The sequence below is a fragment of the Lithobates pipiens genome, unplaced genomic scaffold (genome assembly GCF_037356315.1).
Source record: "Lithobates pipiens isolate NorthernLeopardFrog02 unplaced genomic scaffold, aLitPip1_a1.2 Scaffold_1, whole genome shotgun sequence".
Lineage (NCBI taxonomy): Eukaryota > Metazoa > Chordata > Amphibia > Anura > Ranidae > Lithobates > Lithobates pipiens.
The window spans coordinates 54,103,735-54,383,348 of NW_027507685.1; the positions used below are offsets into that span (position 1 = coordinate 54,103,735).

Here is a 279,614-nt window from a genome sequence, read left to right on the forward strand (position 1 = left end):
ATGGGTAAAGCAAGAACTTGTGAGTGAAGGTCACAGGAACTGGAAAGCAGCATCGAAAACAACCACGAAGGGACTCGAATCCTCAACCTTCTGATTCGAAGTCAGACGCCTTATCCATTAGGCCACGCAGTCTGCCACAAGGACATCTTTTTGGTTTGTGGAATCTGGATTAGCAAAACACTTGAAGATCACCTGGGACATCTTCTACTTGCTTTGCTCAAGCAGATTTGGTAGAAAGGATCTGAAATGTATGACTTGGTGCAAGGTCATGCTTTAAAAAGTGCATTTGCAAAAGGGCCTAGATTCAGAGTGTTCATACAGCTCCTTGACAACGGTAATAGATCAATAGAGTACCACGAGTAGATGATATTTCCAGAGGCAGCCAAATTTGTTCAATGTAACTTGTCAGGATGGCCGAGTGGTCTAAGGCGCCGGACTCAAGAGCTGTGTCTTCACATTGTGTGGGTGTTCTGGTCTCCAAATGGAGGTGTGGGTTCAAATCCCACTTCTGACAGACAGTTTACACATTTAGCTTGAACTAGAATCACCACTCCCGCTGTCTTTTCATGCTACCATGTCACTGACAAAAAAACATGACAAAAATCCAAAAACTTTGCCCATCCTACATAAAGATAAAATTCTTGAGGAAAATCTGCTAGACCATGCTGTTAAATCTGTCATTTAAAGTGCAACTTTAGTCAGAAAAGTAAGTCCTGCTATATCTTTTACGGTTGTCCCATTTTGCATATATACTCATGTAAAACATTGGAAAAAAATAAGGTTCTATACACTTTAAAATCCAGTAATACGCTGTTTCAACCTGCTCTGCACATACTCAGTAGCTCTCCCATTTTAGGCATATTTAAGCACTTAAAGCACAATCAAACCCTCCTATCATTTACAGCCAATGAAGCTGCTTCTGTTCAAACTGCAAATGCCATAATGCTGCACATGTGATCAGTTATGACACCAGCCATTTGATGATTTGATAGTTTGGTTGAGAACACAAGCAAATGGGACAGTTATCAATCCCGGAATTCCAGGAATGTAACTGTGTTTTGAAACCCTTAAATCAATTGGTTTAGTTCCACTTTATGATTTACTGCTGTTTGGAGGCTCTAGGCTTCAGCAAATTGGAAGCCTCCAGCAAGAAGCAAGTTGTTATGGGTAAAGCTAAGACTTGTGAGTGAAGGTCACAGGAACTGGAAAGCAGCATCGAAAATGGCCACGAAGGGACTCGAACCCTCAATCTTCTGATTCGAAGTCAGACGCCTTATCCATTAGGCCACGCAGTCTGCCTCAAGGACATCTTTTTGATTGGGGAATCTGGATTAGCAAAACACTTGAAGATCACCTGGGACATCTTCTACTTGCTTTGCTCAAGCAGATTTGGTAGAAAGGATCTGAAATGTATGACTTGGTGCAAGGTCATGCTTTAAGAAGTGCATTTGCAAAAGGGCCTAGATTCAGAGTGTTCATACAGCTCCTTGACAACGGTAATAGATCAATAGAGTACCACGAGTAGATGATATTTCCAGAGGCAGACAAATTTGTTCAATGTATCTTGTCAGGATGGCCGAGTGGTCTAAGGCGCCAGACTCAAGAATTGTCTCCTCACATTGTGTGGGTGTTCTGGTCTCCAAATGGAGGCGTGGGTTCAAATCCCACTTCTGACATTCAGTTTACACATTTAGCTTGAACTAGAATCACCACTCCCGCTGTCTTTTCATGCTACCATGTCATTGACAAAAAAACATGAAAAAAATCCAAAAACTTTGCCCATCCTACATAAAGATAAAATTCTTGAGGAAAATCTGCTAGACCATGCTCTTAAATCTGTCATTTAAAGTGCAACTTTAGTCAGAAAAGTAAGTCCTGCTACATCTCTTACGGTTGTCCCATTTTGCATATATACTCATGTAAAACATTGGAAAAAAATAAGGCTCTATACACTTTGAAATCCAGTAATACGCTGTTTCAACCTGCTCTGCACATACTCAGTAGCTCTCCCATTTTAGGCATATTTAAGCACTTAAAGCACAATCAAACCCTCCTATCATTTACAGCCAATGAAGCTGCTTCTGTTCAAACTGCAAATGTCATAATGGTGCACATGTGACCAGTTATGACACCAGCCATTTGATGATTTGATAGTTTGGTTGAGAACACAAGCAAATGGGACAGTTATCAATCCCGGAATTCCAGGAATGTAACTGTGTTTTGAAACCCTTAAATCAATTGGTTTAGTTCCACTTTATGATTTACTGCTGTTTGGAGGCTCTAGGCTTCAGCAAATTGGAAGCCTCCAGCAAGAAGCAAGTTGTTATGGGTAAAGCTAAGACTTGTGAGTGAAGATCACAGGAACTGGAAAGCAGCATCGAAAACGACCACGAAGGAACTCGAACCCTCAATCTTCTGATTCGAAGTCAGACGCCTTATCCATTAGGCCACGCAGTCTGCCACAAGGACATCTTTTTGGTTTGTGGAATCTGGATTAGCAAAACACTTGAAGCTCACCTGGGACATCTTCTACTTGCTTTGCTCAAGCAGATTTGGTAGAAAGGATCTGAAATGTATGACTTGGTGCAAGGTCATGCTTTAAGAAGTGCATTTGCAAAAGGGCCTAGATTCAGAGTGTTCATACAGCTCCTTGACAACGGTAATAGATCAATAGAGTACCACGAGTAGATGATATTTCCAGAGGCAGCCAAATTTTTTCAACGTATGTTGTCAGGATGGCCGAGTGGTCTAAGGCGCCAGACTCAAGACTTGTCTCCTCACATTGTGTGGGTGTTCTGGTCTCCAAATGGAGGCGTGGGTTCAAATCTCACTTCTGACAATCAGTTTACACATTTAGCTTGAACTAGAATCACCACTCCCGCTGTCTTTTCATGCTACCATGTCACCGACAAAAAAACATGAAAAAAATCCAAAACCTTTGCCCATCCTACATAAAGATAAAATTCTTGAGGAAAATCTGCTAGACCATGCTGTTAAATCTGTCATTTAAAGTGCAACTTTAATCAGAAAAGTAAGTCCTGCTACATCTCTTACGGTTGTCCCATTTTGCATATATACTCATGTAAAACATTGGAAAAAAATAAGGTTCTATACACTTTGAAATCCAGTAATACGCTGTTTCAACCTGCTCTGCACATACTCAGTAGCTCTCCCATTTTAGGCATATTTAAGCACTTAAAGCACAATCAAACCCTCCTATCATTTACAGCCAATGAAGCTGCTTCTGTTCAAACTGCAAATGCCATAATGCTGCACATGTGATCAGTTATGACACCAGCCATTTGATGATTTGATAGTTTGGTTGAGAACACAAGCAGATGGGACCGTTATCAATTCCGGAATTCCAGGAATGTAACTGTGTTTTGAAACCCTTAAATCAATTGGTTTAGTTCCACTTTATGATTTACTGCTGTTTGGAGGCTCTAGGCTTCAGCAAATTGGAAGCCTCCAGCAAGAAGCAAGTTGTTATGGGTAAAGCAAGAACTTGCGAGTGAAGATCACAGGAACTGGAAAGCAACATCAAAAACGACCACGAAGGGACTCGAACCCTCAATCTTCTGATTCGAAGTCAAACACCTTATCCATTAGGCCACACAGTCTGCCACAAGGACATCATTTTGGTTTGTGGAATCTGGATTAGCAAAACACTTGAAGATCACCTGGGACATCTTCTACTTGCTTTGCTCAAGCAGATTTGGTAGAAAGGATCTGAAATGTATGACTTGGTGCAAGGTCATGCTTTAAGAAGTGCATTTGCAAAAGGGCCTAGATTCAGAGTGTTCATACAGCTCCTTGACAACGGTAATAGATCAATAGAGTACCACGAGTAGATGATATTTCCAGAGGCAGCCAAATTTGTTCAACGTATCTTGTCAGGATGGCCGAGTGGTCTAAGGCGCCATACTCAAGAGCTGTCTCTTTACATTGTGTGGGTGTTCTGGTCTCCAAATGGAGGCGTGGTTTCAAATCCCACTTCTGACAATCCGTTTACACATTTAGCTTGAACTAGAATCACCACTCCCGCTGTCTTTTCATGCTACCATGTCACCGACAAAAAAACATGAAAAAAATCCCAAAACTTTGCCCATCCTACATAAAGATAAAATTCTTGAGGAAAATCTGCTAGACCATGCTGTTAAATCTGTCATTTAAAGTGCAACTTTAGTCAGAAAAGTAAGTCCTGCTACATCTCTTACGGTTGTCCCATTTTGCATATATACTCATGTAAAACATTGGAAAAAAATAAGGTTCTATACACTTTGAAATCCAGTAATACGCTGTTTCAACCTGCTCTGCACATACTCAGTAGCTCTCCCATTTTAGGCATATTTAAGCACTTAAAGCACAATCAAACCCTCCTATCATTTACAGTCAATGAAGCTGCTTCTGTTCAAACTGCAAATGCCATAATGCTGCACATGTGATCAGTTATGACACCAGCCATTTGATGATTTGATAGTTTGGTTGAGAACACAAGCAGATGGGACCGTTATCAATTCCGGAATTCCAGGAATGTAACTGTGTTTTGAAACCCTTAAATCAATTGGTTTAGTTCCACTTTATGATTTACTGCTGTTTGGAGGCTCTAGGCTTCAGCAAATTGGAAGCCTCCAGCAAGAAGCAAGTTCTTATGGGTAAAGCAAGAACTTGTGAGTGAAGGTCACAGGAACTGGAAAGCAGCATCGAAAACGACCACGAAGGGACTCGAACCCTCAATCTTCTGATTCGAAGTCAGACGCCTTATCCATTAGGCCACACAGTCTGCCACAAGGACATCTTTTTGGTTTGTGGAATCTGGATTAGCAAAACACTTGAAGATCACCTGGGACATCTTCTACTTGCTTTGCTCAAGCAGATTTGGTAGAAAGGATCTGAAATGTATGACTTGGTGCAAGGTCATGCTTTAAGAAGTGCATTTGCAAAAGGGCCTAGATTCAGAGTGTTCATACAGCTTCTTGAGAACAGTAATAGATCAATAGAGTACCATGAGTAGATGATATTTCCAGAGGCAGCCAAATTAGTTCAATGTATCTTGTCAGGATGGCCGAGTGGTCTAAGGCACCAGACTCAAGAGCTGTCTCTTCACATTGTGTGGGTGTTCTGGTCTCCAAATGGAGGCGTGGGTTCAAATCCCACTTCTGACAATCCGTTTACACATTTAGCTTGAACTAGAATCACCACTCCCGCTGTCTTTTCATGCTACCATGTCACCGACAAAAAAACATGAAAAAAATCCCAAAACTTTGCCCATCCTACATAAAGATAGAATTCTTGAGGAAAATCTGCTAGACCATGCTGTTAAATCTGTCATTTAAAGTGCAACTTTAGTCAGAAAAGTAAGTCCTGCTACATCTCTTACGGTTGTCCCATTTTGCATATATACTCATGTAAAACATTGGAAAAAAATAAGGTTCTATACACTTTGAAATCCAGTAATACGCTGTTTCAACCTGCTCTGCACATACTCAGTAGCTCTCCCATTTTAGGCATATTTAAGCACTTAAAGCACAATCAAACCCTCCTATCATTTACAGCCAATGAAGCTGCTTGTGTTCAAACTGCAAATGCCATAATGCTGCACATGTGATCAGTTATGACACCAGCCATTTGATGATTTGATAGTTTGGTTGAGAACACAAGCAGATGGGACCGTTATCAATTCCGTAATTCCAGGAATGTAACTGTGTTTTGAAACCCTTAAATCAATTGGTTTAGTTCCACTTTATGATTTACTGCTGTTTGGAGGCTCTAGGCTTCAGCAAATTGGAAGCCTCCAGCAAGAAGCAAGTTGTTATGGGTAAAGCAAGAACTTGCGAGTGAAGATCACAGGAACTGGAAAGCAACATCGAAAACGACCACGAAGGGACTCAAACCCTCAATCTTCTGATTCGAAGTCAAACGCCTTATCCATTAGGCCACACAGTCTGCCACAAGGACATCATTTTGGTTTGTGGAATCTGGATTAGCAAAACACTTGAAGATCACCTGGGACATCTTCTACTTGCTTTGCTCAAGCAGATTTGGTAGAAAGGATCTGAAATGTATGACTTGGTGCAAGGTCATGCTTTAAGAAGTGCATTTGCAAAAGGGCCTAGATTCAGAGTGTTCATACAGCTCCTTGACAACGGTAATAGATCAATAGAGTACCACGAGTAGATGATATTTCCAGAGGCAGCCAAATTTGTTCAACGTATCTTGTCAGGATGGCCGAGTGGTCTAAGGTGCCAAACTCAAGAGCTGTCTCTTCACATTGTGTGGGTGTTCTGGTCTCCAAATGGAGGCGTGGGTTCAAATCCCACTTCTGACAATCAGTTTACACATTTAGCTTGAACTAGAATCACCACTCCCGCTGTCTTTTCATGCTACCATGTCACCGACAAAAAAACATGAAAAAAATCCCAAAACTTTGCCCATCCTACATAAAGATAAAATTCTTGAGGAAAATCTGCTAGACCATGCTGTTAAATCTGTCATTTAAAGTGCAACTTTAGTCAGAAAAGTAAGTCCTGCTACATCTCTTACGGTTGTCCCATTTTGCATATATACTCATGTAAAACATTGGAAAAAAATAAGGTTCTATACACTTTGAAATCCAGTAATACGCTGTTTCAACCTGCTCTGCACATACTCAGTAGCTCTCACATTTTAGGCATATTTAAGCACTTAAAGCACAATCAAACCCTCCTATCATTTACAGTCAATGAAGCTGCTTCTGTTCAAACTGCAAATGCCATAATGCTGCACATGTGATCAGTTATGACACCAGCCATTTGATGATTTGATAGTTTGGTTGAGAACACAAGCAGATGGGACCGTTATCAATTCCGGAATTCCAGGAATGTAACTGTGTTTTGAAACCCTTAAATCAATTGGTTTAGTTCCACTTTATGATTTACTGCTGTTTGGAGGCTCTAGGCTTCAGCAAATTGGAAGCCTCCAGCAAGAAGCAAGTTGTTATGGGTAAAGCAAGAACTTGCGAGTGAAGATCACAGGAACTGGAAAGCAACATCGAAAACGACCACGAAGGGACTCAAACCCTCAATCTTCTGATTCGAAGTCAAACGCCTTATCCATTAGGCCACACAGTCTGCCACAAGGACATCATTTTGGTTTGTGGAATCTGGATTAGCAAAACACTTGAAGATCACCTGGGACATCTTCTACTTGCTTTGCTCAAGCAGATTTGGTAGAAAGGATCTGAAATGTATGACTTGGTGCAAGGTCATGCTTTAAGAAGTGCATTTGCAAAAGGGCCTAGATTCAGAGTGTTCATACAGCTCCTTGACAACGGTAATAGATCAATAGAGTACCACGAGTAGATGATATTTCCAGAGGCAGCCAAATTTGTTCAACGTATCTTGTCAGGATGGCCGAGTGGTCTAAGGTGCCAAACTCAAGAGCTGTCTCTTCACATTGTGTGGGTGTTCTGGTCTCCAAATGGAGGCGTGGGTTCAAATCCCACTTCTGACAATCAGTTTACACATTTAGCTTGAACTAGAATCACCACTCCCGCTGTCTTTTCATGCTACCATGTCACCGACAAAAAAACATGAAAAAAATCCCAAAACTTTGCCCATCCTACATAAAGATAAAATTCTTGAGGAAAATCTGCTAGACCATGCTGTTAAATCTGTCATTTAAAGTGCAACTTTAGTCAGAAAAGTAAGTCCTGCTACATCTCTTACGGTTGTCCCATTTTGCATATATACTCATGTAAAACATTGGAAAAAAATAAGGTTCTATACACTTTGAAATCCAGTAATACGCTGTTTCAACCTGCTCTGCACATACTCAGTAGCTCTCACATTTTAGGCATATTTAAGCACTTAAAGCACAATCAAACCCTCCTATCATTTACAGTCAATGAAGCTGCTTCTGTTCAAACTGCAAATGCCATAATGCTGCACATGTGATCAGTTATGACACCAGCCATTTGATGATTTGATAGTTTGGTTGAGAACACAAGCAGATGGGACCGTTATCAATTCCGGAATTCCAGGAATGTAACTGTGTTTTGAAACCCTTAAATCAATTGGTTTAGTTCCACTTTATGATTTACTGCTGTTTGGAGGCTCTAGGCTTCAGCAAATTGGAAGCCTCCAGCAAGAAGCAAGTTCTTATGGGTAAAGCAAGAACTTGTGAGTGAAGGTCACAGGAACTGGAAAGCAGCATCGAAAACGACCACGAAGGGACTCAAACCCTCAATCTTCTGATTCGAAGTCAGACGCCTTAACCATTAGGCCACACAGTCTGCCACAAGGACATCATTTTGGTTTGTGGAATCTGGATTAGCAAAACACTTGAAGATCACCTGGGACATCTTCTACTTGCTTTACTCAAGCAGATTTGGTAGAAAGGATCTGAAATGTATGACTTGGTGCAAGGTCATGCTTTAAGAAGTGCATTTGCAAAAGGGCCTAGATTCAGAGTGTTCATACAGCTCCTTGACAACGGTAATAGATCAATAGAGTACCACGAGTAGATGATATTTCCAGAGGCAGCCAAATTTGTTCAACGTATCTTGTCAGGATGGCCGAGTGGTCTAAGGTGCCAAACTCAAGAGCTGTCTCTTCACATTGTGTGGGTGTTCTGGTCTCCAAATGGAGGCGTGGGTTCAAATCCCACTTCTGACAATCAGTTTACACATTTAGCTTGAACTAGAATCACCACTCCCGCTGTCTTTTCATGCTACCATGTCACCGACAAAAAAACATGAAAAAAATCCCAAAACTTTGCCCATCCTACATAAAGATAAAATTCTTGAGGAAAATCTGCTAGACCATGCTGTTAAATCTGTCATTTAAAGTGCAACTTTAGTCAGAAAAGTAAGTCCTGCTACATCTCTTACGGTTGTCCCATTTTGCATATATACTCATGTAAAACATTGGAAAAAAATAAGGTTCTATACACTTTGAAATCCAGTAATACGCTGTTTCAACCTGCTCTGCACATACTCAGTAGCTCTCCCATTTTAGGCATATTTAAGCACTTAAAGCACAATCAAACCCTCCTATCATTTACAGCCAATGAAGCTGCTTCTGTTCAAACTGCAAATGCCATAATGCTGCACATGTGATCAGTTATGACACCAGCCATTTGATGATTTGATAGTTTGGTTGAGAACACAAGCAAATGGGACAGTTATCAATCCCGGAATTCCAGGAATGTAACTGTGTTTTGAAACCCTTAAATCAATTGGTTTAGTTCCACTTTATGATTTACTGCTGTTTGGAGGCTCTAGGCTTCAGCAAATTGGAAGCCTCCAGCAAGAAGCAAGTTCTTATGGGTAAAGCAAGAACTTGTGAGTGAAGGTCACAGGAACTGGAAAGCAGCATCGAAAACGACCACGAAGGGACTCAAACCCTCAATCTTCTGATTCGAAGTCAGACGCCTTATCCATTAGGCCACACAGTCTGCCACAAGGACATCTTTTTGGTTTGTGGAATCTGGATTAGCAAAACACTTGAAGATCACCTGGGACATCTTCTACTTGCTTTGCTCAAGCAGATTTGGTAGAAAGGATCTGAAATGTATGACTTGGTGCAAGGTCATGCTTTAAGAAGTGCATTTGCAAAAGGGCCTAGATTCAGAGTGTTCATACAGCTTCTTGAGAACAGTAATAGATCAATAGAGTACCACGAGTAGATGATATTTCCAGAGGCAGCCAAATTTGTTCAATGTATCTTGTCAGGATGGCCGAGTGGTCTAAGGCGCCAGACTCAAGAGCTGTCTCTTCACCTTGTGTGGGTGTTCTGGTCTCCAAATGGAGGCGTGGGTTCAAATCCCACTTCTGACAATCCGTTTACACATTTAGCTTGAACTAGAATCACCACTCCCGCTGTCTTTTCATGCTACCATGTCACTGACAAAAAAACATGAAAAAAATCCCAAAACTTTGCCCATCCTACATAAAGATAAAATTCTTGAGGAAAATCTGCTAGACCATGCTGTTAAATCTGTCATTTAAAGTGCAACTTTAGTCAGAAAAGTAAGTCCTGCTACATCTCTTACGGTTGTCCCATTTTGCATATATACTCATGTAAAACATTGGAAAAAAATAAGGTTCTATACACTTTGAAATCCAGTAATACGCTGTTTCAACCTGCTCTGCACATACTCAGTAGCTCTCCCATTTTAGGCATATTTAAGCACTTAAAGCACAATCAAACCCTCCTATCATTTACAGCCAATGAAGCTGCTTCTGTTCAAACTGCAAATGCCATAATGCTGCACATGTGATCAGTTATGACACCAGCCATTTGATGATTTGATAGTTTGGTTGAGAACACAAGCAGATGGGACCGTTATCAATTCCGTAATTCCAGGAATGTAACTATGTTTTGAAACCCTTAAATCAATTGGTTTAGTTCCACTTTATGATTTACTGCTGTTTGGAGGCTCTAGGCTTCAGCAAATTGGAAGCCTCCAGCAAGAAGCAAGTTGTTATGGGTAAAGCAAGAACTTGCGAGTGAAGATCACAGGAACTGGAAAGCAACATCGAAAACGACCACGAAGGGACTCAAACCCTCAATCTTCTGATTCGAAGTCAAACGCCTTATCCATTAGGCCACACAGTCTGCCACAAGGACATCATTTTGGTTTGTGGAATCTGGATTAGCAAAACACTTGAAGATCACCTGGGACATCTTCTACTTGCTTTGCTCAAGCAGATTTGGTAGAAAGGATCTGAAATGTATGACTTGGTGCAAGGTCATGCTTTAAGAAGTGCATTTGCAAAAGGGCCTAGATTCAGAGTGTTCATACAGCTCCTTGACAACGGTAATAGATCAATAGAGTACCACGAGTAGATGATATTTCCAGAGGCAGCCAAATTTGTTCAACGTATCTTGTCAGGATGGCCGAGTGGTCTAAGGTGCCAAACTCAAGAGCTGTCTCTTCACATTGTGTGGGTGTTCTGGTCTCCAAATGGAGGCGTGGGTTCAAATCCCACTTCTGACAATCAGTTTACACATTTAGCTTGAACTAGAATCACCACTCCCGCTGTCTTTTCATGCTACCATGTCACCGACAAAAAAACATGAAAAAAATCCCAAAACTTTGCCCATCCTACATAAAGATAAAATTCTTGAGGAAAATCTGCTAGACCATGCTGTTAAATCTGTCATTTAAAGTGCAACTTTAGTCAGAAAAGTAAGTCCTGCTACATCTCTTACGGTTGTCCCATTTTGCATATATACTCATGTAAAACATTGGAAAAAAATAAGGTTCTATACACTTTGAAATCCAGTAATACGCTGTTTCAACCTGCTCTGCACATACTCAGTAGCTCTCCCATTTTAGGCATATTTAAGCACTTAAAGCACAATCAAACCCTCCTATCATTTACAGCCAATGAAGCTGCTTCTGTTCAAACTGCAAATGCCATAATGCTGCACATGTGATCAGTTATGACACCAGCCATTTGATGATTTGATAGTTTGGTTGAGAACACAAGCAAATGGGACAGTTATCAATCCCGGAATTCCAGGAATGTAACTGTGTTTTGAAACCCTTAAATCAATTGGTTTAGTTCCACTTTATGATTTACTGCTGTTTGGAGGCTCTAGGCTTCAGCAAATTGGAAGCCTCCAGCAAGAAGCAAGTTCTTATGGGTAAAGCAAGAACTTGTGAGTGAAGGTCACAGGAACTGGAAAGCAGCATCGAAAACGACCACGAAGGGACTCAAACCCTCAATCTTCTGATTCGAAGTCAGACGCCTTATCCATTAGGCCACACAGTCTGCCACAAGGACATCTTTTTGGTTTGTGGAATCTGGATTAGCAAAACACTTGAAGATCACCTGGGACATCTTCTACTTGCTTTGCTCAAGCAGATTTGGTAGAAAGGATCTGAAATGTATGACTTGGTGCAAGGTCATGCTTTAAGAAGTGCATTTGCAAAAGGGCCTAGATTCAGAGTGTTCATACAGCTCCTTGACAACGGTAATAGATCAATAGAGTACCACGAGTAGATGATATTTCCAGAGGCAGCCAAATTTGTTCAACGTATCTTGTCAGGATGGCCGAGTGGTCTAAGGTGCCAAACTCAAGAGCTGTCTCTTCACATTGTGTGGGTGTTCTGGTCTCCAAATGGAGGCGTGGGTTCAAATCCCACTTCTGACAATCAGTTTACACATTTAGCTTGAACTAGAATCACCACTCCCGCTGTCTTTTCATGCTACCATGTCACCGACAAAAAAACATGAAAAAAATCCCAAAACTTTGCCCATCCTACATAAAGATAAAATTCTTGAGGAAAATCTGCTAGACCATGCTGTTAAATCTGTCATTTAAAGTGCAACTTTAGTCAGAAAAGTAAGTCCTGCTACATCTCTTACGGTTGTCCCATTTTGCATATATACTCATGTAAAACATTGGAAAAAAATAAGGTTCTATACACTTTGAAATCCAGTAATACGCTGTTTCAACCTGCTCTGCACATACTCAGTAGCTCTCCCATTTTAGGCATATTTAAGCACTTAAAGCACAATCAAACCCTCCTATCATTTACAGCCAATGAAGCTGCTTCTGTTCAAACTGCAAATGCCATAATGCTGCACATGTGATCAGTTATGACACCAGCCATTTGATGATTTGATAGTTTGGTTGAGAACACAAGCAGATGGGACCGTTATCAATTCCGGAATTCCAGGAATGTAACTGTGTTTTGAAACCCTTAAATCAATTGGTTTAGTTCCACTTTATGATTTACTGCTGTTTGGAGGCTCTAGGCTTCAGCAAATTGGAAGCCTCCAGCAAGAAGCAAGTTCTTATGGGTAAAGCAAGAACTTGTGAGTGAAGGTCACAGGAACTGGAAAGCAGCATCGAAAACGACCACGAAGGGACTCAAACCCTCAATCTTCTGATTCGAAGTCAGACGCCTTATCCATTAGGCCACACAGTCTGCCACAAGGACATCATTTTGGTTTGTGGAATCTGGATTAGCAAAACACTTGAAGATCACCTGGGACATCTTCTACTTGCTTTGCTCAAGCAGATTTGGTAGAAAGGATCTGAAATGTATGACTTGGTGCAAGGTCATGCTTTAAGAAGTGCATTTGCAAAAGGGCCTAGATTCAGAGTGTTCATACAGCTCCTTGACAACGGTAATAGATCAATAGAGTACCACGAGTAGATGATATTTCCAGAGGCAGCCAAATTTGTTCAACGTATCTTGTCAGGATGGCCGAGTGGTCTAAGGCGCCAGACTCAAGAGCTGTCTCTTAACATTGTGTGGGTGTTCTGGTCTCCAAATGGAGGCGTGGGTTCAAATCCCACTTCTGACAATCAGTTTACACATTTAGCTTGAACTAGAATCACCACTCCCGCTGTCTTTTCATGCTACCATGTCACCGACAAAAAACATGAAAAAAATCCCAAAACTTTGCCCATCCTACATAAAGATAAAATTCTTGAGGAAAATCTGCTAGACCATGCTGTTAAATCTGTCATTTAAAGTGCAACTTTAGTCAGAAAAGTAAGTCCTGCTACATCTCTTACGGTTGTCCCATTTTGCATATATACTCATGTAAAACATTGGAAAAAAATAAGGTTCTATACACTTTGAAATCCAGTAATACGCTGTTTCAACCTGCTCTGCACATACTCAGTAGCTCTCCCATTTTAGGCATATTTAAGCACTTAAAGCACAATCAAACCCTCCTATCATTTACAGCCAATGAAGCTGCTTCTGTTCAAACTGCAAATGCCATAATGCTGCACATGTGATCAGTTATGACACCAGCCATTTGATGATTTGATAGTTTGGTTGAGAACACAAGCAAATGGGACAGTTATCAATCCCGGAATTCCAGGAATGTAACTGTGTTTTGAAACCCTTAAATCAATTGGTTTAGTTCCACTTTATGATTTACTGCTGTTTGGAGGCTCTAGGCTTCAGCAAATTGGAAGCCTCCAGCAAGAAGCAAGTTGTTATGGGTAAAGCAAGAACTTGTGAGTGAAGGTCACAGGAACTGGAAAGCAGCATCGAAAACGACCACGAAGGGACTCGAACCCTCAATCTTCTGATTCGAAGTCAGACGCCTTATCCATTAGGCCACGCAGTCTGCCACAAGGACATCATTTTGGTTTGTGGAATCTGGATTAGCAAAACACTTGAAGATCACCTGGGACATCTTCTACTTGCTTTGCTCAAGCAGATTTGGTAGAAAGGATCTGAAATGTATGACTTGGTGCAAGGTCATGCTTTAAGAAGTGCATTTGCAAAAGGGCCTAGATTCAGAGTGTTCATACAGCTTCTTGACAACGGTAATACATCAATAGAGTACCACGAGTAGATGATATTTCCAGAGGCAGCCAAATTTGTTCAACGTATCTTGTCAGGATGGCCGAGTGGTCTAAGGCGCCAGACTCAAGAGCTGTCTCTTCACATTGTGTGGGTGTTCTGGTCTCCAAATGGAGGCGTGGGTTCAAATCCCACTTCTGACAATCAGTTTACACATTTAGCTTGAACTAGAATCACCACTCCCGCTGTCTTTTCATGCTACCATGTCACCGACAAAAAAACATGAAAAAAATCCCAAAACTTTGCCCATCCTACATAAAGATAAAATTCTTGAGGAAAATCTGCTAGACCATGCTGTTAAATCTGTCATTTAAAGTGCAACTTTAGTCAGAAAAGTAAGTCCTGCTACATCTCTTACGGTTGTCCCATTTTGCATATATACTCATGTAAAACATTGGAAAAAAATAAGGTTCTATACACTTTGAAATCCAGTAATACGCTGTTTCAACCTGCTCTGCACATACTCAGTAGCTCTCCCATTTTAGGCATATTTAAGCACTTAAAGCACAATCAAACCCTCCTATCATTTACAGCCAATGAAGCTGCTTCTGTTCAAACTGCAAATGCCATAATGCTGCACATGTGATCAGTTATGACACCAGCCATTTGATGATTTGATAGTTTGGTTGAGAACACAAGCAAATGGGACAGTTATCAATCCCGGAATTCCAGGAATGTAACTGTGTTTTGAAACCCTTAAATCAATTGGTTTAGTTCCACTTTATGATTTACTGCTGTTTGGAGGCTCTAGGCTTCAGCAAATTGGAAGCCTCCAGCAAGAAGCAAGTTGTTATGGGTAAAGCAAGAACTTGTGAGTGAAGGTCACAGGAACTGGAAAGCAGCATCGAAAACGACCACGAAGGGACTCGAACCCTCAATCTTCTGATTCGAAGTCAGACGCCTTATCCATTAGGCCACGCAGTCTGCCACAAGGACATCATTTTGGTTTGTGGAATCTGGATTAGCAAAACACTTGAAGATCACCTGGGACATCTTCTACTTGCTTTGCTCAAGCAGATTTGGTAGAAAGGATCTGAAATGTATGACTTGGTGCAAGGTCATGCTTTAAGAAGTGCATTTGCAAAAGGGCCTAGATTCAGAGTGTTCATACAGCTTCTTGACAACGGTAATAGATCAATAGAGTACCACGAGTAGATGATATTTCCAGAGGCAGCCAAATTTGTTCAATGTATCTTGTCAGGATGGCCGAGTGGTCTAAGGCGCCAGACTCAAGAGCTGTCTCTTCACATTGTGTGGGTGTTCTGGTCTCCAAATGGAGGCGTGGGTTCAAATCCCACTTCTGACAATCAGTTTACACATTTAGCTTGAACTAGAATCACCACTCCCGCTGTCTTTTCATGCTACCATGTCACCGACAAAAAAACATGAAAAAATCCCAAAACTTTGCCCATCCTACATAAAGATAAAATTCTTGAGGAAAATCTGCTAGACCATGCTGTTAAATCTGTCATTTAAAGTGCAACTTTAGTCAGAAAAGTAAGTCCTGCTACATCTCTTACGGTTGTCCCATTTTGCATATATACTCATGTAAAACATTGGAAAAAAATAAGGTTCTATACACTTTGAAATCCAGTAATACGCTGTTTCAACCTGCTCTGCACATACTCAGTAGCTCTCCCATTTTAGGCATATTTAAGCACTTAAAGCACAATCAAACCCTCCTATCATTTACAGCCAATGAAGCTGCTTCTGTTCAAACTGCAAATGCCATAATGCTGCACATGTGATCAGTTATGACACCAGCCATTTGATGATTTGATAGTTTGGTTGAGAACACAAGCAAATGGGACAGTTATCAATCCCGGAATTCCAGGAATGTAACTGTGTTTTGAAACCCTTAAATCAATTGGTTTAGTTCCACTTTATGATTTACTGCTGTTTGGAGGCTCTAGGCTTCAGCAAATTGGAAGCCTCCAGCAAGAAGCAAGTTGTTATGGGTAAAGCAAGAACTTGTGAGTGAAGGTCACAGGAACTGGAAAGCAGCATTGAAAACGACCACGAAGGGACTCGAACCCTCAATCTTCTGATTCGAAGTCAGACGCCTTATCCATTAGGCCACGCAGTCTGCCACAAGGACATCATTTTGGTTTGTGGAATCTGGATTAGCAAAACACTTGAAGATCACCTGGGACATCTTCTACTTGCTTTGCTCAAGCAGATTTGGTAGAAAGGATCTGAAATGTATGACTTGGTGCAAGGTCATGCTTTAAGAAGTGCATTTGCAAAAGGGCCTAGATTCAGAGTGTTCATACAGCTTCTTGACAACGGTAATACATCAATAGAGTACCACGAGTAGATGATATTTCCAGAGGCAGCCAAATTTGTTCAACGTATCTTGTCAGGATGGCCGAGTGGTCTAAGGCGCCAGACTCAAGAGCTGTCTCTTCACATTGTGTGGGTGTTCTGGTCTCCAAATGGAGGCGTGGGTTCAAATCCCACTTCTGACAATCAGTTTACACATTTAGCTTGAACTAGAATCACCACTCCCGCTGTCTTTTCATGCTACCATGTCACCGACAAAAAAACATGAAAAAAATCCAAAAACTTTGCCCATCCTACATAAAGATAAAATTCTTGAGGAAAATCTGCTAGACCATGCTGTTAAATCTGTCATTTAAAGTGCAACTTTAGTCAGAAAAGTAAGTCCTGCTACATCTCTTACGGTTGTCCCATTTTGCATATATACTCATGTAAAACATTGGAAAAAAATAAGGTTCTATACACTTTGAAATCCAGTAATACGCTGTTTCAACCTGCTCTGCACATACTCAGTAGCTCTCCCATTTTAGGCATATTTAAGCACTTAAAGCACAATCAAACCCTCCTATCATTTACAGCCAATGAAGCTGCTTCTGTTCAAACTGCAAATGCCATAATGCTGCACATGTGATCAGTTATGACACCAGCCATTTGATGATTTGATAGTTTGGTTGAGAACACAAGCAAATGGGACAGTTATCAATCCCGGAATTCCAGGAATGTAACTGTGTTTTGAAACCCTTAAATCAATTGGTTTAGTTCCACTTTATGATTTACTGCTGTTTGGAGGCTCTAGGCTTCAGCAAATTGGAAGCCTCCAGCAAGAAGCAAGTTGTTATGGGTAAAGCAAGAACTTGTGAGTGAAGGTCACAGGAACTGGAAAGCAGCATCGAAAACGACCACGAAGGGACTCGAACCCTCAATCTTCTGATTCGAAGTCAGACGCCTTATCCATTAGGCCACGCAGTCTGCCACAAGGACATCATTTTGGTTTGTGGAATCTGGATTAGCAAAACACTTGAAGATCACCTGGGACATCTTCTACTTGCTTTGCTCAAGCAGATTTGGTAGAAAGGATCTGAAATGTATGACTTGGTGCAAGGTCATGCTTTAAGAAGTGCATTTGCAAAAGGGCCTAGATTCAGAGTGTTCATACAGCTTCTTGACAACGGTAATACATCAATAGAGTACCACGAGTAGATGATATTTCCAGAGGCAGCCAAATTTGTTCAACGTATCTTGTCAGGATGGCCGAGTGGTCTAAGGCGCCAGACTCAAGAGCTGTCTCTTAACATTGTGTGGGTGTTCTGGTCTCCAAATGGAGGCGTGGGTTCAAATCCCACTTCTGACAATCAGTTTACACATTTAGCTTGAACTAGAATCACCACTCCCGCTGTCTTTTCATGCTACCATGTCACCGACAAAAAAACATGAAAAAAATCCCAAAACTTTGCCCATCCTACATAAAGATAAAATTCTTGAGGAAAATCTGCTAGACCATGCTGTTAAATCTGTCATTTAAAGTGCAACTTTAGTCAGAAAAGTAAGTCCTGCTACATCTCTTACGGTTGTCCCATTTTGCATATATACTCATGTAAAACATTGGAAAAAAATAAGGTTCTATACACTTTGAAATCCAGTAATACGCTGTTTCAACCTGCTCTGCACATACTCAGTAGCTCTCCCATTTTAGGCATATTTAAGCACTTAAAGCACAATCAAACCCTCCTATCATTTACAGCCAATGAAGCTGCTTCTGTTCAAACTGCAAATGCCATAATGTTGCACATGTGATCAGTTATGACACCAGCCATTTGATGATTTGATAGTTTGGTTGAGAACACAAGCAAATGGGACAGTTATCAATCCCGGAATTCCAGGAATGTAACTGTGTTTTGAAACCCTTAAATCAATTGGTTTAGTTCCACTTTATGATTTACTGCTGTTTGGAGGCTCTAGGCTTCAGCAAATTGGAAGCCTCCAGCAAGAAGCAAGTTGTTATGGGTAAAGCAAGAACTTGTGAGTGAAGGTCACAGGAACTGGAAAGCAGCATCGAAAACGACCACGAAGGGACTCGAACCCTCAATCTTCTGATTCGAAGTCAGACGCCTTATCCATTAGGCCACGCAGTCTGCCACAAGGACATCATTTTGGTTTGTGGAATCTGGATTAGCAAAACACTTGAAGATCACCTGGGACATCTTCTACTTGCTTTGCTCAAGCAGATTTGGTAGAAAGGATCTGAAATGTATGACTTGGTGCAAGGTCATGCTTTAAGAAGTGCATTTGCAAAAGGGCCTAGATTCAGAGTGTTCATACAGCTTCTTGACAACGGTAATACATCAATAGAGTACCACGAGTAGATGATATTTCCAGAGGCAGCCAAATTTGTTCAACGTATCTTGTCAAGATGGCCGAGTGGTCTAAGGCGCCAGACTCAAGAGCTGTCTCTTCACATTGTGTGGGTGTTCTGGTCTCCAAATGGAGGCGTGGGTTAAAATCCCACTTCTGACAATCAGTTTACACATTTAGCTTGAACTAGAATCACCACTCCCGCTGTCTTTTCATGCTACCATGTCACCGACAAAAAAACATGAAAAAAATCCCAAAACTTTGCCCATCCTACATAAAGATAAAATTCTTGAGGAAAATCTGCTAGACCATGCTGTTAAATCTGTCATTTAAAGTGCAACTTTAGTCAGAAAAGTAAGTCCTGCTACATCTCTTACGGTTGTCCCATTTTGCATATATACTCATGTAAAACATTGGAAAAAAATAAGGTTCTATACACTTTGAAATCCAGTAATACGCTGTTTCAACGTGCTCTGCACATACTCAGTAGCTCTCCCATTTTAGGCATATTTAAGCACTTAAAGCACAATCAAACCCTCCTATCATTTACAGCCAATGAAGCTGCTTCTGTTCAAACTGCAAATGCCATAATGCTGCACATGTGATCAGTTATGACACCAGCCATTTGATGATTTGATAGTTTGGTTGAGAACACAAGCAAATGGGACAGTTATCAATCCCGGAATTCCAGGAATGTAACTGTGTTTTGAAACCCTTAAATCAATTGGTTTAGTTCCACTTTAGTTCCACTTTATGATTTACTGCTGTTTGGAGGCTCTAGGCTTCAGCAAATTGGAAGCCTCCAGCAAGAAGCAAGTTGTTATGGGTAAAGCAAGAACTTGTGAGTGAAGGTCACAGGAACTGGAAAGCAGCATCGAAAACGACCACGAAGGGACTCGAACCCTCAATCTTCTGATTCGAAGTCAGACGCCTTATCCATTAGGCCACGCAGTCTGCCACAAGGACATCATTTTGGTTTGTGGAATCTGGATTAGCAAAACACTTGAAGATCACCTGGGACATCTTCTACTTGCTTTGCTCAAGCAGATTTGGTAGAAAGGATCTGAAATGTATGACTTGGTGCAAGGTCATGCTTTAAGAAGTGCATTTGCAAAAGGGCCTAGATTCAGAGTGTTCATACAGCTTCTTGACAACGGTAATACATCAATAGAGTACCACGAGTAGATGATATTTCCAGAGGCAGCCAAATTTGTTCAATGTATTTTGTCAGGATGGCCGAGTGGTCTAAGGCGCCAGACTCAATAGCCGTCTCTTCACAATGTGTGGGTGTTCTGGTCTCCAAATGGAGGCGTGGGTTCAAATCCCACTTCTGACAAGCAGTTTACACATTTAGCTTGAACTAGAATCACCACTCCCGCTGTCTTTTCATGCTACCATGTCACCGACAAAAAAACATGAAAAAAATCCCAAAACTTTGCCCATCCTACATAAAGATAAAATTCTTGAGGAAAATCTGCTAGACCATGCTGTTAAATCTGTCATTTAAAGTGCAACTTTAGTCAGAAAAGTAAGTCCTGCTACATCTCTTACGGTTGTCCCATTTTGCATATATACTCATGTAAAACATTGGAAAAAAATAAGGTTCTATACACTTTGAAATCCAGTAATACGCTGTTTCAACCTGCTCTGCACATACTCAGTAGCTCTCCCATTTTAGGCATATTTAAGCAGTTAAAGCACAATCAAACCCTCCTATCATTTACAGCCAATGAAGCTGCTTCTGTTCAAACTGCAAATGCCATAATGCTGCACATGTGATCAGTTATGACACCAGCCATTTGATGATTTGATAGTTTGGTTGAGAACACAAGCAAATGGGACAGTTATCAATCCCGGAATTCCAGGAATGTAACTGTGTTTTGAAACCCTTAAATCAATTGGTTTAGTTCCACTTTATGATTTACTGCTGTTTGGAGGCTCTAGGCTTCAGCAAATTGGAAGCCTCCAGCAAGAAGCAAGTTCTTATGGGTAAAGCAAGAACTTGTGAGTGAAGGTCACAGGAACTGGAAAGCAGCATCGAAAACTACCACGAAGGGACTCGAACCCTCAATCTTCTGATTCGAAGTCAGACGCCTTATCCATTAGGCCACGCAGTCTGCCACAAGGACATCTTTTTGGTTTGTGGAATCTGGATTAGCAAAACACTTGAAGATCACCTGGGACATCTTCTACTTGCTTTGCTCAAGCAGATTTGGTAGAAAGGATCTGAAATGTATGACTTGGTGCAAGGTCATGCTTTAAGAAGTGCATTTGCAAAAGGGCCTAGATTGAGAGTGTTCATACAGCTTCTTGACAACCGTAATACATCAATAGAGTACCACGAGTAGATGATATTTCCAGAGGCAGCCAAATTTGTTCAATGTATCTTGTCAGGATGGCCGAGTGGTCTAAGGCGCCAGACTCAAGAGCTGTCTCTTCACATTGTGTGGGTGTTCTGGTCTCCAAATGGAGGCGTGGGTTCAAATCCCACTTCTGACAATCAGTTTACACATTTAGCTTGAACTAGAATCACCACTCCCGCTGTCTTTTCATGCTACCATGTCACCGACAAAAAAACATGAAAAAAATCCAAAAACTTTGCCCATCCTACATAAAGATAAAATTCTTGAGGAAAATCTGCTAGACCATGCTGTTAAATCTGTCATTTAAAGTGCAACTTTAGTCAGAAAAGTAAGTCCTGCTACATCTCTTACGGTTGTCCCATTTTGCATATATACTCATGTAAAACATTGGAAAAAAATAAGGTTCTATACACTTTGAAATCCAGTAATACGCTGTTTCAACCTGCTCTGCACATACTCAGTAGCTCTCCCATTTTAGGCATATTTAAGCACTTAAAGCACAATCAAACCCTCCTATCATTTACAGCCAATGAAGCTGCTTCTGTTCAAACTGCAAATGCCATAATGCTGCACATGTGATCAGTTATGACACCAGCCATTTGATGATTTGATAGTTTGGTTGAGAACACAAGCAAATGGGACAGTTATCAATCCCGGAATTCCAGGAATGTAACTGTGTTTTGAAACCCTTAAATCAATTGGTTTAGTTCCACTTTATGATTTACTGCTGTTTGGAGGCTCTAGGCTTCAGCAAATTGGAAGCCTCCAGCAAGAAGCAAGTTCTTATGGGTAAAGCAAGAACTTGTGAGTGAAGGTCACAGGAACTGGAAAGCAGCATCGAAAACGACCACGAAGGGACTCGAACCCTCAATCTTCTGATTCGAAGTCAGACGCCTTATCCATTAGGCCACGCAGTCTGCCATAAGGACATCATTTTGGTTTGTGGAATCTGGATTAGCAAAACACTTGAAGATCACCTGGGACATCTTCTACTTGCTTTGCTCAAGCAGATTTGGTAGAAAGGATCTGAAATGTATGACTTGGTGCAAGGTCATGCTTTAAGAAGTGCATTTGCAAAAGGGCCTAGATTGAGAGTGTTCATACAGCTTCTTGACAACGGTAATACATCAATAGAGTACCACGCGTAGATGATATTTCCAGAGGCAGCCAAATTTGTTCAATGTATTTTGTCAGGATGGCCGAGTGGTCTAAGGCGCCAGACTCAAGAGCTGTCTCTTCACATTGTGTGGGTGTTCTGGTCTCCAAATGGAGGCGTGGGTTCAAATCCCACTTCTGACAATCAGTTTACACATTTAGCTTGAACTAGAATCACCACTCCCGCTGTCTTTTCATGCTACCATGTCACCGACAAAAAAACATGAAAAAAATCCCAAAAATTTGCCCATCCTACATAAAGATAAAATTCTTGAGGAAAATCTGCTAGACCATGCTGTTAAATCTGTCATTTAAAGTGCAACTTTAGTCAGAAAAGTAAGTCCTGCTACATCTCTTATGGTTGTCCCATTTTGCATATATACTCATGTAAAACATTGGAAAAAAATAAGGTTCTATACACTTTGAAATCCAGTAATACGCTGTTTCAACCTGCTCTGCACATACTCAGTAGCTCTCCCATTTTAGGCATATTTAAGCATATAAAGCACAATCAAACCCTCCTATCATTTACAGCCAATGAAGCTGCTTCTGTTCAAACTGCAAATGCCATAATGCTGCACATGTGATCAGTTATGACACCAGCCATTTGATGATTTGATAGTTTGGTTGAGAACACAAGCAAATGGGACAGTTATCAATCCCGTAATTCCAGGAATGTAACTGTGTTTTGAAACCCTTAAATCAATTGGTTTAGTTCCACTTTATGATTTACTGCTGTTTGGAGGCTCTAGGCTTCAGCAAATTGGAAGCCTCCAGCAAGAAGCAAGTTCTTATGGGTAAAGCAAGAACTTGTGAGTGAAGGTCACAGGAACTGGAAAGCAGCATCGAAAACGACCACGAAGGGACTCGAACCCTCAATCTTCTGATTCGAAGTCAGACGCCTTATCCATTAGGCCACGCAGTGAGCCACAAGGACATCACTTTGGTTTGTGGAATCTGGATTAGCAAAACACTTGAAGATCACCTGGGACATCTTCTACTTGCTTTGCTCAAGCAGATTTGGTAGAAAGGATCTGAAATGTATGACTTGGTGCAAGGTCATGCTTTAAGAAGTGCATTTGCAAAAGGGCCTAGATTCAGAGTGTTCATACAGCTTCTTGACAACGGTAATACATCAATAGAGTACCACGAGTAGATGATATTTCCAGAGGCAGCCAAATTTGTTCAATGTATCTTGTCAGGATGGCCGAGTGGTCTAAGGCGCCAGACTCAAGAGCTGTCTCTTCACATTGTGTGGGTGTTCTGGTCTCCAAATGGAGGCGTGGGTTCAAATCCCACTTCTGACAATCAGTTTACACATTTAGCTTGAACTAGAATCACCACTCCCGCTGTCTTTTCATGCTACCATGTCACCGACAAAAAAACATGAAAAAAATCCAAAAACTTTGCCCATCCTACATAAAGATAAAATTCTTGAGGAAAATCTGCTAGACCATGCTGTTAAATCTGTCATTTAAAGTGCAACTTTAGTCAGAAAAGTAAGTCCTGCTACATCTCTTACGGTTGTCCCATTTTGCATATATACTCATGTAAAACATTGGAAAAAAATAAGGTTCTATACACTTTGAAATCCAGTAATACGCTGTTTCAACCTGCTCTGCACATACTCAGTAGCTCTCCCATTTTAGGCATATTTAAGCACTTAAAGCACAATCAAACCCTCCTATCATTTACAGCCAATGAAGCTGCTTCTGTTCAAACTGCAAATGCCATAATGCTGCACATGTGATCAGTTATGACACCAGCCATTTGATGATTTGATAGTTTGGTTGAGAACACAAGCAAATGGGACAGTTATCAATCCCGGAATTCCAGGAATGTAACTGTGTTTTGAAACCCTTAAATCAATTGGTTTAGTTCCACTTTATGATTTACTGCTGTTTGGAGGCTCTAGGCTTCAGCAAATTGGAAGCCTCCAGCAAGAAGCAAGTTCTTATGGGTAAAGCAAGAACTTGTGAGTGAAGGTCACAGGAACTGGAAAGCAGCATCGAAAACGACCACGAAGGGACTCGAACCCTCAATCTTCTGATTCGAAGTCAGACGCCTTATCCATTAGGCCACGCAGTCTGCCATAAGGACATCATTTTGGTTTGTGGAATCTGGATTAGCAAAACACTTGAAGATCACCTGGGACATCTTCTACTTGCTTTGCTCAAGCAGATTTGGTAGAAAGGATCTGAAATGTATGACTTGGTGCAAGGTCATGCTTTAAGAAGTGCATTTGCAAAAGGGCCTAGATTGAGAGTGTTCATACAGCTTCTTGACAACGGTAATACATCAATAGAGTACCACGCGTAGATGATATTTCCAGAGGCAGCCAAATTTGTTCAATGTATCTTGTCAGGATGGCCGAGTGGTCTAAGGCGCCAGGCTCAAGAGCTGTCTCTTCACATTGTGTGGGTGTTCTGGTCTCCAAATGGAGGCGTGGGTTCAAATCCCACTTCTGACAATCAGTTTACACATTTAGCTTGAACTAGAATCACCACTCCCGCTGTCTTTTCATGCTACCATGTCACCGACAAAAAAACATGAAAAAAATCCCAAAACTTTGCCCATCCTACATAAAGATAAAATTCTTGAGGAAAATCTGCTAGACCATGCTGTTAAATCTGTCATTTAAAGTGCAACTTTAGTCAGAAAAGTAAGTCCTGCTACATCTCTTACGGTTGTCCCATTTTGCATATATACTCATGTAAAACATTGGAAAAAAATAAGGTTCTATACACTTTGAAATCCAGTAATACGTTGTTTCAACCTGCTCTGCACATACTCAGTAGCTCTCCCATTTTAGGCATATTTAAGCACTTAAAGCACAATCAAACCCTCCTATCATTTACAGCCAATGAAGCTGCTTCTGTTCAAACTGCAAATGCCATAATGCTGCACATGTGATCAGTTATGACACCAGCCATTTGATGATTTGATAGTTTGGTTGAGAACACAAGCAAATGGGACAGTTATCAATCCCGGAATTCCAGGAATGTAACTGTGTTTTGAAACCCTTAAATCAATTGGTTTAGTTCCACTTTATGATTTACTGCTGTTTGGAGGCTCTAGGCTTCAGCAAATTGGAAGCCTCCAGCAAGAAGCAAGTTCTTATGGGTAAAGCAAGAACTTGTGAGTGAAGGTCACAGGAACTGGAAAGCAGCATCGAAAACGACCACGAAGGGACTCGAACCCTCAATCTTCTGATTCGAAGTCAGACGCCTTATCCATTAGGCCACGCAGTCTGCCACAAGGACATCATTTTGGTTTGTGGAATCTGGATTAGCAAAACACTTGAAGATCACCTGGGACATCTTCTACTTGCTTTGCTCAAGCAGATTTGGTAGAAAGGATCTGAAATGTATGACTTGGTGCAAGGTCATGCTTTAAGAAGTGCATTTGCAAAAGGGCCTAGATTCAGAGTGTTCATACAGCTTCTTGACAACGGTAATAGATCAATAGAGTACCACGAGTAGATGATATTTCCAGAAGCAGCCAAATTAGTTCAACGTATCTTGTCAGGATGGCCGAGTGGTCTAAGGCGCCAGACTCAAGAGCTGTCTCTTCACATTGTGTGGGTGTTCTGGTCTCCAAATGGAGGCGTGGGTTCAAATCCCACTTCTGACAATCAGTTTACACATTTAGCTTGAACTAGAATCACCACTCCCGCTGTCTTTTCATGCTACCATGTCACCGACAAAAAAACATGAAAAAAATCCCAAAACTTTGCCCATCCTACATAAAGATAAAATTCTTGAGGAAAATCTGCTAGACCATGCTGTTAAATCTGTCATTTAAAGTGCAACTTTAGTCAGAAAAGTAAGTCCTGCTACATCTCTTACGGTTGTCCCATTTTGCATATATACTCATGTAAAACATTGGAAAAAAATAAGGTTCTATACACTTTGAAATCCAGTAATACGCTGTTTCAACCTGCTCTGCACATACTCAGTAGCTCTCCCATTTTAGGCATATTTAAGCACTTAAAGCACAATCAAACCCTCCTATCATTTACAGCCAATGAAGCTGCTTCTGTTCAAACTGCAAATGCCATAATGCTGCACATGTGATCAGTTATGACACCAGCCATTTGATGATTTGATAGTTTGGTTGAGAACACAAGCAGATGGGACCGTTATCAATTCCGTAATTCCAGGAATGTAACTGTGTTTTGAAACCCTTAAATCAATTGGTTTAGTTCCACTTTATGATTTACTGCTGTTTGGAGGCTCTAGGCTTCAGCAAATTGGAAGCCTCCAGCAAGAAGCAAGTTGTTATGGGTAAAGCAAGAACTTGTGAGTGAAGGTCACAGGAACTGGAAAGCAGCATCGAAAACGACCACGAAGGGACTCGATCCCTCAATTTTCTGATTCGAAGTCAGACGCCTTATCCATTAGGCCACGCAGTCTGCCACAAGGACATCATTTTGGTTTGTGGAATCTGGATTAGCAAAACACTTGAAGATCACCTGGGACATCTTCTACTTGCTTTGCTCAAGCAGATTTGGTAGAAAGGATCTGAAATGTATGACTTGGTGCAAGGTCATGCTTTAAGAAGTGCATTTGCAAAAGGGCCTAGATTCAGAGTGTTCATACAGCTTCTTGACAACGGTAATACATCAATAGAGTACCACGAGTAGATGATATTTCCAGAGGCAGCCAAATTTGTTCAATGTATCTTGTCAGGATGGCCGAGTGGTCTAAGGCGCCAGACTCAAGAGCTGTCTCTTCACATTGTGTGGGTGTTCTGGTCTCCAAATGGAGGCGTGGGTTCAAATCCCACTTCTGACAATCAGTTTACACATTTAGCTTGAACTAGAATCACCACTCCCGCTGTCTTTTCATGCTACCATGTCACCGACAAAAAAACATGAAAAAAATCCCAAAACTTTGCCCATCCTACATAAAGATAAAATTCTTGAGGAAAATCTGCTAGACCATGCTGTTAAATCTGTCATTTAAAGTGCAACTTTAGTCAGAAAAGTAAGTCCTGCTACATCTCTTACGGTTGTCCCATTTTGCATATATACTCATGTAAAACATTGGAAAAAAATAAGGTTCTATACACTTTGAAATCCAGTAATACGCTGTTTCAACCTGCTCTGCACATACTCAGTAGCTCTCCCATTTTAGGCATATTTAAGCACTTAAAGCACAATCAAACCCTCCTATCATTTACAGCCAATGAAGCTGCTTCTGTTCAAACTGCAAATGCCATAATGCTGCACATGTGATCAGTTATGACACCAGCCATTTGATGATTTGATAGTTTGGTTGAGAACACAAGCAAATGGGACAGTTATCAATCCCGGAATTCCAGGAATGTAACTGTGTTTTGAAACCCTTAAATCAATTGGTTTAGTTCCACTTTATGATTTACTGCTGTTTGGAGGCTCTAGGCTTCAGCAAATTGGAAGCCTCCAGCAAGAAGCAAGTTGTTATGGGTAAAGCAAGAACTTGTGAGTGAAGGTCACAGGAACTGGAAAGCAGCATCGAAAACGACCACGAAGGGACTCGAACCCTCAATCTTCTGATTCGAAGTCAGACGCCTTATCCATTAGGCCACGCAGTCTGCCACAAGGACATCATTTTGGTTTGTGGAATCTGGATTAGCAAAACACTTGAAGATCACCTGGGACATCTTCTACTTGCTTTGCTCAAGCAGATTTGGTAGAAAGGATCTGAAATGTATGACTTGGTGCAAGGTCATGCTTTAAGAAGTGCATTTGCAAAAGGGCCTAGATTCAGAGTGTTCATACAGCTTCTTGACAACGGTAATACATCAATAGAGTACCACGCGTAGATGATATTTCCAGAGGCAGCCAAATTTGTTCAATGTATCTTGTCAGGATGGCCGAGTGGTCTAAGGCGCCAGACTCAAGAGCTGTCTCTTCACATTGTGTGGGTGTTCTGGTCTCCAAATGGAGGCGTGGGTTCAAATCCCACTTCTGACAATCAGTTTACACATTTAGCTTGAACTAGAATCACCACTCCCGCTGTCTTTTCATGCTACCATGTCACCGACAAAAAAACATGAAAAAAATCCCAAAACTTTGCCCATCCTACATAAAGATAAAATTCTTGAGGAAAATCTGCTAGACCATGCTGTTAAATCTGTCATTTAAAGTGCAACTTTAGTCAGAAAAGTAAGTCCTGCTACATCTCTTACGGTTGTCCCATTTTGCATATATACTCATGTAAAACATTGGAAAAAAATAAGGTTCTATACACTTTGAAATCCAGTAATACGTTGTTTCAACCTGCTCTGCACATACTCAGTAGCTCTCCCATTTTAGGCATATTTAAGCACTTAAAGCACAATCAAACCCTCCTATCATTTACAGCCAATGAAGCTGCTTCTGTTCAAACTGCAAATGCCATAATGCTGCACATGTGATCAGTTATGACACCAGCCATTTGATGATTTGATAGTTTGGTTGAGAACACAAGCAAATGGGACAGTTATCAATCCCGGAATTCCAGGAATGTAACTGTGTTTTGAAACCCTTAAATCAATTGGTTTAGTTCCACTTTATGATTTACTGCTGTTTGGAGGCTCTAGGCTTCAGCAAATTGGAAGCCTCCAGCAAGAAGCAAGTTCTTATGGGTAAAGCAAGAACTTGTGAGTGAAGGTCACAGGAACTGGAAAGCAGCATCGAAAACGACCACGAAGGGACTCGAACCCTCAATCTTCTGATTCGAAGTCAGACGCCTTATCCATTAGGCCACGCAGTCTGCCACAAGGACATCATTTTGGTTTGTGGAATCTGGATTAGCAAAACACTTGAAGATCACCTGGGACATCTTCTACTTGCTTTGCTCAAGCAGATTTGGTAGAAAGGATCTGAAATGTATGACTTGGTGCAAGGTCATGCTTTAAGAAGTGCATTTGCAAAAGGGCCTAGATTCAGAGTGTTCATACAGCTTCTTGACAACGGTAATAGATCAATAGAGTACCACGAGTAGATGATATTTCCAGAGGCAGCCAAATTAGTTCAACGTATCTTGTCAGGATGGCCGAGTGGTCTAAGGCGCCAGACTCAAGAGCTGTCTCTTCACATTGTGTGGGTGTTCTGGTCTCCAAATGGAGGCGTGGGTTCAAATCCCACTTCTGACAATCAGTTTACACATTTAGCTTGAACTAGAATCACCACTCCCGCTGTCTTTTCATGCTACCATGTCACCGACAAAAAAACATGAAAAAAATCCCAAAACTTTGCCCATCCTACATAAAGATAAAATTCTTGAGGAAAATCTGCTAGACCATGCTGTTAAATCTGTCATTTAAAGTGCAACTTTAGTCAGAAAAGTAAGTCCTGCTACATCTCTTACGGTTGTCCCATTTTGCATATATACTCATGTAAAACATTGGAAAAAAATAAGGTTCTATACACTTTGAAATCCAGTAATACGCTGTTTCAACCTGCTCTGCACATACTCAGTAGCTCTCCCATTTTAGGCATATTTAAGCACTTAAAGCACAATCAAACCCTCCTATCATTTACAGCCAATGAAGCTGCTTCTGTTCAAACTGCAAATGCCATAATGCTGCACATGTGATCAGTTATGACACCAGCCATTTGATGATTTGATAGTTTGGTTGAGAACACAAGCAGATGGGACCGTTATCAATTCCGTAATTCCAGGAATGTAACTGTGTTTTGAAACCCTTAAATCAATTGGTTTAGTTCCACTTTATGATTTACTGCTGTTTGGAGGCTCTAGGCTTCAGCAAATTGGAAGCCTCCAGCAAGAAGCAAGTTGTTATGGGTAAAGCAAGAACTTGTGAGTGAAGGTCACAGGAACTGGAAAGCAGCATCGAAAACGACCACGAAGGGACTCGATCCCTCAATCTTCTGATTCGAAGTCAGACGCCTTATCCATTAGGCCACGCAGTCTGCCACAAGGACATCATTTTGGTTTGTGGAATCTGGATTAGCAAAACACTTGAAGATCACCTGGGACATCTTCTACTTGCTTTGCTCAAGCAGATTTGGTAGAAAGGATCTGAAATGTATGACTTGGTGCAAGGTCATGCTTTAAGAAGTGCATTTGCAAAAGGGCCTAGATTCAGAGTGTTCATACAGCTTCTTGACAACGGTAATACATCAATAGAGTACCACGAGTAGATGATATTTCCAGAGGCAGCCAAATTTGTTCAATGTATCTTGTCAGGATGGCCGAGTGGTCTAAGGCGCCAGACTCAAGAGCTGTCTCTTCACATTGTGTGGGTGTTCTGGTCTCCAAATGGAGGCGTGGGTTCAAATCCCACTTCTGACAATCAGTTTACACATTTAGCTTGAACTAGAATCACCACTCCCGCTGTCTTTTCATGCTACCATGTCACCGACAAAAAAACATGAAAAAAATCCCAAAACTTTGCCCATCCTACATAAAGATAAAATTCTTGAGGAAAATCTGCTAGACCATGCTGTTAAATCTGTCATTTAAAGTGCAACTTTAGTCAGAAAAGTAAGTCCTGCTACATCTCTTACGGTTGTCCCATTTTGCATATATACTCATGTAAAACATTGGAAAAAAATAAGGTTCTATACACTTTGAAATCCAGTAATACGCTGTTTCAACCTGCTCTGCACATACTCAGTAGCTCTCCCATTTTAGGCATATTTAAGCACTTAAAGCACAATCAAACCCTCCTATCATTTACAGCCAATGAAGCTGCTTCTGTTCAAACTGCAAATGCCATAATGCTGCACATGTGATCAGTTATGACACCAGCCATTTGATGATTTGATAGTTTGGTTGAGAACACAAGCAAATGGGACAGTTATCAATCCCGGAATTCCAGGAATGTAACTGTGTTTTGAAACCCTTAAATCAATTGGTTTAGTTCCACTTTATGATTTACTGCTGTTTGGAGGCTCTAGGCTTCAGCAAATTGGAAGCCTCCAGCAAGAAGCAAGTTGTTATGGGTAAAGCAAGAACTTGTGAGTGAAGGTCACAGGAACTGGAAAGCAGCATCGAAAACGACCACGAAGGGACTCGAACCCTCAATCTTCTGATTCGAAGTCAGACGCCTTATCCATTAGGCCACGCAGTCTGCCACAAGGACATCATTTTGGTTTGTGGAATCTGGATTAGCAAAACACTTGAAGATCACCTGGGACATCTTCTACTTGCTTTGCTCAAGCAGATTTGGTAGAAAGGATCTGAAATGTATGACTTGGTGCAAGGTCATGCTTTAAGAAGTGCATTTGCAAAAGGGCCTAGATTCAGAGTGTTCATACAGCTTCTTGACAACGGTAATACATCAATAGAGTACCACGAGTAGATGATATTTCCAGAGGCAGCCAAATTTGTTCTATGTATCTTGTCAGGATGGCCGAGTGGTCTAAGGCGCCAGACTCAAGAGCTGTCTCTTCACATTGTGTGGGTGTTCTGGTCTCCAAATGGAGGCGTGGGTTCAAATCCCACTTCTGACAATCAGTTTACACATTTAGCTTGAACTAGAATCACCACTCCCGCTGTCTTTTCATGCTACCATGTCACCGACAAAAAAACATGAAAAAAATCCAAAAACTTTGCCCATCCTACATAAAGATAAAATTCTTGAGGAAAATCTGCTAGACCATGCTGTTAAATCTGTCATTTAAAGTGCAACTTTAGTCAGAAAAGTAAGTCCTGCTACATCTCTTACGGTTGTCCCATTTTGCATATATACTCATATAAAACATTGGAAAAAAATAAGGTTCTATACACTTTGAAATCCAGTAATACGCTGTTTCAACGTGCTCTGCACATACTCAGTAGCTCTCCCATTTTAGGCATATTTAAGCACTTAAAGCACAATCAAACCCTCCTATCATTTACAGCCAATGAAGCTGCTTCTGTTCAAACTGCAAATGCCATAATGCTGCACATGTGATCAGTTATGACACCAGCCATTTGATGATTTGATAGTTTGGTTGAGAACACAAGCAAATGGGACAGTTATCAATCCCGGAATTCCAGGAATGTAACTGTGTTTTGAAACCCTTAAATCAATTGGTTTAGTTCCACTTTATGATTTACTGCTGTTTGGAGGCTCTAGGCTTCAGCAAATTGGAAGCCTCCAGCAAGAAGCAAGTTGTTATGGGTAAAGCAAGAACTTGTGAGTGAAGGTCACAGGAACTGGAAAGCAGCATCGAAAACGACCACGAAGGGACTCGAACCCTCAATCTTCTGATTCGAAGTCAGACGCCTTATCCATTAGGCCACGCAGTCTGCCACAAGGACATCATTTTGGTTTGTGGAATCTGGATTAGCAAAACACTTGAAGATCACCTGGGACATCTTCTACTTGCTTTGCTCAAGCAGATTTGGTAGAAAGGATCTGAAATGTATGACTTGGTGCAAGGTCATGCTTTAAGAAGTGCATTTGCAAAAGGGCCTAGATTCAGAGTGTTCATACAGCTTCTTGACAACGGTAATAGATCAATAGAGTACCACGAGTAGATGATATTTCCAGAGGCAGCCAAATTAGTTCAACTTATCTTGTCAGGATGGCCGAGTGGTCTAAGGCGCCAGACTCAAGAGCTGTCTCTTCACATTGTGTGGGTGTTCTGGTCTCCAAATGGAGGCGTGGGTTCAAATCCCACTTCTGACAATCAGTTTACACATTTAGCTTGGACTAGAATCACCACTCCCACTGTCTTTTCATGCTACCATGTCACCGACAAAAAAACATGAAAAAAATCCCAAAACTTTGCCCATCCTACATAAAGATAAAATTCTTGAGGAAAATCTGCTAGACCATGCTGTTAAATCTGTCATTTAAAGTGCAACTTTAGTCAGAAAAGTAAGTCCTGCTACATCTCTTACGGTTGTCCCATTTTGCATATATACTCATGTAAAACATTGGAAAAAAATAAGGTTCTATACACTTTGAAATCCAGTAATACGCTGTTTCAACCTGCTCTGCACATACTCAGTAGCTCTCCCATTTTAGGCATATTTAAGCACTTAAAGCACAATCAAACCCTCCTATCATTTACAGCCAATGAAGCTGCTTCTGTTCAAACTGCAAATGCCATAATGCTGCACATGTGATCAGTTATGACACCAGCCATTTGATGATTTGATAGTTTGGTTGAGAACACAAGCAAATGGGACAGTTATCAATCCCGGAATTCCAGGAATGTAACTGTGTTTTGAAACCCTTAAATCAATTGGTTTAGTTCCACTTTATGATTTACTGCTGTTTGGAGGCTCTAGGCTTCAGCAAATTGGAAGCCTCCAGCAAGAAGCAAGTTGTTATGGGTAAAGCAAGAACTTGTGAGTGAAGGTCACAGGAACTGGAAAGCAGCATCGAAAACGACCACGAAGGGACTCGAACCCTCAATCTTCTGATTCGAAGTCAGACGCCTTATCCATTAGGCCACGCAGTCTGCCACAAGGACATCATTTTGGTTTGTGGAATCTGGATTAGCAAAACACTTGAAGATCACCTGGGACATCTTCTACTTGCTTTGCTCAAGCAGATTTGGTAGAAAGGATCTGAAATGTATGACTTGGTGCAAGGTCATGCTTTAAGAAGTGCATTTGCAAAAGGGCCTAGATTCAGAGTGTTCATACAGCTTCTTGACAACGGTAATACATCAATAGAGTACCACGAGTAGATGATATTTCCAGAGGCAGCCAAATTAGTTCAACTTATCTTGTCAGGATGGCCGAGTGGTCTAAGGCGCCAGACTCAAGAGCTGTCTCTTCACATTGTGTGGGTGTTCTGGTCTCCAAATGGAGGCGTGGGTTCAAATCCCACTTCTGACAATCAGTTTACACATTTAGCTTGGACTAGAATCACCACTCCCACTGTCTTTTCATGCTACCATGTCACCGACAAAAAAACATGAAAAAAATCCCAAAACTTTGCCCATCCTACATAAAGATAAAATTCTTGAGGAAAATCTGCTAGACCATGCTGTTAAATCTGTCATTTAAAGTGCAACTTTAGTCAGAAAAGTAAGTCCTGCTACATCTCTTACGGTTGTCCCATTTTGCATATATACTCATGTAAAACATTGGAAAAAAATAAGGTTCTATACACTTTGAAATCCAGTAATACGCTGTTTCAACCTGCTCTGCACATACTCAGTAGCTCTCCCATTTTAGGCATATTTAAGCACTTAAAGCACAATCAAACCCTCCTATCATTTACAGCCAATGAAGCTGCTTCTGTTCAAACTGCAAATGCCATAATGCTGCACATGTGATCAGTTATGACACCAGCCATTTGATGATTTGATAGTTTGGTTGAGAACACAAGCAGATGGGACCGTTATCAATTCCGTAATTCCAGGAATGTAACTGTGTTTTGAAACCCTTAAATCAATTGGTTTAGTTCCACTTTATGATTTACTGCTGTTTGGAGGCTCTAGGCTTCAGCAAATTGGAAGCCTCCAGCAAGAAGCAAGTTGTTATGGGTAAAGCAAGAACTTGTGAGTGAAGGTCACAGGAACTGGAAAGCAGCATCGAAAACGACCACGAAGGGACTCGATCCCTCAATTGTCTGATTCGAAGTCAGACGCCTTATCCATTAGGCCACGCAGTCTGCCACAAGGACATCATTTTGGTTTGTGGAATCTGGATTAGCAAAACACTTGAAGATCACCTGGGACATCTTCTACTTGCTTTGCTCAAGCAGATTTGGTAGAAAGGATCTGAAATGTATGACTTGGTGCAAGGTCATGCTTTAAGAAGTGCATTTGCAAAAGGGCCTAGATTCAGAGTGTTCATACAGCTTCTTGACAACGGTAATACATCAATAGAGTACCACGAGTAGATGATATTTCCAGAGGCAGCCAAATTTGTTCAATGTATCTTGTCAGGATGGCCGAGTGGTCTAAGGCGCCAGACTCAAGAGCTGTCTCTTCACATTGTGTGGGTGTTCTGGTCTCCAAATGGAGGCGTGGGTTCAAATCCCACTTCTGACAATCAGTTTACACATTTAGCTTGAACTAGAATCACCACTCCCGCTGTCTTTTCATGCTACCATGTCACCGACAAAAAAACATGAAAAAAATCCCAAAACTTTGCCCATCCTACATAAAGATAAAATTCTTGAGGAAAATCTGCTAGACCATGCTGTTAAATCTGTCATTTAAAGTGCAACTTTAGTCAGAAAAGTAAGTCCTGCTACATCTCTTACGGTTGTCCCATTTTGCATATATACTCATGTAAAACATTGGAAAAAAATAAGGTTCTATACACTTTGAAATCCAGTAATACGCTGTTTCAACCTGCTCTGCACATACTCAGTAGCTCTCCCATTTTAGGCATATTTAAGCACTTAAAGCACAATCAAACCCTCCTATCATTTACAGCCAATGAAGCTGCTTCTGTTCAAACTGCAAATGCCATAATGCTGCACATGTGATCAGTTATGACACCAGCCATTTGATGATTTGATAGTTTGGTTGAGAACACAAGCAAATGGGACAGTTATCAATCCCGGAATTCCAGGAATGTAACTGTGTTTTGAAACCCTTAAATCAATTGGTTTAGTTCCACTTTATGATTTACTGCTGTTTGGAGGCTCTAGGCTTCAGCAAATTGGAAGCCTCCAGCAAGAAGCAAGTTGTTATGGGTAAAGCAAGAACTTGTGAGTGAAGGTCACAGGAACTGGAAAGCAGCATCGAAAACGACCACGAAGGGACTCGAACCCTCAATCTTCTGATTCGAAGTCAGACGCCTTATCCATTAGGCCACGCAGTCTGCCACAAGGACATCATTTTGGTTTGTGGAATCTGGATTAGCAAAACACTTGAAGATCACCTGGGACATCTTCTACTTGCTTTGCTCAAGCAGATTTGGTAGAAAGGATCTGAAATGTATGACTTGGTGCAAGGTCATGCTTTAAGAAGTGCATTTGCAAAAGGGCCTAGATTCAGAGTGTTCATACAGCTTCTTGACAACGGTAATACATCAATAGAGTACCACGCGTAGATGATATTTCCAGAGGCAGCCAAATTTGTTCAATGTATCTTGTCAGGATGGCCGAGTGGTCTAAGGCGCCAGACTCAAGAGCTGTCTCTTCACATTGTGTGGGTGTTCTGGTCTCCAAATGGAGGCGTGGGTTCAAATCCCACTTCTGACAATCAGTTTACACATTTAGCTTGAACTAGAATCACCACTCCCGCTGTCTTTTCATGCTACCATGTCACCGACAAAAAAACATGAAAAAAATCCCAAAACTTTGCCCATCCTACATAAAGATAAAATTCTTGAGGAAAATCTGCTAGACCATGCTGTTAAATCTGTCATTTAAAGTGCAACTTTAGTCAGAAAAGTAAGTCCTGCTACATCTCTTACGGTTGTCCCATTTTGCATATATACTCATGTAAAACATTGGAAAAAAATAAGGTTCTATACACTTTGAAATCCAGTAATACGTTGTTTCAACCTGCTCTGCACATACTCAGTAGCTCTCCCATTTTAGGCATATTTAAGCACTTAAAGCACAATCAAACCCTCCTATCATTTACAGCCAATGAAGCTGCTTCTGTTCAAACTGCAAATGCCATAATGCTGCACATGTGATCAGTTATGACACCAGCCATTTGATGATTTGATAGTTTGGTTGAGAACACAAGCAAATGGGACAGTTATCAATCCCGGAATTCCAGGAATGTAACTGTGTTTTGAAACCCTTAAATCAATTGGTTTAGTTCCACTTTATGATTTACTGCTGTTTGGAGGCTCTAGGCTTCAGCAAATTGGAAGCCTCCAGCAAGAAGCAAGTTCTTATGGGTAAAGCAAGAACTTGTGAGTGAAGGTCACAGGAACTGGAAAGCAGCATCGAAAACGACCACGAAGGGACTCGAACCCTCAATCTTCTGATTCGAAGTCAGACGCCTTATCCATTAGGCCACGCAGTCTGCCACAAGGACATCATTTTGGTTTGTGGAATCTGGATTAGCAAAACACTTGAAGATCACCTGGGACATCTTCTACTTGCTTTGCTCAAGCAGATTTGGTAGAAAGGATCTGAAATGTATGACTTGGTGCAAGGTCATGCTTTAAGAAGTGCATTTGCAAAAGGGCCTAGATTCAGAGTGTTCATACAGCTTCTTGACAACGGTAATAGATCAATAGAGTACCACGAGTAGATGATATTTCCAGAGGCAGCCAAATTAGTTCAACTTATCTTGTCAGGATGGCCGAGTGGTCTAAGGCGCCAGACTCAAGAGCTGTCTCTTCACATTGTGTGGGTGTTCTGGTCTCCAAATGGAGGCGTGGGTTCAAATCCCACTTCTGACAATCAGTTTACACATTTAGCTTGGACTAGAATCACCACTCCCACTGTCTTTTCATGCTACCATGTCACCGACAAAAAAACATGAAAAAAATCCCAAAACTTTGCCCATCCTACATAAAGATAAAATTCTTGAGGAAAATCTGCTAGACCATGCTGTTAAATCTGTCATTTAAAGTGCAACTTTAGTCAGAAAAGTAAGTCCTGCTACATCTCTTACGGTTGTCCCATTTTGCATATATACTCATGTAAAACATTGGAAAAAAATAAGGTTCTATACACTTTGAAATCCAGTAATACGCTGTTTCAACCTGCTCTGCACATACTCAGTAGCTCTCCCATTTTAGGCATATTTAAGCACTTAAAGCACAATCAAACCCTCCTATCATTTACAGCCAATGAAGCTGCTTCTGTTCAAACTGCAAATGCCATAATGCTGCACATGTGATCAGTTATGACACCAGCCATTTGATGATTTGATAGTTTGGTTGAGAACACAAGCAAATGGGACAGTTATCAATCCCGGAATTCCAGGAATGTAACTGTGTTTTGAAACCCTTAAATCAATTGGTTTAGTTCCACTTTATGATTTACTGCTGTTTGGAGGCTCTAGGCTTCAGCAAATTGGAAGCCTCCAGCAAGAAGCAAGTTGTTATGGGTAAAGCAAGAACTTGTGAGTGAAGGTCACAGGAACTGGAAAGCAGCATCGAAAACGACCACGAAGGGACTCGAACCCTCAATCTTCTGATTCGAAGTCAGACGCCTTATCCATTAGGCCACGCAGTCTGCCACAAGGACATCATTTTGGTTTGTGGAATCTGGATTAGCAAAACACTTGAAGATCACCTGGGACATCTTCTACTTGCTTTGCTCAAGCAGATTTGGTAGAAAGGATCTGAAATGTATGACTTGGTGCAAGGTCATGCTTTAAGAAGTGCATTTGCAAAAGGGCCTAGATTCAGAGTGTTCATACAGCTTCTTGACAACGGTAATACATCAATAGAGTACCACGAGTAGATGATATTTCCAGAGGCAGCCAAATTAGTTCAACTTATCTTGTCAGGATGGCCGAGTGGTCTAAGGCGCCAGACTCAAGAGCTGTCTCTTCACATTGTGTGGGTGTTCTGGTCTCCAAATGGAGGCGTGGGTTCAAATCCCACTTCTGACAATCAGTTTACACATTTAGCTTGGACTAGAATCACCACTCCCACTGTCTTTTCATGCTACCATGTCACCGACAAAAAAACATGAAAAAAATCCCAAAACTTTGCCCATCCTACATAAAGATAAAATTCTTGAGGAAAATCTGCTAGACCATGCTGTTAAATCTGTCATTTAAAGTGCAACTTTAGTCAGAAAAGTAAGTCCTGCTACATCTCTTACGGTTGTCCCATTTTGCATATATACTCATGTAAAACATTGGAAAAAAATAAGGTTCTATACACTTTGAAATCCAGTAATACGCTGTTTCAACCTGCTCTGCACATACTCAGTAGCTCTCCCATTTTAGGCATATTTAAGCACTTAAAGCACAATCAAACCCTCCTATCATTTACAGCCAATGAAGCTGCTTCTGTTCAAACTGCAAATGCCATAATGCTGCACATGTGATCAGTTATGACACCAGCCATTTGATGATTTGATAGTTTGGTTGAGAACACAAGCAAATGGGACAGTTATCAATCCCGGAATTCCAGGAATGTAACTGTGTTTTGAAACCCTTAAATCAATTGGTTTAGTTCCACTTTATGATTTACTGCTGTTTGGAGGCTCTAGGCTTCAGCAAATTGGAAGCCTCCAGCAAGAAGCAAGTTGTTATGGGTAAAGCAAGAACTTGTGAGTGAAGGTCACAGGAACTGGAAAGCAGCATCGAAAACGACCACGAAGGGACTCGAACCCTCAATCTTCTGATTCGAAGTCAGACGCCTTATCCATTAGGCCACGCAGTCTGCCACAAGGACATCATTTTGGTTTGTGGAATCTGGATTAGCAAAACACTTGAAGATCACCTGGGACATCTTCTACTTGCTTTGCTCAAGCAGATTTGGTAGAAAGGATCTGAAATGTATGACTTGGTGCAAGGTCATGCTTTAAGAAGTGCATTTGCAAAAGGGCCTAGATTCAGAGTGTTCATACAGCTTCTTGACAACGGTAATACATCAATAGAGTACCACGAGTAGATGATATTTCCAGAGGCAGCCAAATTAGTTCAACTTATCTTGTCAGGATGGCCGAGTGGTCTAAGGCGCCAGACTCAAGAGCTGTCTCTTCACATTGTGTGGGTGTTCTGGTCTCCAAATGGAGGCGTGGGTTCAAATCCCACTTCTGACAATCAGTTTACACATTTAGCTTGGACTAGAATCACCACTCCCACTGTCTTTTCATGCTACCATGTCACCGACAAAAAAACATGAAAAAAATCCCAAAACTTTGCCCATCCTACATAAAGATAAAATTCTTGAGGAAAATCTGCTAGACCATGCTGTTAAATCTGTCATTTAAAGTGCAACTTTAGTCAGAAAAGTAAGTCCTGCTACATCTCTTACGGTTGTCCCATTTTGCATATATACTCATGTAAAACATTGGAAAAAAATAAGGTTCTATACACTTTGAAATCCAGTAATACGCTGTTTCAACCTGCTCTGCACATACTCAGTAGCTCTCCCATTTTAGGCATATTTAAGCACTTAAAGCACAATCAAACCCTCCTATCATTTACAGCCAATGAAGCTGCTTCTGTTCAAACTGCAAATGCCATAATGCTGCACATGTGATCAGTTATGACACCAGCCATTTGATGATTTGATAGTTTGGTTGAGAACACAAGCAAATGGGACAGTTATCAATCCCGGAATTCCAGGAATGTAACTGTGTTTTGAAACCCTTAAATCAATTGGTTTAGTTCCACTTTATGATTTACTGCTGTTTGGAGGCTCTAGGCTTCAGCAAATTGGAAGCCTCCAGCAAGAAGCAAGTTGTTATGGGTAAAGCAAGAACTTGTGAGTGAAGGTCACAGGAACTGGAAAGCAGCATCGAAAACGACCACGAAGGGACTCGAACCCTCAATCTTCTGATTCGAAGTCAGACGCCTTATCCATTAGGCCACGCAGTCTGCCACAAGGACATCATTTTGGTTTGTGGAATCTGGATTAGCAAAACACTTGAAGATCACCTGGGACATCTTCTACTTGCTTTGCTCAAGCAGATTTGGTAGAAAGGATCTGAAATGTATGACTTGGTGCAAGGTCATGCTTTAAGAAGTGCATTTGCAAAAGGGCCTAGATTCAGAGTGTTCATACAGCTTCTTGACAACGGTAATACATCAATAGAGTACCACGAGTAGATGATATTTCCAGAGGCAGCCAAATTAGTTCAACTTATCTTGTCAGGATGGCCGAGTGGTCTAAGGCGCCAGACTCAAGAGCTGTCTCTTCACATTGTGTGGGTGTTCTGGTCTCCAAATGGAGGCGTGGGTTCAAATCCCACTTCTGACAATCAGTTTACACATTTAGCTTGGACTAGAATCACCACTCCCACTGTCTTTTCATGCTACCATGTCACCGACAAAAAAACATGAAAAAAATCCCAAAACTTTGCCCATCCTACATAAAGATAAAATTCTTGAGGAAAATCTGCTAGACCATGCTGTTAAATCTGTCATTTAAAGTGCAACTTTAGTCAGAAAAGTAAGTCCTGCTACATCTCTTACGGTTGTCCCATTTTGCATATATACTCATGTAAAACATTGGAAAAAAATAAGGTTCTATACACTTTGAAATCCAGTAATACGCTGTTTCAACCTGCTCTGCACATACTCAGTAGCTCTCCCATTTTAGGCATATTTAAGCACTTAAAGCACAATCAAACCCTCCTATCATTTACAGCCAATGAAGCTGCTTCTGTTCAAACTGCAAATGCCATAATGCTGCACATGTGATCAGTTATGACACCAGCCATTTGATGATTTGATAGTTTGGTTGAGAACACAAGCAAATGGGACAGTTATCAATCCCGGAATTCCAGGAATGTAACTGTGTTTTGAAACCCTTAAATCAATTGGTTTAGTTCCACTTTATGATTTACTGCTGTTTGGAGGCTCTAGGCTTCAGCAAATTGGAAGCCTCCAGCAAGAAGCAAGTTGTTATGGGTAAAGCAAGAACTTGTGAGTGAAGGTCACAGGAACTGGAAAGCAGCATCGAAAACGACCACGAAGGGACTCGAACCCTCAATCTTCTGATTCGAAGTCAGACGCCTTATCCATTAGGCCACGCAGTCTGCCACAAGGACATCATTTTGGTTTGTGGAATCTGGATTAGCAAAACACTTGAAGATCACCTGGGACATCTTCTACTTGCTTTGCTCAAGCAGATTTGGTAGAAAGGATCTGAAATGTATGACTTGGTGCAAGGTCATGCTTTAAGAAGTGCATTTGCAAAAGGGCCTAGATTCAGAGTGTTCATACAGCTTCTTGACAACGGTAATACATCAATAGAGTACCACGAGTAGATGATATTTCCAGAGGCAGCCAAACTTGCTCAATGTATCTTGTCAGGATGGCCGAGTGGTCTAAGGTGCCAGACTCAAGAGCTGTCTCTTCACATTGTGTGGGTGTTCTGGTCTCCAAATGGAGGCGTGGGTTCAAATCCCACTTCTGACAATCAGTTTACACATTTAGCTTGAACTAGAATCACCACTCCCGCTGTCTTTTCATGCTACCATGTCACCGACAAAAAAACATGAAAAAAATCCCAAAACTTTGCCCATCCTACATAAAGATAAAATTCTTGAGGAAAATCTGCTAGACCATGCTGTTAAATCTGTCATTTAAAGTGCAACTTTAGTCAGAAAAGTAAGTCCTGCTACATCTCTTACGGTTGTCCCATTTTGCATATATACTCATGTAAAACATTGGAAAAAAATAAGGTTCTATACACTTTGAAATCCAGTAATACGCTGTTTCAACCTGCTCTGCACATACTCAGTAGCTCTCCCATTTTAGGCATATTTAAGCACTTAAAGCACAATCAAACCCTCCTATCATTTACAGCCAATGAAGCTGCTTCTGTTCAAACTGCAAATGCCATAATGCTGCACATGTGATCAGTTATGACACCAGCCATTTGATGATTTGATAGTTTGGTTGAGAACACAAGCAAATGGGACAGTTATCAATCCCGGAATTCCAGGAATGTAACTGTGTTTTGAAACCCTTAAATCAATTGGTTTAGTTCCACTTTATGATTTACTGCTGTTTGGAGGCTCTAGGCTTCAGCAAATTGGAAGCCTCCAGCAAGAAGCAAGTTGTTATGGGTAAAGCAAGAACTTGTGAGTGAAGGTCACAGGAACTGGAAAGCAGCATCGAAAACGACCACAAAGGGACTCGAACCCTCAATCTTCTGATTCAAAGTCAGACGCCTTATCCATTAGGCCACGCAGTCTGCCACAAGGACATCATTTTGGTTTGTGGAATCTGGATTAGCAAAACACTTGAAGATCACCTGGGACATCTTCTACTTGCTTTGCTCAAGCAGATTTGGTAGAAAGGATCTGAAATGTATGACTTGGTGCAAGGTCATGCTTTAAGAAGTGCATTTGCAAAAGGGCCTAGATTCAGAGTGTTCATACAGCTTCTTGACAACGGTAATACATCAATAGAGTACCACGAGTAGATGATATTTCCAGAGGCAGCCAAATTTGTTCAATGTATCTTGTCAGGATGGCCGAGTGGTCTAAGGCACCAGACTCAAGAGCTGTCTCTTCACATTGCGTGGGTGTTCTGGTCTCCAAATGGAGGCGTGGGTTCAAATCCCACTTCTGACAATCAGTTTACACATTTAGCTTGAACTAGAATCACCACTCCCGCTGTCTTTTCATGCTACCATGTCACCGACAAAAAAACATGAAAAAAATCCAAAAACTTTGCCCATCCTACATAAAGATAAAATTCTTGAGGAAAATCTGCTAGACCATGCTGTTAAATCTGTCATTTAAAGTGCAACTTTAGTCAGAAAAGTAAGTCCTGTTACATCTCTTACGGTTGTCCCATTTTGCATATATACTCATGTAAAACATTGGAAAAAAATAAGGTTCTATACACTTTGAAATCCAGTAATACGCTGTTTCAACCTGCTCTGCACATACTCAGTAGCTCTCCCATTTTAGGCATATTTAAGCACTTAAAGCACAATCAAACCCTCCTATCATTTACAGCCAATGAAGCTGCTTCTGTTCAAACTGCAAATGCCATAATGCTGCACATGTGATCAGTTATGACACCAGCCATTTGATGATTTGATAGTTTGGTTGAGAACACAAGCAAATGGGACAGTTATCAATCCCGGAATTCCAGGAATGTAACTGTGTTTTGAAACCCTTAAATCAATTGGTTTAGTTCCACTTTATGATTTACTGCTGTTTGGAGGCTCTAGGCTTCAGCAAATTGGAAGCCTCCAGCAAGAAGCAAGTTCTTATGGGTAAAGCAAGAACTTGTGAGTGAAGGTCACAGGAACTGGAAAGCAGCATCGAAAACGACCACGAAGGGACTCGAACCCTCAATCTTCTGATTCAAAGTCAGACGCCTTATCCATTAGGCCACGCAGTCTGCCACAAGGACATCATTTTGGTTTGTGGAATCTGGATTAGCAAAACACTTGAAGATCACCTGGGACATCTTCTACTTGCTTTGCTCAAGCAGATTTGGTAGAAAGGATCTGAAATGTATGACTTGGTGCAAGGTCATGCTTTAAGAAGTGCATTTGCAAAAGGGCCTAGATTCAGAGTGTTCATACAGCTTCTTGACAACGGTAATACATCAATAGAGTACCACGAGTAGATGATATTTCCAGAGGCAGCCAAATTTGTTCAATGTATCTTGTCAGGATGGCCGAGTGGTCTAAGGCACCAGACTCAAGAGCTGTCTCTTCACATTGCGTGGGTGTTCTGGTCTCCAAATGGAGGCGTGGGTTCAAATCCCACTTCTGACAATCAGTTTACACATTTAGCTTGAACTAGAATCACCACTCCCGCTGTCTTTTCATGCTACCATGTCACCGACAAAAAAACATGAAAAAAATCCAAAAACTTTGCCCATCCTACATAAAGATAAAATTCTTGAGGAAAATCTGCTAGACCATGCTGTTAAATCTGTCATTTAAAGTGCAACTTTAGTCAGAAAAGTAAGTCCTGTTACATCTCTTACGGTTGTCCCATTTTGCATATATACTCATGTAAAACATTGGAAAAAAATAAGGTTCTATACACTTTGAAATCCAGTAATACGCTGTTTCAACCTGCTCTGCACATACTCAGTAGCTCTCCCATTTTAGGCATATTTAAGCACTTAAAGCACAATCAAACCCTCCTATCATTTACAGCCAATGAAGCTGCTTCTGTTCAAACTGCAAATGCCATAATGCTGCACATGTGATCAGTTATGACACCAGCCATTTGATGATTTGATAGTTTGGTTGAGAACACAAGCAAATGGGACAGTTATCAATCCCGGAATTCCAGGAATGTAACTGTGTTTTGAAACCCTTAAATCAATTGGTTTAGTTCCACTTTATGATTTACTGCTGTTTGGAGGCTCTAGGCTTCAGCAAATTGGAAGCCTCCAGCAAGAAGCAAGTTCTTATGGGTAAAGCAAGAACTTGTGAGTGAAGGTCACAGGAACTGGAAAGCAGCATCGAAAACGACCACGAAGGGACTCGAACCCTCAATCTTCTGATTCGAAGTCAGACGCCTTATCCATTAGGCCACGCAGTCTGCCACAAGGACATCTTTTTGGTTTGTGGAATCTGGATTAGCAAAACACTTGAAGATCACCTGGGACATCTTCTACTTGCTTTGCTCAAGCAGATTTGGTAGAAAGGATCTGAAATGTATGACTTGGTGCAAGGTCATGCTTTAAGAAGTGCATTTGCAAAAGGGCCTAGATTCAGAGTGTTCATACAGCTTCTTGACAACGGTAATACATAAATAGAGTACCACGAGTAGATGATATTTCCAGAGGCAGCCAAATTTGTTCAATGTATCTTGTCAGGATGGCCGAGTGGTCTAAGGCGCCAGACTCAAGAGCTGTCTCTTCACATTGTGTGGGTGTTCTGGTCTCCAAATGGAGGCGTGGGTTCAAATCCCACTTCTGACAATCAGTTTACACATTTAGCTTGAACTAGAATCACCACTCCCGCTGTCTTTTCATGCTACCATGTCACCGACAAAAAAACATGAAAAAAATCCCAAAACTTTGCCCATCCTACATAAAGATAAAATTCTTGAGGAAAATCTGCTAGACCATGCTGTTAAATCTGTCATTTAAAGTGCAACTTTAGTCAGAAAAGTAAGTCCTGCTACATCTCTTACGGTTGTCCCATTTTGCATATATACTCATGTAAAACATTGGAAAAAAATAAGGTTCTATACACTTTGAAATCCAGTAATACGCTGTTTCAACCTGCTCTGCACATACTCAGTAGCTCTCCCATTTTAGGCATATTTAAGCACTTAAAGCACAATCAAACCCTCCTATCATTTACAGCCAATGAAGCTGCTTCTGTTCAAACTGCAAATGCCATAATGCTGCACATGTGATCAGTTATGACACCAGCCATTTGATGATTTGATAGTTTGGTTGAGAACACAAGCAAATGGGACAGTTATCAATCCCGTAATTCCAGGAATGTAACTGTGTTTTGAAACCCTTAAATCAATTGGTTTAGTTCCACTTTATGATTTACTGCTGTTTGGAGGCTCTAGGCTTCAGCAAATTGGAAGCCTCCAGCAAGAAGCAAGTTCTTATGGGTAAAGCAAGAACTTGTGAGTGAAGGTCACAGGAACTGGAAAGCAGCATCGAAAACGACCACGAAGGGACTCGAACCCTCAATCTTCTGATTCGAAGTCAGACGCCTTATCCATTAGGCCACGCAGTCTGCCACAAGGACATCATTTTGGTTTGTGGAATCTGGATTAGCAAAACACTTGAAGATCACCTGGGACATCTTCTACTTGCTTTGCTCAAGCAGATTTGGTAGAAAGGATCTGAAATGTATGACTTGGTGCAAGGTCATGCTTTAAGAAGTGCATTTGCAAAAGGGCCTAGATTCAGAGTGTTCATACAGCTTCTTGACAACGGTAATACATCAATAGAGTACCACGAGTAGATGATATTTCCAGAGGCAGCCAAATTTGTTCAATGTATCTTGTCAGGATGGCCGAGTGGTCTAAGGCGCCAGACTCAAGAGCTGTCTCTTCACATTGTGTGGGTGTTCTGGTCTCCAAATGGAGGCGTGGGTTCAAATCCCACTTCTGACAATCAGTTTACACATTTAGCTTGAACTAGAATCACCACTCCCGCTGTCTTTTCATGCTACCATGTCACCGACAAAAAAACATGAAAAAAATCCCAAAACTTTGCCCATCCTACATAAAGATAAAATTCTTGAGGAAAATCTGCTAGACCATGCTGTTAAATCTGTCATTTAAAGTGCAACTTTAGTCAGAAAAGTAAGTCCTGCTACATCTCTTACGGTTGTCCCATTTTGCATATATACTCATGTAAAACATTAGAAAAAAATAAGGTTCTATACACTTTGAAATCCAGTAATACGTTGTTTCAACCTGCTCTGCACATACTCAGTAGCTCTCCCATTTTAGGCATATTTAAGCACTTAAAGCACAATCAAACCCTCCTATCATTTACAGCCAATGAAGCTGCTTCTGTTCAAACTGCAAATGCCATAATGCTGCACATGTGATCAGTTATGACACCAGCCATTTGATGATTTGATAGTTTGGTTGAGAACACAAGCAAATGGGACAGTTATCAATCCCGGAATTCCAGGAATGTAACTGTGTTTTGAAACCCTTAAATCAATTGGTTTAGTTCCACTTTATGATTTACTGCTGTTTGGAGGCTCTAGGCTTCAGCAAATTGGAAGCCTCCAGCAAGAAGCAAGTTGTTATGGGTAAAGCAAGAACTTGTGAGTGAAGGTCACAGGAACTGGAAAGCAGCATCGAAAACGACCACGAAGGGACTCGAACCCTCAATCTTCTGATTCGAAGTCAGACGCCTTATCCATTAGGCCACGCAGTCTGCCACAAGGACATCATTTTGGTTTGTGGAATCTGGATTAGCAAAACACTTGAAGATCACCTGGGACATCTTCTACTTGCTTTGCTCAAGCAGATTTGGTAGAAAGGATCTGAAATGTATGACTTGGTGCAAGGTCATGCTTTAAGAAGTGCATTTGCAAAAGGGCCTAGATTCAGAGTGTTCATACAGCTTCTTGACAACGGTAATAGATCAATAGAGTACCACGAGTAGATGATATTTCCAGAGGCAGCCAAATTAGTTCAACTTATCTTGTCAGGATGGCCGAGTGGTCTAAGGCGCCAGACTCAAGAGCTGTCTCTTCACATTGTGTGGGTGTTCTGGTCTCCAAATGGAGGCGTGGGTTCAAATCCCACTTCTGACAATCAGTTTACACATTTAGCTTGGACTAGAATCACCACTCCCACTGTCTTTTCATGCTACCATGTCACCGACAAAAAAACATGAAAAAAATCCCAAAACTTTGCCCATCCTACATAAAGATAAAATTCTTGAGGAAAATCTGCTAGACCATGCTGTTAAATCTGTCATTTAAAGTGCAACTTTAGTCAGAAAAGTAAGTCCTGCTACATCTCTTACGGTTGTCCCATTTTGCATATATACTCATGTAAAACATTGGAAAAAAATAAGGTTCTATACACTTTGAAATCCAGTAATACGCTGTTTCAACCTGCTCTGCACATACTCAGTAGCTCTCCCATTTTAGGCATATTTAAGCACTTAAAGCACAATCAAACCCTCCTATCATTTACAGCCAATGAAGCTGCTTCTGTTCAAACTGCAAATGCCATAATGCTGCACATGTGATCAGTTATGACACCAGCCATTTGATGATTTGATAGTTTGGTTGAGAACACAAGCAAATGGGACAGTTATCAATCCCGGAATTCCAGGAATGTAACTGTGTTTTGAAACCCTTAAATCAATTGGTTTAGTTCCACTTTATGATTTACTGCTGTTTGGAGGCTCTAGGCTTCAGCAAATTGGAAGCCTCCAGCAAGAAGCAAGTTGTTATGGGTAAAGCAAGAACTTGTGAGTGAAGGTCACAGGAACTGGAAAGCAGCATCGAAAACGACCACGAAGGGACTCGAACCCTCAATCTTCTGATTCGAAGTCAGACGCCTTATCCATTAGGCCACGCAGTCTGCCACAAGGACATAATTTTGGTTTGTGGAATCTGGATTAGCAAAACACTTGAAGATCAACTGGGACATCTTCTACTTGCTTTGCTCAAGCAGATTTGGTAGAAAGGATCTGAAATGTATGACTTGGTGCAAGGTCATGCTTTAAGAAGTGCATTTGCAAAAGGGCCTAGATTCAGAGTGTTCATACAGCTTCTTGACAACGGTAATACATCAATAGAGTACCACGAGTAGATGATATTTCCAGAGGCAGCCAAATTTGTTCAACTTATCTTGTCAGGATGGCCGAGTGGTCTAAGGCGCCAGACTCAAGAGCTGTCTCTTCACATTGTGTGGGTGTTCTGGTCTCCAAATGGAGGCGTGGGTTCAAATCCCACTTCTGACAATCAGTTTACACATTTAGCTTGAACTAGAATCACCACTCCCGCTGTCTTTTCATGCTACCATGTCACCGACAAAAAAACATGAAAAAAATCCCAAAAATTTGCCCATCCTACATAAAGATAAAATTCTTGAGGAAAATCTGCTAGACCATGCTGTTAAATCTGTCATTTAAAGTGCAACTTTAGTCAGAAAAGTAAGTCCTGCTACATCTCTTACGGTTGTCCCATTTTGCATATATACTCATGTAAAACATTGGAAAAAAATAAGGTTCTATACACTTTGAAATCCAGTAATACGCTGTTTCAACCTGCTCTGCACATACTCAGTAGCTCTCCCATTTTAGGCATATTTAAGCATATAAAGCACAATCAAACCCTCCTATCATTTACAGCCAATGAAGCTGCTTCTGTTCAAACTGCAAATGCCATAATGCTGCACATGTGATCAGTTATGACACCAGCCATTTGATGATTTGATAGTTTGGTTGAGAACACAAGCAAATGGGACAGTTATCAATCCCGTAATTCCAGGAATGTAACTGTGTTTTGAAACCCTTAAATCAATTGGTTTAGTTCCACTTTATGATTTACTGCTGTTTGGAGGCTCTAGGCTTCAGCAAATTGGAAGCCTCCAGCAAGAAGCAAGTTCTTATGGGTAAAGCAAGAACTTGTGAGTGAAGGTCACAGGAACTGGAAAGCAGCATCGAAAACGACCACGAAGGGACTCGAACCCTCAATCTTCTGATTCGAAGTCAGACGCCTTATCCATTAGGCCACGCAGTGAGCCACAAGGACATCACTTTGGTTTGTGGAATCTGGATTAGCAAAACACTTGAAGATCACCTGGGACATCTTCTACTTGCTTTGCTCAAGCAGATTTGGTAGAAAGGATCTGAAATGTATGACTTGGTGCAAGGTCATGCTTTAAGAAGTGCATTTGCAAAAGGGCCTAGATTCAGAGTGTTCATACAGCTTCTTGACAACGGTAATACATCAATAGAGTACCACGAGTAGATGATATTTCCAGAGGCAGCCAAATTTGTTCAATGTATCTTGTCAGGATGGCCGAGTGGTCTAAGGCGCCAGACTCAAGAGCTGTCTCTTCACATTGTGTGGGTGTTCTGGTCTCCAAATGGAGGCGTGGGTTCAAATCCCACTTCTGACAATCAGTTTACACATTTAGCTTGAACTAGAATCACCACTCCCGCTGTCTTTTCATGCTACCATGTCACCGACAAAAAAACATGAAAAAAATCCCAAAACTTTGCCCATCCTACATAAAGATAAAATTCTTGAGGAAAATCTGCTAGACCATGCTGTTAAATCTGTCATTTAAAGTGCAACTTTAGTCAGAAAAGTAAGTCCTGCTACATCTCTTACGGTTGTCCCATTTTGCATATATACTCATGTAAAACATTGGAAAAAAATAAGGTTCTATACACTTTGAAATCCAGTAATACGCTGTTTCAACCTGCTCTGCACATACTCAGTAGCTCTCCCATTTTAGGCATATTTAAGCACTTAAAGCACAATCAAACCCTCCTATCATTTACAGCCAATGAAGCTGCTTCTGTTCAAACTGCAAATGCCATAATGCTGCACATGTGATCAGTTATGACACCAGCCATTTGATGATTTGATAGTTTGGTTGAGAACACAAGCAAATGGGACAGTTATCAATCCCGGAATTCCAGGAATGTAACTGTGTTTTGAAACCCTTAAATCAATTGGTTTAGTTCCACTTTATGATTTACTGCTGTTTGGAGGCTCTAGGCTTCAGCAAATTGGAAGCCTCCAGCAAGAAGCAAGTTCTTATGGGTAAAGCAAGAACTTGTGAGTGAAGGTCACAGGAACTGGAAAGCAGCATCGAAAACGACCACGAAGGGACTCGAACCCTCAATCTTCTGATTCGAAGTCAGACGCCTTATCCATTAGGCCACGCAGTCTGCCATAAGGACATCATTTTGGTTTGTGGAATCTGGATTAGCAAAACACTTGAAGATCACCTGGGACATCTTCTACTTGCTTTGCTCAAGCAGATTTGGTAGAAAGGATCTAAAATGTATGACTTGGTGCAAGGTCATGCTTTAAGAAGTGCATTTGCAAAAGGGCCTAGATTGAGAGTGTTCATACAGCTTCTTGACAACGGTAATACATCAATAGAGTACCACGCGTAGATGATATTTCCAGAGGCAGCCAAATTTGTTCAATGTATCTTGTCAGGATGGCCGAGTGGTCTAAGGCGCCAGGCTCAAGAGCTGTCTCTTCACATTGTGTGGGTGTTCTGGTCTCCAAATGGAGGCGTGGGTTCAAATCCCACTTCTGACAATCAGTTTACACATTTAGCTTGAACTAGAATCACCACTCCCGCTGTCTTTTCATGCTACCATGTCACCGACAAAAAAACATGAAAAAAATCCCAAAACTTTGCCCATCCTACATAAAGATAAAATTCTTGAGGAAAATCTGCTAGACCATGCTGTTAAATCTGTCATTTAAAGTGCAACTTTAGTCAGAAAAGTAAGTCCTGCTACATCTCTTACGGTTGTCCCATTTTGCATATATACTCATGTAAAACATTGGAAAAAAATAAGGTTCTATACACTTTGAAATCCAGTAATACGTTGTTTCAACCTGCTCTGCACATACTCAGTAGCTCTCCCATTTTAGGCATATTTAAGCACTTAAAGCACAATCAAACCCTCCTATCATTTACAGCCAATGAAGCTGCTTCTGTTCAAACTGCAAATGCCATAATGCTGCACATGTGATCAGTTATGACACCAGCCATTTGATGATTTGATAGTTTGGTTGAGAACACAAGCAAATGGGACAGTTATCAATCCCGGAATTCCAGGAATGTAACTGTGTTTTGAAACCCTTAAATCAATTGGTTTAGTTCCACTTTATGATTTACTGCTGTTTGGAGGCTCTAGGCTTCAGCAAATTGGAAGCCTCCAGCAAGAAGCAAGTTCTTATGGGTAAAGCAAGAACTTGTGAGTGAAGGTCACAGGAACTGGAAAGCAGCATCGAAAACGACCACGAAGGGACTCGAACCCTCAATCTTCTGATTCGAAGTCAGACGCCTTATCCATTAGGCCACGCAGTCTGCCACAAGGACATCATTTTGGTTTGTGGAATCTGGATTAGCAAAACACTTGAAGATCACCTGGGACATCTTCTACTTGCTTTGCTCAAGCAGATTTGGTAGAAAGGATCTGAAATGTATGACTTGGTGCAAGGTCATGCTTTAAGAAGTGCATTTGCAAAAGGGCCTAGATTCAGAGTGTTCATACAGCTTCTTGACAACGGTAATAGATCAATAGAGTACCACGAGTAGATGATATTTCCAGAAGCAGCCAAATTAGTTCAACGTATCTTGTCAGGATGGCCGAGTGGTCTAAGGCGCCAGACTCAAGAGCTGTCTCTTCACATTGTGTGGGTGTTCTGGTCTCCAAATGGAGGCGTGGGTTCAAATCCCACTTCTGACAATCAGTTTACACATTTAGCTTGAACTAGAATCACCACTCCCGCTGTCTTTTCATGCTACCATGTCACCGACAAAAAAACATGAAAAAAATCCCAAAACTTTGCCCATCCTACATAAAGATAAAATTCTTGAGGAAAATCTGCTAGACCATGCTGTTAAATCTGTCATTTAAAGTGCAACTTTAGTCAGAAAAGTAAGTCCTGCTACATCTCTTACGGTTGTCCCATTTTGCATATATACTCATGTAAAACATTGGAAAAAAATAAGGTTCTATACACTTTGAAATCCAGTAATACGCTGTTTCAACCTGCTCTGCACATACTCAGTAGCTCTCCCATTTTAGGCATATTTAAGCACTTAAAGCACAATCAAACCCTCCTATCATTTACAGCCAATGAAGCTGCTTCTGTTCAAACTGCAAATGCCATAATGCTGCACATGTGATCAGTTATGACACCAGCCATTTGATGATTTGATAGTTTGGTTGAGAACACAAGCAGATGGGACCGTTATCAATTCCGTAATTCCAGGAATGTAACTGTGTTTTGAAACCCTTAAATCAATTGGTTTAGTTCCACTTTATGATTTACTGCTGTTTGGAGGCTCTAGGCTTCAGCAAATTGGAAGCCTCCAGCAAGAAGCAAGTTGTTATGGGTAAAGCAAGAACTTGTGAGTGAAGGTCACAGGAACTGGAAAGCAGCATCGAAAACGACCACGAAGGGACTCGATCCCTCAATTTTCTGATTCGAAGTCAGACGCCTTATCCATTAGGCCACGCAGTCTGCCACAAGGACATCATTTTGGTTTGTGGAATCTGGATTAGCAAAACACTTGAAGATCACCTGGGACATCTTCTACTTGCTTTGCTCAAGCAGATTTGGTAGAAAGGATCTGAAATGTATGACTTGGTGCAAGGTCATGCTTTAAGAAGTGCATTTGCAAAAGGGCCTAGATTCAGAGTGTTCATACAGCTTCTTGACAACGGTAATACATCAATAGAGTACCACGAGTAGATGATATTTCCAGAGGCAGCCAAATTTGTTCAATGTATCTTGTCAGGATGGCCGAGTGGTCTAAGGCGCCAGACTCAAGAGCTGTCTCTTCACATTGTGTGGGTGTTCTGGTCTCCAAATGGAGGCGTGGGTTCAAATCCCACTTCTGACAATCAGTTTACACATTTAGCTTGAACTAGAATCACCACTCCCGCTGTCTTTTCATGCTACCATGTCACCGACAAAAAAACATGAAAAAAATCCCAAAACTTTGCCCATCCTACATAAAGATAAAATTCTTGAGGAAAATCTGCTAGACCATGCTGTTAAATCTGTCATTTAAAGTGCAACTTTAGTCAGAAAAGTAAGTCCTGCTACATCTCTTACGGTTGTCCCATTTTGCATATATACTCATGTAAAACATTGGAAAAAAATAAGGTTCTATACACTTTGAAATCCAGTAATACGCTGTTTCAACCTGCTCTGCACATACTCAGTAGCTCTCCCATTTTAGGCATATTTAAGCACTTAAAGCACAATCAAACCCTCCTATCATTTACAGCCAATGAAGCTGCTTCTGTTCAAACTGCAAATGCCATAATGCTGCACATGTGATCAGTTATGACACCAGCCATTTGATGATTTGATAGTTTGGTTGAGAACACAAGCAAATGGGACAGTTATCAATCCCGGAATTCCAGGAATGTAACTGTGTTTTGAAACCCTTAAATCAATTGGTTTAGTTCCACTTTATGATTTACTGCTGTTTGGAGGCTCTAGGCTTCAGCAAATTGGAAGCCTCCAGCAAGAAGCAAGTTGTTATGGGTAAAGCAAGAACTTGTGAGTGAAGGTCACAGGAACTGGAAAGCAGCATCGAAAACGACCACGAAGGGACTCGAACCCTCAATCTTCTGATTCGAAGTCAGACGCCTTATCCATTAGGCCACGCAGTCTGCCACAAGGACATCATTTTGGTTTGTGGAATCTGGATTAGCAAAACACTTGAAGATCACCTGGGACATCTTCTACTTGCTTTGCTCAAGCAGATTTGGTAGAAAGGATCTGAAATGTATGACTTGGTGCAAGGTCATGCTTTAAGAAGTGCATTTGCAAAAGGGCCTAGATTCAGAGTGTTCATACAGCTTCTTGACAACGGTAATACATCAATAGAGTACCACGCGTAGATGATATTTCCAGAGGCAGCCAAATTTGTTCAATGTATCTTGTCAGGATGGCCGAGTGGTCTAAGGCGCCAGACTCAAGAGCTGTCTCTTCACATTGTGTGGGTGTTCTGGTCTCCAAATGGAGGCGTGGGTTCAAATCCCACTTCTGACAATCAGTTTACACATTTAGCTTGAACTAGAATCACCACTCCCGCTGTCTTTTCATGCTACCATGTCACCGACAAAAAAACATGAAAAAAATCCCAAAACTTTGCCCATCCTACATAAAGATAAAATTCTTGAGGAAAATCTGCTAGACCATGCTGTTAAATCTGTCATTTAAAGTGCAACTTTAGTCAGAAAAGTAAGTCCTGCTACATCTCTTACGGTTGTCCCATTTTGCATATATACTCATGTAAAACATTGGAAAAAAATAAGGTTCTATACACTTTGAAATCCAGTAATACGCTGTTTCAACCTGCTCTGCACATACTCAGTAGCTCTCCCATTTTAGGCATATTTAAGCACTTAAAGCACAATCAAACCCTCCTATCATTTACAGCCAATGAAGCTGCTTCTGTTCAAACTGCAAATGCCATAATGCTGCACATGTGATCAGTTATGACACCAGCCATTTGATGATTTGATAGTTTGGTTGAGAACACAAGCAGATGGGACCGTTATCAATTCCGTAATTCCAGGAATGTAACTGTGTTTTGAAACCCTTAAATCAATTGGTTTAGTTCCACTTTATGATTTACTGCTGTTTGGAGGCTCTAGGCTTCAGCAAATTGGAAGCCTCCAGCAAGAAGCAAGTTGTTATGGGTAAAGCAAGAACTTGTGAGTGAAGGTCACAGGAACTGGAAAGCAGCATCGAAAACGACCACGAAGGGACTCGATCCCTCAATCTTCTGATTCGAAGTCAGACGCCTTATCCATTAGGCCACGCAGTCTGCCACAAGGACATCATTTTGGTTTGTGGAATCTGGATTAGCAAAACACTTGAAGATCACCTGGGACATCTTCTACTTGCTTTGCTCAAGCAGATTTGGTAGAAAGGATCTGAAATGTATGACTTGGTGCAAGGTCATGCTTTAAGAAGTGCATTTGCAAAAGGGCCTAGATTCAGAGTGTTCATACAGCTTCTTGACAACGGTAATACATCAATAGAGTACCACGAGTAGATGATATTTCCAGAGGCAGCCAAATTTGTTCAATGTATCTTGTCAGGATGGCCGAGTGGTCTAAGGCGCCAGACTCAAGAGCTGTCTCTTCACATTGTGTGGGTGTTCTGGTCTCCAAATGGAGGCGTGGGTTCAAATCCCACTTCTGACAATCAGTTTACACATTTAGCTTGAACTAGAATCACCACTCCCGCTGTCTTTTCATGCTACCATGTCACCGACAAAAAACATGAAAAAAATCCCAAAACTTTGCCCATCCTACATAAAGATAAAATTCTTGAGGAAAATCTGCTAGACCATGCTGTTAAATCTGTCATTTAAAGTGCAACTTTAGTCAGAAAAGTAAGTCCTGCTACATCTCTTACGGTTGTCCCATTTTGCATATATACTCATGTAAAACATTGGAAAAAAATAAGGTTCTATACACTTTGAAATCCAGTAATACGCTGTTTCAACCTGCTCTGCACATACTCAGTAGCTCTCCCATTTTAGGCATATTTAAGCACTTAAAGCACAATCAAACCCTCCTATCATTTACAGCCAATGAAGCTGCTTCTGTTCAAACTGCAAATGCCATAATGCTGCACATGTGATCAGTTATGACACCAGCCATTTGATGATTTGATAGTTTGGTTGAGAACACAAGCAAATGGGACAGTTATCAATCCCGGAATTCCAGGAATGTAACTGTGTTTTGAAACCCTTAAATCAATTGGTTTAGTTCCACTTTATGATTTACTGCTGTTTGGAGGCTCTAGGCTTCAGCAAATTGGAAGCCTCCAGCAAGAAGCAAGTTGTTATGGGTAAAGCAAGAACTTGTGAGTGAAGGTCACAGGAACTGGAAAGCAGCATCGAAAACGACCACGAAGGGACTCGAACCCTCAATCTTCTGATTCGAAGTCAGACGCCTTATCCATTAGGCCACGCAGTCTGCCACAAGGACATCATTTTGGTTTGTGGAATCTGGATTAGCAAAACACTTGAAGATCACCTGGGACATCTTCTACTTGCTTTGCTCAAGCAGATTTGGTAGAAAGGATCTGAAATGTATGACTTGGTGCAAGGTCATGCTTTAAGAAGTGCATTTGCAAAAGGGCCTAGATTCAGAGTGTTCATACAGCTTCTTGACAACGGTAATACATCAATAGAGTACCACGAGTAGATGATATTTCCAGAGGCAGCCAAATTTGTTCAATGTATCTTGTCAGGATGGCCGAGTGGTCTAAGGCGCCAGACTCAAGAGCTGTCTCTTCACATTGTGTGGGTGTTCTGGTCTCCAAATGGAGGCGTGGGTTCAAATCCCACTTCTGACAATCAGTTTACACATTTAGCTTGAACTAGAATCACCACTCCCGCTGTCTTTTCATGCTACCATGTCACCGACAAAAAAACATGAAAAAAATCCCAAAACTTTGCCCATCCTACATAAAGATAAAATTCTTGAGGAAAATCTGCTAGACCATGCTGTTAAATCTGTCATTTAAAGTGCAACTTTAGTCAGAAAAGTAAGTCCTGCTACATCTCTTACGGTTGTCCCATTTTGCATATATACTCATGTAAAACATTGGAAAAAAATAAGGTTCTATACACTTTGAAATCCAGTAATACGCTGTTTCAACGTGCTCTGCACATACTCAGTAGCTCTCCCATTTTAGGCATATTTAAGCACTTAAAGCACAATCAAACCCTCCTATCATTTACAGCCAATGAAGCTGCTTCTGTTCAAACTGCAAATGCCATAATGCTGCACATGTGATCAGTTATGACACCAGCCATTTGATGATTTGATAGTTTGGTTGAGAACACAAGCAAATGGGACAGTTATCAATCCCGGAATTCCAGGAATGTAACTGTGTTTTGAAACCCTTAAATCAATTGGTTTAGTTCCACTTTATGATTTACTGCTGTTTGGAGGCTCTAGGCTTCAGCAAATTGGAAGCCTCCAGCAAGAAGCAAGTTGTTATGGGTAAAGCAAGAACTTGTGAGTGAAGGTCACAGGAACTGGAAAGCAGCATCGAAAACGACCACGAAGGGACTCGAACCCTCAATCTTCTGATTCGAAGTCAGACGCCTTATCCATTAGGCCACGCAGTCTGCCACAAGGACATCATTTTGGTTTGTGGAATCTGGATTAGCAAAACACTTGAAGATCACCTGGGACATCTTCTACTTGCTTTGCTCAAGCAGATTTGGTAGAAAGGATCTGAAATGTATGACTTGGTGCAAGGTCATGCTTTAAGAAGTGCATTTGCAAAAGGGCCTAGATTCAGAGTGTTCATACAGCTTCTTGACAACGGTAATACATCAATAGAGTACCACGAGTAGATGATATTTCCAGAGGCAGCCAAATTAGTTCAACTTATCTTGTCAGGATGGCCGAGTGGTCTAAGGCGCCAGACTCAAGAGCTGTCTCTTCACATTGTGTGGGTGTTCTGGTCTCCAAATGGAGGCGTGGGTTCAAATCCCACTTCTGACAATCAGTTTACACATTTAGCTTGGACTAGAATCACCACTCCCACTGTCTTTTCATGCTACCATGTCACCGACAAAAAAACATGAAAAAAATCCCAAAACTTTGCCCATCCTACATAAAGATAAAATTCTTGAGGAAAATCTGCTAGACCATGCTGTTAAATCTGTCATTTAAAGTGCAACTTTAGTCAGAAAAGTAAGTCCTGCTACATCTCTTACGGTTGTCCCATTTTGCATATATACTCATGTAAAACATTGGAAAAAAATAAGGTTCTATACACTTTGAAATCCAGTAATACGCTGTTTCAACCTGCTCTGCACATACTCAGTAGCTCTCCCATTTTAGGCATATTTAAGCACTTAAAGCACAATCAAACCCTCCTATCATTTACAGCCAATGAAGCTGCTTCTGTTCAAACTGCAAATGCCATAATGCTGCACATGTGATCAGTTATGACACCAGCCATTTGATGATTTGATAGTTTGGTTGAGAACACAAGCAAATGGGACAGTTATCAATCCCGGAATTCCAGGAATGTAACTGTGTTTTGAAACCCTTAAATCAATTGGTTTAGTTCCACTTTATGATTTACTGCTGTTTGGAGGCTCTAGGCTTCAGCAAATTGGAAGCCTCCAGCAAGAAGCAAGTTGTTATGGGTAAAGCAAGAACTTGTGAGTGAAGGTCACAGGAACTGGAAAGCAGCATCGAAAACGACCACGAAGGGACTCGAACCCTCAATCTTCTGATTCAAAGTCAGACGCCTTATCCATTAGGCCACGCAGTCTGCCACAAGGACATCATTTTGGTTTGTGGAATCTGGATTAGCAAAACACTTGAAGATCACCTGGGACATCTTCTACTTGCTTTGCTCAAGCAGATTTGGTAGAAAGGATCTGAAATGTATGACTTGGTGCAAGGTCATGCTTTAAGAAGTGCATTTGCAAAAGGGCCTAGATTCAGAGTGTTCATACAGCTTCTTGACAACGGTAATACATCAATAGAGTACCACGAGTAGATGATATTTCCAGAGGCAGCCAAATTTGTTCAATGTATCTTGTCAGGATGGCCGAGTGGTCTAAGGCACCAGACTCAAGAGCTGTCTCTTCACATTGCGTGGGTGTTCTGGTCTCCAAATGGAGGCGTGGGTTCAAATCCCACTTCTGACAATCAGTTTACACATTTAGCTTGAACTAGAATCACCACTCCCGCTGTCTTTTCATGCTACCATGTCACCGACAAAAAAACATGAAAAAAATCCAAAAACTTTGCCCATCCTACATAAAGATAAAATTCTTGAGGAAAATCTGCTAGACCATGCTGTTAAATCTGTCATTTAAAGTGCAACTTTAGTCAGAAAAGTAAGTCCTGTTACATCTCTTACGGTTGTCCCATTTTGCATATATACTCATGTAAAACATTGGAAAAAAATAAGGTTCTATACACTTTGAAATCCAGTAATACGCTGTTTCAACCTGCTCTGCACATACTCAGTAGCTCTCCCATTTTAGGCATATTTAAGCACTTAAAGCACAATCAAACCCTCCTATCATTTACAGCCAATGAAGCTGCTTCTGTTCAAACTGCAAATGCCATAATGCTGCACATGTGATCAGTTATGACACCAGCCATTTGATGATTTGATAGTTTGGTTGAGAACACAAGCAAATGGGACAGTTATCAATCCCGGAATTCCAGGAATGTAACTGTGTTTTGAAACCCTTAAATCAATTGGTTTAGTTCCACTTTATGATTTACTGCTGTTTGGAGGCTCTAGGCTTCAGCAAATTGGAAGCCTCCAGCAAGAAGCAAGTTCTTATGGGTAAAGCAAGAACTTGTGAGTGAAGGTCACAGGAACTGGAAAGCAGCATCGAAAACGACCACGAAGGGACTCGAACCCTCAATCTTCTGATTCGAAGTCAGACGCCTTATCCATTAGGCCACGCAGTCTGCCACAAGGACATCATTTTGGTTTGTGGAATCTGGATTAGCAAAACACTTGAAGATCACCTGGGACATCTTCTACTTGCTTTGCTCAAGCAGATTTGGTAGAAAGGATCTGAAATGTATGACTTGGTGCAAGGTCATGCTTTAAGAAGTGCATTTGCAAAAGGGCCTAGATTCAGAGTGTTCATACAGCTTCTTGACAACGGTAATACATCAATAGAGTACCACGAGTAGATGATATTTCCAGAGGCAGCCAAATTTGTTCAATGTATCTTGTCAGGATGGCCGAGTGGTCTAAGGCGCCAGACTCAAGAGCTGTCTCTTCACATTGTGTGGGTGTTCTGGTCTCCAAATGGAGGCGTGGGTTCAAATCCCACTTCTGACAATCAGTTTACACATTTAGCTTGAACTAGAATCACCACTCCCGCTGTCTTTTCATGCTACCATGTCACCGACAAAAAAACATGAAAAAAATCCCAAAACTTTGCCCATCCTACATAAAGATAAAATTCTTGAGGAAAATCTGCTAGACCATGCTGTTAAATCTGTCATTTAAAGTGCAACTTTAGTCAGAAAAGTAAGTCCTGCTACATCTCTTACGGTTGTCCCATTTTGCATATATACTCATGTAAAACATTGGAAAAAAATAAGGTTCTATACACTTTGAAATCCAGTAATACGTTGTTTCAACCTGCTCTGCACATACTCAGTAGCTCTCCCATTTTAGGCATATTTAAGCACTTAAAGCACAATCAAACCCTCCTATCATTTACAGCCAATGAAGCTGCTTCTGTTCAAACTGCAAATGCCATAATGCTGCACATGTGATCAGTTATGACACCAGCCATTTGATGATTTGATAGTTTGGTTGAGAACACAAGCAAATGGGACAGTTATCAATCCCGGAATTCCAGGAATGTAACTGTGTTTTGAAACCCTTAAATCAATTGGTTTAGTTCCACTTTATGATTTACTGCTGTTTGGAGGCTCTAGGCTTCAGCAAATTGGAAGCCTCCAGCAAGAAGCAAGTTGTTATGGGTAAAGCAAGAACTTGTGAGTGAAGGTCACAGGAACTGGAAAGCAGCATCGAAAACGACCACGAAGGGACTCGAACCCTCAATCTTCTGATTCGAAGTCAGACGCCTTATCCATTAGGCCACGCAGTCTGCCACAAGGACATCATTTTGGTTTGTGGAATCTGGATTAGCAAAACACTTGAAGATCACCTGGGACATCTTCTACTTGCTTTGCTCAAGCAGATTTGGTAGAAAGGATCTGAAATGTATGACTTGGTGCAAGGTCATGCTTTAAGAAGTGCATTTGCAAAAGGGCCTAGATTCAGAGTGTTCATACAGCTTCTTGACAACGGTAATAGATCAATAGAGTACCACGAGTAGATGATATTTCCAGAGGCAGCCAAATTTGTTCAACTTATCTTGTCAGGATGGGCGAGTGGTCTAAGGCGCCAGACTCAAGAGCTGTCTCTTCACATTGTGTGGGTGTTCTGGTCTCCAAATGGAGGCGTGGGTTCAAATCCCACTTCTGACAATCAGTTTACACATTTAGCTTGGACTAGAATCACCACTCCCACTGTCTTTTCATGCTACCATGTCACCGACAAAAAAACATGAAAAAAATCCCAAAACTTTGCCCATCCTACATAAAGATAAAATTCTTGAGGAAAATCTGCTAGACCATGCTGTTAAATCTGTCATTTAAAGTGCAACTTTAGTCAGAAAAGTAAGTCCTGCTACATCTCTTACGGTTGTCCCATTTTGCATATATACTCATGTAAAACATTGGAAAAAAATAAGGTTCTATACACTTTGAAATCCAGTAATACGCTGTTTCAACCTGCTCTGCACATACTCAGTAGCTCTCCCATTTTAGGCATATTTAAGCACTTAAAGCACAATCAAACCCTCCTATCATTTACAGCCAATGAAGCTGCTTCTGTTCAAACTGCAAATGCCATAATGCTGCACATGTGATCAGTTATGACACCAGCCATTTGATGATTTGATAGTTTGGTTGAGAACACAAGCAAATGGGACAGTTATCAATCCCGGAATTCCAGGAATGTAACTGTGTTTTGAAACCCTTAAATCAATTGGTTTAGTTCCACTTTATGATTTACTGCTGTTTGGAGGCTCTAGGCTTCAGCAAATTGGAAGCCTCCAGCAAGAAGCAAGTTGTTATGGGTAAAGCAAGAACTTGTGAGTGAAGGTCACAGGAACTGGAAAGCAGCATCGAAAACGACCACGAAGGGACTCGAACCCTCAATCTTCTGATTCGAAGTCAGACGCCTTATCCATTAGGCCACGCAGTCTGCCACAAGGACATCATTTTGGTTTGTGGAATCTGGATTAGCAAAACACTTGAAGATCAACTGGGACATCTTCTACTTGCTTTGCTCAAGCAGATTTGGTAGAAAGGATCTGAAATGTATGACTTGGTGCAAGGTCATGCTTTAAGAAGTGCATTTGCAAAAGGGCCTAGATTCAGAGTGTTCATACAGCTTCTTGACAACGGTAATACATCAATAGAGTACCACGAGTAGATGATATTTCCAGAGGCAGCCAAATTTGTTCAATGTATCTTGTCAGGATGGCCGAGTGGTCTAAGGCGCCAGACTCAAGAGCTGTCTCTTCACATTGTGTGGGTGTTCTGGTCTCCAAATGGAGGCGTGGGTTCAAATCCCACTTCTGACAATCAGTTTACACATTTAGCTTGAACTAGAATCACCACTCCCGCTGTCTTTTCATGCTACCATGTCACCGACAAAAAAACATGAAAAAAATCCCAAAACTTTGCCCATCCTACATAAAGATAAAATTCTTGAGGAAAATCTGCTAGACCATGCTGTTAAATCTGTCATTTAAAGTGCAACTTTAGTCAGAAAAGTAAGTCCTGCTACATCTCTTACGGTTGTCCCATTTTGCATATATACTCATGTAAAACATTGGAAAAAAATAAGGTTCTATACACTTTGAAATCCAGTAATACGCTGTTTCAACCTGCTCTGCACATACTCAGTAGCTCTCCCATTTTAGGCATATTTAAGCACTTAAAGCACAATCAAACCCTCCTATCATTTACAGCCAATGAAGCTGCTTCTGTTCAAACTGCAAATGCCATAATGCTGCACATGTGATCAGTTATGACACCAGCCATTTGATGATTTGATAGTTTGGTTGAGAACACAAGCAAATGGGACAGTTATCAATCCCGGAATTCCAGGAATGTAACTGTGTTTTGAAACCCTTAAATCAATTGGTTTAGTTCCACTTTATGATTTACTGCTGTTTGGAGGCTCTAGGCTTCAGCAAATTGGAAGCCTCCAGCAAGAAGCAAGTTGTTATGGGTAAAGCAAGAACTTGTGAGTGAAGGTCACAGGAACTGGAAAGCAGCATCGAAAACGACCACGAAGGGACTCGAACCCTCAATCTTCTGATTCGAAGTCAGACGCCTTATCCATTAGGCCACGCAGTCTGCCACAAGGACATCATTTTGGTTTGTGGAATCTGGATTAGCAAAACACTTGAAGATCAACTGGGACATCTTCTACTTGCTTTGCTCAAGCAGATTTGGTAGAAAGGATCTGAAATGTATGACTTGGTGCAAGGTCATGCTTTAAGAAGTGCATTTGCAAAAGGGCCTAGATTCAGAGTGTTCATACAGCTTCTTGACAACGGTAATACATCAATAGAGTACCACGAGTAGATGATATTTCCAGAGGCAGCCAAATTTGTTCAATGTATCTTGTCAGGATGGCCGAGTGGTCTAAGGCGCCAGACTCAAGAGCTGTCTCTTCACATTGTGTGGGTGTTCTGGTCTCCAAATGGAGGCGTGGGTTCAAATCCCACTTCTGACAATCAGTTTACACATTTAGCTTGAACTAGAATCACCACTCCCGCTGTCTTTTCATGCTACCATGTCACCGACAAAAAAACATGAAAAAAATCCCAAAACTTTGCCCATCCTACATAAAGATAAAATTCTTGAGGAAAATCTGCTAGACCATGCTGTTAAATCTGTCATTTAAAGTGCAACTTTAGTCAGAAAAGTAAGTCCTGCTACATCTCTTACGGTTGTCCCATTTTGCATATATACTCATGTAAAACATTGGAAAAAAATAAGGTTCTATACACTTTGAAATCCAGTAATACGCTGTTTCAACCTGCTCTGCACATACTCAGTAGCTCTCCCATTTTAGGCATATTTAAGCACTTAAAGCACAATCAAACCCTCCTATCATTTACAGCCAATGAAGCTGCTTCTGTTCAAACTGCAAATGCCATAATGCTGCACATGTGATCAGTTATGACACCAGCCATTTGATGATTTGATAGTTTGGTTGAGAACACAAGCAAATGGGACAGTTATCAATCCCGGAATTCCAGGAATGTAACTGTGTTTTGAAACCCTTAAATCAATTGGTTTAGTTCCACTTTATGATTTACTGCTGTTTGGAGGCTCTAGGCTTCAGCAAATTGGAAGCCTCCAGCAAGAAGCAAGTTGTTATGGGTAAAGCAAGAACTTGTGAGTGAAGGTCACAGGAACTGGAAAGCAGCATCGAAAACGACCACGAAGGGACTCGAACCCTCAATCTTCTGATTCGAAGTCAGACGCCTTATCCATTAGGCCACGCAGTCTGCCACAAGGACATCATTTTGGTTTGTGGAATCTGGATTAGCAAAACACTTGAAGATCAACTGGGACATCTTCTACTTGCTTTGCTCAAGCAGATTTGGTAGAAAGGATCTGAAATGTATGACTTGGTGCAAGGTCATGCTTTAAGAAGTGCATTTGCAAAAGGGCCTAGATTCAGAGTGTTCATACAGCTTCTTGACAACGGTAATACATCAATAGAGTACCACGAGTAGATGATATTTCCAGAGGCAGCCAAATTTGTTCAATGTATCTTGTCAGGATGGCCGAGTGGTCTAAGGCGCCAGACTCAAGAGCTGTCTCTTCACATTGTGTGGGTGTTCTGGTCTCCAAATGGAGGCGTGGGTTCAAATCCCACTTCTGACAATCAGTTTACACATTTAGCTTGAACTAGAATCACCACTCCCGCTGTCTTTTCATGCTACCATGTCACCGACAAAAAAACATGAAAAAAATCCCAAAACTTTGCCCATCCTACATAAAGATAAAATTCTTGAGGAAAATCTGCTAGACCATGCTGTTAAATCTGTCATTTAAAGTGCAACTTTAGTCAGAAAAGTAAGTCCTGCTACATCTCTTACGGTTGTCCCATTTTGCATATATACTCATGTAAAACATTGGAAAAAAATAAGGTTCTATACACTTTGAAATCCAGTAATACGCTGTTTCAACCTGCTCTGCACATACTCAGTAGCTCTCCCATTTTAGGCATATTTAAGCACTTAAAGCACAATCAAACCCTCCTATCATTTACAGCCAATGAAGCTGCTTCTGTTCAAACTGCAAATGCCATAATGCTGCACATGTGATCAGTTATGACACCAGCCATTTGATGATTTGATAGTTTGGTTGAGAACACAAGCAAATGGGACAGTTATCAATCCCGGAATTCCAGGAATGTAACTGTGTTTTGAAACCCTTAAATCAATTGGTTTAGTTCCACTTTATGATTTACTGCTGTTTGGAGGCTCTAGGCTTCAGCAAATTGGAAGCCTCCAGCAAGAAGCAAGTTGTTATGGGTAAAGCAAGAACTTGTGAGTGAAGGTCACAGGAACTGGAAAGCAGCATCGAAAACGACCACGAAGGGACTCGAACCCTCAATCTTCTGATTCGAAGTCAGACGCCTTATCCATTAGGCCACGCAGTCTGCCACAAGGACATCATTTTGGTTTGTGGAATCTGGATTAGCAAAACACTTGAAGATCAACTGGGACATCTTCTACTTGCTTTGCTCAAGCAGATTTGGTAGAAAGGATCTGAAATGTATGACTTGGTGCAAGGTCATGCTTTAAGAAGTGCATTTGCAAAAGGGCCTAGATTCAGAGTGTTCATACAGCTTCTTGACAACGGTAATACATTAATAGAGTACCACGAGTAGATGATATTTCCAGAGGCAGCCAAATTTGTTCAATGTATCTTGTCAGGATGGCCGAGTGGTCTAAGGCGCCAGACTCAAGAGCTGTCTCTTCACATTGTGTGGGTGTTCTGGTCTCCAAATGGAGGCGTGGGTTCAAATCCCACTTCTGACAATCAGTTTACACATTTAGCTTGAACTAGAATCACCACTCCCGCTGTCTTTTCATGCTACCATGTCACCGACAAAAAAACATGAAAAAAATCCCAAAACTTTGCCCATCCTACATAAAGATAAAATTCTTGAGGAAAATCTGCTAGACCATGCTGTTAAATCTGTCATTTAAAGTGCAACTTTAGTCAGAAAAGTAAGTCCTGCTACATCTCTTACGGTTGTCCCATTTTGCATATATACTCATGTAAAACATTGGAAAAAAATAAGGTTCTATACACTTTGAAATCCAGTAATACGCTGTTTCAACCTGCTCTGCACATACTCAGTAGCTCTCCCATTTTAGGCATATTTAAGCACTTAAAGCACAATCAAACCCTCCTATCATTTACAGCCAATGAAGCTGCTTCTGTTCAAACTGCAAATGCCATAATGCTGCACATGTGATCAGTTATGACACCAGCCATTTGATGATTTGATAGTTTGGTTGAGAACACAAGCAAATGGGACAGTTATCAATCCCGGAATTCCAGGAATGTAACTGTGTTTTGAAACCCTTAAATCAATTGGTTTAGTTCCACTTTATGATTTACTGCTGTTTGGAGGCTCTAGGCTTCAGCAAATTGGAAGCCTCCAGCAAGAAGCAAGTTGTTATGGGTAAAGCAAGAACTTGTGAGTGAAGGTCACAGGAACTGGAAAGCAGCATCGAAAACGACCACGAAGGGACTCGAACCCTCAATCTTCTGATTCGAAGTCAGACGCCTTATCCATTAGGCCACGCAGTCTGCCACAAGGACATCATTTTGGTTTGTGGAATCTGGATTAGCAAAACACTTGAAGATCACCTGGGACATCTTCTACTTGCTTTGCTCAAGCAGATTTGGTAGAAAGGATCTGAAATGTATGACTTGGTGCAAGGTCATGCTTTAAGAAGTGCATTTGCAAAAGGGCCTAGATTCAGAGTGTTCATACAGCTTCTTGACAACGGTAATACATCAATAGAGTACCACGAGTAGATGATATTTCCAGAGGCAGCCAAATTTGTTCAATGTATCTTGTCAGGATGGCCGAGTGGTCTAAGGCACCAGACTCAAGAGCTGTCTCTTCACATTGCGTGGGTGTTCTGGTCTCCAAATGGAGGCGTGGGTTCAAATCCCACTTCTGACAATCAGTTTACACATTTAGCTTGAACTAGAATCACCACTCCCGCTGTCTTTTCATGCTACCATGTCACCGACAAAAAAACATGAAAAAAATCCCAAAACTTTGCCCATCCTACATAAAGATAAAATTCTTGAGGAAAATCTGCTAGACCATGCTGTTAAATCTGTCATTTAAAGTGCAACTTTAGTCAGAAAAGTAAGTCCTGCTACATCTCTTACGGTTGTCCCATTTTGCATATATACTCATGTAAAACATTGGAAAAAAATAAGGTTCTATACACTTTGAAATCCAGTAATACGCTGTTTCAACCTGCTCTGCACATACTCAGTAGCTCTCCCATTTTAGGCATATTTAAGCACTTAAAGCACAATCAAACCCTCCTATCATTTACAGCCAATGAAGCTGCTTCTGTTCAAACTGCAAATGCCATAATGCTGCACATGTGATCAGTTATGACACCAGCCATTTGATGATTTGATAGTTTGGTTGAGAACACAAGCAAATGGGACAGTTATCAATCCCGGAATTCCAGGAATGTAACTGTGTTTTGAAACCCTTAAATCAATTGGTTTAGTTCCACTTTATGATTTACTGCTGTTTGGAGGCTCTAGGCTTCAGCAAATTGGAAGCCTCCAGCAAGAAGCAAGTTGTTATGGGTAAAGCAAGAACTTGTGAGTGAAGGTCACAGGAACTGGAAAGCAGCATCGAAAACGACCACGAAGGGACTCGAACCCTCAATCTTCTGATTCGAAGTCAGACGCCTTATCCATTAGGCCACGCAGTCTGCCACAAGGACATCATTTTGGTTTGTGGAATCTGGATTAGCAAAACACTTGAAGATCACCTGGGACATCTTCTACTTGCTTTGCTCAAGCAGATTTGGTAGAAAGGATCTGAAATGTATGACTTGGTGCAAGGTCATGCTTTAAGAAGTGCATTTGCAAAAGGGCCTAGATTCAGAGTGTTCATACAGCTTCTTGACAACGGTAATACATCAATAGAGTACCACGAGTAGATGATATTTCCAGAGGCAGCCAAATTTGTTCAATGTATCTTGTCAGGATGGCCGAGTGGTCTAAGGCACCAGACTCAAGAGCTGTCTCTTCACATTGCGTGGGTGTTCTGGTCTCCAAATGGAGGCGTGGGTTCAAATCCCACTTCTGACAATCAGTTTACACATTTAGCTTGAACTAGAATCACCACTCCCGCTGTCTTTTCATGCTACCATGTCACCGACAAAAAAACATGAAAAAAATCCCAAAACTTTGCCCATCCTACATAAAGATAAAATTCTTGAGGAAAATCTGCTAGACCATGCTGTTAAATCTGTCATTTAAAGTGCAACTTTAGTCAGAAAAGTAAGTCCTGCTACATCTCTTACGGTTGTCCCATTTTGCATATATACTCATGTAAAACATTGGAAAAAAATAAGGTTCTATACACTTTGAAATCCAGTAATACGCTGTTTCAACCTGCTCTGCACATACTCAGTAGCTCTCCCATTTTAGGCATATTTAAGCACTTAAAGCACAATCAAACCCTCCTATCATTTACAGCCAATGAAGCTGCTTCTGTTCAAACTGCAAATGCCATAATGCTGCACATGTGATCAGTTATGACACCAGCCATTTGATGATTTGATAGTTTGGTTGAGAACACAAGCAAATGGGACAGTTATCAATCCCGGAATTCCAGGAATGTAACTGTGTTTTGAAACCCTTAAATCAATTGGTTTAGTTCCACTTTATGATTTACTGCTGTTTGGAGGCTCTAGGCTTCAGCAAATTGGAAGCCTCCAGCAAGAAGCAAGTTCTTATGGGTAAAGCAAGAACTTGTGAGTGAAGGTCACAGGAACTGGAAAGCAGCATCGAAAACGACCACGAAGGGACTCGAACCCTCAATCTTCTGATTCGAAGTCAGACGCCTTATCCATTAGGCCACGCAGTCTGCCACAAGGACATCATTTTGGTTTGTGGAATCTGGATTAGCAAAACACTTGAAGATCACCTGGGACATCTTCTACTTGCTTTGCTCAAGCAGATTTGGTAGAAAGGATCTGAAATGTATGACTTGGTGCAAGGTCATGCTTTAAGAAGTGCATTTGCAAAAGGGCCTAGATTCAGAGTGTTCATACAGCTTCTTGACAACGGTAATACATCAATAGAGTACCACGAGTAGATGATATTTCCAGAGGCAGCCAAATTTGTTCAATGTATCTTGTCAGGATGGCCGAGTGGTCTAAGGCGCCAGACTCAAGAGCTGTCTCTTCACATTGTGTGGGTGTTCTGGTCTCCAAATGGAGGCGTGGGTTCAAATCCCACTTCTGACAATCAGTTTACACATTTAGCTTGGACTAGAATCACCACTCCCGCTGTCTTTTCATGCTACCATGTCACCGACAAAAAAACATGAAAAAAATCCCAAAACTTTGCCCATCCTACATAAAGATAAAATTCTTGAGGAAAATCTGCTAGACCATGCTGTTAAATCTGTCATTTAAAGTGCAACTTTAGTCAGAAAAGTAAGTCCTGCTACATCTCTTACGGTTGTCCCATTTTGCATATATACTCATGTAAAACATTGGAAAAAAATAAGGTTCTATACACTTTGAAATCCAGTAATACGCTGTTTCAACCTGCTCTGCACATACTCAGTAGCTCTCCCATTTTAGGCATATTTAAGCACTTAAAGCACAATCAAACCCTCCTATCATTTACAGCCAATGAAGCTGCTTCTGTTCAAACTGCAAATGCCATAATGCTGCACATGTGATCAGTTATGACACCAGCCATTTGATGATTTGATAGTTTGGTTGAGAACACAAGCAAATGGGACAGTTATCAATCCCGGAATTCCAGGAATGTAACTGTGTTTTGAAACCCTTAAATCAATTGGTTTAGTTCCACTTTATGATTTACTGCTGTTTGGAGGCTCTAGGCTTCAGCAAATTGGAAGCCTCCAGCAAGAAGCAAGTTCTTATGGGTAAAGCAAGAACTTGTGAGTGAAGGTCACAGGAACTGGAAAGCAGCATCGAAAACGACCACGAAGGGACTCGAACCCTCAATCTTCTGATTCGAAGTCAGACGCCTTATCCATTAGGCCACGCAGTCTGCCACAAGGACATCATTTTGGTTTGTGGAATCTGGATTAGCAAAACACTTGAAGATCACCTGGGACATCTTCTACTTGCTTTGCTCAAGCAGATTTGGTAGAAAGGATCTGAAATGTATGACTTGGTGCAAGGTCATGCTTTAAGAAGTGCATTTGCAAAAGGGCCTAGATTCAGAGTGTTCATACAGCTTCTTGACAACGGTAATACATCAATAGAGTACCACGAGTAGATGATATTTCCAGAGGCAGCCAAATTTGTTCAATGTATCTTGTCAGGATGGCCGAGTGGTCTAAGGCACCAGACTCAAGAGCTGTCTCTTCACATTGCGTGGGTGTTCTGGTCTCCAAATGGAGGCGTGGGTTCAAATCCCACTTCTGACAATCAGTTTACACATTTAGCTTGAACTAGAATCACCACTCCCGCTGTCTTTTCATGCTACCATGTCACCGACAAAAAAACATGAAAAAAATCCCAAAACTTTGCCCATCCTACATAAAGATAAAATTCTTGAGGAAAATCTGCTAGACCATGCTGTTAAATCTGTCATTTAAAGTGCAACTTTAGTCAGAAAAGTAAGTCCTGCTACATCTCTTACGGTTGTCCCATTTTGCATATATACTCATGTAAAACATTGGAAAAAAATAAGGTTCTATACACTTTGAAATCCAGTAATACGCTGTTTCAACCTGCTCTGCACATACTCAGTAGCTCTCCCATTTTAGGCATATTTAAGCACTTAAAGCACAATCAAACCCTCCTATCATTTACAGCCAATGAAGCTGCTTCTGTTCAAACTGCAAATGCCATAATGCTGCACATGTGATCAGTTATGACACCAGCCATTTGATGATTTGATAGTTTGGTTGAGAACACAAGCAAATGGGACAGTTATCAATCCCGGAATTCCAGGAATGTAACTGTGTTTTGAAACCCTTAAATCAATTGGTTTAGTTCCACTTTATGATTTACTGCTGTTTGGAGGCTCTAGGCTTCAGCAAATTGGAAGCCTCCAGCAAGAAGCAAGTTCTTATGGGTAAAGCAAGAACTTGTGAGTGAAGGTCACAGGAACTGGAAAGCAGCATCGAAAACGACCACGAAGGGACTCGAACCCTCAATCTTCTGATTCGAAGTCAGACGCCTTATCCATTAGGCCACGCAGTCTGCCACAAGGACATCTTTTTGGTTTGTGGAATCTGGATTAGCAAAACACTTGAAGATCACCTGGGACATCTTCTACTTGCTTTGCTCAAGCAGATTTGGTAGAAAGGATCTGAAATGTATGACTTGGTGCAAGGTCATGCTTTAAGAAGTGCATTTGCAAAAGGGCCTAGATTCAGAGTGTTCATACAGCTTCTTGACAACGGTAATACATAAATAGAGTACCACGAGTAGATGATATTTCCAGAGGCAGCCAAATTTGTTCAATGTATCTTGTCAGGATGGCCGAGTGGTCTAAGGCGCCAGACTCAAGAGCTGTCTCTTAACATTGTGTGGGTGTTCTGGTCTCCAAATGGAGGCGTGGGTTCAAATCCCACTTCTGACAATCAGTTTACACATTTAGCTTGAACTAGAATCACCACTCCCGCTGTCTTTTCATGCTACCATGTCACCGACAAAAAAACATGAAAAAAATCCCAAAACTTTGCCCATCCTACATAAAGATAAAATTCTTGAGGAAAATCTGCTAGACCATGCTGTTAAATCTGTCATTTAAAGTGCAACTTTAGTCAGAAAAGTAAGTCCTGCTACATCTCTTACGGTTGTCCCATTTTGCATATATACTCATGTAAAACATTGGAAAAAAATAAGGTTCTATACACTTTGAAATCCAGTAATACGTTGTTTCAACCTGCTCTGCACATACTCAGTAGCTCTCCCATTTTAGGCATATTTAAGCACTTAAAGCACAATCAAACCCTCCTATCATTTACAGCCAATGAAGCTGCTTCTGTTCAAACTGCAAATGCCATAATGCTGCACATGTGATCAGTTATGACACCAGCCATTTGATGATTTGATAGTTTGGTTGAGAACACAAGCAAATGGGACAGTTATCAATCCCGGAATTCCAGGAATGTAACTGTGTTTTGAAACCCTTAAATCAATTGGTTTAGTTCCACTTTATGATTTACTGCTGTTTGGAGGCTCTAGGCTTCAGCAAATTGGAAGCCTCCAGCAAGAAGCAAGTTGTTATGGGTAAAGCAAGAACTTGTGAGTGAAGGTCACAGGAACTGGAAAGCAGCATCGAAAACGACCACGAAGGGACTCGAACCCTCAATCTTCTGATTCGAAGTCAGACGCCTTATCCATTAGGCCACGCAGTCTGCCACAAGGACAACTTTTTGGTTTGTGGAATCTGGATTAGCAAAACACTTGAAGATCACCTGGGACATCTTCTACTTGCTTTGCTCAAGCAGATTTGGTAGAAAGGATCTGAAATGTATGACTTGGTGCAAGGTCATGCTTTAAGAAGTGCATTTGCAAAAGGGCCTAGATTCAGAGTGTTCATACAGCTTCTTGACAACGGTAATAGATCAATAGAGTACCACGAGTAGATGATATTTCCAGAGGCAGCCAAATTAGTTCAACGTATCTTGTCAGGATGGCCGAGTGGTCTAAGGCGCCAGACTCAAGAGCTGTCTCTTCACATTGTGTGGGTGTTCTGGTCTCCAAATGGAGGCGTGGGTTCAAATCCCACTTCTGACAATCAGTTTACACATTTAGCTTGGACTAGAATCACCACTCCCGCTGTCTTTTCATGCTACCATGTCACCGACAAAAAAACATGAAAAAAATCCCAAAACTTTGCCCATCCTACATAAAGATAAAATTCTTGAGGAAAATCTGCTAGACCATGCTGTTAAATCTGTCATTTAAAGTGCAACTTTAGTCAGAAAAGTAAGTCCTGCTACATCTCTTACGGTTGTCCCATTTTGCATATATACTCATGTAAAACATTGGAAAAAAATAAGGTTCTATACACTTTGAAATCCAGTAATACGCTGTTTCAACCTGCTCTGCACATACTCAGTAGCTCTCCCATTTTAGGCATATTTAAGCACTTAAAGCACAATCAAACCCTCCTATCATTTACAGCCAATGAAGCTGCTTCTGTTCAAACTGCAAATGCCATAATGCTGCACATGTGATCAGTTATGACACCAGCCATTTGATGATTTGATAGTTTGGTTGAGAACACAAGCAAATGGGACAGTTATCAATCCCGGAATTCCAGGAATGTAACTGTGTTTTGAAACCCTTAAATCAATTGGTTTAGTTCCACTTTATGATTTACTGCTGTTTGGAGGCTCTAGGCTTCAGCAAATTGGAAGCCTCCAGCAAGAAGCAAGTTGTTATGGGTAAAGCAAGAACTTGTGAGTGAAGGTCACAGGAACTGGAAAGCAGCATCGAAAACGACCACGAAGGGACTCGAACCCTCAATCTTCTGATTCGAAGTCAGACGCCTTATCCATTAGGCCACGCAGTCTGCCACAAGGGCATCCTTTTGGTTTGTGGAATCTGGATTAGCAAAACACTTGAAGATCACCTGGGACATCTTCTACTTGCTTTGCTCAAGCAGATTTGGTAGAAAGGATCTGAAATGTATGACTTGGTGCAAGGTCATGCTTTAACCACTTGCCGACCGCCTCACGCCGATGTACGTCATCAGAATGGCACGGGCAGGCATAAGCACATATATGTACGTCCTTTGCCTCCCGCGGGTCGGGGGCCCGATCGGGCCCCCGCCCGGTGCCTGCGGCGGTCGGTTTTCGTTCGGGAGCGATCCCGGACGAGGGGACGGCCATTCATTCATGGCCACCCCCTCGCGATCGCTCCCGACGAATGGAAATCCCCGGTGACATCACTTCCTCTCCTGTAATGTAAACACAGGAGAGGAAGTGATGTTTTCTCTCCTCCGTGTCGGTATTTTTCGTTCCGACACGGAGGAGAGCGGATCAGTGAGTTGCACCAACACATCCCACACACAGTAGAACATGCCAGGCACACTCACACCCCCCCTTTACCCCCCGATCACCCCCCCAATTACCCCTGCCCCCCAGTCACAGTGACACCAATGTCATTTTTTTTTTTTTTTTTTTTTTTTTTTGCATTGGTGTCATTTGTGACTGTAATAACTGTTAGGGCAGTTAGGGTTAGCCCCCTTTAGTTCTAATGTACCCCCCTAACCCCCCCAATAAAGGTTTAACCCCGTGATCACCCCCCGTCGCCAGTGTCACTAAGGCTGGGTTCACATTGCAGCGGTTTATGAGAACGAATGTGATTCGCACCGCACTGCAGTGCAAATCACATCCGATCTCTGTGCGATTCGAGTTCAGCCATTCGCCGCACCCGCCGCACCCGCCACACCCGCCGCACCCGCCGCAAATTCGCACGGGACCCTTTTTTTGGCCCGCAGCAGAATCGGATCGCATGGGTGTTCACACCATGCGATCCGAGTTTGCAGATCGCACTGCGATATGCGAACTGATCTGGGGGTGTCAGTAACATTTCACTGACACTCCCAGCAGTTCGCATAGGGCAGTGTGAACTGCCGCCGGGAGGCATGCGATGCGGGAACCCGCCGCGGATTCGCGGCGTTTCCGCATCGCTCCAGTGTGAACCCAGCCTAATAAGCGATCATTTTTCTGATCGCCGTATTAGTGTCACAGGTGACGCTAGTTAGGCAGGTAGGTATTTAGGTTCGCCGCAGCTTTTTATAGCGCTAGGGACCCCCATATACTACCGCATAAAGCCCCCTGATTGCCCCCTAGTTAACCCTTTCACCAGTGATCACCATATAACTGTTACAGGTGACGCTGGTTGGTTAGTTATTTTTTTATAGTTTCAGGGCACCCGCCATTTATTACCTAATAAAGGTTTAACCCCCTGATCACCCGGCAGGTGTCATTTGTGACTAATAACTGTTAGGGCAGTTAGGGTTAGCCCCCTTTAGTTCTAAGGTACCCCCCTAACCCCCCCAATAAAGGTTTAACCCCGTGATCACCCCCCGTCGCCAGTGTCACTAAGGCTGGGTTCACATTGCAGCGGTTTATGAGAACGGATGTGATTCGCACCGCACTGCAGTGCAAATCACATCCGATCTCTGTGCGATTCGAGTTCAGCTATACAGATAGTATGGCTGAATTCGTGTCGCACCCGCCGCAAACTCGCACGGGACCCTTTTTTTGGTCCGCAGCAGAATCGGATCGCATGGGTGTTCACACCATGCGATCCAAGTTTGCAGATCGCACTGCGATATGCGAACTGATCTGGGGGTGTCATTAACATTTCACTGACACTCCCAGCAGTTCGCATAGGGCAGTGTGAACTGCCGCCGGGAGGCATGCGATGCGGGAACCCGCCGCGCATTCGTGGCGTTCCCGCATCGCTCCAGTGTGAACCCAGCCTAATAAGCGATCGTTTTTCTGATCGCTGTATTAGTGTCACAGGTGACGCTAGTTAGGCAGGTAGGTATTTAGGTTCGCCGCAGCTTTTTATAGCGCCAGGGACCCCCATATACTACCGCATAAAGCCCCCTGATTGCCCCCTAGTTAACCCTTTCACCAGTGATCACCATATAACTGTTACAGGTGACGCTGGTTGGTTAGTTATTTTTTTATAGTTTCAGGGCACCCGCCATTTATTACCTAGTCTCACTAGTGTACCCCTAAATTTAGGGGTGTCTACTTTCTAAAATGGGGTCATTTGGGGGGGGGGGGTTTGTGCCATCTTGGCATTTTATGGCCTTCAAAACTGTAACGCCCTTAGAAAGCCTGAAGGCGGTGCTTGGTTTTTGGGGCCCCGTACGCGGCTAGGCTCCCAAAAAGTCCCACATATGTGGTATCCCCGTACTCAGGAGAAGCAGCAGAATTTATTTTGGGGTGTCATTTCACATATGCCCATGGCATGCGTGAGCAATATATCATTTAGTGACAACTTTGTGAAAAAAAAAAAAAGTTTGTAATTTTCCCGCAACTTGTGGCAAAATATAAAATATTCCATGGACTCAACATGCCTCTCAGCAAATAGCTTGGGGTGTCTACTTTCTAAAATGGGGTCATTTGTGGGGGTTTTGTGCCATCTTGGCATTTTATGGCCTTCAAAACTGTAATAGGTAGTGAGAAGTGAACTCAAAAAATTACGCCCTTAGAAAGCCTGAAGGCGGTGCTTGGTTTTCGGGGCCCCGTACGCGGCTAGGCTCCCAAAAAGTCCCACATATGTGGTATCCCCGTACTCAGGAGAAGCAGCAGAATTTATTTTGGGGTGTCATTTCACATATGCCCATGGCATGCATGAGCAATATATCATTTAGTGACAACTTTGTGAAAAAAAAAAAAAAAAAAAAAAGTTTGTAATTTTCCCGCAACTTGTGGCAAAATATAAAATATTCCATGGACTCAACATGCCTCTCAGCAAATAGCTTGGGGTGTCTACTTTCTAAAATGGGGTCATTTGTGGGGGTTTTGTGCCATCTTGGCATTTTATGGCCTTCAAAACTGTAATAGGTAGTGAGGCGTGAAATCAAAAATTGACGCCCTTAGAAAGCCTGAAGGCGGTGCTTGGTTTTCGGGGCCCTGTACGCGGCTAGGCTCCCAAAAAGTCCCACATATGTGGTATCCCCGTACTCAGGAGAAGCAGCAGAATTTATTTTGGGGTGTCATTTCACATACGCCCATAGCATGTGTGAGCAATATATCATTTAGTGACAACTTTGTGTAAAAAAAAAAAAAAAATTTTTTTTTTGTCATTATTCAATCGCTTGAGGCAAAAAAATAAAATATTCAATGGGCTCAACATGCCTCTTATCAATTTCCTTAGGGGGTCTACTTTCCAAAATGGGGTCATTTGGGGGGGTTTTGTACTGCCCTGTCATTTTAGCACCTCAAGAAATGAGATAGGCAGTCGTAAACTAAAAGCTGCGTAAATTCCAGAAAACGTACCTTAGTTTGTAGATGTGACAACTTTTGCGCAAACCAATAAATATACAATTATTGACTTTTTTTTTACCAAAGACATGTGGCTGAATACATTTTGTCCTAAATGTATGACTAAAATTGAGTTTATTGGATTTTTCTAATAACAAAAAGTAGAAAATATCATTTTTTTTCAAAATTTGCGGTCTTTTTACGTTTATATCGCAAAAAATAAAAATCGCAGAGGCAATCAAATACCATCAAAAGAAAGCTCTATTTGTGGGAAGAAAAGGACGCAAATTTTGTTTGGGTACAACATTGCATGACCGCGCAATTACCAGTTAAAGCAGCGCAGTGCCAAAGTGTAAAAAGACCTCTGGTCATTTACCAGCAAAATGGTCCGGTCTGAAAGTGGTTAAGAAGTGCATTTGCAAAAGGGCCTAGATTCAGAGTGTTCATACAGCTTCTTGACAACGGTAATAGATCAATAGAGTACCACGAGTAGATGATATTTCCAGAGGCAGCCAAATTAGTTCAACTTATCTTGTCAGGATGGCCGAGTGGTCTAAGGCGCCAGACTCAAGAGCTGTCTCTTCACATTGTGTGGGTGTTCTGGTCTCCAAATGGAGGCGTGGGTTCAAATCCCACTTCTGACAATCAGTTTACACATTTAGCTTGGACCAGAATCACCACTCCCGCTGTCTTTTCATGCTACCATGTCACCGACAAAAAAACATGAAAAAAATCCCAAAACTTTGCCCATCCTACATAAAGATAAAATTCTTGAGGAAAATCTGCTAGACCATGCTGTTAAATCTGTCATTTAAAGTGCAACTTTAGTCAGAAAAGTAAGTCCTGCTACATCTCTTACGGTTGTCCCATTTTGCATATATACTCATGTAAAACATTGGAAAAAAATAAGGTTCTATACACTTTGAAATCCAGTAATACGCTGTTTCAACCTGCTCTGCACATACTCAGTAGCTCTCCCATTTTAGGCATATTTAAGCACTTAAAGCACAATCAAACCCTCCTATCATTTACAGCCAATGAAGCTGCTTCTGTTCAAACTGCAAATGCCATAATGCTGCACATGTGATCAGTTATGACACCAGCCATTTGATGATTTGATAGTTTGGTTGAGAACACAAGCAAATGGGACAGTTATCAATCCCGGAATTCCAGGAATGTAACTGTGTTTTGAAACCCTTAAATCAATTGGTTTAGTTCCACTTTATGATTTACTGCTGTTTGGAGGCTCTAGGCTTCAGCAAATTGGAAGCCTCCAGCAAGAAGCAAGTTGTTATGGGTAAAGCAAGAACTTGTGAGTGAAGGTCACAGGAACTGGAAAGCAGCATCGAAAACGACCACGAAGGGACTCGAACCCTCAATCTTCTGATTCGAAGTCAGACGCCTTATCCATTAGGCCACGCAGTCTGCCACAAGGACATCATTTTGGTTTGTGGAATCTGGATTAGCAAAACACTTGAAGATCACCTGGGACATCTTCTACTTGCTTTGCTCAAGCAGATTTGGTAGAAAGGATCTGAAATGTATGACTTGGTGCAAGGTCATGCTTTAAGAAGTGCATTTGCAAAAGGGCCTAGATTCAGAGTGTTCATACAGCTTCTTGACAACGGTAATACATCAATAGAGTACCACGAGTAGATGATATTTCCAGAGGCAGCCAAATTTGTTCAATGTATCTTGTCAGGATGGCCGAGTGGTCTAAGGCGCCAGACTCAAGAGCTGTCTCTTCACATTGTGTGGGTGTTCTGGTCTCCAAATGGAGGCGTGGGTTCAAATCCCACTTCTGACAATCAGTTTACACATTTAGCTTGAACTAGAATCACCACTCCCGCTGTCTTTTCATGCTACCATGTCACCGACAAAAAAACATGAAAAAAATCCCAAAACTTTGCCCATCCTACATAAAGATAAAATTCTTGAGGAAAATCTGCTAGACCATGCTGTTAAATCTGTCATTTAAAGTGCAACTTTAGTCAGAAAAGTAAGTCCTGCTACATCTCTTACGGTTGTCCCATTTTGCATATATACTCATGTAAAACATTGGAAAAAAATAAGGTTCTATACACTTTGAAATCCAGTAATACGTTGTTTCAACCTGCTCTGCACATACTCAGTAGCTCTCCCATTTTAGGCATATTTAAGCACTTAAAGCACAATCAAACCCTCCTATCATTTACAGCCAATGAAGCTGCTTCTGTTCAAACTGCAAATGCCATAATGCTGCACATGTGATCAGTTATGACACCAGCCATTTGATGATTTGATAGTTTGGTTGAGAACACAAGCAAATGGGACAGTTATCAATCCCGGAATTCCAGGAATGTAACTGTGTTTTGAAACCCTTAAATCAATTGGTTTAGTTCCACTTTATGATTTACTGCTGTTTGGAGGCTCTAGGCTTCAGCAAATTGGAAGCCTCCAGCAAGAAGCAAGTTCTTATGGGTAAAGCAAGAACTTGTGAGTGAAGGTCACAGGAACTGGAAAGCAGCATCGAAAACCACCACGAAGGGACTCGAACCCTCAATCTTCTGATTCGAAGTCAGACGCCTTATCCATTAGGCCACGCAGTCTGCCACAAGGACATCTTTTTGGTTTGTGGAATCTGGATTAGCAAAACACTTGAAGATCACCTGGGACATCTTCTACTTGCTTTGCTCAAGCAGATTTGGTAGAAAGGATCTGAAATGTATGACTTGGTGCAAGGTCATGCTTTAAGAAGTGCATTTGCAAAAGGGCCTAGATTCAGAGTGTTCATACAGCTTCTTGACAACGGTAATAGATCAATAGAGTACCACGAGTAGATGATATTTCCAGAGGCAGCCAAATTAGTTCAACGTATCTTGTCAGGATGGCCGAGTGGTCTAAGGCGCCAGACTCAAGAGCTGTCTCTTCACATTGTGTGGGTGTTCTGGTCTCCAAATGGAGGCGTGGGTTCAAATCCCACTTCTGACAATCAGTTTACACATTTAGCTTGGACTAGAATCACCACTCCCGCTGTCTTTTCATGCTACCATGTCACCGACAAAAAAACATGAAAAAAATCCCAAAACTTTGCCCATCCTACATAAAGATAAAATTCTTGAGGAAAATCTGCTAGACCATGCTGTTAAATCTGTCATTTAAAGTGCAACTTTAGTCAGAAAAGTAAGTCCTGCTACATCTCTTACGGTTGTCCCATTTTGCATATATACTCATGTAAAACATTGGAAAAAAATAAGGTTCTATACACTTTGAAATCCAGTAATACGCTGTTTCAACCTGCTCTGCACATACTCAGTAGCTCTCCCATTTTAGGCATATTTAAGCACTTAAAGCACAATCAAACCCTCCTATCATTTACAGCCAATGAAGCTGCTTCTGTTCAAACTGCAAATGCCATAATGCTGCACATGTGATCAGTTATGACACCAGCCATTTGATGATTTGATAGTTTGGTTGAGAACACAAGCAAATGGGACAGTTATCAATCCCGGAATTCCAGGAATGTAACTGTGTTTTGAAACCCTTAAATCAATTGGTTTAGTTCCACTTTATGATTTACTGCTGTTTGGAGGCTCTAGGCTTCAGCAAATTGGAAGCCTCCAGCAAGAAGCAAGTTCTTATGGGTAAAGCAAGAACTTGTGAGTGAAGGTCACAGGAACTGGAAAGCAGCATCGAAAACGACCACGAAGGGACTCGAACCCTCAATCTTCTGATTCGAAGTCAGACGCCTTATCCATTAGGCCACGCAGTCTGCCACAAGGACATCATTTTGGTTTGTGGAATCTGGATTAGCAAAACACTTGAAGATCACCTGGGACATCTTCTACTTGCTTTGCTCAAGCAGATTTGGTAGAAAGGATCTGAAATGTATGACTTGGTGCAAGGTCATGCTTTAAGAAGTGCATTTGCAAAAGGGCCTAGATTCAGAGTGTTCATACAGCTTCTTGACAACGGTAATACATCAATAGAGTACCACGAGTAGATGATATTTCCAGAGGCAGCCAAATTTGTTCAATGTATCTTGTCAGGATGGCCGAGTGGTCTAAGGCGCCAGACTCAAGAGCTGTCTCTTCACATTGTGTGGGTGTTCTGGTCTCCAAATGGAGGCGTGGGTTCAAATCCCACTTCTGACAATCAGTTTACACATTTAGCTTGAACTAGAATCACCACTCCCGCTGTCTTTTCATGCTACCATGTCACCGACAAAAAAACATGAAAAAAATCCCAAAACTTTGCCCATCCTACATAAAGATAAAATTCTTGAGGAAAATCTGCTAGACCATGCTGTTAAATCTGTCATTTAAAGTGCAACTTTAGTCAGAAAAGTAAGTCCTGCTACATCTCTTACGGTTGTCCCATTTTGCATATATACTCATGTAAAACATTGGAAAAAAATAAGGTTCTATACACTTTGAAATCCAGTAATACGCTGTTTCAACCTGCTCTGCACATACTCAGTAGCTCTCCCATTTTAGGCATATTTAAGCACTTAAAGCACAATCAAACCCTCCTATCATTTACAGCCAATGAAGCTGCTTCTGTTCAAACTGCAAATGCCATAATGCTGCACATGTGATCAGTTATGACACCAGCCATTTGATGATTTGATAGTTTGGTTGAGAACACAAGCAAATGGGACAGTTATCAATCCCGGAATTCCAGGAATGTAACTGTGTTTTGAAACCCTTAAATCAATTGGTTTAGTTCCACTTTATGATTTACTGCTGTTTGGAGGCTCTAGGCTTCAGCAAATTGGAAGCCTCCAGCAAGAAGCAAGTTCTTATGGGTAAAGCAAGAACTTGTGAGTGAAGGTCACAGGAACTGGAAAGCAGCATCGAAAACGACCACGAAGGGACTCGAACCCTCAATCTTCTGATTCGAAGTCAGACGCCTTATCCATTAGGCCACGCAGTCTGCCACAAGGACATCATTTTGGTTTGTGGAATCTGGATTAGCAAAACACTTGAAGATCACCTGGGACATCTTCTACTTGCTTTGCTCAAGCAGATTTGGTAGAAAGGATCTGAAATGTATGACTTGGTGCAAGGTCATGCTTTAAGAAGTGCATTTGCAAAAGGGCCTAGATTCAGAGTGTTCATACAGCTTCTTGACAACGGTAATACATCAATAGAGTACCACGAGTAGATGATATTTCCAGAGGCAGCCAAATTTGTTCAATGTATCTTGTCAGGATGGCCGAGTGGTCTAAGGCGCCAGACTCAAGAGCTGTCTCTTCACATTGTGTGGGTGTTCTGGTCTCCAAATGGAGGCGTGGGTTCAAATCCCACTTCTGACAATCAGTTTACACATTTAGCTTGAACTAGAATCACCACTCCCGCTGTCTTTTCATGCTACCATGTCACCGACAAAAAAACATGAAAAAAATCCCAAAACTTTGCCCATCCTACATAAAGATAAAATTCTTGAGGAAAATCTGCTAGACCATGCTGTTAAATCTGTCATTTAAAGTGCAACTTTAGTCAGAAAAGTAAGTCCTGCTACATCTCTTACGGTTGTCCCATTTTGCATATATACTCATGTAAAACATTGGAAAAAAATAAGGTTCTATACACTTTGAAATCCAGTAATACGCTGTTTCAACCTGCTCTGCACATACTCAGTAGCTCTCCCATTTTAGGCATATTTAAGCACTTAAAGCACAATCAAACCCTCCTATCATTTACAGCCAATGAAGCTGCTTCTGTTCAAACTGCAAATGCCATAATGCTGCACATGTGATCAGTTATGACACCAGCCATTTGATGATTTGATAGTTTGGTTGAGAACACAAGCAAATGGGACAGTTATCAATCCCGGAATTCCAGGAATGTAACTGTGTTTTGAAACCCTTAAATCAATTGGTTTAGTTCCACTTTATGATTTACTGCTGTTTGGAGGCTCTAGGCTTCAGCAAATTGGAAGCCTCCAGCAAGAAGCAAGTTGTTATGGGTAAAGCAAGAACTTGTGAGTGAAGGTCACAGGAACTGGAAAGCAGCATCGAAAACGACCGCGAAGGGACTCGAACCCTCAATCTTCTGATTCGAAGTCAGACGCCTTATCCATTAGGCCACGCAGTCTGCCACAAGGACATCTTTTTGGTTTGTGGAATCTGGATTAGCAAAACACTTGAAGATCACCTGGGACATCTTCTACTTGCTTTGCTCAAGCAGATTTGGTAGAAAGGATCTGAAATGTATGACTTGGTGCAAGGTCATGCTTTAAGAAGTGCATTTGCAAAAGGGCCTAGATTCAGAGTGTTCATACAGCTTCTTGACAACGGTAATACATCAATAGAGTACCACGAGTAGATGATATTTCCAGAGGCAGCCAAATTTGTTCAATGTATCTTGTCAGGATGGCCGAGTGGTCTAAGGCGCCAGACTCAAGAGCTGTCTCTTCACATTGTGTGGGTGTTCTGGTCTCCAAATGGAGGCGTGGGTTCAAATCCCACTTCTGACAATCAGTTTACACATTTAGCTTGAACTAGAATCACCACTCCCGCTGTCTTTTCATGCTACCATGTCACCGACAAAAAAACATGAAAAAAATCCCAAAACTTTGCCCATCCTACATAAAGATAAAATTCTTGAGGAAAATCTGCTAGACCATGCTGTTAAATCTGTCATTTAAAGTGCAACTTTAGTCAGAAAAGTAAGTCCTGCTACATCTCTTACGGTTGTCCCATTTTGCATATATACTCATGTAAAACATTGGAAAAAAATAAGGTTCTATACACTTTGAAATCCAGTAATACGCTGTTTCAACCTGCTCTGCACATACTCAGTAGCTCTCCCATTTTAGGCATATTTAAGCACTTAAAGCACAATCAAACCCTCCTATCATTTACAGCCAATGAAGCTGCTTCTGTTCAAACTGCAAATGCCATAATGCTGCACATGTGATCAGTTATGACACCAGCCATTTGATGATTTGATAGTTTGGTTGAGAACACAAGCAAATGGGACAGTTATCAATCCCGTAATTCCAGGAATGTAACTGTGTTTTGAAACCCTTAAATCAATTGGTTTAGTTCCACTTTATGATTTACTGCTGTTTGGAGGCTCTAGGCTTCAGCAAATTGGAAGCCTCCAGCAAGAAGCAAGTTCTTATGGGTAAAGCAAGAACTTGTGAGTGAAGGTCACAGGAACTGGAAAGCAGCATCGAAAACGACCACGAAGGGACTCGAACCCTCAATCTTCTGATTCGAAGTCAGACGCCTTATCCATTAGGCCACACAGTCTGCCACAAGGACATCATTTTGGTTTGTGGAATCTGGATTAGCAAAACACTTGAAGATCACCTGGGACATCTTCTACTTGCTTTGCTCAAGCAGATTTGGTAGAAAGGATCTGAAATGTATGACTTGGTGCAAGGTCATGCTTTAAGAAGTGCATTTGCAAAAGGGCCTAGATTCAGAGTGTTCATACAGCTTCTTGACAACGGTAATACATCAATAGAGTACCACGAGTAGATGATATTTCCAGAGGCAGCCAAATTTGTTCAATGTATCTTGTCAGGATGGCTGAGTGGTCTAAGGCACCAGACTCAAGAGCTGTCTCTTCACTATTGCGTGGGTGTTCTGGTCTCCAAATGGAGGTGTGGGTTCAAGTCCCACTTCTGACAATCAGTTTACACATTTAGCTTGAACTAGAATCACCACTCCCGCTGTCTTTTCATGCTACCATGTCACCGACAAAAAAACATGAAAAAAATCCCAAAACTTTGCCCATCCTACATAAAGATAAAATTCTTGAGGAAAATCTGCTAGACCATGCTGTTAAATCTGTCATTTAAAGTGCAACTTTAGTCAGAAAAGTAAGTCCTGCTACATCTCTTACGGTTGTCCCATTTTGCATATATACTCATGTAAAACATTGGAAAAAAATAAGGTTCTATACACTTTGAAATCCAGTAATACGCTGTTTCAACCTGCTCTGCACATACTCAGTAGCTCTCCCATTTTAGGCATATTTAAGCACTTAAAGCACAATCAAACCCTCCTATCATTTACAGCCAATGAAGCTGCTTCTGTTCAAACTGCAAATGCCATAATGCTGCACATGTGATCAGTTATGACACCAGCCATTTGATGATTTGATAGTTTGGTTGAGAACACAAGCAAATGGGACAGTTATCAATCCCGGAATTCCAGGAATGTAACTGTGTTTTGAAACCCTTAAATCAATTGGTTTAGTTCCACTTTATGATTTACTGCTGTTTGGAGGCTCTAGGCTTCAGCAAATTGGAAGCCTCCAGCAAGAAGCAAGTTCTTATGGGTAAAGCAAGAACTTGTGAGTGAAGGTCACAGGAACTGGAAAGCAGCATCGAAAACGACCACGAAGGGACTCGAACCCTCAATCTTCTGATTCGAAGTCAGACGCCTTATCCATTAGGCCACACAGTCTGCCACAAGGACATCATTTTGGTTTGTGGAATCTGGATTAGCAAAACACTTGAAGATCACCTGGGACATCTTCTACTTGCTTTGCTCAAGCAGATTTGGTAGAAAGGATCTGAAATGTATGACTTGGTGCAAGGTCATGCTTTAAGAAGTGCATTTGCAAAAGGGCCTAGATTCAGAGTGTTCATACAGCTTCTTGACAACGGTAATACATCAATAGAGTACCACGAGTAGATGATATTTCCAGAGGCAGCCAAATTTGCTCAATGTATCTTGTCAGGATGGCCGAGTGGTCTAAGGCGCCAGACTCAAGAGCTGTCTCTTCACATTGTGTGGGTGTTCTGGTCTCCAAATGGAGGCGTGGGTTCAAATCCCACTTCTGACAATCAGTTTACACATTTAGCTTGAACTAGAATCACCACTCCCGCTGTCTTTTCATGCTACCATGTCACCGACAAAAAAACATGAAAAAAATCCTAAAACTTTGCCCATCCTACATAAAGATAAAATTCTTGAGGAAAATCTGCTAGACCATGCTGTTAAATCTGTCATTTAAAGTGCAACTTTAGTCAGAAAAGTAAGTCCTGCTACATCTCTTACGGTTGTCCCATTTTGCATATATACTCATGTAAAACATTGGAAAAAAATAAGGTTCTATACACTTTGAAATCCAGTAATACGTTGTTTCAACCTGCTCTGCACATACTCAGTAGCTCTCCCATTTTAGGCATATTTAAGCACTTAAAGCACAATCAAACCCTCCTATCATTTACAGCCAATGAAGCTGCTTCTGTTCAAACTGCAAATGCCATAATGCTGCACATGTGATCAGTTATGACACCAGCCATTTGATGATTTGATAGTTTGGTTGAGAACACAAGCAAATGGGACAGTTATCAATCCCGGAATTCCAGGAATGTAACTGTGTTTTGAAACCCTTAAATCAATTGGTTTAGTTCCACTTTATGATTTACTGCTGTTTGGAGGCTCTAGGCTTCAGCAAATTGGAAGCCTCCAGCAAGAAGCAAGTTGTTATGGGTAAAGCAAGAACTTGTGAGTGAAGGTCACAGGAACTGGAAAGCAGCATCGAAAACGACCGCGAAGGGACTCGAACCCTCAATCTTCTGATTCGAAGTCAGACGCCTTATCCATTAGGCCACGCAGTCTGCCACAAGGACATCTTTTTGGTTTGTGGAATCTGGATTAGCAAAACACTTGAAGATCACCTGGGACATCTTCTACTTGCTTTGCTCAAGCAGATTTGGTAGAAAGGATCTGAAATGTATGACTTGGTGCAAGGTCATGCTTTAAGAAGTGCATTTGCAAAAGGGCCTAGATTCAGAGTGTTCATACAGCTTCTTGACAACGGTAATACATCAATAGAGTACCACGAGTAGATGATATTTCCAGAGGCAGCCAAATTTGTTCAATGTATCTTGTCAGGATGGCCGAGTGGTCTAAGGCACCAGACTCAAGAGCTGTCTCTTCACATTGCGTGGGTGTTCTGGTCTCCAAATGGAGGCGTGGGTTCAAATCCCACTTCTGACAATCAGTTTACACATTTAGCTTGGACTAGAATCACCACTCCCGCTGTCTTTTCATGCTACCATGTCACCGACAAAAAAACATGAAAAAAATCCAAAAACTTTGCCCATCCTACATAAAGATAAAATTCTTGAGGAAAATCTGCTAGACCATGCTGTTAAATCTGTCATTTAAAGTGCAACTTTAGTCAGAAAAGTAAGTCCTGCTACATCTCTTACGGTTGTCCCATTTTGCATATATACTCATGTAAAACATTGGAAAAAAATAAGGTTCTATACACTTTGAAATCCAGTAATACGCTGTTTCAACCTGCTCTGCACATACTCAGTAGCTCTCCCATTTTAGGCATATTTAAGCACTTAAAGCACAATCAAACCCTCCTATCATTTACAGCCAATGAAGCTGCTTCTGTTCAAACTGCAAATGCCATAATGCTGCACATGTGATCAGTTATGACACCAGCCATTTGATGATTTGATAGTTTGGTTGAGAACACAAGCAAATGGGACAGTTATCAATCCCGGAATTCCAGGAATGTAACTGTGTTTTGAAACCCTTAAATCAATTGGTTTAGTTCCACTTTATGATTTACTGCTGTTTGGAGGCTCTAGGCTTCAGCAAATTGGAAGCCTCCAGCAAGAAGCAAGTTCTTATGGGTAAAGCAAGAACTTGTGAGTGAAGGTCACAGGAACTGGAAAGCAGCATCGAAAACGACCACGAAGGGACTCGAACCCTCAATCTTCTGATTCGAAGTCAGACGCCTTATCCATTAGGCCACGCAGTCTGCCACAAGGACATCATTTTGGTTTGTGGAATCTGGATTAGCAAAACACTTGAAGATCACCTGGGACATCTTCTACTTGCTTTGCTCAAGCAGATTTGGTAGAAAGGATCTGAAATGTATGACTTGGTGCAAGGTCATGCTTTAAGAAGTGCATTTGCAAAAGGGCCTAGATTCAGAGTGTTCATACAGCTTCTTGACAACGGTAATACATCAATAGAGTACCACGAGTAGATGATATTTCCAGAGGCAGCCAAAGTTGTTCAATGTATCTTGTCAGGATGGCCGAGTGGTCTAAGGCGCCAGACTCAAGAGCTGTCTCTTCACATTGTGTGGGTGTTCTGGTCTCCAAATGGAGGCGTGGGTTCAAATCCCACTTCTGACAATCAGTTTACACATTTAGCTTGAACTAGAATCACCACTCCCGCTGTCTTTTCATGCTACCATGTCACCGACAAAAAAACATGAAAAAAATCCCAAAACTTTGCCCATCCTACATAAAGATAAAATTCTTGAGGAAAATCTGCTAGACCATGCTGTTAAATCTGTCATTTAAAGTGCAACTTTAGTCAGAAAAGTAAGTCCTGCTACATCTCTTACGGTTGTCCCATTTTGCATATATACTCATGTAAAACATTGGAAAAAAATAAGGTTCTATACACTTTGAAATCCAGTAATACGCTGTTTCAACCTGCTCTGCACATACTCAGTAGCTCTCCCATTTTAGGCATATTTAAGCACTTAAAGCACAATCAAACCCTCCTATCATTTACAGCCAATGAAGCTGCTTCTGTTCAAACTGCAAATGCCATAATGCTGCACATGTGATCAGTTATGACACCAGCCATTTGATGATTTGATAGTTTGGTTGAGAACACAAGCAAATGGGACAGTTATCAATCCCGGAATTCCAGGAATGTAACTGTGTTTTGAAACCCTTAAATCAATTGGTTTAGTTCCACTTTATGATTTACTGCTGTTTGGAGGCTCTAGGCTTCAGCAAATTGGAAGCCTCCAGCAAGAAGCAAGTTCTTATGGGTAAAGCAAGAACTTGTGAGTGAAGGTCACAGGAACTGGAAAGCAGCATCGAAAACGACCACGAAGGGACTCGAACCCTCAATCTTCTGATTCTAAGTCAGACGCCTTATCCATTAGGCCACGCAGTCTGCCACAAGGACATCATTTTGGTTTGTGGAATCTGGATTAGCAAAACACTTGAAGATCACCTGGGACATCTTCTACTTGCTTTGCTCAAGCAGATTTGGTAGAAAGGATCTGAAATGTATGACTTGGTGCAAGGTCATGCTTTAAGAAGTGCATTTGCAAAAGGGCCTAGATTCAGAGTGTTCATACAGCTTCTTGACAACGGTAATAGATCAATAGAGTACCACGAGTAGATGATATTTCCAGAGGCAGCCAAATTAGTTCAACGTATCTTGTCAGGATGGCCGAGTGGTCTAAGGCGCCAGATTCAAGAGCTGTCTCTTCACATTGTGTGGGTGTTCTGGTCTCCAAATGGAGGCGTGGGTTCAAATCCCACTTCTGACAATCAGTTTACACATTTAGCTTGGACTAGAATCACCACTCCCGCTGTCTTTTCATGCTACCATGTCACCGACAAAAAAACATGAAAAAAATCCCAAAACTTTGCCCATCCTACATAAAGATAAAATTCTTGAGGAAAATCTGCTAGACCATGCTGTTAAATCTGTCATTTAAAGTGCAACTTTAGTCAGAAAAGTAAGTCCTGCTACATCTCTTACGGTTGTCCCATTTTGCATATATACTCATGTAAAACATTGGAAAAAAATAAGGTTCTATACACTTTGAAATCCAGTAATACGCTGTTTCAACCTGCTCTGCACATACTCAGTAGCTCTCCCATTTTAGGCATATTTAAGCACTTAAAGCACAATCAAACCCTCCTATCATTTACAGCCAATGAAGCTGCTTCTGTTCAAACTGCAAATGCCATAATGCTGCACATGTGATCAGTTATGACACCAGCCATTTGATGATTTGATAGTTTGGTTGAGAACACAAGCAAATGGGACAGTTATCAATCCCGGAATTCCAGGAATGTAACTGTGTTTTGAAACCCTTAAATCAATTGGTTTAGTTCCACTTTATGATTTACTGCTGTTTGGAGGCTCTAGGCTTCAGCAAATTGGAAGCCTCCAGCAAGAAGCAAGTTCTTATGGGTAAAGCAAGAACTTGTGAGTGAAGGTCACAGGAACTGGAAAGCAGCATCGAAAACGACCACGAAGGGACTCGAACCCTCAATCTTCTGATTCGAAGTCAGACGCCTTATCCATTAGGCCACGCAGTCTGCCACAAGGACATCATTTTGGTTTGTGGAATCTGGATTAGCAAAACACTTGAAGATCACCTGGGACATCTTCTACTTGCTTTGCTCAAGCAGATTTGGTAGAAAGGATCTGAAATGTATGACTTGGTGCAAGGTCATGCTTTAAGAAGTGCATTTGCAAAAGGGCCTAGATTCAGAGTGTTCATACAGCTTCTTGACAACGGTAATACATCAATAGAGTACCACGAGTAGATGATATTTCCAGAGGCAGCCAAAGTTGTTCAATGTATCTTGTCAGGATGGCCGAGTGGTCTAAGGCGCCAGACTCAAGAGCTGTCTCTTCACATTGTGTGGGTGTTCTGGTCTCCAAATGGAGGCGTGGGTTCAAATCCCACTTCTGACAATCAGTTTACACATTTAGCTTGAACTAGAATCACCACTCCCGCTGTCTTTTCATGCTACCATGTCACCGACAAAAAAACATGAAAAAAATCCCAAAACTTTGCCCATCCTACATAAAGATAAAATTCTTGAGGAAAATCTGCTAGACCATGCTGTTAAATCTGTCATTTAAAGTGCAACTTTAGTCAGAAAAGTAAGTCCTGCTACATCTCTTACGGTTGTCCCATTTTGCATATATACTCATGTAAAACATTGGAAAAAAATAAGGTTCTATACACTTTGAAATCCAGTAATACGCTGTTTCAACCTGCTCTGCACATACTCAGTAGCTCTCCCATTTTAGGCATATTTAAGCACTTAAAGCACAATCAAACCCTCCTATCATTTACAGCCAATGAAGCTGCTTCTGTTCAAACTGCAAATGCCATAATGCTGCACATGTGATCAGTTATGACACCAGCCATTTGATGATTTGATAGTTTGGTTGAGAACACAAGCAAATGGGACAGTTATCAATCCCGGAATTCCAGGAATGTAACTGTGTTTTGAAACCCTTAAATCAATTGGTTTAGTTCCACTTTATGATTTACTGCTGTTTGGAGGCTCTAGGCTTCAGCAAATTGGAAGCCTCCAGCAAGAAGCAAGTTCTTATGGGTAAAGCAAGAACTTGTGAGTGAAGGTCACAGGAACTGGAAAGCAGCATCGAAAACGACCACGAAGGGACTCGAACCCTCAATCTTCTGATTCTAAGTCAGACGCCTTATCCATTAGGCCACGCAGTCTGCCACAAGGACATCATTTTGGTTTGTGGAATCTGGATTAGCAAAACACTTGAAGATCACCTGGGACATCTTCTACTTGCTTTGCTCAAGCAGATTTGGTAGAAAGGATCTGAAATGTATGACTTGGTGCAAGGTCATGCTTTAAGAAGTGCATTTGCAAAAGGGCCTAGATTCAGAGTGTTCATACAGCTTCTTGACAACGGTAATAGATCAATAGAGTACCACGAGTAGATGATATTTCCAGAGGCAGCCAAATTAGTTCAACGTATCTTGTCAGGATGGCCGAGTGGTCTAAGGCGCCAGATTCAAGAGCTGTCTCTTCACATTGTGTGGGTGTTCTGGTCTCCAAATGGAGGCGTGGGTTCAAATCCCACTTCTGACAATCAGTTTACACATTTAGCTTGGACTAGAATCACCACTCCCGCTGTCTTTTCATGCTACCATGTCACCGACAAAAAAACATGAAAAAAATCCCAAAACTTTGCCCATCCTACATAAAGATAAAATTCTTGAGGAAAATCTGCTAGACCATGCTGTTAAATCTGTCATTTAAAGTGCAACTTTAGTCAGAAAAGTAAGTCCTGCTACATCTCTTACGGTTGTCCCATTTTGCATATATACTCATGTAAAACATTGGAAAAAAATAAGGTTCTATACACTTTGAAATCCAGTAATACGCTGTTTCAACCTGCTCTGCACATACTCAGTAGCTCTCCCATTTTAGGCATATTTAAGCACTTAAAGCACAATCAAACCCTCCTATCATTTACAGCCAATGAAGCTGCTTCTGTTCAAACTGCAAATGCCATAATGCTGCACATGTGATCAGTTATGACACCAGCCATTTGATGATTTGATAGTTTGGTTGAGAACACAAGCAAATGGGACAGTTATCAATCCCGGAATTCCAGGAATGTAACTGTGTTTTGAAACCCTTAAATCAATTGGTTTAGTTCCACTTTATGATTTACTGCTGTTTGGAGGCTCTAGGCTTCAGCAAATTGGAAGCCTCCAGCAAGAAGCAAGTTCTTATGGGTAAAGCAAGAACTTGTGAGTGAAGGTCACAGGAACTGGAAAGCAGCATCGAAAACGACCACGAAGGGACTCGAACCCTCAATCTTCTGATTCGAAGTCAGACGCCTTATCCATTAGGCCACGCAGTCTGCCACAAGGACATCATTTTGGTTTGTGGAATCTGGATTAGCAAAACACTTGAAGATCACCTGGGACATCTTCTACTTGCTTTGCTCAAGCAGATTTGGTAGAAAGGATCTGAAATGTATGACTTGGTGCAAGGTCATGCTTTAAGAAGTGCATTTGCAAAAGGGCCTAGATTCAGAGTGTTCATACAGCTTCTTGACAACGGTAATACATCAATAAAGTACCACGAGTAGATGATATTTCCAGAGGCAGCCAAAGTTGTTCAATGTATCTTGTCAGGATGGCCGAGTGGTCTAAGGCGCCAGACTCAAGAGCTGTCTCTTCACATTGTGTGGGTGTTCTGGTCTCCAAATGGAGGCGTGGGTTCAAATCCCACTTCTGACAATCAGTTTACACATTTAGCTTGAACTAGAATCACCACTCCCGCTGTCTTTTCATGCTACCATGTCACCGACAAAAAAACATGAAAAAAATCCCAAAACTTTGCCCATCCTACATAAAGATAAAATTCTTGAGGAAAATCTGCTAGACCATGCTGTTAAATCTGTCATTTAAAGTGCAACTTTAGTCAGAAAAGTAAGTCCTGCTACATCTCTTACGGTTGTCCCATTTTGCATATATACTCATGTAAAACATTGGAAAAAAATAAGGTTCTATACACTTTGAAATCCAGTAATACGCCGTTTCAACCTGCTCTGCACATACTCAGTAGCTCTCCCATTTTAGGCATATTTAAGCACTTAAAGCACAATCAAACCCTCCTATCATTTACAGCCAATGAAGCTGCTTCTGTTCAAACTGCAAATGCCATAATGCTGCACATGTGATCAGTTATGACACCAGCCATTTGATGATTTGATAGTTTGGTTGAGAACACAAGCAAATGGGACAGTTATCAATCCCGGAATTCCAGGAATGTAACTGTGTTTTGAAACCCTTAAATCAATTGGTTTAGTTCCACTTTATGATTTACTGCTGTTTGGAGGCTCTAGGCTTCAGCAAATTGGAAGCCTCCAGCAAGAAGCAAGTTCTTATGGGTAAAGCAAGAACTTGTGAGTGAAGGTCACAGGAACTGGAAAGCAGCATCGAAAACGACCACGAAGGGACTCGAACCCTCAATCTTCTGATTCGAAGTCAGACGCCTTATCCATTAGGCCACGCAGTCTGCCACAAGGACATCATTTTGGTTTGTGGAATCTGGATTAGCAAAACACTTGAAGATCACCTGGGACATCTTCTACTTGCTTTGCTCAAGCAGATTTGGTAGAAAGGATCTGAAATGTATGACTTGGTGCAAGGTCATGCTTTAAGAAGTGCATTTGCAAAAGGGCCTAGATTCAGAGTGTTCATACAGCTTCTTGACAACGGTAATACATCAATAGAGTACCACGAGTAGATGATATTTCCAGAGGCAGCCAAAGTTGTTCAATGTATCTTGTCAGGATGGCCGAGTGGTCTAAGGCGCCAGACTCAAGAGCTGTCTCTTCACATTGTGTGGGTGTTCTGGTCTCCAAATGGAGGCGTGGGTTCAAATCCCACTTCTGACAATCAGTTTACACATTTAGCTTGAACTAGAATCACCACTCCCGCTGTCTTTTCATGCTACCATGTCACCGACAAAAAAACATGAAAAAAATCCCAAAACTTTGCCCATCCTACATAAAGATAAAATTCTTGAGGAAAATCTGCTAGACCATGCTGTTAAATCTGTCATTTAAAGTGCAACTTTAGTCAGAAAAGTAAGTCCTGCTACATCTCTTACGGTTGTCCCATTTTGCATATATACTCATGTAAAACATTGGAAAAAAATAAGGTTCTATACACTTTGAAATCCAGTAATACGCTGTTTCAACCTGCTCTGCACATACTCAGTAGCTCTCCCATTTTAGGCATATTTAAGCACTTAAAGCACAATCAAACCCTCCTATCATTTACAGCCAATGAAGCTGCTTCTGTTCAAACTGCAAATGCCATAATGCTGCACATGTGATCAGTTATGACACCAGCCATTTGATGATTTGATAGTTTGGTTGAGAACACAAGCAAATGGGACAGTTATCAATCCCGGAATTCCAGGAATGTAACTGTGTTTTGAAACCCTTAAATCAATTGGTTTAGTTCCACTTTATGATTTACTGCTGTTTGGAGGCTCTAGGCTTCAGCAAATTGGAAGCCTCCAGCAAGAAGCAAGTTCTTATGGGTAAAGCAAGAACTTGTGAGTGAAGGTCACAGGAACTGGAAAGCAGCATCGAAAACGACCACGAAGGGACTCGAACCCTCAATCTTCTGATTCTAAGTCAGACGCCTTATCCATTAGGCCACGCAGTCTGCCACAAGGACATCATTTTGGTTTGTGGAATCTGGATTAGCAAAACACTTGAAGATCACCTGGGACATCTTCTACTTGCTTTGCTCAAGCAGATTTGGTAGAAAGGATCTGAAATGTATGACTTGGTGCAAGGTCATGCTTTAAGAAGTGCATTTGCAAAAGGGCCTAGATTCAGAGTGTTCATACAGCTTCTTGACAACGGTAATAGATCAATAGAGTACCACGAGTAGATGATATTTCCAGAGGCAGCCAAATTAGTTCAACGTATCTTGTCAGGATGGCCGAGTGGTCTAAGGCGCCAGATTCAAGAGCTGTCTCTTCACATTGTGTGGGTGTTCTGGTCTCCAAATGGAGGCGTGGGTTCAAATCCCACTTCTGACAATCAGTTTACACATTTAGCTTGGACTAGAATCACCACTCCCGCTGTCTTTTCATGCTACCATGTCACCGACAAAAAAACATGAAAAAAATCCCAAAACTTTGCCCATCCTACATAAAGATAAAATTCTTGAGGAAAATCTGCTAGACCATGCTGTTAAATCTGTCATTTAAAGTGCAACTTTAGTCAGAAAAGTAAGTCCTGCTACATCTCTTACGGTTGTCCCATTTTGCATATATACTCATGTAAAACATTGGAAAAAAATAAGGTTCTATACACTTTGAAATCCAGTAATACGCTGTTTCAACCTGCTCTGCACATACTCAGTAGCTCTCCCATTTTAGGCATATTTAAGCACTTAAAGCACAATCAAACCCTCCTATCATTTACAGCCAATGAAGCTGCTTCTGTTCAAACTGCAAATGCCATAATGCTGCACATGTGATCAGTTATGACACCAGCCATTTGATGATTTGATAGTTTGGTTGAGAACACAAGCAAATGGGACAGTTATCAATCCCGGAATTCCAGGAATGTAACTGTGTTTTGAAACCCTTAAATCAATTGGTTTAGTTCCACTTTATGATTTACTGCTGTTTGGAGGCTCTAGGCTTCAGCAAATTGGAAGCCTCCAGCAAGAAGCAAGTTCTTATGGGTAAAGCAAGAACTTGTGAGTGAAGGTCACAGGAACTGGAAAGCAGCATCGAAAACGACCACGAAGGGACTCGAACCCTCAATCTTCTGATTCGAAGTCAGACGCCTTATCCATTAGGCCACGCAGTCTGCCACAAGGACATCATTTTGGTTTGTGGAATCTGGATTAGCAAAACACTTGAAGATCACCTGGGACATCTTCTACTTGCTTTGCTCAAGCAGATTTGGTAGAAAGGATCTGAAATGTATGACTTGGTGCAAGGTCATGCTTTAAGAAGTGCATTTGCAAAAGGGCCTAGATTCAGAGTGTTCATACAGCTTCTTGACAACGGTAATACATCAATAGAGTACCACGAGTAGATGATATTTCCAGAGGCAGCCAAAGTTGTTCAATGTATCTTGTCAGGATGGCCGAGTGGTCTAAGGCGCCAGACTCAAGAGCTGTCTCTTCACATTGTGTGGGTGTTCTGGTCTCCAAATGGAGGCGTGGGTTCAAATCCCACTTCTGACAATCAGTTTACACATTTAGCTTGAACTAGAATCACCACTCCCGCTGTCTTTTCATGCTACCATGTCACCGACAAAAAAACATGAAAAAAATCCCAAAACTTTGCCCATCCTACATAAAGATAAAATTCTTGAGGAAAATCTGCTAGACCATGCTGTTAAATCTGTCATTTAAAGTGCAACTTTAGTCAGAAAAGTAAGTCCTGCTACATCTCTTACGGTTGTCCCATTTTGCATATATACTCATGTAAAACATTGGAAAAAAATAAGGTTCTATACACTTTGAAATCCAGTAATACGCTGTTTCAACCTGCTCTGCACATACTCAGTAGCTCTCCCATTTTAGGCATATTTAAGCACTTAAAGCACAATCAAACCCTCCTATCATTTACAGCCAATGAAGCTGCTTCTGTTCAAACTGCAAATGCCATAATGCTGCACATGTGATCAGTTATGACACCAGCCATTTGATGATTTGATAGTTTGGTTGAGAACACAAGCAAATGGGACAGTTATCAATCCCGGAATTCCAGGAATGTAACTGTGTTTTGAAACCCTTAAATCAATTGGTTTAGTTCCACTTTATGATTTACTGCTGTTTGGAGGCTCTAGGCTTCAGCAAATTGGAAGCCTCCAGCAAGAAGCAAGTTCTTATGGGTAAAGCAAGAACTTGTGAGTGAAGGTCACAGGAACTGGAAAGCAGCATCGAAAACGACCACGAAGGGACTCGAACCCTCAATCTTCTGATTCTAAGTCAGACGCCTTATCCATTAGGCCACGCAGTCTGCCACAAGGACATCATTTTGGTTTGTGGAATCTGGATTAGCAAAACACTTGAAGATCACCTGGGACATCTTCTACTTGCTTTGCTCAAGCAGATTTGGTAGAAAGGATCTGAAATGTATGACTTGGTGCAAGGTCATGCTTTAAGAAGTGCATTTGCAAAAGGGCCTAGATTCAGAGTGTTCATACAGCTTCTTGACAACGGTAATAGATCAATAGAGTACCACGAGTAGATGATATTTCCAGAGGCAGCCAAATTAGTTCAACGTATCTTGTCAGGATGGCCGAGTGGTCTAAGGCGCCAGATTCAAGAGCTGTCTCTTCACATTGTGTGGGTGTTCTGGTCTCCAAATGGAGGCGTGGGTTCAAATCCCACTTCTGACAATCAGTTTACACATTTAGCTTGGACTAGAATCACCACTCCCGCTGTCTTTTCATGCTACCATGTCACCGACAAAAAAACATGAAAAAAATCCCAAAACTTTGCCCATCCTACATAAAGATAAAATTCTTGAGGAAAATCTGCTAGACCATGCTGTTAAATCTGTCATTTAAAGTGCAACTTTAGTCAGAAAAGTAAGTCCTGCTACATCTCTTACGGTTGTCCCATTTTGCATATATACTCATGTAAAACATTGGAAAAAAATAAGGTTCTATACACTTTGAAATCCAGTAATACGCTGTTTCAACCTGCTCTGCACATACTCAGTAGCTCTCCCATTTTAGGCATATTTAAGCACTTAAAGCACAATCAAACCCTCCTATCATTTACAGCCAATGAAGCTGCTTCTGTTCAAACTGCAAATGCCATAATGCTGCACATGTGATCAGTTATGACACCAGCCATTTGATGATTTGATAGTTTGGTTGAGAACACAAGCAAATGGGACAGTTATCAATCCCGGAATTCCAGGAATGTAACTGTGTTTTGAAACCCTTAAATCAATTGGTTTAGTTCCACTTTATGATTTACTGCTGTTTGGAGGCTCTAGGCTTCAGCAAATTGGAAGCCTCCAGCAAGAAGCAAGTTCTTATGGGTAAAGCAAGAACTTGTGAGTGAAGGTCACAGGAACTGGAAAGCAGCATCGAAAACGACCACGAAGGGACTCGAACCCTCAATCTTCTGATTCGAAGTCAGACGCCTTATCCATTAGGCCACGCAGTCTGCCACAAGGACATCATTTTGGTTTGTGGAATCTGGATTAGCAAAACACTTGAAGATCACCTGGGACATCTTCTACTTGCTTTGCTCAAGCAGATTTGGTAGAAAGGATCTGAAATGTATGACTTGGTGCAAGGTCATGCTTTAAGAAGTGCATTTGCAAAAGGGCCTAGATTCAGAGTGTTCATACAGCTTCTTGACAACGGTAATACATCAATAGAGTACCACGAGTAGATGATATTTCCAGAGGCAGCCAAATTTGTTCAATGTGTCTTGTCAGGATGGCCGAGTGGTCTAAGGCGCCAGACTCAAGAGCTGTCTCTTCACATTGTGTGGGTGTTCTGGTCTCCAAATGGAGGCGTGTGTTCAAATCCCACTTCTGACAATCAGTTTACACATTTAGCTTGAACTAGAATCACCACTCCCGCTGTCTTTTCATGCTACCATGTCACCGACAAAAAAACATGAAAAAAATCCCAAAACTTTGCCCATCCTACATAAAGATAAAATTCTTGAGGAAAATCTGCTAGACCATGCTGTTAAATCTGTCATTTAAAGTGCAACTTTAGTCAGAAAAGTAAGTCCTGCTACATCTCTTACGGTTGTCCCATTTTGCATATATACTCATGTAAAACATTGGAAAAAAATAAGGTTCTATACACTTTGAAATCCAGTAATACGCTGTTTCAACCTGCTCTGCACATACTCAGTAGCTCTCCCATTTTAGGCATATTTAAGCACTTAAAGCACAATCAAACCCTCCTATCATTTACAGCCAATGAAGCTGCTTCTGTTCAAACTGCAAATGCCATAATGCTGCACATGTGATCAGTTATGACACCAGCCATTTGATGATTTGATAGTTTGGTTGAGAACACAAGCAAATGGGACAGTTATCAATCCCGGAATTCCAGGAATGTAACTGTGTTTTGAAACCCTTAAATCAATTGGTTTAGTTCCACTTTATGATTTACTGCTGTTTGGAGGCTCTAGGCTTCAGCAAATTGGAAGCCTCCAGCAAGAAGCAAGTTCTTATGGGTAAAGCAAGAACTTGTGAGTGAAGGTCACAGGAACTGGAAAGCAGCATCGAAAACGACCACGAAGGGACTCGAACCCTCAATCTTCTGATTCGAAGTCAGACGCCTTATCCATTAGGCCACGCAGTCTGCCACAAGGACATCATTTTGGTTTGTGGAATCTGGATTAGCAAAACACTTGAAGATCACCTGGGACATCTTCTACTTGCTTTGCTCAAGCAGATTTGGTAGAAAGGATCTGAAATGTATGACTTGGTGCAAGGTCATGCTTTAAGAAGTGCATTTGCAAAAGGGCCTAGATTCAGAGTGTTCATACAGCTTCTTGACAACGGTAATACATCAATAGAGTACCACGAGTAGATGATATTTCCAGAGGCAGCCAAATTTGTTCAATGTATCTTGTCAGGATGGCCGAGTGGTCTAAGGCGCCAGACTCAAGAGCTGTCTCTTCACATTGTGTGGGTGTTCTGGTCTCCAAATGGAGGCGTGTGTTCAAATCCCACTTCTGACAATCAGTTTACACATTTAGCTTGAACTAGAATCACCACTCCCGCTGTCTTTTCATGCTACCATGTCACCGACAAAAAAACATGAAAAAAATCCCAAAATTTTGCCCATCCTACATAAAGATAAAATTCTTGAGGAAAATCTGCTAGACCATGCTGTTAAATCTGTCATTTAAAGTGCAACTTTAGTCAGAAAAGTAAGTCCTGCTACATCTCTTACGGTTGTCCCATTTTGCATATATACTCATGTAAAACATTGGAAAAAAATAAGGTTCTATACACTTTGAAATCCAGTAATACGCTGTTTCAACCTGCTCTGCACATACTCAGTAGCTCTCCCATTTTAGGCATATTTAAGCACTTAAAGCACAATCAAACCCTCCTATCATTTACAGCCAATGAAGCTGCTTCTGTTCAAACTGCAAATGCCATAATGCTGCACATGTGATCAGTTATGACACCAGCCATTTGATGATTTGATAGTTTGGTTGAGAACACAAGCAAATGGGACAGTTATCAATCCCGGAATTCCAGGAATGTAACTGTGTTTTGAAACCCTTAAATCAATTGGTTTAGTTCCACTTTATGATTTACTGCTGTTTGGAGGCTCTAGGCTTCAGCAAATTGGAAGCCTCCAGCAAGAAGCAAGTTCTTATGGGTAAAGCAAGAACTTGTGAGTGAAGGTCACAGGAACTGGAAAGCAGCATCGAAAACGACCACGAAGGGACTCGAACCCTCAATCTTCTGATTCGAAGTCAGACGCCTTATCCATTAGGCCACGCAGTCTGCCACAAGGACATCATTTTGGTTTGTGGAATCTGGATTAGCAAAACACTTGAAGATCACCTGGGACATCTTCTACTTGCTTTGCTCAAGCAGATTTGGTAGAAAGGATCTGAAATGTATGACTTGGTGCAAGGTCATGCTTTAAGAAGTGCATTTGCAAAAGGGCCTAGATTCAGAGTGTTCATACAGCTTCTTGACAACGGTAATACATCAATAGAGTACCACGAGTAGATGATATTTCTAGAGGCAGCCAAATTTGTTCAATGTATCTTGTCAGGATGGCCGAGTGGTCTAAGGCGCCAGACTCAAGAGCTGTCTCTTCACATTGTGTGGGTGTTCTGGTCTCCAAATGGAGGCGTGGGTTCAAATCCCACTTCTGACAATCAGTTTACACATTTAGCTTGAACTAGAATCACCACTCCCGCTGTCTTTTCATGCTACCATGTCACCGACAAAAAAACATGAAAAAAATCCCAAAACTTTGCCCATCCTACATAAAGATAAAATTCTTGAGGAAAATCTGCTAGACCATGCTGTTAAATCTGTCATTTAAAGTGCAACTTTAGTCAGAAAAGTAAGTCCTGCTACATCTCTTACGGTTGTCCCATTTTGCATATATACTCATGTAAAACATTGGAAAAAAATAAGGTTCTATACACTTTGAAATCCAGTAATACGCTGTTTCAACCTGCTCTGCACATACTCAGTAGCTCTCCCATTTTAGGCATATTTAAGCACTTAAAGCACAATCAAACCCTCCTATCATTTACAGCCAATGAAGCTGCTTCTGTTCAAACTGCAAATGCCATAATGCTGCACATGTGATCAGTTATGACACCAGCCATTTGATGATTTGATAGTTTGGTTGAGAACACAAGCAAATGGGACAGTTATCAATCCCGGAATTCCAGGAATGTAACTGTGTTTTGAAACCCTTAAATCAATTGGTTTAGTTCCACTTTATGATTTACTGCTGTTTGGAGGCTCTAGGCTTCAGCAAATTGGAAGCCTCCAGCAAGAAGCAAGTTGTTATGGGTAAAGCAAGAACTTGTGAGTGAAGGTCACAGGAACTGGAAAGCAGCATGGAAAACGACCACGAAGGGACTCGAACCCTCAATCTTCTGATTCGAAGTCAGACGCCTTATCCATTAGGCCACACAGTCTGCCACAAGGACATCATTTTGGTTTGTGGAATCTGGATTAGCAAAACACTTGAAGATCACCTGGGACATCTTCTACTTGCTTTGCTCAAGCAGATTTGGTAGAAAGGATCTGAAATGTATGACTTGGTGCAAGGTCATGCTTTAAGAAGTGCATTTGCAAAAGGGCCTAGATTCAGAGTGTTCATACAGCTTCTTGACAACGGTAATACATCAATAGAGTACCACGAGTAGATGATATTTCCAGAGGCAGCCAAATTAGTTCAATGTATCTTGTCAGGATGGCCGAGTGGTCTAAGGCGCCAGACTCAAGAGCTGTCTCTTCACATTGTGTGGGTGTTCTGGTCTCCAAATGGAGGCATGGGTTCAAATCCCACTTCTGACAATCAGTTTACACATTTAGCTTGAACTAGAATCACCACTCCCGCTGTCTTTTCATGCTACCATGTCACCGACAAAAAAACATGAAAAAAATCCCAAAACTTTGCCCATCCTACATAAAGATAAAATTCTTGAGGAAAATCTGCTAGACCATGCTGTTAAATCTGTCATTTAAAGTGCAACTTTAGTCAGAAAAGTAAGTCCTGCTACATCTCTTACGGTTGTCCCATTTTGCATATATACTCATGTAAAACATTGGAAAAAAATAAGGTTCTATACACTTTGAAATCCAGTAATACGCTGTTTCAACCTGCTCTGCACATACTCAGTAGCTCTCCCATTTTAGGCATATTTAAGCACTTAAAGCACAATCAAACCCTCCTATCATTTACAGCCAATGAAGCTGCTTCTGTTCAAACTGCAAATGCCATAATGCTGCACATGTGATCAGTTATGACACCAGCCATTTGATGATTTGATAGTTTGGTTGAGAACACAAGCAAATGGGACAGTTATCAATCCCGGAATTCCAGGAATGTAACTGTGTTTTGAAACCCTTAAATCAATTGGTTTAGTTCCACTTTATGATTTACTGCTGTTTGGAGGCTCTAGGCTTCAGCAAATTGGAAGCCTCCAGCAAGAAGCAAGTTGTTATGGGTAAAGCAAGAACTTGTGAGTGAAGGTCACAGGAACTGGAAAGCAGCATCGAAAACGACCACAAAGGGACTCGTACCCTCAATCTTCTGATTCGAAGTCAGACGCCTTATCCATTAGGCCACGCAGTCTGCCACAAGGACATCATTTTGGTTTGTGGAATCTGGATTAGCAAAACACTTGAAGATCACCTGGGACATCTTCTACTTGCTTTGCTCAAGCAGATTTGGTAGAAAGGATCTGAAATGTATGACTTGGTGCAAGGTCATGCTTTAAGAAGTGCATTTGCAAAAGGGCCTAGATTCAGAGTGTTCATACAGCTTCTTGACAACGGTAATACATCAATAGAGTACCACGAGTAGATGATATTTCCAGAGGCAGCCAAATTTGTTCAATGTATCTTGTCAGGATGGCCGAGTGGTCTAAGGCGCCAGACTCAAGAGCTGTCTCTTCACATTGTGTGGGTGTTCTGGTCTCCAAATGGAGGCGTGGGTTCAAATCCCACTTCTGACAATCAGTTTACACATTTAGCTTGAACTAGAATCACCACTCCCGCTGTCTTTTCATGCTACCATGTCACCGACAAAAAAACATGAAAAAAATCCCAAAACTTTGCCCATCCTACATAAAGATAAAATTCTTGAGGAAAATCTGCTAGACCATGCTGTTAAATCTGTCATTTAAAGTGCAACTTTAGTCAGAAAAGTAAGTCCTGCTACATCTCTTACGGTTGTCCCATTTTGCATATATACTCATGTAAAACATTGGAAAAAAATAAGGTTCTATACACTTTGAAATCCAGTAATACGCTGTTTCAACCTGCTCTGCACATACTCAGTAGCTCTCCCATTTTAGGCATATTTAAGCACTTAAAGCACAATCAAACCCTCCTATCATTTACAGCCAATGAAGCTGCTTCTGTTCAAACTGCAAATGCCATAATGCTGCACATGTGATCAGTTATGACACCAGCCATTTGATGATTTGATAGTTTGGTTGAGAACACAAGCAAATGGGACAGTTATCAATCCCGGAATTCCAGGAATGTAACTGTGTTTTGAAACCCTTAAATCAATTGGTTTAGTTCCACTTTATGATTTACTGCTGTTTGGAGGCTCTAGGCTTCAGCAAATTGGAAGCCTCCAGCAAGAAGCAAGTTCTTATGGGTAAAGCAAGAACTTGTGAGTGAAGGTCACAGGAACTGGAAAGCAGCATCGAAAACGACCACGAAGGGACTCGAACCCTCAATCTTCTGATTCTAAGTCAGACGCCTTATCCATTAGGCCACGCAGTCTGCCACAAGGACATCATTTTGGTTTGTGGAATCTGGATTAGCAAAACACTTGAAGATCACCTGGGACATCTTCTACTTGCTTTGCTCAAGCAGATTTGGTAGAAAGGATCTGAAATGTATGACTTGGTGCAAGGTCATGCTTTAAGAAGTGCATTTGCAAAAGGGCCTAGATTCAGAGTGTTCATACAGCTTCTTGACAACGGTAATACATCAATAGAGTACCACGAGTAGATGATATTTCCAGAGGCAGCCAAATTTGTTCAATGTATCTTGTCAGGATGGCCGAGTGGTCTAAGGCGCCAGACTCAAGAGCTGTCTCTTCACATTGTGTGGGTGTTCTGGTCTCCAAATGGAGGCGTGGGTTCAAATCCCACTTCTGACAATCAGTTTACACATTTAGCTTGAACTAGAATCACCACTCCCGCTGTCTTTTCATGCTACCATGTCACCGACAAAAAAACATGAAAAAAATCCCAAAACTTTGCCCATCCTACATAAAGATAAAATTCTTGAGGAAAATCTGCTAGACCATGCTGTTAAATCTGTCATTTAAAGTGCAACTTTAGTCAGAAAAGTAAGTCCTGCTACATCTCTTACGGTTGTCCCATTTTGCATATATACTCATGTAAAACATTGGAAAAAAATAAGGTTCTATACACTTTGAAATCCAGTAATACGCTGTTTCAACCTGCTCTGCACATACTCAGTAGCTCTCCCATTTTAGGCATATTTAAGCACTTAAAGCACAATCAAACCCTCCTATCATTTACAGCCAATGAAGCTGCTTCTGTTCAAACTGCAAATGCCATAATGCTGCACATGTGATCAGTTATGACACCAGCCATTTGATGATTTGATAGTTTGGTTGAGAACACAAGCAAATGGGACAGTTATCAATCCCGGAATTCCAGGAATGTAACTGTGTTTTGAAACCCTTAAATCAATTGGTTTAGTTCCACTTTATGATTTACTGCTGTTTGGAGGCTCTAGGCTTCAGCAAATTGGAAGCCTCCAGCAAGAAGCAAGTTGTTATGGGTAAAGCAAGAACTTGTGAGTGAAGGTCACAGGAACTGGAAAGCAGCATCAAAAACGACCACGAAGGGACTCGTACCCTCAATCTTCTGATTCGAAGTCAGACGCCTTATCCATTAGGCCACACAGTCTGCCACAAGGACATCATTTTGGTTTGTGGAATCTGGATTAGCAAAACACTTGAAGATCACCTGGGACATCTTCTACTTGCTTTGCTCAAGCAGATTTGGTAGAAAGGATCTGAAATGTATGACTTGGTGCAAGGTCATGCTTTAAGAAGTGCATTTGCAAAAGGGCCTAGATTCAGAGTGTTCATACAGCTTCTTGACAACGGTAATACATCAATAGAGTACCACGAGTAGATGATATTTCCAGAGGCAGCCAAATTAGTTCAATGTATCTTGTCAGGATGGCCGAGTGGTCTAAGGCGCCAGACTCAAGAGCTGTCTCTTCACATTGTGTGGGTGTTCTGGTCTCCAAATGGAGGCATGGGTTCAAATCCCACTTCTGACAATCAGTTTACACATTTAGCTTGAACTAGAATCACCACTCCCGCTGTCTTTTCATGCTACCATGTCACCGACAAAAAAACATGAAAAAAATCCCAAAACATTGCCCATCCTACATAAAGATAAAATTCTTGAGGAAAATCTGCTAGACCATGCTGTTAAATCTGTCATTTAAAGTGCAACTTTAGTCAGAAAAGTAAGTCCTGCTACATCTCTTACGGTTGTCCCATTTTGCATATATACTCATGTAAAACATTGGAAAAAAATAAGGTTCTATACACTTTGAAATCCAGTAATACGCTGTTTCAACCTGCTCTGCACATACTCAGTAGCTCTCCCATTTTAGGCATATTTAAGCACTTAAAGCACAATCAAACCCTCCTATCATTTACAGCCAATGAAGCTGCTTCTGTTCAAACTGCAAATGCCATAATGCTGCACATGTGATCAGTTATGACACCAGCCATTTGATGATTTGATAGTTTGGTTGAGAACACAAGCAAATGGGACAGTTATCAATCCCGGAATTCCAGGAATGTAACTGTGTTTTGAAACCCTTAAATCAATTGGTTTAGTTCCACTTTATGATTTACTGCTGTTTGGAGGCTCTAGGCTTCAGCAAATTGGAAGCCTCCAGCAAGAAGCAAGTTGTTATGGGTAAAGCAAGAACTTGTGAGTGAAGGTCACAGGAACTGGAAAGCAGCATCGAAAACGACCACAAAGGGACTCGTACCCTCAATCTTCTGATTCGAAGTCAGACGCCTTATCCATTAGGCCACGCAGTCTGCCACAAGGACATCATTTTGGTTTGTGGAATCTGGATTAGCAAAACACTTGAAGATCACCTGGGACATCTTCTACTTGCTTTGCTCAAGCAGATTTGGTAGAAAGGATCTGAAATGTATGACTTGGTGCAAGGTCATGCTTTAAGAAGTGCATTTGCAAAAGGGCCTAGATTCAGAGTGTTCATACAGCTTCTTGACAACGGTAATACATCAATAGTGTACCACGAGTAGATGATATTTCCAGAGGCAGCCAAATTTGTTCAATGTATCTTGTCAGGATGGCCGAGTGGTCTAAGGCGCCAGACTCAAGAGCTGTCTCTTCACATTGTGTGGGTGTTCTGGTCTCCAAATGGAGGCGTGGGTTCAAATCCCACTTCTGACAATCAGTTTACACATTTAGCTTGAACTAGAATCACCACTCCCGCTGTCTTTTCATGCTACCATGTCACCGACAAAAAAACATGAAAAAAATCCCAAAACTTTGCCCATCCTACATAAAGATAAAATTCTTGAGGAAAATCTGCTAGACCATGCTGTTAAATCTGTCATTTAAAGTGCAACTTTAGTCAGAAAAGTAAGTCCTGCTACATCTCTTACGGTTGTCCCATTTTGCATATATACTCATGTAAAACATTGGAAAAAAATAAGGTTCTATACACTTTGAAATCCAGTAATACGCTGTTTCAACCTGCTCTGCACATACTCAGTAGCTCTCCCATTTTAGGCATATTTAAGCACTTAAAGCACAATCAAACCCTCCTATCATTTACAGCCAATGAAGCTGCTTCTGTTCAAACTGCAAATGCCATAATGCTGCACATGTGATCAGTTATGACACCAGCCATTTGATGATTTGATAGTTTGGTTGAGAACACAAGCAAATGGGACAGTTATCAATCCCGGAATTCCAGGAATGTAACTGTGTTTTGAAACCCTTAAATCAATTGGTTTAGTTCCACTTTATGATTTACTGCTGTTTGGAGGCTCTAGGCTTCAGCAAATTGGAAGCCTCCAGCAAGAAGCAAGTTCTTATGGGTAAAGCAAGAACTTGTGAGTGAAGGTCACAGGAACTGGAAAGCAGCATCGAAAACGACCACGAAGGGACTCGTACCCTCAATCTTCTGATTCGAAGTCAGACGCCTTATCCATTAGGCCACACAGTCTGCCACAAGGACATCATTTTGGTTTGTGGAATCTGGATTAGCAAAACACTTGAAGATCACCTGGGACATCTTCTACTTGCTTTGCTCAAGCAGATTTGGTAGAAAGGATCTGAAATGTATGACTTGGTGCAAGGTCATGCTTTAAGAAGTGCATTTGCAAAAGGGCCTAGATTCAGAGTGTTCATACAGCTTCTTGACAACGGTAATACATCAATAGAGTACCACGAGTAGATGATATTTCCAGAGGCAGCCAAATTAGTTCAATGTATCTTGTCAGGATGGCCGAGTGGTCTAAGGCGCCAGACTCAAGAGCTGTCTCTTCACATTGTGTGGGTGTTCTGGTCTCCAAATGGAGGCATGGGTTCAAATCCCACTTCTGACAATCAGTTTACACATTTAGCTTGAACTAGAATCACCACTCCCGCTGTCTTTTCATGCTACCATGTCACCGACAAAAAAACATGAAAAAAATCCCAAAACTTTGCCCATCCTACATAAAGATAAAATTCTTGAGGAAAATCTGCTAGACCATGCTGTTAAATCTGTCATTTAAAGTGCAACTTTAGTCAGAAAAGTAAGTCCTGCTACATCTCTTACGGTTGTCCCATTTTGCATATATACTCATGTAAAACATTGGAAAAAAATAAGGTTCTATACACTTTGAAATCCAGTAATACGCTGTTTCAACCTGCTCTGCACATACTCAGTAGCTCTCCCATTTTAGGCATATTTAAGCACTTAAAGCACAATCAAACCCTCCTATCATTTACAGCCAATGAAGCTGCTTCTGTTCAAACTGCAAATGCCATAATGCTGCACATGTGATCAGTTATGACACCAGCCATTTGATGATTTGATAGTTTGGTTGAGAACACAAGCAAATGGGACAGTTATCAATCCCGGAATTCCAGGAATGTAACTGTGTTTTGAAACCCTTAAATCAATTGGTTTAGTTCCACTTTATGATTTACTGCTGTTTGGAGGCTCTAGGCTTCAGCAAATTGGAAGCCTCCAGCAAGAAGCAAGTTGTTATGGGTAAAGCAAGAACTTGTGAGTGAAGGTCACAGGAACTGGAAAGCAGCATCGAAAACGACCACAAAGGGACTCGTACCCTCAATCTTCTGATTCGAAGTCAGACGCCTTATCCATTAGGCCACGCAGTCTGCCACAAGGACATCATTTTGGTTTGTGGAATCTGGATTAGCAAAACACTTGAAGATCACCTGGGACATCTTCTACTTGCTTTGCTCAAGCAGATTTGGTAGAAAGGATCTGAAATGTATGACTTGGTGCAAGGTCATGCTTTAAGAAGTGCATTTGCAAAAGGGCCTAGATTCAGAGTGTTCATACAGCTTCTTGACAACGGTAATACATCAATAGTGTACCACGAGTAGATGATATTTCCAGAGGCAGCCAAATTTGTTCAATGTATCTTGTCAGGATGGCCGAGTGGTCTAAGGCGCCAGACTCAAGAGCTGTCTCTTCACATTGTGTGGGTGTTCTGGTCTCCAAATGGAGGCGTGGGTTCAAATCCCACTTCTGACAATCAGTTTACACATTTAGCTTGAACTAGAATCACCACTCCCGCTGTCTTTTCATGCTACCATGTCACCGACAAAAAAACATGAAAAAAATCCCAAAACTTTGCCCATCCTACATAAAGATAAAATTCTTGAGGAAAATCTGCTAGACCATGCTGTTAAATCTGTCATTTAAAGTGCAACTTTAGTCAGAAAAGTAAGTCCTGCTACATCTCTTACGGTTGTCCCATTTTGCATATATACTCATGTAAAACATTGGAAAAAAATAAGGTTCTATACACTTTGAAATCCAGTAATACGCTGTTTCAACCTGCTCTGCACATACTCAGTAGCTCTCCCATTTTAGGCATATTTAAGCACTTAAAGCACAATCAAACCCTCCTATCATTTACAGCCAATGAAGCTGCTTCTGTTCAAACTGCAAATGCCATAATGCTGCACATGTGATCAGTTATGACACCAGCCATTTGATGATTTGATAGTTTGGTTGAGAACACAAGCAAATGGGACAGTTATCAATCCCGGAATTCCAGGAATGTAACTGTGTTTTGAAACCCTTAAATCAATTGGTTTAGTTCCACTTTATGATTTACTGCTGTTTGGAGGCTCTAGGCTTCAGCAAATTGGAAGCCTCCAGCAAGAAGCAAGTTGTTATGGGTAAAGCAAGAACTTGTGAGTGAAGGTCACAGGAACTGGAAAGCAGCATCGAAAACGACCACGAAGGGACTCGAACCCTCAATCTTCTGATTCGAAGTCAGACGCCTTATCCATTAGGCCACGCAGTCTGCCACAAGGACATCATTTTGGTTTGTGGAATCTGGATTAGCAAAACACTTGAAGATCACCTGGGACATCTTCTACTTGCTTTGCTCAAGCAGATTTGGTAGAAAGGATCTGAAATGTATGACTTGGTGCAAGGTCATGCTTTAAGAAGTGCATTTGCAAAAGGGCCTAGATTCAGAGTGTTCATACAGCTTCTTGACAACGGTAATACATCAATAGAGTACCACGAGTAGATGATATTTCCAGAGGCAGCCAAATTTGTTCAATGTATCTTGTCAGGATGGCCGAGTGGTCTAAGGCGCCAGACTCAAGAGCTGTCTCTTCACATTGTGTGGGTGTTCTGGTCTCCAAATGGAGGCGTGGGTTCAAATCCCACTTCTGACAATCAGTTTACACATTTAGCTTGAACTAGAATCACCACTCCCGCTGTCTTTTCATGCTACCATGTCACCGACAAAAAAACATGAAAAAAATCCCAAAACTTTGCCCATCCTACATAAAGATAAAATTCTTGAGGAAAATCTGCTAGACCATGCTGTTAAATCTGTCATTTAAAGTGCAACTTTAGTCAGAAAAGTAAGTCCTGCTACATCTCTTACGGTTGTCCCATTTTGCATATATACTCATGTAAAACATTGGAAAAAAATAAGGTTCTATACACTTTGAAATCCAGTAATACGCTGTTTCAACCTGCTCTGCACATACTCAGTAGCTCTCCCATTTTAGGCATATTTAAGCACTTAAAGCACAATCAAACCCTCCTATCATTTACAGCCAATGAAGCTGCTTCTGTTCAAACTGCAAATGCCATAATGCTGCACATGTGATCAGTTATGACACCAGCCATTTGATGATTTGATAGTTTGGTTGAGAACACAAGCAAATGGGACAGTTATCAATCCCGGAATTCCAGGAATGTAACTGTGTTTTGAAACCCTTAAATCAATTGGTTTAGTTCCACTTTATGATTTACTGCTGTTTGGAGGCTCTAGGCTTCAGCAAATTGGAAGCCTCCAGCAAGAAGCAAGTTGTTATGGGTAAAGCAAGAACTTGTGAGTGAAGGTCACAGGAACTGGAAAGCAGCATCGAAAACGACCACGAAGGGACTCGTACCCTCAATCTTCTGATTCGAAGTCAGACGCCTTATCCATTAGGCCAAACAGTCTGCCACAAGGACATCATTTTGGTTTGTGGAATCTGGATTAGCAAAACACTTGAAGATCACCTGGGACATCTTCTACTTGCTTTGCTCAAGCAGATTTGGTAGAAAGGATCTGAAATGTATGACTTGGTGCAAGGTCATGCTTTAAGAAGTGCATTTGCAAAAGGGCCTAGATTCAGAGTGTTCATACAGCTTCTTGACAACGGTAATAGATCAATAGAGTACCACGAGTAGATGATATTTCCAGAGGCAGCCAAATTTGTTCAACGTATTTTGTCAGGATGGCCGAGTGGTCTAAGGCGCCAGACTCAAGAGCTGTCTCTTCACATTGTGTGGGTGTTCTGGTCTCCAAATGGAGGCGTGGGTTCAAATCCCACTTCTGACAATCAGTTTACACATTTAGCTTGAACTAGAATCACCACTCCCGCTGTCTTTTCATGCTACCATGTCACCGACAAAAAAACATGAAAAAAATCCCAAAACTTTGCCCATCCTACATAAAGATAAAATTCTTGAGGAAAATCTGCTAGACCATGCTGTTAAATCTGTCATTTAAAGTGCAACTTTAGTCAGAAAAGTAAGTCCTGCTACATCTCTTACGGTTGTCCCATTTTGCATATATACTCATGTAAAACATTGGAAAAAAATAAGGTTCTATACACTTTGAAATCCAGTAATACGCTGTTTCAACCTGCTCTGCACATACTCAGTAGCTCTCCCATTTTAGGCATATTTAAGCACTTAAAGCACAATCAAACCCTCCTATCATTTACAGCCAATGAAGCTGCTTCTGTTCAAACTGCAAATGCCATAATGCTGCACATGTGATCAGTTATGACACCAGCCATTTGATGATTTGATAGTTTGGTTGAGAACACAAGCAAATGGGACAGTTATCAATCCCGGAATTCCAGGAATGTAACTGTGTTTTGAAACCCTTAAATCAATTGGTTTAGTTCCACTTTATGATTTACTGCTGTTTGGAGGCTCTAGGCTTCAGCAAATTGGAAGCCTCCAGCAAGAAGCAAGTTGTTATGGGTAAAGCAAGAACTTGTGAGTGAAGGTCACAGGAACTGGAAAGCAGCATCGAAAACGACCACGAAGGGACTCGAACCCTCAATCTTCTGATTCGAAGTCAGACGCCTTATCCATTAGGCCACGCAGTCTGCCACAAGGACATCATTTTGGTTTGTGGAATCTGGATTAGCAAAACACTTGAAGATCACCTGGGACATCTTCTACTTGCTTTGCTCAAGCAGATTTGGTAGAAAGGATCTGAAATGTATGACTTGGTGCAAGGTCATGCTTTAAGAAGTGCATTTGCAAAAGGGCCTAGATTCAGAGTGTTCATACAGCTTCTTGACAACGGTAATACATCAATAGAGTACCACGAGTAGATGATATTTCCAGAGGCAGCCAAATTTGTTCAATGTATCTTGTCAGGATGGCCGAGTGGTCTAAGGCGCCAGACTCAAGAGCTGTCTCTTCACATTGTGTGGGTGTTCTGGTCTCCAAATGGAGGCGTGGGTTCAAATCCCACAATCAGTTTACACATTTAGCTTGAACTAGAATCACCACTCCCGCTGTCTTTTCATGCTACCATGTCACCGACAAAAAAACATGAAAAAAATCCCAAAACTTTGCCCATCCTACATAAAGATAAAATTCTTGAGGAAAATCTGCTAGACCATGCTGTTAAATCTGTCATTTAAAGTGCAACTTTAGTCAGAAAAGTAAGTCCTGCTACATCTCTTACGGTTGTCCCATTTTGCATATATACTCATGTAAAACATTGGAAAAAAATAAGGTTCTATACACTTTGAAATCCAGTAATACGCTGTTTCAACCTGCTCTGCACATACTCAGTAGCTCTCCCATTTTAGGCATATTTAAGCACTTAAAGCACAATCAAACCCTCCTATCATTTACAGCCAATGAAGCTGCTTCTGTTCAAACTGCAAATGCCATAATGCTGCACATGTGATCAGTTATGACACCAGCCATTTGATGATTTGATAGTTTGGTTGAGAACACAAGCAAATGGGACAGTTATCAATCCCGGAATTCCAGGAATGTAACTGTGTTTTGAAACCCTTAAATCAATTGGTTTAGTTCCACTTTATGATTTACTGCTGTTTGGAGGCTCTAGGCTTCAGCAAATTGGAAGCCTCCAGCAAGAAGCAAGTTGTTATGGGTAAAGCAAGAACTTGTGAGTGAAGGTCACAGGAACTGGAAAGCAGCATCGAAAACGACCACGAAGGGACTCGAACCCTCAATCTTCTGATTCGAAGTCAGACGCCTTATCCATTAGGCCACGCAGTCTGCCACAAGGACATCATTTTGGTTTGTGGAATCTGGATTAGCAAAACACTTGAAGATCACCTGGGACTAGTGATGGACGAACTTCCGACGGGACGTTTCGCGAACGCGAAATGCGAACGGACCCAAACGTTCGCGAAACCGAACGTTCGCCGCGGGCCCCATTGACTTCAATGGGAGGCGAACTTTGCAAACCTTCATGTCGAATTTGCGGCCACGTGGTAATTATTAGGGGGTAAAACGTAGTCCCACCATCTGGACAATGACATAATACATGTATAAGGTGAATTTGGGATCGATAACTACAAGCATTTTTATTTTATTTGGGAAATTGTTCTAACAATTCAGGACTATGGAGCTAATGAAGGCAATGGAGGAGAGGGAAGGTCAGGGACCAGGGTAGGCAAAGAAGAGGGTGCAGGAGATGATCACCAGCAGCGTGACATACCGGAATGACACATGCACCGTGATAGAGGCATCTGACAGCAGCACCGTAATACAGAGCACTGACAGCAGCACCGTGACATACAGCGCTGACAGCAGCACCGTGACATACAGCGCTGACAGCAGCACCGTGACATACAGCGCTGACAGCAGCACCGTGACATACAGCGCTGACAGCAGCACCGTGACATACAGCGCTGACAGCAGCACCGTGACATACAGCGCTGACAGCAGCACCGTGACATACAGCGCTGACAGCAGCACCGTGACATACAGCGCTGACAGCAGCACCGTGACATACAGCGCTGACAGCAGCACCGTGACATACAGCACTGACAGCAGCACCGTAAGCAGCCCCAGGAGGAAGTCAGCACAGCACAGGGATGGTGTGATCCCCTCATAATAAGAACCCCCAGGAGGAAGTCAGCACAGCACAGGGATAGTGTGATCCCTTCATAATAAGAACCCCCAGGAGGAAGTCAGCACAGCACAGGGATATCATAAGCAGCCCCAGTAGAAATATGACACCGCTCAACCTCTTCAAAGAGGAGGGTAGGGGCATATAGTACGGTGTGCTTTTTTGGGTCAAGGAAGTGAGCCAAATGAATTAAGAAGGTCTGTGTGCTTGATTAAAAAAATAGTTTATAGACATATACATGGTCTACTGGTCACATGTGTTGAATTCCTCCGAGATCCATGCCTCATTCATTTTTAGAAATGTGAGGTAGTTAACACTGTGGTGAGCTAGGCGAGTACGCTTATCGGTCACAATCCCCCCTGCTGCGCTGAACGTCCTTTCGGACAGGACACTGGATGAGGGGCAAGCCAACAGTTCGATTGCAAATTGGGCAAGCTCTGGCCAGAGGTCAAGCCTGCCCACCCAGTAGTCTAGGGGTTCATCACTCCTCAGAGCGTCCACATCGGCCGTTAACCCAATGTAGTCGGACACCTGACGGTCTAGGCGTTCCCTGATGCTGGATCCGGATGACACCTGTCGATGGGTCGGCTGAAAGAATGACCTCATATCCGAAGTCACCAACACATCTTCAAACCGGCCTCTTCTTGCAGGCGCTGTTGGATTGGTACCCGCAAATCCTTCTCTGGGAGTGGGAATTGCTCCTCTGCCAGCGCACGCAAAAGCAGAATGCAGCATTTCTCGAAGCAAGGCCTGGAAGTGCTGCATTCTGACAGCCCTCTGCGACGGCGGTAACATTTCCGCCATTTTGTGTTTGTACCGGGGGTCTAAGTACGTTGCCACCCAGTACTGGTCCTTGACCCTCATGCTTTTTATACGGGGGTCCCTATTAAAACACTGGAGCATGAAGGCCCCCATTTGCACTAAAGTGGAAGCGGTGTGGTGGCCTGGCTCCTGCTCATCATCCAGGATAATGTCGTCCTCTTCATTCTCCTCTCCCCATCCTCGCACAACAGGGATCCCAGAAAGGTTTAAAGCATGCTCTTCTTGCTCCTGCTCATCCGCCCCGGCACCATCCTCCTCTGACTCCTCATCAGACTCCTGTTGTTGACTTGTCTCAGATAGAGTAGCCCCCCCTGGGAATTCATCCAGCATTGCGACTTCCTCATCTTCCCGCTCCTGCTCCTCCACAGCCTGATCAATGACACGACGCAATGCACGCTCCAGAAAGAAGGCATAAGGTACCATGTCACTGATGGCGCCATGGCTGCGACTGACCAGTTTGGTGATCTCCTCAAATGGCCGCAGAAGTCTGCATGTGTCGCGCATGAGCAGCCACTGGCGCGGTGAAAAAAAACCCAGCTCCCCAGAACCGTTTCTTTCGCAGAGTTCATACAGGTAGACGTTAACTGCACGTTTCTGCTGGAGCAGCCTATCAAGCATATAGAAGGTTGAGTTCCATCGCGTCGGGCAATCGCAAATAAGACGTCTGACCGGCAGATGGTGTCGCCGCTGAATGTCAGCAAGGCGAGCCATGGCCGTGTAAGATCTTCTGAAATGGGCCGAGATTTTCCTTGCCTGCCGCAAGATGTCCTGGACCCCAGGGTATTTGACAAGGAATCGCTGCACGACCAAGTTTAAGACGTGTGCCATGCACGGCACGTGCGTGATTTTGCCCTGTTTCAATGCGCTAAGCAGATTGGCACCGTTGTCACACACCACTTTACCAACTGTCAAATTGAGCGGTGTTAGCCACTCATCTGCCTGTGAACGCAAAGCTGAAAGGAGTGCCGGGCCAGTGTGGCTCTTTGCTTCCAGGCACAACAGACGCAGCACGGCATGGCAACGTCTCACCTGGCATGTGGAATAGGTTCTGGGGAGCTTGGGCGGTGCAGTGGAAGAGACGCTAGCAGCGGAAAAGGAGGAGGCAGCTGAGGAGGAGAGGGAGGAGGATGGAGTAGGAGGAGGAGAAGAAGAGTCAGGCCTGCATGCAATCCGTGGCGGTAAAACCAAATCTACACGGGTGCCACGGGTTACATGCTTGACGGCCGTCAGAAGGTTCACCCAGTGGGCAGTAAAACTGATATACCTTCCCTGCCCGTGTTTGCTAGACCACGTGTCTGTGGTCAGATGTATCTTGGCACCGACACTGTGTGCCAGAGATACATTCACTTGCCGCTGAACATGGCCATATAGCTCTGGGATGCCCTTCTCTGAGAAATACTTCCTTCCTGGGACCTTCCATTGTGGTGTTCCAATGGCCACAAATTTGCGAAAGGCCTCCGAGTCCACCAGTTTATATGGCAGTAGTTGGCGGGCTATGAGTTCTGACAAGCCAGCCGCCAACCGTTGGGCAAGAGGGTTATCCGGCGTCATCATTTTTTTACGCTCAAACATTAGGCCCACGGAAGCCTGCCTTTTTGCAGAAAAATGTGAGCTTGGCGTGATGGAAGGTGGAGTGGAGGACAATTGTGAGGAGAGAGGAGAAGGAGAAGTAGAAGACGAGGCTGGACGGTGAGAGCCTGCAGTGTGGCTTTGTGTGTTCCGTTGCTCCCACTGGGCTCGGTGATGGCTGCTCATGTGCCTTCTTAAGGCGGTCGTCCCTAGGTGAGTATTGGGCTTACCGCGACTAACGCGTTGACTGCAAAGATTGCAGATGGCAACGCTATTGTCAGCAGCGGACACGTTAAAAAAAGCCCACACTGCGGAGCCATGTGCCGGTGTCCTGGGAGCGCCAGATGTGACCGTACATGGTCGATGACTCGCTCCTGATACATTTGCAGTCTGCTTTGTCCCTGCTGTGCAATGTAAGTCATTGCTGCTTCTCCTCCCTATCTGCTGGTCCATATCTCCCTCTGAACTCCCCTCCTCTTCCTCTCTTGTGGGCACCCACGTGACATCACTAGACACGTCATCATCAACGTCACCTTCCCCACCGCTATAAGTAGAGATCTCGGAGTAGGCAGCAACACCGGGGACCAACCTCCTCCTTGGGCTGATCTGGGTACTGGCGTCAGACTGCTGAGTAGCGCTTGTTGCTACCTCCTCTTCCTGATCCAATACCAAGAGTGGCTGCGCATCAGAAATGTCCTCTTGATATGGATCGGAAAATAATTCCAGTGACTCAAGCGGAAGGTATGTGGTGGTGGTGGTGGTGGTCGTGTTGTTGGTGGTAGTGTCTTTGGGGGTGCACATAGCAGAGAGTGAAGAAGAGGGTGCAGATCGAGAGGATGAGGAGGGTGCAGAAGAGTAAGGCTGAGCGAGCCACTCAACCAAGTCTGGTGCATCCTTTAAAGTAATTGAACGCACCTTCTGCAACTTCCCACTTTGGCTCAAGCCTGTTGCTCCTGCCCTACCCCTACCACCCCTGCGGAAGGGCCTGCCTCTTCCTCTGCCTGTCATTTTTTAAATGACCCTGTGACAAAACTCTTAGTCCCTATACCGCTGAAGGACTGCTGCAGTATAGGGCAGCGGTCAGCAGTGGTGCACGTCAACCCTATCTATTGTGGACCGATAGCGGTCCTTACAGAACAGCAGACTGTACCGCACTCAAGCCTATGTACCGTAGCACCCTATACCAAGTTACCAGTCCTTATAAGAACTTTTGTGGACCAAGCAGGTTGTGTATTAGTGTTTAGCAGACTGTACGTCAGTCCCTATACCGCTGAAGGACTGCTGCAGTATAGGGCAGCGGTCAGCAGTGGTGCACGTCAACCCTATCTATTGTGGACCGATAGCGGTCCTTACAGAACAGCAGACTGTACCGCACTCAAGCCTATGTACCGTAGCACCCTATACCAAGTTACCAGTCCTTATAAGAACTTTTGTGGACCAAGCAGGTTGTGTATTAGTGTTTAGCAGACTGTACGTCAGTCCCTATACCGCTGAAGGACTGCTGCAGTATAGGGCAGCGGTCAGCAGTGGTGCACGTCAACCCTATCTATTGTGGACCGATAGCGGTCCTTACAGAACAGCAGACTGTACCGCACTCAAGCCTATGTACCGTAGCACCCTATACCAAGTTACCAGTCCTTATAAGAACTTTTGTGGAACAAGCAGGTTGTGTGTTAGTGATTAGCAGACTGTACGTCAGTCCCTATACCGCTGAAGGACTGCTGCAGTATAGGTGAGCGGTCAGCAGTGGTGCACGTCAACCCTATCTATTGTGGACCGATAGCGGTCCTTACAGAACAGCAGACTGTACCGCACTCAAGCCTATGTACCGTAGCACCCTATACCAAGTTACCAGTCCTTATAAGAACTTTTGTGGACCAAGCAGGTTGTGTATTAGTGTTTAGCAGACTGTACGTCAGTCCCTATACCGCTGAAGGACTGCTGCAGTATAGGGCAGCGGTCAGCAGTGGTGCACGTCAACCCTATCTATTGTGGACCGATAGCGGTCCTTACAGAACAGCAGACTGTACCGCACTCAAGCCTATGTACCGTAGCACCCTATACCAAGTTACCAGTCCTTATAAGAACTTTTGTGGAACAAGCAGGTTGTGTGTTAGTGATTAGCAGACTGTACGTCAGTCCCTATACCGCTGAAGGACTGCTGCAGTATAGGGCAGCGGTCAGCAGTGGTGCACGTCAACCCTATCTATTGTGGACCGATAGCGGTCCTTACAGAACAGCAGACTGTACCGCACTCAAGCCTATGTACCGTAGCACCCTATACCAAGTTACCAGTCCTTATAAGAACTTTTGTGGAACAAGCAGGTTGTGTGTTAGTGATTAGCAGACTGTACGTCAGTCCCTATACCGCTGAAGGACTGCTGCAGTATAGGTGAGCGGTCAGCAGTGGTGCACGTCAACCCTATCTATTGTGGACCGATAGCGGTCCTTACAGAACAGCAGACTGTACCGCACTCAAGCCTATGTACCGTAGCACCCTATACCAAGTTACCAGTCCTTATAAGAACTTTTGTGGACCAAGCAGGTTGTGTATTAGTGTTTAGCAGACTGTACGTCAGTCCCTATACCGCTGAAGGACTGCTGCAGTATAGGGCAGCGGTCAGCAGTGGTGCACGTCAACCCTATCTATTGTGGACCGATAGCGGTCCTTACAGAACAGCAGACTGTACCGCACTCAAGCCTATGTACCGTAGCACCCTATACCAAGTTACCAGTCCTTATAAGAACTTTTGTGGAACAAGCAGGTTGTGTGTTAGTGATTAGCAGACTGTACGTCAGTCCCTATACCGCTGAAGGACTGCTGCAGTATAGGGCAGCGGTCAGCAGTGGTGCACGTCAACCCTATCTATTGTGGACCGATAGCGGTCCTTACAGAACAGCAGACTGTACCGCACTCAAGCCTATGTACCGTAGCACCCTATACCAAGTTACCAGTCCTTATAAGAACTTTTGTGGAACAAGTGAGTTGTGAATGTTTAGCAGACTGCAGCAGAAGGGCAGCAGTCAAGTATAATATCCTTTCTATATTTGGAAGAAAGAATATTATACATGTACAAGCCTATTACTGTACCACTGATACCAGTCCTGAAAAGAACCTTTGTGGAACTAATAATAACAGCAAGTCTTTAAAATTACCCTCACTGCCTGACAACACTGCTTCCTTCCTGTCCCTATACAAATTGGCAAAAAAAGAGAACGATTAGTGGTTACTGGAACAGCTCTTTTGTGGACCTTGATAGTAACAGCTAATGATGATGATGATGATGATGATGATGAAAGACTAATCTGGCTGTCCCTGTAGCATACACCGTCCTTTCCCTTTCTCTAAACTAACAAAAAACACTCAGGCTGCTGCAAGAATCAGCAGCACAGCAAACCTATCAACACCTAACACCTATACCAGTCCTGAAAAGAACTTTTGTGTACCAAATAGCTAGTGGTTTATCTCTCCCTACTCCACACAGGAACCTGTCCCTATCGTAACAGAAGAAAGAATGTAAAATGGCCACCGGATCGGGTGTATTTATAGGTTAGGGGGAATGTACAAGTGTCCATGTGCTGTCATGTCTCAAGTGGCTGTCCTGTATCACATGATAAACGTGTCACCAAAGGTTAAAGTTCTTGTATACATTAAACACGTAAGTCCGCCGCGGCGAACGACGGAAAAAGGCGTTCGAACGTGCGGACCGCGAATGTCGGAAATTCGCCGCGAAACGACCGCCGGGCGAAACGTTCGTCCATCACTACCTGGGACATCTTCTACTTGCTTTGCTCAAGCAGATTTGGTAGAAAGGATCTGAAATGTATGACTTGGTGCAAGGTCATGCTTTAAGAAGTGCATTTGCAAAAGGGCCTAGATTCAGAGTGTTCATACAGCTTCTTGACAACGGTAATAGATCAATAGAGTACCACGAGTAGATGATATTTCCAGAGGCAGCCAAATTTGTTCAATGTATCTTGTCAGGATGGCCGAGTGGTCTAAGGCGCCAGACTCAAAAGCTGTTTCTTCACATTGTGTGGGTGTTCTGGTCTCCAAATGGAGGTGTGGGTTCAATTCCCACTTCTGACAATCAGTTTACACATTTAGCTTGAACTAGAATCACCACTCCCGCTGTCTTTTCATGCTACCATGTCACCGACAAGAAAACATGAAAAAAATCCCAAAACTTTGCCCATCCTACATAAAGATAAAATTCTTGAGGAAAATCTGCTAGACCATGCTGTTAAATCTGTCATTTAAAGTGCAACTTTAGTCAGAAAAGTAAGTCCTGCTACATCTCTTACGGTTGTCCCATTTTGCATATATACTCATGTAAAACATTGGAAAAAAATAAGGTTCTATACACTTTGAAATCCAGTAATACGCTGTTTCAACCTGCTCTGAACATACTCAGTAGCTCTCCCATTTTAGGCATATTTAAGCACTTAAAGCACAATCAAACCCTCCTATCATTTACAGCCAATGAAGCTGCTTCTGTTCAAACTGCAAATGCCATAATGCTGCACATGTGATCAGTTATGACACCAGCCATTTGATGATTTGATAGTTTGGTTGAGAACACAAGCAAATGGGACAGTTATCAATCCCGGAATTCCAGGAATGTAACTGTGTTTTGAAACCCTTAAATCAATTGGTTTAGTTCCACTTTATGATTTACTGCTGTTTGGAGGCTCTAGGCTTCAGCAAATTGGAAGCCTCCAGCAAGAAGCAAGTTGTTATGGGTAAAGCAAGAACTTGTGAGTGAAGGTCACAGGAACTGGAAAGCAGCATCGAAAACGACCACGAAGGGACTCGAACCCTCAATCTTCTGATTCGAAGTCAGACGCCTTATCCATTAGGCCACGCAGTCTGCCAGAAGGACATCATTTTGGTTTGTGGAATCTGGATTAGCAAAACACTTGAAGATCACCTGGGACATCTTCTACTTGCTTTGCTCAAGCAGATTTGGTAGAAAGGATCTGAAATGTATGACTTAGTGCAAGGTCATGCTTTAAGAAGTGCATTTGCAAAAGGGCCTAGATTCAGAGTGTTCATACAGCTTCTTGACAACGGTAATAGATCAATAGAGTACCACGAGTAGATGATATTTCCAGAGGCAGCCAAATTTGTTCAACGTATCTTGTCAGGATGGCCGAGTGGTCTAAGGCGCCAGACTCAAGAGCTGTCTCTTCACATTGTGTGGGTGTTCTGGTCTCCAAATGGAGGCGTGGGTTCAAATCCCACTTCTGACAATCAGTTTACACATTTAGCTTGAACTAGAATCACCACTCCCGCTGTCTTTTCATGCTACCATGTCACCGACAAAAAAACATGAAAAAAATCCCAAAACTTTGCCCATCCTACATAAAGATAAAATTCTTGAGGAAAATCTGCTAGACCATGCTGTTAAATCTGTCATTTAAAGTGCAACTTTAGTCAGAAAAGTAAGTCCTGCTACATCTCTTACGGTTGTCCCATTTTGCATATATACTCATGTAAAACATTGGAAAAAAATAAGGTTCTATACACTTTGAAATCCAGTAATACGCTGTTTCAACCTGCTCTGCACATACTCAGTAGCTCTCCCATTTTAGGCATATTTAAGCACTTAAAGCACAATCAAACCCTCCTATCATTTACAGCCAATGAAGCTGCTTCTGTTCAAACTGCAAATGCCATAATGTTGCACATGTGATCAGTTATGACACCAGCCATTTGATGATTTGATAGTTTGGTTGAGAACACAAGCAAATGGGACAGTTATCAATCCCGGAATTCCAGGAATGTAACTGTGTTTTGAAACCCTTAAATCAATTGGTTTAGTTCCACTTTATGATTTACTGCTGTTTGGAGGCTCTAGGCTTCAGCAAATTGGAAGCCTCCAGCAAGAAGCAAGTTGTTATGGGTAAAGCAAGAACTTGTGAGTGAAGGTCACAGGAACTGGAAAGCAGCATCGAAAACGACCACGAAGGGACTCGAACCCTCAATCTTCTGATTCGAAGTCAGACGCCTTATCCATTAGGCCACGCAGTCTGCCACAAGGACATCATTTTGGTTTGTGGAATCTGGATTAGCAAAACACTTGAAGATCACCTGGGACATCTTCTACTTGCTTTGCTCAAGCAGATTTGGTAGAAAGGATCTGAAATGTATGACTTGGTGCAAGGTCATGCTTTAAGAAGTGCATTTGCAAAAGGGCCTAGATTCAGAGTGTTCATACAGCTTCTTGACAACGGTAATAGATCAATAGAGTACCACGAGTAGATGATATTTCCAGAGGCAGCCAAATTTGTTCAATGTATCTTGTCAGGATGGCCGAGTGGTCTAAGGCGCCAGACTCAAAAGCTGTTTCTTCACATTGTGTGGGTGTTCTGGTCTCCAAATGGAGGCGTGGGTTCAAATCCCACTTCTGACAATCAGTTTACACATTTAGCTTGAACTAGAATCACCACTCCCGCTGTCTTTTCATGCTACCATGTCACCGACAAGAAAACATGAAAAAAATCCCAAAACTTTGCCCATCCTACATAAAGATAAAATTCTTGAGGAAAATCTGCTAGACCATGCTGTTAAATCTGTCATTTAAAGTGCAACTTTAGTCAGAAAAGTAAGTCCTGCTACATCTCTTACGGTTGTCCCATTTTGCATATATACTCATGTAAAACATTGGAAAAAAATAAGGTTCTATACACTTTGAAATCCAGTAATACGCTGTTTCAACCTGCTCTGCACATACTCAGTAGCTCTCCCATTTTAGGCATATTTAAGCACTTAAAGCACAATCAAACCCTCCTATCATTTACAGCCAATGAAGCTGCTTCTGTTCAAACTGCAAATGCCATAATGCTGCACATGTGATCAGTTATGACACCAGCCATTTGATGATTTGATAGTTTAGTTGAGAACACAAGCAAATGGGACAGTTATCAATCCCGGAATTCCAGGAATGTAACTGTGTTTTGAAACCCTTAAATCAATTGGTTTAGTTCCACTTTATGATTTACTGCTGTTTGGAGGCTCTAGGCTTCAGCAAATTGGAAGCCTCCAGCAAGAAGCAAGTTGTTATGGGTAAAGCAAGAACTTGTGAGTGAAGGTCACAGGAACTGGAAAGCAGCATCGAAAACGACCACGAAGGGACTCGAACCCTCAATCTTCTGATTCGAAGTCAGACGCCTTATCCATTAGGCCACGCAGTCTGCCAGAAGGACATCATTTTGGTTTGTGGAATCTGGATTAGCAAAACACTTGAAGATCACCTGGGACATCTTCTACTTGCTTTGCTCAAGCAGATTTGGTAGAAAGGATCTGAAATGTATGACTTAGTGCAAGGTCATGCTTTAAGAAGTGCATTTGCAAAAGGGCCTAGATTCAGAGTGTTCATACAGCTTCTTGACAACGGTAATAGATCAATAGAGTACCACGAGTAGATGATATTTCCAGAGGCAGCCAAATTTGTTCAACGTATCTTGTCAGGATGGCCGAGTGGTCTAAGGCGCCAGACTCAAGAGCTGTCTCTTCACATTGTGTGGGTGTTCTGGTCTCCAAATGGAGGCGTGGGTTCAAATCCCACTTCTGACAATCAGTTTACACATTTAGCTTGAACTAGAATCACCACTCCCGCTGTCTTTTCATGCTACCATGTCACCGACAAAAAAACATGAAAAAAATCCCAAAACTTTGCCCATCCTACATAAAGATAAAATTCTTGAGGAAAATCTGCTAGACCATGCTGTTAAATCTGTCATTTAAAGTGCAACTTTAGTCAGAAAAGTAAGTCCTGCTACATCTCTTACGGTTGTCCCATTTTGCATATATACTCATGTAAAACATTGGAAAAAAATAAGGTTCTATACACTTTGAAATCCAGTAATACGCTGTTTCAACCTGCTCTGCACATACTCAGTAGCTCTCCCATTTTAGGCATATTTAAGCACTTAAAGCACAATCAAACCCTCCTATCATTTACAGCCAATGAAGCTGCTTCTGTTCAAACTGCAAATGCCATAATGCTGCACATGTGATCAGTTATGACACCAGCCATTTGATGATTTGATAGTTTGGTTGAGAACACAAGCAAATGGGACAGTTATCAATCCCGGAATTCCAGGAATGTAACTGTGTTTTGAAACCCTTAAATCAATTGGTTTAGTTCCACTTTATGATTTACTGCTGTTTGGAGGCTCTAGGCTTCAGCAAATTGGAAGCCTCCAGCAAGAAGCAAGTTGTTATGGGTAAAGCAAGAACTTGTGAGTGAAGGTCACAGGAACTGGAAAGCAGCATCGAAAACGACCACGAAGGGACTCGAACCCTCAATCTTCTGATTCGAAGTCAGACGCCTTATCCATTAGGCCACGCAGTCTGCCACAAGGACATCATTTTGGTTTGTGGAATCTGGATTAGCAAAACACTTGAAGATCACCTGGGACATCTTCTACTTGCTTTGCTCAAGCAGATTTGGTAGAAAGGATCTGAAATGTATGACTTGGTGCAAGGTCATGCTTTAAGAAGTGCATTTGCAAAAGGGCCTAGATTCAGAGTGTTCATACAGCTTCTTGACAACGGTAATACATCAATAGAGTACCACGAGTAGATGATATTTCCAGAGGCAGCCAAATTTGTTCAATGTATCTTGTCAGGATGGCCGAGTGGTCTAAGGAGCTAGACTCAAGAGCTGTCTCTTCACATTGTGTGGGTGTTCTGGTCTCCAAATGGAGGCGTGGGTTCAAATCCCACTTCTGACAATCAGTTTACACATTTAGCTTGAACTAGAATCACCACTCCCGCTGTCTTTTCATGCTACCATGTCACCGACAAAAAAACATGAAAAAAATCCCAAAACTTTGCCCATCCTACATAAAGATAAAATTCTTGAGGAAAATCTGCTAGACCATGCTGTTAAATCTGTCATTTAAAGTGCAACTTTAGTCAGAAAAGTAAGTCCTGCTACATCTCTTACGGTTGTCCCATTTTGCATATATACTCATGTAAAACATTGGAAAAAAATAAGGTTCTATACACTTTGAAATCCAGTAATACGTTGTTTCAACCTGCTCTGCACATACTCAGTAGCTCTCCCATTTTAGGCATATTTAAGCACTTAAAGCACAATCAAACCCTCCTATCATTTACAGCCAATGAAGCTGCTTCTGTTCAAACTGCAAATGCCATAATGCTGCACATGTGATCAGTTATGACACCAGCCATTTGATGATTTGATAGTTTGGTTGAGAACACAAGCAAATGGGACAGTTATCAATCCCGGAATTCCAGGAATGTAACTGTGTTTTGAAACCCTTAAATCAATTGGTTTAGTTCCACTTTATGATTTACTGCTGTTTGGAGGCTCTAGGCTTCAGCAAATTGGAAGCCTCCAGCAAGAAGCAAGTTGTTATGGGTAAAGCAAGAACTTGTGAGTGAAGGTCACAGGAACTGGAAAGCAGCATCGAAAACGACCACGAAGGGACTCGAACCCTCAATCTTCTGATTCGAAGTCAGACGCCTTATCCATTAGGCCACACAGTCTGCCACAAGGACATCATTTTGGTTTGTGGAATCTGGATTAGCAAAACACTTGAAGATCACCTGGGACATCTTCTACTTGCTTTGCTCAAGCAGATTTGGTAGAAAGGATCTGAAATGTATGACTTGGTGCAAGGTCATGCTTTAAGAAGTGTATTTGCAAAAGGGCCTAGATTCAGAGTGTTCATACAGCTTCTTGACAACGGTAATACATCAATAGAGTACCACGAGTAGATGATATTTCCAGAGGCAGCCAAATTTGTTCAACGTATCTTGTCAGGATGGCCGAGTGGTCTAAGGCGCCAGACTCAAGAGCTGTCTCTTCACATTGTGTGGGTGTTCTGGTCTCTAAATGGAGGTGTGGGTTCAAATCCCACTTCTGACAATCAGTTTACACATTTAGCTTGAACTAGAATCACCACTCCCGCTGTCTTTTCATGCTACCATGTCACCGACAAAAAAACATGAAAAAAATCCCAAAACTTTGCCCATCCTACATAAAGATAAAATTCTTGAGGAAAATCTGCTAGACCATGTTGTTAAATCTGTCATTTAAAGTGCAACTTTAGTCAGAAAAGTAAGTCCTGCTACATCTCTTACGGTTGTCCCATTTTGCATATATACTCATGTAAAACATTGGAAAAAAATAAGGTTCTATACACTTTGAAATCCAGTAATACGCTGTTTCAACCTGCTCTACACATACTCAGTAGCTCTCCCATTTTAGGCATATTTAAGCACTTAAAGCACAATCAAACCCTCCTATCATTTACAGCCAATGAAGCTGCTTCTGTTCAAACTGCAAATGCCATAATGCTGCACATGTGATCAGTTATGACACCAGCCATTTGATGATTTGATAGTTTGGTTGAGAACACAAGCAAATGGGACAGTTATCAATCCCGGAATTCCAGGAATGTAACTGTGTTTTGAAACCCTTAAATCAATTGGTTTAGTTCCACTTTATGATTTACTGCTGTTTGGAGGCTCTAGGCTTCAGCAAATTGGAAGCCTCCAGCAAGAAGCAAGTTGTTATGGGTAAAGCAAGAACTTGTGAGTGAAGGTCACAGGAACTGGAAAGCAGCATCGAAAACGACCACGAAGGGACTCGAACCCTCAATCTTTTGATTCGAAGTCAGACGCCTTATCCATTAGGCCACACAGTCTGCCACAAGGACATCATTTTGGTTTGTGGAATCTGGATTAGCAAAACACTTGAAGATCACCTGGGACATCTTCTACTTGCTTTGCTCAAGCAGATTTGGTAGAAAGGATCTGAAATGTATGACTTGGTGCAAGGTCATGCTTTAAGAAGTGCATTTGCAAAAGGGCCTAGATTCAGAGTGTTCATACAGCTTCTTGACAACGGTAATACATCAATAGAGTACCACGAGTAGATGATATTTCCAGAGGCAGCCAAATTTGTTCAACATATCTTGTCAGGATGGCCAGGTGGTCTAAGGCGCCAGACTCAAGAGCTGTCTCTTCACATTGTGTGGGTGTTCTGGTCTCCAAATGGAGGCGTGGGTTCAAATCCCACTTCTGACAATCAGTTTACACATTTAGCTTGAACTAGAATCACCACTCCCGCTGTCTTTTCATGCTACCATGTCACCGACAAAAAAACATGAAAAAAATCCCAAAACTTTGCCCATCCTACATAAAGATAAAATTCTTGAGGAAAATCTGCTAGACCATGCTGTTAAATCTGTCATTTAAAGTGCAACTTTAGTCAGAAAAGTAAGTCCTGCTACATCTCTTACGGTTGTCCCATTTTGCATATATACTCATGTAAAACATTGGAAAAAAATAAGGTTCTATACACTTTGAAATCCAGTAATACGCTGTTTCAACCTGCTCTGCACATACTCAGTAGCTCTCCCATTTTAGGCATATTTAAGCACTTAAAGCACAATCAAACCCTCCTATCATTTACAGCCAATGAAGCTGCTTCTGTTCAAACTGCAAATGCCATAATGCTGCACATGTGATCAGTTATGACACCAGCCATTTGATGATTTGATAGTTTGGTTGAGAACACAAGCAAATGGGACAGTTATCAATCCCGGAATTCCAGGAATGTAACTGTGTTTTGAAACCCTTAAATCAATTGGTTTAGTTCCACTTTATGATTTACTGCTGTTTGGAGGCTCTAGGCTTCAGCAAATTGGAAGCCTCCAGCAAGAAGCAAGTTGTTATGGGTAAAGCAAGAACTTGTGAGTGAAGGTCACAGGAACTGGAAAGCAGCATCGAAAACGACCACGAAGGGACTCGAACCCTCAATCTTCTGATTCGAAGTCAGACGCCTTATCCATTAGGCCACGCAGTCTGCCACAAGGACATCATTTTGGTTTGTGGTATCTGGATTAGCAAAACACTTGAAGATCACCTGGGACATCTTCTACTTGCTTTGCTCAAGCAGATTTGGTAGAAAGGATCTGAAATGTATGACTTGGTGCAAGGTCATGCTTTAAGAAGTGCATTTGCAAAAGGGCCTAGATTCAGAGTGTTCATACAGCTTCTTGACAACGGTAATACATCAATAGAGTACCACGAGTAGATGATATTTCCAGAGGCAGCCAAATTAGTTCAATGTATCTTGTCAGGATGGCCGAGTGGTCTAAGGCGCCAGACTCAAGAGCTGTCTCTTCACATTGTGTGGGTGTTCTGGTCTCCAAATGGAGGCGTGGGTTCAAATCCCACTTCTGACAATCAGTTTACACATTTAGCTTGAACTAGAATCACCACTCCCGCTGTCTTTTCATGCTACCATGTCACCGACAAAAAAACATGAAAAAAATCCCAAAACTTTGCCCATCCTACATAAAGATAAAATTCTTGAGGAAAATCTGCTAGACCATGCTGTTAAATCTGTCATTTAAAGTGCAACTTTAGTCAGAAAAGTAAGTCCTGCTACATCTCTTACGGTTGTCCCATTTTGCATATATACTCATGTAAAACATCGGAAAAAAATAAGGTTCTATACACTTTGAAATCCAGTAATACGCTGTTTCAACCTGCTCTGCACATACTCAGTAGCTCTCCCATTTTAGGCATATTTAAGCACTTAAAGCACAATCAAACCCTCCTATCATTTACAGCCAATGAAGCTGCTTCTGTTCAAACTGCAAATGCCATAATGCTGCACATGTGATCAGTTATGACACCAGCCATTTGATGATTTGATAGTTTGGTTGAGAACACAAGCAGATGGGACCGTTATCAATTCCGTAATTCCAGGAATGTAACTGTGTTTTGAAACCCTTAAATCAATTGGTTTAGTTCCACTTTATGATTTACTGCTGTTTGGAGGCTCTAGGCTTCAGCAAATTGGAAGCCTCCAGCAAGAAGCAAGTTGTTATGGGTAAAGCAAGAACTTGTGAGTGAAGGTCACAGGAACTGGAAAGCAGCATCGAAAACGACCACGAAGGGACTCGAACCCTCAATCTTCTGATTCGAAGTCAGACGCCTTATCCATTAGGCCACGCTGTCTGCCACAAGGACATCATTTTGGTTTGTGGAATCTGGATTAGCAAAACACTTGAAGATCACCTGGGACATCTTCTACTTGCTTTGCTCAAGCAGATTTGGTAGAAAGGATCTGAAATGTATGACTTGGTGCAAGGTCATGCTTTAAGAAGTGCATTTGCAAAAGGGCCTAGATTCAGAGTGTTCATACAGCTTCTTGACAACGGTAATACATCAATAGAGTACCACGAGTAGATGATATTTCCAGAGGCAGCCAAATTTGTTCAATGTATCTTGTCAGGATGGCCGAGTGGTCTAAGGCGCCAGACTCAAGAGCTGTCTCTTCACATTGTGTGGGTGTTCTGGTCTCCAAATGGAGGCGTGGGTTCAAATCCCACTTCTGACAATCAGTTTACACATTTAGCTTGAACTAGAATCACCACTCCCGCTGTCTTTTCATGCTACCATGTCACCGACAAAAAAACATGAAAAAAATCCCAAAACTTTGCCCATCCTACATAAAGATAAAATTCTTGAGGAAAATCTGCTAGACCATGCTGTTAAATCTGTCATTTAAAGTGCAACTTTAGTCAGAAAAGTAAGTCCTGCTACATCTCTTACGGTTGTCCCATTTTGCATATATACTCATGTAAAACATTGGAAAAAAATAAGGTTCTATACACTTTGAAATCCAGTAATACGCTGTTTCAACCTGCTCTGCACATACTCAGTAGCTCTCCCATTTTAGGCATATTTAAGCACTTAAAGCACAATCAAACCCTCCTATCATTTACAGCCAATGAAGCTGCTTCTGTTCAAACTGCAAATGCCATAATGCTGCACATGTGATCAGTTATGACACCAGCCATTTGATGATTTGATAGTTTGGTTGAGAACACAAGCAAATGGGACAGTTATCAATCCCGGAATTCCAGGAATGTAACTGTGTTTTGAAACCCTTAAATCAATTGGTTTAGTTCCACTTTATGATTTACTGCTGTTTGGAGGCTCTAGGCTTCAGCAAATTGGAAGCCTCCAGCAAGAAGCAAGTTGTTATGGGTAAAGCAAGAACTTGTGAGTGAAGGTCACAGGAACTGGAAAGCAGCATCGAAAACGACCACGAAGGGACTCGAACCCTCAATCTTCTGATTCGAAGTCAGACGCCTTATCCATTAGGCCACGCAGTCTGCCACAAGGACATCATTTTGGTTTGTGGAATCTGGATTAGCAAAACACTTGAAGATCACCTGGGACATCTTCTACTTGCTTTGCTCAAGCAGATTTGGTAGAAAGGATCTGAAATGTATGACTTGGTGCAAGGTCATGCTTTAAGAAGTGCATTTGCAAAAGGGCCTAGATTCAGAGTGTTCATACAGCTTCTTGACAACGGTAATACATCAATAGAGTACCACGAGTAGATGATATTTCCAGAGGCAGCCAAATTTGTTCAATGTATCTTGTCAGGATGGCCGAGTGGTCTAAGGCGCCAGACTCAAGAGCTGTCTCTTCACATTGTGTGGGTGTTCTGGTCTCCAAATGGAGGCGTGGGTTCAAATCCCACTTCTGACAATCAGTTTACACATTTAGCTTGAACTAGAATCACCACTCCCGCTGTCTTTTCATGCTACCATGTCACCGACAAAAAAACATGAAAAAAAACCCAAAACTTTGCCCATCCTACATAAAGATAAAATTCTTGAGGAAAATCTGCTAGACCATGCTGTTAAATCTGTCATTTAAAGTGCAACTTTAGTGAGAAAAGTAAGTCCTGCTACATCTCTTACGGTTGTCCCATTTTGCATATATACTCATGTAAAACATTGGAAAAAAATAAGGTTCTATACACTTTGAAATCCAGTAATACGCTGTTTCAACCTGCTCTGCACATACTCAGTAGCTCTCCCATTTTAGGCATATTTAAGCACTTAAAGCACAATCAAACCCTCCTATCATTTACAGCCAATGAAGCTGCTTCTGTTCAAACTGCAAATGCCATAATGCTGCACATGTGATCAGTTATGACACCAGCCATTTGATGATTTGATAGTTTGGTTGAGAACACAAGCAAATGGGACAGTTATCAATCCCGGAATTCCAGGAATGTAACTGTGTTTTGAAACCCTTAAATCAATTGGTTTAGTTCCACTTTATGATTTACTGCTGTTTGGAGGCTCTAGGCTTCAGCAAATTGGAAGCCTCCAGCAAGAAGCAAGTTGTTATGGGTAAAGCAAGAACTTGTGAGTGAAGGTCACAGGAACTGGAAAGCAGCATCGAAAACGACCACGAAGGGACTCGAACCCTCAATCTTCTGATTCGAAGTCAGACGCCTTATCCATTAGGCCACGCAGACTGCCACAAGGACATCATTTTGGTTTGTGGAATCTGGATTAGCAAAACACTTGAAGATCACCTGGGACATCTTCTACTTGCTTTGCTCAAGCAGATTTGGTAGAAAGGATCTGAAATGTATGACTTGGTGCAAGGTCATGCTTTAAGAAGTGCATTTGCAAAAGGGCCTAGATTCAGAGTGTTCATACAGCTTCTTGACAACGGTAATACATCAATAGAGTACCACGAGTAGATGATATTTCCAGAGGCAGCCAAGTTTGTTCAACGTATCTTGTCAGGATGGCCGAGTGGTCTAAGGCGCCAGACTCAAGAGCTGTCTCTTCACATTGTGTGGGTGTTCTGGTCTCCAAATGGAGGCGTGGGTTCAAATCCCACTTCTGACAATCAGTTTACACATTTAGCTTGAACTAGAATCACCACTCCCGCTGTCTTTTCATGCTACCATGTCACCGACAAAAAAACATAAAAAAAATCCCAAAACTTTGCCCATCCTACATAAAGATAAAATTCTTGAGGAAAATCTGCTAGACCATGCTGTTAAATCTGTCATTTAAAGTGCAACTTTAGTCAGAAAAGTAAGTCCTGCTACATCTCTTACGGTTGTCCCATTTTGCATATATACTCATGTAAAACATTGGAAAAAAATAAGGTTCTATACACTTTGAAATCCAGTAATACGCTGTTTCAACCTGCTCTGCACATACTCAGTAGCTCTCCCATTTTAGGCATATTTAAGCACTTAAAGCACAATCAAACGCTCCTATCATTTACAGCCAATGAAGCTGCTTCTGTTCAAACTGCAAATGCCATAATGCTGCACATGTGATCAGTTATGACACCAGCCATTTGATGATTTGATAGTTTGGTTGAGAACACAAGCAAATGGGACAGTTATCAATCCCGGAATTCCAGGAATGTAACTGTGTTTTGAAACCCTTAAATCAATTGGTTTAGTTCCACTTTATGATTTACTGCTGTTTGGAGGCTCTAGGCTTCAGCAAATTGGAAGCCTCCAGCAAGAAGCAAGTTGTTATGGGTAAAGCAAGAACTTGTGAGTGAAGGTCACAGGAACTGGAAAGCAGCATGGAAAACGACCATGAAGGGACTCGAACCCTAAATCTTCTGATTCGAAGTCAGACGCCTTATCCATTAGGCCACGCAGTCTGCCACAAGGACATCATTTTGGTTTGTGGAATCTGGATTAGCAAAACACTTGAAGATCACCTGGGACATCTTCTACTTGCTTTGCTCAAGCAGATTTGGTAGAAAGGATCTGAAATGTATGACTTGGTGCAAGGTCATGCTTTAAGAAGTGCATTTGCAAAAGGGCCTAGATTCAGAGTGTTCATACAGCTTCTTGACAACGGTAATACATCAATAGAGTACCACGAGTAGATGATATTTCCAGAGGCAGCCAAATTTGTTCAATGTATCTTGTCAGGATGGCCGAGTGGTCTAAGGCGCCAGACTCAAGAGCTGTCTCTTCACATTGTGTGGGTGTTCTGGTCTCCAAATGGAGGCGTGGGTTCAAATCCCACTTCTGACAATCAGTTTACACATTTAGCTTGAACTAGAATCACCACTCCCGCTGTCTTTTCATGCTACCATGTCACCGACAAAAAAACATGAAAAAAATCCCAAAACTTTGCCCATCCTACATAAAGATAAAATTCTTGAGGAAAATCTGCTAGACCATGCTGTTAAATCTGTCATTTAAAGTGCAACTTTAGTCAGAAAAGTAAGTCCTGCTACATCTCTTACGGTTGTCCCATTTTGCATATATACTCATGTAAAACATTGGAAAAAAATAAGGTTCTATACACTTTGAAATCCAGTAATACGCTGTTTCAACCTGCTCTGCACATACTCAGCAGCTCTCCCATTTTAGGCATATTTAAGCACTTAAAGCACAATCAAACCCTCCTATCATTTACAGCCAATGAAGCTGCTTCTGTTCAAACTGCAAATGCCATAATGCTGCACATGTGATCAGTTATGACACCAGCCATTTGATGATTTGATAGTTTGGTTGAGAACACAAGCAAATGGGACAGTTATCAATCCCGGAATTCCAGGAATGTAACTGTGTTTTGAAACCCTTAAATCAATTGGTTTAGTTCCACTTTATGATTTACTGCTGTTTGGAGGCTCTAGGCTTCAGCAAATTGGAAGCCTCCAGCAAGAAGCAAGTTCTTATGGGTAAAGCAAGAACTTGTGAGTGAAGGTCACAGGAACTGGAAAGCAGCATCGAAAACGACCACGAAGGGACTCGAACCCTCAATCTTCTGATTCGAAGTCAGACGCCTTATCCATTAGGCCACGCAGTCTGCCACAAGGACATCATTTTGGTTTGTGGAATCTGGATTAGCAAAACACTTGAAGATCACCTGGGACATCTTCTACTTGCTTTGCTCAAGCAGATTTGGTAGAAAGGATCTGAAATGTATGACTTGGTGCAAGGTCATGCTTTAAGAAGTGCATTTGCAAAAGGGCCTAGATTCAGAGTGTTCATACAGCTTCTTGACAACGGTAATACATCAATAGAGTACCACGAGTAGATGATATTTCCAGAGGCAGCCAAATTTGTTCAATGTATCTTGTCAGGATGGCCGAGTGGTCTCAGGCGCCAGACTCAAGAGCTGTCTCTTCACATTGTGTGGGTGTTCTGGTCTCCAAATGGAGGCGTGGGTTCAAATCCCACTTCTGACAATCAGTTTACACATTTAGCTTGAACTAGAATCACCACTCCCGCTGTCTTTTCATGCTACCATGTCACCGACAAAAAAACATGAAAAAAATCCCAAAACTTTGCCCATCCTACATAAAGATAAAATTCTTGAGGAAAATCTGCTAGACCATGCTGTTAAATCTGTCATTTAAAGTGCAACTTTAGTGAGAAAAGTAAGTCCTGCTACATCTCTTACGGTTGTCCCATTTTGCATATATACTCATGTAAAACATTGGAAAAAAATAAGGTTCTATACACTTTGAAATCCAGTAATACGCTGTTTCAACCTGCTCTGCACATACTCAGTAGCTCTCCCATTTTAGGCATATTTAAGCACTTAAAGCACAATCAAACCCTCCTATCATTTACAGCCAATGAAGCTGCTTCTGTTCAAACTGCAAATGCCATAATGCTGCACATGTGATCAGTTATGACACCAGCCATTTGATGATTTGATAGTTTGGTTGAGAACACAAGCAAATGGGACAGTTATCAATCCCGGAATTCCAGGAATGTAACTGTGTTTTGAAACCCTTAAATCAATTGGTTTAGTTCCACTTTATGATTTACTGCTGTTTGGAGGCTCTAGGCTTCAGCAAATTGGAAGCCTCCAGCAAGAAGCAAGTTGTTATGGGTAAAGCAAGAACTTGTGAGTGAAGGTCACAGGAACTGGAAAGCAGCATCGAAAACGACCACGAAGGGACTCGAACCCTCAATCTTCTGATTCGAAGTCAGACGCCTTATCCATTAGGCCACGCAGTCCGCCACAAGAACATCATTTTGGTTTGTGGAATCTGGATTAGCAAAACACTTGAAGATCACCTGGGACATCTTCTACTTGCTTTGCTCAAGCAGATTTGGTAGAAAGGATCTGAAATGTATGACTTGGTGCAAGGTCATGCTTTAAGAAGTGCATTTGCAAAAGGGCCTAGATTCAGAGTGTTCATACAGCTTCTTGACAACGGTAATACATCAATAGAGTACCACGAGTAGATGATATTTCCAGAGGCAGCCAAATTAGTTCAATGTATCTTGTCAGGATGGCCGAGTGGTCTAAGGCGCCAGACTCAAGAGCTGTCTCTTCACATTGGGTGGGTGTTCTGGTCTCCAAATGGAGGCGTGGGTTCAAATCCCACTTCTGACAATCAGTTTACACATTTAGCTTGAACTAGAATCACCACTCCCGCTGTCTTTTCATGCTACCATGTCACCGACAAAAAAACATGAAAAAAAACCCAAAACTTTGCCCATCCTACATAAAGATAAAATTCTTGAGGAAAATCTGCTAGACCATGCTGTTAAATCTGTCATTTAAAGTGCAACTTTAGTGAGAAAAGTAAGTCCTGCTACATCTCTTACGGTTGTCCCATTTTGCATATATACTCATGTAAAACATTGGAAAAAAATAAGGTTCTATACACTTTGAAATCCAGTAATACGCTGTTTCAACCTGCTCTGCACATACTCAGTAGCTCTCCCATTTTAGGCATATTTAAGCACTTAAAGCACAATCAAACCCTCCTATCATTTACAGCCAATGAAGCTGCTTCTGTTCAAACTGCAAATGCCATAATGCTGCACATGTGATCAGTTATGACACCAGCCATTTGATGATTTGATAGTTTGGTTGAGAACACAAGCAAATGGGACAGTTATCAATCCCGGAATTCCAGGAATGTAACTGTGTTTTGAAACCCTTAAATCAATTGGTTTAGTTCCACTTTATGATTTACTGCTGTTTGGAGGCTCTAGGCTTCAGCAAATTGGAAGCCTCCAGCAAGAAGCAAGTTCTTATGGGTAAAGCAAGAACTTGTGAGTGAAGGTCACAGGAACTGGAAAGCAGCATCGAAAACGACCACGAAGGGACTCGAACCCTCAATCTTCTGATTCGAAGTCAGACGCCTTATCCATTAGGCCACGCAGACTGCCACAAGGACATCATTTTGGTTTGTGGAATCTGGATTAGCAAAACACTTGAAGATCACCTGGGACATCTTCTACTTGCTTTGCTCAAGCAGATTTGGTAGAAAGGATCTGAAATGTATGACTTGGTGCAAGGTCATGCTTTAAGAAGTGCATTTGCAAAAGGGCCTAGATTCAGAGTGTTCATACAGCTTCTTGACAACGGTAATACATCAATAGAGTACCACGAGTAGATGATATTTCCAGAGGCAGCCAAGTTTGTTCAACGTATCTTGTCAGGATGGCCGAGTGGTCTAAGGCGCCAGACTCAAGAGCTGTCTCTTCACATTGTGTGGGTGTTCTGGTCTCCAAATGGAGGCGTGGGTTCAAATCCCACTTCTGACAATCAGTTTACACATTTAGCTTGAACTAGAATCACCACTCCCGCTGTCTTTTCATGCTACCATGTCACCGACAAAAAAACATAAAAAAAATCCCAAAACTTTGCCCATCCTACATAAAGATAAAATTCTTGAGGAAAATCTGCTAGACCATGCTGTTAAATCTGTCATTTAAAGTGCAACTTTAGTCAGAAAAGTAAGTCCTGCTACATCTCTTACGGTTGTCCCATTTTGCATATATACTCATGTAAAACATTGGAAAAAAATAAGGTTCTATACACTTTGAAATCCAGTAATACGCTGTTTCAACCTGCTCTGCACATACTCAGTAGCTCTCCCATTTTAGGCATATTTAAGCACTTAAAGCACAATCAAACGCTCCTATCATTTACAGCCAATGAAGCTGCTTCTGTTCAAACTGCAAATGCCATAATGCTGCACATGTGATCAGTTATGACACCAGCCATTTGATGATTTGATAGTTTGGTTGAGAACACAAGCAAATGGGACAGTTATCAATCCCGGAATTCCAGGAATGTAACTGTGTTTTGAAACCCTTAAATCAATTGGTTTAGTTCCACTTTATGATTTACTGCTGTTTGGAGGCTCTAGGCTTCAGCAAATTGGAAGCCTCCAGCAAGAAGCAAGTTGTTATGGGTAAAGCAAGAACTTGTGAGTGAAGGTCACAGGAACTGGAAAGCAGCATGGAAAACGACCATGAAGGGACTCGAACCCTAAATCTTCTGATTCGAAGTCAGACGCCTTATCCATTAGGCCACGCAGTCTGCCACAAGGACATCATTTTGGTTTGTGGAATCTGGATTAGCAAAACACTTGAAGATCACCTGGGACATCTTCTACTTGCTTTGCTCAAGCAGATTTGGTAGAAAGGATCTGAAATGTATGACTTGGTGCAAGGTCATGCTTTAAGAAGTGCATTTGCAAAAGGGCCTAGATTCAGAGTGTTCATACAGCTTCTTGACAACGGTAATACATCAATAGAGTACCACGAGTAGATGATATTTCCAGAGGCAGCCAAATTTGTTCAATGTATCTTGTCAGGATGGCCGAGTGGTCTAAGGCGCCAGACTCAAGAGCTGTCTCTTCACATTGTGTGGGTGTTCTGGTCTCCAAATGGAGGCGTGGGTTCAAATCCCACTTCTGACAATCAGTTTACACATTTAGCTTGAACTAGAATCACCACTCCCGCTGTCTTTTCATGCTACCATGTCACCGACAAAAAAACATGAAAAAAATCCCAAAACTTTGCCCATCCTACATAAAGATAAAATTCTTGAGGAAAATCTGCTAGACCATGCTGTTAAATCTGTCATTTAAAGTGCAACTTTAGTCAGAAAAGTAAGTCCTGCTACATCTCTTACGGTTGTCCCATTTTGCATATATACTCATGTAAAACATTGGAAAAAAATAAGGTTCTATACACTTTGAAATCCAGTAATACGCTGTTTCAACCTGCTCTGCACATACTCAGCAGCTCTCCCATTTTAGGCATATTTAAGCACTTAAAGCACAATCAAACCCTCCTATCATTTACAGCCAATGAAGCTGCTTCTGTTCAAACTGCAAATGCCATAATGCTGCACATGTGATCAGTTATGACACCAGCCATTTGATGATTTGATAGTTTGGTTGAGAACACAAGCAAATGGGACAGTTATCAATCCCGGAATTCCAGGAATGTAACTGTGTTTTGAAACCCTTAAATCAATTGGTTTAGTTCCACTTTATGATTTACTGCTGTTTGGAGGCTCTAGGCTTCAGCAAATTGGAAGCCTCCAGCAAGAAGCAAGTTCTTATGGGTAAAGCAAGAACTTGTGAGTGAAGGTCACAGGAACTGGAAAGCAGCATCGAAAACGACCACGAAGGGACTCGAACCCTCAATCTTCTGATTCGAAGTCAGACGCCTTATCCATTAGGCCACGCAGTCTGCCACAAGGACATCATTTTGGTTTGTGGAATCTGGATTAGCAAAACACTTGAAGATCACCTGGGACATCTTCTACTTGCTTTGCTCAAGCAGATTTGGTAGAAAGGATCTGAAATGTATGACTTGGTGCAAGGTCATGCTTTAAGAAGTGCATTTGCAAAAGGGCCTAGATTCAGAGTGTTCATACAGCTTCTTGACAACGGTAATACATCAATAGAGTACCACGAGTAGATGATATTTCCAGAGGCAGCCAAATTTGTTCAATGTATCTTGTCAGGATGGCCGAGTGGTCTCAGGCGCCAGACTCAAGAGCTGTCTCTTCACATTGTGTGGGTGTTCTGGTCTCCAAATGGAGGCGTGGGTTCAAATCCCACTTCTGACAATCAGTTTACACATTTAGCTTGAACTAGAATCACCACTCCCGCTGTCTTTTCATGCTACCATGTCACCGACAAAAAAACATGAAAAAAATCCCAAAACTTTGCCCATCCTACATAAAGATAAAATTCTTGAGGAAAATCTGCTAGACCATGCTGTTAAATCTGTCATTTAAAGTGCAACTTTAGTGAGAAAAGTAAGTCCTGCTACATCTCTTACGGTTGTCCCATTTTGCATATATACTCATGTAAAACATTGGAAAAAAATAAGGTTCTATACACTTTGAAATCCAGTAATACGCTGTTTCAACCTGCTCTGCACATACTCAGTAGCTCTCCCATTTTAGGCATATTTAAGCACTTAAAGCACAATCAAACCCTCCTATCATTTACAGCCAATGAAGCTGCTTCTGTTCAAACTGCAAATGCCATAATGCTGCACATGTGATCAGTTATGACACCAGCCATTTGATGATTTGATAGTTTGGTTGAGAACACAAGCAAATGGGACAGTTATCAATCCCGGAATTCCAGGAATGTAACTGTGTTTTGAAACCCTTAAATCAATTGGTTTAGTTCCACTTTATGATTTACTGCTGTTTGGAGGCTCTAGGCTTCAGCAAATTGGAAGCCTCCAGCAAGAAGCAAGTTGTTATGGGTAAAGCAAGAACTTGTGAGTGAAGGTCACAGGAACTGGAAAGCAGCATCGAAAACGACCACGAAGGGACTCGAACCCTCAATCTTCTGATTCGAAGTCAGACGCCTTATCCATTAGGCCACGCAGTCCGCCACAAGAACATCATTTTGGTTTGTGGAATCTGGATTAGCAAAACACTTGAAGATCACCTGGGACATCTTCTACTTGCTTTGCTCAAGCAGATTTGGTAGAAAGGATCTGAAATGTATGACTTGGTGCAAGGTCATGCTTTAAGAAGTGCATTTGCAAAAGGGCCTAGATTCAGAGTGTTCATACAGCTTCTTGACAACGGTAATACATCAATAGAGTACCACGAGTAGATGATATTTCCAGAGGCAGCCAAATTAGTTCAATGTATCTTGTCAGGATGGCCGAGTGGTCTAAGGCGCCAGACTCAAGAGCTGTCTCTTCACATTGGGTGGGTGTTCTGGTCTCCAAATGGAGGCGTGGGTTCAAATCCCACTTCTGACAATCAGTTTACACATTTAGCTTGAACTAGAATCACCACTCCCGCTGTCTTTTCATGCTACCATGTCACCGACAAAAAAACATGAAAAAAAACCCAAAACTTTGCCCATCCTACATAAAGATAAAATTCTTGAGGAAAATCTGCTAGACCATGCTGTTAAATCTGTCATTTAAAGTGCAACTTTAGTGAGAAAAGTAAGTCCTGCTACATCTCTTACGGTTGTCCCATTTTGCATATATACTCATGTAAAACATTGGAAAAAAATAAGGTTCTATACACTTTGAAATCCAGTAATACGCTGTTTCAACCTGCTCTGCACATACTCAGTAGCTCTCCCATTTTAGGCATATTTAAGCACTTAAAGCACAATCAAACCCTCCTATCATTTACAGCCAATGAAGCTGCTTCTGTTCAAACTGCAAATGCCATAATGCTGCACATGTGATCAGTTATGACACCAGCCATTTGATGATTTGATAGTTTGGTTGAGAACACAAGCAAATGGGACAGTTATCAATCCCGGAATTCCAGGAATGTAACTGTGTTTTGAAACCCTTAAATCAATTGGTTTAGTTCCACTTTATGATTTACTGCTGTTTGGAGGCTCTAGGCTTCAGCAAATTGGAAGCCTCCAGCAAGAAGCAAGTTGTTATGGGTAAAGCAAGAACTTGTGAGTGAAGGTCACAGGAACTGGAAAGCAGCATCGAAAACGACCACGAAGGGACTCGAACCCTCAATCTTCTGATTCGAAGTCAGACGCCTTATCCATTAGGCCACGCAGTCTGCCACAAGGACATCATTTTGGTTTGTGGAATCTGGATTAGCAAAACACTTGAAGATCACCTGGGACATCTTCTACTTGCTTTGCTCAAGCAGATTTGGTAGAAAGGATCTGAAATGTATGACTTGGTGCAAGGTCATGCTTTAAGAAGTGCATTTGCAAAAGGGCCTAGATTCAGAGTGTTCATACAGCTTCTTGACAACGGTAATACATCAATAGAGTACCACGAGTAGATGATATTTCCAGAGGCAGCCAAATTTGTTCAACGTATCTTGTCAGGATGGCCGAGTGGTCTAAGGCGCCAGACTCAAGAGCTGTCTCTTCACATTGTGTGGGTGTTCTGGTCTCCAAATGGAGGTGTGGGTTCAAATCCCACTTCTGACAATCAGTTTACACATTTAGCTTGAACTAGAATCACCACTCCCGCTGTCTTTTCATGCTACCATGTCACCGACAAAAAAACATGAAGAAAATCCCAAAACTTTGCCCATCCTACATAAAGATAAAATTCTTGAGGAAAATCTGCTAGACCATGCTGTTAAATCTGTCATTTAAAGTGCAACTTTAGTCAGAAAAGTAAGTCCTGCTACATCTCTTACGGTTGTCCCATTTTGCATATATACTCATGTAAAACATTGGAAAAAAATAAGGTTCTATACACTTTGAAATCCAGTAATACGCTGTTTCAACCTGCTCTGCACATACTCAGTAGCTCTCCCATTTTAGGCATATTTAAGCACTTAAAGCACAATCAAACCCTCCTATCATTTACAGCCAATGAAGCTGCTTCTGTTCAAACTGCAAATGCCATAATGCTGCACATGTGATCAGTTATGACACCAGCCATTTGATGATTTGATAGTTTGGTTGAGAACACAAGCAAATGGGACAGTTATCAATCCCGGAATTCCAGGAATGTAACTGTGTTTTGAAACCCTTAAATCAATTGGTTTAGTTCCACTTTATGATTTACTGCTGTTTGGAGGCTCTAGGCTTCAGCAAATTGGAAGCCTCCAGCAAGAAGCAAGTTGTTATGGGTAAAGCAAGAACTTGTGAGTGAAGGTCACAGGAACTGGAAAGCAGCATCGAAAACGACCACGAAGGGACTCGAACCCTCAATCTTCTGATTCGAAGTCAGACGCCTTATCCATTAGGCCACGCAGTCTGCCACAAGGACATCATTTTGGTTTGTGGAATCTGGATTAGCAAAACACTTGAAGATCACCTGGGACATCTTCTACTTGCTTTGCTCAAGCAGATTTGGTAGAAAGGATCTGAAATGTATGACTTGGTGCAAGGTCATGCTTTAAGAAGTGCATTTGCAAAAGGGCCTAGATTCAGAGTGTTCATACAGCTTCTTGACAACGGTAATACATCAATAGAGTACCACGAGTAGATGATATTTCCAGAGGCAGCCAAATTTGTTCAATGTATCTTGTCAGGATGGCCGAGTGGTCTAAGGCGCCAGACTCAAGAGCTGTCTCTTCACATTGTGTGGGTGTTCTGGTCTCCAAATGGAGGCGTGGGCTCAAATCCCACTTCTGACAATCAGTTTACACATTTAGCTTGAACTAGAATCACCACTCCCGCTGTCTTTTCATGCTACCATGTCACCGACAAAAAAACATGAAAAAAATCCCAAAACTTTGCCCATCCTACATAAAGATAAAATTCTTGAGGAAAATCTGCTAGACCATGCTGTTAAATCTGTCATTTAAAGTGCAACTTTAGTCAGAAAAGTAAGTCCTGCTACATCTCTTACGGTTGTCCCATTTTGCATATATACTCATGTAAAACATTGGAAAAAAATAAGGTTCTATACACTTTGAAATCCAGTAATACGCTGTTTCAACCTGCTCTGCACATACTCAGTAGCTCTCCCATTTTAGGCATATTTAAGCACTTAAAGCACAATCAAACCCTCCTATCATTTACAGCCAATGAAGCTGCTTCTGTTCAAACTGCAAATGCCATAATGCTGCACATGTGATCAGTTGTGACACCAGCCATTTGATGATTTGATAGTTTGGTTGAGAACACAAGCAAATGGGACAGTTATCAATCCCGGAATTCCAGGAATGTAACTGTGTTTTGAAACCCTTAAATCAATTGGTTTAGTTCCACTTTATGATTTACTGCTGTTTGGAGGCTCTAGGCTTCAGCAAATTGGAAGCCTCCAGCAAGAAGCAAGTTCTTATGGGTAAAGCAAGAACTTGTGAGTGAAGGTCACAGGAACTGGAAAGCAGCATCGAAAACGACCACGAAGGGACTCGAACCCTCAATCTTCTGATTCGAAGTCAGACGCCTTATCCATTAGGCCACGCAGTCTGCCACAAGGACGTCATTTTGGTTTGTGGAATCTGGATTAGCAAAACACTTGAAGATCACCTGGGACATCTTCTACTTGCTTTGCTCAAGCAGATTTGGTAGAAAGGATCTGAAATGTATGACTTGGTGCAAGGTCATGCTTTAAGAAGTGCATTTGCAAAAGGGCCTAGATTCAGAGTGTTCATACAGCTTCTTGACAACGGTAATACATCAATAGAGTACCACGAGTAGATGATATTTCCAGAGGCAGCCAAATTAGTTCAATGTATCTTGTCAGGATGGCCGAGTGGTCTAAGGCGCCAGACTCAAGAGCTGTCTCTTCACATTGGGTGGGTGTTCTGGTCTCCAAATGGAGGCGTGGGTTCAAATCCCACTTCTGACAATCAGTTTACACATTTAGCTTGAACTAGAATCACCACTCCCGCTGTCTTTTCATGCTACCATGTCACCGACAAAAAAACATGAAAAAAAACCCAAAACTTTGCCCATCCTACATAAAGATAAAATTCTTGAGGAAAATCTGCTAGACCATGCTGTTAAATCTGTCATTTAAAGTGCAACTTTAGTGAGAAAAGTAAGTCCTGCTACATCTCTTACGGTTGTCCCATTTTGCATATATACTCATGTAAAACATTGGAAAAAAATAAGGTTCTATACACTTTGAAATCCAGTAATACGCTGTTTCAACCTGCTCTGCACATACTCAGTAGCTCTCCCATTTTAGGCATATTTAAGCACTTAAAGCACAATCAAACCCTCCTATCATTTACAGCCAATGAAGCTGCTTCTGTTCAAACTGCAAATGCCATAATGCTGCACATGTGATCAGTTATGACACCAGCCATTTGATGATTTGATAGTTTGGTTGAGAACACAAGCAAATGGGACAGTTATCAATCCCGGAATTCCAGGAATGTAACTGTGTTTTGAAACCCTTAAATCAATTGGTTTAGTTCCACTTTATGATTTACTGCTGTTTGGAGGCTCTAGGCTTCAGCAAATTGGAAGCCTCCAGCAAGAAGCAAGTTCTTATGGGTAAAGCAAGAACTTGTGAGTGAAGGTCACAGGAACTGGAAAGCAGCATCGAAAACGACCATGAAGGGACTCGAACCCTCAATCTTCTGATTCGAAGTCAGACGCCTTATCCATTAGGCCACGCAGTCTGCCACAAGGACATCATTTTGGTTTGTGGAATCTGGATTAGCAAAACACTTGAAGATCACCTGGGACATCTTCTACTTGCTTTGCTCAAGCAGATTTGGTAGAAAGGATCTGAAATGTATGACTTGGTGCAAGGTCATGCTTTAAGAAGTGCATTTGCAAAAGGGCCTAGATTCAGAGTGTTCATACAGCTTCTTGACAACGGTAATACATCAATAGAGTACCACGAGTAGATGATATTTCCAGAGGCAGCCAAATTTGTTCAACGTATCTTGTCAGGATGGCCGAGTGGTCTAAGGCGCCAGACTCAAGAGCTGTCTCTTCACATTGTGTGGGTGTTCTGGTCTCCAAATGGAGGTGTGGGTTCAAATCCCACTTCTGACAATCAGGTTACACATTTAGCTTGAACTAGAATCACCACTCCCGCTGTCTTTTCATGCTACCATGTCACCGACAAAAAAACATGAAGAAAATCCCAAAACTTTGCCCATCCTACATAAAGATAAAATTCTTGAGGAAAATCTGCTAGACCATGCTGTTAAATCTGTCATTTAAAGTGCAACTTTAGTCAGAAAAGTAAGTCCTGCTACATCTCTTACGGTTGTCCCATTTTGCATATATACTCATGTAAAACATTGGAAAAAAATAAGGTTCTATACACTTTGAAATCCAGTAATACGCTGTTTCAACCTGCTCTGCACATACTCAGTAGCTCTCCCATTTTAGGCATATTTAAGCACTTAAAGCACAATCAAACCCTCCTATCATTTACAGCCAATGAAGCTGCTTCTGTTCAAACTGCAAATGCCATAATGCTGCACATGTGATCAGTTATGACACCAGCCATTTGATGATTTGATAGTTTGGTTGAGAACACAAGCAAATGGGACAGTTATCAATCCCGGAATTCCAGGAATGTAACTGTGTTTTGAAACCCTTAAATCAATTGGTTTAGTTCCACTTTATGATTTACTGCTGTTTGGAGGCTCTAGGCTTCAGCAAATTGGAAGCCTCCAGCAAGAAGCAAGTTGTTATGGGTAAAGCAAGAACTTGTGAGTGAAGGTCACAGGAACTGGAAAGCAGCATCGAAAACGACCACGAAGGGACTCGAACCCTCAATCTTCTGATTCGAAGTCAGACGCCTTATCCATTAGGCCACGCAGTCTGCCACAAGGACATCATTTTGGTTTGTGGAATCTGGATTAGCAAAACACTTGAAGATCACCTGGGACATCTTCTACTTGCTTTGCTCAAGCAGATTTGGTAGAAAGGATCTGAAATGTATGACTTGGTGCAAGGTCATGCTTTAAGAAGTGCATTTGCAAAAGGGCCTAGATTCAGAGTGTTCATACAGCTTCTTGACAACGGTAATACATCAATAGAGTACCACGAGTAGATGATATTTCCAGAGGCAGCCAAATTTGTTCAATGTATCTTGTCAGGATGGCCGAGTGGTCTAAGGCGCCAGACTCAAGAGCTGTCTCTTCACATTGTGTGGGTGTTCTGGTCTCCAAATGGAGGCGTGGGCTCAAATCCCACTTCTGACAATCAGTTTACACATTTAGCTTGAACTAGAATCACCACTCCCGCTGTCTTTTCATGCTACCATGTCACCGACAAAAAAACATGAAAAAAATCCCAAAACTTTGCCCATCCTACATAAAGATAAAATTCTTGAGGAAAATCTGCTAGACCATGCTGTTAAATCTGTCATTTAAAGTGCAACTTTAGTCAGAAAAGTAAGTCCTGCTACATCTCTTACGGTTGTCCCATTTTGCATATATACTCATGTAAAACATTGGAAAAAAATAAGGTTCTATACACTTTGAAATCCAGTAATACGCTGTTTCAACCTGCTCTGCACATACTCAGTAGCTCTCCCATTTTAGGCATATTTAAGCACTTAAAGCACAATCAAACCCTCCTATCATTTACAGCCAATGAAGCTGCTTCTGTTCAAACTGCAAATGCCATAATGCTGCACATGTGATCAGTTGTGACACCAGCCATTTGATGATTTGATAGTTTGGTTGAGAACACAAGCAAATGGGACAGTTATCAATCCCGGAATTCCAGGAATGTAACTGTGTTTTGAAACCCTTAAATCAATTGGTTTAGTTCCACTTTATGATTTACTGCTGTTTGGAGGCTCTAGGCTTCAGCAAATTGGAAGCCTCCAGCAAGAAGCAAGTTGTTATGGGTAAAGCAAGAACTTGTGAGTGAAGGTCACAGGAACTGGAAAGCAGCATCGAAAACGACCACGAAGGGACTCGAACCCTCAATCTTCTGATTCGAAGTCAGACGCCTTATCCATTAGGCCACGCAGTCTGCCACAAGGACGTCATTTTGGTTTGTGGAATCTGGATTAGCAAAACACTTGAAGATCACCTGGGACATCTTCTACTTGCTTTGCTCAAGCAGATTTGGTAGAAAGGATCTGAAATGTATGACTTGGTGCAAGGTCATGCTTTAAGAAGTGCATTTGCAAAAGGGCCTAGATTCAGAGTGTTCATACAGCTTCTTGACAACGGTAATACATCAATAGAGTACCACGAGTAGATAATATTTCCAGAGGCAGCCAAATTTGTTCAATGTATCTTGTCAGGATGGCCGAGTGGTCTAAGGCGCCAGACTCAAGAGCTGTCTCTTCACATTGTGTGGGTGTTCTGGTCTCCAAATGGAGGCGTGGGTTCAAATCCCACTTCTGACAATCAGTTTACACATTTAGCTTGAACTAGAATCACCACTCCCGCTGTCTTTTCATGCTACCATGTCACCGACAAAAAAACATGAAAAAAATCCCAAAACTTTGCCCATCCTACATAAAGATAAAATTCTTGAGGAAAATCTGCTAGACCATGCTGTTAAATCTGTCATTTAAAGTGCAACTTTAGTCAGAAAAGTAAGTCCTGCTACATCTCTTACGGTTGTCCCATTTTGCATATATACTCATGTAAAACATTGGAAAAAAATAAGGTTCTATACACTTTGAAATCCAGTAATACGCTGTTTCAACCTGCTCTGCACATACTCAGTAGCTCTCCCATTTTAGGCATATTTAAGCACTTAAAGCACAATCAAACCCTCCTATCATTTACAGCCAATGAAGCTGCTTCTGTTCAAACTGCAAATGCCATAATGCTGCACATGTGATCAGTTATGACACCAGCCATTTGATGATTTGATAGTTTGGTTGAGAACACAAGCAAATGGGACAGTTATCAATCCCGGAATTCCAGGAATATAACTGTGTTTTGAAACCCTTAAATCAATTGGTTTAGTTCCACTTTATGATTTACTGCTGTTTGGAGGCTCTAGGCTTCAGCAAATTGGAAGCCTCCAGCAAGAAGCAAGTTGTTATGGGTAAAGCAAGAACTTGTGAGTGAAGGTCACAGGAACTGGAAAGCAGCATCGAAAACGACCACGAAGGGACTCGAACCCTCAATCTTCTGATTTGAAGTCAGACGCCTTATCCATTAGGCCACGCAGTCTGCCACAAGGACATCATTTTGGTTTGTGGAATCTGGATTAGCAAAACACTTGAAGATCACCTGGGACATCTTCTACTTGCTTTGCTCAAGCAGATTTGGTAGAAAGGATCTGAAATGTATGACTTGGTGCAAGGTCATGCTTTAAGAAGTGCATTTGCAAAAGGGCCTAGATTCAGAGTGTTCATACAGCTTCTTGACAACGGTAATACATCAATAGAGTACCACGAGTAGATGATATTTCCAGAGGCAGCCAAATTTGTTCAATGTATCTTGTCAGGATGGCCGAGTGGTCTAAGGCGCCAGACTCAAGAGCTGTCTCTTCACATTGTGTGGGTGTTCTGGTCTCCAAATGGAGGCGTGGGTTCAAATCCCACTTCTGACAATCAGTTTACACATTTAGCTTGAACTAGAATCACCACTCCCGCTGTCTTTTCATGCTACCATGTCACCGACAAAAAAACATGAAAAAAATCCCAAAACTTTGCCCATCCTACATAAAGATAAAATTCTTGAGGAAAATCTGATAGACCATGCTGTTAAATCTGTCATTTAAAGTGCAACTTTAGTCAGAAAAGTAAGTCCTGCTACATCTCTTACGGTTGTCCCATTTTGCATATATACTCATGTAAAACATTGGAAAAAAATAAGGTTCTATACACTTTGAAATCCAGTAATACGCTGTTTCAACCTGCTCTGCACATACTCAGTAGCTCTCCCATTTTAGGCATATTTAAGCACTTAAAGCACAATCAAACCCTCCTATCATTTACAGTCAATGAAGCTGCTTCTGTTCAAACTGCAAATGCCATAATGCTGCACATGTGATCAGTTATGACACCAGCCATTTGATGATTTGATAGTTTGGTTGAGAACACAAGCAGATGGGACCGTTATCAATTCCGGAATTCCAGGAATGTAACTGTGTTTTGAAACCCTTAAATCAATTGGTTTAGTTCCACTTTATGATTTACTGCTGTTTGGAGGCTCTAGGCTTCAGCAAATTGGAAGCCTCCAGCAAGAAGCAAGTTGTTATGGGTACAGCAAGAACTTGTGAGTGAAGGTCACAGGAACTGGAAAGCAGCATCGTAAACGACCACGAAGGGACTCGAACCCTCAATCTTCTGATACGAAGTCAGACGCCTTATCCATTAGGCCACGCAGTCTGCCACAAGGACATCATTTTGGTTTGTGGAATCTGGATTAGCAAAACACTTGAAGATCACCTGGGACATCTTCTACTTGCTTTGCTCAAGCAGATTTGGTAGAAAGGATCTGAAATGTATGACTTGGTGCAAGGTCATGCTTTAAGAAGTGCATTTGCAAAAGGGCCTAGATTCAGAGTGTTCATACAGCTTCTTGACAACGGTAATAGATCAATAGAGTACCACGAGTAGATGATATTTCCAGAGGCAGCCAAATTAGTTCAACGTATCTTGTCAGGATGGCCGAGTGGTCTAAGGCGCCAGACTCAAGAGCTGTCTCTTCACATTGTGTGGGTGTTCTGGTCTCCAAATGGAGGCGTGGGTTCAAATCCCACTTCTGACAATCAGTTTACACATTTAGCTTGAACTAGAATCACCACTCCCGCTGTCTTTTCATGCTACCATGTCACCGACAAAAAAACATGAAAAAAATCCCAAAACTTTGCCCATCCTACATAAAGATAAAATTCTTGAGGAAAATCTGCTAGACCATGCTGTTAAATCTGTCATTTAAAGTGCAACTTTAGTCAGAAAAGTAAGTCCTGCTACATCTCTTACGGTTGTCCCATTTTGCATATATACTCATGTAAAACATTGGAAAAAAATAAGGTTCTATACACTTTGAAATCCAGTAATACGCTGTTTCAACCTGCTCTGCACATACTCAGTAGCTCTCCCATTTTAGGCATATTTAAGCACTTAAAGCACAATCAAACCCTCCTATCATTTACAGCCAATGAAGCTGCTTCTGTTCAAACTGCAAATGCCATAATGCTGCACATGTGATCAGTTATGACACCAGCCATTTGATGATTTGATAGTTTGGTTGATTGAGAAAACAAGCAAATGGGACAGTTATCAATCCCGGAATTCCAGGAATGTAACTGTGTTTTGAAACCCTTAAATCAATTGGTTTAGTTCCACTTTATGATTTACTGCTGTTTGGAGGCTCTAGACTTCAGCAAATTGGAAGCCTCCAGCAAGAAGGAAGTTGTTATGGGTAAAGCAAGAACTTGCGAGTGAAGGTCACAGGAACTGGAAAGCAGCATCAAAAAGGACCACGAAGGGACTCGAACCCTCAATTTTCTGATTCGAAGTCAGACGCCTTATCCATTAGGCCACGCAGTCTGCCACAAGGACATCATTTTGGTTTGTGGAATCTGGATTAGCAAAACACTTGAAGATCACCTGGGACATCTTCTACTTGCTTTGCTCAAGCAGATTTGGTAGAAAGGATCTGAAATGTATGACTTGGTGCAAGGTCATGCTTTAAGAAGTGCATTTGCAAAAGGGCCTAGATTCAGAGTGTTCATACAGCTTCTTGACAACGGTAATACATCAATAGAGTACCACGAGTAGATGATATTTCCAGAGGCAGCCAAATTTGTTCAATGTATCTTGTCAGGATGGCCGAGTGGTCTAAGGCGCCAGACTCAAGAGCTGTCTCTTCACATTGTGTGGGTGTTCTGGTCTCCAAATGGAGGCGTGGGTTCAAATCCCACTTCTGACAATCAGTTTACACATTTAGCTTGAACTAGAATCACCACTCCCGCTGTCTTTTCATGCTACCATGTCACCGACAAAAAAACATGAAAAAAATCCCAAAACTTTGCCCATCCTACATAAAGATAAAATTCTTGAGGAAAATCTGCTAGACCATGCTGTTAAATCTGTCATTTAAAGTGCAACTTTAGTCAGAAAAGTAAGTCCTGCTACATCTCTTACGGTTGTCCCATTTTGCATATATACTCATGTAAAACATTGGAAAAAAATAAGGTTCTATACACTTTGAAATCCAGTAATACGCTGTTTCAACCTGCTCTGTACATACTCAGTAGCTCTCCCATTTTAGGCATATTTAAGCACTTAAAGCACAATCAAACCCTCCTATCATTTACAGCCAATGAAGCTGCTTCTGTTCAAACTGCAAATGCCATAATGCTGCACATGTGATCAGTTATGACACCAGCCATTTGATGATTTGATAGTTTGGTTGAGAACACAAGCAAATGGGACAGTTATCAATCCCGGAATTCCAGGAATGTAACTGTGTTTTGAAACCCTTAAATCAATTGGTTTAGTTCCACTTTATGATTTACTGCTGTTTGGAGGCTCTAGGCTTCAGCAAATTGGAAGCCTCCAGCAAGAAGCAAGTTGTTATGGGTAAAGCAAGAACTTGTGAGTGAAGGTCACAGGAACTGGAAAGCAGCATCGAAAACGACCACGAAGGGACTCGAACCCTCAATCTTCTGATTCGAAGTCAGACGCCTTATCCATTAGGCCACGCAGTCTGCCACAAGGTCATCATTTTGGTTTGTGGAATCTGGATTAGCAAAACACTTGAAGATCACCTGGGACATCTTCTACTTGCTTTGCTCAAGCAGATTTGGTAGAAAGGATCTGAAATGTATGACTTGGTGCAAGGTCATGCTTTAAGAAGTGCATTTGCAAAAGGGCCTAGATTCAGAGTGTTCATACAGCTTCTTGACAACGGTAATACATCAATAGAGTACCACGAGTAGATGATATTTCCAGAGGCAGCCAAATTTGTTCAATGTATCTTGTCAGGATGCCCGAGTGGTCTAAGGCGCCAGACTCAAGAGCTGTCTCTTCACATTGTGTGGGTGTTCTGGTCTCCAAATGGAGGCGTGGGTTCAAATCCCACTTCTGACAATCAGTTTACACATTTAGCTTGAACTAGAATCACCACTCCCGCTGTCTTTTCATGCTACCATGTCACCGACAAAAAAACATGAAAAAAATCCCAAAACTTTGCCCATCCTACATAAAGATAAAATTCTTGAGGAAAATCTGCTAGACCATGCTGTTAAATCTGTCATTTAAAGTGCAACTTTAGTCAGAAAAGTAAGTCCTGCTACATCTCTTACGGTTGTCCCATTTTGCATATATACTCATGTAAAACATTGGAAAAAAATAAGGTTCTATACACTTTGAAATCCAGTAATACGCTGTTTCAACCTGCTCTGCACATACTCAGTAGCTCTCCCATTTTAGGCATATTTAAGCACTTAAAGCACAATCAAACCCTCCTATCATTTACAGTCAATGAAGCTGCTTCTGTTCAAACTGCAAATGCCATAATGCTGCACATGTGATCAGTTATGACACCAGCCATTTGATGATTTGATAGTTTGGTTGAGAACACAAGCAGATGGGACCGTTATCAATTCCGGAATTCCAGGAATGTAACTGTGTTTTGAAACCCTTAAATCAATTGGTTTAGTTCCACTTTATGATTTACTGCTGTTTGGAGGCTCTAGGCTTCAGCAAATTGGAAGCCTCCAGCAAGAAGCAAGTTGTTATGGGTACAGCAAGAACTTGTGAGTGAAGGTCACAGGAACTGGAAAGCAGCATCGTAAACGACCACGAAGGGACTCGAACCCTCAATCTTCTGATACGAAGTCAGACGCCTTATCCATTAGGCCACGCAGTCTGCCACAAGGACATCATTTTGGATTTTGGATTGTGGAATCTGGATTAGCAAAACACTTGAAGATCACCTGGGACATCTTCTACTTGCTTTGCTCAAGCAGATTTGGTAGAAAGGATCTGAAATGTATGACTTGGTGCAAGGTCATGCTTTAAGAAGTGCATTTGCAAAAGGGCCTAGATTCAGAGTGTTCATACAGCTTCTTGACAACGGTAATACATCAATAGAGTACCACGAGTAGATGATATTTCCAGAGGCAGCCAAATTAGTTCAACGTATCTTGTCAGGATGGCCGAGTGGTCTAAGGTGCCAGACTCAAGAGCTGTCTCTTCACATTGTGTGGGTGTTCTGGTCTCCAAATGGAGGCGTGGGTTCAAATCCCACTTCTGACAATCAGTTTACACATTTAGCTTGAACTAGAATCACCACTCCCGCTGTCTTTTCATGCTACCATGTCACCGACAAAAAAACATGAAAAAAATCCCAAAACTTTGCCCATCCTACATAAAGATAAAATTCTTGAGGAAAATCTGCTAGACCATGCTGTTAAATCTGTCATTTAAAGTGCAACTTTAGTCAGAAAAGTAAGTCCTGCTACATCTCTTACGGTTGTCCCATTTTGCATATATACTCATGTAAAACATTGGAAAAAAATAAGGTTCTATACACTTTGAAATCCAGTAATACGCTGTTTCAACCTGCTCTGCACATACTCAGTAGCTCTCCCATTTTAGGCATATTTAAGCACTTAAAGCACAATCAAACCCTCCTATCATTTACAGCCAATGAAGCTGCTTCTGTTCAAACTGCAAATGCCATAATGCTGCACATGTGATCAGTTATGACACCAGCCATTTGATGATTTGATAGTTTGGTTGAGAACACAAGCAAATGGGACAGTTATCAATCCCGGAATTCCAGGAATGTAACTGTGTTTTGAAACCCTTAAATCAATTGGTTTAGTTCCACTTTATGATTTACTGCTGTTTGGAGGCTCTAGGCTTCAGCAAATTGGAAGCCTCCAGCAAGAAGCAAGTTGTTATGGGTAAAGCAAGAACTTGTGAGTGAAGGTCACAGGAACTGGAAAGCAGCATCGAAAACGACCACGAAGGGACTCGAACCCTCAATCTTCTGATTCGAAGTCAGACGCCTTATCCATTAGGCCACGCAGTCTGCCACAAGGACATCATTTTGGTTTGTGGAATCTGGATTAGCAAAACACTTGAAGATCACCTGGGACATCTTCTACTTGCTTTGCTCAAGCAGATTTGGTAGAAAGGATCTGAAATGTATGACTTGGTGCAAGGTCATGCTTTAAGAAGTGCATTTGCAAAAGGGCCTAGATTCAGAGTGTTCATACAGCTTCTTGACAACGGTAATACATCAATAGAGTACCACGAGTAGATGATATTTCCAGAGGCAGCCAAATTTGTTCAACGTATCTTGCCAAGTTGGCTGAGTGGTCTAAGGCGCCAGACTCAAGAGCTGTCTCTTCACATTGTGTGGGTGTTCTGGTCTCCAAATGGAGGCGTGGGTTCAAATCCCACTTCTGACAATCAGTTTACACATTTAGCTTGAACTAGAATCACCACTCCCGCTGTCTTTTCATGCTACCATGTCACCGACAAAAAAACATGAAAAAAATCCCAAAACTTTGCCCATCCTACATAAAGATAAAATTCTTGAGGAAAATCTGCTAGACCATGCTGTTAAATCTGTCATTTAAAGTGCAACTTTAGTCAGAAAAGTAAGTCCTGCTACATCTCTTACGGTTGTCCCATTTTGCATATATACTCATGTAAAACATTGGAAAAAAATAAGGTTCTATACACTTTGAAATCCAGTAATACGCTGTTTCAACCTGCTCTGCACATACTCAGTAGCTCTCCCATTTTAGGCATATTTAAGCACTTAAAGCACAATCAAACCCTCCTATCATTTACAGCCAATGAAGCTGCTTCTGTTCAAACTGCAAATGCCATAATGCTGCACATGTGATCAGTTATGACACCAGCCATTTGATGATTTGATAGTTTGGTTGAGAACACAAGCAAATGGGACAGTTATCAATCCGGGAATTCCAGGAATGTAACTGTGTTTTGAAACCCTTAAATCAATTGGTTTAGTTCCACTTTATGATTTACTGCTGTTTGGAGGCTCTAGGCTTCAGCAAATTGGAAGCCTCCAGCAAGAAGCAAGTTCTTATGGGTAAAGCAAGAACTTGTGAGTGAAGGTCACAGGAACTGGAAAGCAGCATCGAAAACGACCACGAAGGGACTCGAACCCTCAATCTTCTGATTCGAAGTCAGACGCCTTATCCATTAGGCCACGCAGTCTGCCACAAGGACATCATTTTGGTTTGTGGAATCTGGATTAGCAAAACACTTGAAGATCACCTGGGACATCTTCTACTTGCTTTGCTCAAGCAGATTTGGTAGAAAGGATCTGAAATGTATGACTTGGTGCAAGGTCATGCTTTAAGAAGTGCATTTGCAAAAGGGCCTAGATTCAGAGTGTTCATACAGCTTCTTGACAACGGTAATACATCAATAGAGTACCACGAGTAGATGATATTTCCAGAGGCAGCCAAATTTGTTCAACGTGTCTTGTCAAGATGGCCGAGTGGTCTAAGGCGCCAGACTCAAGAGCTGTCTCTTCACATTGTGTGGGTGTTCTGGTCTCCAAATGGAGGCGTGGGTTCAAATCCCACTTCTGACAATCAGTTTACACATATAGCTTGAACTAGAATCACCACTCCCGCTGTCTTTTCATGCTACCATGTCACCGACAAAAAAACATGAAAAAAATCCCAAAACTTTGCCCATCCTACATAAAGATAAAATTCTTGAGGAAAATCTGCTAGACCATGCTGTTAAATCTGTCATTTAAAGTGCAACTTTAGTCAGAAAAGTAAGTCCTGCTACATCTCTTACGGTTGTCCCATTTTGCATATATACTCATGTAAAACATTGGAAAAAAATAAGGTTCTATACACTTTGAAATCCAGTAATACGCTGTTTCAACCTGCTCTGCACATACTCAGTAGCTCTCCCATTTTAGGCATATTTAAGCACTTAAAGTACAATCAAACCCTCCTATCATTTACAGCCAATGAAGCTGCTTCTGTTCAAACTGCAAATGCCATAATGCTGCACATGTGATCAGTTATGACACCAGCCATTTGATGATTTGATAGTTTGGTTGAGAACACAAGCAAATGGGACAGTTATCAATCCCGGAATTCCAGGAATGTAACTGTGTTTTGAAACCCTTAAATCAATTGGTTTAGTTCCACTTTATGATTTACTGCTGTTTGGAGGCTCTAGGCTTCAGCAAATTGGAAGCCTCCAGCAAGAAGCAAGTTGTTATGGGTAAAGCAAGAACTTGTGAGTGAAGGTCACAGGAACTGGAAAGCAGCATCGAAAACGACCACGAAGGGACTCGAACCCTCAATCTTCTGATTCGAAGTCAGACGCCTTATCCATTAGGCCACACAGTGAGCCACAAGGACATCATTTTGGTTTGTGGAATCTGGATTAGCATAACACTTGAAGATCACCTGGGACATCTTCTACTTGCTTTGCTCAAGCAGATTTGGTAGAAAGGATCTGAAATGTATGACTTGGTGCAAGGTCATGCTTTAAGAAGTGCATTTGCAAAAGGGCCTAGATTCAGAGTGTTCATACAGCTTCTTGACAACGGTAATACATCAATAGAGTACCACGAGTAGATGATATTTCCAGAGGCAGCCAAATTTGTTCAACATATCTTGTCAGGATGGCCGAGTGGTCTAAGGCGCCAGACTCAAGAGCTGTCTCTTCACATTGTGTGGGTGTTCTGGTCTCCAAATGGAGGCGTGGGTTCAAATCCCACTTCTGACAATCAGTTTACACATTTAGCTTGAACTAGAATCACCACTCCCGCTGTCTTTTCATGCTACCATGTCACCGACAAAAAAACATGACAAAAATCCCAAAACTTTGCCCATCCTACATAAAGATAAAATTCTTGAGGAAAATCTGCTAGACCATGCTGTTAAATCTGTCATTTAAAGTGCAACTTTAGTCAGAAAAGTAAGTCCTGCTACATCTCTTACGGTTGTCCCATTTTGCATATATACTCATGTAAAACATTGGAAAAAAATAAGGTTCTATACACTTTGAAATCCAGTAATACGCTGTTTCAACCTGCTCTGCACATACTCAGTAGCTCTCCCATTTTAGGCATATTTAAGCACTTAAAGCACAATCAAACCCTCCTATCATTTACAGCCAATGAAGCTGCTTCTGTTCAAACTGCAAATGCCATAATGCTGCACATGTGATCAGTTATGACACCAGCCATTTGATGATTTGATAGTTTGGTTGAGAACACAAGCAAATGGGACAGTTATCAATCCCGGAATTCCAGGAATGTAACTGTGTTTTGAAACCCTTAAATCAATTGGTTTAGTTCCACTTTATGATTTACTGCTGTTTGGAGGCTCTAGGCTTCAGCAAATTGGAAGCCTCCAGCAAGAAGCAAGTTGTTATGGGTAAAGCAAGAACTTGTGAGTGAAGGTCACAGGAACTGGAAAGCAGCATCGAAAACGACCACGAAGGGACTCGAACCCTCAATCTTCTGATTCGAAGTCAGACGCCTTATCCATTAGGCCACGCAGTCTGCCACAAGGACATCATTTTGGTTTGTGGAATCTGGATTAGCAAAACACTTGAAGATCACCTGGGACATCTTCTACTTGCTTTGCTCAAGCAGATTTGGTAGAAAGGATCTGAAATGTATGACTTGGTGCAAGGTCATGCTTTAAGAAGTGCATTTGCAAAAGGGCCTAGATTCAGAGTGTTCATACAGCTTCTTGACAACGGTAATACATCAATAGAGTACCACGAGTAGATGATATTTCCAGAGGCAGCCAAATTTGTTCAACGTATCTTGTCAGGATGGCCGAGTGGTCTAAGGCGCCAGACTCAAGAGCTGTCTCTTCACATTGTGTGGGTGTTCTGGTCTCCAAATGGAGGCGTGGGTTCAAATCCCACTTCTGACAATCAGTTTACACATTTAGCTTGAACTAGAATCACAACTCCCACTGTCTTTTCATGCTACCATGTCACCGACAAAAAAACATGAATAAAATCCAAAAACTTTGCCCATCCTACATAAAGATAAAATTCTTGAGGAAAATCTGCTAGACCATGCTGTTAAATCTGTCATTTAAAGTGCAACTTTAGTCAGAAAAGTAAGTCCTGCTACATCTCTTACGGTTGTCCCATTTTGCATATATACTCATGTAAAACATTGGAAAAAAATAAGGTTCTATACACTTTGAAATCCAGTAATACGCTGTTTCAACCTGCTCTGCACATACTCAGTAGCTCTCCCATTTTAGGCATATTTAAGCACTTAAAGCACAATCAAACCCTCCTATCATTTACAGCCAATGAAGCTGCTTCTGTTCAAACTGCAAATGCCATAATGCTGCACATGTGATCAGTTATGACACCAGCCATTTGATGATTTGATAGTTTGGTTGAGAACACAAGCAAATGGGACAGTTATCAATCCCGGAATTCCAGGAATGTAACTGTGTTTTGAAACCCTTAAATCAATTGGTTTAGTTCCACTTTATGATTTACTGCTGTTTGGAGGCTCTAGGCTTCAGCAAATTGGAAGCCTCCAGCAAGAAGCAAGTTGTTATGGGTAAAGCAAGAACTTGTGAGTGAAGGTCACAGGAACTGGAAAGCAGCATCGAAAACGACCACGAAGGGACTCGAACCCTCAATCTTCTGATTCGAAGTCAGACGCCTTATCCATTAGGCCACACAGTGAGCCACAAGGACATCATTTTGGTTTGTGGAATCTGGATTAGCAAAACACTTGAAGATCACCTGGGACATCTTCTACTTGCTTTGCTCAAGCAGATTTGGTAGAAAGGATCTGAAATGTATGACTTGGTGCAAGGTCATGCTTTAAGAAGTGCATTTGCAAAAGGGCCTAGATTCAGAGTGTTCATACAGCTTCTTGACAACGGTAATACATCAATAGAGTACCACGAGTAGATGATATTTCCAGAGGCAGCCAAATTTGTTCAACGTATCTTGTCAGGATGGCCGAGTGGTCTAAGGCGCCAGACTCAAGAGCTGTCTCTTCACATTGTGTGGGTGTTCTGGTCTCCAAATGGAGGCGTGGGTTCAAATCCCACTTCTGACAATCAGTTTACACATTTAGCTTGAACTAGAATCACCACTCCCGCTGTCTTTTCATGCTACCATGTCACCGACAAAAAAACATGAAAAAAATCCCAAAACTTTGCCCATCCTACATAAAGATAAAATTCTTGAGGAAAATCTGCTAGACCATGCTGTTAAATCTGTCATTTAAAGTGCAACTTTAGTCAGAAAAGTAAGTCCTGCTACATCTCTTACGGTTGTCCCATTTTGCATATATACTCATGTAAAACATTGGAAAAAAATAAGGTTCTATACACTTTGAAATCCAGTAATACGCTGTTTCAACCTGCTCTGCACATACTCAGTAGCTCTCCCATTTTAGGCATATTTAAGCACTTAAAGCACAATCAAACCCTCCTATCATTTACAGCCAATGAAGCTGCTTCTGTTCAAACTGCAAATGCCATAATGCTGCACATGTGATCAGTTATGACACCAGCCATTTGATGATTTGATAGTTTGGTTGAGAACACAAGCAAATGGGACAGTTATCAATCCCGGAATTCAAGGAATGTAACTGTGTTTTGAAACCCTTAAATCAATTGGTTTAGTTCCACTTTATGATTTACTGCTGTTTGGAGGCTCTAGGCTTCAGCAAATTGGAAGCCTCCAGCAAGAAGCAAGTTGTTATGGGTAAAGCAAGAACTTGTGAGTGAAGGTCACAGGAACTGGAAAGCAGCATCGAAAACGACCACGAAGGGACTCGAACCCTCAATCTTCTGATTCGAAGTCAGACGCCTTATCCATTAGGCCACGCAGTCTGCCACAAGGACATCATTTTGGTTTGTGGAATCTGGATTAGCAAAACACTTGAAGATCACCTGGGACATCTTCTACTTGCTTTGCTCAAGCAGATTTGGTAGAAAGGATCTGAAATGTATGACTTGGTGCAAGGTCATGCTTTAAGAAGTGCATTTGCAAAAGGGCCTAGATTCAGAGTGTTCATACAGCTTCTTGACAACGGTAATACATCAATAGAGTACCACGAGTAGATGATATTTCCAGAGGCAGCCAAATTTGTTCAACGTATCTTGTCAGGATGGCCGAGTGGTCTAAGGCGCCAGACTCAAGAGCTGTCTCTTCACATTGTGTGGGTGTTCTGGTCTCCAAATGGAGGCGTGGGTTCAAATCCCACTTCTGACAATCAGTTTACACATTTAGCTTGAACTAGAATCACCACTCCCACTGTCTTTTCATGCTACCATGTCACCGACAAAAAAACATGAATAAAATCCAAAAACTTTGCCCATCCTACATAAAGATAAAATTCTTGAGGAAAATCTGCTAGACCATGCTGTTAAATCTGTCATTTAAAGTGCAACTTTAGTCAGAAAAGTAAGTCCTGCTACATCTCTTACGGTTGTCCCATTTTGCATATATACTCATGTAAAACATTGGAAAAAAATAAGGTTCTATACACTTTGAAATCCAGTAATACGCTGTTTCAACCTGCTCTGCACATACTCAGTAGCTCTCCCATTTTAGGCATATTTAAGCACTTAAAGCACAATCAAACCCTCCTATCATTTACAGCCAATGAAGCTGCTTCTGTTCAAACTGCAAATGCCATAATGCTGCACATGTGATCAGTTATGACACCAGCCATTTGATGATTTGATAGTTTGGTTGAGAACACAAGCAAATGGGACAGTTATCAATCCCGGAATTCCAGGAATGTAACTGTGTTTTGAAACCCTTAAATCAATTGGTTTAGTTCCACTTTATGATTTACTGCTGTTTGGAGGCTCTAGGCTTCAGCAAATTGGAAGCCTCCAGCAAGAAGCAAGTTGTTATGGGTAAAGCAAGAACTTGTGAGTGAAGGTCACAGGAACTGGAAAGCAGCATCGAAAACGACCACGAAGGGACTCGAACCCTCAATCTTCTGATTCGAAGTCAGACGCCTTATCCATTAGGCCACACAGTGAGCCACAAGGACATCATTTTGGTTTGTGGAATCTGGATTAGCAAAACACTTGAAGATCACCTGGGACATCTTCTACTTGCTTTGCTCAAGCAGATTTGGTAGAAAGGATCTGAAATGTATGACTTGGTGCAAGGTCATGCTTTAAGAAGTGCATTTGCAAAAGGGCCTAGATTCAGAGTGTTCATACAGCTTCTTGACAACGGTAATAGATCAATAGAGTACCACGAGTAGATGATATTTCCAGAGGCAGCCAAATTTGTTCAACGTATCTTGTCAGGATGGCCGAGTGGTCTAAGGCGCCAGACTCAAGAGCTGTCTCTTCACATTGTGTGGGTGTTCTGGTCTCCAAATGGAGGCGTGGGTTCAAATCCCACTTCTGACAATCAGTTTACACATTTAGCTTGAACTAGAATCACCACTCCCGCTGTCTTTTCATGCTACCATGTCACCGACAAAAAAACATGAAAAAAATCCCAAAACTTTGCCCATCCTACATAAAGATAAAATTCTTGAGGAAAATCTGCTAGACCATGCTGTTAAATCTGTCATTTAAAGTGCAACTTTAGTCAGAAAAGTAAGTCCTGCTACATCTCTTACGGTTGTCCCATTTTGCATATATACTCATGTAAAACATTGGAAAAAAATAAGGTTCTATACACTTTGAAATCCAGTAATACGCTGTTTCAACCTGCTCTGCACATACTCAGTAGCTCTCCCATTTTAGGCATATTTAAGCACTTAAAGCACAATCAAACCCTCCTATCATTTACAGCCAATGAAGCTGCTTCTGTTCAAACTACAAATGCCATAATGTTGCACATGTGATCAGTTATGACACCAGCCATTTGATGATTTGATAGTTTGGTTGAGAACACAAGCAAATGGGACAGTTATCAATCCCGGAATTCCAGGAATGTAACTGTGTTTTGAAACCCTTAAATCAATTGGTTTAGTTCCACTTTATGATTTACTGCTGTTTGGAGGCTCTAGGCTTCAGCAAATTGGAAGCCTCCAGCAAGAAGCAAGTTGTTATGGGTAAAGCAAGAACTTGTGAGTGAAGGTCACAGGAACTGGAAAGCAGCATCGAAAACGACCACGAAGGGACTCGAACCCTCAATCTTCTGATTCGAAGTCAGACGCCTTATCCATTAGGCCACGCAGTCCGCCACAAGGACATCATTTTGGTTTGTGGAATCTGGATTAGCAAAACACTTGAAGATCACCTGGGACATCTTCTACTTGCTTTGCTCAAGCAGATTTGGTAGAAAGGATCTGAAATGTATGACTTGGTGCAAGGTCATGCTTTAAGAAGTGCATTTGCAAAAGGGCCTAGATTCAGAGTGTTCATACAGCTTCTTGACAACGGTAATACATCAATAGAGTACCACGAGTAGATGATATTTCCAGAGGCAGCCAAATTTGTTCAATGTATCTTGTCAGGATGGCCGAGTGGTCTAAGGCGCCAGACTCAAGAGCTGTCTCTTCACATTGTGTGGGTGTTCTGGTCTCCAAATGGAGGCATGGGTTCAAATCCCACTTCTGACAATCAGTTTACACATTTAGCTTGAACTAGAATCACCACTCCCGCTGTCTTTTCATGCTACCATGTCACCGACAAAAAAACATGAAAAAAATCCCAAAACTTTGCCCATCCTACATAAAGATAAAATTCTTGAGGAAAATCTGCTAGACCATGCTGTTAAATCTGTCATTTAAAGTGCAACTTTAGTCAGAAAAGTAAGTCCTGCTACATCTCTTACGGTTGTCCCATTTTGCATATATACTCATGTAAAACATTGGAAAAAAATAAGGTTCTATACACTTTGAAATCCAGTAATACGCTGTTTCAACCTGCTCTGCACATACTCAGTAGCTCTCCCATTTTAGGCATATTTAAGCACTTAAAGCACAATCAAACCCTCCTATCATTTACAGCCAATGAAGCTGCTTCTGTTCAAACTGCAAATGCCATAATGCTGCACATGTGATCAGTTATGACACCAGCCATTTGATGATTTGATAGTTTGGTTGAGAACACAAGCAAATGGGACAGTTATCAATCCCGGAATTCCAGGAATGTAACTGTGTTTTGAAACCCTTAAATCAATTGGTTTAGTTCCACTTTATGATTTACTGCTGTTTGGAGGCTCTAGGCTTCAGCAAATTGGAAGCCTCCAGCAAGAAGCAAGTTGTTATGGGTAAAGCAAGAACTTGTGAGTGAAGGTCACAGGAACTGGAAAGCAGCATCGAAAACGACCACGAAGGGACTCGAACCCTCAATCTTCTGATTCGAAGTCAGACGCCTTATCCATTAGGCCACACAGTGAGCCACAAGGACATCATTTTGGTTTGTGGAATCTGGATTAGCAAAACACTTGAAGATCACCTGGGACATCTTCTACTTGCTTTGCTCAAGCAGATTTGGTAGAAAGGATCTGAAATGTATGACTTGGTGCAAGGTCATGCTTTAAGAAGTGCATTTGCAAAAGGGCCTAGATTCAGAGTGTTCATACAGCTTCTTGACAACGGTAATACATCAATAGAGTACCACGAGTAGATGATATTTCCAGAGGCAGCCAAATTTGTTCAACGTATCTTGTCAGGATGGCCGAGTGGTCTAAGGCGCCAGACTCAAGAGCTGTCTCTTCACATTGTGTGGGTGTTCTGGTCTCCAAATGGAGGCGTGGGTTCAAATCCCACTTCTGACAATCAGTTTACACATTTAGCTTGAACTAGAATCACCACTCCCACTGTCTTTTCATGCTACCATGTCACCGACAAAAAAACATGAATAAAATCCAAAAACTTTGCCCATCCTACATAAAGATAAAATTCTTGAGGAAAATCTGCTAGACCATGCTGTTAAATCTGTCATTTAAAGTGCAACTTTAGTCAGAAAAGTAAGTCCTGCTACATCTCTTACGGTTGTCCCATTTTGCATATATACTCATGTAAAACATTGGAAAAAAATAAGGTTCTATACACTTTGAAATCCAGTAATACGCTGTTTCAACCTGCTCTGCACATACTCAGTAGCTCTCCCATTTTAGGCATATTTAAGCACTTAAAGCACAATCAAACCCTCCTATCATTTACAGCCAATGAAGCTGCTTCTGTTCAAACTGCAAATGCCATAATGCTGCACATGTGATCAGTTATGACACCAGCCATTTGATGATTTGATAGTTTGGTTGAGAACACAAGCAAATGGGACAGTTATCAATCCCGGAATTCCAGGAATGTAACTGTGTTTTGAAACCCTTAAATCAATTGGTTTAGTTCCACTTTATGATTTACTGCTGTTTGGAGGCTCTAGGCTTCAGCAAATTGGAAGCCTCCAGCAAGAAGCAAGTTGTTATGGGTAAAGCAAGAACTTGTGAGTGAAGGTCACAGGAACTGGAAAGCAGCATCGAAAACGACCACGAAGGGACTCGAACCCTCAATCTTCTGATTCGAAGTCAGACGCCTTATCCATTAGGCCACACAGTGAGCCACAAGGACATCATTTTGGTTTGTGGAATCTGGATTAGCAAAACACTTGAAGATCACCTGGGACATCTTCTACTTGCTTTGCTCAAGCAGATTTGGTAGAAAGGATCTGAAATGTATGACTTGGTGCAAGGTCATGCTTTAAGAAGTGCATTTGCAAAAGGGCCTAGATTCAGAGTGTTCATACAGCTTCTTGACAACGGTAATAGATCAATAGAGTACCACGAGTAGATGATATTTCCAGAGGCAGCCAAATTTGTTCAACGTATCTTGTCAGGATGGCCGAGTGGTCTAAGGCGCCAGACTCAAGAGCTGTCTCTTCACATTGTGTGGGTGTTCTGGTCTCCAAATGGAGGCGTGGGTTCAAATCCCACTTCTGACAATCAGTTTACACATTTAGCTTGAACTAGAATCACCACTCCCGCTGTCTTTTCATGCTACCATGTCACCGACAAAAAAACATGAAAAAAATCCCAAAACTTTGCCCATCCTACATAAAGATAAAATTCTTGAGGAAAATCTGCTAGACCATGCTGTTAAATCTGTCATTTAAAGTGCAACTTTAGTCAGAAAAGTAAGTCCTGCTACATCTCTTACGGTTGTCCCATTTTGCATATATACTCATGTAAAACATTGGAAAAAAATAAGGTTCTATACACTTTGAAATCCAGTAATACGCTGTTTCAACCTGCTCTGCACATACTCAGTAGCTCTCCCATTTTAGGCATATTTAAGCACTTAAAGCACAATCAAACCCTCCTATCATTTACAGCCAATGAAGCTGCTTCTGTTCAAACTACAAATGCCATAATGTTGCACATGTGATCAGTTATGACACCAGCCATTTGATGATTTGATAGTTTGGTTGAGAACACAAGCAAATGGGACAGTTATCAATCCCGGAATTCCAGGAATGTAACTGTGTTTTGAAACCCTTAAATCAATTGGTTTAGTTCCACTTTATGATTTACTGCTGTTTGGAGGCTCTAGGCTTCAGCAAATTGGAAGCCTCCAGCAAGAAGCAAGTTGTTATGGGTAAAGCAAGAACTTGTGAGTGAAGGTCACAGGAACTGGAAAGCAGCATCGAAAACGACCACGAAGGGACTCGAACCCTCAATCTTCTGATTCGAAGTCAGACGCCTTATCCATTAGGCCACGCAGTCTGCCAGAAGGACATCATTTTGGTTTGTGGAATCTGGATTAGCAAAACACTTGAAGATCACCTGGGACATCTTCTACTTGCTTTGCTCAAGCAGATTTGGTAGAAAGGATCTGAAATGTATGACTTAGTGCAAGGTCATGCTTTAAGAAGTGCATTTGCAAAAGGGCCTAGATTCAGAGTGTTCATACAGCTTCTTGACAACGGTAATAGATCAATAGAGTACCACGAGTAGATGATATTTCCAGAGGCAGCCAAATTTGTTCAACGTATCTTGTCAGGATGGCCGAGTGGTCTAAGGCGCCAGACTCAAGAGCTGTCTCTTCACATTGTGTGGGTGTTCTGGTCTCCAAATGGAGGCGTGGGTTCAAATCCCACTTCTGACAATCAGTTTACACATTTAGCTTGAACTAGAATCACCACTCCCGCTGTCTTTTCATGCTACCATGTCACCGACAAAAAAACATGAAAAAAATCCCAAAACTTTGCCCATCCTACATAAAGATAAAATTCTTGAGGAAAATCTGCTAGACCATGCTGTTAAATCTGTCATTTAAAGTGCAACTTTAGTCAGAAAAGTAAGTCCTGCTACATCTCTTACGGTTGTCCCATTTTGCATATATACTCATGTAAAACATTGGAAAAAAATAAGGTTCTATACACTTTGAAATCCAGTAATACGCTGTTTCAACCTGCTCTGCACATACTCAGTAGCTCTCCCATTTTAGGCATATTTAAGCACTTAAAGCACAATCAAACCCTCCTATCATTTACAGCCAATGAAGCTGCTTCTGTTCAAACTACAAATGCCATAATGTTGCACATGTGATCAGTTATGACACCAGCCATTTGATGATTTGATAGTTTGGTTGAGAACACAAGCAAATGGGACAGTTATCAATCCCGGAATTCCAGGAATGTAACTGTGTTTTGAAACCCTTAAATCAATTGGTTTAGTTCCACTTTATGATTTACTGCTGTTTGGAGGCTCTAGGCTTCAGCAAATTGGAAGCCTCCAGCAAGAAGCAAGTTGTTATGGGTAAAGCAAGAACTTGTGAGTGAAGGTCACAGGAACTGGAAAGCAGCATCGAAAACGACCACGAAGGGACTCGAACCCTCAATCTTCTGATTCGAAGTCAGACGCCTTATCCATTAGGCCACACAGTCCGCCACAAGGACATCATTTTGGTTTGTGGAATCTGGATTAGCAAAACACTTGAAGATCACCTGGGACATCTTCTACTTGCTTTGCTCAAGCAGATTTGGTAGAAAGGATCTGAAATGTATGACTTGGTGCAAGGTCATGCTTTAAGAAGTGCATTTGCAAAAGGGCCTAGATTCAGAGTGTTCATACAGCTTCTTGACAACGGTAATACATCAATAGAGTACCACGAGTAGATGATATTTCCAGAGGCAGCCAAATTTGTTCAATGTATCTTGTCAGGATGGCCGAGTGGTCTAAGGCGCCAGACTCAAGAGCTGTCTCTTCACATTGTGTGGGTGTTCTGGTCTCCAAATGGAGGCATGGGTTCAAATCCCACTTCTGACAATCAGTTTACACATTTAGCTTGAACTAGAATCACCACTCCCGCTGTCTTTTCATGCTACCATGTCACCGACAAAAAAACATGAAAAAAATCCCAAAACTTTGCCCATCCTACATAAAGATAAAATTCTTGAGGAAAATCTGCTAGACCATGCTGTTAAATCTGTCATTTAAAGTGCAACTTTAGTCAGAAAAGTAAGTCCTGCTACATCTCTTACGGTTGTCCCATTTTGCATATATACTCATGTAAAACATTGGAAAAAAATAAGGTTCTATACACTTTGAAATCCAGTAATACGCTGTTTCAACCTGCTCTGCACATACTCAGTAGCTCTCCCATTTTAGGCATATTTAAGCACTTAAAGCACAATCAAACCCTCCTATCATTTACAGCCAATGAAGCTGCTTCTGTTCAAACTGCAAATGCCATAATGCTGCACATGTGATCAGTTATGACACCAGCCATTTGATGATTTGATAGTTTGGTTGAGAACACAAGCAAATGGGACAGTTATCAATCCCGGAATTCCAGGAATGTAACTGTGTTTTGAAACCCTTAAATCAATTGGTTTAGTTCCACTTTATGATTTACTGCTGTTTGGAGGCTCTAGGCTTCAGCAAATTGGAAGCCTCCAGCAAGAAGCAAGTTGTTATGGGTAAAGCAAGAACTTGTGAGTGAAGGTCACAGGAACTGGAAAGCAGCATCGAAAACGACCACGAAGGGACTCGAACCCTCAATCTTCTGATTCGAAGTCAGACGCCTTATCCATTAGGCCACACAGTCAGCCACAAGGATATCATTTTGGTTTGTGGAATCTGGATTAGCAAAACACTTGAAGATCACCTGGGACATCTTCTACTTGCTTTGCTCAAGCAGATTTGGTAGAAAGGATCTGAAATGTATGACTTGGTGCAAGGTCATGCTTTAAGAAGTGCATTTGCAAAAGGGCCTAGATTCAGAGTGTTCATACAGCTTCTTGACAACGGTAATACATCAATAGAGTACCACGAGTAGATGATATTTCCAGAGGCAGCCAAATTTGCTCAATGTATCTTGTCAGGATGGCCGAGTGGTCTATGGCGCCAGACTCAAGAGCTGTCTCTTCACATTGTGTGGGTGTTCTGGTCTCCAAATGGAGGCGTGGGTTCAAATCCCACTTCTGACAATCAGTTTACACATTTAGCTTGAACTAGAATCACCACTCCCGCTGTCTTTTCATGCTACCATGTCACCGACAAAAAAACATGAAAAAAATCCCAAAACTTTGCCCATCCTACATAAAGATAAAATTCTTGAGGAAAATCTGCTAGACCATGCTGTTAAATCTGTCATTTAAAGTGCAACTTTAGTCAGAAAAGTAAGTCCTGCTACATCTCTTACGGTTGTCCCATTTTGCATATATACTCATGTAAAACATTGGAAAAAAATAAGGTTCTATACACTTTGAAATCCAGTAATACGCTGTTTCAACCTGCTCTGCACATACTCAGTAGCTCTCCCATTTTAGGCATATTTAAGCACTTAAAGCACAATCAAACCCTCCTATCATTTACAGCCAATGAAGCTGCTTCTGTTAAAACTGCAAATGCCATAATGCTGCACATGTGATCAGTTATGACACCAGCCATTTGATGATTTGATAGTTTGGATGAGAACACAAGCAAATGGGACAGTTATCAATCCCGGAATTCCAGGAATGTAACTGTGTTTTGAAACCCTTAAATCAATTGGTTTAGTTCCACTTTATGATTTACTGCTGTTTGGAGGCTCTAGGCTTCAGCAAATTGGAAGCCTCCAGCAAGAAGCAAGTTGTTATGGGTAAAGCAAGAACTTGTGAGTGAAGGTCACAGGAACTGGAAAGCAGCATCGAAAACGACCACGAAGGGACTCGAACCCTCAATCTTCTGATTAGAAGTCAGACGCCTTATCCATTAGGCCACGCAGTCTGCCACAAGGACATCATTTTGGTTTGTGGAATCTGGATTAGCAAAACACTTGAAGATCACCTGGGACATCTTCTACTTGCTTTGCTCAAGCAGATTTGGTAGAAAGGATCTGAAATGTATGACTTGGTGCAAGGTCATGCTTTAAGAAGTGCATTTGCAAAAGGGCCTAGATTCAGAGTGTTCATACAGCTTCTTGACAACGGTAATACATCAATAGAGTACCACGAGTAGATGATATTTCCAGAGGCAGCCAAATTTGTTCAATGTATCTTGTCAGGATGGCCGAGTGGTCTAAGGCGCCAGACTCAAGAGCTGTCTCTTCACATTGTGTGGGTGTTCTGGTCTCCAAATGGAGGCGTGGGTTCAAATCCCACTTCTGACAATCAGTTTACACATTTAGCTTGAACTAGAATCACCACTCCCGCTGTCTTTTCATGCTACCATGTCACCGACAAAAAAACATGAAAAAAATCCCAAAACTTTGCCCATCCTACATAAAGATAAAATTCTTGAGGAAAATCTGCTAGACCATGCTGTTAAATCTGTCATTTAAAGTGCAACTTTAGTCAGAAAAGTAAGTCCTGCTACATCTCTTACGGTTGTCCCATTTTGCATATATACTCATGTAAAACATTGGAAAAAAATAAGGTTCTATACACTTTGAAATCCAGTAATACGCTGTTTCAACCTGCTCTGCACATACTCAGTAGCTCTCCCATTTTAGGCATATTTAAGCACTTAAAGCACAATCAAACCCTCCTATCATTTACAGCCAATGAAGCTGCTTCTGTTAAAACTGCAAATGCCATAATGCTGCACATGTGATCAGTTATGACACCAGCCATTTGATGATTTGATAGTTTGGTTGAGAACACAAGCAAATGGGACAGTTATCAATCCCGGAATTCCAGGAATGTAACTGTGTTTTGAAACCCTTAAATCAATTGGTTTAGTTCCACTTTATGATTTACTGCTGTTTGGAGGCTCTAGGCTTCAGCAAATTGGAAGCCTCCAGCAAGAAGCAAGTTGTTATGGGTAAAGCAAGAACTTGTGAGTGAAGGTCACAGGAACTGGAAAGCAGCATCGAAAACGACCACGAAGGGACTCGAACCCTCAATCTTCTGATTCGAAGTCAGACGCCTTATCCATTAGGCCACACGGTGAGCCACAAGGACATCATTTTGGTTTGTGGAATCTGGATTAGCAAAACACTTGAAGATCACCTGGGACATTTTCTACTTGCTTTGCTCAAGCAGATTTGGTAGAAAGGATCTGAAATGTATGACTTGGTGCAAGGTCATGCTTTAAGAAGTGCATTTGCAAAAGGGCCTAGATTCAGAGTGTTCATACAGCTTCTTGACAACGGTAATAGATCAATAGAGTACCACGAGTAGATGATATTTCCAGAGGCAGCCAAATTTGTTCAACGTATCTTGTCAGGATGGCCGAGTGGTCTAAGGCGCCAGACTCAAGAGCTGTCTCTTCACATTGTGTGGGTGTTCTGGTCTCCAAATGGAGGCGTGGGTTCAAATCCCACTTCTGACAATCAGTTTACACATTTAGCTTGAACTAGAATCACCACTCCCGCTGTCTTTTCATGCTACCATGTCACCGACAAAAAAACATGAAAAAAATCCAAAAACTTTGCCCATCCTACATAAAGATAAAATTCTTGAGGAAAATCTGCTAGACCATGCTGTTAAATCTGTCATTTAAAGTGCAACTTTAGTCAGAAAAGTAAGTTCTGCTACATCTCTTACGGTTGTCCCATTTTGCATATATACTCATGTAAAACATTGGAAAAAAATAAGGTTCTATACACTTTGAAATCCAGTAATACGCTGTTTCAACCTGCTCTGCACATACTCAGTAGCTCTCCCATTTTAGGCATATTTAAGCACTTAAAGCACAATCAAACCCTCCTATCATTTACAGCCAATGAAGCTGCTTCTGTTCAAACTGCAAATGCCATAATGTTGCACATGTGATCAGTTATGACACCAGCCATTTGATGATTTGATAGTTTGGTTGAGAACACAAGCAAATGGGACAGTTATCAATCCCGGAATTCCAGGAATGTAACTGTGTTTTGAAACCCTTAAATCAATTGGTTTAGTTCCACTTTATGATTTACTGCTGTTTGGAGGCTCTAGGCTTCAGCAAATTGGAAGCCTCCAGCAAGAAGCAAGTTGTTATGGGTAAAGCAAGAACTTGTGAGTGAAGGTCACAGGAACTGGAAAGCAGCATCGAAAACAACCACGAAGGGACTCGAACCCTCAATCTTCTGATTCGAAGTCAGACGCCTTATCCATTAGGCCACGCAGTCTGCCACAAGGACATCATTTTGGTTTGTGGAATCTGGATTAGCAAAACACTTGAAGATCACCTGGGACATCTTCTACTTGCTTTGCTCAAGCAGATTTGGTAGAAAGGATCTGAAATGTATGACTTGGTGCAAGGTCATGCTTTAAGAAGTGCATTTGCAAAAGGGCCTAGATTCAGAGTGTTCATACAGCTTCTTGACAACGGTAATACATCAATAGAGTACCACGAGTAGATGATATTTCCAGAGGCAGCCAAATTTGTTCAACGTATCTTGTCGGGATGGCCGAGTGGTCTAAGGCGCCAGACTCAAGAGCTGTCTCTTCACATTGTGTGGGTGTTCTGGTCTCCAAATGGAGGCGTGGGTTCAAATCCCACTTCTGACAATCAGTTTACACATTTAGCTTGAACTAGAATCACCGCTCCCGCTGTCTTTTCATGCTACCATGTCACCGACAAAAAATCCCAAAACTTTGCCCATCCTACATAAAGATAAAATTCTTGAGGAAAATCTGCTAGACCATGCTGTTAAATCTGTCATTTAAAGTGCAACTTTAGTCAGAAAAGTAAGTCCTGCTACATCTCTTACGGTTGTCCCATTTTGCATATATACTCATGTAAAACATTGGAAAAAAATAAGGTTCTATACACTTTGAAATCCAGTAATACGCTGTTTCAACCTGCTCTGCACATACTCAGTAGCTCTCCCATTTTAGGCATATTTAAGCACTTAAAGCACAATCAAACCCTCCTATCATTTACAGCCAATGAAGCTGCTTCTGTTCAAACTGCAAATGCCATAATGCTGCACATGTGATCAGTTATGACACCAGCCATTTGATGATTTGATAGTTTGGTTGAGAACACAAGCAAATGGGACAGTTATCAATCCCGGAATTCCAGGAATGTAACTGTGTTTTGAAACCCTTAAATCAATTGGTTTAGTTCCACTTTATGATTTACTGCTGTTTGGAGGCTCTAGGCTTCAGCAAATTGGAAGCCTCCAGCAAGAAGCAAGTTGTTATGGGTAAAGCAAGAACTTGTGAGTGAAGGTCACAGGAACTGGAAAGCAGCATCGAAAACGACCACGAAAGGACTCGAACCCTCAATCTTCTGATTCGAAGTCAGACGCCTTATCCATTAGGCCACGCAGTCTGCCACAAGGACATCATTTTGGTTTGTGGAATCTGGATTAGCAAAACACTTGAAGATCACCTGGGACATCTTCTACTTGCTTTGCTCAAGCAGATTTGGTAGAAAGGATCTGAAATGTATGACTTGGTGCAAGGTCATGCTTTAAGAAGTGCATTTGCAAAAGGGCCTAGATTCAGAGTGTTCATACAGCTTCTTGACAACGGTAATAGATCAATAGAGTACCACGAGTAGATGATATTTCCAGAGGCAGCCAAATTTGTTCAACGTATCTTGTCAGGATGGCCGAGTGGTCTAAGGCGCCAGACTCAAGAGCTGTCTCTTCACATTGTGTGGGTGTTCTGGTCTCCAAATGGAGGCGTGGGTTCAAATCCCACTTCTGACAATCAGTTTACACATTTAGCTTGAACTAGAATCACCACTCCCGCTGTCTTTTCATGCTACCATGTCACCGACAAAAAAACATGACAAAAATCCAAAAACTTTGCCCATCCTACATAAAGATAAAATTCTTGAGGAAAATCTGCTAGACCATGCTGTTAAATCTGTCATTTAAAGTGCAACTTTAGTCAGAAAAGTAAGTCCTGCTACATCTCTTACGGTTGTCCCATTTTGCATATATACTCATGTAAAACATTGGAAAAAAATAAGGTTCTATACACTTTGAAATCCAGTAATACGCTGTTTCAACCTGCTCTGCACATACTCAGTAGCTCTCCCATTTTAGGCATATTTAAGCACTTAAAGCACAATCAAACCCTCCTATCATTTACAGCCAATGAAGCTGCTTCTGTTCAAACTGCAAATGCCATAATGTTGCACATGTGATCAGTTATGACACCAGCCATTTGATGATTTGATAGTTTGGTTGAGAACACAAGCAAATGGGACAGTTATCAATCCCGGAATTCCAGGAATGTAACTGTGTTTTGAAACCCTTAAATCAATTGGTTTAGTTCCACTTTATGATTTACTGCTGTTTGGAGGCTTCAGCAAATTGGAAGCCTCCAGCAAGAAGCAAGTTGTTATGGGTAAAGCAAGAACTTGTGAGTGAAGGTCACAGGAACTGGAAAGCAGCATCGAAAACGACCACGAAGGGACTCGAACCCTCAATCTTCTGATTCGAAGTCAGACGCCTTATCCATTAGGCCACGCAGTCTGCCACAAGGACATCATTTTGGTTTGTGGAATCTGGATTAGCAAAACACTTGAAGATCACCTGGGACATCTTCTACTTGCTTTGCTCAAGCAGATTTGGTAGAAAGGATCTGAAATGTATGACTTGGTGCAAGGTCATGCTTTAAGAAGTGCATTTGCAAAAGGGCCTAGATTCAGAGTGTTCATACAGCTTCTTGACAACGGTAATACATCAATAGAGTACCACGAGTAGATGATATTTCCAGAGGCAGCCAAATTTGTTCAATGTATCTTGTCAGGATGGCCGAGTGGTCTAAGGCGCCAGACTCAAGAGCTGTCTTTTCACATTGTGTGGGTGTTCTGGTCTCCAAATGGAGGCATGGGTTCAAATCCCACTTCTGACAATCAGTTTACACATTTAGCTTGAACTAGAATCACCACTCCCGCTGTCTTTTCATGCTACCATGTCACCGACAAAAAAACATGAAAAAAATCCCAAAACTTTGCCCATCCTACATAAAGATAAAATTCTTGAGGAAAATCTGCTAGACCATGCTGTTAAATCTGTCATTTAAAGTGCAACTTTAGTCAGAAAAGTAAGTCCTGCTACATCTCTTACGGTTGTCCCATTTTGCATATATACTCATGTAAAACATTGGAAAAAAATAAGGTTCTATACACTTTGAAATCCAGTAATACGCTGTTTCAACCTGCTCTGCACATACTCAGTAGCTCTCCCATTTTAGGCATATTTAAGCACTTAAAGCACAATCAAACCCTCCTATCATTTACAGCCAATGAAGCTGCTTCTGTTCAAACTGCAAATGCCATAATGCTGCACATGTGATCAGTTATGACACCAGCCATTTGATGATTTGATAGTTTGGTTGAGAACACAAGCAAATGGGACAGTTATCAATCCCGGAATTCCAGGAATGTAACTGTGTTTTGAAACCCTTAAATCAATTGGTTTAGTTCCACTTTATGATTTACTGCTGTTTGGAGGCTCTAGGCTTCAGCAAATTGGAAGCCTCCAGCAAGAAGCAAGTTGTTATGGGTAAAGCAAGAACTTGTAAGTGAAGGTCACAGGAACTGGAAAGCAGCATCAAAAACGACCACGAAGGGACTCGAACCCTCAATCTTCTGATTCGAAGTCAGACGCCTTATCCATTAGGCCACGCAGTCTGCTACAAGGACATCATTTTGGTTTGTGGAATCTGGATTAGCAAAACACTTGAAGATCACCTGGGACATCTTCTACTTGCTTTGCTCAAGCAGATTTTGTAGAAAGGATCTGAAATGTATGACTTGGTGCAAGGTCATGCTTTAAGAAGTGCATTTGCAAAAGGGCCTAGATTCAGAGTGTTCATACAGCTTCTTGACAACGGTAATACATCAATAGAGTACCACGAGTAGATGATATTTCCAGAGGCAGCCAAATTTGTTCAATGTATCTTGTCAGGATGGCCGAGTGGTCTAAGGCGCCAGACTCAAGAGCTGTCTCTTCACATTGTGTGGGTGTTCTGGTCTCCAAATGGAGGCGTGGGTTCAAATCCCACTTCTGACAATCAGTTTACACATTTAGCTTGAACTAGAATCACCACTCCCGCTGTCTTTTCATGCTACCATGTCACCGACAAAAAAACATGAAAAAAATCCCAAAACTTTGCCCATCCTACATAAAGATAAAATTCTTGAGGAAAATCTGCTAGACCATGCTGTTAAATCTGTCATTTAAAGTGCAACTTTAGTCAGAAAAGTAAGTCCTGCTACATCTCTTACGGTTGTCCCATTTTGCATATATACTCATGTAAAACATTGGAAAAAAATAAGGTTCTATACACTTTGAAATCCAGTAATACGCTGTTTCAACCTGCTCTGCACATACTCAGTAGCTCTCCCATTTTAGGCATATTTAAGCACTTAAAGCACAATCAAACCCTCCTATCATTTACAGCCAATGAAGCTGCTTCTGTTCAAACTGCAAATGCCATAATGTTGCACATGTGATCAGTTATGACACCAGCCATTTGATGATTTGATAGTTTGGTTGAGAACACAAGCAAATGGGACAGTTATCAATCCCGGAATTCCAGGAATGTAACTGTGTTTTGAAACCCTTAAATCAATTGGTTTAGTTCCACTTTATGATTTACTGCTGTTTGGAGGCTCTAGGCTTCAGCAAATTGGAAGCCTCCAGCAAGAAGCAAGTTGTTATGGGTAAAGCAAGAACTTGTGAGTGAAGGTCACAGGAACTGGAAAGCAGCATCGAAAACGACCACGAAGGGACTCGAACTCTCAATCTTCTGATTCGAAGTCAGACGCCTTATCCATTAGGCCACGCAGTCTGCCACAAGGAAATCATTTTGGTTTGTGGAATCTGGATTAGCAAAACACTTGAAGATCACCTGGGACATCTTCTACTTGCTTTGCTCAAGCAGATTTGGTAGAAAGGATCTGAAATGTATGACTTGGTGCAAGGTCATGCTTTAAGAAGTGCATTTGCAAAAGGGCCTAGATTCAGAGTGTTCATACAGCTTCTTGACAACGGTAATAGATCAATAGAGTACCACGAGTAGATGATATTTCCAGAGGCAGCCAAATTTGTTCAATGTATCTTGTCAGGATGGCCGAGTGGTCTAAGGCGCCAGACTCAAGAGCTGTCTCTTCACATTGTGTGGGTGTTCTGGTCTCCAAATGGAGGCGTGGGTTCAAATCCCACTTCTGACAATCAGTTTACACATTTAGCTTGAACTAGAATCACCACTCCCGCTGTCTTTTCATGCTACCATGTCACCGACAAAAAAACATGAAAAAAATCCAAAAACTTTGCCCATCCTACATAAAGATAAAATTCTTGAGGAAAATCTGCTAGACCATGCTGTTAAATCTGTCATTTAAAGTGCAACTTTAGTCAGAAAAGTAAGTCCTGCTACATCTCTTACGGTTGTCCCATTTTGCATATATACTCATGTAAAACATTGGAAAAAAATAAGGTTCTATACACTTTGAAATCCAGTAATACGCTGTTTCAACCTGCTCTGCACATACTCAGTAGCTCTCCCATTTTAGGCATATTTAAGCACTTAAAGCACAATCAAACCCTCCTATCATTTACAGCCAATGAAGCTGCTTCTGTTCAAACTGCAAATGCCATAATGTTGCACATGTGATCAGTTATGACACCAGCCATTTGATGATTTGATAGTTTGGTTGAGAACACAAGCAAATGGGACAGTTATCAATCCCGGAATTCCAGGAATGTAACTGTGTTTTGAAACCCTTAAATCAATTGGTTTAGTTCCACTTTATGATTTACTGCTGTTTGGAGGCTCTAGGCTTCAGCAAATTGGAAGCCTCCAGCAAGAAGCAAGTTGTTATGGGTAAAGCAAGAACTTGTGAGTGAAGGTCACAGGAACTGGAAAGCAGCATCGAAAACGACCACGAAGGGACTCGAACTCTCAATCTTCTGATTCGAAGTCAGACGCCTTATCCATTAGGCCACACAGTGAGCCACAAGGACATCATTTTGGTTTGTGGAATCTGGATTAGCAAAACACTTGAAGATCACCTGGGACATCTTCTACTTGCTTTGCTCAAGCAGATTTGGTAGAAAGGATCTGAAATGTATGACTTGGTGCAAGGTCATGCTTTAAGAAGTGCATTTGCAAAAGGGCCTAGATTCAGAGTGTTCATACAGCTTCTTGACAACGGTAATACATCAATAGAGTACCACGAGTAGATGATATTTCCAGAGGCAGCCAAATTTGTTCAATGTATCTTGTCAGGATGGCCGAGTGGTCTAAGGCGCCAGACTCAAGAGCTGTCTCTTCACATTGTGTGGGTGTTCTGGTCTCCAAATGGAGGCGTGGGTTCAAATCCCACTTCTGACAATCAGTTTACACATTTAGCTTGAACTAGAATCACCACTCCCGCTGTCTTTTCATGCTACCATGTCACCGACAAAAAAACATGAAAAAAATCCAAAAACTTTGCCCATCCTACATAAAGATAAAATTCTTGAGGAAAATCTGCTAGACCATGCTGTTAAATCTGTCATTTAAAGTGCAACTTTAGTCAGAAAAGTAAGTCCTGCTACATCTCTTACGGTTGTCCCATTTTGCATATATACTCATGTAAAACATTGGAAAAAAATAAGGTTCTATACACTTTGAAATCCAGTAATACGCTGTTTCAACCTGCTCTGCACATACTCAGTAGCTCTCCCATTTTAGGCATATTTAAGCACTTAAAGCACAATCAAACCCTCCTATCATTTACAGCCAATGAAGCTGCTTCTGTTCAAACTGCAAATGCCATAATGCTGCACATGTGATCAGTTATGACACCAGCCATTTGATGATTTGATAGTTTGGTTGAGAACACAAGCAAATGGGACAGTTATCAATCCCGGAATTCCAGGAATGTAACTGTGTTTTGAAACCCTTAAATCAATTGGTTTAGTTCCACTTTATGATTTACTACTGTTTGGAGGCTCTAGGCTTCAGCAAATTGGAAGCCTCCAGCAAGAAGCAAGTTGTTATGGGTAAAGCAAGAACTTGTGAGTGAAGGTCACAGGAACTGGAAAGCAGCATCGAAAACGACCACGAAGGGACTCGAACCCTCAATCTTCTGATTCGAAGTCAGACGCCTTATCCATTAGGCCACACAGTGAGCCACAAGGACATCATTTTGGTTTGTGGAATCTGGATTAGCAAAACACTTGAAGATCACCTGGGACATCTTCTACTTGCTTTGCTCAAGCAGATTTGGTAGAAAGGATCTGAAATGTATGACTTGGTGCAAGGTCATGCTTTAAGAAGTGCATTTGCAAAAGGGCCTAGATTCAGAGTGTTCATACAGCTTCTTGACAACGGTAATACATCAATAGAGTACCACGAGTAGATGATATTTCCAGAGGCAGCCAAATTTGTTCAATGTATCTTGTCAGGATGGCCGAGTGGTCTAAGGCGCCAGACTCAAGAGCTGTCTCTTCACATTGTGTGGGTGTTCTGGTCTCCAAATGGAGGCGTGGGTTCAAATCCCACTTCTGACAATCAGTTTACACATTTAGCTTGAACTAGAATCACCACTCCCGCTGTCTTTTCATGCTACCATGTCACCGACAAAAAAACATGAAAAAAATCCAAAAACTTTGCCCATCCTACATAAAGATAAAATTCTTGAGGAAAATCTGCTAGACCATGCTGTTAAATCTGTCATTTAAAGTGCAACTTTAGTCAGAAAAGTAAGTCCTGCTACATCTCTTACGGTTGTCCCATTTTGCATATATACTCATGTAAAACATTGGAAAAAAATAAGGTTCTATACACTTTGAAATCCAGTAATACGCTGTTTCAACCTGCTCTGCACATACTCAGTAGCTCTCCCATTTTAGGCATATTTAAGCACTTAAAGCACAATCAAACCCTCCTATCATTTACAGCCAATGAAGCTGCTTCTGTTCAAACTGCAAATGCCATAATGTTGCACATGTGATCAGTTATGACACCAGCCATTTGATGATTTGATAGTTTGGTTGAGAACACAAGCAAATGGGACAGTTATCAATCCCGGAATTCCAGGAATGTAACTGTGTTTTGAAACCCTTAAATCAATTGGTTTAGTTCCACTTTATGATTTACTGCTGTTTGGAGGCTCTAGGCTTCAGCAAATTGGAAGCCTCCAGCAAGAAGCAAGTTGTTATGGGTAAAGCAAGAACTTGTGAGTGAAGGTCACAGGAACTGGAAAGCAGCATCGAAAACGACCACGAAGGGACTCGAACCCTCAATCTTCTGATTCGAAGTCAGACGCCTTATCCATTAGGCCACGCAGTCTGCCACAAGGACATCATTTTGGTTTGTGGAATCTGGATTAGCAAAACACTTGAAGATCACCTGGGACATCTTCTACTTGCTTTGCTCAAGCAGATTTGGTAGAAAGGATCTGAAATGTATGACTTGGTGCAAGGTCATGCTTTAAGAAGTGCATTTGCAAAAGGGCCTAGATTCAGAGTGTTCATACAGCTCCTTGACAACGGTAATAGATCAATAGAGTACCACGAGTAGATGATATTTCCAGAGGCAGCCAAATTTGTTCACCTTATCTTGTCAGGATGGCCGAGTGGTCTAAGGCGCCAGACTCAAGAGCTGTCTCTTCACATTGTGTGGGTGTTCTGGTCTCCAAATGGAGGCGTGGGTTCAAATCCCACTTCTGACAATCAGTTTACACATTTAGCTTGAACTAGAATCACCACTCCCGCTGTCTTTTCATGCTACCATGTCACCGACAAAAAAACATGAAAAAAATCCCAAAACTTTGCCCATCCTACATAAAGATAAAATTCTTGAGGAAAATCTGCTAGACCATGCTGTTAAATCTGTCATTTAAAGTGCAACTTTAGTCAGAAAAGTAAGTCCTGCTACATCTCTTACGGTTGTCCCATTTTGCATATATACTCATGTAAAACATTGGAAAAAAATAAGGTTCTATACACTTTGAAATCCAGTAATACGCTGTTTCAACCTGCTCTGCACATACTCAGTAGCTCTCCCATTTTAGGCATATTTAAGCACTTAAAGCACAATCAAACCCTCCTATCATTTACAGCCAATGAAGCTGCTTCTGTTCAAACTGCAAATGCCATAATGTTGCACATGTGATCAGTTATGACACCAGCCATTTGATGATTTGATAGTTTGGTTGAGAACACAAGCAAATGGGACAGTTATCAATCCCGGAATTCCAGGAATGTAACTGTGTTTTGAAACCCTTAAATCAATTGGTTTAGTTCCACTTTATGATTTACTGCTGTTTGGAGGCTCTAGGCTTCAGCAAATTGGAAGCCTCCAGCAAGAAGCAAGTTGTTATGGGTAAAGCAAGAACTTGTGAGTGAAGGTCACAGGAACTGGAAAGCAGCATCGAAAACGACCACGAAGGGACTCGAACCCTCAATCTTCTGATTCGAAGTCAGACGCCTTATCCATTAGGCCACGCAGTCTGCCACAAGGACATCATTTTGGTTTGTGGAATCTGGATTAGCAAAACACTTGAAGATCACCTGGGACATCTTCTACTTGCTTTGCTCAAGCAGATTTGGTAGAAAGGATCTGAAATGTATGACTTGGTGCAAGGTCATGCTTTAAGAAGTGCATTTGCAAAAGGGCCTAGATTCAGAGTGTTCATACAGCTTCTTGACAACGGTAATACATCAATAGAGTACCACGAGTAGATGATATTTCCAGAGGCAGCCAAATTTGTTCAATGTATCTTGTCAGGATGGCCGAGTGGTCTAAGGCGCCAGACTCAAGAGCTGTCTCTTCACATTGTGTGGGTGTTCTGGTCTCCAAATGGAGGCGTGGGTTCAAATCCCACTTCTGACAATCAGTTTACACATTTAGCTTGAACTAGAATCACCACTCCCGCTGTCTTTTCATGCTACCATGTCACCGACAAAAAAACATGAAAAAAATCCCAAAACTTTGCCCATCCTACATAAAGATAAAATTCTTGAGGAAAATCTGCTAGACCATGCTGTTAAATCTGTCATTTAAAGTGCAACTTTAGTCAGAAAAGTAAGTCCTGCTACATCTCTTACGGTTGTCCCATTTTGCATATATACTCATGTAAAACATTGGAAAAAAATAAGGTTCTATACACTTTGAAATCCAGTAATACGCTGTTTCAACCTGCTCTGCACATACTCAGTAGCTCTCCCATTTTAGGCATATTTAAGCACTTAAAGCACAATCAAACCCTCCTATCATTTACAGCCAATGAAGCTGCTTCTGTTCAAACTGCAAATGCCATAATGCTGCACATGTGATCAGTTATGACACCAGCCATTTGATGATTTGATAGTTTGGTTGAGAACACAAGCAAATGGGACAGTTATCAATCCCGGAATTCCAGGAATGTAACTGTGTTTTGAAACCCTTAAATCAATTGGTTTAGTTCCACTTTATGATTTACTACTGTTTGGAGGCTCTAGGCTTCAGCAAATTGGAAGCCTCCAGCAAGAAGCAAGTTGTTATGGGTAAAGCAAGAACTTGTGAGTGAAGGTCACAGGAACTGGAAAGCAGCATCGAAAACGACCACGAAGGGACTCGAACCCTCAATCTTCTGATTCGAAGTCAGACGCCTTATCCATTAGGCCACACAGTGAGCCACAAGGACATCATTTTGGTTTGTGGAATCTGGATTAGCAAAACACTTGAAGATCACCTGGGACATCTTCTACTTGCTTTGCTCAAGCAGATTTGGTAGAAAGGATCTGAAATGTATGACTTGGTGCAAGGTCATGCTTTAAGAAGTGCATTTGCAAAAGGGCCTAGATTCAGAGTGTTCATACAGCTTCTTGACAACGGTAATAGATCAATAGAGTACCACGAGTAGATGATATTTCCAGAGGCAGCCAAATTTGTTCAACGTATCTTGTCAGGATGGCCGAGTGGTCTAAGGCGCCAGACTCAAGAGCTGTCTCTTCACATTGTGTGGGTGTTCTGGTCTCCAAATGGAGGCGTGGGTTCAAATCCCACTTCTGACAATCAGTTTACACATTTAGCTTGAACTAGAATCACCACTCCCGCTGTCTTTTCATGCTACCATGTCACCGACAAAAAAACATGAAAAAAATCCAAAAACTTTGCCCATCCTACATAAAGATAAAATTCTTGAGGAAAATCTGCTAGACCATGCTGTTAAATCTGTCATTTAAAGTGCAACTTTAGTCAGAAAAGTAAGTCCTGCTACATCTCTTACGGTTGTCCCATTTTGCATATATACTCATGTAAAACATTGGAAAAAAATAAGGTTCTATACACTTTGAAATCCAGTAATACGCTGTTTCAACCTGCTCTGCACATACTCAGTAGCTCTCCCATTTTAGGCATATTTAAGCACTTAAAGCACAATCAAACCCTCCTATCATTTACAGCCAATGAAGCTGCTTCTGTTCAAACTGCAAATGCCATAATGTTGCACATGTGATCAGTTATGACACCAGCCATTTGATGATTTGATAGTTTGGTTGAGAACACAAGCAAATGGGACAGTTATCAATCCCGGAATTCCAGGAATGTAACTGTGTTTTGAAACCCTTAAATCAATTGGTTTAGTTCCACTTTATGATTTACTGCTGTTTGGAGGCTCTAGGCTTCAGCAAATTGGAAGCCTCCAGCAAGAAGCAAGTTGTTATGGGTAAAGCAAGAACTTGTGAGTGAAGGTCACAGGAACTGGAAAGCAGCATCGAAAACGACCACGAAGGGACTCGAACCCTCAATCTTCTGATTCGAAGTCAGACGCCTTATCCATTAGGCCACGCAGTCTGCCACAAGGACATCATTTTGGTTTGTGGAATCTGGATTAGCAAAACACTTGAAGATCACCTGGGACATCTTCTACTTGCTTTGCTCAAGCAGATTTGGTAGAAAGGATCTGAAATGTATGACTTGGTGCAAGGTCATGCTTTAAGAAGTGCATTTGCAAAAGGGCCTAGATTCAGAGTGTTCATACAGCTCCTTGACAACGGTAATAGATCAATAGAGTACCACGAGTAGATGATATTTCCAGAGGCAGCCAAATTTGTTCACCTTATTTTGTCAGGATGGCCGAGTGGTCTAAGGCGCCAGACTCAAGAGCTGTCTCTTCACATTGTGTGGGTGTTCTGGTCTCCAAATGGAGGCGTGGGTTCAAATCCCACTTCTGACAATCAGTTTACACATTTAGCTTGAACTAGAATCACCACTCCCGCTGTCTTTTCATGCTACCATGTCACCGACAAAAAAACATGAAAAAAATCCCAAAACTTTGCCCATCCTACATAAAGATAAAATTCTTGAGGAAAATCTGCTAGACCATGCTGTTAAATCTGTCATTTAAAGTGCAACTTTAGTCAGAAAAGTAAGTCCTGCTACATCTCTTACGGTTGTCCCATTTTGCATATATACTCATGTAAAACATTGGAAAAAAATAAGGTTCTATACACTTTGAAATCCAGTAATACGCTGTTTCAACCTGCTCTGCACATACTCAGTAGCTCTCCCATTTTAGGCATATTTAAGCACGTAAAGCACAATCAAACCCTCCTATCATTTACAGCCAATGAAGCTGCTTCTGTTCAAACTGCAAATGCCATAATGCTGCACATGTGATCAGTTATGACACCAGCCATTTGATGATTTGATAGTTTGGTTGAGAACACAAGCAAATGGGACAGTTATCAATCCCGGAATTCCAGGAATGTAACTGTGTTTTGAAACCCTTAAATCAATTGGTTTAGTTCCACTTTATGATTTACTGCTGTTTGGAGGCTCTAGGCTTCAGCAAATTGGAAGCCTCCAGCAAGAAGCAAGTTGTTATGGGTAAAGCAAGAACTTGTGAGTGAAGGTTACAGGAACTGGAAAACAGCATCGAAAACGACCACGAAGGGACTCGAACCCTCAATCTTCTGATTCGAAGTCAGACACCTTATCCATTAGGCCACACAGTCTGCCACAAGGACATCATTTTGGTTTGTGGAATCTGGATTAGCAAAACACTTGAAGATCACCTGGGACATCTTCTACTTGCTTTGCTCAAGCAGATTTGGTAGAAAGGATCTGAAATGTATGACTTGGTGCAAGGTCATGCTTTAAGAAGTGCATTTGCAAAAGGGCCTAGATTCAGAGTGTTCATACAGCTCCTTGACAACGGTAATAGATCAATAGAGTACCACGAGTAGATGATATTTCCAGAGGCAGCCAAATTTGTTCACCTTATTTTGTCAGGATGGCCGAGTGGTCTAAGGCGCCAGACTCAAGAGCTGTCTCTTCACATTGTGTGGGTGTTCTGGTCTCCAAATGGAGGCGTGGGTTCAAATCCCACTTCTGACAATCAGTTTACACATTTAGCTTGAACTAGAATCACCACTCCCGCTGTCTTTTCATGCTACCATGTCACCGACAAAAAAACATGAAAAAAATCCCAAAACTTTGCCCATCCTACATAAAGATAAAATTCTTGAGGAAAATCTGCTAGACCATGCTGTTAAATCTGTCATTTAAAGTGCAACTTTAGTCAGAAAAGTAAGTCCTGCTACATCTCTTACGGTTGTCCCATTTTGCATATATACTCATGTAAAACATTGGAAAAAAATAAGGTTCTATACACTTTGAAATCCAGTAATACGCTGTTTCAACCTGCTCTGCACATACTCAGTAGCTCTCCCATTTTAGGCATATTTAAGCACGTAAAGCACAATCAAACCCTCCTATCATTTACAGCCAATGAAGCTGCTTCTGTTCAAACTGCAAATGCCATAATGCTGCACATGTGATCAGTTATGACACCAGCCATTTGATGATTTGATAGTTTGGTTGAGAACACAAGCAAATGGGACAGTTATCAATCCCGGAATTCCAGGAATGTAACTGTGTTTTGAAACCCTTAAATCAATTGGTTTAGTTCCACTTTATGATTTACTGCTGTTTGGAGGCTCTAGGCTTCAGCAAATTGGAAGCCTCCAGCAAGAAGCAAGTTGTTATGGGTAAAGCAAGAACTTGTGAGTGAAGGTTACAGGAACTGGAAAACAGCATCGAAAACGACCACGAAGGGACTCGAACCCTCAATCTTCTGATTCGAAGTCAGACACCTTATCCATTAGGTCACGCAGTCTGCCACAAGGACATCATTTTGGTTTGTGGAATCTGGATTAGCAAAACACTTGAAGATCACCTGGGACATCTTCTACTTGCTTTGCTCAAGCAGATTTGGTAGAAAGGATCTGAAATGTATGACTTGGTGCAAGGTCATGCTTTAAGAAGTGCATTTGCAAAAGGGCCTAGATTCAGAGTGTTCATACAGCTCCTTGACAACGGTAATAGATCAATAGAGTACCACGAGTAGATGATATTTCCAGAGGCAGCCAAATTTGTTCACCTTATTTTGTCAGGATGGCCGAGTGGTCTAAGGCGCCAGACTCAAGAGCTGTCTCTTCACATTGTGTGGGTGTTCTGGTCTCCAAATGGAGGCGTGGGTTCAAATCCCACTTCTGACAATCAGTTTACACATTTAGCTTGAACTAGAATCACCACTCCCGCTGTCTTTTCATGCTACCATGTCACCGACAAAAAAACATGAAAAAAATCCCAAAACTTTGCCCATCCTACATAAAGATAAAATTCTTGAGGAAAATCTGCTAGACCATGCTGTTAAATCTGTCATTTAAAGTGCAACTTTAGTCAGAAAAGTAAGTCCTGCTACATCTCTTACGGTTGTCCCATTTTGCATATATACTCATGTAAAACATTGGAAAAAAATAAGGTTCTATACACTTTGAAATCCAGTAATACGCTGTTTCAACCTGCTCTGCACATACTCAGTAGCTCTCCCATTTTAGGCATATTTAAGCACGTAAAGCACAATCAAACCCTCCTATCATTTACAGCCAATGAAGCTGCTTCTGTTCAAACTGCAAATGCCATAATGCTGCACATGTGATCAGTTATGACACCAGCCATTTGATGATTTGATAGTTTGGTTGAGAACACAAGCAAATGGGACAGTTATCAATCCCGGAATTCCAGGAATGTAACTGTGTTTTGAAACCCTTAAATCAATTGGTTTAGTTCCACTTTATGATTTACTGCTGTTTGGAGGCTCTAGGCTTCAGCAAATTGGAAGCCTCCAGCAAGAAGCAAGTTGTTATGGGTAAAGCAAGAACTTGTGAGTGAAGGTTACAGGAACTGGAAAACAGCATCGAAAACGACCACGAAGGGACTCGAACCCTCAATCTTCTGATTCGAAGTCAGACACCTTATCCATTAGGCCACGCAGTCTGCCACAAGGACATCATTTTGGTTTGTGGAATCTGGATTAGCAAAACACTTGAAGATCACCTGGGACATCTTCTACTTGCTTTGCTCAAGCAGATTTGGTAGAAAGGATCTGAAATGTATGACTTGGTGCAAGGTCATGCTTTAAGAAGTGCATTTGCAAAAGGGCCTAGATTCAGAGTGTTCATACAGCTTCTTGACAACGGTAATAGATCAATAGAGTACCACGAGTAGATGATATTTCCAGAGGCAGCCAAATTTGTTCAACGTATCTTGTCAGGATGGCCGAGTGGTCTAAGGCGCCAGACTCAAGAGCTGTCTCTTCACATTGTGTGGGTGTTCTGGTCTCCAAATGGAGGCGTGGGTTCAAATCCCACTTCTGACAATCAGTTTACACATTTAGCTTGAACTAGAATCACCACTCCCGCTGTCTTTTCATGCTACCATGTCACCGACAAAAAAACATGAAAAAAATCCCAAAACTTTGCCCATCCTACATAAAGATAAAATTCTTGAGGAAAATCTGCTAGACCATGCTGTTAAATCTGTCATTTAAAGTGCAACTTTAGTCAGAAAAGTAAGTCCTGCTACATCTCTTACGGTTGTCCCATTTTGCATATATACTCATGTAAAACATTGGAAAAAAATAAGGTTCTATACACTTTGAAATCCAGTAATACGCTGTTTCAACCTGCTCTGCACATACTCAGTAGCTCTCCCATTTTAGGCATATTTAAGCACGTAAAGCACAATCAAACCCTCCTATCATTTACAGCCAATGAAGCTGCTTCTGTTCAAACTGCAAATGCCATAATGCTGCACATGTGATCAGTTATGACACCAGCCATTTGATGATTTGATAGTTTGGTTGAGAACACAAGCAAATGGGACAGTTATCAATCCCGGAATTCCAGGAATGTAACTGTGTTTTGAAACCCTTAAATCAATTGGTTTAGTTCCACCTTATGATTTACTGCTGTTTGGAGGCTCTAGGCTTCAGCAAATTGGAAGCCTCCAGCAAGAAGCAAGTTGTTATGGGTAAAGCAAGAACTTGTGAGTGAAGGTCACAGGAACTGGAAAGCAGCATCGAAAACGACCACGAAGGGACTCGAACCCTCAATCTCCTGATTCGAAATCAGACGCCTTATCCATTAGGCCACGCAGTCTGCCACAAGGACATCATTTTGGTTTGTGGAATCTGGATTAGCAAAACACTTGAAGATCACCTGGGACATCTTCTACTTGCTTTGCTCAAGCAGATTTGGTAGAAAGGATCTGAAATGTATGACTTGGTGCAAGGTCATGCTTTAAGAAGTGCATTTGCAAAAGGGCCTAGATTCAGAGTGTTCATACAGCTTCTTGACAACGGTAATAGATCAATAGAGTACCACGAGTAGATGATATTTCCAGAGGCAGCCAAATTTGTTCAATGTAGCTTGTCAGGATGGCCGAGTGGTCTAAGGCGCCAGACTCAAGAGCTGTCTCTTCACATTGTGTGGGTGTTCTGGTCTCCAAATGGAGGCGTGGGTTCAAATCCCACTTCTGACAATCAGTTTACACATTTAGCTTGAACTAGAATCACCACTCCCGCTGTCTTTTCATGCTACCATGTCACCGACAAAAAAACATGAAAAAAATCCCAAAACTTTGCCCATCCTACATAAAGATAAAATTCTTGAGGAAAATCTGCTAGACCATGCTGTTAAATCTGTCATTTAAAGTGCAACTTTAGTCAGAAAAGTAAGTCCTGCTACATCTCTTACGGTTGTCCCATTTTGCATATATACTCATGTAAAACATTGGAAAAAAATAAGGTTCTATACACTTTGAAATCCAGTAATACGCTGTTTCAACCTGCTCTGCACATACTCAGTAGCTCTCCCATTTTAGGCATATTTAAGCACTTAAAGCACAATCAAACCCTCCTATCATTTACAGCCAATGAAGCTGCTTCTGTTCAAACTGCAAATGCCATAATGCTGCACATGTGATCAGTTATGACACCAGCCATTTGATGATTTGATAGTTTGGTTGAGAACACAAGCAAATGGGACAGTTATCAATCCCGGAATTCCAGGAATGTAACTGTGTTTTGAAACCCTTAAATCAATTGGTTTAGTTCCACTTTATGATTTACTACTGTTTGGAGGCTCTAGGCTTCAGCAAATTGGAAGCCTCCAGCAAGAAGCAAGTTGTTATGGGTAAAGCAAGAACTTGTGAGTGAAGGTCACAGGAACTGGAAAGCAGCATCGAAAACGACCACGAAGGGACTCGAACCCTCAATCTTCTGATTCGAAGTCAGACGCCTTATCCATTAGGCCACACAGTGAGCCACAAGGACATCATTTTGGTTTGTGGAATCTGGATTAGCAAAACACTTGAAGATCACCTGGGACATCTTCTACTTGCTTTGCTCAAGCAGATTTGGTAGAAAGGATCTGAAATGTATGACTTGGTGCAAGGTCATGCTTTAAGAAGTGCATTTGCAAAAGGGCCTAGATTCAGAGTGTTCATACAGCTTCTTGACAACGGTAATAGATCAATAGAGTACCACGAGTAGATGATATTTCCAGAGGCAGCCAAATTTGTTCAACGTATCTTGTCAGGATGGCCGAGTGGTCTAAGGCGCCAGACTCAAGAGCTGTCTCTTCACATTGTGTGGGTGTTCTGGTCTCCAAATGGAGGCGTGGGTTCAAATCCCACTTCTGACAATCAGTTTACACATTTAGCTTGAACTAGAATCACCACTCCCGCTGTCTTTTCATGCTACCATGTCACCGACAAAAAAACATGAAAAAAATCCCAAAACTTTGCCCATCCTACATAAAGATAAAATTCTTGAGGAAAATCTGCTAGACCATGCTGTTAAATCTGTCATTTAAAGTGCAACTTTAGTCAGAAAAGTAAGTCCTGCTACATCTCTTACGGTTGTCCCATTTTGCATATATACTCATGTAAAACATTGGAAAAAAATAAGGTTCTATACACTTTGAAATCCAGTAATACGCTGTTTCAACCTGCTCTGCACATACTCAGTAGCTCTCCCATTTTAGGCATATTTAAGCACTTAAAGCACAATCAAACCCTCCTATCATTTACAGCCAATGAAGCTGCTTCTGTTCAAACTGCAAATGCCATAATGCTGCACATGTGATCAGTTATGACACCAGCCATTTGATGATTTGATAGTTTGGTTGAGAACACAAGCAAATGGGACAGTTATCAATCCCGGAATTCCAGGAATGTAACTGTGTTTTGAAACCCTTAAATCAATTGGTTTAGTTCCACTTTATGATTTACTACTGTTTGGAGGCTCTAGGCTTCAGCAAATTGGAAGCCTCCAGCAAGAAGCAAGTTGTTATGGGTAAAGCAAGAACTTGTGAGTGAAGGTCACAGGAACTGGAAAGCAGCATCGAAAACGACCACGAAGGGACTCGAACCCTCAATCTTCTGATTCGAAGTCAGACGCCTTATCCATTAGGCCACACAGTGAGCCACAAGGACATCATTTTGGTTTGTGGAATCTGGATTAGCAAAACACTTGAAGATCACCTGGGACATCTTCTACTTGCTTTGCTCAAGCAGATTTGGTAGAAAGGATCTGAAATGTATGACTTGGTGCAAGGTCATGCTTTAAGAAGTGCATTTGCAAAAGGGCCTAGATTCAGAGTGTTCATACAGCTTCTTGACAACGGTAATAGATCAATAGAGTACCACGAGTAGATGATATTTCCAGAGGCAGCCAAATTTGTTCAACGTATCTTGTCAGGATGGCCGAGTGGTCTAAGGCGCCAGACTCAAGAGCTGTCTCTTCACATTGTGTGGGTGTTCTGGTCTCCAAATGGAGGCGTGGGTTCAAATCCCACTTCTGACAATCAGTTTACACATTTAGCTTGAACTAGAATCACCACTCCCGCTGTCTTTTCATGCTACCATGTCACCGACAAAAAAACATGAAAAAAATCCAAAAACTTTGCCCATCCTACATAAAGATAAAATTCTTGAGGAAAATCTGCTAGACCATGCTGTTAAATCTGTCATTTAAAGTGCAACTTTAGTCAGAAAAGTAAGTCCTGCTACATCTCTTACGGTTGTCCCATTTTGCATATATACTCATGTAAAACATTGGAAAAAAATAAGGTTCTATACACTTTGAAATCCAGTAATACGCTGTTTCAACCTGCTCTGCACATACTCAGTAGCTCTCCCATTTTAGGCATATTTAAGCACTTAAAGCACAATCAAACCCTCCTATCATTTACAGCCAATGAAGCTGCTTCTGTTCAAACTGCAAATGCCATAATGTTGCACATGTGATCAGTTATGACACCAGCCATTTGATGATTTGATAGTTTGGTTGAGAACACAAGCAAATGGGACAGTTATCAATCCCGGAATTCCAGGAATGTAACTGTGTTTTGAAACCCTTAAATCAATTGGTTTAGTTCCACTTTATGATTTACTGCTGTTTGGAGGCTCTAGGCTTCAGCAAATTGGAAGCCTCCAGCAAGAAGCAAGTTGTTATGGGTAAAGCAAGAACTTGTGAGTGAAGGTCACAGGAACTGGAAAGCAGCATCGAAAACGACCACGAAGGGACTCGAACCCTCAATCTTCTGATTCGAAGTCAGACGCCTTATCCATTAGGCCACGCAGTCTGCCACAAGGACATCATTTTGGTTTGTGGAATCTGGATTAGCAAAACACTTGAAGATCACCTGGGACATCTTCTACTTGCTTTGCTCAAGCAGATTTGGTAGAAAGGATCTGAAATGTATGACTTGGTGCAAGGTCATGCTTTAAGAAGTGCATTTGCAAAAGGGCCTAGATTCAGAGTGTTCATACAGCTTCTTGACAACGGTAATACATCAATAGAGTACCACGAGTAGATGATATTTCCAGAGGCAGCCAAATTTGTTCAATGTATCTTGTCAGGATGGCCGAGTGGTCTAAGGCGCCAGACTCAAGAGCTGTCTCTTCACATTGTGTGGGTGTTCTGGTCTCCAAATGGAGGCGTGGGTTCAAATCCCACTTCTGACAATCAGTTTACACATTTAGCTTGAACTAGAATCACCACTCCCGCTGTCTTTTCATGCTACCATGTCACCGACAAAAAAACATGAAAAAAATCCAAAAACTTTGCCCATCCTACATAAAGATAAAATTCTTGAGGAAAATCTGCTAGACCATGCTGTTAAATCTGTCATTTAAAGTGCAACTTTAGTCAGAAAAGTAAGTCCTGCTACATCTCTTACGGTTGTCCCATTTTGCATATATACTCATGTAAAACATTGGAAAAAAATAAGGTTCTATACACTTTGAAATCCAGTAATACGCTGTTTCAACCTGCTCTGCACATACTCAGTAGCTCTCCCATTTTAGGCATATTTAAGCACTTAAAGCACAATCAAACCCTCCTATCATTTACAGCCAATGAAGCTGCTTCTGTTCAAACTGCAAATGCCATAATGCTGCACATGTGATCAGTTATGACACCAGCCATTTGATGATTTGATAGTTTGGTTGAGAACACAAGCAAATGGGACAGTTATCAATCCCGGAATTCCAGGAATGTAACTGTGTTTTGAAACCCTTAAATCAATTGGTTTAGTTCCACTTTATGATTTACTGCTGTTTGGAGGCTCTAGGCTTCAGCAAATTGGAAGCCTCCAGCAAGAAGCAAGTTGTTATGGGTAAAGCAAGAACTTGTGAGTGAAGGTCACAGGAACTGGAAAGCAGCATCGAAAACGACCACGAAGGGACTCGAACCCTCAATCCTTCTGATTCGAAGTCAGACGCCTTATCCATTAGGCCACGCAGTCTGCCACAAGGACATCATTTTGGTTTGTGGAATCTGGATTAGCAAAACACTTGAAGATCACCTGGGACATCTTCTACTTGCTTTGCTCAAGCAGATTTGGTAGAAAGGATCTGAAATGTATGACTTGGTGCAAGGTCATGCTTTAAGAAGTGCATTTGCAAAAGGGCCTAGATTCAGAGTGTTCATACAGCTTCTTGACAACGGTAATACATCAATAGAGTACCACGAGTAGATGATATTTCCAGAGGCAGCCAAATTTGTTCAATGTATCTTGTCAGGATGGCCGAGTGGTCTAAGGCGCCAGACTCAAGAGCTGTCTCTTCACATTGTGTGGGTGTTCTGGTCTCCAAATGGAGGTGTGGGTTCAAATCCCACTTCTGACAATCAGTTTACACATTTAGCTTGAACTAGAATCACCACTCCCGCTGTCTTTTCATGCTACCATGTCACCGACAAAAAAACATGAAAAAAATCCAAAAACTTTGCCCATCCTACATAAAGATAAAATTCTTGAGGAAAATCTGCTAGACCATGCTGTTAAATCTGTCATTTAAAGTGCAACTTTAGTCAGAAAAGTAAGTCCTGCTACATCTCTTACGGTTGTCCCATTTTGCATATATACTCATGTAAAACATTGGAAAAAAATAAGGTTCTATACACTTTGAAATCCAGTAATACGCTGTTTCAACCTGCTCTGCACATACTCAGTAGCTCTCCCATTTTAGGCATATTTAAGCACTTAAAGCACAATCAAACCCTCCTATCATTTACAGCCAATGAAGCTGCTTCTGTTCAAACTGCAAATGCCATAATGCTGCACATGTGATCAGTTATGACACCAGCCATTTGATGATTTGATAGTTTGGTTGAGAACACAAGCAAATGGGACAGTTATCAATCCCGGAATTCCAGGAATGTAACTGTGTTTTGAAACCCTTAAATCAATTGGTTTAGTTCCACTTTATGATTTACTGCTGTTTGGAGGCTTCAGCAAATTGGAAGCCTCCAGCAAGAAGCAAGTTGTTATGGGTAAAGCAAGAACTTGTGAGTGAAGGTCACAGGAACTGGAAAGCAGCATCGAAAACGACCACGAAGGGACTCGAACCCTCAATCTTCTGATTCGAAGTCAGACGCCTTATCCATTAGGCCACACAGTGAGCCACAAGGACATCATTTTGGTTTGTGGAATCTGGATTAGCAAAACACTTGAAGATCACCTGGGACATCTTCTACTTGCTTTGCTCAAGCAGATTTGGTAGAAAGGATCTGAAATGTATGACTTGGTGCAAGGTCATGCTTTAAGAAGTGCATTTGCAAAAGGGCCTAGATTCAGAGTGTTCATACAGCTTCTTGACAACGGTAATAGATCAATAGAGTACCACGAGTAGATGATATTTCCAGAGGCAGCCAAATTTGTTCAACGTATCTTGTCAGGATGGCCGAGTGGTCTAAGGCGCCAGACTCAAGAGCTGTCTCTTCACATTGTGTGGGTGTTCTGGTCTCCAAATGGAGGCGTGGGTTCAAATCCCACTTCTGACAATCAGTTTACACATTTAGCTTGAACTAGAATCACCACTCCCGCTGTCTTTTCATGCTACCATGTCACCGACAAAAAAACATGAAAAAAATCCAAAAACTTTGCCCATCCTACATAAAGATAAAATTCTTGAGGAAAATCTGCTAGACCATGCTGTTAAATCTGTCATTTAAAGTGCAACTTTAGTCAGAAAAGTAAGTCCTGCTACATCTCTTACGGTTGTCCCATTTTGCATATATACTCATGTAAAACATTGGAAAAAAATAAGGTTCTATACACTTTGAAATCCAGTAATACGCTGTTTCAACCTGCTCTGCACATACTCAGTAGCTCTCCCATTTTAGGCATATTTAAGCACTTAAAGCACAATCAAACCCTCCTATCATTTACAGCCAATGAAGCTGCTTCTGTTCAAACTGCAAATGCCATAATGTTGCACATGTGATCAGTTATGACACCAGCCATTTGATGATTTGATAGTTTGGTTGAGAACACAAGCAAATGGGACAGTTATCAATCCCGGAATTCCAGGAATGTAACTGTGTTTTGAAACCCTTAAATCAATTGGTTTAGTTCCACTTTATGATTTACTGCTGTTTGGAGGCTCTAGGCTTCAGCAAATTGGAAGCCTCCAGCAAGAAGCAAGTTGTTATGGGTAAAGCAAGAACTTGTGAGTGAAGGTCACAGGAACTGGAAAGCAGCATCGAAAACGACCACGAAGGGACTCGAACCCTCAATCTTCTGATTCAAAGTCAGACGCCTTATCCATTAGGCCACGCAGTCTGCCACAAGGACATCATTTTGGTTTGTGGAATCTGGATTAGCAAAACACTTGAAGATCACCTGGGACATCTTCTACTTGCTTTGCTCAAGCAGATTTGGTAGAAAGGATCTGAAATGTATGACTTGGTGCAAGGTCATGCTTTAAGAAGTGCATTTGCAAAAGGGCCTAGATTCAGAGTGTTCATACAGCTTCTTGACAACGGTAATAGATCAATAGAGTACCACGAGTAGATGATATTTCCAGAGGCAGCCAAATTTGTTCAACGTATCTTGTCAGGATGGCCGAGTGGTCTAAGGCGCCAGACTCAAGAGCTGTCTCTTCACATTGTGTGGGTGTTCTGGTCTCCAAATGGAGGCGTGGGTTCAAATCCCACTTCTGACAATCAGTTTACACATTTAGCTTGAACTAGAATCACCACTCCCGCTTTCTTTTCATGCTACCATGTCACCGATAAAAAAACATGAAAAAAATCCAAAAACTTTGCCCATCCTACATAAAGATAAAATTCTTGAGGAAAATCTGCTAGACCATGCTGTTAAATCTGTCATTTAAAGTGCAACTTTAGTCAGAAAAGTAAGTCCTGCTACATCTCTTACGGTTGTCCCATTTTGCATATATACTCATGTAAAACATTGGAAAAAAATAAGGTTCTATACACTTTGAAATCCAGTAATACGCTGTTTCAACCTGCTCTGCACATACTCAGTAGCTCTCCCATTTTAGGCATATTTAAGCACGTAAAGCACAATCAAACCCTCCTATCATTTACAGCCAATGAAGCTGCTTCTGTTCAAACTGCAAATGCCATAATGCTGCACATGTGATCAGTTATGACACCAGCCATTTGATGATTTGATAGTTTGGTTGAGAACACAAGCAAATGGGACAGTTATCAATCCCGGAATTCCAGGAATGTAACTGTGTTTTGAAACCCTTAAATCAATTGGTTTAGTTCCACTTTATGATTTACTGCTGTTTGGAGGCTCTAGGCTTCAGCAAATTGGAAGCCTCCAGCAAGAAGCAAGTTGTTATGGGTAAAGCAAGAACTTGTGAGTGAAGGTCACAGGAACTGGAAAGCAGCATCGAAAACAACCACGAAGGGACTCGAACCCTCAATCTTCTGATTCGAAGTCAGACGCCGTATCCATTAGGCCACGCAGTCTGCCACAAGGACATCATTTTGGTTTGTGGAATCTGGATTAGCAAAACACTTGAAGATCACCTGGGACATCTTCTACTTGCTTTGCTCAAGCAGATTTGGTAGAAAGGATCTGAAATGTATGACTTGGTGCAAGGTCATGCTTTAAGAAGTGCATTTGCAAAAGGGCCTAGATTCAGAGTGTTCATACAGCTTCTTGACAACGGTAATAGATCAATAGAGTACCACGAGTAGATGATATTTCCAGAGGCAGCCAAATTTGTTCAACGTATCTTGTCAGGATGGCCGAGTGGTCTAAGGCACCAGACTCAAGAGCTGTCTCTTCACATTGTGTGGGTGTTCTGGTCTCCAAATGGAGGCGTGGGTTCAAATCCCACTTCTGACAATCAGTTTACACATTTAGCTTGAACTAGAATCACCACTCCCGCTGTCTTTTCATGCTACCATGTCACCGACAAAAAAACATGAAAAAAATCCAAAAACTTTGCCCATCCTACATAAAGATAAAATTCTTGAGGAAAATCTGCTAGACCATGCTGTTAAATCTGTCATTTAAAGTGCAACTTTAGTCAGAAAAGTAAGTCCTGCTACATCTCTTACGGTTGTCCCATTTTGCATATATACTCATGTAAAACATTGGAAAAAAATAAGGTTCTATACACTTTGAAATCCAGTAATACGCTGTTTCAACCTGCTCTGCACATACTCAGTAGCTCTCCCATTTTAGGCATATTTAAGCACTTAAAGCACAATCAAACCCTCCTATCATTTACAGCCAATGAAGCTGCTTCTGTTCAAACTGCAAATGCCATAATGCTGCACATGTGATCAGTTATGACACCAGCCATTTGATGATTTGATAGTTTGGTTGAGAACACAAGCAAATGGGACAGTTATCAATCCCGGAATTCCAGGAATGTAACTGTGTTTTGAAACCCTTAAATCAATTGGTTTAGTTCCACTTTATGATTTACTGCTGTTTGGAGGCTTCAGCAAATTGTAAGCCTCCAGCAAGAAGCAAGTTGTTATGGGTAAAGCAAGAACTTGTGAGTGAAGGTCACAGGAACTGGAAAGCAGCATCGAAAACGACCACGAAGGGACTCGAACCCTCAATCTTCTGATTCGAAGTCAGACGCCTTATCCATTAGGCCACACAGTGAGCCACAAGGACATCATTTTGGTTTGTGGAATCTGGATTAGCAAAACACTTGAAGATCACCTGGGACATCTTCTACTTGCTTTGCTCAAGCAGATTTGGTAGAAAGGATCTGAAATGTATGACTTGGTGCAAGGTCATGCTTTAAGAAGTGCATTTGCAAAAGGGCCTAGATTCAGAGTGTTCATACAGCTTCTTGACAACGGTAATAGATCAATAGAGTACCACGAGTAGATGATATTTCCAGAGGCAGCCAAATTTGTTCAACGTATCTTGTCAGGATGGCCGAGTGGTCTAAGGCGCCTGACTCAAGAGCTGTCTCTTCACATTGTGTGGGTGTTCTGGTCTCCAAATGGAGGCGTGGGTTCAAATCCCACTTCTGACAATCAGTTTACACATTTAGCTTGAACTAGAATCACCACTCCCGCTGTCTTTTCATGCTACCATGTCACCGACAAAAAAACATGAAAAAAATCCAAAAACTTTGCCCATCCTACATAAAGATAAAATTCTTGAGGAAAATCTGCTAGACCATGCTGTTAAATCTGTCATTTAAAGTGCAACTTTAGTCAGAAAAGTAAGTCCTGCTACATCTCTTACGGTTGTCCCATTTTGCATATATACTCATGTAAAACATTGGAAAAAAATAAGGTTCTATACACTTTGAAATCCAGTAATACGCTGTTTCAACCTGCTCTGCACATACTCAGTAGCTCTCCCATTTTAGGCATATTTAAGCACTTAAAGCACAATCAAACCCTCCTATCATTTACAGCCAATGAAGCTGCTTCTGTTCAAACTGCAAATGCCATAATGTTGCACATGTGATCAGTTATGACACCAGCCATTTGATGATTTGATAGTTTGGTTGAGAACACAAGCAAATGGGACAGTTATCAATCCCGGAATTCCAGGAATGTAACTGTGTTTTGAAACCCTTAAATCAATTGGTTTAGTTCCACTTTATGATTTACTGCTGTTTGGAGGCTCTAGGCTTCAGCAAATTGGAAGCCTCCAGCAAGAAGCAAGTTGTTATGGGTAAAGCAAGAACTTGTGAGTGAAGGTCACAGGAACTGGAAAGCAGCATCGAAAACAACCACGAAGGGACTCGAACCCTCAATCTTCTGATTCGAAGTCAGACGCCTTATCCATTAGGCCACGCAGTCTGCCACAAGGACATCATTTTGGTTTGTGGAATCTGGATTAGCAAAACACTTGAAGATCACCTGGGACATCTTCTACTTGCTTTGCTCAAGCAGATTTGGTAGAAAGGATCTGAAATGTATGACTTGGTGCAAGGTCATGCTTTAAGAAGTGCATTTGCAAAAGGGCCTAGATTCAGAGTGTTCATACAGCTTCTTGACAACGGTAATAGATCAATAGAGTACCACGAGTAGATGATATTTCCAGAGGCAGCCAAATTTATTCAACCTATCTTGTCAGGATGGCCGAGTGGTCTAAGGCGCCAGACTCAAGAGCTGTCTCTTCACATTGTGTGGGTGTTCTGGTCTCCAAATGGAGGCGTGGGTTCAAATCCCACTTCTGACAATCAGTTTACACATTTAGCTTGAACTAGAATCACCACTCCCGCTGTCTTTTCATGCTACCATGTCACCGACAAAAAAACATGAAAAAAATCCAAAAACTTTGCCCATCCTACATAAAGATAAAATTCTTGAGGAAAATCTGCTAGACCATGCTGTTAAATCTGTCATTTAAAGTGCAACTTTAGTCAGAAAAGTAAGTCCTGCTACATCTCTTACGGTTGTCCCATTTTGCATATATACTCATGTAAAACATTGGAAAAAAATAAGGTTCTATACACTTTGAAATCCAGTAATACGCTGTTTCAACCTGCTCTGCACATACTCAGTAGCTCTCCCATTTTAGGCATATTTAAGCACTTAAAGCACAATCAAACCCTCCTATCATTTACAGCCAATGAAGCTGCTTCTGTTCAAACTGCAAATGCCATAATGCTGCACATGTGATCAGTTATGACACCAGCCATTTGATGATTTGATAGTTTGGTTGAGAACACAAGCAAATGGGACAGTTATCAATCCCGGAATTCCAGGAATGTAACTGTGTTTTGAAACCCTTAAATCAATTGGTTTAGTTCCACTTTATGATTTACTGCTGTTTGGAGGCTCTAGGCTTCAGCAAATTGGAAGCCTCCAGCAAGAAGCAAGTTGTTATGGGTAAAGCAAGAACTTGTGAGTGAAGGTCACAGGAACTGGAAAGCAGCATCGAAAACGACCACGAAGGGACTCGAACCCTCAATCTTCTGATTCGAAGTCAGACGCCTTATCCATTAGGCCACGCAGTCTGCCACAAGGACATCATTTTGGTTTGTGGAATCTGGATTAGCAAAACACTTGAAGATCACCTGGGACATCTTCTACTTGCTTTGCTCAAGCAGATTTGGTAGAAAGGATCTGAAATGTATGACTTGGTGCAAGGTCATGCTTTAAGAAGTGCATTTGCAAAAGGGCCTAGATTCAGAGTGTTCATACAGCTTCTTGACAACGGTAATAGATCAATAGAGTACCACGAGTAGATGATATTTCCAGAGGCAGCCAAATTTGTTCAACGTATCTTGTCAGGATGGCCGAGTGGTCTAAGGCGCCAGACTCAAGAGCTGTCTCTTCACATTGTGTGGGTGTTCTGGTCTCCAAATGGAGGCGTGGGTTCAAATCCCACTTCTGACAATCAGTTTACACATTTAGCTTGAACTAGAATCACCACTCCCGCTGTCTTTTCATGCTACCATGTCACCGACAAAAAAACATGAAAAAAATCCAAAAACTTTGCCCATCCTACATAAAGATAAAATTCTTGAGGAAAATCTGCTAGACCATGCTGTTAAATCTGTCATTTAAAGTGCAACTTTAGTCAGAAAAGTAAGTCCTGCTACATCTCTTACGGTTGTCCCATTTTGCATATATACTCATGTAAAACATTGGAAAAAAATAAGGTTCTATACACTTTGAAATCCAGTAATACGCTGTTTCAACCTGCTCTGCACATACTCAGTAGCTCTCCCATTTTAGGCATATTTAAGCACTTAAAGCACAATCAAACCCTCCTATCATTTACAGCCAATGAAGCTGCTTCTGTTCAAACTGCAAATGCCATAATGCTGCACATGTGATCAGTTATGACACCAGCCATTTGATGATTTGATAGTTTGGTTGAGAACACAAGCAAATGGGACAGTTATCAATCCCGGAATTCCAGGAATGTAACTGTGTTTTGAAACCCTTAAATCAATTGGTTTAGTTCCACTTTATGATTTACTGCTGTTTGGAGGCTCTAGGCTTCAGCAAATTGGAAGCCTCCAGCAAGAAGCAAGTTGTTATGGGTAAAGCAAGAACTTGTGAGTGAAGGTCACAGGAACTGGAAAGCAGCATCGAAAACGACCACGAAGGGACTCGAACCCTCAATCTTCTGATTCGAAGTCAGACGCCTTATCCATTAGGCCACGCAGTCTGCCACAAGGACATCATTTTGGTTTGTGGAATCTGGATTAGCAAAACACTTGAAGATCACCTGGGACATCTTCTACTTGCTTTGCTCAAGCAGATTTGGTAGAAAGGATCTGAAATGTATGACTTGGTGCAAGGTCATGCTTTAAGAAGTGCATTTGCAAAAGGGCCTAGATTCAGAGTGTTCATACAGCTTCTTGACAACGGTAATAGATCAATAGAGTACCACGAGTAGATGATATTTCCAGAGGCAGCCAAATTTGTTCAACGTATCTTGTCAGGATGGCCGAGTGGTCTAAGGCGCCAGACTCAAGAGCTGTCTCTTCACATTGTGTGGGTGTTCTGGTCTCCAAATGGAGGCGTGGGTTCAAATCCCACTTCTGACAATCAGTTTACACATTTAGCTTGAACTAGAATCACCACTCCCGCTGTCTTTTCATGCTACCATGTCACCGACAAAAAAACATGAAAAAAATCCAAAAACTTTGCCCATCCTACATAAAGATAAAATTCTTGAGGAAAATCTGCTAGACCATGCTGTTAAATCTGTCATTTAAAGTGCAACTTTAGTCAGAAAAGTAAGTCCTGCTACATCTCTTACGGTTGTCCCATTTTGCATATATACTCATGTAAAACATTGGAAAAAAATAAGGTTCTATACACTTTGAAATCCAGTAATACGCTGTTTCAACCTGCTCTGCACATACTCAGTAGCTCTCCCATTTTAGGCATATTTAAGCACTTAAAGCACAATCAAACCCTCCTATCATTTACAGCCAATGAAGCTGCTTCTGTTCAAACTGCAAATGCCATAATGCTGCACATGTGATCAGTTATGACACCAGCCATTTGATGATTTGATAGTTTGGTTGAGAACACAAGCAAATGGGACAGTTATCAATCCCGGAATTCCAGGAATGTAACTGTGTTTTGAAACCCTTAAATCAATTGGTTTAGTTCCACTTTATGATTTACTGCTGTTTGGAGGCTCTAGGCTTCAGCAAATTGGAAGCCTCCAGCAAGAAGCAAGTTGTTATGGGTAAAGCAAGAACTTGTGAGTGAAGGTCACAGGAACTGGAAAGCAGCATCGAAAACGACCACGAAGGGACTCGAACCCTCAATCTTCTGATTCGAAGTCAGACGCCTTATCCATTAGGCCACGCAGTCTGCCACAAGGACATCATTTTGGTTTGTGGAATCTGGATTAGCAAAACACTTGAAGATCACCTGGGACATCTTCTACTTGCTTTGCTCAAGCAGATTTGGTAGAAAGGATCTGAAATGTATGACTTGGTGCAAGGTCATGCTTTAAGAAGTGCATTTGCAAAAGGGCCTAGATTCAGAGTGTTCATACAGCTTCTTGACAACGGTAATAGATCAATAGAGTACCACGAGTAGATGATATTTCCAGAGGCAGCCAAATTTGTTCAATGTATCTTGTCAGGATGGCCGAGTGGTCTAAGGCGCCAGACTCAAGAGCTGTCTCTTCACATTGTGTGGGTGTTCTGGTCTCCAAATGGAGGCGTGGGTTCAAATCCCACTTCTGACAATCAGTTTACACATTTAGCTTGAACTAGAATCACCACTCCCGCTGTCTTTTCATGCTACCATGTCACCGACAAAAAAACATGAAAAAAATCCAAAAACTTTGCCCATCCTACATAAAGATAAAATTCTTGAGGAAAATCTGCTAGACCATGCTGTTAAATCTGTCATTTAAAGTGCAACTTTAGTCAGAAAAGTAAGTCCTGCTACATCTCTTACGGTTGTCCCATTTTGCATATATACTCATGTAAAACATTGGAAAAAAATAAGGTTCTATACACTTTGAAATCCAGTAATACGCTGTTTCAACCTGCTCTGCACATACTCAGTAGCTCTCCCATTTTAGGCATATTTAAGCACTTAAAGCACAATCAAACCCTCCTATCATTTACAGCCAATGAAGCTGCTTCTGTTCAAACTGCAAATGCCATAATGCTGCACATGTGATCAGTTATGACACCAGCCATTTGATGATTTGATAGTTTGGTTGAGAACACAAGCAAATGGGACAGTTATCAATCCCGGAATTCCAGGAATGTAACTGTGTTTTGAAACCCTTAAATCAATTGGTTTAGTTCCACTTTATGATTTACTGCTGTTTGGAGGCTCTAGGCTTCAGCAAATTGGAAGCCTCCAGCAAGAAGCAAGTTGTTATGGGTAAAGCAAGAACTTGTGAGTGAAGGTCACAGGAACTGGAAAGCAGCATCGAAAACGACCACGAAGGGACTCGAACCCTCAATCTTCTGATTCGAAGTCAGACGCCTTATCCATTAGGCCACGCAGTCTGCCACAAGGACATCATTTTGGTTTGTGGAATCTGGATTAGCAAAACACTTGAAGATCACCTGGGACATCTTCTACTTGCTTTGCTCAAGCAGATTTGGTAGAAAGGATCTGAAATGTATGACTTGGTGCAAGGTCATGCTTTAAGAAGTGCATTTGCAAAAGGGCCTAGATTCAGAGTGTTCATACAGCTTCTTGACAACGGTAATAGATCAATAGAGTACCACGAGTAGATGATATTTCCAGAGGCAGCCAAATTTGTTCAACGTATCTTGTCAGGATGGCCGAGTGGTCTAAGGCGCCAGACTCAAGAGCTGTCTCTTCACATTGTGTGGGTGTTCTGGTCTCCAAATGGAGGCGTGGGTTCAAATCCCACTTCTGACAATCAGTTTACACATTTAGCTTGAACTAGAATCACCACTCCCGCTGTCTTTTCATGCTACCATGTCACCGACAAAAAAACATGAAAAAAATCCAAAAACTTTGCCCATCCTACATAAAGATAAAATTCTTGAGGAAAATCTGCTAGACCATGCTGTTAAATCTGTCATTTAAAGTGCAACTTTAGTCAGAAAAGTAAGTCCTGCTACATCTCTTACGGTTGTCCCATTTTGCATATATACTCATGTAAAACATTGGAAAAAAATAAGGTTCTATACACTTTGAAATCCAGTAATACGCTGTTTCAACCTGCTCTGCACATACTCAGTAGCTCTCCCATTTTAGGCATATTTAAGCACTTAAAGCACAATCAAACCCTCCTATCATTTACAGCCAATGAAGCTGCTTCTGTTCAAACTGCAAATGCCATAATGCTGCACATGTGATCAGTTATGACACCAGCCATTTGATGATTTGATAGTTTGGTTGAGAACACAAGCAAATGGGACAGTTATCAATCCCGGAATTCCAGGAATGTAACTGTGTTTTGAAACCCTTAAATCAATTGGTTTAGTTCCACTTTATGATTTACTGCTGTTTGGAGGCTCTAGGCTTCAGCAAATTGGAAGCCTCCAGCAAGAAGCAAGTTGTTATGGGTAAAGCAAGAACTTGTGAGTGAAGGTCACAGGAACTGGAAAGCAGCATCGAAAACGACCACGAAGGGACTCGAACCCTCAATCTTCTGATTCGAAGTCAGACGCCTTATCCATTAGGCCACGCAGTCTGCCACAAGGACATCATTTTGGTTTGTGGAATCTGGATTAGCAAAACACTTGAAGATCACCTGGGACATCTTCTACTTGCTTTGCTCAAGCAGATTTGGTAGAAAGGATCTGAAATGTATGACTTGGTGCAAGGTCATGCTTTAAGAAGTGCATTTGCAAAAGGGCCTAGATTCAGAGTGTTCATACAGCTTCTTGACAACGGTAATAGATCAATAGAGTACCACGAGTAGATGATATTTCCAGAGGCAGCCAAATTTGTTCAACGTATCTTGTCAGGATGGCCGAGTGGTCTAAGGCGCCAGACTCAAGAGCTGTCTCTTCACATTGTGTGGGTGTTCTGGTCTCCAAATGGAGGCGTGGGTTCAAATCCCACTTCTGACAATCAGTTTACACATTTAGCTTGAACTAGAATCACCACTCCCGCTGTCTTTTCATGCTACCATGTCACCGACAAAAAAACATGAAAAAAATCCAAAAACTTTGCCCATCCTACATAAAGATAAAATTCTTGAGGAAAATCTGCTAGACCATGCTGTTAAATCTGTCATTTAAAGTGCAACTTTAGTCAGAAAAGTAAGTCCTGCTACATCTCTTACGGTTGTCCCATTTTGCATATATACTCATGTAAAACATTGGAAAAAAATAAGGTTCTATACACTTTGAAATCCAGTAATACGCTGTTTCAACCTGCTCTGCACATACTCAGTAGCTCTCCCATTTTAGGCATATTTAAGCACTTAAAGCACAATCAAACCCTCCTATCATTTACAGCCAATGAAGCTGCTTCTGTTCAAACTGCAAATGCCATAATGCTGCACATGTGATCAGTTATGACACCAGCCATTTGATGATTTGATAGTTTGGTTGAGAACACAAGCAGATGGGACCGTTATCAATTCCGTAATTCCAGGAATGTAACTGTGTTTTGAAACCCTTAAATCAATTGGTTTAGTTCCACTTTATGATTTACTGCTGTTTGGAGGCTCTAGGCTTCAGCAAATTGGAAGCCTCCAGCAAGAAGCAAGTTCTTATGGGTAAAGCAAGAACTTGTGAGTGAAGGTCACAGGAACTGGAAAGCAGCATCGAAAACGACCACGAAGGGACTCGAACCCTCAATCTTCTGATTCGAAGTCAGACGCCTTATCCATTAGGCCACGCAGTCTGCCACAAGGACATCATTTTGGTTTGTGGAATCTGGATTAGCAAAACACTTGAAGATCACCTGGGACATCTTCTACTTGCTTTGCTCAAGCAGATTTGGTAGAAAGGATCTGAAATGTATGACTTGGTGCAAGGTCATGCTTTAAGAAGTGCATTTGCAAAAGGGCCTAGATTCAGAGTGTTCATACAGCTTCTTGACAACGGTAATACATCAATAGAGTACCACGAGTAGATGATATTTCCAGAGGCAGCCAAATTTGGTCAATGTATCTTGTCAGGATGGCCGAGTGGTCTAAGGCGCCAGACTCAAGAGCTGTCTCTTCACATTGTGTGGGTGATCTGGTCTCCAAATGGAGGCGTGGGTTCAAATCCCACTTCTGACAATCAGTTTACACATTTAGCTTGAACTAGAATCACCACTCCCGCTGTCTTTTCATGCTACCATGTCACCGACAAAAAAATATGAAAAAAATCCAAAAACTTTGCCCATCCTACATAAAGATAAAATTCTTGAGGAAAATCTGCTAGACCATGCTGTTAAATCTGTCATTTAAAGTGCAACTTTAGTCAGAAAAGTAAGTCCTGCTACATCTCTTACGGTTGTCCCATTTTGCATATATACTCATGTAAAACATTGGAAAAAAATAAGGTTCTATACACTTTGAAATCCAGTAATACGCTGTTTCAACCTGCTCTGCACATACTCAGTAGCTCTCCCATTTTAGGCATATTTAAGCACTTAAAGCACAATCAAACCCTCCTATCATTTACAGCCAATGAAGCTGCTTCTGTTCAAACTGCAAATGCCATAATGCTGCACATGTGATCAGTTATGACACCAGCCATTTGATGATTTGATAGTTTGGTTGAGAACACAAGCAAATGGGACAGTTATCAATCCCGGAATTCCAGGAATGTAACTGTGTTTTGAAACCCTTAAATCAATTGGTTTAGTTCCACTTTATGATTTACTGCTGTTTGGAGGCTCTAGGCTTCAGCAAATTGTAAGCCTCCAGCAAGAAGCAAGTTGTTATGGGTAAAGCAAGAACTTGTGAGTGAAGGTCACAGGAACTGGAAAGCAGCATCGAAAACGACCACGAAGGGACTCGAACCCTCAATCTTCTGATTCGAAGTCAGACGCCTTATCCATTAGGCCACACAGTGAGCCACAAGGACATCATTTTGGTTTGTGGAATCTGGATTAGCAAAACACTTGAAGATCACCTGGGACATCTTCTACTTGCTTTGCTCAAGCAGATTTGGTAGAAAGGATCTGAAATGTATGACTTGGTGCAAGGTCATGCTTTAAGAAGTGCATTTGCAAAAGGGCCTAGATTCAGAGTGTTCATACAGCTTCTTGACAACGGTAATAGATCAATAGAGTACCACGAGTAGATGATATTTCCAGAGGCAGCCAAATTTGTTCAACGTGTCTTGTCAGGATGGCCGAGTGGTCTAAGGCGCCAGACTCAAGAGCTGTCTCTTCACATTGTGTGGGTGTTCTGGTCTCCAAATGGAGGCGTGGGTTCAAATCCCGCTTCTGACAATCAGTTTACACATTTAGCTTGAACTAGAATCACCACTCCCGCTGTCTTTTCATGCTACCATGTCACCGACAAAAAAACATGAAAAAAATCCAAAAACTTTGCCCATCCTACATAAAGATAAAATTCTTGAGGAAAATCTGCTAGACCATGCTGTTAAATCTGTCATTTAAAGTGCAACTTTAGTCAGAAAAGTAAGTCCTGCTACATCTCTTACGGTTGTCCCATTTTGCATATATACTCATGTAAAACATTGGAAAAAAATAAGGTTCTATACACTTTGAAATCCAGTAATACGCTGTTTCAACCTGCTCTGCACATACTCAGTAGCTCTCCCATTTTAGGCATATTTAAGCACTTAAAGCACAATCAAACCCTCCTATCATTTACAGCCAATGAAGCTGCTTCTGTTCAAACTGCAAATGCCATAATGTTGCACATGTGATCAGTTATGACACCAGCCATTTGATGATATGATAGTTTGGTTGAGAACACAAGCAAATGGGACAGTTATCAATCCCGGAATTCCAGGAATGTAACTGTGTTTTGAAACCCTTAAATCAATTGGTTTAGTTCCACTTTATGATTTACTGCTGTTTGGAGGCTCTAGGCTTCAGCAAATTGGAAGCCTCCAGCAAGAAGCAAGTTGTTATGGGTAAAGCAAGAACTTGTGAGTGAAGGTCACAGGAACTGGAAAGCAGCATCGAAAACGACCACGAAGGGACTCGAACCCTCAATCTTCTGATTCGAAGTCAGACGCCTTATCCATTAGGCCACGCAGTCTGCCACAAGGACATCATTTTGGTTTGTGGAATCTGGATTAGCAAAACACTTGAAGATCACCTGGGACATCTTCTACTTGCTTTGCTCAAGCAGATTTGGTAGAAAGGATCTGAAATGTATGACTTGGTGCAAGGTCATGCTTTAAGAAGTGCATTTGCAAAAGGGCCTAGATTCAGAGTGTTCATACAGCTTCTTGACAACGGTAATAGATCAATAGAGTACCACGAGTAGATGATATTTCCAGAGGCAGCCAAATTTGTTCAACGTATCTTGTCAGGATGGCCGAGTGGTCTAAGGCGCCAGACTCAAGAGCTGTCTCTTCACATTGTGTGGGTGTTCTGGTCTCCAAATGGAGGCGTGGGTTCAAATCCCACTTCTGACAATCAGTTTACACATTTAGCTTGAACTAGAATCACCACTCCCGCTGTCTTTTCATGCTACCATGTCACCGACAAAAAAACATGAAAAAAATCCAAAAACTTTGCCCATCCTACATAAAGATAAAATTCTTGAGGAAAATCTGCTAGACCATGCTGTTAAATCTGTCATTTAAAGTGCAACTTTAGTCAGAAAAGTAAGTCCTGCTACATCTCTTACGGTTGTCCCATTTTGCATATATACTCATGTAAAACATTGGAAAAAAATAAGGTTCTATACACTTTGAAATCCAGTAATACGCTGTTTCAACCTGCTCTGCACATACTCAGTAGCTCTCCCATTTTAGGCATATTTAAGCACTTAAAGCACAATCAAACCCTCCTATCATTTACAGCCAATGAAGCTGCTTCTGTTCAAACTGCAAATGCCATAATGCTGCACATGTGATCAGTTATGACACCAGCCATTTGATGATTTGATAGTTTGGTTGAGAACACAAGCAAATGGGACAGTTATCAATCCCGGAATTCCAGGAATGTAACTGTGTTTTGAAACCCTTAAATCAATTGGTTTAGTTCCACTTTATGATTTACTGCTGTTTGGAGGCTCTAGGCTTCAGCAAATTGGAAGCCTCCAGCAAGAAGCAAGTTGTTATGGGTAAAGCAAGAACTTGTGAGTGAAGGTCACAGGAACTGGAAAGCAGCATCGAAAACAACCACGAAGGGACTCGAACCCTCAATCTTCTGATTCGAAGTCAGACGCCTTATCCATTAGGCCACGCAGTCTGCCACAAGGACATCATTTTGGTTTGTGGAATCTGGATTAGCAAAACACTTGAAGATCACCTGGGACATCTTCTACTTGCTTTGCTCAAGCAGATTTGGTAGAAAGGATCTGAAATGTATGACTTGGTGCAAGGTCATGCTTTAAGAAGTGCATTTGCAAAAGGGCCTAGATTCAGAGTGTTCATACAGCTTCTTGACAACGGTAATAGATCAATAGAGTACCACGAGTAGATGATATTTCCAGAGGCAGCCAAATTAGTACAACGTATCTTGTCAGGATGGCCGAGTGGTCTAAGGCGCCAGACTCAAGAGCTGTCTCTTCACATTGTGTGGGTGTTCTGGTCTCCAAATGGAGGCGTGGGTTCAAATCCCACTTCTGACAATCAGTTTACACATTTAGCTTGAACTAGAATCACCACTCCCGCTGTCTTTTCATGCTACCATGTCACCGACAAAAAAACATGAAAAAAATCCCAAAACTTTGCCCATCCTACATAAAGATAAAATTCTTGAGGAAAATCTGCTAGACCATGCTGTTAAATCTGTCATTTAAAGTGCAACTTTAGTCAGAAAAGTAAGTCCTGCTACATCTCTTACGGTTGTCCCATTTTGCATATATACTCATGTAAAACATTGGAAAAAAATAAGGTTCTATACACTTTGAAATCCAGTAATACGCTGTTTCAACCTGCTCTGCACATACTCAGTAGCTCTCCCATTTTAGGCATATTTAAGCACTTAAAGCACAATCAAACCCTCCTATCATTTACAGCCAATGAAGCTGCTTCTGTTCAAACTGCAAATGCCATAATGCTGCACATGTGATCAGTTATGACACCAGCCATTTGATGATTTGATAGTTTGGTTGAGAACACAAGCAGATGGGACCGTTATCAATTCCGTAATTCCAGGAATGTAACTGTGTTTTGAAACCCTTAAATCAATTGGTTTAGTTCCACTTTATGATTTACTGCTGTTTGGAGGCTCTAGGCTTCAGCAAATTGGAAGCCTCCAGCAAGAAGCAAGTTCTTATGGGTAAAGCAAGAACTTGTGAGTGAAGGTCACAGGAACAGGAAAGCAGCATCGAAAACGACCACGAAGGGACTCGAACCCTCAATCTTCTGATTCGAAGTCAGACGCCTTATCCATTAGGCCACGCAGTCTGCCACGAGGACATAATTTTGGTTTGTGGAATCTGGATTAGCAAAACACTTGAAGATCACCTGGGACATCTTCTACTTGCTTTGCTCAAGCAGATTTGGTAGAAAGGATCTGAAATGTATGACTTGGTGCAAGGTCATGCTTTAAGAAGTGCATTTGCAAAAGGGCCTAGATTCAGAGTGTTCATACAGCTTCTTGACAACGGTAATACATCAATAGAGTACCACGAGTAGATGATATTTCGAGAGGCAGCCAAAATTGGTCAATGTATCTTGTCAGGATGGCCGAGTGGTCTAAGGCGCCAGACTCAAGAGCTGTCTCTTCACATTGTGTGGGTGATCTGGTCTCCAAATGGAGGCGTGGGTTCAAATCCCACTTCTGACAATCAGTTTACACATTTAGCTTGAACTAGAATCACCACTCCCGCTGTCTTTTCATGCTACCATGTCACCGACAAAAAAATATGAAAAAAATCCAAAATCTTTGCCCATCCTACATAAAGATAAAATTCTTGAGGAAAATCTGCTAGACCATGCTGTTAAATCTGTCATTTAAAGTGCAACTTTAGTCAGAAAAGTAAGTCCTGCTACATCTCTTACGGTTGTCCCATTTTGCATATATACTCATGTAAAACATTGGAAAAAAATAAGGTTCTATACACTTTGAAATCCAGTAATACGCTGTTTCAACCTGCTCTGCACATACTCAGTAGCTCTCCCATTTTAGGCATATTTAAGCACTTAAAGCACAATCAAACCCTCCTATCATTTACAGCCAATGAAGCTGCTTCTGTTCAAACTGCAAATGCCATAATGCTGCACATGTGATCAGTTATGACACCAGCCATTTGATGATTTGATAGTTTGGTTGAGAACACAAGCAAATGGGACAGTTATCAATCCCGGAATTCCAGGAATGTAACTGTGTTTTGAAACCCTTAAATCAATTGGTTTAGTTCCACTTTATGATTTACTGCTGTTTGGAGGCTCTAGGCTTCAGCAAATTGGAAGCCTCCAGCAAGAAGCAAGTTGTTATGGGTAAAGCAAGAACTTGTGAGTGAAGGTCACAGGAACTGGAAAGCAGCATCGAAAACGACCACGAAGGGACTCGAACCCTCTATCTTCTGATTCGAAGTCAGACGCCTTATCCATTAGGCCACGCAGTCTGCCACAAGGACATCATTTTGGTTTGTGGAATCTGGATTAGCAAAACACTTGAAGATCACCTGGGACATCTTCTACTTGCTTTGCTCAAGCAGATTTGGTAGAAAGGATCTGAAATGTATGACTTGGTGCAAGGTCATGCTTTAAGAAGTGCATTTGCAAAAGGGCCTAGATTCAGAGTGTTCATACAGCTTCTTGACAACGGTAATACATCAATAGAGTACCACGAGTAGATGATATTTCCAGAGGCAGCCAAATGTGTTCAATCTATCTTGTCAGGATGGCCGAGTGGTCTAAGGCGCCAGACTCAAGAGCTGTCTCTTCACATTGTGTGGGTGTTCTGGTCTCCAAATGGAGGCGTGGGTTCAAATCCCACTTCTGACAATCAGTTTACACATTTAGCTTGAACTAGAATCACCACTCCCGCTGTCTTTTCATGCTACCATGTCACCGACAAAAAAACATGAAAAAAATCCCAAAACTTTGCCCATCCTACATAAAGATAAAATTCTTGAGGAAAATCTGCTAGACCATGCTGTTAAATCTGTCATTTAAAGTGCAACTTTAGTCAGAAAAGTAAGTCCTGCTACATCTCTTACGGTTGTCCCATTTTGCATATATACTCATGTAAAACATTGGAAAAAAATAAGGTTCTATACACTTTGAAATCCAGTAATACGCTGTTTCAACCTGCTCTGCACATACTCAGTAGCTCTCCCATTTTAGGCATATTTAAGCACTTAAAGCACAATCAAACCCTCCTATCATTTAAGCCAATGAAGCTGCTTCTGTTCAAACTGCAAATGCCATAATGCTGCACATGTGATCAGTTATGACACCAGCCATTTGATGATTTGATAGTTTGGTTGAGAACACAAGCAAATGGGACAGTTATCAATCCCGGAATTCCAGGAATGTAACTGTGTTTTGAAACCCTTAAATCAATTGGTTTAGTTCCACTTTATGATTTACTGCTGTTTGGAGGCTCTAGGCTTCAGCAAATTGGAAGCCTCCAGCAAGAAGCAAGTTGTTATGGGTAAAGCAAGAACTTGTGAGTGAAGGTCACAGGAACTGGAAAGCAGCATCGAAAACAACCACGAAGGGACTCGAACCCTCAATCTTCTGATTCGAAGTCAGACGCCTTATCCATTAGGCCACGCAGTCTGCCACAAGGACATCATTTTGGTTTGTGGAATCTGGATTAGCAAAACACTTGAAGATCACCTGGGACATCTTCTACTTGCTTTGCTCAAGCAGATTTGGTAGAAAGGATCTGAAATGTATGACTTGGTGCAAGGTCATGCTTTAAGAAGTGCATTTGCAAAAGGGCCTAGATTCAGAGTGTTCATACAGCTTCTTGACAACGGTAATAGATCAATAGAGTACCACGAGTAGATAATATTTCCAGAGGCAGCCAAATTAGTACAACGTATCTTGTCAGGATGGCCGAGTGGTCTAAGGCGCCAGACTCAAGAGCTGTCTCTTCACATTGTGTGGGTGTTCTGGTCTCCAAATGGAGGCGTGGGTTCAAATCCCACTTCTGACAATCAGTTTACACATTTAGCTTGAACTAGAATCACCACTCCCGCTGTCTTTTCATGCTACCATGTCACCGACAAAAAAACATGAAAAAAATCCCAAAACTTTGCCCATCCTACATAAAGATAAAATTCTTGAGGAAAATCTGCTAGACCATGCTGTTAAATCTGTCATTTAAAGTGCAACTTTAGTCAGAAAAGTAAGTCCTGCTACATCTCTTACGGTTGTCCCATTTTGCATATATACTCATGTAAAACATTGGAAAAAAATAAGGTTCTATACACTTTGAAATCCAGTAATACGCTGTTTCAACCTGCTCTGCACATACTCAGTAGCTCTCCCATTTTAGGCATATTTAAGCACTTAAAGCACAATCAAACCCTCCTATCATTTACAGCCAATGAAGCTGCTTCTGTTCAAACTGCAAATGCCATAATGCTGCACATGTGATCAGTTATGACACCAGCCATTTGATGATTTGATAGTTTGGTTGAGAACACAAGCAGATGGGACCGTTATCAATTCCGTAATTCCAGGAATGTAACTGTGTTTTGAAACCCTTAAATCAATTGGTTTAGTTCCACTTTATGATTTACTGCTGTTTGGAGGCTCTAGGCTTCAGCAAATTGGAAGCCTCCAGCAAGAAGCAAGTTCTTATGGGTAAAGCAAGAACTTGTGAGTGAAGGTCACAGGAACTGGAAAGCAGCATCGAAAACGACCACGAAGGGACTCGAACCCTCAATCTTCTGATTCGAAGTCAGACGCCTTATCCATTAGGCCACGCAGTCTGCCACGAGGACATAATTTTGGTTTGTGGAATCTGGATTAGCAAAACACTTGAAGATCACCTGGGACATCTTCTACTTGCTTTGCTCAAGCAGATTTGGTAGAAAGGATCTGAAATGTATGACTTGGTGCAAGGTCATGCTTTAAGAAGTGCATTTGCAAAAGGGCCTAGATTCAGAGTGTTCATACAGCTTCTTGACAACGGTAATACATCAATAGAGTACCACGAGTAGATGATATTTCCAGAGGCAGCCAAAATTGGTCAATGTATCTTGTCAGGATGGCCGAGTGGTCTAAGGCGCCAGACTCAAGAGCTGTCTCTTCACATTGTGTGGGTGATCTGGTCTCCAAATGGAGGCGTGGGTTCAAATCCCACTTCTGACAATCAGTTTACACATTTAGCTTGAACTAGAATCACCACTCCCGCTGTCTTTTCATGCTACCATGTCACCGACAAAAAAATATGAAAAAAATCCCAAATCTTTGCCCATCCTACATAAAGATAAAATTCTTGAGGAAAATCTGCTAGACCATGCTGTTAAATCTGTCATTTAAAGTGCAACTTTAGTCAGAAAAGTAAGTCCTGCTACATCTCTTACGGTTGTCCCATTTTGCATATATACTCATGTAAAACATTGGAAAAAAATAAGGTTCTATACACTTTGAAATCCAGTAATACGCTGTTTCAACCTGCTCTGCACATACTCAGTAGCTCTCCCATTTTAGGCATATTTAAGCACTTAAAGCACAATCAAACCCTCCTATCATTTACAGCCAATGAAGCTGCTTCTGTTCAAACTGCAAATGCCATAATGCTGCACATGTGATCAGTTATGACACCAGCCATTTGATGATTTGATAGTTTGGTTGAGAACACAAGCAAATGGGACAGTTATCAATCCCGGAATTCCAGGAATGTAACTGTGTTTTGAAACCCTTAAATCAATTGGTTTAGTTCCACTTTATGATTTACTGCTGTTTGGAGGCTCTAGGCTTCAGCAAATTGGAAGCCTCCAGCAAGAAGCAAGTTGTTATGGGTAAAGCAAGAACTTGTGAGTGAAGGTCACAGGAACTGGAAAGCAGCATCGAAAACGACCACGAAGGGACTCGAACCCTCAATCTTCTGATTCGAAGTCAGACGCCTTATCCATTAGGCCACGCAGTCTGCCACAAGGACATCATTTTGGTTTGTGGAATCTGGATTAGCAAAACACTTGAAGATCACCTGGGACATCTTCTACTTGCTTTGCTCAAGCAGATTTGGTAGAAAGGATCTGAAATGTATGACTTGGTGCAAGGTCATGCTTTAAGAAGTGCATTTGCAAAAGGGCCTAGATTCAGAGTGTTCATACAGCTTCTTGACAACGGTAATAGATCAATAGAGTACCACGAGTAGATGATATTTCCAGAGGCAGCCAAATTTGTTCAACGTATCTTGTCAGGATGGCCGAGTGGTCTAAGGCGCCAGACTCAAGAGCTGTCTCTTCACATTGTGTGGGTGTTCTGGTCTCCAAATGGAGGCGTGGGTTCAAATCCCACTTCTGACAATCAGTTTACACATTTAGCTTGAACTAGAATCACCACTCCCGCTGTCTTTTCATGCTACCATGTCACCGACAAAAAAACATGAAAAAAATCCCAAAACTTTGCCCATCCTACATAAAGATAAAATTCTTGAGGAAAATCTGCTAGACCATGCTGTTAAATCTGTCATTTAAAGTGCAACTTTAGTCAGAAAAGTAAGTCCTGCTACATCTCTTACGGTTGTCCCATTTTGCATATATACTCATGTAAAACATTGGAAAAAAATAAGGTTCTATACACTTTGAAATCCAGTAATACGCTGTTTCAACCTGCTCTGCACATACTCAGTAGCTCTCCCATTTTAGGCATATTTAAGCACTTAAAGCACAATCAAACCCTCCTATCATTTACAGCCAATGAAGCTGCTTCTGTTCAAACTGCAAATGCCATAATGCTGCACATGTGATCAGTTATGACACCAGCCATTTGATGATTTGATAGTTTGGTTGAGAACACAAGCAAATGGGACAGTTATCAATCCCGGAATTCCAGGAATGTAACTGTGTTTTGAAACCCTTAAATCAATTGGTTTAGTTCCACTTTATGATTTACTGCTGTTTGGAGGCTCTAGGCTTCAGCAAATTGGAAGCCTCCAGCAAGAAGCAAGTTGTTATGGGTAAAGCAAGAACTTGTGAGTGAAGGTCACAGGAACTGGAAAGCAGCATCGAAAACGACCACGAAGGGACTCGAACCCTCAATCTTCTGATTCGAAGTCAGACGACTTATCCATTAGGCCACGCAGTCTGCCACAAGGACATCATTTTGGTTTGTGGAATCTGGATTAGCAAAACACTTGAAGATCACCTGGGACATCTTCTACTTGCTTTGCTCAAGCAGATTTGGTAGAAAGGATCTGAAATGTATGACTTGGTGCAAGGTCATGCTTTAAGAAGTGCATTTGCAAAAGGGCCTAGATTCAGAGTGTTCATACAGCTTCTTGACAACGGTAATACATCAATAGAGTACCACGAGTAGATGATATTTCCAGAGGCAGCCAAAATTGGTCAATGTATCTTGTCAGGATGGCCGAGTGGTCTAAGGCGCCAGACTCAAGAGCTGTCTCTTCACATTGTGTGGGTGATCTGGTCTCCAAATGGAGGCGTGGGTTCAAATCCCACTTCTGACAATCAGTTTACACATTTAGCTTGAACTAGAATCACCACTCCCGCTGTCTTTTCATGCTACCATGTCACCGACAAAAAAATATGAAAAAAATCCAAAAACTTTGCCCATCCTACATAAAGATAAAATTCTTGAGGAAAATCTGCTAGACCATGCTGTTAAATCTGTCATTTAAAGTGCAACTTTAGTCAGAAAAGTAAGTCCTGCTACATCTCTTACGGTTGTCCCATTTTGCATATATACTCATGTAAAACATTGGAAAAAAATAAGGTTCTATACACTTTGAAATCCAGTAATACGCTGTTTCAACCTGCTCTGCACATACTCAGTAGCTCTCCCATTTTAGGCATATTTAAGCACTTAAAGCACAATCAAACCCTCCTATCATTTACAGCCAATGAAGCTGCTTCTGTTCAAACTGCAAATGCCATAATGCTGCACATGTGATCAGTTATGACACCAGCCATTTGATGATTTGATAGTTTGGTTGAGAACACAAGCAAATGGGACAGTTATCAATCCCGGAATTCCAGGAATGTAACTGTGTTTTGAAACCCTTAAATCAATTGGTTTAGTTCCACTTTATGATTTACTGCTGTTTGGAGGCTCTAGGCTTCAGCAAATTGGAAGCCTCCAGCAAGAAGCAAGTTGTTATGGGTAAAGCAAGAACTTGTGAGTGAAGGTCACAGGAACTGGAAAGCAGCATCGAAAACGACCACGAAGGGACTCGAACCCTCAATCTTCTGATTCGAAGTCAGACGCCTTATCCATTAGGCCACACAGTGAGCCACAAGGACATCACTTTGGTTTGTGGAATCTGGATTAGCAAAACACTTGAAGATCACCTGGGACATCTTCTACTTGCTTTGCTCAAGCAGATTTGGTAGAAAGGATCTGAAATGTATGACTTGGTGCAAGGTCATGCTTTAAGAAGTGCATTTGCAAAAGGGCCTAGATTCAGAGTGTTCATACAGCTTCTTGACAACGGTAATAGATCAATAGAGTACCACGAGTAGATGATATTTCCAGAGGCAGCCAAATTTGTTCAACGTATCTTGTCAGGATGGCCGAGTGGTCTAAGGCGCCAGACTCAAGAGCTGTCTCTTCACATTGTGTGGGTGTTCTGGTCTCCAAATGGAGGCGTGGGTTCAAATCCCACTTCTGACAATCAGTTTACACATTTAGCTTGAACTAGAATCACCACTCCCGCTGTCTTTTCATGCTACCATGTCACCGACAAAAAAACATGAAAAAAATCCAAAAACTTTGCCCATCCTACATAAAGATAAAATTCTTGAGGAAAATCTGCTAGACCATGCTGTTAAATCTGTCATTTAAAGTGCAACTTTAGTCAGAAAAGTAAGTCCTGCTACATCTCTTACGGTTGTCCCATTTTGCATATATACTCATGTAAAACATTGGAAAAAAATAAGGTTCTATACACTTTGAAATCCAGTAATACGCTGTTTCAACCTGCTCTGCACATACTCAGTAGCTCTCCCATTTTAGGCATATTTAAGCACTTAAAGCACAATCAAACCCTCCTATCATTTACAGCCAATGAAGCTGCTTCTGTTCAAACTGCAAATGCCATAATGTTGCACATGTGATCAGTTATGACACCAGCCATTTGATGATTTGATAGTTTGGTTGAGAACACAAGCAAATGGGACAGTTATCAATCCCGGAATTCCAGGAATGTAACTGTGTTTTGAAACCCTTAAATCAATTGGTTTAGTTCCACTTTATGATTTACTGCTGTTTGGAGGCTCTAGGCTTCAGCAAATTGGAAGCCTCCAGCAAGAAGCAAGTTGTTATGGGTAAAGCAAGAACTTGCGAGTGAAGGTCACAGGAACTGGAAAGCAGCATCGAAAACGACCACGAAGGGACTCGAACCCTCAATCTTCTGATTCGAAGTCAGACGCCTTATCCATTAGGCCACGCAGTCTGCCACAAGGACATCATTTTGGTTTGTGGAATCTGGATTAGCAAAACACTTGAAGATCACCTGGGACATCTTCTACTTGCTTTGCTCAAGCAGATTTGGTAGAAAGGATCTGAAATGTATGACTTGGTGCAAGGTCATGCTTTAAGAAGTGCATTTGCAAAAGGGCCTAGATTCAGAGTGTTCATACAGCTTCTTGACAACGGTAATACATCAATAGAGTACCACGAGTAGATGATATTTCCAGAGGCAGCCAAAATTGGTCAATGTATCTTGTCAGGATGGCCGAGTGGTCTAAGGCGCCAGACTCAAGAGCTGTCTCTTCACATTGTGTGGGTGATCTGGTCTCCAAATGGAGGCGTGGGTTCAAATCCCACTTCTGACAATCAGTTTACACATTTAGCTTGAACTAGAATCACCACTCCCGCTGTCTTTTCATGCTACCATGTCACCGACAAAAAAACATGAAAAAAATCCAAAAACTTGGCCCATCCTACATAAAGATAAAATTCTTGAGGAAAATCTGCTAGACCATGCTGTTAAATCTGTCATTTAAAGTGCAACTTTAGTCAGAAAAGTAAGTCCTGCTACATCTCTTACGGTTGTCCCATTTTGCATATATACTCATGTAAAACATTGGAAAAAAATAAGGTTCTATACACTTTGAAATCCAGTAATACGCTGTTTCAACCTGCTCTGCACATACTCAGTAGCTCTCCCATTTTAGGCATATTTAAGCACTTAAAGCACAATCAAACCCTCCTATCATTTACAGCCAATGAAGCTGCTTCTGTTCAAACTGCAAATGCCATAATGCTGCACATGTGATCAGTTATGACACCAGCCATTTGATGATTTGATAGTTTGGTTGAGAACACAAGCAAATGGGACAGTTATCAATCCCGGAATTCCAGGAATGTAACTGTGTTTTGAAACCCTTAAATCAATTGGTTTAGTTCCACTTTATGATTTACTGCTGTTTGGAGGCTCTAGGCTTCAGCAAATTGGAAGCCTCCAGCAAGAAGCAAGTTGTTATGGGTAAAGCAAGAACTTGTGAGTGAAGGTCACAGGAACTGGAAAGCAGCATCGAAAACGACCACGAAGGGACTCGAACCCTCAATCTTCTGATTCGAAGTCAGACGCCTTATCCATTAGGCCACGCAGTCTGCCACAAGGACATCATTTTGGTTTGTGGAATCTGGATTAGCAAAACACTTGAAGATCACCTGGGACATCTTCTACTTGCTTTGCTCAAGCAGATTTGGTAGAAAGGATCTGAAATGTATGACTTGGTGCAAGGTCATGCTTTAAGAAGTGCATTTGCAAAAGGGCCTAGATTCAGAGTGTTCATACAGCTTCTTGACAACGGTAATACATCAATAGAGTACCACGAGTAGATGATATTTCCAGAGGCAGCCAAATTAGTTCAACGTATCTTGTCAGGATGGCCGAGTGGTCTAAGGCGCCAGACTCAAGAGCTGTCTCTTCACATTGTGTGGGTGTTCTGGTCTCCAAATGGAGGCGTGGGTTCAAATCCCACTTCTGACAATCAGTTTACACATTTAGCTTGAACTAGAATCACCACTCCCGCTGTCTTTTCATGCTACCATGTCACCGACAAAAAAACATGAAAAAAATCCCAAAACTTTGCCCATCCTACATAAAGATAAAATTCTTGAGGAAAATCTGCTAGACCATGCTGTTAAATCTGTCATTTAAAGTGCAACTTTAGTCAGAAAAGTAAGTCCTGCTACATCTCTTACGGTTGTCCCATTTTGCATATATACTCATGTAAAACATTGGAAAAAAATAAGGTTCTATACACTTTGAAATCCAGTAATACGCTGTTTCAACCTGCTCTGCACATACTCAGTAGCTCTCCCATTTTAGGCATATTTAAGCACTTAAAGCACAATCAAACCCTCCTATCATTTACAGCCAATGAAGCTGCTTCTGTTCAAACTGCAAATGCCATAATGCTGCACATGTGATCAGTTATGACACCAGCCATTTGATGATTTGATAGTTTGGTTGAGAACACAAGCAGATGGGACCGTTATCAATTCCGTAATTCCAGGAATGTAACTGTGTTTTGAAACCCTTAAATCAATTGGTTTAGTTCCACTTTATGATTTACTGCTGTTTGGAGGCTCTAGGCTTCAGCAAATTGGAAGCCTCCAGCAAGAAGCAAGTTCTTATGGGTAAAGCAAGAACTTGTGAGTGAAGGTCACAGGAACTGGAAAGCAGCATGGAAAACGACCACGAAGGGACTCGAACCCTCAATCTTCTGATTCGAAGTCAGACGCCTTATCCATTAGGCCACGCAGTCTGCCACAAGGACATCATTTTGGTTTGTGGAATCTGGATTAGCAAAACACTTGAAGATCACCTGGGACATCTTCTACTTGCTTTGCTCAAGCAGATTTGGTAGAAAGGATCTGAAATGTATGACTTGGTGCAAGGTCATGCTTTAAGAAGTGCATTTGCAAAAGGGCCTAGATTCAGAGTGTTCATACAGCTTCTTGACAACGGTAATACATCAATAGAGTACCACGAGTAGATGATATTTCCAGAGGCAGCCAAAATTGGTCAATGTATCTTGTCAGGATGGCCGAGTGGTCTAAGGCGCCAGACTCAAGAGCTGTCTCTTCACATTGTGTGGGTGATCTGGTCTCCAAATGGAGGCGTGGGTTCAAATCCCACTTCTGACAATCAGTTTACACATTTAGCTTGAACTAGAATCACCACTCCCGCTGTCTTTTCATGCTACCATGTCACCGACAAAAAAACATGAAAAAAATCCAAAAACTTTGCCCATCCTACATAAAGATAAAATTCTTGAGGAAAATCTGCTAGACCATGCTGTTAAATCTGTCATTTAAAGTGCAACTTTAGTCAGAAAAGTAAGTCCTGCTACATCTCTTACGGTTGTCCCATTTTGCATATATACTCATGTAAAACATTGGAAAAAAATAAGGTTCTATACACTTTGAAATCCAGTAATACGCTGTTTCAACCTGCTCTGCACATACTCAGTAGCTCTCCCATTTTAGGCATATTTAAGCACTTAAAGCACAATCAAACCCTCCTATCATTTACAGCCAATGAAGCTGCTTCTGTTCAAACTGCAAATGCCATAATGCTGCACATGTGATCAGTTATGACACCAGCCATTTGATGATTTGATAGTTTGGTTGAGAACACAAGCAAATGGGACAGTTATCAATCCCGGAATTCCAGGAATGTAACTGTGTTTTGAAACCCTTAAATCAATTGGTTTAGTTCCACTTTATGATTTACTGCTGTTTGTAGGCTCTAGGCTTAAGCAAATTGGAAGCCTCCAGCAAGAAGCAAGTTGTTATGGGTAAAGCAAGAACTTGTGAGTGAAGGTCACAGGAACTGGAAAGCAGCATCGAAAACGACCACGAAGGGACTCGAACCCTCAATCTTCTGATTCGAAGTCAGACGCCTTATCCATTAGGCCACGGAGTCTGCCACAAGGACATCATTTTGGTTTGTGGAATCTGGATTAGCAAAACACTTGAAGATCACCTGGGACATCTTCTACTTGCTTTGCTCAAGCAGATTTGGTAGAAAGGATCTGAAATGTATGACTTGGTGCAAGGTCATGCTTTAAGAAGTGCATTTGCAAAAGGGCCTAGATTCAGAGTGTTCATACAGCTTCTTGACAACGGTAATACATCAATAGAGTACCACGAGTAGATGATATTTCCAGAGGCAGCCAAATTTGTTCAATGTATCTTGTCAGGATGGCCGAGTGGTCTAAGGCGCCAGACTCAAGAGCTGTCTCTTCACATTGTGTGGGTGTTCTGGTCTCCAAATGGAGGCGTGGGTTCAAATCCCACTTCTGACAATCAGTTTACACATTTAGCTTGAACTAGAATCACCACTCCCGCCGTCTTTTCATGCTACCATGTCACCGACAAAAAAACATGAAAAAAATCCCAAAACTTTGCCCATCCTACATAAAGATAAAATTCTTGAGGAAAATCTGCTAGACCATGCTGTTAAATCTGTCATTTAAAGTGCAACTTTAGTCAGAAAAGTAAGTCCTGCTACATCTCTTACGGTTGTCCCATTTTGCATATATACTCATGTAAAACATTGGAAAAAAATAAGGTTCTATACACTTTGAAATCCAGTAATACGCTGTTTCAACCTGCTCTGCACATACTCAGTAGCTCTCCCATTTTAGGCATATTTAAGCACGTAAAGCACAATCAAACCCTCCTATCATTTACAGCCAATGAAGCTGCTTCTGTTCAAACTGCAAATGCCATAATGCTGCACATGTGATCAGTTATGACACCAGCCATTTGATGATTTGATAGTTTGGTTGAGAACACAAGCAAATGGGACAGTTATCAATCCCGGAATTCCAGGAATGTAACTGTGTTTTGAAACCCTTAAATCAATTGGTTTAGTTCCACTTTATGATTTACTGCTGTTTGGAGGCTCTAGGCTTCAGCAAATTGGAAGCCTCCAGCAAGAAGCAAGTTGTTATGGGTAAAGCAAGAACTTGTGAGTGAAGGTCACAGGAACTGGAAAGCAGCATCGAAAATGACCACGAAGGGACTCGAACCCTCAATCTCCTGATTCGAAGTCAGACGCCTTATCCATTAGGCCACGCAGTCTGCCACAAGGACATCATTTTGGTTTGTGGAATCTGGATTAGCAAAACACTTGAAGATCACCTGGGACATCTTCTACTTGCTTTGCTCAAGCAGATTTGGTAGAAAGGATCTGAAATGTATGACTTGGTGCAAGGTCATGCTTTAAGAAGTGCATTTGCAAAAGGGCCTAGATTCAGAGTGTTCATACAGCTTCTTGACAACGGTAATAGATCAATAGAGTACCACGAGTAGATAATATTTCCAGAGGCAACCAAATTTGTTCAATGTAGCTTGTCAGGATGGCTGAGTGGTCTAAGGCGCCAGACTCAAGAGCTGTCTCTTCACATTGTGTGGGTGTTCTGGTCTCCAAATGGAGGCGTGGGTTCAAATCCCACTTCTGACAATCAGTTTACACATTTAGCTTGAACTAGAATCACCACTCCCGCTGTCTTTTCATGCTACCATGTCACCGACAAAAAAACATGAAAAAAATCCCAAAACTTTGCCCATCCTACATAAAGATAAAATTCTTGAGGAAAATCTGCTAGACCATGCTGTTAAATCTGTCATTTAAAGTGCAACTTTAGTCAGAAAAGTAAGTCCTGCTACATCTCTTACGGTTGTCCCATTTTGCATATATACTCATGTAAAACATTGGAAAAAAATAAGGTTCTATACACTTTGAAATCCAGTAATACGCTGTTTCAACCTGCTCTGCACATACTCAGTAGCTCTCCCATTTTAGGCATATTTAAGCACTTAAAGCACAATCAAACCCTCCTATCATTTACAGCCAATGAAGCTGCTTCTGTTCAAACTGCAAATGCCATAATGTTGCACATGTGATCAGTTATGACACCAGCCATTTGATGATTTGATAGTTTGGTTGAGAACACAAGCAAATGGGACAGTTATCAATCCCGGAATTCCAGGACGGTAACTGTGTTTTGAAACCCTTAAATCAATTGGTTTAGTTCCACTTTATGATTTACTGCTGTTTGTAGGCTCTAGGCTTAAGCAAATTGGAAGCCTCCAGCAAGAAGCAAGTTGTTATGGGTAAAGCAAAAACTTGTGAGTGAAGGTCACAGGAACTGGAAAGCAGCATCGAAAACGACCACGAAGGGACTCGAACCCTCAATCTTCTGATTCGAAGTCAGACGCCTTATCCATTAGGCCACGGAGTCTGCCACAAGGACATCATTTTGGTTTGTGGAATCTGGATTAGCAAAACACTTGAAGATCACCTGGGACATCTTCTACTTGCTTTGCTCAAGCAGATTTGGTAGAAAGGATCTAAAATGTATGACTTGGTGCAAGGTCATGCTTTAAGAAGTGCATTTGCAAAAGGGCCTAGATTCAGAGTGTTCATACAGCTTCTTGACAACGGTAATACATCAATAGAGTACCACGAGTAGATGATATTTCCAGAGGCAGCAAAATTTGTTCAATGTATCTTGTCAGGATGGCCGAGTGGTCTAAGGCGCCAGACTCAAGAGCTGTCTCTTCACATTGTGTGGGTGTTCTGGTCTCCAAATGGAGGCGTGGGTTCAAATCCCACTTCTGACAATCAGTTTACACATTTAGCTTGAACTAGAATCACCACTCCCGCTGTCTTTTCATGCTACCATGTCACCGACAAAAAAACATGAAAAAAATCCCAAAACTTTGCCCATCCTACATAAAGATAAAATTCTTGAGGAAAATCTGCTAGACCATGCTGTTAAATCTGTCATTTAAAGTGCAACTTTAGTCAGAAAAGTAAGTCCTGCTACATCTCTTACGGTTGTCCCATTTTGCATATATACTCATGTAAAACATTGGAAAAAAATAAGGTTCTATACACTTTGAAATCCAGTAATACGCTGTTTCAACCTGCTCTGCACATACTCAGTAGCTCTCCCATTTTAGGCATATTTAAGCACTTAAAGCACAATCAAACCCTCCTATCATTTACAGCCAATGAAGCTGCTTCTGTTCAAACTGCAAATGCCATAATGCTGCACATGTGATCAGTTATGACACCAGCCATTTGATGATTTGATAGTTTGGTTGAGAACACAAGCAAATGGGACAGTTATCAATCCTGGAATTCCAGGAATGTAACTGTGTTTTGAAACCCTTAAATCAATTGGTTTAGTTCCACTTTATGATTTACTGCTGTTTGGAGGCTCTAGGCTTCAGCAAATTGGAAGCCTCCAGCAAGAAGCAAGTTGTTATGGGTAAAGCAAGAACTTGTGAGTGAAGGTCACAGGAACTGGAAAGCAGCATCGAAAACGACCACGAAGGGACTCGAACCCTCAATCTTCTGATTCGAAGTCAGACGCCTTATCCATTAGGCCACGCAGTCTGTCACAAGGACATCATTTTGGTTTGTGGAATCTGGATTAGCAAAACACTTGAAGATCACCTGGGACATCTTCTACTTGCTTTGCTCAAGCAGATTTGGTAGAAAGGATCTGAAATGTATGACTTGGTGCAAGGTCATGCTTTAAGAAGTGCATTTGCAAAAGGGCCTAGATTCAGAGTGTTCATACAGCTTCTTGACAACGGTAATACATCAATAGAGTACCACGAGTAGATGATATTTCCAGAGGCAGCCAAATGTGTTCAATGTATCTTGTCAGGATGGCCGAGTGGTCTAAGGCGCCAGACTCAAGAGCTGTCTCTTCACATTGTGTGGGTGTTCTGGTCTCCAAATGGAGGCGTGGGTTCAAATCCCACTTCTGACAATCAGTTTACACATTTAGCTTGAACTAGAATCACCACTCCCGCTGTCTTTTCATGCTACCATGTCACCGACAAAAAAACATGAAAAAAATCCCAAAACTTTGCCCATCCTACATAAAGATAAAATTCTTGAGGAAAATCTGCTAGACCATGCTCTTAAATCTGTCATTTAAAGTGCAACTTTAGTCAGAAAAGTAAGTCCTGCTACATCTCTTACGGTTGTCCCATTTTGCATATATACTCATGTAAAACATTGGAAAAAAAATAAGGTTCTATACACTTTGAAATCCAGTAATACGCTGTTTCAACCTGCTCTGCACATACTCAGTAGCTCTCCCATTTTAGGCATATTTAAGCACTTAAAGCACAATCAAACCCTCCTATCATTTACAGCCAATGAAGCTGCTTCTGTTCAAACTGCAAATGCCATAATGCTGCACATGTGATCAGTTATGACACCAGCCATTTGATGATTTGATAGTTTGGTTGAGAACACAAGCAAATGGGACAGTTATCAATCCCGGAATTCCAGGAATGTAACTGTGTTTTGAAACCCTTAAATCAATTGGTTTAGTTCCACTTTATGATTTACTGCTGTTTGGAGGCTCTAGGCTTCAGCAAATTGGAAGCCTCCAGCAAGAAGCAAGTTGTTATGGGTAAAGCAAGAACTTGTGAGTGAAGGTCACAGGAACTGGAAAGCAGCATCGAAAACGACCACGAAGGGACTCGAACCCTCAACCTTCTAGATTCGAAGTCAGACGCCTTATCCATTAGGCCACACAGTCTGCCACAAGGACATCATTTTGGTTTGTGGAATCTGGATTAGCAAAACACTTGAAGATCACCTGGGACATCTTCTACTTGCTTTGCTCAAGCAGATTTGGTAGAAAGGATCTGAAATGTATGACTTGGTGCAAGGTCATGCTTTAAGAAGTGCATTTGCAAAAGGGCCTAGATTCAGAGTGTTCATACAGCTTCTTGACAACGGTAATACATCAATAGAGTACCACGAGTAGATGATATTTCCAGAGGCAGCCAAATGTGTTCAATCTATCTTGTCAGGATGGCCGAGTGGTCTAAGGCGCCAGACTCAAGAGCTGTCTCTTCACATTGTGTGGGTGTTCTGGTCTCCAAATGGAGGCGTGGGTTCAAATCCCACTTCTGACAATCAGTTTACACATTTAGCTTGAACTAGAATCACCACTCCCGCTGTCTTTTCATGCTACCATGTCACCGACAAAAAAACATGAAAAAAATCCCAAAACTTTGCCCATCCTACATAAAGATAAAATTCTTGAGGAAAATCTGCTAGACCATGCTGTTAAATCTGTCATTTAAAGTGCAACTTTAGTCAGAAAAGTAAGTCCTGCTACATCTCTTACGGTTGTCCCATTTTGCATATATACTCATGTAAAACATTGGAAAAAAATAAGGTTCTATACACTTTGAAATCCAGTAATACGCTGTTTCAACCTGCTCTGCACATACTCAGTAGCTCTCCCATTTTAGGCATATTTAAGCACTTAAAGCACAATCAAACCCTCCTATCATTTACAGCCAATGAAGCTGCTTCTGTTCAAACTGCAAATGCCATAATGCTGCACATGTGATCAGTTATGACACCAGCCATTTGATGATTTGATAGTTTGGTTGATTGAGAAAACAAGCAAATGGGACAGTTATCAATCCCGGAATTCCAGGAATGTAACTGTGTTTTGAAACCCTTAAATCAATTGGTTTAGTTCCACTTTATGATTTACTGCTGTTTGGAGGCTCTAGGCTTCAGCAAATTGGAAGCCTCCAGCAAGAAGGAAGTTGTTATGGGTAAAGCAAGAACTTGCGAGTGAAGGTCACAGGAACTGGAAAGCAGCATCAAAAAGGACCACGAAGGGACTCGAACCCTCAATCTTCTGATTCGAAGTCAGACGCCTTATCCATTAGGCCACGCAGTCTGCCACAAGGACATCATTTTGGTTTGTGGAATCTGGATTAGCAAAACACTTGAAGATCACCTGGGACATCTTCTACTTGCTTTGCTCAAGCAGATTTGGTAGAAAGGATCTGAAATGTATGACTTGGTGCAAGGTCATGCTTTAAGAAGTGCATTTGCAAAAGGGCCTAGATTCAGAGTGTTCATACAGCTTCTTGACAACGGTAATACATCAATAGAGTACCACGAGTAGATGATATTTCCAGAGGCAGCCAAATTTGTTCAATGTATCTTGTCAGGATGGCCGAGTGGTCTAAGGCGCCAGACTCAAGAGCTGTCTCTTCACATTGTGTGGGTGTTCTGGTCTCCAAATGGAGGCGTGGGTTCAAATCCCACTTCTGACAATCAGTTTACACATTTAGCTTGAACTAGAATCACCACTCCCGCTGTCTTTTCATGCTACCATGTCACCGACAAAAAAACATGAAAAAAATCCCAAAACTTTGCCCATCCTACATAAAGATAAAATTCTTGAGGAAAATCTGCTAGACCATGCTGTTAAATCTGTCATTTAAAGTGCAACTTTAGTCAGAAAAGTAAGTCCTGCTACATCTCTTACGGTTGTCCCATTTTGCATATATACTCATGTAAAACATTGGAAAAAAATAAGGTTCTATACACTTTGAAATCCAGTAATACGCTGTTTCAACCTGCTCTGCACATACTCAGTAGCTCTCCCATTTTAGGCATATTTAAGCACTTAAAGCACAATCAAACCCTCCTATCATTTACAGCCAATGAAGCTGCTTCTGTTCAAACTGCAAATGCCATAATGCTGCACATGTGATCAGTTATGACACCAGCCATTTGATGATTTGATAGTTTGGTTGATTGAGAACACAAGCAAATGGGACAGTTATCAATCCCGGAATTCCAGGAATGTAACTGTGTTTTGAAACCCTTAAATCAATTGGTTTAGTTCCACTTTATGATTTACTGCTGTTTGGAGGCTCTAGGCTTCAGCAAATTGGAAGCCTCCAGCAAGAAGGAAGTTGTTATGGGTAAAGCAAGAACTTGCGAGTGAAGGTCACAGGAACTGGAAAGCAGCATCAAAAAGGACCACGAAGGGACTCGAACCCTCAATCTTCTGATTCGAAGTCAGACGCCTTATCCATTAGGCCACGCAGTCTGCCACAAGGACATCATTTTGGTTTGTGGAATCTGGATTAGCAAAACACTTGAAGATCACCTGGGACATCTTCTACTTGCTTTGCTCAAGCAGATTTGGTAGAAAGGATCTGAAATGTATGACTTGGTGCAAGGTCATGCTTTAAGAAGTGCATTTGCAAAAGGGCCTAGATTCAGAGTGTTCATACAGCTCCTTGACAACGGTAATAGATCAATAGAGTACCACGAGTAGATGATATTTCCAGAGGCAGCCAAATTTGTTCACCTTATCTTGTCAGGATGGCCGAGTGGTCTAAGGCGCCAGACTCAAGAGCTGTCTCTTCACATTGTGTGGGTGTTCTGGTCTCCAAATGGAGGCGTGGGTTCAAATCCCACTTCTGACAATCAGTTTACACATTTAGCTTGAACTAGAATCACCACTCCCGCTGTCTTTTCATGCTACCATGTCACCGACAAAAAAACATGAAAAAAATCCCAAAACTTTGCCCATCCTACATAAATATAAAATTCTTGAGGAAAATCTGCTAGACCATGCTGTTAAATCTGTCATTTAAAGTGCAACTTTAGTCAGAAAAGTAAGTCCTGCTACATCTCTTACGGTTGTCCCATTTTGCATATATACTCATGTAAAACATTGGAAAAAAAATAAGGTTCTATACACTTTGAAATCCAGTAATACGCTGTTTCAACCTGCTCTGCACATACTCAGTAGCTCTCCCATTTTAGGCATATTTAAGCACTTAAAGCACAATCAAACCCTCCTATCATTTACAGCCAATGAAGCTGCTTCTGTTCAAACTGCAAATGCCATAATGCTGCACATGTGATCAGTTATGACACCAGCCATTTGATGATTTGATAGTTTGGTTGATTGAGAAAACAAGCAAATGGGACAGTTATCAATCCCGGAATTCCAGGAATGTAACTGTGTTTTGAAACCCTTAAATCAATTGGTTTAGTTCCACTTTATGATTTACTGCTGTTTGGAGGCTCTAGGCTTCAGCAAATTGGAAGCCTCCAGCAAGAAGGAAGTTGTTATGGGTAAAGCAAGAACTTGCGAGTGAAGGTCACAGGAACTGGAAAGCAGCATCAAAAAGGACCACGAAGGGACTCGAACCCTCAATCTTCTGATTCGAAGTCAGACGCCTTATCCATTAGGCCACGCAGTCTGCCACAAGGACATCATTTTGGTTTGTGGAATCTGGATTAGCAAAACACTTGAAGATCACCTGGGACATCTTCTACTTGCTTTGCTCAAGCAGATTTGGTAGAAAGGATCTGAAATGTATGACTTGGTGCAAGGTCATGCTTTAAGAAGTGCATTTGCAAAAGGGCCTAGATTCAGAGTGTTCATACAGCTCCTTGACAACGGTAATAGATCAATAGAGTACCACGAGTAGATGATATTTCCAGAGGCAGCCAAATTTGTTCACCTTATCTTGTCAGGATGGCCGAGTGGTCTAAGGCGCCAGACTCAAGAGCTGTCTCTTCACATTGTGTGGGTGTTCTGGTCTCCAAATGGAGGCGTGGGTTCAAATCCCACTTCTGACAATCAGTTTACACATTTAGCTTGAACTAGAATCACCACTCCCGCTGTCTTTTCATGCTACCATGTCACCGACAAAAAAACATGAAAAAAATCCCAAAACTTTGCCCATCCTACATAAAGATAAAATTCTTGAGGAAAATCTGCTAGACCATGCTGTTAAATCTGTCATTTAAAGTGCAACTTTAGTCAGAAAAGTAAGTCCTGCTACATCTCTTACGGTTGTCCCATTTTGCATATATACTCATGTAAAACATTGGAAAAAAATAAGGTTCTATACACTTTGAAATCCAGTAATACGCTGTTTCAACCTGCTCTGCACATACTCAGTAGCTCTCCCATTTTAGGCATATTTAAGCACTTAAAGCACAATCAAACCCTCCTATCATTTACAGCCAATGAAGCTGCTTCTGTTCAAACTGCAAATGCCATAATGCTGCACATGTGATCAGTTATGACACCAGCCATTTGATGATTTGATAGTTTGGTTGAGAACACAAGCAAATGGGACAGTTATCAATCCCGGAATTCCAGGAATGTAACTGTGTTTTGAAACCCTTAAATCAATTGGTTTAGTTCCACTTTATGATTTACTGCTGTTTGGAGGCTCTAGGCTTCAGCAAATTGGAAGCCTCCAGCAAGAAGCAAGTTGTTTTGGGTAAAGCAAGAACTTGTGAGTGAAGGTTACAGGAACTGGAAAGCAGCATCGAAAACGACCACGAAGGGACTCGAACCCTCAATCTTCTGATTCGAAGTCAGACACCTTATCCATTAGGCCATGCAGTCTGCCACAAGGACATCATTTTGGTTTGTGGAATCTGGATTAGCAAAACACTTGAAGATCACCTGGGACATCTTCTACTTGCTTTGCTCAAGCAGATTTGGTAGAAAGGATCTGAAATGTATGACTTGGTGCAAGGTCATGCTTTAAGAAGTGCATTTGCAAAAGGGACTAGATTCAGAATGTTCATACAGCTTCTTGACAACGGTAATAGATCAATAGAGTACCACGAGTAGATGATATTTCCAGAGGCAGCCAAATTTGTTCAACGTATCTTGTCAGGATGGCCGAGTGGTCTAAGGCGCCAGACTCAAGAGCTGTCTCTTCACATTGTGTGGGTGTTCTGGTCTCCAAATGGAGGCGTGAGTTCAAATCCCACTTCTGACAATCAGTTTACACATTTAGCTTGAACTAGAATCACCACTCCCGCTGTCTTTTCATGCTACCATGTCACCGACAAAAAAACATGAAAAAAATCCCAAAACTTTGCCCATCCTACATAAAGATAAAATTCTTGAGGAAAATCTGCTAGACCATGCTGTTAAATCTGTCATTTAAAGTGCAACTTTAGTCAGAAAAGTAAGTCCTGCTACATCTCTTACGGTTGTCCCATTTTGCATATATACTCATGTAAAACATTGGAAAAAAATAAGGTTCTATACACTTTGAAATCCAGTAATACGCTGTTTCAACCTGCTCTGCACATACTCAGTAGCTCTCCCATTTTAGGCATATTTAAGCACGTAAAGCACAATCAAACCCTCCTATCATTTACAGCCAATGAAGCTGCTTCTGTTCAAACTGCAAATGCCATAATGCTGCACATGTGATCAGTTATGACACCAGCCATTTGATGATTTGATAGTTTGGTTGAGAACACAAGCAAATGGGACAGTTATCAATCCCGGAATTCCAGGAATGTAACTGTGTTTTGAAACCCTTAAATCAATTGGTTTAGTTCCACTTTATGATTTACTGCTGTTTGGAGGCTCTAGGCTTCAGCAAATTGGAAGCCTCCAGCAAGAAGCAAGTTGTTATGGGTAAAGCAAGAACTTGTGAGTGAAGGTCACAGGAACTGGAAAGCAGCATCGAAAATGACCACGAAGGGACTCGAACCCTCAATCTCCTGATTCGAAGTCAGACGCCTTATCCATTAGGCCACGCAGTCTGCCACAAGGACATCATTTTGGTTTGTGGAATCTGGATTAGCAAAACACTTGAAGATCACCTGGGACATCTTCTACTTGCTTTGCTCAAGCAGATTTGGTAGAAAGGATCTGAAATGTATGACTTGGTGCAAGGTCATGCTTTAAGAAGTGCATTTGCAAAAGGGCCTAGATTCAGAGTGCTCATACAGCTTCTTGACAACGGTAATAGATCAATAGAGTACCACGAGTAGATAATATTTCCAGAGGCAGCCAAATTTGTTCAATGTAGCTTGTCAGGATGGCCGAGTGGTCTAAGGCGCCAGACTCAAGAGCTGTCTCTTCACATTGTGTGGGTGTTCTGGTCTCCAAATGGAGGCGTGGGTTCAAATCCCACTTCTGACAATCAGTTTACACATTTAGCTTGAACTAGAATCACCACTCCCGCTGTCTTTTCATGCTACCATGTCACCGACAAAAAAACATGAAAAAAATCCCAAAACTTTGCCCATCCTACATAAAGATAAAATTCTTGAGGAAAATCTGCTAGACCATGCTGTTAAATCTGTCATTTAAAGTGCAACTTTAGTCAGAAAAGTAAGTCCTGCTACATCTCTTACGGTTGTCCCATTTTGCATATATACTCATGTAAAACATTGGAAAAAAATAAGGTTCTATACACTTTGAAATCCAGTAATACGCTGTTTCAACCTGCTCTGCACATACTCAGTAGCTCTCCCATTTTAGGCATATTTAAGCACTTAAAGCACAAACAAACCCTCCTATCATTTACAGCCAATGAAGCTGCTTCTGTTCAAACTGCAAATGCCATAATGCTGCACATGTGATCAGTTATGACACCAGCCATTTGATGATTTGATAGTTTGGTTGAGAACACAAGCAAATGGGACAGTTATCAATCCCGGAATTCCAGGAATGTAACTGTGTTTTGAAACCCTTAAATCAATTGGTTTAGTTCCACTTTATGATTTACTGCTGTTTGGAGGCTCTAGGCTTCAGCAAATTGGAAGCCTCCAGCAAGAAGGAAGTTGTTATGGGTAAAGCAAGAACTTGTGAGTGAAGGTCACAGGAACTGGAAAGCAGCATTGAAAACGACCACGAAGGGACTCGAACCCTCAATCTTCTGATTCGAAGTCAGACGCCTTATCCATTAGGCCACGCAGTCTGCCACAAGGACATCATTTTGGTTTGTGGAATCTGGATTAGCAAAACACTTGAAGATCACCTGGGACATCTTCTACTTGCTTTGCTCAAGCAGATTTGGTAGAAAGGATCTGAAATGTATGACTTGGTGCAAGGTCATGCTTTAAGAAGTGCATTTGCAAAAGGGCCTAGATTCAGAGTGTTCATACAGCTCCTTGACAACGGTAATAGATCAATAGAGTACCACGAGTAGATGATATTTCCAGAGGCAGCCAAATTTGTTCAACGTATCTTGTCAGGATGGCCGAGTGGTCTAAGGCGCCAGACTCAAGAGCTGTCTCTTCACATTGTGTGGGTGTTCTGGTCTCCAAATGGAGGCGTGGGTTCAAATCCCACTTCTGACAATCAGTTTACACATTTAGCTTGAACTAGAATCACCACTCCCGCTGTCTTTTCATGCTACCATGTCACCGACAAAAAAACATGAAAAAAATCCCAAAACTTTGCCCATCCTACATAAAGATAAAATTCTTGAGGAAAATCTGCTAGACCATGCTGTTAAATCTGTCATTTAAAGTGCAACTTTAGTCAGAAAAGTAAGTCCTGCTACATCTCTTACGGTTGTCCCATTTTGCATATATACTCATGTAAAACATTGGAAAAAAATAAGGTTCTATACACTTTGAAATCCAGTAATACGCTGTTTCAACCTGCTCTGCACATACTCAGTAGCTCTCCCATTTTAGGCATATTTAAGCACTTAAAGCACAATCAAACCCTCCTATCATTTACAGCCAATGAAGCTGCTTCTGTTCAAACTGCAAATGCCATAATGCTGCACATGTGATCAGTTATGACACCAGCCATTTGATGATTTGATAGTTTGGTTGAGAACACAAGCAAATGGGACAGTTATCAATCCCGGAATTCCAGGAATGTAACTGTGTTTTGAAACCCTTAAATCAATTGGTTTAGTTCCACTTTATGATTTACTGCTGTTTGGAGGCTCTAGGCTTCAGCAAATTGGAAGCCTCCAGCAAGAAGCAAGTTGTTATGGGTAAAGCAAGAACTTGTGAGTGAAGGTTACAGGAACTGGAAAGCAGCATCGAAAACGACCACGAAGGGACTCGAACCCTCAATCTTCTGATTCGAAGTCAGACACCTTATCCATTAGGCCATGCAGTCTGCCACAAGGACATCATTTTGGTTTGTGGAATCTGGATTAGCAAAACACTTGAAGATCACCTGGGACATCTTCTACTTGCTTTGCTCAAGCAGATTTGGTAGAAAGGATCTGAAATGTATGACTTGGTGCAAGGTCATGCTTTAAGAAGTGCATTTGCAAAAGGGCCTAGATTCAGAGTGTTCATACAGCTTCTTGACAACGGTAATAGATCAATAGAGTACCACGAGTAGATGATATTTCCAGAGGCAGCCAAATTTGTTCAACGTATCTTGTCAGGATGGCCGAGTGGTCTAAGGCGCCAGACTCAAGAGCTGTCTCTTCACATTGTGTGGGTGTTCTGGTCTCCAAATGGAGGCGTGAGTTCAAATCCCACTTCTGACAATCAGTTTACACATTTAGCTTGAACTAGAATCACCACTCCCGCTGTCTTTTCATGCTACCATGTCACCGACAAAAAAACATGAAAAAAATCCCAAAACTTTGCCCATCCTACATAAAGATAAAATTCTTGAGGAAAATCTGCTAGACCATGCTGTTAAATCTGTCATTTAAAGTGCAACTTTAGTCAGAAAAGTAAGTCCTGCTACATCTCTTACGGTTGTCCCATTTTGCATATATACTCATGTAAAACATTGGAAAAAAATAAGGTTCTATACACTTTGAAATCCAGTAATACGCTGTTTCAACCTGCTCTGCACATACTCAGTAGCTCTCCCATTTTAGGCATATTTAAGCACGTAAAGCACAATCAAACCCTCCTATCATTTACAGCCAATGAAGCTGCTTCTGTTCAAACTGCAAATGCCATAATGCTGCACATGTGATCAGTTATGACACCAGCCATTTGATGATTTGATAGTTTGGTTGAGAACACAAGCAAATGGGACAGTTATCAATCCCGGAATTCCAGGAATGTAACTGTGTTTTGAAACCCTTAAATCAATTGGTTTAGTTCCACTTTATGATTTACTGCTGTTTGGAGGCTCTAGGCTTCAGCAAATTGGAAGCCTCCAGCAAGAAGCAAGTTGTTATGGGTAAAGCAAGAACTTGTGAGTGAAGGTTACAGGAACTGGAAAGCAGCATCGAAAACGACCACGAAGGGACTCGAACCCTCAATCTTCTGATTCGAAGTCAGACACCTTATCCATTAGGCCATGCAGTCTGCCACAAGGACATCATTTTGGTTTGTGGAATCTGGATTAGCAAAACACTTGAAGATCACCTGGGACATCTTCTACTTGCTTTGCTCAAGCAGATTTGGTAGAAAGGATCTGAAATGTATGACTTGGTGCAAGGTCATGCTTTAAGAAGTGCATTTGCAAAAGGGCCTAGATTCAGAGTGTTCATGCAGCTCCTTGACAACGGTAATAGATCAATAGAGTACCACGAGTAGATGATATTTCCAGAGGCAGCCAAATTTGTTGAACGTATCTTGCCAGGATGGCCGAGTGGTCTAAGGCGCCAGACTCAAGAGCTGTCTCTTCACATTGTGTGGGTGTTCTGGTCTCCAAATGGAGGCGTGGGTTCAAATCCCACTTCTGACAATCAGTTTACACATTTAGCTTGAACTAGAATCACCACTCCCGCTGTCTTTTCATGCTACCATGTCACCGACAAAAAAACATGAAAAAAATCCCAAAACTTTGCCCATCCTACATAAAGATAAAATTCTTGAGGAAAATCTGCTAGACCATGCTGTTAAATCTGTCATTTAAAGTGCAACTTTAGTCAGAAAAGTAAGTCCTGCTACATCTCTTACGGTTGTCCCATTTTGCATATATACTCATGTAAAACATTGGAAAAAAATAAGGTTCTATACACTTTGAAATCCAGTAATACGCTGTTTCAACCTGCTCTGCACATACTCAGTAGCTCTCCCATTTTAGGCATATTTAAGCACTTAAAGCACAATCAAACCCTCCTATCATTTACAGCCAATGAAGCTGCTTCTGTTCAAACTGCAAATGCCATAATGCTGCACATGTGATCAGTTATGACACCAGCCATTTGATGATTTGATAGTTTGGTTGAGAACACAAGCAGATGGGACCGTTATCAATTCCGGAATTCCAGGAATGTAACTGTGTTTTGAAACCCTTAAATCAATTGGTTTAGTTCCACTTTATGATTTACTGCTGTTTGGAGGCTCTAGGCTTCAGCAAATTGGAAGCCTCCAGCAAGAAGCAAGTTGTTATGGGTAAAGCAAGAACTTGTGAGTGAAGGTTACAGGAACTGGAAAGCAGCATCGAAAACGACCACGAAGGGACTCGAACCCTCAATCTTCTGATTCAAAGTCAGACACCTTATCCATTAGGCCATGCAGTCTGCCACAAGGACATCATTTTGGTTTGTGGAATCTGGATTAGCAAAACACTTGAAGATCACCTGGGACATCTTCTACTTGCTTTGCTCAAGCAGATTTGGTAGAAAGGATCTGAAATGTATGACTTGGTGCAAGGTCATGCTTTAAGAAGTGCATTTGCAAAAGGGCCTAGATTCAGAGTGTTCATACAGCTTCTTGACAACGGTAATAGATCAATAGAGTACCACGAGTAGATGATATTTCCAGAGGCAGCCAAATTTGTTCAACGTATCTTGTCAGGATGGCCGAGTGGTCTAAGGCGCCAGACTCAAGAGCTGTCTCTTCACATTGTGTGGGTGTTCTGGTCTCCAAATGGGGGCGTGAGTTCAAATCCCACTTCTGACAATCAGTTTACACATTTAGCTTGAACTAGAATCACCACTCCCGCTGTCTTTTCATGCTACCATGTCACCGACAAAAAAACATGAAAAAAATCCCAAAACTTTGCCCATCCTACATAAAGATAAAATTCTTGAGGAAAATCTGCTAGACCATGCTGTTAAATCTGTCATTTAAAGTGCAACTTTAGTCAGAAAAGTAAGTCCTGCTACATCTCTTACGGTTGTCCCATTTTGCATATATACTCATGTAAAACATTGGAAAAAAATAAGGTTCTATACACTTTGAAATCCAGTAATACGCTGTTTCAACCTGCTCTGCACATACTCAGTAGCTCTCCCATTTTAGGCATATTTAAGCACTTAAAGCACAATCAAACCCTCCTATCATTTACAGCCAATGAAGCTGCTTCTGTTCAAACTGCAAATGCCATAATGCTGCACATGTGATCAGTTATAACACCAGCCATTTGATGATTTGATAGTTTGGTTGAGAACACAAGCAGATGGGACCGTTATCAATTCCGGAATTCCAGGAATGTAACTGTGTTTTGAAACCCTTAACTCAATTGGTTTAGTTCCACTTTATGATTTACTGCTGTTTGGAGGCTCTAGGCTTCAGCAAATTGGAAGCCTCCAGCAAGAAGCAAGTTCTTATGGGTAAAGCAAGAACTTGTGAGTGAAGGTCACAGGAACTGGAAAGCAACATCGAAAACGACCACGAAGGGACTCGAACCCTCAATCTTCTGATTCGAAGTCAGACGCCTTATCCATTAGGCCACGCAGTCTGCCACAAGGACATCATTTTGGTTTGTGGAATCTGGATTAGCAAAACACTTGAAGATCACCTGGGACATCTTCTACTTGCTTTGCTCAAGCAGATTTGGTAGAAAGGATATGAAATGTATGACTTGGTGCAAGGTCATGCTTTAAGAAGTGCATTTGCAAAAGGGCCTAGATTCAGAGTGTTCATACAGCTCCTTGACAACGGTAATAGATCAATAGAGTACCACGAGTAGATGATATTTCCAGAGGCAGCCAAATTTGTTCAATGTATCTAGTCAGGAAGGCCGAGTGGTCTAAGGTGCCAGACTCAAGAGCTGTCTCTTCACATTGTGTGGGTGTTCTGGTCTCCAAATGGAGAGCGTGGGTTCAAATCCCACTTCTGACAATCAGTTTACACATTTAGCTTGAACTAGAATCACCACTCCCGCTGTCTTTTCATGCTACCATGTCACCGACAAAAAAACATGAAAAAAATCCAAAAACTTTGCCCATCCTACATAAAGATAAAATTCTTGAGGAAAATCTGCTAGACCATGCTCTTAAATCTGTCATTTAAAGTGCAACTTTAGTCAGAAAAGTAAGTCCTGCTACATCTCTTACGGTTGTCCCATTTTGCATATATACTCATGTAAAACATTGGAAAAAAATAAGGTTCTATACAGTTTGAAATCCAGTAATACGCTGTTTCAACCTGCTCTGCACATACTCAGTAGCTCTCCCATTTTAGGCATATTTAAGCACTTAAAGCACAATCAAACACTCCTATCATTTACAGCCAATGAAGCTGCTTCTGTTCAAACTGCAAATGCCATAATGCTGCACATGTGATCAGTTATGACACCAGCCATTTGATGATTTGATAGTTTGGTTGAGAACACAAGCAGATGGGACCGTTATCAATTCCGTAATTCCAGGAATGTAACTGTGTTTTGAAACCCTTAAATCAATTGGTTTAGTTCCACTTCATGATTTACTGCTGTTTGGAGGCTCTAGGCTTCAGCAAATTGGAAGCCTCCAGCAAGAAGCAAGTTGTTATGGGTAAAGCAAGAACTTGTGAGTGAAGGTCACAGGAACTGGAAAGCAGCATCGAAAACGACCACGAAGGGACTCGAACCCTCAATCTACTGTTTCAAAGTCAGACGCCTTATCCATTAGGCCACGCAGTCTGCCACAAGGACATCATTTTGGTTTGTGGAATCTGGATTAGTAAAACACTTGAAGATCACCTGGGACATCTTCTACTTGCTTTGCTCAAGCAGATTTGGTAGAAAGGATCTGAAATGTATGACTTGGTGCAAGGTCATGCTTTAAGAAGTGCATTTGCAAAAGGGCCTAGATTCAGAGTGTTCATACAGCTCCTTGACAATGGTAATAGATCAATAGAGTACCACGAGTAGATGATATTTCCAGAGGCAGCCAAATTTGTTCAACGTATCTTGTCAGGATGGCTGAGTGGTCTAAGGCGCCAGACTCAAGAGCTGTCTCTTCACATTGTGTGGGTGTTCTGGTCTCCAAATGGAGGCGTGGGTTCAAATCCCACTTCTGACAATCAGTTTACACATTTAGCTTGAACTAGAATCACCACTCCCGCTGTCTTTTCATGCTACCATGTCACCGACAAAAAAACATGAAAAAAATCCAAAAACTTTGCCCATCCTACATAAAGATAAAATTCTTGAGGAAAATCTGCTAGACCATGCTGTTAAATCTGTCATTTAAAGTGCAACTTTAGTCAGAAAAGTAAGTCCTGCTACATCTCTTACGGTTGTCCCGATTTGCATATATACTCATGTAAAACATTGGAAAAAAATAAGGTTCTATACACTTTGAAATCCAGTAATACGCTGTTTCAACCTGCTCTGCACATACTCAGTAGCTCTCCCATTTTAGGCATATTTAAGCACTTAAAGCACAATCAAACCCTCCTATCATTTACAGCCAATGAAGCTGCTTCTGTTCAAACTGCAAATGCCATAATGCTGCACATGTGATCAGTTATGACACCAGCCATTTGATGATTTGATAGTTTGGTTGAGAACACAAGCAGATGGGACCGTTATCAATTCCGTAATTCCAGGAATGTAACTGTGTTTTGAAACCCTTAAATCAATTGGTTTAGTTCCACTTTATGATTTACTGATGTTTGGAGGCTCTAGGCTTCAGCAAATTGGAAGCCTCCAGCAAGAAGCAAGTTGTTATGGGTAAAGCAAGAACTTGTGAGTGAAGGTCACAGGAACTGGAAAGCAGCATCGAAAACGACCACGAAGGGACTCGAACCCTCAATCTTCTGATTCGAAGTCAGACGCCTTATCCATTAGGCCACGCAGTCTGCCACAAGGACATCATTTTGGTTTGTGGAATCTGGATTAGCAAAACACTTGAAGATCACCTGGGACATCTTCTACTTGCTTTGCTCAAGCAGATTTGGTAGAAAGGATCTGAAATGTATGACTTGGTGCAAGGTCATGCTTTTAGAAGTGCATTTGCAAAAGGGCCTAGATTCAGAGTGTTCATACAGCTTCTTGACAACGGTAATAGATCAATAGAGTACCACGAGTAGATGATATTTCCAGAGGCAGCCAAATTTGTTCAATGTATCTGGTCAGGATGGCTGAGTGGTCTAAGGCGCCAGACTCAAGAGCTGTCTCTTCACATTGTGTGGGTGTTCTGGTCTCCAAATGGAGGCGTGGGTTCAAATCCCACTTCTGACAATCAGTTTACACATTTAGCTTGAACTAGAATCACCACTCCCGCTCTCTTTTCATGCTACCATGTCACCGACAAAAAAACATGAAAAAAATCCAAAAACTTTGCCCATCCTACATAAAGATAAAATTCTTGAGGAAAATCTGCTAGACCATGCTGTTAAATCTGTCATTTAAAGTGCAACTTTAGTCAGAAAAGTAAGTCCTGCTACATCTCTTACGGTTGTCCCATTTTGCATATATACTCATGTAAAACATTGGAAAAAAATAAGGTTCTATACACTTTGAAATCCAGTAATACGCTGTTTCAACCTGCTCTGCACATACACAGTAGCTCTCCCATTTTAGGCATATTTAAGCACTTAAAGCACAATCAAACCCTCCTATCATTTACAGCCAATGAAGCTGCTTCTGTTCAAACTGCAAATGCCATAATGCTGCACATGTGATCAGTTATGACACCAGCCATTTGATGATTTGATAGTTTGGTTGAGAACACAAGCAGATGGGACCGTTATCAATTCCGGAATTCCAGGAATGTAACTGTGTTTTGAAACCCTTAAATCAATTGGTTTAGTTCCACTTTATGATTTACTGATGTTTGGAGGCTCTAGGCTTCAGCAAATTGGAAGCCTCCAGCAAGAAGCAAGTTCTTATGGGTAAAGCAAGAACTTGTGAGTGAAGGTCACAGGAACTGGAAAGCAACATCGAAAACATCCACGAAGGGTCTCGAACCCTCTATCTTCTGATTCGAAGTCAGACGCCTTATCCATTAGGCCACGCAGTCTGCCACAAGGACATCATTTTGGTTTGTGGAATCTGGATTAGCAAAACACTTGAAGATCACCTGGGACATCTTCTACTTGCTTTGCTCAAGCAGATTTGGTAGAAAGGATCTGAAATGTATGACTTGGTGCAAGGTCATGCTTTAAGAAGTGCATTTGCAAAAGGGCCTAGATTCAGAGTGTTCATACAGCTCCTTGACAACGGTAATAGATCAATAGAGTACCACGAGTAGATGATATTTCCAGAGGCAGCCAAATTTGTTCAACGTATCTTGTCAGGATGGCCGAGTGGTCTAAGGCGCCAGACTCAAGAGCTGTATCTTCACATTGTGTAGGTGTTCTGGTCTCCAAATGGAGGCGTGGGTTCAAATCCCACTTCTGACAATCAGTTTACACATTTAGCTTGAACTAGAATCACCACTCCCGCTGTCTTTTCATGCTACCATGTCACCGACAAAAAAACATGAAAAAGATCCCAAAACTTTGCCCATCCTACATAAAGATAAAATTCTTGAGGAAAATCTGCTAGACCATGCTCTTAAATCTGTCATTTAAAGTGCAACTTTAGTCAGAAAAGTAAGTCCTGCTACATCTCTTACGGTTGTCCCATTTTGCATATATACTCATGTAAAACATTGGAAAAAAATAAGGTTCTATACACTTTGAAATCCAGTAATACGCTGTTTCAACCTGCTCTGCACATACTCAGTAGCTCTCCCATTTTAGGCATATTTAAGCACTTAAAGCACAATCAAACCCTCCTATCATTTACAGCCAATGAAGCTGCTTCTGTTCAAACTGCAAATGCCATAATGCTGCACATGTGATCAGTTATGACACCAGCCATTTGATGATTTGATAGTTTGGTTGAGAACACAAGCAGATGGGACCGTTATCAATTCCGTAATTCCAGGAATGTAACTGTGTTTTGAAACCCTTAAATCAATTGGTTTAGTTCCACTTTATGATTTACTGCTGTTTGGAGGCTCTAGGCTTCAGCAAATTGGAAGCCTCCAGCAAGAAGCAAGTTGTTATGGGTAAAGCAAGAACTTGTGAGTGAAGGTCACAGGAACTGGAAAGCAGCATCGAAAACGACCACGAAGGGACTCGAACCCTCAATCTACTGTTTCAAAGTCAGACGCCTTATCCATTAGGCCACGCAGTCTGCCACAAGGACATCATTTTGGTTTGTGGAATCTGGATTAGTAAAACACTTGAAGATCACCTGGGACATCTTCTACTTGCTTTGCTCAAGCAGATTTGGTAGAAAGGATCTGAAATGTATGACTTGGTGCAAGGTCATGCTTTAAGAAGTGCATTTGCAAAAGGGCCTAGATTCAGAGTGTTCATACAGCTCCTTGACAATGGTAATAGATCAATAGAGTACCACGAGTAGATGATATTTCCAGAGGCAGCCAAATTTGTTCAACGTATCTTGTCAGGATGGCTGAGTGGTCTAAGGCGCCAGACTCAAGAGCTGTCTCTTCACATTGTGTGGGTGTTCTGGTCTCCAAATGGAGGCGTGGGTTCAAATCCCACTTCTGACAATCAGTTTACACATTTAGCTTGAACTAGAATCACCACTCCCGCTGTCTTTTCATGCTACCATGTCACCGACAAAAAAACATGAAAAAAATCCAAAAACTTTGCCCATCCTACATAAAGATAAAATTCTTGAGGAAAATCTGCTAGACCATGCTGTTAAATCTGTCATTTAAAGTGCAACTTTAGTCAGAAAAGTAAGTCCTGCTACATCTCTTACGGATGTCCCGATTTGCATATATACTCATGTAAAACATTGGAAAAAAATAAGGTTCTATACACTTTGAAATCCAGTAATACGCTGTTTCAACCTGCTCTGCACATACTCAGTAGCTCTCCCATTTTAGGCATATTTAAGCACTTAAAGCACAATCAAACCCTCCTATCATTTACAGCCAATGAAGCTGCTTCTGTTCAAACTGCAAATGCCATAATGCTGCACATGTGATCAGTTATGACACCAGCCATTTGATGATTTGATAGTTTGGTTGAGAACACAAGCAGATGGGACCGTTATCAATTCCGTAATTCCAGGAATGTAACTGTGTTTTGAAACCCTTAAATCAATTGGTTTAGTTCCACTTTATGATTTACTGCTGTTTGGAGGCTCTAGGCTTCAGCAAATTGGAAGCCTCCAGCAAGAAGCAAGTTGTTATGGGTAAAGCAAGAACTTGTGAGTGAAGGTCACAGGAACTGGAAAGCAGCATCGAAAACGACCACGAAGGGACTCGAACCCTCAATCTTCTGATTCGAAGTCAGACGCCTTATCCATTAGGCCACGCAGTCTGCCACAAGGACATCATTTTGGTTTGTGGAATCTGGATTAGCAAAACACTTGAAGATCACCTGGGACATCTTCTACTTGCTTTGCTCAAGCAGATTTGGTAGAAAGGATCTGAAATGTATGACTTGGTGCAAGGTCATGCTTTAAGAAGTGCATTTGCAAAAGGGCCTAGATTCAGAGTGTTCATACAGCTTCTTGACAACGGTAATAGATCAATAGAGTACCACGAGTAGATGATATTTCCAGAGGCAGCCAAATTTGTTCAATGTATCTGGTCAGGATGGCTGAGTGGTCTAAGGCGCCAGACTCAAGAGCTGTCTCTTCACATTGTGTGGGTGTTCTGGTCTCCAAATGGAGGCGTGGGTTCAAATCCCACTTCTGACAATCAGTTTACACATTTAGCTTGAACTAGAATCACCACTCCCGCTGTCTTTTCATGCTACCATGTCACCGACAAAAAAACATGAAAAAAATCCAAAAACTTTGCCCATCCTACATAAAGATAAAATTCTTGAGGAAAATCTGCTAGACCATGCTGTTAAATCTGTCATTTAAAGTGCAACTTTAGTCAGAAAAGTAAGTCCTGCTACATCTCTTACGGTTGTCCCATTTTGCATATATACTCATGTAAAACATTGGAAAAAAATAAGGTTCTATACACTTTGAAATCCAGTAATACGCTGTTTCAACCTGCTCTGCACATACACAGTAGCTCTCCCATTTTAGGCATATTTAAGCACTTAAAGCACAATCAAACCCTCCTATCATTTACAGCCAATGAAGCTGCTTCTGTTCAAACTGCAAATGCCATAATGCTGCACATGTGATCAGTTATGACACCAGCCATTTGATGATTTGATAGTTTGGTTGAGAACACAAGCAGATGGGACCGTTATCAATTCCGGAATTCCAGGAATGTAACTGTGTTTTGAAACCCTTAAATCAATTGGTTTAGTTCCACTTTATGATTTACTGATGTTTGGAGGCTCTAGGCTTCAGCAAATTGGAAGCCTCCAGCAAGAAGCAAGTTCTTATGGGTAAAGCAAGAACTTGTGAGTGAAGGTCACAGGAACTGGAAAGCAACATCGAAAACGACCACGAAGGGTCTCGAACCCTCTATCTTCTGATTCGAAGTCAGACGCCTTATCCATTAGGCCACGCAGTCTGCCACAAGGACATCATTTTGGTTTGTGGAATCTGGATTAGCAAAACACTTGAAGATCACCTGGGACATCTTCTACTTGCTTTGCTCAAGCAGATTTGGTAGAAAGGATCTGAAATGTATGACTTGGTGCAAGGTCATGCTTTAAGAAGTGCATTTGCAAAAGGGCCTAGATTCAGAGTGTTCATACAGCTCCTTGACAACGGTAATAGATCAATAGAGTACCACGAGTAGATGATATTTCCAGAGGCAGCCAAATTTGTTCAACGTATCTTGTCAGGATGGCCGAGTGGTCTAAGGCGCCAGACTCAAGAGCTGTATCTTCACATTGTGTAGGTGTTCTGGTCTCCAAATGGAGGCGTGGGTTCAAATCCCACTTCTGACAATCAGTTTACACATTTAGCTTGAACTAGAATCACCACTCCCGCTGTCTTTTCATGCTACCATGTCACCGACAAAAAAACATGAAAAAGATCCCAAAACTTTGCCCATCCTACATAAAGATAAAATTCTTGAGGAAAATCTGCTAGACCATGCTCTTAAATCTGTCATTTAAAGTGCAACTTTAGTCAGAAAAGTAAGTCCTGCTACATCTCTTACGGTTGTCCCATTTTGCATATATACTCATGTAAAACATTGGAAAAAAATAAGGTTCTATACACTTTGAAATCCAGTAATACGCTGTTTCAACCTGCTCTGCACATACTCAGTAGCTCTCCCATTTTAGGCATATTTAAGCACTTAAAGCACAATCAAACCCTCCTATCATTTACAGCCAATGAAGCTGCTTCTGTTCAAACTGCAAATGCCATAATGCTGCACATGTGATCAGTTATGACACCAGCCATTTGATGATTTGATAGTTTGGTTGAGAACACAAGCAGATGGGACCGTTATCAATTCCGTAATTCCAGGAATGTAACTATGTTTTGAAACCCTTAAATCAATTGGTTTAGTTCCACTTTATGATTTACTGCTGTTTGGAGGCTCTAGGCTTCAGCAAATTGGAAGCCTCCAGCAAGAAGCAAGTTCTTATGGGTAAAGCAAGAACTTGTGAGTGAAGGTCACAGGAACTGGAAAGCAACATCGAAAACGACCACGAAGGGACTCGAACCCTCAATCTTCTGATTCAAAGTCAGACGCCTTATCCATTAGGCCACGCAGTCTGCCACAAGGACTTCATTTTGGTTTGTGGAATCTGGATTAGCAAAACACTTGAAGATCAACTGGGATATCTTCTACTTGCTTTGCTCAAGCAGATTTGGTAGAAAGGATCTGAAATGTATGACTTGGTGCAAGGTCATGCTTTAAGAAGTGCATTTGCAAAAGGGCCTAGATTCAGAGTGTTCATACAGCTCCTTGACAACGGTAATAGATCAATAGAGTACCACGAGTAGATGATATTTCCAGAGGCAGCCAAATTTGTTCAACGTATCTTGTCAGGATGGCCGAGTGGTCTAAGGCGCCAGACTCAAGAGCTGTATCTTCACATTGTGTAGGTGTTCTGGTCTCCAAATGGAGGCGTGGGTTCAAATCCCACTTCTGACAATCAGTTTACACATTTAGCTTGAACTAGAATCACCACTCCCGCTGTCTTTTCATGCTACCATGTCACCGACAAAAAAACATGAAAAAAATCCCAAAACTTTGCCCATCCTACATAAAGATAAAATTCTTGAGGAAAATCTGCTAGACCATGCTGTTAAATCTGTCATTTAAAGTGCAACTTTAGTCAGAAAAGTAAGTCCTGCTACATCTCTTACGGTTGTCCCATTTTGCATATATACTCATGTAAAACATTGGAAAAAAGTAAGGTTCTATACACTTTGAAATCCAGTAATACGCTGTTTCAACCTGCTCTGCACATACTCTTTTTTAATTTCATAATCTTTATTCATTTTCAACATACTTTTACAAAATAAAAGCAAGAAGAACATTCTCTATAGCATGTATAGCACTTATTTCTCCTTTACAAATACAATAATACTTTAATGAGTAATAAAAACCTTTAGAAAACATTCCTATCCATGATGTGTCAATATTTCTTCTATCTAACCCCTCTTTTCACTCATTACTCATATAATCCTCCTTCCCCTCCTACTTCCTCTCTCTCTACCCAGCTTTCACCTCTCCCTTACCTCATTCTGGGTATCTCATTCTATCCAGCCAGGGTTTCCACATCTTTTTAAATTCTTTAAGATTTCCTCTCCTCAAATATATCACCCTCTCCTTCCATATTGTCTCCATAATTGCTATCTGCCAGTCCTCTACTGAGGGAGCATTTTTTGCTTGCCACCTTTGAGCTAACAATTTTCTTGCCTGAAACAAACATCTCAGTATTGCTTTATTGGTATGTCGCGATCTCCCTATTGCTTCACCCATGCCCAGCACACATATCCTGGGATCCCCCCTGATCGTTACACCAAATGTTTCATTCAAGGTGATAACAATCTCTGACCAGTAGCGAAACAATTTTGGGCATCGCCAGAACATGTGAGCTAGGTCTCCAGACTCTTGACATCTAGGGCACTTATCATCTGCTCTACGTCCTAAACTAAACAGTCTTTTTGGTGTATAATAGGCCCTATGCAGCAGCATTAAGTGTGACATCTTCTGGGCAGGCGAAACTGAGATTGAGTAACCATCCTCCAGTATTTTCCTCCACTGTTCATCCGTGAATATTCCCAACTCCTCCTCCCATTTCCTTCTGCATTTGAACCCTTCTGGGCTTCCTATACTTCCTTCACATATAACTGGATATACATCCGCTATAAATCCTTTTGTCCTCACTGAGGCATTTAATCTGCTAAAAATAGGGGAGTTATTCCACACAGGCCCTTGCCTATTAAATTGTTTCCCTAGGGCATGTCTAATTTGAAGGTATTTATAAAATGATTGTTTGGATATATCAAACTCTGATCTTAAAGCGCTAAATGTTTTTAATATTTTCCCTGTATATAACTGGGCCAACTTATCTATCCCTTTGACTACCCAATCTTTATACACCCCTATTTCTTCCATTTCCTGCAGGTTCCGGTTATCCCACAATGGGGTGTACTGAGTCAAGCCTCCCAGGCCTTTAATCGCCTTAACTGCCTTCCACACCTTTACTACTAATTTTATTGTGGGAATTTTTTTTTTGGGAAATGCGTTTGCCTCCAGAGCTTCTACCATATTATTATGGGGTGTCTCCATTAATATTAAGGCCCTATTAATTCCTCCACCCATCTCCTCACTCATGTCCAGGTGTTGTAATTGCGCAGCTAAAAAGTAGCTCCTTGGATGTGGAACTGCCATTCCTCCTTTTCTTGTAGGTAATTGCAAAGTTTGTAGAGCTATCCTGGATACTCCCCCTTTCCATATAAGTTCTCGGAATAATACCTCTATTTTCCTAAACCACATTATGTCTACCCAAATCGGGGAGTTATGTAACACATACAATAACTGAGGCATCCATACCATTTTAATCAAGTTACATCTCCCTGCATTCGATAATGGGAGTCTTTTCCAGATTTCGATTTTCTTTTTGAATTTAGCTATTAATGGAACCAAATTATCATTTATATATTTATTAGGATCTCTTTGTATGTGTATCCCCAGGTATTTCATGCGCTCCACAACTTCCAGCTGCGCGCCTGTCCCTGGGCTTTGGGCCCTACTTTTATCCAATGGCATAAGAACTGATTTTTCCCAGTTTATCTCCAGGCCTGAGAACCTCCCGAAATCTGTAATAAGTTTCATCCCTTGTCTGAGGGACTGCTCTGTGTCCCACAGAAAAAGGAGAATATCGTCCGCGTATAGCGCTATCCTCTCTTCCCTCATCCTCCTTTGAAACCCGACCATATTCCTACTAGATCTAATTGAAATAGCTAATGGTTCTATTGCCAGAGCAAAGATCAGGGGTGACAGAGGGCACCCCTGTCTTGTCCCCCTCTCTAGGAAAATCCTATCTGAATATTCATTATTGACCCTAATTCTAGCACTAGGGCCATTATACAGAGTTTTTACCCATGCAATAAAATTAGGGCCGAACCCAAATTCCCCCAGTACCCGCCAGATATAGGGCCATTCTAAGCTGTCAAAGGCTTTGATTACATCTAAAGCCATTATTGCCTCATTACCATCATTCTCTATAGGTATCTGCATATTAAGATATAATCTTCTTATGTTCGTACTTGTAGTTCTACCTGGGATAAAACCTGTTTGGTCGGGATGTATCAGCCTGGAAATAATTTTATTCAATCTAATAGCTAATACTTTGGCCAATATTTTAGTGTCCGCACAGAGAAGGGAGATAGGTCGATAGGACTGAGTTTCCAATGGGTCCTTCCCTTCCTTGTGTAAGACGATTATTGTTGCCTCCGTCATTGACGTCGGCAATCTCCCCTCCTTTTTTGCCCAATTAAATACTTTAAGAAGCTCTGGAAGCAATATTTTACTGTAGTGTTTATAAGTTTCCGCAGGAAGACCATCTGGTCCTGGAGATTTCTTATTGGCCATTTCTGCTACTGCGCACTGAATTTCCTCTACTGTTAATGGGGCTTCCATTATCTCACTCTCCTCCTTTGTTAGGGACGGCATTTTGATATTCGAAAAGAACCTATCCATATCCTCACCAACCTCTGTCCCCCGAGAGGAATACAGTTTGGCATAGAATACCCTAAAGGTATCAGTAATCACTGAGCTCTGTGCTGATATTTCTCCATTCTCAGTCCTTATCACTGGGACAGTGGATGGCGAGGAGTTGCTTCTTACAATCTGTGCCAACATCTTTCCTACTTTTTCCCCTTCCCCATATTCCACTTGTTTCTGGAACAATCTTTTATTCTCTATTTTCCTAGTAACCACTACCTTATGTTCCTGTTGTTTCTCTAACCATATTTTTTTTTTCTCTGGGGTAGGGTTTTTTATATATGCTTTCTCTGCTATTACTAAATCCCTTTTGACCCTGTTCTCATATTCATTAGATGTTTTCTTGACATTCGCTACCTGTTGAATGAGAATACCCCTAAGATAGGCCTTCAATGCGTCCCATATTACTCCTACTTCTGCAGACCCACTGTTAAACTCCATAAACTCTGCCACTCTACGCAGCACCCTCTCGGGGTCTCCTATTAACTCAAACCACACTGGATTCATATTCCATACTCTTGGGGGCTTTATCCCCCCTAGATTTATCGTTACTGTCACGAGCGAATGATCTGACACCCCTCTAGGTTGATAAACTATTTCCCTTACTACACGGCTCGCCTCCTCATTCCCGAGGACTAAATCTATCCTTGAGAGTGAGGAGTATGAGCTAGAGAAACATGAGTATTGCAACTGGTCCGGGTTGCGCATTCTCCATATATCAGACAGGCCCCCCTCCCGCAAAAATCGAGACAGCCGGGTCTCAGCCTCCGTTTGCATATATATTCCTGGCGGAAACCTATCCTGGCTTTTATTTATAACCTCATTAAAGTCTCCCATTACTATAACAGGAATCCCCGATTTGTCCGCTATAAATTCCATCAAACAATATAAAACTTCCATTTTAAATGGGGGAGGAATGTAAACATTTGCAAAAACATACTCCTGATTTTCAATTACACAGTGTAGAAAGATAAACCGCCCTTCTTTGTCTATATCGATCTGCCGGCAGGAAAACGCCACCTCTCTCCTTACCAACACGGCCACTCCCCTCGAATAAGAGGTGTGGACTGAATGGTACTGGACTTGAAATTTCCTACTCTGAGTTTTTAATATAGTTTCTTTAATTAGGTGTGTCTCCTGTAGGCAGATCAATCCTACTCTACACTTTTCCAGGGTGTCAAACACTACTGCTCTTTTTACGGAGGCTCCCAGCCCTCGGACATTCCAAGAGCCAATATTCAAAACTCTAGACTGCATACCTCTAGGAAGTGTGAAAAAAGAAAAAAGAAGAACGAAGAAAGAGTAAAACCTGAAGGCTCCAAATTAACATTTAAATTCCCTGGATTCCCTGACGTTAAGCAGAAATAATCCCAGCTTCTCCCTCTATAGTTCATGCCGAGGAGGCGAATGCAAGGGGGGGATGTAAAAAAGAAAGTGCAATCCCGCTTAGTGAGTACTTTGATAAAGCTATACCATCTTTTATACTCCCAAGTGACATCCCTTCTCAGTCTCCTCTTGTGAGCATGAGAACCAAACCTTCTGTCTACACACACCATTACCCCGTATTTACTCATTACTTTTAAATTGACGTCAATAATTGTGCAAGTATTACCCATTTCCTTTTCCTGAATTTTGTATGCTTCCATTTTCCCTGTTCCCTCCCCCCTACCCTCTCCATACCTATCTAGGTTACCCCTAGGGGCTTTTTCCGTGACCGCTACACTCCCACACGTACCCTCATGCTCCCCCCTCCCCCCTCCTTCTCTCATACTTCCATCCCCACCCCTCTCCCACTCCCCCCCAATACTCAACAACCCCCCCCCCTTTGACCCTCCCCTTTCTCAATCATAAATTCTTACTATATTGTGTGTCATTCCCTACACCCTGACTTTAGTGTATCATCTTCCCTTACTTCATTTACAGTGCACCCGCTACATCCCCCCTTCGCTAATCTTCCCCTCCCCCAATAAGAGAGGGAGGGGAAAGAAGAGAAAAAAAAAAAAAAAAAGGATAAATGAGATGAAAAGGGGGTCGTACACATACATATGTAGAAAAGAAAAAAAACACATCACTTCTTCAATAACTGATCTCCCTTCTCCTGCATCCATGCTTCTACCCTTGCCGGCGTGTCGAAAAATAAGGTCTCTCCCAATGCTACTACCCGTAACCTTGACGGATAGAGCAGAGCATATGTAATGTCCAATTTCTGGAGTCTGCGCTTGACTTCTATAAACCCTGCTCTGCGCTTCTGCAGATCAGGGGAAAAATCAGAGTAAAACGAGATTTTGGCGCCCTTGTAGATGACACTCCCCATCTCCCTGGCCCTCCGAAGCAAAACAACCTTATCCCGGAAATTCAAAAATTTGATTAATACAGATCTAGGCTGACCCCCCCGATGCATAATTCTAAGCGGAACTCTGTGTGCCCTTTCAATAGCAAATTGTTGGGAGAAAGACTCTCTGCCAAACACTTCAATAAGCCATTTTTCCAGAAACTCAGCTGTGTCAGAGCCTTCACACTTCTCGGGAAGGCCTACCAGTCTTATATTGTCCCTGCGGAGTCTGTTTTCCAATTCATCCAGTTTCCCTTCATATTTGCCCATCTGTATTTTTAAATCTTTGACCTCTTGATTTAATGGGTACACCTCATCTTCAATCTGAGAAATTCTGCCTTCTGCTGCTGTTAATCTGTCAACCGTTAACTGAAGTTCCTGCCGTATAAAGGCCAGCTCTTCTTTAATACTTCTTGTTTGATCGCATAGCTCCAATAATGATTGTTTACAAACATTAACAGCCCCAAGGACCTCCTTCAGCGTTGGCTCTTCTTCACCATTTATTGGGTGTACCAGCGTGGGATCTGTCTCTGATCTTCCAATTGCTCCTGCATTTTTATGATTTATTTGTTTTACGCCTGCTTGTGACAGTTGCCCTTGACTCTTTCTATCCGTTGGAGGTTTTACTAGACACCCCTGTCCCCCCTTGGTTGGCGTATTATCAGGGGTATGAGCATGGGCATATTTTTCCAGCTTGGCCGCAGCAGCTATCCCAGCTGTTGTTGCAGTAAACGGGGGGTCTTTTTCTTTATCTTTTTCTTTGGCAGATCTCAAAGATTGCGCCCCCACATTTTCCTGCCTAGCATGCTCCTCCCCCCTCCTCCTTGCAGACATCGTTCAAATCCGCAAGTGTCCCCGAGAGAGAAAAAAAAAAAAACAAAAAAAAAAACAATATCTCTTTTGAAGGGGGGGGGGGGGTAAATTTCCCTAGGCCAAGGCAAGAAAAAAAAAAAAAAAAAAAAAAGGAGAGGTCAGCTTCGGCTACTCCGCAGTTAATCCAAAACTTTAAGAATGAATGGACTAATTTGAGCTAATTTCTTAAAGGGCAAGCAGCAGCAGCAGGAGCTATTTTTCCAGTATATGTATTTATATATTTCTTTCTTTACTGCAACACTTTCCCCAAGGATAATACAGCGTTCACAACAGCTCCCCTCTTACTTCTCCTTTAAATCAGCTCAAAAAGGGCAATGATGGGGGGGATCTGGCATGAAATAAAAACGTCTCTCCACAGTCACTGCATAATAGTATATCTATGCCTTTAATTTTTTAAAGGCATAGATATACTATTATGCAGTGACTGTGGAGAGACGTTTTTATTTCGCTGGGTTTAGCAGACTTTTACCTGGCGTGGCTGTACCTCATCCCCAGTCTCAGTAATGTGGCTCCTCTCTCGAGCGGATCTCACGGGGTTTCACCACCAGGGGCTGAGCTGAGAAATCTCTCCTCCGTTCACATTCCTCCACACCCCGCCGGTGTACGAGAGATCCCACCGCTCCGCCACACTCTGCCTCTCCCGACCGTCAGCAACCACTGCTGGGCACCGCAGGTCCCCCCAGCACACCGAGCCAGAGCCTTCTCCGTTAGGGAGATGTCACGGGCACCGCTGGTACCAGCTCCCGTCAGCGTGCAGTGAGAGCACACATCTCTCTCACACTCACTCCTCACACACCGCCGCCATCACCATCCGGTCACGCCCCGAGAGCAATCATTTGCTCTGCACATACTCAGTAGCTCTCCCATTTTAGGCATATTTAAGCACTTAAAGCACAATCAAACCCTCCTATCATTTACAGCCAATGAAGCTGCTTCTGTTCAAACTGCAAATGCCATAATGCTGCACATGTGATCAGTTATGACACCAGCCATTTGATGATTTGATAGTTTGGTTGAGAACACAAGCAGATGGGACCGTTATCAATTCCGTAATTCCAGGAATGTAACTATGTTTTGAAACCCTTAAATCAATTGGTTTAGTTCCACTTTATGATTTACTGCTGTTTGGAGGCTCTAGGCTTCAGCAAATTGGAAGCCTCCAGCAAGAAGCAAGTTGTTATGGGTAAAGCAAGAACTTGTGAGTGAAGGTCACAGGAACTGGAAAGCAACATCGAAAACGACCACGAAGGGACTCGAACCCTCAATCTTCTGATTCGAAGTCAGACGCCTTATCCATTAGGCCACACAGTCTGCCACAAGGACCTCATTTTGGTTTGTGGAATCTGGATTAGCAAAACACTTGAAGATCACCTGGGACATCTTCTACTTGCTTTGCTCAAGCAGATTTGGTAGAAAGGATCTGAAATGTATGACTTGGTGCAAGGTCATGCTTTAAGAAGTGCATTTGCAAAAGGGCCTAGATTCAGAGTGTTCATACAGCTCCTTGACAACGGTAATAGATCAATAGAGTACCACGAGTAGATGATATTTCCAGAGGCAGCCAAATTTGTTCAACGTATCTAGTCAGGATGGCCGAGTGGTCTAAGGTGCCAGACTCAAGAGCTGTCTCTTCACATTGTGTGGGTGTTCTGGTCTCCAAATGGAGGCATGGGTTCAAATCCCACTTCTGACAATCAGTTTACACATTTAGCTTGAACTAGAATCACCACTCCTGCTGTCTTTTCATGCTACCATGTCACCGACAAAAAAACATGAAAAAAATCCAAAAACTTTGCCCATCCTACATAAAGATAAAATTCTTGAGGAAAATCTGCTAGACCATGCTCTTAAATCTGTCATTTAAAGTGCAACTTTAGTCAGAAAAGTAAGTCCTGCTACATCTCTTACGGTTGTCCCATTTTGCATATATACTCATGTAAAACATTGGAAAAAAATAAGGTTCTATACACTTTGAAATCCAGTAATACGCTGTTTCAACCTGCTCTGCACATACTCAGTAGCTCTCCCATTTTAGGCATATTTAAGCACTTAAAGCACAATCAAACCCTCCTATCATTTACAGTCAATGAAGCTGCTTCTGTTCAAACTGCAAATGCCATAATGCTGCACATGTGATCAGTTATGACACCAGCCATTTGATGATTTGATAGTTTGGTTGAGAACACAAGCAGATGGGACCGTTATCAATTCCGGAATTCCAGGAATGTAACTGTGTTTTGAAACCCTTAAATCAATTGGTTTAGTTCCACTTTATGATTTACTGCTGTTTGGAGGCTCTAGGCTTCAGCAAATTGGAAGCCTCCAGCAAGAAGCAAGTTGTTATGGGTAAAGCAAGAACTTGTGAGTGAAGGTCACAGGAACTGGAAAGCAACATCGAAAACGACCACGAAGGGACTCGAACCCTCAATCTTCTGATTCGAAGTCAGACGCCTTATCCATTAGGCCACGCAGTCTGCCACAAGGACATCATTTTGGTTTGTGGAATCTGGATTAGCAAAACACTTGAAGATCACCTGGGACATCTTCTACTTGCTTTGCTCAAGCAGATTTGGTAGAAAGGATCTGAAATGTATGACTTGGTGCAAGGTCATGCTTTAAGAAGTGCATTTGCAAAAGGGCCTAGATTCAGAGTGTTCATACAGCTCCTTGACAACGGTAATAGATCAATAGAGTACCACGAGTAGATGATGTTAGGTTGCTCGTCTTCTGTAAGTAACCCCTGGTAGCCTAGGCTAGGATGGAAGAGCGGAGGTCCCTTTCACCGGTGGACAAAACATTACACATACACACGATTGTACGTGAATAATGAATGTGTATATTGAAGCACACACAGCAGTTTTATTTAGTTTGAGCTAAAGGACAGCCCTGTGGTTTAGCCAATCAGGTAATTCATACATACATCGACATTTTTCTTAAACTCATGACATTATCTAAGTCAAAGGTGAAATACAGTCTTCTGATAGTTATTTCGTCATTTCAACATCTGCTGACTGACCATATTCTTGCGTAACCAGTCCTATCTTAGCTTTGTACCTCTTACCGCAGACAGATGCTTCCTAATATGTCAACATCTTGCATCTTAATTCTGAACTTAGTGAAATGCACGCCTAAGCATATTATCTTAGACCTTTAACCTAGTATATCTTTTGGTAACCTTAATAAGTATTCCCTTATAATCCTTCCTTTGATCATTCTGTGATTTACATAATGATCATTCCTTTTCTAATTTAATAGCACAGGCTTCATACTCCGAACCCTTGTGCTCTTGGTTTCTATACCATACCGTTGGATCCTTAACAATGGAAGTGAGTTTCAGATCCTTCGGAGCGACCGTGTTTCCCTTTTTACATAAACATTTGATTATCTTATAACAGGCATATAAAAATAGAATGAAGAGAATCACAGTGACAATTGTCATGGCAGCATTTCGGAGCCAAGATATTAATCCCCCAAAACTAAAACTGCTCGAGAAGGGATCCCAGTTTTTTCCTATGTTCCTTGCCTCTTTCTGTAGTTTATTTACCTCTTCCCTGTGTTGGGCAATAACTTCATAGTAGTCTGGGACTTCGATGCTGGTATTATGAATCCAGGTACAGCACTCATAATCCTCAGTAGTCTCACAGAGGCCAGTAAGGGCTGCACTCATACTTTCTATAGCCAACTCATGTAGTTCTAGTTGCTTCCTAATTGCCCTAGTTTCTAGATTTAGTTTGGTTATGTCATCAGAATTTTCCTCCAGAATCTCATCAATTATGCCAGTGTAATTATTTAATCTTTTCATTAGGTCAATTCCCCACCCTGTCCAGGAAGGGAACCATGCCCAGGCCATATCTTTTTCTAAAAACAATTCTCGTTTATTACGGTGTCTAAGGGGATATCTAGGATGCATGCTGGCTTCAAAGAGGTGACTTCCCTTGTTATCCCCTAATACCCCCATGATAGGAACCAGGGCTGCAAGGTAACACCACCCCTGGGGTTTGGTTGGGATCCAGGGGTGACAGAGTTTGCCGCAGCATATATATATGGTATTTCCTAGAGCTAGGGGTCGTTTATGGAACACGTTCCTAAGAGTATCAGAAAGGCCAGAGAGCACCAGAATTGACATTAATTGGTGTATTGTAGTCTTGGTACTGGAGCTAAGAAAGTCTAAAAAGGTGGCATTTAGGGTGGGATCTGAAGTATGGAAGAAAGAAGGACTGTTAAATGATGTCATTGAAATGTTAAGTTTTGCTTGTTTGCAAACCTCGGCTCCATCTGTGGTGTTTCCCAGTCGGAAACACCAGTCTGGGAAGTGGCTTCTACCTATAATTTGGAAAGTGAGGGTTTTATTTGGAAGGGTCCTAGTAACATTCGTTAGGACGATAGGGGGTGTTCCATTAAGGAGGGGGGTAAAATTCAAGGGGACTGCCATGAGAGGGATTCTAGCTGTACTGGGATGTAGCTTGCTGCAAATCCAGCATTTCTCAAAACCAGATTTTTGAGCATAGCTATATTTGAATTTTAGTAGTAACATCTTGTTAGTCAGTCCCTTAGGTGACTCATTAACGGGTACAATACTTCTACTATGTCTTTGGCCGGGGGTATTATTCATCTTAGGTGGTCCACATATCCCTTTTAATAGACCTAAATCTTCTGGATGATATATACAGTTAGCTATCAACCATGTGGGCAGGAATACAAATAGTACCAGACTACCCCAAAGGCAACATCTTGCATCTTAATTCTGAACTTAGTGAAATGCACGCCTAAGCATATTATCTTAGACCTTTAACCTAGTATATCTTTTGGTAACCTTAATAAGTATTCCCTTATAGATGATATTTCCAGAGGCAGCCAAATTTGTTCAACGTATCTGGTCAGGATGGCCGAGTAGTCTAAGGTGCCAGACTCAAGAGCTGTCTTTTCACATTGTGTGGGTGTTCAGGTCTCCAAATGGAGGCGTGGGTTCAAATCCCACTTCTGACAATCAGTTTACACATTTAGCTTGAACTAGAATCACCACTCCCGCTGTCTTTTCATGCTACCATGTCACCGACAAAAAAACATGAAAAAAATCCAAAAACTTTGCCCATCCTACATAAAGATAAAATTCTTGAGGAAAATCTGCTAGACCATGCTGTTAAATCTGTCATTTAAAGTGCAACTTTAGTCAGAAAAGTAAGTCCTGCTACATCTCTTACGGTTGTCCCATTTTGCATATATACTCATGTAAAACATTGGAAAAAAATAAGGTTCTATACACTTTGAAATCCAGTAATACACTGTTTCAACCTGCTCTGCACATACTCAGTAGCTCTCCCATTTTAGGCATATTTAAGCACTTAAAGCACAATCAAACCCTCCTATCATTTACAGTCAATGAAGCTGCTTCTGTTCAAACTGCAAATGCCATAATGCTGCACATGTGATCAGTTATGACACCAGCCATTTGATGATTTGATAGTTTGGTTGAGAACACAAGCAGATGGGACCGTTATCAATTCCGGAATTCCAGGAATGTAACTGTGTTTTGAAACCCTTAAATCAATTGGTTTAGTTCCACTTTATGATTTACTGCTGTTTGGAGGCTCTAGGCTTCAGCAAATTGGAAGCCTCCAGCAAGAAGCAAGTTCTTATGGGTAAAGCAAGAACTTGTGAGTGAAGGTCACAGGAACTGGAAAGCAACATCGAAAACGACCACGAAGGGACTCGAACCCTCAATCTTCTAATTCAAATTCAGACGCCTTATCCATTAGGCCACGCAGTCTGCCACAAGGACATCATTTTGGTTTGTGGAATCTGGATTAGCAAAACACTTGAAGATCACCTGGGACATCTTCTACTTGCTTTGCTCAAGCAGATTTGGTAGAAAGGATCTGAAATGTATGACTTGGTGCAAGGTCATGCTTTAAGAAGTGCATTTGCAAAAGGGCCTAGATTCAGAGTGTTCATACAGCTCCTTGACAACGGTAATAGATCAATAGAGTACCACGAGTAGATGATATTTCCAGAGGCAGCCAAATTTGTTCAACGTATCTTGTCAGGATGGCCGAGTGGTCTAAGGCGCCAGACTCAAGAGCTGTCTCTTCACATTGTGTGGGTGTTCTGGTCTCCAAATGGAGGCGTGGGTTCAAATCCCACTTCTGACAATCAGTTTACACATTTAGCTTGAACTAGAATCACCACTCCCGCTGTCTTTTCATGCTACCATGTCACCGACAAAAAAACATGAAAAAAATCCAAAAACTTTGCCCATCCTACATAAAGATAAAATTCTTGAGGAAAATCTGCTAGACCATGCTGTTAAATCTGTCATTTAAAGTGCAACTTTAGTCAGAAAAGTAAGTCCTGCTACATCTCTTACAGTTGTCCCATTTTGCATATATACTCATGTAAAACATTGGAAAAAAATAAGGTTCTATACACTTTGAAATCCAGTAATACGCTGTTTCAACCTGCTCTGCACATACTCAGCAGCTCTCCCATTTTAGGCATATTTAAGCACTTAAAGCACAATCAAACCCTCCTATCATTTACAGTCAATGAAGCTGCTTCTGTTCAAACTGCAAATGCCATAATGCTGCACATGTGATCAGTTATGACACCAGCCATTTGATGATTTGATAGTTTGGTTGAGAACACAAGCAGATGGGACCGTTATCAATTCCGGAATTCCAGGAATGTAACTGTGTTTTGAAACCCTTAAATCAATTGGTTTAGTTCCACTTTATGATTTACTGCTGTTTGGAGGCTCTAGGCTTCAGCAAATTGGAAGCCTCCAGCAAGAAGCAAGTTCTTATGGGTAAAGCAAGAACTTGTGAGTGAAGGTCACAGGAACTGGAAAGCAGCATCGAAAACGACCACGAAGGGACTCGAACCCTCAATCTTCTGATTCGAAGTCAGACGCCTTATCCATTAGGCCACACAGTCTGCCACAAGGACATCATTTTGGTTTGTGGAATCTGGATTAGCAAAACACTTGAAGATCACCTGGGACATCTTCTATTTGCTTTGCTCAAGCAGATTTGGTAGAAAGGATCTGAAATGTATGACTTGGTGAAAGGTCATGCTTTAAGAAGTGCATTTGCAAAAGGGCCTAGATTCAGAGTGTTCATACAGCTCCTTGACAACGGTAATAGATCAATAGAGTACCACGAGTAGATGATATTTCCAGAGGCAGCCAAATTTGTTCAATGTATCTAGTCAGGATGGCCGAGTGGTCTAAGGTGCCAGACTCAAGAGCTGTCTCTTCACATTGTGTGGGTGTTCTGGTCTCCAAATGGAGGCATTGGTTCAAATCCCACTTCTGACAATCAGTTTACACATTTAGCTTGAACTAGAATCACCACTCCTGCTGTCTTTTCATGCTACCATGTCACCGACAAAAAAACATGAAAAAAATCCAAAAACTTTGCCCATCCTACATAAAGATAAAATTCTTGAGGAAAATCTGCTAGACCATGCTCTTAAATCTGTCATTTAAAGTGCAACTTTAGTCAGAAAAGTAAGTCCTGCTACATCTCTTACGGTTGTCCCATTTTGCATATATACTCATGTAAAACATTGGAAAAAAATAAGGTTCTATACACTTTGAAATCCAGTAATATGCTGTTTCAACCTGCTCTGCACATACTCAGTAGCTCTCCCATTTTAGGCATATTTAAGCACTTAAAGCACAATCAAACCCTCCTATCATTTACAGTCAATGAAGCTGCTTCTGTTCAAACTGCAAATGCCATAATGCTGCACATGTGATCAGTTATGACACCAGCCATTTGATGATTTGATAGTTTGGTTGAGAACACAAGCAGATGGGACCGTTATCAATTCCGGAATTCCAGGAATGTAACTGTGTTTTGAAACCCTTAAATCAATTGGTTTAGTTCCACTTTATGATTTACTGCTGTTTGGAGGCTCTAGGCTTCAGCAAATTGGAAGCCTCCAGCAAGAAGCAAGTTGTTATGGGTAAAGCAAGAACTTGTGAGTGAAGGTCACAGGAACTGGAAAGCAACATCGAAAACGACCACGAAGGGACTCGAACCCTCAATCTTCTGATTCGAAGTCAGACGCCTTATCCATTAGGCCACGCAGTCTGCCACAAGGACATCATTTTGGTTTGTGGAATCTGGATTAGCAAAACACTTGAAGATCACCTGGGACATCTTCTACTTGCTTTGCTCAAGCAGATTTGGTAGAAAGGATCTGAAATGTATGACTTGGTGCAAGGTCATGCTTTAAGAAGTGCATTTGCAAAAGGGCCTAGATTCAGAGTGTTCATACAGCTCCTTGACAACGGTAATAGATCAATAGAGTACCACGAGTAGATGATATTTCCAGAGGCAGCCAAATTTGTTCAACGTATCTTGTCAGGATGGCCGAGTGGTCTAAGGCGCCAGACTCAAGAGCTGTCTCTTCACATTGTGTGGGTGTTCTGGTCTCCAAATGGAGGCGTGGGTTCAAATCCCACTTCTGACAATCAGTTTACACATTTAGCTTGAACTAGAATCACCACTCCCGCTCTCTTTTCATGCTACCATGTCACCGACAAAAAAACATGAAAAAAATCCAAAAACTTTGCCCATCCTACATAAAGATAAAATTCTTGAGGAAAATCTGCTAGACCATACTGTTAAATCTGTCATTTAAAGTGCAACTTTAGTCAGAAAAGTAAGTCCTGCTACATCTCTTACAGTTGTCCCATTTTGCATATATACTCATGTAAAACATTGGAAAAAAATAAGGTTCTATACACTTTGAAATCCAGTAATACGCTGTTTCAACCTGCTCTGCACATACTCAGCAGCTCTCCCATTTTAGGCATATTTAAGCACTTAAAGCACAATCAAACCCTCCTATCATTTACAGCCAATGAAGCTGCTTCTGTTCAAACTGCAAATGCCATAATGCTGCACATGTGATCTGTTATGACACCAGCCATTTGATGATTTGATAGTTTGGTTGAGAACACAAGCAGATGGGACCGTTATCAATTCCGTAATTCCAGGAATGTAACTGTGTTTTGAAACCCTTAAATCAATTGGTTTAGTTCCACTTTATGATTTACTGCTGTTTGGAGGCTCTAGGCTTCAGCAAATTGGAAGCCTCCAGCAAGAAGCAAGTTCTTATGGGTAAAGCAAGAACTTGTGAGTGAAGGTCACAGGAACTGGAAAGCAGCATCGAAAACAACCACGAATGGACTTGAACACTCAATCTTCTGATTCGACGTCAGACGCCTTATCCATTAGGCCACGCAGTCTGCCACAAGGACATCATTTTGGTTTGTGGAATCTGGATTAGCAAAACACTTGAAGATCACCTGGGACATCTTCTATTTGCTTTGCTCAAGCAGATTTGGTAGAAAGGATCTGAAATGTATGACTTGGTGCAAGGTCATGCTTTAAGAAGTGCATTTGCAAAAGGGCCTAGATTCAGAGTGTTCATACAGCTCCTTGACAACGGTAATAGATCAATAGAGTACCACGAGTAGATGATATTTCCAGAGGCAGCCAAATTTGTTCAACGTATCTAGTCAGGATGGCCGAGTGGTCTAAGGTGCCAGACTCAAGAGCTGTCTCTTCACATTGTGTGGGTGTTCTGGTCTCCAAATGGAGGCGTGGGTTCAAATCCCACTTCTGACAATCAGTTTACACATTTAGCTTGAACTAGAATCACCACTCCCGCTGTCTTTTCATGCTACCATGTCACCGAAAAAAAAACATGAAAAAAATCCAAAACTTTGCCCATCCTACATAAAGATAAAATTCTTGAGGAAAATCTGCTAGACCATGCTGTTAAATCTGTCATTTAAAGTGCAACTTTAGTCAGAAAAGTAAGTCCTGCTACATCTCTTACGGTTGTCCCATTTTGCATATATACTCATGTAAAACATTGGAAAAAAATAAGGTTCTATACACTTTGAAATCCAGTAATACACTGTTTCAACCTGCTCTGCACATACTCAGTAGCTCTCCCATTTTAGGCATATTTAAGCACTTAAAGCACAATCAAACCCTCCTATCATTTACAGTCAATGAAGCTGCTTCTGTTCAAACTGCAAATGCCATAATGCTGCACATGTGATCAGTTATGACACCAGCCATTTGATGATTTGATAGTTTGGTTGAGAACACAAGCAGATGGGACCGTTATCAATTCCGTAATTCCAGGAATGTAACTGTGTTTTGAAACCCTTAAATCAATTGGTTTAGTTCCACTTTATGATTTACTGCTGTTTGGAGGCTCTAGGCTTCAGCAAATTGGAAGCCTCCAGCAAGAAGCAAGTTGTTATGGGTAAAGCAAGAACTTGTGAGTGAAGGTCACAGGAACTGGAAAGCAGCATCGAAAACGACCACGAAGGGACTCGAACCTTCAATCTTCTGATTCGAAGTCAGACGCCTTATCCATTAGGCCACGCAGTCTGCCACAGGGACATCATTTTGGTTTGTGGAATCTGGATTAGCAAAACACTTGAAGATCACCTGGGACATCTTCTACTTGCTTTGCTCAAGCAGATTTGGTAGAAAGGATCTGAAATGTATGACTTGGTGCAGGGTCATGCTTTAAGAAGTGCATTTGCAAAAGGGCCTAGATTCAGAGTGTTCATACAGCTTCTTGACAACGGTAATAGATCAATAGAGTACCACGAGTAGATGATATTTCCAGAGGCAGCCAAATTTGTTCAATGTATCTTGTCAGTATGGCCGAGTGGTCTTAGGCGCCAGACTCAAGAGCTGTCTCTTCACATTGTGTGGGTGTTCTGGTCTCCAAATGGAGGCGTGGGTTCAAATCCCACTTCTGACAATCAGTTTACACATTTAGCTTGAACTAGAATCACCACTCCCGCTGTCTTTTCATGCTACCATGTCACCGAAAAAAAAACATGAAAAAAATCCAAAAACTTTGCCCATCCTACATAAAGATAAAATTCTTGAGGAAAATCTGCTAGACCATGCTGTTAAATCTGTCATTTAAAGTGCAACTTTAGTCAGAAAAGTAAGTCCTGCTACATCTCTTACGGTTGTCCCATTTTGCATATATACTCATGTAAAACATTGGAAAAAAATAAGGTTCTATACACTTTGAAATCCAGTAATACGCTGTTTCAACCTGCTCTGCACATACTCAGTAGCTCTCCCATTTTAGGCATATTTAAGCACTTAAAGCACAATCAAACCCTCCTATCATTTACAGTCAATGAAGCTGCTTCTGTTCAAACTGCAAATGCCATAATGCTGCACATGTGATCAGTTATGACACCAGCCATTTGATGATTTGATAGTTTGGTTGAGAACACAAGCAGATGGGACCGTTATCAATTCCGGAATTCCAGGAATGTAACTGTGTTTTGAAACCCTTAAATCAATTGGTTTAGTTCCACTTTATGATTTACTGCTGTTTGGAGGCTCTAGGCTTCAGCAAATTGGAAGCCTCCAGCAAGAAGCAAGTTGTTATGGGTAAAGCAAGAACTTGGGAGTGAAGGTCACAGGAACTGGAAAGCAGCATCAAAAACGACCATGAAGGGACTCGAACCTTCAATCTTCTGATTCGAAGTCAGACGCCTTATCCATTAGGCCACGCAGTCTGCCACAGGGACATCATTTTGGTTTGTGGAATCTGGATTAGCAAAACACTTGAAGATCACCTGGGACATCTTCTACTTGCTTTGCTCAAGCAGATTTGGTAGAAAGGATCTGAAATGTATGACTTGGTGCAAGGTCATGCTTTAAGAAGTGCATTTGCAAAAGGGCCTAGATTCAGAGTGTTCATACAGCTCCTTGACAACGGTAATAGATCAATAGAGTACCACGAGTAGATGATATTTCCAGAGGCAGCCAAATTTGTTCAACGTATCTTGTCAGGATGGCCGAGTGGTCTAAGGCGCCAGACTCAAGAGCTGTCTCTTCACATTGTGTGGGTGTTCTGGTCTCCAAATGGAGGCGTGGGTTCAAATCCCACTTCTGACAATCAGTTTACACATTTAGCTTGAACTAGAATCACCACTCCCGCTCTCTTTTCATGCTACCATGTCACCGACAAAAAAACATGAAAAAAATCCAAAAACTTTGCCCATCCTACATAAAGATAAAATTCTTGAGGAAAATCTGCTAGACCATACTGTTAAATCTGTCATTTAAAGTGCAACTTTAGTCAGAAAAGTAAGTCCTGCTACATCTCTTACAGTTGTCCCATTTTGCATATATACTCATGTAAAACATTGGAAAAAAATAAGGTTCTATACACTTTGAAATCCAGTAATACGCTGTTTCAACCTGCTCTGCACATACTCAGCAGCTCTCCCATTTTAGGCATATTTAAGCACTTAAAGCACAATCAAACCCTCCTATCATTTACAGCCAATGAAGCTGCTTCTGTTCAAACTGCAAATGCCATAATGCTGCACATGTGATCTGTTATGACACCAGCCATTTGATGATTTGATAGTTTGGTTGAGAACACAAGCAGATGGGACCGTTATCAATTCCGTAATTCCAGGAATGTAACTGTGTTTTGAAACCCTTAAATCAATTGGTTTAGTTCCACTTTATGATTTACTGCTGTTTGGAGGCTCTAGGCTTCAGCAAATTGGAAGCCTCCAGCAAGAAGCAAGTTCTTATGGGTAAAGCAAGAACTTGTGAGTGAAGGTCACAGGAACTGGAAAGCAGCATCGAAAACAACCACGAATGGACTTGAACACTCAATCTTCTGATTCGAAGTCAGACGCCTTATCCATTAGGCCACGCAGTCTGCCACAAGGACATCATTTTGGTTTGTGGAATCTGGATTAGCAAAACACTTGAAGATCACCTGGGACATCTTCTATTTGCTTTGCTCAAGCAGATTTGGTAGAAAGGATCTGAAATGTATGACTTGGTGCAAGGTCATGCTTTAAGAAGTGCATTTGCAAAAGGGCCTAGATTCAGAGTGTTCATACAGCTCCTTGACAACGGTAATAGATCAATAGAGTACCACGAGTAGATGATATTTCCAGAGGCAGCCAAATTTGTTCAACGTATCTAGTCAGGATGGCCGAGTGGTCTAAGGTGCCAGACTCAAGAGCTGTCTCTTCACATTGTGTGGGTGTTCTGGTCTCCAAATGGAGGCGTGGGTTCAAATCCCACTTCTGACAATCAGTTTACACATTTAGCTTGAACTAGAATCACCACTCCCGCTGTCTTTTCATGCTACCATGTCACCGAAAAAAAAACATGAAAAAAATCCAAAACTTTGCCCATCCTACATAAAGATAAAATTCTTGAGGAAAATCTGCTAGACCATGCTGTTAAATCTGTCATTTAAAGTGCAACTTTAGTCAGAAAAGTAAGTCCTGCTACATCTCTTACGGTTGTCCCATTTTGCATATATACTCATGTAAAACATTGGAAAAAAATAAGGTTCTATACACTTTGGAATCCAGTAATACACTGTTTCAACCTGCTCTGCACATACTCAGTAGCTCTCCCATTTTAGGCATATTTAAGCACTTAAAGCACAATCAAACCCTCCTATCATTTACAGTCAATGAAGCTGCTTCTGTTCAAACTGCAAATGCCATAATGCTGCACATGTGATCAGTTATGACACCAGCCATTTGATGATTTGATAGTTTGGTTGAGAACACAAGCAGATGGGACCGTTATCAATTCCGTAATTCCAGGAATGTAACTGTGTTTTGAAACCCTTAAATCAATTGGTTTAGTTCCACTTTATGATTTACTGCTGTTTGGAGGCTCTAGGCTTCAGCAAATTGGAAGCCTCCAGCAAGAAGCAAGTTGTTATGGGTAAAGCAAGAACTTGTGAGTGAAGGTCACAGGAACTGGAAAGCAGCATCGAAAACGACCACGAAGGGACTCGAACCTTCAATCTTCTGATTCGAAGTCAGACGCCTTATCCATTAGGCCACGCAGTCTGCCACAGGGACATCATTTTGGTTTGTGGAATCTGGATTAGCAAAACACTTGAAGATCACCTGGGACATCTTCTACTTGCTTTGCTCAAGCAGATTTGGTAGAAAGGATCTGAAATGTATGACTTGGTGCAGGGTCATGCTTTAAGAAGTGCATTTGCAAAAGGGCCTAGATTCAGAGTGTTCATACAGCTTCTTGACAACGGTAATAGATCAATAGAGTACCACGAGTAGATGATATTTCCAGAGGCAGCCAAATTTGTTCAATGTATCTTGTCAGTATGGCCGAGTGGTCTTAGGCGCCAGACTCAAGAGCTGTCTCTTCACATTGTGTGGGTGTTCTGGTCTCCAAATGGAGGCGTGGGTTCAAATCCCACTTCTGACAATCAGTTTACACATTTAGCTTGAACTAGAATCACCACTCCCGCTGTCTTTTCATGCTACCATGTCACCGAAAAAAAAACATGAAAAAAATCCAAAAACTTTGCCCATCCTACATAAAGATAAAATTCTTGAGGAAAATCTGCTAGACCATGCTGTTAAATCTGTCATTTAAAGTGCAACTTTAGTCAGAAAAGTAAGTCCTGCTACATCTCTTACGGTTGTCCCATTTTGCATATATACTCATGTAAAACATTGGAAAAAAATAAGGTTCTATACACTTTGAAATCCAGTAATACGCTGTTTCAACCTGCTCTGCACATACTCAGTAGCTCTCCCATTTTAGGCATATTTAAGCACTTAAAGCACAATCAAACCCTCCTATCATTTACAGTCAATGAAGCTGCTTCTGTTCAAACTGCAAATGCCATAATGCTGCACATGTGATCAGTTATGACACCAGCCATTTGATGATTTGATAGTTTGGTTGAGAACACAAGCAGATGGGACCGTTATCAATTCCGGAATTCCAGGAATGTAACTGTGTTTTGAAACCCTTAAATCAATTGGTTTAGTTCCACTTTATGATTTACTGCTGTTTGGAGGCTCTAGGCTTCAGCAAATTGGAAGCCTCCAGCAAGAAGCAAGTTGTTATGGGTAAAGCAAGAACTTGGGAGTGAAGGTCACAGGAACTGGAAAGCAGCATCAAAAACGACCACGAAGGGACTCGAACCTTCAATCTTCTGATTCGAAGTCAGACGCCTTATCCATTAGGCCACGCAGTCTGCCACAAGGACATCATTTTGGTTTGTGGAATCTGGATTAGCAAAACACTTGAAGATCACCTGGGACATCTTCTACTTGCTTTGCTCAAGCAGATTTGGTAGAAAGGATCTGAAATGTATGACTTGGTGCAAGGTCATGCTTTAAGAAGTGCATTTGCAAAAGGGCCTAGATTCAGAGTGTTCATACAGCTCCTTGACAACGGTAATAGATCAATAGAGTACCACGAGTAGATGATATTTCCAGAGGCAGCCAAATTTGTTCAACGTATCTTGTCAGGATGGCCGAGTGGTCTAAGGCGCCAGACTCAAGAGCTGTCTCTTCACATTGTGTGGGTGTTCTGGTCTCCAAATGGAGGCGTGGGTTCAAATCCCACTTCTGACAATCAGTTTACACATTTAGCTTGAACTAGAATCACCACTCCCGCTCTCTTTTCATGCTACCATGTCACCGACAAAAAAACATGAAAAAAATCCAAAAACTTTGCCCATCCTACATAAAGATAAAATTCTTGAGGAAAATCTGCTAGACCATACTGTTAAATCTGTCATTTAAAGTGCAACTTTAGTCAGAAAAGTAAGTCCTGCTACATCTCTTACAGTTGTCCCATTTTGCATATATACTCATGTAAAACATTGGAAAAAAATAAGGTTCTATACACTTTGAAATCCAGTAATACGCTGTTTCAACCTGCTCTGCACATACTCAGCAGCTCTCCCATTTTAGGCATATTTAAGCACTTAAAGCACAATCAAACCCTCCTATCATTTACAGCCAATGAAGCTGCTTCTGTTCAAACTGCAAATGCCATAATGCTGCACATGTGATCTGTTATGACACCAGCCATTTGATGATTTGATAGTTTGGTTGAGAACACAAGCAGATGGGACCGTTATCAATTCCGTAATTCCAGGAATGTAACTGTGTTTTGAAACCCTTAAATCAATTGGTTTAGTTCCACTTTATGATTTACTGCTGTTTGGAGGCTCTAGGCTTCAGCAAATTGGAAGCCTCCAGCAAGAAGCAAGTTCTTATGGGTAAAGCAAGAACTTGTGAGTGAAGGTCACAGGAACTGGAAAGCAGCATCGAAAACAACCACGAATGGACTTGAACACTCAATCTTCTGATTCGAAGTCAGACGCCTTATCCATTAGGCCACGCAGTCTGCCACAAGGACATCATTTTGGTTTGTGGAATCTGGATTAGCAAAACACTTGAAGATCACCTGGGACATCTTCTATTTGCTTTGCTCAAGCAGATTTGGTAGAAAGGATCTGAAATGTATGACTTGGTGCAAGGTCATGCTTTAAGAAGTGCATTTGCAAAAGGGCCTAGATTCAGAGTGTTCATACAGCTCCTTGACAACGGTAATAGATCAATAGAGTACCACGAGTAGATGATATTTCCAGAGGCAGCCAAATTTGTTCAACGTATCTAGTCAGGATGGCCGAGTGGTCTAAGGTGCCAGACTCAAGAGCTGTCTCTTCACATTGTGTGGGTGTTCTGGTCTCCAAATGGAGGCGTGGGTTCAAATCCCACTTCTGACAATCAGTTTACACATTTAGCTTGAACTAGAATCACCACTCCCGCTGTCTTTTCATGCTACCATGTCACCGAAAAAAAAACATGAAAAAAATCCAAAACTTTGCCCATCCTACATAAAGATAAAATTCTTGAGGAAAATCTGCTAGACCATGCTGTTAAATCTGTCATTTAAAGTGCAACTTTAGTCAGAAAAGTAAGTCCTGCTACATCTCTTACGGTTGTCCCATTTTGCATATATACTCATGTAAAACATTGGAAAAAAATAAGGTTCTATACACTTTGAAATCCAGTAATACACTGTTTCAACCTGCTCTGCACATACTCAGTAGCTCTCCCATTTTAGGCATATTTAAGCACTTAAAGCACAATCAAACCCTCCTATCATTTACAGTCAATGAAGCTGCTTCTGTTCAAACTGCAAATGCCATAATGCTGCACATGTGATCAGTTATGACACCAGCCATTTGATGATTTGATAGTTTGGTTGAGAACACAAGCAGATGGGACCGTTATCAATTCCGTAATTCCAGGAATGTAACTGTGTTTTGAAACCCTTAAATCAATTGGTTTAGTTCCACTTTATGATTTACTGCTGTTTGGAGGCTCTAGGCTTCAGCAAATTGGAAGCCTCCAGCAAGAAGCAAGTTGTTATGGGTAAAGCAAGAACTTGTGAGTGAAGGTCACAGGAACTGGAAAGCAGCATCGAAAACGACCACGAAGGGACTCGAACCTTCAATCTTCTGATTCGAAGTCAGACGCCTTATCCATTAGGCCACGCAGTCTGCCACAGGGACATCATTTTGGTTTGTGGAATCTGGATTAGCAAAACACTTGAAGATCACCTGGGACATCTTCTACTTGCTTTGCTCAAGCAGATTTGGTAGAAAGGATCTGAAATGTATGACTTGGTGCAGGGTCATGCTTTAAGAAGTGCATTTGCAAAAGGGCCTAGATTCAGAGTGTTCATACAGCTTCTTGACAACGGTAATAGATCAATAGAGTACCACGAGTAGATGATATTTCCAGAGGCAGCCAAATTTGTTCAATGTATCTTGTCAGTATGGCCGAGTGGTCTTAGGCGCCAGACTCAAGAGCTGTCTCTTCACATTGTGTGGGTGTTCTGGTCTCCAAATGGAGGCGTGGGTTCAAATCCCACTTCTGACAATCAGTTTACACATTTAGCTTGAACTAGAATCACCACTCCCGCTGTCTTTTCATGCTACCATGTCACCGAAAAAAAAACATGAAAAAAATCCAAAAACTTTGCCCATCCTACATAAAGATAAAATTCTTGAGGAAAATCTGCTAGACCATGCTGTTAAATCTGTCATTTAAAGTGCAACTTTAGTCAGAAAAGTAAGTCCTGCTACATCTCTTACGGTTGTCCCATTTTGCATATATACTCATGTAAAACATTGGAAAAAAATAAGGTTCTATACACTTTGAAATCCAGTAATACGCTGTTTCAACCTGCTCTGCACATACTCAGTAGCTCTCCCATTTTAGGCATATTTAAGCACTTAAAGCACAATCAAACCCTCCTATCATTTACAGTCAATGAAGCTGCTTCTGTTCAAACTGCAAATGCCATAATGCTGCACATGTGATCAGTTATGACACCAGCCATTTGATGATTTGATAGTTTGGTTGAGAACACAAGCAGATGGGACCGTTATCAATTCCGGAATTCCAGGAATGTAACTGTGTTTTGAAACCCTTAAATCAATTGGTTTAGTTCCACTTTATGATTTACTGCTGTTTGGAGGCTCTAGGCTTCAGCAAATTGGAAGCCTCCAGCAAGAAGCAAGTTGTTATGGGTAAAGCAAGAACTTGGGAGTGAAGGTCACAGGAACTGGAAAGCAGCATCAAAAACGACCACGAAGGGACTCGAACCTTCAATCTTCTGATTCGAAGTCAGACGCCTTATCCATTAGGCCACGCAGTCTGCCACAGGGACATCATTTTGGTTTGTGGAATCTGGATTAGCAAAACACTTGAAGATCACCTGGGACATCTTCTACTTGCTTTGCTCAAGCAGATTTGGTAGAAAGGATCTGAAATGTATGACTTGGTGCAGGGTCATGCTTTAAGAAGTGCATTTGCAAAAGGGCCTAGATTCAGAGTGTTCATACAGCTTCTTGACAACGGTAATAGATCAATAGAGTACCACGAGTAGATGATATTTCCAGAGGCAGCCAAATTTGTTCAATGTATCTTGTCAGGATGGCCGAGTGGTCTAAGGTGCCAGACTCAAGAGCTGTCTCTTCACATTGTGTGGGTGTTCTGGTCTCCAAATGGAAGCGTGGATTCAAATCCCACTTCTGACAATCAGTTTACACATTTAGCTTGAACTAGAATCACCACTCCCGCTGTCTTTTCATGCTACCATGTCACCGACAAAAAAACATGAAAAAAATCCAAAAACTTTGCCCATCCTACATAAAGATAAAATTCTTGAGGAAAATCTGCTAGACCATGCTGTTAAATCTGTCATTTAAAGAGCAACTTTAGTCAGAAAAGTAAGTCCTGCTACATCTCTTACGGTTGTCCCATTTTGCATATATACTCATGTAAAACATTGGAAAAAAATAAGGTTCTATACACTTTGAAATCCAGTAATACGCTGTTTCAACCTGCTCTGCACATACTCAGTAGCTCTCCCATTTTAGGCATATTTAAGCACTTAAAGCACAATCAAACCCTCCTATCATTTACAGCCAATGAAGCTGCTTCTGTTCAAACTGCAAATGCCATAATGCTGCACATGTGATCAGTTATGACACCAGCCATTTGATGATTTGATAGTTTGGTTGAGAACACAAGCAAATGGGACCGTTATCAATTCCGGAATTCCAGGAATGTAACTGTGTTTTGAAACCCTTAAATCAATTGGTTTAGTTCCACTTTATGATTTACTGCTGTTTGGAGGCTCTAGGCTTCAGCAAATTGGAAGCCTCCAGCAAGAAGCAAGTTGTTATGGGTAAAGCAAGAACTTGTGAGTGAAGGTCACAGGAACTGGAAAGCAGCATCGAAAACGACCACGAAGGGACTTGAACCCTCAATCTTCTGATTCGAAGTCAGACGCCTTATCCATTAGGCCATGCAGTCTGCCACAAGGACACCATTTTGGTTTGTGGAATCTGGATTAGCAAAACACTTGAAGATCACCTGGGACATCTTCTACTTGCTTTGCTCAAGCAGATTTGGTAGAAAGGATCTGAAATGTATGACTTGGTGCAAGGTCATGCTTTAAGAAGTGCATTTGCAAAAGGGCCTAGATTCAGAGTGTTCATACAGCTTCTTGACAACGGTAATAGATCAATAGAGTACCACGAGTAGATGATATTTCCAGAGGCAGCCAAATTTGTTCAATGTATCTTGTCAGGATGACTGAGTGGTCTAAGGCGCCAGACTCAAGAGCTGTCTCTTCACATTGTGTGGGTGTTCTGGTCTCCAAATGGAGGCGTGGGTTCAAATCCCACTTCTGACAATCAGTTTACACTTTTAGCTTGAACTAGAATCACCACTCCCGCTGTCTTTTCATGCTACCATGTCACCGACAAAAAAACATGAAAAAAATCCAAAAACTTTGCCCATCCTACATAAAGATAAAATTCTTGAGGAAAATCTGCTAGACCATGCTGTTAAATCTGTCATTTAAAGTGCAACTTTAGTCAGAAAAGTAAGTCCTGCTACATCTCTTACGGTTGTCCCATTTTGCATATATACTCATGTAAAACATTGGAAAAAAATAAGGTTCTATACACTTTGAAATCCAGTAATACGCTGTTTCAAGCTGCTCTGCACATACTCAGTAGCTCTCCCATTTTAGGCATATTTAAGCACTTAAAGCACAATCAAACCCTCCTATCATTTACAGCCAATGAAGCTGCTTCTGTTCAAACTGCAAATGCCATAATGCTGCACATGTGATCAGTTATGACACCAGCCATTTGATGATTTGATAGTTTGGTTGAGAACACAAGCAGATGGGACCGTTATCAATTCCGTAATTCCAGGAATGTAACTGTGTTTTGAAACCCTTAAATCAATTGGTTTAGTTCCACTTTATGATTTACTGCTGTTTGGAGGCTCTAGGCTTCAGCAAATTGGAAGCCTCCAGCAAGAAGCAAGTTGTTATGGGTAAAGCAAGAACTTGTGAGTGAAGGTCACAGGAACTGGAAAGCAGCATCGAAAACGACCACGAAGGGACTCGAACCCTCAATCTTCTGATCCGAAGTCAGACGCCTTATCCATTAGGCCACGCAGTCTGCCACAAGGACATCATTTTGGTTTGTGGAATCTGGATTAGCAAAACACTTGAAGATCACCTGGGACATCTTCTACTTGCTTTGCTCAAGCAGATTTGGTAGAAAGGATCTTAAATGTATGACTTGGTGCAAGGTAAATCAATAAATTTTTATTAAAGATTTTCATTATAAACAGAATGTGAACATAGATGCTTGTCTTATTGCTCGTGAAACACATATAGTTCAGTTGAACAGATAGAAAAAGAAAAAGGAAAACAAATAAGCAAGGAAACATATAAACAGATACCATTACTCGTATGCTATAATGCCATTTACCTGAGCATAAGGGTGATGACCTATGAGGGACATCAGTGAGCTACCGCATGGTTGTCAACTGCTAGATGCCATGAAGCCTAGTGTGTTCGTGCTGTGGTACGAGCTCGACACTGGAGTGCCGTGCAAACATCCAGCCATGTGTTGGAAGTTGCTCTTTTGGAGAGGAGCTGGGAGGAGCACCCCACCTGGACACCCCGCATGGGGATCACTACTGTGTCCCTGTAGGGTGGTTCCCCCCCCTCCCCTATTCCATTGTCATGTTTTATTAAATGGCATTGAGAGATCCATACGTTATTAACTTCGTTCCAAGATCTGTAACATCCGTGGGGATTCAGTCCATTGTATCCACGGTTTCCACATGAGGAGAGTTTGTGATGTGCTTTTATGGGTTAGTGCTAGAGTAGATTCATGTGTAAAATGTGTCTGTATTGTGTGAATTACGTCTTTCAGGGTGGGAGGAAGTGGATCTTTCCATTTCCTGGTAAGGTTAAGCCTCGTTGCCAGAAAAATTTGAGATAGAATGTGTCTGGTTGGGTTGGGGAAACTATTCAATGACAGAGATAGAATGGCAAGAGAGGGTTTTTTTGGCACATCGGATAGCGTCACCTCAGTTATAAGTTGGTATACTGATTTCCAAAATGTTAAGATTTTTGGGCAGTGCCAGAGTATATGGAGCAAGCTGCCTTTCATTCCGCAGTTCCTCCAGCACAGGTCAGATATTACTGAATCAAATTTGGATATCCTGACTGGGGTAAAGTACCAACGGTACGTTATTTTATATGCCAGTTCCCAGAGGGTGGAGCAACTAGTGGTTTTGTAGACGGATCTACCTGCTTTTTCCCATTCTTCTTCAGTGAAAGAATGGCCTAGTTCTTTTTCCCAGCGGATTAGAGGGGTTGATTTGATAAATGTCATTTTGTGGTTGAATAGTTTATATAGCAGAGATATGCCCTTACTAAGTTTAGAAGAGGAGGAAATGAACTGCCATGCCGGACGAGGGATCGAGATGGTTCTTTTTTGAGGGAATTAATACAATGTTTAGTGCGAAGGTATAGAAATATATCAGAGCAAGGGAGTTGGAATTGTTCACGTAGTATGGGAAAAGGTTTAATTTCGTTCGCAGTAATCAGGTCAGCTAGGTGGTTGATACCCAGCATTTTCCAACGCTTGAAGTCGGATGATTCAATCGGATATTGCAATGTTTCAATGGGGATGAGTACGTCGGAGTAGTCGGGGTCGTTGGAGGAGAGTTTTGTAAGTTTGGACCAAGTTTGGCATGTAGCAAGAATTGGGGGAGATAGGAGTCGTGTATGTCTGGCTCCTAAAGAGAGGGCCAGTAGCCAGGGTACCAGGTCTTTACCTGGGACTGATGAGCGTTCAATGGTTTTCCATAGTGTTGGGGTTGATGTGTTGGAGAACCATTCTTTAGCTTGGGTCAGAATGGAAGCCCAGTAATATTCTTGGAAATTGATATAGCCTAGCCCTCCCGACATACGATGTTTAGTAAGTTGGGACCCTGCGCATCGGGGTCTTTTGCCTTGCCACACAAATTTTAAAAGGAGAGATTGCAGAGATTGGAAATATTTTGCGGGTATGGGGATCGGGACAGTCCTGAACAAATACAATATTTGGGGGAGATGGAGCATTTTGAATGCCGCTAGCCGACCTAACCACGAGAATTCAACCGATGCCAACCTGGTCAGGTCTTCCTGGAGTTTAGTACGAAGGGAATGATAGTTCGCTTCGAATAGAAGCTTCGTTCTAGGAGTAAGTTGGATGCCGAGGTACGTTATGCTGAGCTTCGCCCAACTGTAAGGGAAAAGTAGTTTAAGTCGGTCACTGGTATCCTTGCTTACTCCTAGATCTAGTATATACGATTTAGTGTCGTTAACTTTATAATATGATATCTCTCCAAACCAGGCTAGCATCTTTTGGACTTCTGGAAGTGTTCGTTCTAGATCTGTGATTAGGAGGATTACATCGTCCGCAAAAAGGTTAATCTTATGTTCAGTGTCTGCTATGCGGATGCCTTGTATGCTGCTATTGGTTCTGATGCTTTCTGCTAGTGGTTCCATAACTAGATTAAATATTAAGGGGGAGAGCAGGCACCCCTGTCTTGTCCCATTAGTGATATTGAAGGGATCCGATAGGGTGTCTGAGGCTAGTACTCTGGCAGAAGGGTTTGAATAGAGAGCCATTATATAGTCGTGGATTGGGCCCGATAGCCCGAATTTATGTAGCACCGATGAGATATAGCCCCAGTGCACCCTATCAAATGCCTTTTCGGCATCGAGAGATAGGAGTAGGGATGGGGTTCTGGTGTTTTCGACATGGTGGAGAAGGTCTATCATGCGTCTAGTTGCATCTGATGCCTGGCGCCCTTTAGTAAATCCGGATTGGTCTGGGTGGATCAAGGAGGGTAGGATGTTGTCTAGCCTATTAGCAAGAAGCTTAGCGTATATTTTTATATCGATATTGAGTAGCGATATGGGACGAAAATTTTTAGGGGTGTTGGGCTCCTTCCCCGGTTTGGGAAGGTCCTCTACTCTAGCGCTGAGCATTTCAGGGGGAAATTGTAAGGATCTGGCAGCTGTGTTAAAGGTACTGCACAAGAAGGGTGCTAAAATTTCTTGGAACATTTTATAATATTCCCCAGTGAAACCGTCTTGGCCAGGAGATTTCGCTGCTGGGAGTTTATGGATGACTCTTCTGATTTCATCTACCGTGAATGGGCAGTTGAGTGAAGCGAGTTGGCTTGGCGATACCTGCGGGAGTTGTAGTTTGTCAAGGAAGAGTGAGATACTCTCCGGGGAGGGTTGTGTGGTGGAGGGGTCCTTATCAAGGTTGTATAGATCTCCGTAGTACGTACGAAAGGCATTGGCAATATCATGAGGTTTAAGAAGTTTTTTGTGGGAGTGAGGGTGGAATATAAAAGGGATTTTAGCCTTGTTTCTATATCCTTTGATTTTAAGGGACATTGCTTTACCTGCTTTATTGCCTGTGGTGTATGATTTGGCTTTGAGTATCCTGTATAGTTTTTCTTGTTTCTCAAGGAGGTGGGCTCGTAGGTCGTGGCGTAGGGTGAAAATTTGTGCTTGGAGGGCAGGGGAGGGTGCAAGTTTGTTCCGTGATTCAGCGTTTGCTAATGCACTAGTCAATTCATCTAATTTCCGTGATCTAGCTTTCTTTTCCCTGGCACCTAGTTGCAAGAAGACCCCCCTGATTACCGCTTTATGAGCGTTCCACACCACTACCGGGTCAGACACAGCTTCCTGATTGAGTGAAAAATATTCTACTAGTCGTTCCCTGATATTTGAGCATGAGTTGGGATTACGGAGTAGATAGTCGTTTACTCTCCATATGAAAGGGCGATGGTGGGAGGGACCATCTGAAATGCTAATGCTCACTGGGGCGTGGTCCGACCAGGTAGCGGTGTGTATATCAGATTTAGATATTCTCTGTAACAGTAGCTTATCGACCAAAAACAAATCAATTCTCGAGTAGGTGTTGTGACGCGGCGAGAGGAAGGTAAAATCCCTCTCACTCGCGTGACAACACCTCCACACATCATACAGATCCGTTGAGGATAAATAGCTCCCTAATAGGGAGGGGCGTCTCTTGGTGCCAGACGTTGAATCCAGTTCAACGTCCGGCACCATATTAAAGTCTCCACACAGGATGACATGACCTTGTTGGATTTTCTTAACCTTACGGACAATTTTTTTGAGAAACGCCAATTGGCCATTGTTGGGAGCATAAACAGAAACAATAGTGTACATAACATTATTAATTGAACCGATCAGTATTATAAACCTCCCATCCGGGTCAGATTCGCGGGTCACAAGTTGGAAGTTTACTGAGTCCTTGATCGCTATCATCACTCCTCGTTTTTTCTTGTGGTAGGAGGAAGTGAACACCTAGGGATAAAGTCGATGTTGGCATTTAGGGGGAGCTTTCACAGAGAAATGAGTCTCTTGTACGCAAAGAATGTCGCTATTATGGGAAATAGCAGTTGACCATAAAGATGACCTCTTAGCAGGGTGGTTCAGACCTCTTGCATTAATTGAGATGATATTGATTCCCATTCTCGTATGTAGGAAAGAAGATCCCCAACACAAAAATGATGAGAAAAAAAAGTAGATAAAACAAAAAGAAAGGGAGAAGGTCTCCGAGTTCCTTGAGGATCCAGATGCTGGTGATTCAGCTGATGTCTGTCGGATGTGGCAGAGGCAACGTTAGTTCTATACGTGACCACTTCAGGATTTTTGAGTTCGGCGTTAGCTGTGGGTAAAACTTGGGTTAATACCTCAGAGGTCACCTGCCAATATTGCTAGTTGCTTTTCCTGATAGTGGTGGTACAAGTAATGGGCAGTGGGTAACGGTATCAGCAACTGAAGAACAGGGTAAAGAGGACAACACAGGGTAGAACAGGGGAGTCCAAAGGGAAGAGAGAAAAGAGGGAGATCCGAGTTGTGCGGTATGCACAAAGGACTAGCCAGTAGCCTGGTCAGCATCAAACGCCGAGGGGCAACTGGTCAGGGTGGAGGGTATAGTTCAGCAAGTGTGATTCGTGTCGCAGACCATTCCGGACGGGCAGTCGTTGAAAGTGTCCCGGGTTCTTTATCAGCGACGGTTATTTTTGCGGGATCCGCGGCCTGCACCAAAGGAGAAGGGATTCGGGGTTCCCATGGCATCACGCGTGTCTGGTGGTGGGTCAAGAAGGATTCCCCAGTCCCGTAGTAGTTTCAAACCTCATTCCAGGGTGGAGATGGTGTGGGGTATGCCATTGTAGGCGGCCAGTATGGTGGCCGGGTGACGCCATTTTTACTGGATTTTGTGGTTATTCATGGCCTTGGTAATAGTGCGGAGT

The 279,614-nt window shown here is 41.5% G+C and overlaps 124 non-coding genes across 124 annotated transcripts; 7 read left to right on the plus strand and 117 right to left on the minus strand.

The window, feature by feature from the left end:
* Positions 1 to 14,013: 14,013 nt before the first annotated feature.
* On the minus strand, positions 14,014 to 14,086 carry TRNAR-UCG (transfer RNA arginine (anticodon UCG)). Its single transcript has one exon. It is a non-coding gene; the product is annotated as a tRNA-Arg (tRNA).
* A 1,090-nt stretch (positions 14,087 to 15,176) lies between these two features.
* Positions 15,177 to 15,249, minus strand: TRNAR-UCG (transfer RNA arginine (anticodon UCG)). The gene has a single exon. It is a non-coding gene; the product is annotated as a tRNA-Arg (tRNA).
* A 1,089-nt stretch (positions 15,250 to 16,338) lies between these two features.
* Positions 16,339 to 16,411, minus strand: TRNAR-UCG (transfer RNA arginine (anticodon UCG)). Its single transcript has one exon. It is a non-coding gene; the product is annotated as a tRNA-Arg (tRNA).
* Positions 16,412 to 17,501: 1,090 nt separating this feature from the next.
* Positions 17,502 to 17,574, minus strand: TRNAR-UCG (transfer RNA arginine (anticodon UCG)). The gene has a single exon. It is a non-coding gene; the product is annotated as a tRNA-Arg (tRNA).
* Positions 17,575 to 18,664: 1,090 nt separating this feature from the next.
* Positions 18,665 to 18,737, minus strand: TRNAR-UCG (transfer RNA arginine (anticodon UCG)). Its single transcript has one exon. It is a non-coding gene; the product is annotated as a tRNA-Arg (tRNA).
* Positions 18,738 to 19,838: 1,101 nt separating this feature from the next.
* TRNAR-UCG (transfer RNA arginine (anticodon UCG)) lies at positions 19,839 to 19,911 on the minus strand. Its single transcript has one exon. It is a non-coding gene; the product is annotated as a tRNA-Arg (tRNA).
* Positions 19,912 to 22,164: 2,253 nt separating this feature from the next.
* On the minus strand, positions 22,165 to 22,237 carry TRNAR-UCG (transfer RNA arginine (anticodon UCG)). The gene has a single exon. It is a non-coding gene; the product is annotated as a tRNA-Arg (tRNA).
* Positions 22,238 to 24,490: 2,253 nt separating this feature from the next.
* On the minus strand, positions 24,491 to 24,563 carry TRNAR-UCG (transfer RNA arginine (anticodon UCG)). The gene has a single exon. It is a non-coding gene; the product is annotated as a tRNA-Arg (tRNA).
* A 1,090-nt stretch (positions 24,564 to 25,653) lies between these two features.
* Positions 25,654 to 25,726, minus strand: TRNAR-UCG (transfer RNA arginine (anticodon UCG)). Its single transcript has one exon. It is a non-coding gene; the product is annotated as a tRNA-Arg (tRNA).
* A 2,253-nt stretch (positions 25,727 to 27,979) lies between these two features.
* On the minus strand, positions 27,980 to 28,052 carry TRNAR-UCG (transfer RNA arginine (anticodon UCG)). Its single transcript has one exon. It is a non-coding gene; the product is annotated as a tRNA-Arg (tRNA).
* A 1,090-nt stretch (positions 28,053 to 29,142) lies between these two features.
* On the minus strand, positions 29,143 to 29,215 carry TRNAR-UCG (transfer RNA arginine (anticodon UCG)). The gene has a single exon. It is a non-coding gene; the product is annotated as a tRNA-Arg (tRNA).
* Positions 29,216 to 31,468: 2,253 nt separating this feature from the next.
* TRNAR-UCG (transfer RNA arginine (anticodon UCG)) lies at positions 31,469 to 31,541 on the minus strand. Its single transcript has one exon. It is a non-coding gene; the product is annotated as a tRNA-Arg (tRNA).
* Positions 31,542 to 32,631: 1,090 nt separating this feature from the next.
* On the minus strand, positions 32,632 to 32,704 carry TRNAR-UCG (transfer RNA arginine (anticodon UCG)). Its single transcript has one exon. It is a non-coding gene; the product is annotated as a tRNA-Arg (tRNA).
* Positions 32,705 to 33,794: 1,090 nt separating this feature from the next.
* TRNAR-UCG (transfer RNA arginine (anticodon UCG)) lies at positions 33,795 to 33,867 on the minus strand. The gene has a single exon. It is a non-coding gene; the product is annotated as a tRNA-Arg (tRNA).
* A 2,253-nt stretch (positions 33,868 to 36,120) lies between these two features.
* TRNAR-UCG (transfer RNA arginine (anticodon UCG)) lies at positions 36,121 to 36,193 on the minus strand. The gene has a single exon. It is a non-coding gene; the product is annotated as a tRNA-Arg (tRNA).
* A 1,090-nt stretch (positions 36,194 to 37,283) lies between these two features.
* TRNAR-UCG (transfer RNA arginine (anticodon UCG)) lies at positions 37,284 to 37,356 on the minus strand. The gene has a single exon. It is a non-coding gene; the product is annotated as a tRNA-Arg (tRNA).
* Positions 37,357 to 38,446: 1,090 nt separating this feature from the next.
* Positions 38,447 to 38,519, minus strand: TRNAR-UCG (transfer RNA arginine (anticodon UCG)). The gene has a single exon. It is a non-coding gene; the product is annotated as a tRNA-Arg (tRNA).
* A 1,090-nt stretch (positions 38,520 to 39,609) lies between these two features.
* On the minus strand, positions 39,610 to 39,682 carry TRNAR-UCG (transfer RNA arginine (anticodon UCG)). Its single transcript has one exon. It is a non-coding gene; the product is annotated as a tRNA-Arg (tRNA).
* A 1,090-nt stretch (positions 39,683 to 40,772) lies between these two features.
* Positions 40,773 to 40,845, minus strand: TRNAR-UCG (transfer RNA arginine (anticodon UCG)). The gene has a single exon. It is a non-coding gene; the product is annotated as a tRNA-Arg (tRNA).
* A 1,090-nt stretch (positions 40,846 to 41,935) lies between these two features.
* On the minus strand, positions 41,936 to 42,008 carry TRNAR-UCG (transfer RNA arginine (anticodon UCG)). Its single transcript has one exon. It is a non-coding gene; the product is annotated as a tRNA-Arg (tRNA).
* A 1,090-nt stretch (positions 42,009 to 43,098) lies between these two features.
* Positions 43,099 to 43,171, minus strand: TRNAQ-UUG (transfer RNA glutamine (anticodon UUG)). Its single transcript has one exon. It is a non-coding gene; the product is annotated as a tRNA-Gln (tRNA).
* A 1,090-nt stretch (positions 43,172 to 44,261) lies between these two features.
* TRNAQ-UUG (transfer RNA glutamine (anticodon UUG)) lies at positions 44,262 to 44,334 on the minus strand. The gene has a single exon. It is a non-coding gene; the product is annotated as a tRNA-Gln (tRNA).
* A 1,090-nt stretch (positions 44,335 to 45,424) lies between these two features.
* Positions 45,425 to 45,497, minus strand: TRNAR-UCG (transfer RNA arginine (anticodon UCG)). Its single transcript has one exon. It is a non-coding gene; the product is annotated as a tRNA-Arg (tRNA).
* A 1,090-nt stretch (positions 45,498 to 46,587) lies between these two features.
* On the minus strand, positions 46,588 to 46,660 carry TRNAR-UCG (transfer RNA arginine (anticodon UCG)). The gene has a single exon. It is a non-coding gene; the product is annotated as a tRNA-Arg (tRNA).
* Positions 46,661 to 47,750: 1,090 nt separating this feature from the next.
* On the minus strand, positions 47,751 to 47,823 carry TRNAR-UCG (transfer RNA arginine (anticodon UCG)). Its single transcript has one exon. It is a non-coding gene; the product is annotated as a tRNA-Arg (tRNA).
* A 1,090-nt stretch (positions 47,824 to 48,913) lies between these two features.
* On the minus strand, positions 48,914 to 48,986 carry TRNAR-UCG (transfer RNA arginine (anticodon UCG)). Its single transcript has one exon. It is a non-coding gene; the product is annotated as a tRNA-Arg (tRNA).
* A 2,253-nt stretch (positions 48,987 to 51,239) lies between these two features.
* TRNAR-UCG (transfer RNA arginine (anticodon UCG)) lies at positions 51,240 to 51,312 on the minus strand. The gene has a single exon. It is a non-coding gene; the product is annotated as a tRNA-Arg (tRNA).
* A 1,090-nt stretch (positions 51,313 to 52,402) lies between these two features.
* TRNAR-UCG (transfer RNA arginine (anticodon UCG)) lies at positions 52,403 to 52,475 on the minus strand. The gene has a single exon. It is a non-coding gene; the product is annotated as a tRNA-Arg (tRNA).
* A 2,253-nt stretch (positions 52,476 to 54,728) lies between these two features.
* TRNAR-UCG (transfer RNA arginine (anticodon UCG)) lies at positions 54,729 to 54,801 on the minus strand. Its single transcript has one exon. It is a non-coding gene; the product is annotated as a tRNA-Arg (tRNA).
* Positions 54,802 to 57,053: 2,252 nt separating this feature from the next.
* On the minus strand, positions 57,054 to 57,126 carry TRNAR-UCG (transfer RNA arginine (anticodon UCG)). Its single transcript has one exon. It is a non-coding gene; the product is annotated as a tRNA-Arg (tRNA).
* A 1,090-nt stretch (positions 57,127 to 58,216) lies between these two features.
* Positions 58,217 to 58,289, minus strand: TRNAR-UCG (transfer RNA arginine (anticodon UCG)). Its single transcript has one exon. It is a non-coding gene; the product is annotated as a tRNA-Arg (tRNA).
* Positions 58,290 to 59,379: 1,090 nt separating this feature from the next.
* TRNAQ-UUG (transfer RNA glutamine (anticodon UUG)) lies at positions 59,380 to 59,452 on the minus strand. Its single transcript has one exon. It is a non-coding gene; the product is annotated as a tRNA-Gln (tRNA).
* A 1,090-nt stretch (positions 59,453 to 60,542) lies between these two features.
* TRNAR-UCG (transfer RNA arginine (anticodon UCG)) lies at positions 60,543 to 60,615 on the minus strand. Its single transcript has one exon. It is a non-coding gene; the product is annotated as a tRNA-Arg (tRNA).
* A 1,090-nt stretch (positions 60,616 to 61,705) lies between these two features.
* On the minus strand, positions 61,706 to 61,778 carry TRNAR-UCG (transfer RNA arginine (anticodon UCG)). The gene has a single exon. It is a non-coding gene; the product is annotated as a tRNA-Arg (tRNA).
* Positions 61,779 to 62,868: 1,090 nt separating this feature from the next.
* On the minus strand, positions 62,869 to 62,941 carry TRNAR-UCG (transfer RNA arginine (anticodon UCG)). Its single transcript has one exon. It is a non-coding gene; the product is annotated as a tRNA-Arg (tRNA).
* A 1,090-nt stretch (positions 62,942 to 64,031) lies between these two features.
* TRNAR-UCG (transfer RNA arginine (anticodon UCG)) lies at positions 64,032 to 64,104 on the minus strand. The gene has a single exon. It is a non-coding gene; the product is annotated as a tRNA-Arg (tRNA).
* Positions 64,105 to 65,194: 1,090 nt separating this feature from the next.
* On the minus strand, positions 65,195 to 65,267 carry TRNAR-UCG (transfer RNA arginine (anticodon UCG)). The gene has a single exon. It is a non-coding gene; the product is annotated as a tRNA-Arg (tRNA).
* A 1,090-nt stretch (positions 65,268 to 66,357) lies between these two features.
* TRNAR-UCG (transfer RNA arginine (anticodon UCG)) lies at positions 66,358 to 66,430 on the minus strand. The gene has a single exon. It is a non-coding gene; the product is annotated as a tRNA-Arg (tRNA).
* Positions 66,431 to 67,520: 1,090 nt separating this feature from the next.
* On the minus strand, positions 67,521 to 67,593 carry TRNAR-UCG (transfer RNA arginine (anticodon UCG)). The gene has a single exon. It is a non-coding gene; the product is annotated as a tRNA-Arg (tRNA).
* A 1,090-nt stretch (positions 67,594 to 68,683) lies between these two features.
* On the minus strand, positions 68,684 to 68,756 carry TRNAR-UCG (transfer RNA arginine (anticodon UCG)). Its single transcript has one exon. It is a non-coding gene; the product is annotated as a tRNA-Arg (tRNA).
* Positions 68,757 to 69,846: 1,090 nt separating this feature from the next.
* TRNAR-UCG (transfer RNA arginine (anticodon UCG)) lies at positions 69,847 to 69,919 on the minus strand. The gene has a single exon. It is a non-coding gene; the product is annotated as a tRNA-Arg (tRNA).
* A 1,090-nt stretch (positions 69,920 to 71,009) lies between these two features.
* TRNAR-UCG (transfer RNA arginine (anticodon UCG)) lies at positions 71,010 to 71,082 on the minus strand. The gene has a single exon. It is a non-coding gene; the product is annotated as a tRNA-Arg (tRNA).
* A 1,090-nt stretch (positions 71,083 to 72,172) lies between these two features.
* On the minus strand, positions 72,173 to 72,245 carry TRNAR-UCG (transfer RNA arginine (anticodon UCG)). Its single transcript has one exon. It is a non-coding gene; the product is annotated as a tRNA-Arg (tRNA).
* A 1,090-nt stretch (positions 72,246 to 73,335) lies between these two features.
* On the minus strand, positions 73,336 to 73,408 carry TRNAR-UCG (transfer RNA arginine (anticodon UCG)). The gene has a single exon. It is a non-coding gene; the product is annotated as a tRNA-Arg (tRNA).
* Positions 73,409 to 74,498: 1,090 nt separating this feature from the next.
* TRNAR-UCG (transfer RNA arginine (anticodon UCG)) lies at positions 74,499 to 74,571 on the minus strand. The gene has a single exon. It is a non-coding gene; the product is annotated as a tRNA-Arg (tRNA).
* A 4,791-nt stretch (positions 74,572 to 79,362) lies between these two features.
* On the minus strand, positions 79,363 to 79,435 carry TRNAR-UCG (transfer RNA arginine (anticodon UCG)). Its single transcript has one exon. It is a non-coding gene; the product is annotated as a tRNA-Arg (tRNA).
* A 2,253-nt stretch (positions 79,436 to 81,688) lies between these two features.
* On the minus strand, positions 81,689 to 81,761 carry TRNAR-UCG (transfer RNA arginine (anticodon UCG)). Its single transcript has one exon. It is a non-coding gene; the product is annotated as a tRNA-Arg (tRNA).
* Positions 81,762 to 82,851: 1,090 nt separating this feature from the next.
* Positions 82,852 to 82,924, minus strand: TRNAR-UCG (transfer RNA arginine (anticodon UCG)). Its single transcript has one exon. It is a non-coding gene; the product is annotated as a tRNA-Arg (tRNA).
* A 1,090-nt stretch (positions 82,925 to 84,014) lies between these two features.
* TRNAR-UCG (transfer RNA arginine (anticodon UCG)) lies at positions 84,015 to 84,087 on the minus strand. Its single transcript has one exon. It is a non-coding gene; the product is annotated as a tRNA-Arg (tRNA).
* Positions 84,088 to 87,504: 3,417 nt separating this feature from the next.
* On the minus strand, positions 87,505 to 87,577 carry TRNAR-UCG (transfer RNA arginine (anticodon UCG)). Its single transcript has one exon. It is a non-coding gene; the product is annotated as a tRNA-Arg (tRNA).
* A 1,090-nt stretch (positions 87,578 to 88,667) lies between these two features.
* TRNAR-UCG (transfer RNA arginine (anticodon UCG)) lies at positions 88,668 to 88,740 on the minus strand. The gene has a single exon. It is a non-coding gene; the product is annotated as a tRNA-Arg (tRNA).
* A 1,090-nt stretch (positions 88,741 to 89,830) lies between these two features.
* Positions 89,831 to 89,903, minus strand: TRNAL-UAG (transfer RNA leucine (anticodon UAG)). The gene has a single exon. It is a non-coding gene; the product is annotated as a tRNA-Leu (tRNA).
* A 1,090-nt stretch (positions 89,904 to 90,993) lies between these two features.
* On the minus strand, positions 90,994 to 91,066 carry TRNAR-UCG (transfer RNA arginine (anticodon UCG)). Its single transcript has one exon. It is a non-coding gene; the product is annotated as a tRNA-Arg (tRNA).
* Positions 91,067 to 92,156: 1,090 nt separating this feature from the next.
* TRNAL-UAG (transfer RNA leucine (anticodon UAG)) lies at positions 92,157 to 92,229 on the minus strand. Its single transcript has one exon. It is a non-coding gene; the product is annotated as a tRNA-Leu (tRNA).
* Positions 92,230 to 93,319: 1,090 nt separating this feature from the next.
* Positions 93,320 to 93,392, minus strand: TRNAR-UCG (transfer RNA arginine (anticodon UCG)). The gene has a single exon. It is a non-coding gene; the product is annotated as a tRNA-Arg (tRNA).
* Positions 93,393 to 94,482: 1,090 nt separating this feature from the next.
* On the minus strand, positions 94,483 to 94,555 carry TRNAR-UCG (transfer RNA arginine (anticodon UCG)). Its single transcript has one exon. It is a non-coding gene; the product is annotated as a tRNA-Arg (tRNA).
* A 1,090-nt stretch (positions 94,556 to 95,645) lies between these two features.
* TRNAL-UAG (transfer RNA leucine (anticodon UAG)) lies at positions 95,646 to 95,718 on the minus strand. Its single transcript has one exon. It is a non-coding gene; the product is annotated as a tRNA-Leu (tRNA).
* Positions 95,719 to 96,808: 1,090 nt separating this feature from the next.
* On the minus strand, positions 96,809 to 96,881 carry TRNAR-UCG (transfer RNA arginine (anticodon UCG)). The gene has a single exon. It is a non-coding gene; the product is annotated as a tRNA-Arg (tRNA).
* Positions 96,882 to 97,971: 1,090 nt separating this feature from the next.
* On the minus strand, positions 97,972 to 98,044 carry TRNAL-UAG (transfer RNA leucine (anticodon UAG)). Its single transcript has one exon. It is a non-coding gene; the product is annotated as a tRNA-Leu (tRNA).
* Positions 98,045 to 99,134: 1,090 nt separating this feature from the next.
* TRNAR-UCG (transfer RNA arginine (anticodon UCG)) lies at positions 99,135 to 99,207 on the minus strand. The gene has a single exon. It is a non-coding gene; the product is annotated as a tRNA-Arg (tRNA).
* A 1,090-nt stretch (positions 99,208 to 100,297) lies between these two features.
* Positions 100,298 to 100,370, minus strand: TRNAR-UCG (transfer RNA arginine (anticodon UCG)). Its single transcript has one exon. It is a non-coding gene; the product is annotated as a tRNA-Arg (tRNA).
* A 1,090-nt stretch (positions 100,371 to 101,460) lies between these two features.
* TRNAR-UCG (transfer RNA arginine (anticodon UCG)) lies at positions 101,461 to 101,533 on the minus strand. The gene has a single exon. It is a non-coding gene; the product is annotated as a tRNA-Arg (tRNA).
* Positions 101,534 to 104,949: 3,416 nt separating this feature from the next.
* TRNAL-UAG (transfer RNA leucine (anticodon UAG)) lies at positions 104,950 to 105,022 on the minus strand. Its single transcript has one exon. It is a non-coding gene; the product is annotated as a tRNA-Leu (tRNA).
* Positions 105,023 to 110,764: 5,742 nt separating this feature from the next.
* On the minus strand, positions 110,765 to 110,837 carry TRNAR-UCG (transfer RNA arginine (anticodon UCG)). Its single transcript has one exon. It is a non-coding gene; the product is annotated as a tRNA-Arg (tRNA).
* Positions 110,838 to 113,090: 2,253 nt separating this feature from the next.
* TRNAR-UCG (transfer RNA arginine (anticodon UCG)) lies at positions 113,091 to 113,163 on the minus strand. The gene has a single exon. It is a non-coding gene; the product is annotated as a tRNA-Arg (tRNA).
* A 1,083-nt stretch (positions 113,164 to 114,246) lies between these two features.
* TRNAR-UCG (transfer RNA arginine (anticodon UCG)) lies at positions 114,247 to 114,319 on the minus strand. The gene has a single exon. It is a non-coding gene; the product is annotated as a tRNA-Arg (tRNA).
* Positions 114,320 to 122,367: 8,048 nt separating this feature from the next.
* Positions 122,368 to 122,440, minus strand: TRNAR-UCG (transfer RNA arginine (anticodon UCG)). The gene has a single exon. It is a non-coding gene; the product is annotated as a tRNA-Arg (tRNA).
* Positions 122,441 to 123,530: 1,090 nt separating this feature from the next.
* Positions 123,531 to 123,603, minus strand: TRNAR-UCG (transfer RNA arginine (anticodon UCG)). Its single transcript has one exon. It is a non-coding gene; the product is annotated as a tRNA-Arg (tRNA).
* Positions 123,604 to 123,875: 272 nt separating this feature from the next.
* Positions 123,876 to 123,985, plus strand: TRNAL-CAA (transfer RNA leucine (anticodon CAA)). Its single transcript has 2 exons — positions 123,876 to 123,913; positions 123,940 to 123,985. It is a non-coding gene; the product is annotated as a tRNA-Leu (tRNA).
* A 708-nt stretch (positions 123,986 to 124,693) lies between these two features.
* On the minus strand, positions 124,694 to 124,766 carry TRNAR-UCG (transfer RNA arginine (anticodon UCG)). The gene has a single exon. It is a non-coding gene; the product is annotated as a tRNA-Arg (tRNA).
* Positions 124,767 to 125,856: 1,090 nt separating this feature from the next.
* Positions 125,857 to 125,929, minus strand: TRNAR-UCG (transfer RNA arginine (anticodon UCG)). Its single transcript has one exon. It is a non-coding gene; the product is annotated as a tRNA-Arg (tRNA).
* A 3,416-nt stretch (positions 125,930 to 129,345) lies between these two features.
* TRNAR-UCG (transfer RNA arginine (anticodon UCG)) lies at positions 129,346 to 129,418 on the minus strand. Its single transcript has one exon. It is a non-coding gene; the product is annotated as a tRNA-Arg (tRNA).
* A 2,253-nt stretch (positions 129,419 to 131,671) lies between these two features.
* Positions 131,672 to 131,744, minus strand: TRNAR-UCG (transfer RNA arginine (anticodon UCG)). Its single transcript has one exon. It is a non-coding gene; the product is annotated as a tRNA-Arg (tRNA).
* A 3,416-nt stretch (positions 131,745 to 135,160) lies between these two features.
* TRNAR-UCG (transfer RNA arginine (anticodon UCG)) lies at positions 135,161 to 135,233 on the minus strand. Its single transcript has one exon. It is a non-coding gene; the product is annotated as a tRNA-Arg (tRNA).
* Positions 135,234 to 136,323: 1,090 nt separating this feature from the next.
* TRNAR-UCG (transfer RNA arginine (anticodon UCG)) lies at positions 136,324 to 136,396 on the minus strand. The gene has a single exon. It is a non-coding gene; the product is annotated as a tRNA-Arg (tRNA).
* Positions 136,397 to 139,812: 3,416 nt separating this feature from the next.
* On the minus strand, positions 139,813 to 139,885 carry TRNAR-UCG (transfer RNA arginine (anticodon UCG)). The gene has a single exon. It is a non-coding gene; the product is annotated as a tRNA-Arg (tRNA).
* Positions 139,886 to 140,975: 1,090 nt separating this feature from the next.
* On the minus strand, positions 140,976 to 141,048 carry TRNAR-UCG (transfer RNA arginine (anticodon UCG)). The gene has a single exon. It is a non-coding gene; the product is annotated as a tRNA-Arg (tRNA).
* A 1,090-nt stretch (positions 141,049 to 142,138) lies between these two features.
* TRNAR-UCG (transfer RNA arginine (anticodon UCG)) lies at positions 142,139 to 142,211 on the minus strand. Its single transcript has one exon. It is a non-coding gene; the product is annotated as a tRNA-Arg (tRNA).
* Positions 142,212 to 143,301: 1,090 nt separating this feature from the next.
* On the minus strand, positions 143,302 to 143,374 carry TRNAR-UCG (transfer RNA arginine (anticodon UCG)). Its single transcript has one exon. It is a non-coding gene; the product is annotated as a tRNA-Arg (tRNA).
* A 1,090-nt stretch (positions 143,375 to 144,464) lies between these two features.
* TRNAR-UCG (transfer RNA arginine (anticodon UCG)) lies at positions 144,465 to 144,537 on the minus strand. Its single transcript has one exon. It is a non-coding gene; the product is annotated as a tRNA-Arg (tRNA).
* Positions 144,538 to 146,790: 2,253 nt separating this feature from the next.
* Positions 146,791 to 146,863, minus strand: TRNAR-UCG (transfer RNA arginine (anticodon UCG)). Its single transcript has one exon. It is a non-coding gene; the product is annotated as a tRNA-Arg (tRNA).
* Positions 146,864 to 147,953: 1,090 nt separating this feature from the next.
* TRNAR-UCG (transfer RNA arginine (anticodon UCG)) lies at positions 147,954 to 148,026 on the minus strand. The gene has a single exon. It is a non-coding gene; the product is annotated as a tRNA-Arg (tRNA).
* Positions 148,027 to 152,609: 4,583 nt separating this feature from the next.
* TRNAR-UCG (transfer RNA arginine (anticodon UCG)) lies at positions 152,610 to 152,682 on the minus strand. Its single transcript has one exon. It is a non-coding gene; the product is annotated as a tRNA-Arg (tRNA).
* Positions 152,683 to 154,942: 2,260 nt separating this feature from the next.
* TRNAR-UCG (transfer RNA arginine (anticodon UCG)) lies at positions 154,943 to 155,015 on the minus strand. Its single transcript has one exon. It is a non-coding gene; the product is annotated as a tRNA-Arg (tRNA).
* A 1,090-nt stretch (positions 155,016 to 156,105) lies between these two features.
* Positions 156,106 to 156,178, minus strand: TRNAR-UCG (transfer RNA arginine (anticodon UCG)). The gene has a single exon. It is a non-coding gene; the product is annotated as a tRNA-Arg (tRNA).
* A 2,253-nt stretch (positions 156,179 to 158,431) lies between these two features.
* TRNAR-UCG (transfer RNA arginine (anticodon UCG)) lies at positions 158,432 to 158,504 on the minus strand. The gene has a single exon. It is a non-coding gene; the product is annotated as a tRNA-Arg (tRNA).
* A 2,253-nt stretch (positions 158,505 to 160,757) lies between these two features.
* Positions 160,758 to 160,830, minus strand: TRNAR-UCG (transfer RNA arginine (anticodon UCG)). Its single transcript has one exon. It is a non-coding gene; the product is annotated as a tRNA-Arg (tRNA).
* Positions 160,831 to 163,083: 2,253 nt separating this feature from the next.
* Positions 163,084 to 163,156, minus strand: TRNAR-UCG (transfer RNA arginine (anticodon UCG)). Its single transcript has one exon. It is a non-coding gene; the product is annotated as a tRNA-Arg (tRNA).
* A 3,416-nt stretch (positions 163,157 to 166,572) lies between these two features.
* TRNAR-UCG (transfer RNA arginine (anticodon UCG)) lies at positions 166,573 to 166,645 on the minus strand. The gene has a single exon. It is a non-coding gene; the product is annotated as a tRNA-Arg (tRNA).
* A 3,416-nt stretch (positions 166,646 to 170,061) lies between these two features.
* TRNAR-UCU (transfer RNA arginine (anticodon UCU)) lies at positions 170,062 to 170,134 on the minus strand. Its single transcript has one exon. It is a non-coding gene; the product is annotated as a tRNA-Arg (tRNA).
* A 4,560-nt stretch (positions 170,135 to 174,694) lies between these two features.
* TRNAR-UCG (transfer RNA arginine (anticodon UCG)) lies at positions 174,695 to 174,767 on the minus strand. Its single transcript has one exon. It is a non-coding gene; the product is annotated as a tRNA-Arg (tRNA).
* A 1,090-nt stretch (positions 174,768 to 175,857) lies between these two features.
* Positions 175,858 to 175,930, minus strand: TRNAR-UCG (transfer RNA arginine (anticodon UCG)). The gene has a single exon. It is a non-coding gene; the product is annotated as a tRNA-Arg (tRNA).
* Positions 175,931 to 180,509: 4,579 nt separating this feature from the next.
* TRNAR-UCG (transfer RNA arginine (anticodon UCG)) lies at positions 180,510 to 180,582 on the minus strand. The gene has a single exon. It is a non-coding gene; the product is annotated as a tRNA-Arg (tRNA).
* Positions 180,583 to 181,672: 1,090 nt separating this feature from the next.
* TRNAR-UCG (transfer RNA arginine (anticodon UCG)) lies at positions 181,673 to 181,745 on the minus strand. Its single transcript has one exon. It is a non-coding gene; the product is annotated as a tRNA-Arg (tRNA).
* Positions 181,746 to 183,998: 2,253 nt separating this feature from the next.
* On the minus strand, positions 183,999 to 184,071 carry TRNAR-UCG (transfer RNA arginine (anticodon UCG)). Its single transcript has one exon. It is a non-coding gene; the product is annotated as a tRNA-Arg (tRNA).
* Positions 184,072 to 192,139: 8,068 nt separating this feature from the next.
* Positions 192,140 to 192,212, minus strand: TRNAR-UCG (transfer RNA arginine (anticodon UCG)). Its single transcript has one exon. It is a non-coding gene; the product is annotated as a tRNA-Arg (tRNA).
* A 3,410-nt stretch (positions 192,213 to 195,622) lies between these two features.
* Positions 195,623 to 195,695, minus strand: TRNAQ-UUG (transfer RNA glutamine (anticodon UUG)). Its single transcript has one exon. It is a non-coding gene; the product is annotated as a tRNA-Gln (tRNA).
* Positions 195,696 to 200,267: 4,572 nt separating this feature from the next.
* Positions 200,268 to 200,340, minus strand: TRNAR-UCG (transfer RNA arginine (anticodon UCG)). Its single transcript has one exon. It is a non-coding gene; the product is annotated as a tRNA-Arg (tRNA).
* Positions 200,341 to 201,430: 1,090 nt separating this feature from the next.
* Positions 201,431 to 201,503, minus strand: TRNAR-UCG (transfer RNA arginine (anticodon UCG)). Its single transcript has one exon. It is a non-coding gene; the product is annotated as a tRNA-Arg (tRNA).
* Positions 201,504 to 202,593: 1,090 nt separating this feature from the next.
* TRNAR-UCG (transfer RNA arginine (anticodon UCG)) lies at positions 202,594 to 202,666 on the minus strand. The gene has a single exon. It is a non-coding gene; the product is annotated as a tRNA-Arg (tRNA).
* A 1,090-nt stretch (positions 202,667 to 203,756) lies between these two features.
* Positions 203,757 to 203,829, minus strand: TRNAR-UCG (transfer RNA arginine (anticodon UCG)). The gene has a single exon. It is a non-coding gene; the product is annotated as a tRNA-Arg (tRNA).
* Positions 203,830 to 204,919: 1,090 nt separating this feature from the next.
* TRNAR-UCG (transfer RNA arginine (anticodon UCG)) lies at positions 204,920 to 204,992 on the minus strand. Its single transcript has one exon. It is a non-coding gene; the product is annotated as a tRNA-Arg (tRNA).
* Positions 204,993 to 206,082: 1,090 nt separating this feature from the next.
* Positions 206,083 to 206,155, minus strand: TRNAR-UCG (transfer RNA arginine (anticodon UCG)). Its single transcript has one exon. It is a non-coding gene; the product is annotated as a tRNA-Arg (tRNA).
* Positions 206,156 to 206,427: 272 nt separating this feature from the next.
* TRNAL-CAA (transfer RNA leucine (anticodon CAA)) lies at positions 206,428 to 206,537 on the plus strand. Its single transcript has 2 exons — positions 206,428 to 206,465; positions 206,492 to 206,537. It is a non-coding gene; the product is annotated as a tRNA-Leu (tRNA).
* A 1,871-nt stretch (positions 206,538 to 208,408) lies between these two features.
* On the minus strand, positions 208,409 to 208,481 carry TRNAR-UCG (transfer RNA arginine (anticodon UCG)). The gene has a single exon. It is a non-coding gene; the product is annotated as a tRNA-Arg (tRNA).
* Positions 208,482 to 210,734: 2,253 nt separating this feature from the next.
* Positions 210,735 to 210,807, minus strand: TRNAR-UCG (transfer RNA arginine (anticodon UCG)). Its single transcript has one exon. It is a non-coding gene; the product is annotated as a tRNA-Arg (tRNA).
* A 272-nt stretch (positions 210,808 to 211,079) lies between these two features.
* On the plus strand, positions 211,080 to 211,189 carry TRNAL-CAA (transfer RNA leucine (anticodon CAA)). The gene is made up of 2 exons: positions 211,080 to 211,117; positions 211,144 to 211,189. It is a non-coding gene; the product is annotated as a tRNA-Leu (tRNA).
* Positions 211,190 to 214,222: 3,033 nt separating this feature from the next.
* Positions 214,223 to 214,295, minus strand: TRNAR-UCG (transfer RNA arginine (anticodon UCG)). Its single transcript has one exon. It is a non-coding gene; the product is annotated as a tRNA-Arg (tRNA).
* A 272-nt stretch (positions 214,296 to 214,567) lies between these two features.
* Positions 214,568 to 214,677, plus strand: TRNAL-CAA (transfer RNA leucine (anticodon CAA)). The gene is made up of 2 exons: positions 214,568 to 214,605; positions 214,632 to 214,677. It is a non-coding gene; the product is annotated as a tRNA-Leu (tRNA).
* Positions 214,678 to 215,385: 708 nt separating this feature from the next.
* On the minus strand, positions 215,386 to 215,458 carry TRNAR-UCG (transfer RNA arginine (anticodon UCG)). The gene has a single exon. It is a non-coding gene; the product is annotated as a tRNA-Arg (tRNA).
* Positions 215,459 to 216,893: 1,435 nt separating this feature from the next.
* On the plus strand, positions 216,894 to 217,003 carry TRNAL-CAA (transfer RNA leucine (anticodon CAA)). Its single transcript has 2 exons — positions 216,894 to 216,931; positions 216,958 to 217,003. It is a non-coding gene; the product is annotated as a tRNA-Leu (tRNA).
* A 1,871-nt stretch (positions 217,004 to 218,874) lies between these two features.
* Positions 218,875 to 218,947, minus strand: TRNAR-UCG (transfer RNA arginine (anticodon UCG)). The gene has a single exon. It is a non-coding gene; the product is annotated as a tRNA-Arg (tRNA).
* Positions 218,948 to 219,219: 272 nt separating this feature from the next.
* On the plus strand, positions 219,220 to 219,329 carry TRNAL-CAA (transfer RNA leucine (anticodon CAA)). The gene is made up of 2 exons: positions 219,220 to 219,257; positions 219,284 to 219,329. It is a non-coding gene; the product is annotated as a tRNA-Leu (tRNA).
* A 708-nt stretch (positions 219,330 to 220,037) lies between these two features.
* Positions 220,038 to 220,110, minus strand: TRNAR-UCG (transfer RNA arginine (anticodon UCG)). Its single transcript has one exon. It is a non-coding gene; the product is annotated as a tRNA-Arg (tRNA).
* A 1,090-nt stretch (positions 220,111 to 221,200) lies between these two features.
* TRNAR-UCG (transfer RNA arginine (anticodon UCG)) lies at positions 221,201 to 221,273 on the minus strand. The gene has a single exon. It is a non-coding gene; the product is annotated as a tRNA-Arg (tRNA).
* Positions 221,274 to 221,545: 272 nt separating this feature from the next.
* Positions 221,546 to 221,655, plus strand: TRNAL-CAA (transfer RNA leucine (anticodon CAA)). The gene is made up of 2 exons: positions 221,546 to 221,583; positions 221,610 to 221,655. It is a non-coding gene; the product is annotated as a tRNA-Leu (tRNA).
* Positions 221,656 to 225,852: 4,197 nt separating this feature from the next.
* TRNAR-UCG (transfer RNA arginine (anticodon UCG)) lies at positions 225,853 to 225,925 on the minus strand. Its single transcript has one exon. It is a non-coding gene; the product is annotated as a tRNA-Arg (tRNA).
* Positions 225,926 to 234,008: 8,083 nt separating this feature from the next.
* TRNAR-UCG (transfer RNA arginine (anticodon UCG)) lies at positions 234,009 to 234,081 on the minus strand. The gene has a single exon. It is a non-coding gene; the product is annotated as a tRNA-Arg (tRNA).
* A 4,579-nt stretch (positions 234,082 to 238,660) lies between these two features.
* On the minus strand, positions 238,661 to 238,733 carry TRNAR-UCG (transfer RNA arginine (anticodon UCG)). The gene has a single exon. It is a non-coding gene; the product is annotated as a tRNA-Arg (tRNA).
* Positions 238,734 to 240,987: 2,254 nt separating this feature from the next.
* Positions 240,988 to 241,060, minus strand: TRNAR-UCG (transfer RNA arginine (anticodon UCG)). The gene has a single exon. It is a non-coding gene; the product is annotated as a tRNA-Arg (tRNA).
* Positions 241,061 to 244,476: 3,416 nt separating this feature from the next.
* Positions 244,477 to 244,549, minus strand: TRNAR-UCG (transfer RNA arginine (anticodon UCG)). The gene has a single exon. It is a non-coding gene; the product is annotated as a tRNA-Arg (tRNA).
* Positions 244,550 to 246,802: 2,253 nt separating this feature from the next.
* TRNAQ-UUG (transfer RNA glutamine (anticodon UUG)) lies at positions 246,803 to 246,875 on the minus strand. Its single transcript has one exon. It is a non-coding gene; the product is annotated as a tRNA-Gln (tRNA).
* A 9,072-nt stretch (positions 246,876 to 255,947) lies between these two features.
* On the minus strand, positions 255,948 to 256,020 carry TRNAR-UCG (transfer RNA arginine (anticodon UCG)). Its single transcript has one exon. It is a non-coding gene; the product is annotated as a tRNA-Arg (tRNA).
* Positions 256,021 to 261,566: 5,546 nt separating this feature from the next.
* On the minus strand, positions 261,567 to 261,639 carry TRNAR-UCG (transfer RNA arginine (anticodon UCG)). The gene has a single exon. It is a non-coding gene; the product is annotated as a tRNA-Arg (tRNA).
* Between the last annotated feature and the right edge of the window lie 17,975 nt (positions 261,640 to 279,614).